This window comes from Pimephales promelas, chromosome 16 (genome assembly GCF_988280905.1).
Source record: "Pimephales promelas chromosome 16, fPimPro1.hap1.1, whole genome shotgun sequence".
NCBI lineage: Eukaryota > Metazoa > Chordata > Actinopteri > Cypriniformes > Leuciscidae > Pimephales > Pimephales promelas.
In genome coordinates, this window is record NC_142784.1 from 10,126,992 (window position 1) to 10,415,349 (window position 288,358).

Below are 288,358 nucleotides of genomic sequence, written 5' to 3' on the forward strand. Positions count from 1 at the left end.
TGAATTTCCGAAGTTGTGAATTTAACTTATGGACAAAACTGTAAACACAAAACAAAATATCGCATAAAACATTTGGAAATAAAGCAGCGTTTCCATCCAGTGTGTTTTTTTTTTTTTTTTTTTTTTTTGGGGGGCGATATCACAAAATCCACCTAAAAATGGGTGGATGAAAATGATGATCTACACTTGAGGTTCCTCCTGTGTGAAACTGAGGAGATCTTCCCTAAACTAGTGTTTTATTGTCTGTTATTACTATATTGTGTGTTGTTTGTTTTATTCTTCTTCATTTGTACAGCAACTTCTGTTGTGTTTATTTGTGCATTATAAAAAAAATTAAATGAAATAAATGAATCTTCACATCCACTGAACTCGCTGCTGCACCAGTTGGTCGAAATGTATTAAATAACACAAAATGTCTCAGACAATTTGACAATCTGCTCACAGCTCTCACCTGGACACATAAGATGACAGCCTAGAAGTGTGTCCAAGAAAGATTTAGAGAGTAGCTTAAAAATATTAAATGGCAGGATTTAAAGGAGTAGTTCACTTTCAAAGAAAAATTAGCCCATGATTTACACACTATCACCGCTAATAGTGGATGGAATCAGGTTGCATTATTGACCGTGTACCGACATGGATTGAATCCTGACATCTGCATGCAACTCGCCATTTATGAAGACTCAACTGGGATTGAGAAATTAATTCAATGATCCATCCTTATTGCCCAACATTGCGCTGCTTGCCTCAGTTCGTCCCCAACATTCCCTCTGCAAGCTTCATCAGTCATTCGCCCGAGCTCGTGACTGAATCCTCTTTGCCACACTCCTCATCCGCAAACCCCCCAACACCCGAACCTATGGAGATCAGTGCAGGTCGTCTAACCACTGCTGAGCGTACTCGCCGTCGCAACAATAACCTGTGTCTCCACTGCGAAGCCTCCAATCACTATCGCATGGACTGTCCTATTCGCCCCAGGCGCTCGGTGGTGAGTACCATTGATCTACCCTTTTCTGTTACTAATTTGGCACTAACCCCTGTAACCATGAAGTATCACCGCCAGCACTCTGTTTCAGCAAAAGCTCTTATAGATTCCGGCACGGCGGGGAACTTCATCTCAGCCTCATTGCTCAACCGCCTCCAAGCCCGCCGACGATTTACGCGATAAAACATCCTTTCCATTCTGGGCAAACCACTGGGGAGAGGAAGCATCTAGTATTACAGTCCAGTCGTACATTTGTCACTGGGTTATTTACATGTTCCTTTTATGTCCTGGAGGACTCGTTCTGGGACGACCATGGCTCATTCAGCATTCAACGGTCATGTGTTGGGCCACAGGTGAGGTATGTCAATGGAACGAATACTGCTGCCTTCTGTCAGTTAAGAGGAGACTGTCTAAGCCTACTACTACAGTGTTCCTGGGATCTACGTCTGTTGAAAGTCAAGACACTGATTCTGTCCCAAGCATTCCATCTGAATTCGAGAGTTTCAGCACGTGTTCAGTAAACAGATGGCCACCACACTTCCGCCTCACCGACCTTGGGATTGCGCCATTGAGTTACTACCTGGGGCTGCCCTACCGCGGGGGAAAATGTATCCCTTGTCCATTCCAAAACACAAGGCCATGGAGGACATATGTGGAGGAGGTTTTACAACAGGAGTATATCCAACCATCTACGTCCCCAGCAGCATCAGGCTTCTTCTTCGTCAGAAAAAAGGATGGTGGCCTTTGTCCTTGTATCGACTACCGGATTTTGAATGCATCCACGATCAAATACAGATATTCTCTGCCTTTGGTACCCTCTGCTCTTGAACAACTACGGTCAGCGGTAATCTTCACAAAGCTCCACCTATGCAGCGCCTATAACCTGATCCGCGTGCGCAAGGGAGACGAGTGGAAGACGGCATTCATTACTACCGCTGGCCACTATGAATATCGGGTCATGCTCTTCGGTCTGTCCAACTCACCATCAGTCTTCTGGGTTTATGAATGAGGTCCCGAGGGTAAGATCTTCGTTCCACCCCGACTCCAGATACCCCTCGTAGACTCGGTGTATACCTCTCCCGGATCCATACATCCAGGTAGCCATCAAACCCTTACACTTCTTCAAGAATGCTACTGATGGCCCAAGATAGCCCAGGATACTGCCCGGGACGTGCATGGTTGCACCACCTGTGCCATGGCCAAGGTGCCCCCACGTTTACTAGAGGGAAAGCTGATACCTCTCCACATATCGAATAGACCCTGGTCACACATTGCTGTCGATTTCATAACTGACCCCCCTCTGAAGGTAAAACCTGCATACTCGTTGTCATCAATAGATTTTCTAAATCCTGCAAACTATTAACACTTTCCGGGCTTTCCACCACATTCAAGACCACCAAACACCTGTTCACTGAAATATTTTGCCACTTTGGCATTCCAGAAGACCTGGTCTCTGATCGAGGACCCCAATTCATATCTCACGTCTGAAAGTCCTTCTTTAAGTTATTGGGAGTGTCAGTCAGTCTGACAACGGGGTATCATCATCAATCTCACGGTCAAGCAGAACGTAAGATTCAAGAGATGTACCTGCGGACCTATTGTCATGACTCACAGGACCACTGGAATAGATATCTGCCAAGGGCTGAGTATGTTCAGAACTCACTCCATCAGTCCTCCACTGGTCTAAGGCCTTTCTAGTGCATCCTAGGCTACCAACCAACACTGTTTCCTTGGTCTGGGGAACCATCGGACGTCCCATCTGTTCAGCATTGGTTCGTAGAGAGTGAGAGGGTCTGGGACTCAGCCCATTTCCATCTTCAAAGGGCAGTTCTGAGGCATAATTTGCAGGCAGATACCTGTCACAGGGCTACTCCTCTCTACACTTTAGGCCAGTTGGTGTGGCTCTCGACCCAGGACATACGCCTTCGGCTGCCCTCACGTAAGCTGAGTCACAGGTAAATCGGGCCATTCGCGATTGAGAGGCAGATCAACCCTGTGTCCTACTCTTTAGTACTTCCTTGTCACTACAGAATAGCTCCCACCTTCCATGTGTCCTTGTCAAAGCCTTACATCGCACCCATTTAACCTCGGCCTACAGAATCGAAAAACGCCCCCCTCCTCCTCCAGTGGACCCTGCAGAGGACATGGTTTACCAGGTTCGCAACCTCCTAGACTCCCGTCATCAGGGGACAGCTTCAGTATCTTCTGGACTGGGAGGGGTTTGGACCGGAGGAACGCAGCTGGGTTCATCGGGACGACATCTTGGATCCCACTCTCCTCCAAGACTTCCGGGATCATCCAGATCGTCTAGCCCCCCGTCCGTGGGGTCGCCCTCGTTGTCGGGGTCTACGGCCCTCAGGAGCTGGCTGTGGAGGAGGGGGTACTGTCACAGATCCAATCATCGATGAAACCACCCCATCAATCTCAACTCAGCACACCTGGTCCTGTTCATCATCCCCGGGAATTCTAATCTCTCTCACCTGCTCTTAATCACCCCTCACCTTGATGCACACTGTTCATAAGCCACAGACATCCTTCACTCGGTGTCCAGTCTCATCTTTCCGATACCTGTGACTCGCTGGTTCTTTGATCTCGTGGTCTAGTTCCAGATATTGATCTGCTTCAAGTGGTTTACCCAATATTCTAACGTCCAGTTTGTATCTCCTCTGCAGAATCAGTGAGGTGGCTTTCCTGTTGACCCTGTGTCTGTCCTGTACTGATCTCTACTATTTCAAAGCATTCTACAGTAATACATGGCTGATCCCATCAAGCTCTTCCTGTACCGGCCATTCACAAATCCCATGGGGCTAAAGACTATTTGGTGGCATTACGAGCCTTCAAGTATCGTGGAGTTGCTTTTCTTTATTACTTTGGTGTCTTCGTTCCTCAATATAAGCGTGACCGTTACGAATCTGCCAGGAAGTGAGTCTATATTGCATTAATGGACTGTGAGGATGAAAGTTTGAGTGGCCAAAGACTATCCAAGGATCACAGATGGAGAATTGCAGAGATTACTTGAGTCTTGGGGTCAGAAAAAAAAAAAAAAAAAAAAAAAACCTACATCACCGAATGTCGTTTGGGAGGCTTCTGCCATGACTGTCCCAGTTCCCTGACCTGATGAGTGGGCTGAACTGAAGAGAAGAAGCACCAACGTGCAACATGCCTCTGGGAATCTGAAGGATCTGGAGAGATTCTGTATGGAGGAATGGTCTCTGATCTATTGTCAGTTGTTCTCCAAACTCATCAGGCATTATAGGAGAATACTCAGAGCTGGCAAAAGGAGATTGCAAAAAGTATTTAATAAAAGGGTGCCAATAATTACAGTATGGTCAACGTGTTTTGGATAAAATCCTTTATTTCATAATGTGATCTCCCCCATCCAGAATTTTGCCATTTTTGGAATGAAAGATCAAAAGGATAAACAATGCAGATTTATTTTTTACAGCCAGTTTTGACCATATTTACCAGGGGTGCCATCAATTCATGACTGTATACACCTAGGCTTGAGAGTGAGTAAATCATGGGCTAATTTACATTTTCAACTACTCCTTTAATTTGACTGACAGGCCAATAGTAATTCAAGCATTACAACTCAAATCAATATTGGTTTGTTCATTCATGCTCATATACAGACAAAATAAAAAAGTATGAACCTGTTCATATTGACAGAAAAATAAGCGGGAAGGCATTATTGATACCTGAGGGCAAATTCTTTATATACCCTATCGGAAAGCACAGTGGGTCCTAAACCCAAATGAGGACTGTATTATCGGGTCGTTTGAATGAGGCTTTCAGCAGTTCACGGTTCGTGCTGCCATCACTACTCACCCGCAGTGGTCAGGAGTCTTTCTGGACTGCGAGAGAGGACATATCACTTTTTTATATGCAGACAGAAGGATAAGTTTGGATTCATCTTCTCGTATTAAGCTGAGCTGCAGGGCAAAGTGTCTGTTTGATGTGTGCTGGGATGAGTATAGTACCAACTCTCCCTGTCACTATTACTTACTGAGAGCTTTAAGGCCTCCTACAGCATGGTCATTTACAGTTTAAGATCAAACCCCTTTGGTGCCTTCAATGCTAATATTATGCTGTCCTCTTTTCTGTTGATTTTAATGTAAAGCACGCAAGACCTCCCCATTATAATTATGTAATCCCTTCTAAATTAAATGAGTATCCTGCATGTTATGTAATAGTTGGCTTGGCGTGCAGCCCATGTTTAATGTGATTGTATAAGAAGCAATGAAGCTGATACTGTCTTCATGCCATACCGCGACTAATTAAGATGACAACACGTGACGTTCTACTATCTGCAACACTATCAATGTTTACAAGTTATAATTACGAGCCCTACAAAGACGGACGCTTTGTTCAAGTTGGAATCTCGTAATTACGACATGGCGTGGACGCACCTTTATTGTTAGGAATTGTACATTTCTACATAGTAAAATCATGATTATTGTTCAAGCCATGATGGAACAATCATGTTAATAAGTTACGAGTGAACGGCTCTTAAGCCCTGAGTTTACGAGTTGTCAGTGAGAAATGTGGCGGAATATCACATTTATTTAGCAGTGACATTGTCCGATTTTTTTTATTTACAACAAAATCCAGTGCAAAATATAATAGCATTGTAATACACCAATGAATGTAATGATAACGATAACAGTGGCTTCATAAACTAATTATTATGAAAGACACACCTGAAATTTTTTCTTCATTTTCTAGAAGTGGAATTTAAAAACCTTGCTGTATTTTTGTTTAAATAATTAAGAGAAGGTACACCTCCAACTTGCTTCGATGAAAGTGTCTTGAACGCATCTGACATACGATTTCATAACTCGTAAATACGAACTTCCTTGGACTTGAACAGAACAATAATAAAATACAGTACAATGCAGATATGATATCCCACTTGCTGAGTACTATTTATAAAAGTGTTCTCGTAATCAAGGACAGATAATGTTTACTTACAGTGTCCTTGGAACAGTTTCGCAAAGCTTGGAAGGAAAGCATAAAATACAACCTAGACTTTCTGAGTAAAATGTTAGCAGAGCTTGAGTGTGCAAATCCTGTTTGTTATTAGTCAGTTGAAAAGTCTAATCAATGAGAAAGGTAACCACACACCTCAACTCAAATGCACGATTTGAGGTATCACTCACAGAGAACAAAGGTCTGACAAGTTTGTTTAAACCCCTAACCCTACGTCTGAGAGCTAGGCTAGTCTAAATGTAAACGTTAGCACAGCTCGCTCATTATTTAGTTCACAAATAGCCGTTGCAGCTCAAATGATTTTACCTTTATAAATAGCAATATAGTTAAATATAGTCAATAAAGTGAAATCTATAGGCCTAATTAAAATAATTGGTAAATATGTGAGGCCCTAAGTAAAAGACTGCCCACGAGACTGTCATCTTGGCAAAATCAACTCATTGTCAGGGTTTGGTAATGCAACTCCTCTGGTTACCACAAGGTGGTGATGTATTAGCAGTTATATGAGCAGGACCTGAATGTATGGTTATACAAGTGCACATTATTATTTAATAGAAGCTGAAGCTTTATAGATTCATAATCACTTTATCGCTAATTATATTGAGCTTCCTCCAGTTTGTTGAGATGGTGAACACACACGGAGCATCAAGAAAGCAGCGCATTTAGATTAAAGCGTTTAAGGTGACAGGTGATTTCAGCATTAATGAATAAACAGCTGTTCTGTCTTGGTCTTTATGATGAAAGGCACCCATATTTGATTTGCAAGACTATATTTACAACTATTTCAGTCAGTTTTTTTTTTTCTGTTGAATAATATTTCTCAAGAGCAGCTGAACAATTGACAGGACAGCAATTTGCTTGCTGCATGTTTTTGGTATTAAGCCAGTGCAAAGATGCGTTTCACCTTCAAGTTATTTATAGGTGGACAAAATAATTTGAAGGATTGATCCAGGGCAAAGCTTACGGTTTATCAACTAAAGGTGCCTCAAATGTTCTATTGTGTACCTTATGAACTTTATGTCTAAATATCTTATGAAGGACCAATGCTTGTCTTAATAGTTTCCATTCATCTTAATGCAATTGAGACATAAATATCACTAATAAAATGTTGAAATTCACATGAAAATCAGGGATTATCAGGGAACAAAACACTGGCAATGAAACCAAAGAAAAATGAACATAATTGTTACAGTAGCTCCCCCGTCCTGGAAGGCACATCCTCGCACTGATAATAGTCCAAACTAAAGATGGAGGTAGGGAGGGAGGGGAGGGGCCGGCAAAGGGCAGGAGAGAAGAGGCGATGGTGCCGAGAGAAACCAAGGTGGCGATGATGGTGGGTGGAGCCAGGGAGGCGAAAGCGGTGTGACTGAGGACCGAGGCAGAGGGAGTGGATGGATGAGGCATAGCTGAAGGCACGGAAATCCATGGCACAAGCAGATCAGACCAAAGTGGCGCCAGAGGGATGAGGGAGCCCGGTGGAGCCATACGGACGAGGGAGCCTGGTGGAGCCATAAGGACGAGGGAGCCCAGTGGAGCCATAAGGACGAGGGAGCCCGGTGGAGCCATAAGGACGAGGGAGCCCGGTGGAGCCATAAGGACGAGGGTGCCCGGTGGAGTCATAAGAACGAGGGAGCCCAGCGGAGCCATAAGGACAAGGGAGCCTGGTGGAGCCATAAGGACGAGGGAGCCCAGTGGAGCCATAAGGATGATGGAGCCCAGTGGAGCCATAAGGACGAGGGTGCCCGGTGGAGCCATAAGGACGAGGGAGCCCAGCGGAGCCATAAGGACAAGGGAGCCAGGTGGAGCCATAAGGACAAGGGAGCCTGGTGGAGCCATAAGGACGAGGGAGCCCAGTGGATCCATAAGGACGAGGGAGCCCGGTGGAGCCATAATGGTACGTTCACACCGGACGCGAATAGCGCGTCAGGCGCGAATGATTTTAATGTTAAGTCAATGCAAAGATGCGTTATGCGCATGAAAAATTCCTGCGGCGCGAGTGAGGCGTGAAGCGCAGCGGAAGACGCGAATGAGGCGTGGAGCGCAGCGGAAGACGCGAATACGCCCCATTCGCGCATCAAGTTCGCATGAATGGTGCGAATTGAGCGTCTGGCGCGTTAAGCGCGAATGATTTAGTTAGTGCCATTTGTGTATTCACACGTTTGACGCGAATTCGCGTATGCCGCCCGAGTTGAAAAATCTGAACTTTGGCGTGAATTTGCACCGTGTTAACCAGTCAGGAGCCTAGCTGCTTGCTCACATGGTGAAGTGTCTGGATGCTTCAATAAATTATTTTGTATATGACTAAATGCATGGTGGGATTATGTACAACAAAGCAAATATTTTATCACTTAAAACATTATTTCTATATACGAGACATGTTCATTTTGTATTGAATGTTATTCATTCCATATCTAGATTATATGAAATAGTATTATGATGTAAAGACAATCAACATATGTGCATAAGTTCGTGTCTGGACGTGAGAGAGAAAAAAATCACAGGACAGGTTAATAACTATTCGCGTCCGGTGTGAATGTAGCATAAGGACGAGGGAGCCCTGTGGAGCCATAAGGACGAGGGAGCCCGGTGGAGCCATAACAACGAGGGAGCCCAGTGGAGCCGTTAGGACGAGGGAGCCCGGTGGAGCCGTAAGGACGAGGGAGCCCGGTGGAGCCGTAAGGACGAGGGAGCCCGGTGGGGCCGTAAGGACGAGGGAGCCCGGTGGAGCCATAAGGACGAGGGAGCCCGGTGGAGCCGTAAGGACGAGGGAGCCCAGTGTAGCCATAAGGACGAGGGAGCCCGGTGGAGCCATAAGGACGAGGGAGCCCGGTGGAGCCGTAAGGACGAGGGAGCCCAGTGTAGCCATAAGGACGAGGGAGCCCGGTGGAGCCGTAAGGACGAGGGAGCCCGGTGGGGCCGTAAGGACGAGGGAGCCCGGTGGAGCCATAAGGACGAGGGAGCCCGGTGGAGCCGTAAGGACGAGGGAGCCCAGTGTAGCCATAAGGACGAGGGAGCCCAGTGTAGCCATAAGGACGAGGGAGCCCGGTGGGGCCCTAAGGACGAGGGAGCCCGGTGGAGCCGTAAGGACGAGGGAGCCCGGTGGAGCCGTAAGGACGAGGGAGCCCGGTGGAGCCGTAAGGACGAGAGAGCCCGGTGAACCCGTAAGGACGAGGGAGCCCGGTGGAGCCGTAAGGACGAGGGAACCTGGAGCCATAAGGACAAAGGAGCCCGGTTGAGCCATAAGGACGATGGTTCCAGGTGGGATGGAGGGAAGGAGGAGCCCGGTGGAGCCATTAGGATGATAGTTCTGGGTGGGACAGAGGGAAGGAGGAGCCAAAATGAAGCCGTCTGGTCGACGAGCTGGAGTGATGGGCCTTGAGATGGAGACTGGAAGACCTCAGGCAGATCTACACAACAGAGAGGAGTTATAGGAGAAGTCGAGGGGCTGAAGGGAAGCAGTAAAAGTGGGGCTGACGGACTGGCTAATTTTAGAAGAGGTGGGAGAGGGAGGCTGGGTGAGAACTCTAGAGCACAAGAGACTTGGATGGGACCAGCATGGGTGGGAGATTAATAGAAGCGTCCTCTTTAAAATAAAAGGTCAGCTTCAGCTCACCCTCAGTGGTGGGAGTGTGGAAAGGGTCTTCCTCCATTCCTTCGTACTCCATGAGTAATCCTTGTAATCCCACGGCGGCACATGATGTGGCCGGCTCACACACGTGGTCAGACAAATTCTGAGGCAATGGCGCCGGGGCGATGGCTTGCTCAGTCCTTGTTTCTGACGCTGGCTCATTCTTAATGGCTGGCTCGGGCTCTCCGTCTGCAGGGGCCCTCGGGGTCATGTCCGATGGCTGGCTGGGCTCTCCGAAGTAGAGCTGGTGATTTCCTCCGCTGGGCAGATGGTGAACGCCGATCCGATATTCGCCAGCACTCCACAAACGAGGCTAAACCTCCCCGAGGACCATCCACTGGCAAACGAGCTCATGGAGGCTGGAATAATAAAAAACAAACAAGTGAGGGGTCAGGGAAGTTGATGAGGATCACCAGGTCTAAAACTGTCCTTGTGTTGTCCTCGAGGCTTTGTTCCTCCTGCTCGAGGCAGAGCAGCTGGACAGCTTGTGAACCCATAGCTAAACAAATAGAAAAAGACAGCAAAAACTTGTCTAGGTCCATTATTCTGTCACATATGGCTGAAGTAAAGTGCACAAAGATGAGGAATCAAACCAGAACAGTCTTTAATAAAATCCCAAAACAGAACAGAACTGTTACTCCTTGCAGATAGTATTTATGAAATAAAAAGACCATTTAAAAATGTACACTTTTGTTGTTTGTTAACACACTTAAGTACACTTTTAAAAAGTGGATTTTGTAATAATAATTAAATGTCTTAAATTTTTAATAATTGTTTTAACTTTTTGTCAAGCTTTAAATAAATGTGCTTATTTTGTGTTAACTAACGTACTAAAACTTGAAGTACTTTTTATTTGATTAATTATAGTGTTTAGTCAGTTTCGTTTGATATAACATTTAAAGCAATGTATTTTATGTGCTAAACTGCAATATCCTCATTACAAATGTGTAATTGCAAATATATATATAACATTAAAATATAGTGACATTAAACTAGGTTACCTTTGCTTTCCAGTATAAAAAAGCGTGACAAATGACAAATACACACATAAAAAAAACTGGAAGTATGTTTCATCCGCTGAAATCCGTCCCGACAGCTTAACAGGAAATCTGGATGAGGCCAACACAGTTTTGAAGATGTATTTGTAATGTACTTTTTCGTTATATACCTAAAATATTGTTCATTTTGAACCTAAACATATTAGAACGCACGACTGCATATAGTGTTGCTTTAACCTCATCAGTTCTACAGTATCCTTAAGCCTTTTAACATTTTCCCAACCTTAAGCACGAAACCCTCAAAATCTCCAACCCTAATCCTAACCCCTTATCTCATTTCCAATCCAGTTCCCAATGCTATAGACGAAAACCACATTAGCAGTCCTAAAATGAGCCAAACCCTTTTTCCTATCCGTAAAATCTGACTTATTGATAGGAATGTTGATCTGGGAACATGTCCAAAATCACAATAAGAATGAGGGTATTCTGTTTATTTCACATCAAGGATTTCTAAGTGCTCTAAATACGGGCTGTTGACTACATCACATTTTAAACAGCACAAAGCAACTGATAGAGCAGTTCAGTACAACTCAATGGAATGATAAAAATAAGTCCGTAAGTTGAGAAAACACTCTTGTTTCACCCCCAGCACAACACACGCTGCTGTCAGCCCACCATCCTCCCACACCACACTCGTTCTTGCCGCGGGAAAAAGGGATTTCTGGCCTCCAACTGGCTGGAAACGGTTGCCATGGCAATACTATGACGACGCCTTAGTCCATCTCATTATTGATGCGATGACCACATCAGAACATGAGACTCTTATGGCACAATGGTATCCTGCCAACGCAAAACATGTCGCTTGTGAACGCTCAGTCACACAAACGTCAGACTTTTAAATGATGCTTTAAAAACACAGCACTAAGATGCAAAACACTTGCCTGGTTTTGTTTGGTCATCTCTGGGATGTGTCCATTATTCCTTTTTTATAAATAAAAGGCTAAATAAACATATAATATGCAGTTGTGTGGATTTTGGACCAGTGAATTTCAGAATGCTGCTGAATGGCTGACAAAGTGTCTCCAAAGTGAGGACAACACCTCATTGGAGAGACGAAGGTTATGACATTTAACAAACCGTAACCGTTGGTTAAACCATTTGTAATTTAATAGGTGTAAAACACTTGTTATTGTGCTTTATTAAAATACTAAAGGATTATTTTAGAGGATATGTATTTTGTTCAAGTGCAGTTTAAATTGAAAACTTGTACTTTTTCCTAAGAAAAACACATCTTAAAAATGTATTTTTGACTTGAAAAGTCGGCTACTAGTTTTCTTCTTTTTTTGCAGTGGTGTTTCATGGTTTCACAGTCAGTTAATATTATCCGTACAGGGTTTTCAGGGGTTTTTTCCCCCTATAATTTAACTGAGCAATAGAGTGCAACAATATGGTTCTGGAAGTAAAAATCCATAAAAACAGAAGAAAAAAAAAAACAGATTTATAAACCTTTTAAGAGAGACCTTTTGTGCGCTCTGAGGTTAAGAGACAGAAGATATACAGTCTGTCAATATGACTTATTGTTTAACAGCGAAATCGATCGGTCCATTGTAACTCTCCACCACCGTGCAAATGAGAATAAAATACTTTTTTTCAGCGATATTTATGTAAATATTTGTATTTTGATGGCATTCATTTAATGTTGTAAATCTTTAAACAATTAGTCTTTTAAATCAACAGTATAAAATGTTAAACACGTTGTTTAATGTTGGTTTTCATTTCACTTGTTTTTATTTTTGCCAGGTTACTTACATTTTTAATAAATTTAAAGTAAAAATTGTCCTTTTTTATTTTAACTCAAGTATGTTTTTACTTAGTCAAATTTTCGCTCAGTATCCCTTTCACTTTACATGTTTGTGAGTGTTTCACACCCCTGATAACAAGAAGCACTGGGGATGTAAAGACAGGCTGCTGGTGTTATTTATGCATGCTATGCCCTGTCCTGACACACACCTCTATTGTGGTTGAACAGCATGTTATTAGTCTTCCATTATATGCCCCTATCTGAAACAAGATTGCGTCTTGCACGGCTGCACTTTCATTCTGGTGAGAGAATCCGGGACACATGCGGTACAGTTTGGGAATACCAACTTGCAAAGAGTTTTAGAGTTGGCGGTATAGCCTGTTGAAAAGACCAGCGCTAGTGTTGTGCCTGAATGCATTCAACGAACGATAGTTCATGAATGCGTTCATATTTTGGTTGAACGTTACTGTATTGCCTGGTTCATATTACAAGATTTTAGCCCGATTTTGGCACGATCCATTTGACGTAGGGTGTCGTGGGGATTCGTAAACGTCAATGTGGGTCAGGATGCAAGATTCGATCGTATCATCTCGTATAGTGTGTCATAGTGGGCGACAACCTACGTCGCGTCTACGATGCTTCACGACATCACTACAAAAAGACTGTCGTCGTCCACGACGGTTCCGTCACATGTATGAGGTTGACCAATAGGAGCACAGAAGCTTTTCCATACACTGTTAGACCTTACCAGGTTTTTTACAGTAAAATACTGGCAACACTGTTGCCAGTAATTTACTGTAAAAATGCACTAAAACTCAAGTTAACTAAAAAATACAACTTATTAGTTTTAGTGCATTTTTACAGTAAATTACTGGCAACAGTGTTGCCAGTATTTTACTGTAAAAAACCTGGTAAGGTCTAACAGTGTATACAACTTTAAAAAATGGCGAAACGAATGAGAGACGATGGTGCTAAAAGTAAAAATATATAAGAAAACAATATTTGACCAAGTTCTCTTTGGAGGATTGACAGCCCACACTGTCGTCTTCGAGCAATCCAGGAACGTGTCCATTGTCGGGTTTTCTTTCTTTTTTTTACTTTTTTCTGAACACAGGACAGCCAATACAACACTCACCGCTTCATCTACTGTTTGTTTACGTTCGTTTCCGGAAATCACTAGCCACTAGTTTCGCCTTCTCGATGACATCACACGCGCCATTAAAGACGGCATGCGATGACTGGTCTAGTCTGACATGTGTCTTGTCCACGACACGTCAAGATTTTAGGAGTCAAAATCACGTAATCTGACACAGTGACTATCGTAACAGACAAAAAAAAAAATCGTGTAATCTGAATCTGATGAACGTTACTGTGAACTCGTTCATTCTGGTGTGAACGTATACTCTCTCAGGCCCCGTACACACTACTGTGTTTTCGTTTAAAAACGGAGACCTTTTGCTACGCTTGCACCTCCCGTCCAGCCTAAAACAGAAAAAACGAAGACCTGAAATGGCAGCCCGTTCTCATCCTTTAGCGTCACATAGAACGCTATGTGACAAAACGGCGCTATACTACGCACATGGCACTCTTTATCGTTTCGCGTAATATGAGACTACCCTACCCCACACCTAAACCTAACCATCACAGCGCGTGTTATATTAACGATAACGGGTGCCATGTGCGTAGTATAGCGCCGTTTTGTCATATAGCGTTCTATACAACACATTCTCATCCCAAAAAGTCATATAACTGACATCTTGGGACGTATTTTGACCATACGTCAATATCCGCCTTTTTAGGGCCCCCTTAAACGTCGGTAGATGGCGATCCCGGGCCGTCATACAACTGACGCTTTACCTTTAACGTCAGTTAGGTGACGGGTTAGGTTTAGGGTTAGGTTTAGGTCTGGGGTAGAGTTAGGATCCCATAACCTCATCTACTGACGTTTAAGGGGGCCCTAAAAAGGCGAATATTGACGTATGGTCAAAAGACGTCCCAAAACGTCAGTTATATGACTTTTTGGGATGAGACTGCGTTGTTCTATATGATGCTAAAGGATGAGAATGCGTTGGAAATGGAGAAGTTTAGAATCGCTACAGCTCCGTTTTGCGTTTTGAATCTCCAGAGGGCGTTTTAGTGTAGATTAAGTTTAGAAATGATGACGCTGGCAAAAAATGGCAAACTTTCCTTTTTTGGATTAAACAATTCCTTCAGCGTGTTTTGAACCCAGAATATTCCTCTAAGAATGTGACAAGGCCACATGTAGAGCTTGTTCATTTCACCCAATGGCAAGATCTGACCTTCTAGCAGAAAGGAGGGAGGAGGTGAACAGAAATCTGTTGGAGGCGGACACAAAAACATCATTGAGCGGGAGGCCAAGAGAGATAGCCAGAAATAAGCAGGAGAGATTGTGAAGGCGAACAGAAATGAAGACCAAACTTGAACTAACTTGGAAGGGGAACAAGAAATGTGTCAAACTGCAGTGCTTCTCACTTCACACAACGCCCCAAGCTTTCTCCAGAGAAACTCTTCTGCGGCGTGTCGCTTGGAAAATGAATAGTCAATCACACTTTTCACTAAACAGAAATGAAATAGAAAGGAGAGAATGTAAGTGTATGCAGTTGCATCAGATCATTGGGTTTCTGGCAGGCCTTGATGTTGTTCAAGGTGAGAGATGAGAATGGCAGCAGACGGGGGAATCAGCAGACGTATCTGCCCGCGACCTTGCTTTCCCATCTGGCCAAAGTTGAGAACAGAGTTATATATGCATGAAAACCTCCCAAGAGTTACAGCCTTCAGCTATTGATCAGGAGAGCATTTAGACTGAAATAAAGACTTCACTGTTGCTACTTCTCCTTGGTAGGCGGTGTTTATTTTCGTGCTCCAATTTCGAAAAACATGAAAAATGTTCAAAGTGACTTATAAATGAAGGAACAGTTATGTCATCATTTACTCACTCTCGTGTCAATCTAATCTTTTTGTCCTTGGAAAACAAAATGCGAAAATTTGACTTTTCCATTAATTACATGAGCTTTCATTTCTCACAAAAGCATTGCTTTAGAACACTTGGAATATGTATAATATGTTTAGCTTCAAAATGAACAATATTTTGGGTATATAATGAGAAAGTACAGAACTGTGTTGGCCTTATCCAGATTTCCTATAAAAGCTGTTGGGATGGATTTCAGTGGATGAAACTACATACTTCCAGTTTAATGTCACTATATTTTAATGTTAAACACTTATATGTATTTATACTCTCTCAAGGCCAATTCACACCAATGACAATAACTTTAAAGATAACGATAAAGATAATAGTTCTAAAAATCGAAAAATAGCAGTTCACACCACAACTATAACTAAACGGGACAGAGAAACGATATCGTTTAAATCACTTTCAGAACGATTTTATCCAACAGATGAACGATAAAAACATTGACAGCCAATCAGAATCCACCCTTCTGTAACGAGTTCGAGCATTTAAAGTGACAGATCGACAAAACTAAAGGGTATGCTTATAATAAACAGAATAATACCTTTATCGTTATTATATGTTATCGTTCTTGTGAACGGGCCTTAAGACTCTAACTGTACGTTCACACCGCTGCCGACTTGAGCGTCAAAGAAGCTCTGGCCGCCCTGTTAAGGACGCTTGTCAAAAAGTACGGGGAAGCTTGTTAACGCTTTGGACGGTCTGACGTTGCAGGGAGAATAGAAGTGTCACGACTTGAAATGTAATAAAGAGAAAAAAACAAGCAATACATTGAAGAAACCTTTTTTTAATGACAGCATTTTTATAACCGTTTTGGTCACAATTGGTCTGGAAAAAAAATTGTTAGCTATTATTATTATTATTGAGGTCAAATCGGTGTCACCATGATCAAATTAATTGCATTCCCGCTTTAAAACGAGCATTCGTAAATATTTCAAATAAAAGTTGCGCTCATGCGATACCTATAAGCAAACAACGTCATGTCATAAATGATACGAAACCAGTAGGAATCACGGCAACGGCGATGATTAGCTTCTCTTCCATTTTCTCGGAGCTAATGTTTTGGTAGGAACGAAAGTTTACATTCATGTTTCTCCAGAATCAGCCAGCGTGAAGGACGTCTATATTCCGATTGGTTGCTGCCGTTTTGCCGCTGAACCATGTCACAGCTCATTACCATAAAGTTGAGCTTCTTTCAACTTTCTGATTGACGCTCAAAATGCTCAAAACGCGACGACAATGGATTTGACGCTCCTTGCAGCTGAGAAAAGCCAGCTTCCATTGAAAATTAATGACCTCCGTGTGAACGTACAGTAAGACACAACCCGGTGCAATGGAGATCCAGGCGCAACGCAAGTGGGTTTTTTTTTTTTTTTTGCTTGTTTCAGCCCGACGCAATTATCATTTTCACAGTTTAATAAATCTGAGAGCTTTCTGTCTCTATTGACAGCCTACACAACTACTTTCAAGCCTCAGAAAGGCGCGTTCGTATTGTTGAATTATATATATAGGGATGCCATTTTCAAAGAGTGGTAGACAGTAAGGATGGATCTATACAATGGTGAAACTAAGTTAATCAGCTAATCAGTCTAATCTGCTTTATGATATTGGGCCAGAACTTTACTGCAGTTTCCATTTCATTTAAACAATGCAAGGGTTGGGTGGGCTCCAAGATGCGGAGATATTTGCATTCATTCCTAGACGAGAGACAGAGAGAGAGAGAGAGAAGCAGAGAGAGCGGCTCAAATCTGTTACATAACCCTATCCAGGCTCAACTCATTTAAAACATATGTTTTCAATCAGCTTCGAGATCCAGCGCTGAGCTATGTCTGTTTCTTCACGTGGGAACCCATCGATCAGGCTCTCATAACCCCAGGGCCAGTTGATGTGAAACAGAAGTTGCGATTGTGATGCATATCCGAGTGAAACGGCTTCTCGAACAAGAAATAAATGTAAGGCGGGATTTGATTTTGTCCGTGGAGAATTGATTGGATGGTTGTGGTTTACTATTGGTGGTCTCATGTGAGTGACAGGTTGCCCCGCCCTCAAGCCAGTAAACACATCATCAGAGAAGAAAAGAGATGAGCTGCAAGAGAGAGGGGAAGCTATTTTGATTAAAGATTACGAGGCACATGGATAAAAATAATATTTGTGTGGAATATATGGATAAATCATTAATGAATACTGGTGACTTTAAGATTCTGTCTCTAAAGTGTTGCAATCATTTATTTATCAGTTGGGGGGTTGAAAATGTTGAAAATATTTTTCACCATATGCCATCGATTTCTAGCAAAATAATATCCATATATTATGTTGGTATTTTACATGTTGTATTTTAGCATTTTTAATGCGACACGATGGATCATGGCTGGATGGATACATCAATAGATCGATAAATTAAATATTTTTAAAGTAGAAGCTAAATGGTTTTACACATAGAATCGACTTTATAAATTCGCATAACTTCAAAAAAGAAAACATAATTCTTTAGAAAACTACCTAGCACCACAAACCAGTGGAGATTCTAATGTAACGTCAAGACGTGTTAATATCCAAAGAATATGGCATCTCAAGAACCATATACAGGGGAAAAGGTGTTTTTTAAGAGTACATGAAGAGGCCATTAGCGCTGATCTCTCCTGATGCTTATGACAGCGTCAGCATCACCTCCATCCATACAGATGCGGCAGGAGATCGAGATCGTAGCCGGCGCGCATGAGAGCGAAAGGGGCGGGGGAATGAGAGAGAGGGAGAGAGGGAGAGAGGGAGAGCGCACAGGCTGATCTCTATCTTTCTCCCACAGACATCTTTCTATGTTGTAAAACACAGAGCAGAGACTTGCTGGTCGTTGACGGTGGCACAGCAACCCATTATGAGCGCTGTCTTCTGAAAACGTACAGCGGAAGGGTAAACGTCTGTTTTTTATATCTAATAGCACCTGCGAATGGATGAACGATGTTTTTTTTAACTCTCACGGGACATGTTTGTTTCAGGCGCGAGGGATGATGGCTTAGTCGCGTGCGGAGCGCCGATGCTGCACGATGAGTGTAGCGCTGCAAGATTTACGAAATAACGTGAGTCGCACTGATTTTTTATATTTTTTTTTTCATTACATCACAACATCTGCAAGCCGTGTCATTGGGCGAATTGGTCGAAGCTGCTTTACATTGATTCTTGGCACGTAAAAAGGCAAATTGTGCACATTGGGAGATGCACCACATCCATGGTTATCGCGCGTCTGTTTTTTGATGTTTACACTTCGGTTGCGCAATTACTGATGCAACGAAACTCATGACAGCTGCTGTTCTACTCTTGTATAACGCAACAAACTGTTTCTTTTTAACCAAGGTTTTATTGTATTTGTGTTTCCTGGTTTCCACACTCGTTTCCGCGTTTCATTGGGCACGAAGCATCTTTCTTTTTTTTATGGAAATAAACAGTTGATGTACGTCAACATGTTCGTGAGGCTGAAATGTGACATCGATAATAGCGCTGCTCTCTATCACAAACAAACTATTTCTTGAAACGCTTGTAGATTCCCTGAAACCATTGATGTAACGTATTCCCCGAAGACAACACGACACGCCGAACTCGTTGGGTTTCTAGAATAACACAGATTCCTTTTTACTGTTGAACAGCTGCTTCCCAACTCCAGACGAACTGGTTTTTATCCCTTGACTCTTTGTTTGTTCGAGGTTTCGCTCGTTTGTTTACAGGGAGTGGCTTCAAGAGCATCTTGAGTTGCACAGCGCTTTAGACTGGCGTACGCTACCATGGCAACAGGGGGGTCGCGCGAGGATAGTTGTACTGTAACAGGTAGGACTGTGCCATTCTCGCGCGAGCTCTCCTTTAGTACATTGTTTAATTTTTAAATTAGAGTCATGTCGTTTGAGTAATTGTTAGTTAGATATAATACAAACAAAACATGGACTATTTTGAAATTGTGAGTGGTGCTCGTGCAAAACTCTTTAGGACCATATGACACTGCAAAATGGTCAGATAACCTGTATGTACACTTAATACTACATAATCAATCTGACTATATTAGGTTGAGGCACTGACATTGAGGGAGAATAGTTTTATTATGGTCTGCTCATCAGTGTCGAAATTATTTAGATGGCCAATCAAAGAGGTTTAAAGTCACAGAAGTAGAGCCAATTCCAGTCAGTTATGTTGAACTGAGAGTGAAGTAACATGCAAATAGAGAAAACTTTTAAAATATGTCAAATGTTTTGCGAAAGAAATGTTAAAAGGCCGACAGTAACATCCAGTGATGCAAACTACTCAACTTTTTTTCTCAAATATGGCTGTTTTAAATTGAAAATAGTTATTCCCCAGACAGCAACACAGTGTCGGCCCAGATCTGGCCCAAATCTGGGCCGTGTGGAATCCATTTGTACCGATACCGGTCATAATCAAAATGGTTTTCGAGATTTTAGGTAGGGTGAATTGCCCTAATGTGGGACACCTAGGGTCTAGTGTTTGTAGGTCCCCCATAAATACATGAATGACAGTGGGTTAGACAAATCTGTGATGTCATGCTATCAAAATCACATGACCTATCAAATGTCCAATCATATTTGAGGTTGGAGCAATCATCAAACAGGAGACACCTTGTGGGAAGACCACCCAAAGGTTAATGACATAGAGTCATTAACAAAGTTAACAAATTTGATGTTAAGGAATTAAATAGATTAAACAAAGCAATCCTGCTACTTTTTAACCTAATATGCGTATGAAATGTTTTTCAATCTAAAAATAGTGTAACTTTTTGTGTATAAACTTATATGTTTTATATCAAATTTCCTTGTTTCACACATTAGGAAATTTGGTTTCCAAATCCGGGACAGTATGATCAGCCTAATGTGGGACAGTACTTCAATGAGTCAAAAATGTGTGGTGGGACATGCTTTAAACAATTTTATATTTTGTTTTATTTTATTTGAATTTTAACTAAAGAAAAAAATGTTTCAACTGATGAAATGGATTCATATTAAGCTTTTATACTAAATGAGGCAAGGGTGTAAAGTTACAGTTAAGCTATTTTTAGGCATGAAGAGAAAAAAAAAAACTTTTAAATATGTTATTTTGGTGATCAAAGATGAGTTTTAAGGGATACAATTATTACAGGGAGACTTTAAGTTTGTCTGTGCTTTGTGTTTGCTTGCCAGCAAGGTGCTGTACAGTAACGGTGGCATTTTAAGTGGTCGTCACACATTGCTATTTGGTTGCTAGACTTATCTGATAGTTGCTATGGTGTTGCCAAGTTGTTGCTAAGTGGATCCTTACTGGCTCAAGTTCTTATCTTATCTTATTTAACCTTTATTTAACCAGGCAAGCCACTTAAGAACGAATTCTTATTTACAACAGCCTGGCATGAGAATAATCTCCCGAGAGGACATACAGACAGACACTGTAAAAATACAATACATCTAAATATAAAACAAAGAAAAAGGGATTAGTGAAAGCATTTACAAATAGTAACCCAAAGCTCTCCAATAATATTTTAAAAGGCGAGATTGAATACGTCTCCATTTTCAGTGATTTTGTTACACATTCCAAACAGCCTTAAAGATAAGCCTACAGTGATGTATACATTTTAGATAATTCAATTTTAAAACCATCTAAAGGTGTGGGAACCCACTGGTTATGGTTCGGATCTCTCATATATTTAAAGACGACTGGAATTTTATGCTTAATTTATTGCCTGTCAAGTAAAAATCGTACGTCTAGTCACAGCACACCCCCGGCTAAACAGCCCACACGATTTCAGGTGTCACTCATGACTGTAGCTTAAATAGTGTGGGACTCACTTGTTAAAACTAAGGAAAAGGGGTTTTATAGAACTTAGCAATCACCACTAATAAGTGCAACTAATTTCTGTAAATTGAATGTACCTCGAGCAGATGTGAAGGCACACTGTTCCCTCATTAGGGAGGAGTGCTCAGAGGTCATGATGTAGCTGCTTTAATTAGCCCGGTTCAATATGCTGTAAATCAATTACTGCTTGCAGAGCAGGAGCCATTTCCACTACTTTGTTATCCGGATCTGCAAGATTATTTATTTGTGGACCGATGCATGTCGTACACTGTGTCCACGCGCACGGTGTACTAATGTTGTATAAAAAATGATAAATGACTTCACCACTGTTCCTGTCAAGATAAGCCACTAGTTCAGTATTACCCCTGAACATACTAAATGTGCGTACGGCATATACCGTTTTTATTTTAGTGAATGATGGCCTTGTATATATTACTGTGGGCTTTTTGACCAAATGCTTTTATTACTCTTTTTTTTTTTAAAGTCAAGTGTCTGCTAAATGTAAAATGTAAATATCTGTGAAATGCATAAATGGATATTTCAGTTTCAATTAATTGAACTCAATTAATTTGAAACCGATGGAGTTTGTAGATTGGTTCACAGAGGTCAGTATATCTGACATGTCCATCAGTCCTGGGATTTCAGTTAACGGAATAGTTCCAGCAATTTCATGGCAATTCGTAACTATTTTACGTTTTGGCGAATTGGTATGTTTTCGTATTTTATTCAATCTGCGTTTCCACGTTTTACTAATTTGTTCTCTTGTTTTAAGTTAATCATGTGCACAATGCAATCATTTGTTCACTTCTTTTAAGTAAATCTTGCGCGCAATATATTAATTTGTTTCCTTGTTATAGTTTCAAAACGAGGGAACAACTTAGTACGTGTATTGTTAGACCGAAACCGTAAAAATTTGTACCAATTCACAACCAATTTGCCAAAACGTAAAATAGTTACGTTTTCTCATGAGTTCGGGTTTCCTTGTTCAACCAAAAATGTAAATTTCATTAATCATTTACTCATCTTGTTTTTACAAACCTCTGACTATCTTTCTTCCACTAAATGTTTCCACTGTTTTTGCCCATATAATGAAAGTAAGATATTTTGATAATACGTATAACGTTGTTTTGGACCCCATTGACTTTCATTGTTTGACCAAAAAATGCTGAGACATTTTTCAAAATATCTTCTCTTGTGTTCTACAGGAAAAAGAAAGAAAGTCATACAGATTTCGATTGACATAGAGTGAGTAAATAATGAGAGAATTTTCATTTTTGGCTGGATTAACCCTGCAATATGTTTTTGGCAGATAGGAATGAATATTTCAGTTTTTTAGGATGTGGAAAGATCCGAGACAGTCTAAAATTATACAATGTTTTATTAACAAAGTTCAGGAGGAGCATGTTCAGAGAATCAGCACGAGAAGAGGCTTACCTCTGTTCCACGATAGTTTTTCCAGCATCCCTCCTCCACCCCAACTTCTCACTCTCGATTATTCCTTTGGGGTGTTGGGGATTTGGGGTGTTGGGAGATGGTCCTCACATGAAATCCACGGAGAGGAGTCGGATCCAGATCCAACTCCTCCCACCTTACATATACCTAAACCTACCCAGCTCCACCCCCTGATCCCTAAACCCACCCCTAAACCTACCCAACTCCACCCCCTGATCCCTAAACCCACCCCTAAACCTACCCAACTCCACCCCCTGATCCCTAAACCCACCCCTAAACCTACCCAGCTCCACCCCCTGATCCCTAAACCTACCCAACTCCACCCCCTGATCCCTAAACCTGCCCAGCTCCACCACTGATCCCTAAACCCACCCCTAAACCTACCCAACTCCACCCCCTGTTCCCTAAACCAAACCCTAAACCTAATCAACTCCACCCCCTGATCCCTAGACCCACCCCTAAACCTACCCAACTCCACCCCCTTATCCCTAAACCCAACCCTAAACCTACCCAGCTCCACCCCCTGATCCCTAATCCCACCCCTAAACCTACCCAACTCCACCCCCTGATCCCTAAACCCAAACCTAATCCTACCCAACTCCACCCCCTGATCCCTAAACCCACCCCTAAACCTACCCAACTCCACCCCCTGATCCCTAAACCCACCCCTAAACCTACCCAACTCCACCCCCTGATCCCTAAACCCACCCCTAAACCTACCCAACTCCACCCCCTGATCCCTAAACCCAACCCTAAACCTACCCAACTCCACCCCCTTATCCCTAAACCCAACCCTAAACCTACCCAGCTCCACCCCCTGATCCCTAATCCCACCCCTAAACCTACCCAACTCCACCCCCTGATCCCTAAACCCAAACCTAATCCTACCCAACTCCACCCCCTGATCCCTAAACCCACCCTTAAACCTACCCAACTCCACCCCCTGATCCCTAAACCAAACCCTAAACCTAATCAACTCCACCCCCTGATCCCTAGACCCACCCCTAAACCTACCCAACTCCACCCCCTGATCCCTAAACCCACCCCTAAACCTACCCAACTCCACCCCCTGATCCCTAAACCCACCCCTAAACCTACCCAACTCCACCCCCTGATCCCTAAACCCAACCCTAAACCTACCCAACTCCACCCCCTTATCCCTAAACCCAACCCTAAACCTACCCAGCTCCACCCCCTGATCCCTAATCCCACCCCTAAACCTACCCAACTCCACCCCCTGATCCCTAAACCCAAACCTAATCCTACCCAACTCCACCCCCTGATCCCTAAACCCACCCCTAAACCTACCCAACTCCACCCCCTGTTCCCTAAACCAAACCCTAAACCTAATCAACTCCACCCCCTGATCCCTAGACCCACCCCTAAACCTACCCAACTCCACCCCCTTATCCCTAAACCCAACCCTAAACCTACCCAGCTCCACCCCCTGATCCCTAATCCCACCCCTAAACCTACCCAACTCCACCCCCTGATCCCTAAACCCAAACCTAATCCTACCCAACTCCACCCCCTGATCCCTAAACCCACCCCTAAACCTACCCAACTCCACCCCCTGATCCCTAAACCAAACCCTAAACCTAATCAACTCCACCCCCTGATCCCTAGACCCACCCCTAAACCTACCCAACTCCACCCCCTGATCCCTAAACCCACCCCTAAACCTACCCAACTCCACCCCCTGATCCCTAAACCCACCCCTAAACCTACCCAACTCCACCCCCTGATCCCTAAACCCACCCCTAAACCTACCCAACTCCACCCCCTGATCCCTAAACCCACCCCTAAACCTACCCAACTCCACCCCCTGATCCCTAAACCCAACCCTAAACCTACCCAACTCCACCCCCTTATCCCTAAACCCAACCCTAAACCTACCCAGCTCCACCCCCTGATCCCTAATCCCACCCCTAAACCTACCCAACTCCACCCCCTGATCCCTAAACCCAAACCTAATCCTACCCAACTCCACCCCCTGATCCCTAAACCCACCCCTAAACCTACCCAACTCCACCCCCTGATCCCTAAACCAAACCCTAAACCTAATCATCTCCACCCCCTGATCCCTAGACCCACCCCTAAACCTACCCAACTCCACCCCCTGATCCCTAAACCCACCCCTAAACCTACCCAACTCCACCCCCTGATCCCTAAACCCACCCCTAAACCTACCCAACTCCACCCCCTGATCCCTAAACCCACCCCTAAACCTACCCAACTCCACCCCTCAGATCTGGATCCGACTCCGACCCCTGGATCTTGTGTACTGCAATGAGGTGCTATTGGGTGTTAGGGGAAGAGTGATCTGGATTCAGGCCACATCCTGAGCTCGGAGCCCTCTCATTGGACAGCACGCCAAATTTTTACGGCTACATCTGATTATATGCAAGTGTGGTTTCGGCAAAATTGGCAAATTGCATTTCTAAAAGCACTGACCCAACGCTCTCAGATATTCATATTGGATGCTACTACGTTGGAGTCCATTGCATCAAACCTTTCACCAAATTTGCAGTGTTGCAGTGTGCAAGGCCACTGATAGCTTACTTCTGTATCTTATCTTCTACTTCCTCTTTGTTTTTGCACTTTGTGCATCATGGAAATAGTACCAGCGTCAGTTTTTTGGTGGTCTTTGCACATTTAGATAGCAACGCTTTTGCTTAGTAATTTCCAGAGGCTTACTGTAAACTTCCATCCAAGTTTCACTGATGTTTGTTATGGCCAGAGACGCACTGGCTTGTGTGGACAGTTATTGGATTATTTGGTTGTGTAGATAAATATGTTATGTAACCAGCATCATCCTGTTTGCACGTTTATGCTTCATGCACACTATCTCCATCAACGCTCTCTGGAAATTAACCCATACTCATCCGGAATAGTGTTGTCTTTATCCCAACATGGTGGCATTTTAGGCTTAGCACTGCATACTGTGGTATGGTAGTACTAATACAAAGATTTTTTGAGCAGCAGTTGCCCTTTCGGTCTATCTACGTAGGAGGGGCTTGCCAAATCCCAATCCAAACCTTAACCATCGTTGAAGAGAACACAGCAATGGCTCCAGATCAGAAAGACAGGGAGACTCCAGGGTGTGGCTTGCTGTGGGAAAGGCTGGTTGTTAAGCTCTCTGGAGGTGGAGTGCACTCTCTAGTCATCCCCTGCGTGACCCCTGAAGCACTGCTCAGGGCTCGAGAGCACTGGTACATCCTGCCATTGGGTGTGTGAGAGCAGGGAGATGGCCACACTTTCCTGTCTACGCCAAGACTCCATCTGTACCGGTGTGTGTGTGTGTGTGTTCAGGGTCCAAGTTAAGGTCAGCAATCCAGCAATCCACCTTCTCACTTACCATCTGATGTTCCTCAGAGAAGGTCTTTTTAAACAGTGTTTCTTGGACTCTGGAACATTTGGTTTTCTCTTATACAAAGTCACAATACTGGACTTGTAGGCTGGAGGTCGACCTCTATTTTTTAAATGGCCAATGTCGATATCTTAGTAGCCAATGGATAATGTAATGGCAATAATACAATTTATTGCAAATAAATCAGACACGCATTCAATTTTGGAACTTGAACATTTATTGTTGCAACAGGTTCACCCCTAGATTTTTTTATCAGTAAGATATCTCTGTAGTGTATTCCCATTGATATTACAATTTTGTATCACAACAGGGTGACTAGGAACAGGAAATTGTCTATGACTTCTTATTTCACAGGAGAAACACAAAGGCCAGATTCCCTTAATCGTCCACCACAATGAGTAAAACCACAGAATATAGTTCTGACTTGCAGCAAAATATTGTTGATCTTCACAAAATAAAAAGTGGCTGTAAGAAAATCACTACAACATTGAAAATCCCCATTTCCAACACCAAGGTAATTAAGAATATTTAAGAAGTTCCAATCAACTAAAGATGTTACGAATCTGCCAGGAAGAGGACATTTGTTTATATCATCCTAATGCATGGTGAGGATGAAAGTTTGAGGGGCCAAAGACTCTCCAAGGATCACAGATGGAGAATTGCAGAGATTATTTAAGTCTTGGGGTCAGAAAGTCTTAAAAAAACCAAACCAAACCTACATGTTGTTTTAGCAGGGTTTCCAAGAAAAATCCCCAGCTCTCATCCAATAACAAACTCCAGCATATTCAGTTTTCAGACATGACTGGGACTTCAAATGGGACCGGATTCTATGGTCAGATGAAACTAAAAAAGAGCTTTTCGGCAGCAATTCCACCAGATGACAGTGGTTGGGAGATTGGACAAGTTTTTCTACCTTGCTTTTAAATCTCTTACGGTGCGCCGGTGGATACACAATGTTACGAATGCCTGCGCGCATTTTACTTTCGCGTTTGAATTCGGAATTCGGTGGCCATTGCTTGAGGTCTTATCAATATTATATTGCTTATTATTCTTAATGGAAAACACAACAACAAAATAGTACAATGACAAACTCGCTTAAATAGGCTCTTTCACATTTGGCTTTGAAACCAAATCTTCTACCATCATCTTGTCAGTCCAGACAACACATTCTCACCCCAAGGCATCACCTTTTGACCATGCTTCAATATTCGATGCTTTAGGCGCCCTTTAGTGTCAGTTACATGACGCGATCCTTTGGCGTCATCTAACTGACGCTAACGGTAAAGCGTCAGTTAGATGACGTGGGTAGGTTTAGGTCTGGGGTAGGGTTACACGCGATCCTAGGGCGTCATCTAACTGACGCTAAAGGACGCCTAAAGCATCAGATTTTGAAGCATGGTCAAAATGCTTCCCAATGCAGTTAGGTGACGCCTTGGGGGTGAGAATGGGCTGGTCTAGAACAAGGTGAAATGGGCAAAGTGAGGTGAAATCTGACTCCTGCTGCTGTTCTGGGGTGTGTTTCCCGTACAACGACGTAGTTCGCTGCTTCACTACCATAGTTCGATGCATCGTTGGAGAAATCAACTAGCTAGTCACGACTGTTTCCCGAAACCCATTGTCGCAAAGTATCGTTCAACCACGTTGGTTTCGCACGTGGTGGAGTAATAACTACTTTTAATGAAACTGTTTGAGATCCAATTACCGCTAGATTTTTTAATATAAATTACAGACATGTCATCTGAGGGCTATTTTTAATTGTTCTCAGTTGCTTAATTACCAGACTCAATATTTGGCTCATTCTTACATAGTAGAGCGAGTTCTCACATGCGCACTATTCAAACACGTTACTTTAAATATTTTGACAAACTAAAAGACGTAAATTCCATTTCTGTGTATTCTAAATAAAAGGCGCTGGTTGTACTGAATGTCAGCTTGCTTATTTTGCTCAAGATAAGGATTTATTACCTCCAAATATCTTGCAATATAGAAACGATGCTTCTAACCACAGGTCGAGAGCTGTCGTTCAAACCACACAACTTTGCGATGCTGTTTGCGAATGTCAGTTGGAACGATGGTTTCGGGAAACACCTATGCTGATAACGACGGAACTTGCGACCATAGTTGGCTAACGATGCTTTCGGGAAACGCACCCCTGATCTGTGACTCTCATTCGGCTCATGCTAAATGTAGTGTCTGTTCCCTAACTAAACTGAATTATTTGTATTATGTAAAAAATTAAAACAACGGTGTTGCTGCTTAACCTTACGGGTTCAAATCTGTTGTTATTTGCTATTATTTGCATGACCTTTAGTAAGCATTAACTAGCATTCAAAAAGGAATTACTGAAAAGTTGGAAACTTTGTTTTTTAATAGTCTAGATGATGTCGTTTCAGAAGCGGAGCATGGTATTTGATTTTAATTGAATTTTATTAAAACGGGTATATGCGTATTAACCTTCGTGTTCTTTTAAGATTGACTTTCCATTTGTTTTGCTTCCCAGAGGCCCTAGTGATGGGTGTACGTATGTAGATAATGATAGTAATTGTGCAATTAACCTCTTATGTTCCCTTCGGATTCTTTTAATTTGTTCCTCTGACCTTATCAAAATTCACATGAGAGACATTACTGAAGCTTTAATCTGGTGTTGTTTCAGAAAGTAGACTTCAGAAAAACAACTATTATCAAATATAGTGATCTTGCTTTTGCTTCTGTCGAAAAATGAATTGAAAAAAAAAACCTGTCAAAAGTGTTTCTTCTGCTTATACATCAATCGGTGTGAAAATTCATTGCATTTATTTATGCTTATCTTGCGCCTCTCAGCCTCCAGACATAAGAAATGTGAAGGCCGTTTGAAGTGTGTTATAAAGTTGATATTTAGTTTCCAAACAGTTCGCAAAAGATTCGGAATTATATGTTGACTTTGATTAACTTTTTCATTTCAACAGATTTCACAAAACCGGGATACGTTAAACAAACATAATTTGTTAATGTTTATGTTATGTTAAACATATGTTAAATGTATATTAACTGTATGTTATATGAGTTAAGGGATTCAGGTAAATGATTGTGAAATAACGATTATGTTAAACGTAATCAACACCATCAGATCACCTTTTCTATTTGTTCATCTAGCTGATATAACTCATGTACAGCAGTCAAACAAAATCTAATGTTAATGAATTGAGGGTCAAGAGCCCAACGAAACACATACTGATCTCCATAATGGTGACCTGCAAATTCCGGTTTTCTCCTTCAGTAATTCTGCTTGTTACCATCAGGTGTCTTCAATAATGTTCAGTCATCACTCAATTATTCACTTAATTAACTTTAACACTGCTTCGGTGTTCATTTAACACTTTGCTCAGAGCTAATTGGTTCGCTTAAAATGACTTATTCCATGTTCTTGAAGTTACATGAAGAAATGTGTTTAACGTAACCCAGTTATGTGGAACCTGTTGACATAAAAAAGTTAATTTATGGAACCTGTTATCATAAAAAAGGTAATTAAAGCCAACATATAATTTTTTTAGTGTATTAATTATGTTTTTCTCAGCTATTAATACAGAATATGAAGGTTAAGAGAGTAAAAAGACTCGCTATTGATTTCTAGGGACTGTCTGTCCTGACTGTCATGTCGTTCTTTTATCTTTTCAAACCAGCTACTTTATCATCAGCGTTTGTCCTTCAGCTTTGCCCTTCTTTACCCTCTTTGCTCACTTTATACCTTCCCTTAACTTTCTTTTTTATTTCTCTGTGTCTCTATTATTCCTCCATTTTGCCAATATTGGCTTGTTTAACATTCTGCCAGCTCTGCACTGCAGTACCTGAAGCCTGGCATGAAAATGACAAAGGAGAGAGAGAGAGCGACAGAGAATGAGAGAGAGAGAGGGAAGACGAGGTTTAGCTTTGCCTGCTGCGATCTCTCTTTGTCAACTGTGAGGAACTCAAATCCTCTTCCTCTTAATCACATCCTTCCATAGTAAATTTACTGCTTGTCTAGATCACTTACAGACTGAGCATTAGATCTATACTATTATGATTTGTTTTCTATATTTATATTGCATTTTGTCTTGTTATGCAGTTGCATAAACTGCTCATTTAAATTTTGATTTGTTTGACAGCCCTATAAACAATCTAAACAAGATAAATTCACATGAGAATCAAAATCAATAGGACATTACAATTTTAATTAATATTAATTCAACTTTTTTCTTTACTTCAGTTTTAGGCTCAAACAAGAAAATAATATTTGGCAAAAATTGAAGAATGAACCCCCCAATTCCCAGCCCCCCCCCCCAAAAAAAAAAAAATGATATGTGATATGTGAAGCACTTATTGCTACATGCAATGAATGAAAGGCACCATATGAATAAAATGGTATTCTTTAAACTTTTACAAATTTGTCTTATTATTCTCTGAAAGGAAGTATCTTACAGATTATTTCCTCTCAAGTAGATTTAACTTGTTGTTTTGATTTGTACTGGACAACTACTACTTCTTAAAAAAAGTGTGTTTTGCGGTGTAAGCTTTCTGTGCGCAAACACACCTGCATGAAAGCTTAGACAACAGAAGGGAAGCTATTTGAAGTCTGTCAGGGTTGCACAGGCAGAACTCCACAGGAAGACAGGAAGTGAGCGGTTAATAGATGACGATATGCTGTGAAGAACAGCTCTACAGCAGAGTGTGACGTTCGGACGGCTCCCTCCCATGATTCCTGTGGAGGAAAGCTGTATGTGTTTGCATAATTTGCTTATTATGAGTCTTAAATGTTCCTTTCAAATGTGCGGTGGTCAACAGTTTGTGTGTTTTTTTTTTTCTTTTATAGAATTATTGTTTGATGCTGCTCATGCTGAACTCAGTCTGTTGGTAATCCGTTTCAAAGAAAAAGAGCACAATATCATTGCAAAACTGAACTCTTTCGCAACTCTTTGCTCTCTCTCCACTATCTTTTCCTTCCTTCCTTCTGTTTTTCCTCCGTTCCTCCCTTCTTCCTCTCACAGTCTGCGTGCGGGGAGTGAGGTAACCTTGATGCCCAGATGGGTGACGTCATTCGGGCACCCTGGGGAATATGCACTCTCTCTTTCTCAGAAACACACAAAAACACACACACTGAGTGTGGTTCTTTTCGTTTAATCGATGACACGCTCAAACCGAGGGTGGCATAGCAAACGGAAAGGAGAATGTACATTCTCATAAGCAGAAGCCTTTATTACCCTTAATGGCTGCATTCACACTGCTGTTGAACATGGCTTTAAAGGTATAGCGGAGGATCTTTCCGAATTTTAGAGAAGACCCGCCCTCTCCAATTTTTTTAAAAAAAATGCACATGCACAAACACAACACTCTTGCTCCCGAGAGCTAGGGAACGTCTATACGCCTTGCACAATTATGTTGCAAATTCTAAACTAACTAAAAAACATTCATAAAAAAGACAACATGTCAAATGCCCTTCCGTGTTTTATTTACTTATACTGATCGATTGAGTGACCGAGGACTCAAGACATGATATGTGCAACCCTGTATCACACGAAATACGTTCTGAGGAAACTAGTTTGCAAATCGCAATTACGTTACATAATATCTCTCATTGTTAATACGTTATTTTTATACATAGTTGCATATGGAGAAGTAGCTTGTTGCATTTGTGTAATAATAAACACACAAGATTTTAGAATATTTCAGCGTGATACCATTTACCATTTTGGACAAAAGGCTACTTTAGACAAATTGAGATGTTTACCGTGTCTATGCGGTGCATGACTCGTGCCAGGGCTAGCATTGTAGCTTGCATTAACTTTTACTAGTGATTTTAAATGGATTTCTCCAAATAACTTTACCTGTCTGGTAGAATCTTCGCGACTGCGGCATCAGCGAGAAGCCCAACCTGTGCTTTTAGCGCACGCCAGCGTGTGATATTCACCCAAAATCTCTCTGGTCTTGTTTCTATATTCTGTGGCCTTTCTCTTCTTATCATACACTTAGTAAACATTTTTTCTCTTTCGACCCTCAGCCATTTTCAAAGGAATGGCTGAAACCGTAACTCCGACATAATACACATGAAAGTGAAAACTACATAGGGATGAGCACGTAGCCTACGACGGCCTTACGTAAACATATCACCAGAATGATTGACACTTAGGTGGACCAATAGTATAGACTACCCACCCGGAAAAAGAAAATCCTCTGCTATACCTTTAATGTCATTTGTCCATGTGTGAACTGCAAAGATCATAATGAATCTGATATTTTCAGGTCAGATCTGAGCCACTTACAAATGTGGAAATACATTTAATATACCCGTGGCATGTTGGGAAAAAAAAAAAAAAAAAAAATATATATATATATATATATATATATATATCAAAATAAAGGTATCGATGAGCTCTATCCAATGGTACCAAAATACTTATCTGAGATCAAACTGTGTTGAATAAAGCAACAAAAAGGCGTATCTGACGTATTTGACTTATTTTTTACATTTGAAAATGTTTGAGAAAATGTTCATTGTGTTAAAATGCCATACATTTTTTTACTTAAATACTCATTAATGTAAGTATGTATGCCTGTGGTTGCAATGTTTGTGGTTTAAGGTTAATAATACAGGTGATTGAAGTGTGGTCAAAAATTTAGTTTTGTCTCTCCTGTAAAGTTTGTTAAAAGCCACTTATGCCCCTCTGGCTCCAAGCCCTCGATATATACATATGTGTATATATACAGTATATATATATATATATATATATATATATATATATATATATATATATATATAGTTTTTACCTCTAATTTAATTTAATATACACCATCAGATTTAATATAAACCATTCTGACTGAAACTTCACTCTAGCTGCTGCAGTTTGGACGGTCCCAGTACTGAGCCTTGTGGTACACCATACTGAACCTGTGATTCATCTGTATTTGTTATCTTGACTATAATAGTATAGTATATATATATAGTCAGATAAATAAGATTTAAATCATGCTAATACCATTCCACTAATGCCAACATCATTTTTGAGCATTATTGTCAATAGTATCAAAGGCAGCTATAAGGTCCAGTAATACTAAAATAGATAAACAACCATGATCAGATGATAAGAGCAAGCAATTTATACTCTTCTCTAACTCTAATGAGAGCAGTTCGGGCTTTATATTTTGCCACTTCTCCTCAGATAGTATTTAGTTTATTTACCATTTATTTACCAGGTTGGTTTGAATCTGGATGATCAGACTGATTTCATGAAATGACACGCCAATTCGTATTTCCATTTTTGGTGTGCTATCGACCCGCAAAATCGCTTTTCAGCGTGTTTATGAACGCTGTTGACTTAACGTTACATTACTGTATATATAAATAAATGACCTACCCCAACCCTGTCCCTAAACCCACCCGTCACTGGGGTTAATAGCATTTTTGAGTCTTCATACCATCCTAGGAAAAAAAATATTGCTCCCCAGATGTAGATCTACATTTTGCTTCGTTTCGCTCGGACATTTAACGGCGCGTACATACACGTGGAATCACTCGGACATTTAACCGCGTAGACATACACGCATACACGCGGATAGCTCAAAATTTGTATAGATAACACTATACGTGTATGTTTACGCAAAAGTCATGATGTCATGTTGCGATGATAATGTTCTCCATGATGTACAAAGGTGTTCACATGATCAGTATAACAATTATGCTTATTTGATTAATGTAATTATTAATTAAACAGAAAAGTTCAAAATGGTTTGAAACTTGGTTTAAACAGTGACAATATATGTTAAAATGTTTAATGAACACAAATCAGAAGTTTCTATAATTCGATATGATTTTTTATCATTTATGAAATTACAAGTCATTTTAAATTATAATTTAAATCAAAACAATCAATGATTGTATATTTTTAAGTTCCTTTTTATCTTTCCACTTTTTTCATTCAATAAGTTAAATTGACCCGAGCTCTACAGTCAAACATGAAATTAATAATTACCATGTTTATTTCCTTAATACAAATTCGTAGATTTTTGTGAATGATTCACCAGTGCGTGGTAATCCAAACATGTTTGTCTGCACAATAACTTGTTCCACCTGTGATACAACTGATGTCACCTTATACTTCTCGACTCCTCCCTTCAAACAACCTGCCTCCGTCCTATTATAAAACACCCACTATTATGATCTAATCAATTCCTTGCAGATCAAATTAAATCCAGCCCTGCATTCTTGAACATTTGACATTCCTGTTAGTCCTGTTAAATGAGTTGCAGATGGCATTTCACTTTGACTTGATTGTCAAAAACACTATTTCGTTAAAAAAGCTGCTATCAGCAGGTCTATACAGTGTGCGTATTGGTTTACAGTGGAAGGGGGGCTCGTGTGAAGTGCGCTCAAGTGTCTAACTACTTCAGGGCATGTTGGGCTGCCGGCACAGAACAGAATGGCCTTTTGTACCACAACAGTACGACTCTCTGTCCTTGTACCCTTTAACCGGCCACAATGGAAGCCCCCTCTAACGGCGCAGAAGTGTTAGCACACTTTGAGCGGGCAGCCTGAATGAAGTCCCTATGAATGAGCGGTCAGAGGACTGTGGGAACAGGGGGTGGTGGGGCGATTTTCAATGGGAGTTACTGTGGAGCCAAATGTACGGAGGAAAGGAAGGGTTGCGGTTTGTTTTTACGGGGTATGCCTCGAACTCTGTGGATACTCTAAATAGCTTGATGTAAATGTTACTGTATGAACTGCGAGATGATGGAGTCCATGTTATTTTTGCCCATGTTATTTCCCCTTTCTCACTCTTTTGAACGAAGAGTTCACCTCAAAATTAAAACCATGTCATAAGTTACTCACCCTTGTATCATTTCCTTTTTTCTTCTGTGAAACACTAATGGGGATGTTGAAACCAATGATTCAGAAATTTAAAGTGCATGAGTCATTAATTTTCTGATGCTTTTATGGTGTTATTTTTACCTTTTAGAAGCTTGATAGCTAATAGTCCCCAACCATTTGATTTGGATTGAAAAGGACAACATGACATTCTGCTAAACATATCATTTTGTGTTCAACTTTAAAAATAAAATCATACAGGTTTGAAATTATCCATAGATGAATGATACCTCAAACCATGTGGCTCGTTTCTTTTCTAAACAATCAGACTTTTTGACTTGGGGGGGAATTTGAGTTGCCTACATAAGCACCATGGCTCAAATTGTGAATAAATTATTGCAACATTTTGTTTTTTTGGCTAAAATATGCCTATTTTTGGGGCATTTTAGTGGGCAAACATCATTACATTAAAGGGATAGTTCACACGAAAATAAAAATTCTGTCATCATTTTCTCACCCTCAAGTTGATTCAAACCTGTATGAATTTCTTTCTTCTGCTGAACGCTAAAGCAGTTATTGTGAAGAATGTCAGTTCATCGACAAACATTGAAAAACATCACAAGGTAAAAAAAAAAGTAAAAGTTAAAAAAAAATATACTTGATTCGGTCACAAAAAGATCTACAACATGCATTTTCAAAATGGCGTAAATTTTCATTTCAAGCGACTTCTCTCACAAAATTGTTCCCTCGAAAAAATGTTTGTTCTTATGTAGAACTATTGTGTTTCCCAAGAAACGTTGCATTCGCTAGTAAAATATGCGTTCTGTGGCAAAACGACTGTGTTCCTCGACAACATTACTAAAACATAGCTTTTCCTCCCACCTCATATTATTTCCATCTCCAAAAGTTCTGAGAGTGAATGCAAAGTTTCTCGCGGTAACACAAAAGAGAAATTTTACCTCCCATCTTTAATTTTTTTAAATCACCATGTCCCATTAGGGGCTTCAAATGGTTGCCTGGCAGAAGATGGTCATTTTAATGTTGCGAGCAAGATTCAAACACATATTTCCCATAGGAGCACCAGGGCTCAATGTGTCAGCATGTCACATTAGGCCAAAGCTCCTATTTTGACTCTAGGTGTTACATTCATTTATAAGGAACTTTCGTCTATTTTGTCATAATGTGTGGAATGAAACAAGCAGCCACCTTAGGCATTTTTCATAGACCATTTTCCTTCATCCCTTAGAGAACTCCCCTGTTGATTCTCTCTCATCCCCTTTTTTTGTGTGTCTCAAACCCCCTCCTACCCTCACAGACCCTCCTGACTGTGATTTCCAAACTCCCCTGTGTTGTTTGTCTGTGCGTTCATTCTTCCCTCCCGCCCCTGTCTGAAAGCGTTCTGCTCGCTGTTTACGGTCTCTCTGCGACGGACGCCAGAGTAAGAGACGAGAAGAGGAAATGAGAGGGGGAAGGCAGTGTCTTTCATGTGTTTGTGGCGTGTGAGGTACGTACAGTGCTTGTTCTTGGCGTGTTGAATGAGGGATTGATTTATTGGTTTGTTTTCCCGCCGTCCGGGGTGCAGCCGTTGCTGACTTAACAGCACATGTAGAGCTATACGTGTTTACTACGGGCTGTTTCATTATGTTTATGGCTGTGTTTCTAGCCCACTTTTGCTCAGACAATTTATACTGAGAACAAATAGCTTATTTGAACTTTGTGTGAATTGCGTTTATCTCCATTTGCACTTTATGTAAACAAGATGCTATTTCTACATTTGGTGCACAGCATGATATGCGCTTAGTCTAAATAGCATCCGGGTCAATGAACCAGAAGAAAAACTTAGTTTAAAAGAAAATCTAAGTTAAAGAGCTGGCAAGTTCTTAGAAATTTTAGATCTGTCGCAGTTTTCAGTTGTAAAGATGCAAAAATGTCAAGTGGTGCAACCAACAATTAAAAAGTTCATTACACAAATTACACTCTTCTCAAACAATTTATGTATTAACAATGTTTGGAGCTCTGCACATGACATATATATGGTGTATATGTATATATATATGAAGAGTTCAGATGCAAAAGCCTCTAAATGCCATTTGAAATTTTCTTCTTTAATGATGATTTTTATCAAACTTGTATATTTAAGTTCAGTAATTTCACTTAAATAACAATTAATAGGTAATTATCATTGCCATTTAAGTGAAATCACTGAACTTAAATATACAGGCTTGACAAAAATCATCATTAAAGAAGAAAATTTCAAATGGCATTTAGAGGCTTTTGCATCTGAACTCTTCATATATATATATCGTGGTCATGATTTACTAAAATGTGAAAACAAAATTGTTTTCTCATTTTAGTAAATCATGGCCACATTATACTAATCCATTCCTTTGTTTTGATTAAACTAAAACAAGGGAACACATTATTACAACATGGCCATGATTTAGTTAGCAAAACAAGGGACTGAATTATCATATATGCACGATTAACTTAAAACGAGGGAACAAGTTAGTAAAACGTGCTGACGTATTAGTAAGTTGTGGGAATGAATTGTTAATTCGTTGCAAAGATATCCCTATTTTGTGTTGTTTTTCTTTCCTAAGGGAAGGCTTTTGTTATTGGCTTGAACCACAATCTTTTCGACCAAACATTTCCCTCTGATTGTAGCTGTAGTCAACGGTAATGTTTAGGAATGTTTCACAGGAACTTTGTTTCAAGAACCACAAACGATGTTGATCTGTCTTGCCGAGCGAAAACAATCACTGTTTGGAGACAATAACGTGTCTGAGGATATGTCTAAGAGATAAGTAGTGGTTTGCTAAGTCTGCATTAACAGGTGTGTGTGTGTGTGTGTTGTGGTTGTTTGTGTACATGTGTGAGTTATTGAGTGGGTCTCGCTGTCGGAGTGTGGAGAGAGGTCATGAATTGAAGAAAAGAGGAAAAGGAGATTGCTGAACCCTGACTTCCGTTTTGTGTCACCACTGAGAGCTCGGGCCAGCAGTCTCTCTCTCTCTCTCTCTCTCTCACACCCTTGTTTTGCCCTCTCACCCACTTGTATTCAGTCTATTAGATATGTAGCATTTATTAGAACTACGTTACAGTAAGGAAGGTGTAATGTGTAGTGACTGTAAGCCATTGGTAGGTTGTCTTCATGAAAAATTGTGACTGTGGTTTAAAGAAAAACAACATATTCCTGTTTTTTGAGCGGTCCAATGATGAGTGTTTGGGGCAGGACAATCTGTTGATCGGCCAAGGAGTTGGAAGGTTTTGGTTTTAGTATTTCTTAAAGGGGTCATAAACTGGCTTTTAAAATTTTATTGTATTGTTGTCTGAGGTCAACTTATGTCATTCGCTTGGTTTTTACATTCAAAAACATCAAAATGAATAAGTAATAGGCTATTTTGTACACTAGTTTTGAGCCTAGCTAAAAAACGCTGTGTTTTAAGGGCGTCTCGCACTGAAGACTTGGAAGTAAACGCCCACTGCTGTGAGTGGATAACAGTTTTACATATTATGATGAGTTTCAACTCACCTGTCAATCCACATGGGGGAAATTGTTTTGAAAACGTCCAATATTGTAAAATGGCAACCGGAATGATTCGCCCATACATGTTCGACCCAGAGTCCGTGTGTTGCACAATTCCTGTCAGATCCAATATAGACGGCACAGCACCGTTCTTTACTCTTAATCGATCTGCAAATCCAGTCTTGTTTACACAACAATCCTCAGTGAAATGAAGCGAACAGACGGACAATGTTTTACCTCATCAGCTGGAACGTCATTAAAAATAAAGTTAAACCATGCAACCTATTGAAATCCAGAGGAAGCTTATGCAGCGACTGTCGTCTTTCACAACCAGGCACTGCACAATATTCTGTATTGCACGGCAGATCGATCCTATTTGTCATCACGAGGTAGGAATCTATGTTATTTAGCTATGCGTGTAATGCGCAAATCGGTGGGCGGGGCTAAACCGGCCATGTTGAAGTAGGCATTGATCTTCTTCTGTGGGGGTGGTGTTTTATCATCTTTGACGTCATAGTTCTCCACTTTTAAAAACGAGTCGTTTGCTGAGGCTGGTGTCAATCAAAGCTTTTATTGGACTAACAAGGACGTTTTCAGTTCTGAAACTTACAGGATATTTTTATAATATGATGACCTCTTCGATGTCAAAAGCTCAAGGAAAATTTGATTTCTCAGTTTATCACCTCTTTAAGAATTCAAGGTTATTTCATACATAGAGCCATAAGTAATTGTTGACAATGCTTTTGACAGAGCATAGCTGAAATTAATTTTTATTGGATTGATTAGATTGAACTTTTTAGCTGATGCAATGTAAAAATAACCACAAAGACACACACCAAAAAACACTTGGAACACATTAACAACCACTTATACATCACACAAGTGGTGGAGAGTTTTGCACGGACAGGCATTTTCCATATTTTGGTATCAGGCATAGGGATACTTAAAGGCACAATTCACCCAAAAAAAGACATTTCTGTCATTAATTACTCACCCTGACCCATCTTTGAAACACAATACTTTTAATGAACGTAATGAAGGGAGAATTTATTTACACTTAGTGCTTATTTTCATTAACTCTGTTCACCATATGTCTGATTGAGACAAAGTTACAAAAGAAAGGCTTAACGCTTTAGCTTTTGTTGTGAATCCACCATTTTCCGAACTTATTCTTCTCTCTTTTCCCCTTGTGCATACGCTTGGAGAGGCGTTCACTTTAAATAATAGTTAACAAGATATTAGAAAAGTGGGTAAAAATCACCAAACTTGTATTTAATAATGGGGGTATGGTTATCTTATGGCTTCAGTGACAGGGTAATGTCCTATAGTAAGGCAACATTCACTTATGATTTTAATAAATATAATTATATACACTGAATATTATTCCATTTTATAATATACTATAATACCTTGAGGTGCAAATAGGGCAAAAAGAAGCACAACAGAACACAAAAGCAAAAAGGCACTTGATCGATGATGTCTGTGAGTTAGGGCTGTGCAATTAATTATAATTGATTTTCAATTTCGATTTTGGCTTCCAACGATTATGAAAACAAGATAATCGAGGTAAAACGATTACTGTGCCGTCCAGTGCACCTGTTTCTGCCTTAGCTTAACATCCAAATCAGCCAGAGAAGTGAGCGTTGTAAAATGCAGTCTACTGTTGGTGATCTGTGGGACGTGTTTGAAATTAAACAGTGTTAAAAAAGCCCATTAAGAGCTGCAAAAGAGACACTGTTTCCTTGGCGCCATTATCTGTGTGCACTCCGAGTCGGAGTCGAACGCGGAAAAGCAAATGGGCTTTGAGTGTAGCATTAGATCTTAAAGTGACAGCAGCATAATGGTGCGTTCACACCGGACGCGAATAGTACGTCAGGCGCGAGTGATTTCAATCTTAAAGTCCCCGTGAAATCAAAATTGAACCTATTTACTTTGTTAGCGCATATTACTAGTCTTGTGGTGAACAATTAATCCGTGCAAGTGAATATATATTAAAAAAAATGTTTTACCTTAGTAATCTTTAATCAAAATCTGAAAAGTTACTTCCGGTCTGGAACGGTTTCTTTTTCTGATGACGTAGGTTTCACAGTTTGGGTGGGGAAACGCTTAACCACTCCCCTCAAACCGTTAGTTTGCTGTGAGCGAGAGATGGAGAGGAGGAGCGCTAGAGTAAAACCCTGCCCTCTGTTCAATATTCCGTTTCACTTGGAAATACGTCACAGCACTGGAGAAAAATCGTTTGCAACTTCCGGTTCACGGGGACTTTAAGTCAATGCAAAGACGCGTTACACGCGTAAAAAATTTCTGCGGCGCGAATGAGGCGGTAGACTCGAATATGCCTCATTCGCGTGAATTGAGCATCTGGCACGTTAGGCACGTTATGCACGAATTATTTAGTTAGTGCTATTTGTGCATTCACGCGTTTGACGCAAATTCGCGCCTGCCGCCCGAGTTGAAAAATCTGAACTTTGGCGTTAATTCGCCAATCAGAGTGGTGAAGTGTCTGGATGCTTCAATAAATTATTTTGTAATATGACTAAATGCACAACAAAGCAAATATTTTATCACTTAAAACTTCATTTTAATATACGAGACATGTTCATTTTGTATTGAATGTTATTTATATCAAAACCTATATTATATGAAATATTATTATGATGTAAAGACAACCAAAATACATGCAAGTTCGTGTCTGGACGTGAGAGAGAAAAAATCACAGGACAGGTTAATGACTTTTGGAGGCTGGCTGTATTTATGTATTTATGACAGCTAGATTAGGTGGATGAGGGCGAGGGTGATCCTCGCTTGCTCTGATGCCGGACAACAGGTCATCAAACTGGAAGCGGGACAGCGTTGGTCATCGAGGCGCAGCTCCTGGAGTGAGCAAATGGTGAAACTCGCCAAACGGTTCGCCTCTGAAGGGTCCGGTAGACACAAACACGGCGACGATGAACCCAGCGCTGGCTCTCCAGAGCAAATACAGAGCGACCGTCTCGATGAATGCCCAAATAACATAAAAAAGATGTCCGCCAATGGGTTTCGTTTCTGATGCGCGTGACACGCTAAATTTTGCATCAGACTTTTGTTTTTACACGCGTCAATTTCGCTCTTGACGCGCGAATGGATTCAAAGTGTTCAAGCGTATAACTAGACGCGGTAGGTGCGAATTTGACATGCTATTGGCGTCTGGTGTGAACTCACAGTGATAAATCTGCTGCAGTCCGTCATTAATGATAATAAAACAACAGATGACAAAGGAAAATCACTCACTCACTCACTGAATAACGTAGCTTTAAAGTCCCCATGAAATCAACATCGATCATACTTACTTTGTTTGCCTAAATTGGTCATTTTGTAGTGAACAATTCATACATGCAAGTCGATCCACACAAAAATTTTTTTTGACTTTGTAAACTTTAATCAAATTTTGAAAATGCCCCTCCCCTCTGCATTGGAGGACCTTGCCCGATGACGTAGGCTTTACGGTTTGGGTGTCTCCCTAACATCCATGACCACGCCCCTCCAACTGACAGCTGCTGTGTGTTTGCGAGCGCCGAGCGAGCATTGATTGACAGCGTGTGTAAACTTGCGTCATCCTCCATTTCAGAATGAAACACCCATTTTTCTAGATCCATTCAGGTGCTAGTTGGAAAAAAAAGCCACACCCACTATTTCGCCTCATTTAGTATTCCGTTTCTCTCGGAAATACGTCACAACACTGGAGAAAAGTCGTTTGCAACTTCCGGTTCACGGGGACTTTAATAAGGACCCAGACAGCAAACTGACATTGAATCAACGTGGAAACGACGTCTCTCATGACATTGAAACAACGTTGATTTGCTCATCGAATTAACGTTGAACCAACGTCAGACGCGGCATTCTTCAAAGCTAAATGAAATCGAAAATTGGTTTGCTTTCATAACGTTGAAACAACGCGTTGATTTCAAGTTGATTTTCCGTTAGTTTTGAAAGAATGACGCGTCTGACGTTGGTTCAACGTTAATTTGATGAGCAAAACAATGTCAGATCAACGTTGTTTCGATGTCATATTTCCACGTTGATTCAATGTCAGTTTGCTATCTGGGGATGAATCTATGTGTAATGTGCACTGTAAGACCATTCAGCGTTATGTGAGGGATAATGTGTCAGGGTTTATTCTGCAATAAAAACATGGTTACATATGATTTACATCTGATTATTAAATCTGAATACCACTCTAAAACTTAAAACACTGTTTATTTCAATTGTATTTTTGTTCTGTTATCCTTTTAGTTTGTAATTAGTTTCTTTGTTCTTATTGTATTGCTGAGTGCTAACCTAGTATTATTTTTTCCCGAAGTATCGCTAATTGTGAAATTTCACTGATATTTAATATTACTCAAATCATGAACTAAGACTTTGGTCATATCGCCGATCAATAATCGTGTCAAATAATCGGAATTACAAAGCTGACCAAAAATAATCGTGATTATGATTTTTGCCATAATGGAGCAGCCCAATTTGTGAGTTCACTTCTCTGTAGAGCACTGGCCTAATTACAGATCTGGTGTCATCCTATTTATCAGAGCTTTCCCAGCTGCTCAATATCCACTTTCGGCAAGGTAATGTTTTTCTGTGCGCAAGTGTGTTTTGTTTGTGTAATCCACACCCTGCGAGGAATTCCACTTCCTCAAATGATCAGGGAAGGTCACTTAGGCCCTGACATTTGCTGTTAAGATTTTACAGATTGTGTGTGTGTGTGTGAGTGAGTGTGCGTCACACCTCAAAGCCCTGATCAAACTGGAAAGTGCCACTCACTTCCTCTAAAAAACAACAGTGTAGTCAGTGGGAGAATCTTTTTCTGTAGAACTGAGCCCATTATCCTCACCATATATATATATATATATATATATATATATATATATATATAATATAATGTAATGTAAAATAACATTGTTTACATAATTTTTCTTAATTTTTTAAAGTGAAACATTTCAAAAGTAATATTTTTATTTTAATATTATATATATATATATATATATATATATATATATATATATATATATATATATATATATATATGAAGAGTTCAGATGCAAAAGCCTCTAAATGCCATTTGAAATTTTCTTCTTTAATGATGATTTTTATCAAACTATATATATTTAATATTTAATGTATATTTAACTTCAGTAATTTCACTTAAAGGGTAACTAAACCCCTGGTCAGAGCCTGACTCCACCCACTGGCAATATTTGAAAATGCTGAAAAAGTGGGCGGAGATAAAGGGGACGAAATATATGCTAAAACACTCCATCCTGGTCATTTTCAATACTCACAATTCCAATTCCTGACTCCCTACTGTGGTTTTGACGACACAAGATGGTTTTTATATTGCCAAGGGCGTAGTTCGCGTGGTGAGCTGAAACCTGCGTACGTCACGAAGTGCGGAACATCCAATAGGAAAATTCAACTGCAATAGCCACCGTTCAACCTGAAGAGGGCAGCACTAAGACGCTTTTACACCATATATTGTAGAAATAGAACAATTTATAAACAAATGTCAAAAAAGTTACTCGAATCAATGACTGGTATTAATAAAGATCCATTCTTACAGATCATTAACTAAAAAAAGTTGGTTAAGAGTTTAGTTACTCTTTAAATAACAATTAATAGGTAATTATCATCGCCATTCAAGTGAAATTACTGAACTTAAATATACAAGTTTGATAAAAATCATCATTAAAGAAGAAAATTTCAAATGGCATTTAGAGGCTTTTGCATCTGAACTCTTCATATATATCTATATATACATATTTGTAATAATAGTAGTAATACATTATTATTATTTTATAGCATAGTGATATATAATCACAAGATCTTCAAGAGAAAAATCCCAATTCGATTCCTCCCTGAATCAAGCAGCCCTATTTCTGCTTGAACAATATTTGTAGTCATCATTCGTCTGCGAGTGCACTCATATTTTAGCAAGTCAGACAATGTAGATTGTGTGTGTAATTATGTATGTGTATGTGATTATTTGTACTTGGACCTCACCCACGTCTGCTGGCGACAGAATGTCTGAGCACCTTCATTTGGACGACTGCAGACCGATGATGGCCTGGCTCTCGGACTTGCGCTGTTTTCCACCCTTTCTCTTCACCCTTCTTCTGTATTCTTCTCACTTGGATGGAGCAATGCCCATGCTGGCTGTCCAAAGCAGACTTTGTTACCTCATCTTTCCTTCGGATGGTCTCCGAGGGCTGATTAAAGCGTGTGTGGCCCCGCTGGTCTCTTAATAACCGTTCAGAGAGTTTGTTGTATAGTTGGCTCTCCCTCCTTTCAAGGTGGCTTTGGCTTGGCTTGGGTGGGTTTCTTGGGGCAGGAGTGTGAGGGTATTTCTAGCTCTCAGGGGCAGAGGTTGGGCTATGCCAGCCTTCCCCCCATCGAGCCGTTTCCTTTCGAAAACACTCCTCAGGAAACCACTTCAAACAATCACATTCCGACAGAGAAAGGTCCGCACCACTCCTGGAACTTGGGAAAACCTCTCCCTTCCCCTCGAAAGGCTACTCTTTTTCTCCTTCTCGCTCTCATGAGTGAGTCTCCATCTCGCCGTAGGTGTCTTGTTGGCCGTCAACTTACACATACGGGCAATTGTTTTTGCCATTGTATCTTTAAGTCATATTATATGTAAATGAGTTCTGTTATGATTAGTTCATCTACTGCATCTCGTACAATCAGGACATTTTCTGATTGGCTTACATGCAATGGCCTTGGTTTGCATTAAATATACAGTATATGGACGAAAGTATTGGGACACTTCTTAATTCGATTCAGTCAGGCCCACTTGATACAGGTGTATCAAATCAAGCATAAAGGTTTTAGGTCGTCCTGAAGAGCTCAGTGAATTCAGATGTGGTACTGTGATAGAATGCCACCTTTGCAATGAGTGAGTTCATAAAATGTCATCCCTGCTAGATATTCCACACTCAACATTAAACGAGTAGTTCACTTTTAAAAAAAAAAAACTTTTGCTGATAATTTACTCACCCCCATGTCATCCAAGATGCCCACGTCTTTCTTTCTTCAGTCGAAAAGAAATTAAGGTTTTTGATGAAAAATATAATGGACTTCATTGGCAATGTTGTGCAAGTTACTTCCAAACTGTAATACATTAGGTATTACTTGTTACTGTTATTTAAAAGTAATTCATTACCTTACAATATTACTGTCTCAGAATTGTAATGCGTTACATTACTCATGTATTACTTTTGAGTTACTTTCACCAAAATAACTAAGTAGAACTTAACTTTGGGGCTGTAACGATATGCAATATGAAACCGAAATCGCGATTCGCCACACGACTCAGATCAACGAACCTACAGAATCGCGACACACCTCTTCCAACTCCAGCGTTATTCTCCTTACCGTCAAGATCCAATGCTGCCTTATCTTTAAATTAGGCTATTAGTATTATTTGAAGTTAACATTATAAAATACGTAGACCTACACCACATAACTAGTCGAGGATAAACTATTTAAAATTGGGGAAGTCCAGCATTATGGACATGACATTTGCAGTCAAAACTTGAAATAAAAATTCTCAGAAAATACATATATTGAAACATATATAGGCTACTTCCTTAAAGGACTCCAGACATTAGACAAATATCAGTCTATGTTTTATTTTTAATATTAAGGAAAAGACACACAGTCATGCGTGACAAAAAAATAGGAGGCAAAATATATTTTTTGTAATTCTGTTAATTACACTGCGCAAATCAGATGAGGAAGGGTTGGCTCTCCAGTCTCCATAGAACTTAAAATATTCATTTTATTTTAGTTTTCGTGTTCGCATTTATGAGGAAAAAACAATGTTACAGACGCGACCGCTCTGAACTGGCACTAAAAGACTGCTTTAAAACTTTCACATAGTCTGTTGCCTTTAAGAAGTAAAAGCAGGCAATACACTGTAATACAACTGTAATACAAGCCTCACTAAACATGTAACGAGTAAAATATTACTGAAAATTGATTAGTAATGCCTTACACTACTGCGTTACAGCAAAAAGTAATATGTTACTGTAATGTATTACTTTTGTAATGCGTTACTCCCAACACTGTTCATTGGGCACCAAACAGTTCCAAATGAACGAATCTTTTTTCGAGTCATTTTGTGACTAAATTACTCGTTAAAAGATTTGTTTGATTTTGATGAACGAGTTCGAACAGGAGAGTCACGAACGCTCATCACAGAACACAGAACAGAGCAAGGCGAGCATTTGTGCTTATAAAACTTAAACTTTTTTATTTATTTTTTAAATGAGCGATCGTTTCGCTAGATAAGACCCTTATTCATCGTCTGGTGTCGTTTAAAGCCCTTTGAAGCTGCACTGAAACTGTCATTTGGACCTTGAACCGTTTGGTTCCCATTGAAGTCCATTATATGGAGAAAAATCCTGAAATGTTTTCTTCAAAAACCTTAAATTCTTTTCGACTGAAGAAAGACTTTTTTTTTAAAAAAAAAAGTGAACTACTCCTTTAAGTTTTATTATTGGAAAGTAATGTGTTTTTGGAACTGAAACATCTCAACACATAGCAACACTGTTTCGGCCCAGATCCGGCCCACATCTGGCACTTGTGGAATACTGATCTGGCCCACATGCAGCGTGGAATGGCGGCCCTTGGGCGGACTGCTTCTGTTTGCCAGATCTGGGCCACAAGCAGGCCATAGCAATGCCACATCAGCCAAGAGCAAAGAAATAAACCAGAACTGGACCTTATCTGATCCACAAAATCTGTGTATATTATATATGGAGTCATCTCAGCCTTAATAAGCCTGCAGAATCACTGAAGGGAAGAAAAGAACAGAAAAAGAGACAAGCAGAAACACAAGAACTTGAAACAAGAAAATGAAATCATAGCTGAAGAGAAAAGAAGACATTAAATCTCTGAAGATCTCAGCAGAGGAGGATTAGACACTATTATTATGTATATCTGAGTCAAACGGCTTCTCGAACATGAACAAATGTAGGGTGGGACTAGTTTTCGCACATGTGCAAACACAAACAAAGACAACATGGTGATTTTAAGAAATGATAAACATTAACTAGGATTTTAATTGGTTGTTATAATATTATATATTTTTATAATGTATTTTTTTAGATCTATTTTTAGAATTTATTTATATTACACACTGAAATGTAGTCTTCCTAAATGTACTTGGATTGTTTTTATTATACAAATTTAAAATGTATTGATTTTTTTTTTAATTTATTGGTTTATCGTATCAGTCAGTATTTTTATAGTGATTCAGCCCTACGTTATATTTTCTCTAAAAGACACTTGTTTTAGTGATATCTGAGCACATGCAGATTTATTTTACATGTGAAATTGGAACCAGCTTTGATGTCGGATTGAATTATTCAGGGACCTTGAATATAAACCCCAGCCTCTGTTTCATAACACTGGAATATGTTTAGATAATATATCACGTTCACCTTTAAAAGTACCATGGCTGATGTAGAGAGACCTTCACTTTTCCTCCATTGCGTCAAGGCTTTAAAAAGGCCTTCGTAAATAACAATTATAGCTTGTTTTATGACCTCAATGTGCATGTACTATAAGGGTTCTCTATTATTATGTCCATATTGCTGTTTATTGTTTGTGTGTCATTGTGTTTCCAAGTGGTGGTGCACAAATGGTCTCTCGCTCTTTGAGCCCTGGTGACCCCACATGACCTCACAGCTGTTCGTGTTTGAGGCTTCTGATTGGAGAGTTCTCCATACAGTCAAACAGCCGTGAAGGGATATAGAACATATATTGATTTAATTAGTGATAGTTCACTTGATGGACGCCTTGTTGCCATGGCGATGGGATGGGCAGTGAGATCTCCGACAGTAGAGAGTGTGTGATGGCCTTTAAACAGAGCTTTGACCTTTGAGCGTCACCGTATCTTCCACACATTTGCGTTTTTTTTTTCCACCTCTGTTGTTTTGTCTGAATTTGTTAATTTATTAAAAAATAATAAATGACCCACTTGTAAAAAAAAAAAAAATCCATTTGTGTTGTGGGTGTTAACTAAAACTAAAATATTTTTATTCAACGAAATTGTGCTGAAATAAAAAAAAATGTATAGATATTAAATGAAAGGTTTAAATTGAAGTACTAACTAAACTGACAAAATAAAGCAAAATAAAAATGTTAAAAACGATTAAAAGCACATAAAATTACTTAGTGCTGTCAAATCGATTAATCGCGATTAATTGTGATTAATCGTATCTGACATAAAAGTTTGTGTGTGTGTGTGTATCTATATATATATATATATATATATATATATATATATATATATATATATATATTAGGGCTGTCAAGTGATTAATCACGATTAATCGCATCCAAAATAAAAGTTTGTGTTTACATAATATATGTGGGTGCACTGTGTATAATTATTTTATATATATATAAATACACACACAGAAAAAAATATTGTTTATATATAAAATATATTTATATTTATATATAATATAAATTATATATAAATCTATATACAGTATATACATGAAAATATTTCTTAAATATATACAAGCAAGTGTATGTATTTATATATATAAAATAATTATACACAGTGCAACCACATATATTATGTAAACACAAACTTTTATTTTGGATGCAATTAATCGCGATTAATCGTTTGACAGCCCTAGTAAATACTGTATATAGATTTACATATAATTAAAAAAAATTAAAAAATAAAATACTTTATATATAAATAATATTTTTTTCTTAAATATACATGCATGTGTGTGTATTTATAGATATACAGAATAATTATACATAGTGCAGCCATCCACATATATTATGTAAACACAAACTTTTATTTTGGATGCGATCAATCGCGATTAATCGCTTGACAGCCCTAATATATATATATATATATATATATATATATATATATATATATATTAGGGCTGTCAAGCGATTAATCGCGATTGATCGCATCCAAAATAAAAGTTTGTATATAATATATACAATATATATATATATATATATATATATATATATTAATATATATATATAAACACACATATACTATATAATTTGAAACTTTTATGTCAGATACGATTAAAAATGTTTTAAATATTTTGGGGGAAAAACAGGATATGATATCATCCATATCAGTAAGCTTATGGTCTCTGAGTGTTTTATGACATAAGTCTTGTTCAGGTTGTAAAAAGTCTTCTGATACTCCCCCCAAATCTTATTTATGAAGAGTTTATTATGGTAGCACATTATTTTACAGTCCTGTTCCCCATGTACTATTACAATAACTGGGTATTAACTTGGTACTAAACCTGAACCTAAACTTAAACCCAACCCAAACCCACATTACCATTACGCTAATGGTTAAGTTCACACATAATTAATGTATTCAAGGTGTATGGAAAAGACCTTATGCAAGACATTTTTAAACTTTTATTAAAATAAGGCTTTTCTGGTCAACTTCTCTGGTTATTCGTTAGCTATGAGTGTCTCCAAAGAAATATTTAAGAAATATTGATTAAACAGGAGCAGGCCTATTGAGTCACACCGGCTGTTTCTGGAATGAGGATGGTTTGCAGAAGAATAAAAATGCAGCCAGCAACTGATCGTCCGGATGATTAGACGAGTGGGACATGGAACAGATCAAGAGGAATATTTGGCCAGATTTTAGCACGTCATTTTCAAACCATGAATTCTCTTCACGGATGTGTGTTGTGCCACTTTCAAGCCCTCCCGAAAAGTCGTAATTATGACATGATGTGCATTCAAGTCGTCGGACGTGTTGAGCAATTCCATATTTCCTCTTTTTAAGTTTCTTCGTGCCATTGCATCAGAAACAAATGCAGATGTTTAGCATCTGGTTTCACACGGTTAGCATCCTATCCCAGATCCTCACAACATCCATCAGTGGTTTGGTCCACAACTGCTGTTTACTGTAACGACAGTGACTTTTTAACAACTTCCCCATATGTGTGTTTCACTGTTACCCGTGTAACCGAGGTAGGAGTCTCCTTTTCGGAAGTGAGGTTTATCTGTTCCTCATTCCCAGCAGCTTTCCCTCTCCCACGGTAGCAACCTGCCCTTTCTGGGTCATGTTAACAAAACATTGGCTTTCCTCCCCCCCATCCTCCAGTCGATGGTTTATTCCAGTCCTTCCACAGCAGTGGCACCAGTTCACTTCTGCTTTTGCATTGCTGGTGTGTCTTATACTGCGTTGATGAATGGTAAGTCCATCAATGGTTTTGTCTGGGCTGCTGCCTGTATAATGTCTGTAATGACGTTCTGTTATTAAATAAGACTATGGCTCTGTTCAATATGGAATATACTGTACTTGACAAAACTGCACTTTGTACTGCATATGCTGCCTGTACGCATGTTTAATGCCACATACTGCTATATTCTTCTGATTATTTTGCATTTTGACTGTCATTTTAAAGGAGTAGTTCACAAAAACTTTTGCTGATAACTTACTCACCCCCATGTCATCCAAGATATCCACGTCTTTCTTTCTTCAGTCGAAAAGAAATTAAGGTTTTTTATAGAAACATTCCAGGATTTTCTCCATAATGGACTTCAATGGGTACCAAACGGTTCAAGGTCCAAAAGACAGTTTCAGTGCAGCTTCAAAGGGCTTTAAACGACACCAGACGATGATTAAGGGTCTTATCTAGGACCCTTCGAGTCATGACTCGAAAAAAGATTTGTTCGTTTTGATGAACGAGTTCGAACAGGAGAGTCACGAACGCTCATCACAGAACAGAGCAAGGCGAGCACTTGTGCTTATAAAACTTAAACTTTTTTATTTATTTTTGAAATGACCGATCGTTTCGCTTGATCAGACCCTTATTCATCGTCTGGAGTCGTTTAAAGCCCTTTGAAGCTGCACTGAAACTCCCATTTTTACCTTGAACCGTTTGGTTCCCATTGAAGTCCCATTGAATATGGAGAAATTCCTGGAATGTTTCTATCAAAAACCTTAATTTCTTTTCGACTTCTTTTTGAGTTTTTTAAAAAGTGAACTACTCCTTTAACTTCTGGCTGTCCAATCAAATAATGAATCAAGAAAGAGATACTAATATATTCCTGATGTTTAATATCTCAATATCTAATATCTTCTCTTCCAACTGGGTCTGACGGGTCTGTTGGCTGGTTTTAGATGGATTTTGCACAATTTCCAGTTTATCAAGCTGGTAGATCAACTAAACCAGCAAATCACTTGGTTGAATAGGCTGACAGACCATATTTGACAATAAAACGCCAATAAATCACCTTAGGCTGGTTTAAGGCTGTTAGGGATGATGGCTGGTGTAACAAATGTCATAGTTGAAACCTGATGATCCATGTTGCCCCAGAATAACATGATAAATCACAGCTTTTTCCATTCATAAAAAAGGGTTTAAACTTTTCAAAAGGCCCCAAGGCCTGGTTTCACAGACTGGGCTTAGATTAAGCCAGGATTAGGTCTTGGTGAAGTTAGGAAATATAGCTACTATAAACGTTCCTTAGAAAGAAATGAATCTTGAGACTTTAAGATATGTTAGTACAAGTTGCTCTCAGTTGAAACAGCTTAAACATGCATTTTAGTCTGGGAAGAGCTTAAGCCTTGTATGTTTTAAATGAGGAGCTGGACAGTGAGACCGTTTTCAACTCAACACAGCAGTGTTGTAGTCGAGACCACCTCACTCGAGTCCGAGTCTAGACCGAGACCAGAGAGAGTCGAGTCCGAGTCAAGACCGAGTCCATAGAGAGTCGAGTCCGAGTCAAGTCCAAGACCAGAGACGGTCGAGTCCGAGTCGAGACCGAGACCAGTGAGGGTTGATTACCTAATTTACTTTTATTTACTTAGAGAAATCCTTTTTTTTATTTATTTTTTTTTTTTTAATTGAATTTACTTAGAGTTTAAAAAATATGATCAGTTTAGGGTAAAAAAGGCCACATAGTAGGTGGTGTTAAAAGTAATTTTATTACAATTTGTCATGCGCAGTTGCGCACTAGAAAATCACCAATCACTGGGCGTGTCAATCAAATTAAAGAAATATTTTATTAACATACATTAATAATCATGAAAAATATTTTGAATTGAACTTGAGTGGACTCGGGAATAAGTCCGAGTCCTAAAAAAAAAAATGTTCGAGTACGAGTCAATTCCGAGTGCAAATGGACACGAGTCCATGACAAGACCAAGACCATTAAAATATGGTCTCGAGACCGAGTCCGAGTCTCGAGTACTACAACACTGAAACACAGAACACCTTCTATGAGTTTTGAACGTTCATTTACTCAACAACAGTGTTTTGGGGGCCTCATTTTTGAAAAGAATTCAGTTTTTGAAAACAACGGCATTATGCGCATGTGTTTTACCGGTTCAGTGTAGTGTTTATTTACAAAGTGAATTCAGAATTCAGCGTTTTTAGTCGTTTTCACGGATCCGTGTGAACAAGAGTGTGCCTGTGTGCGAAAAACATGTTTTTTTTGTGCATCATTGCAGTGTAAGACTTTGAATAACAGATCTCCAGCAAGACCCTACTGAACTCCACTGTGTTGTAGTTCACACACGGCCGTCATTGGGATTTGTGTGTGGAATGTGAAGGATTCTGTATACTGAGCTGCAAACTCCTCTCTCGCGGTTGTTTACATGCCAGTGATTATCTCATGCCAACCCCTGTTCTACAGTAGATTATTCATCATAATGGAAATTAACCGTCAGGTGTATTGCATTGGGTACAGTAGGTCCAGCACATTTTGCCAATAAAATGTAAAATATGTATTCTTAGTAGTATGCCATTCCCAGCCTTAGAGACTAAAATACTGAATTCCACATGACTCCACGTCATGAATGTGTCAGAGTTCAAAGAAGAACTTCAGTGCTAGTAGCCTATACATGGATAGTTTCCACACCAAAGTGTCCAACATAGTTTTTCCTTCCTCTAAGGCTATGTCTACACTAATTTTGGCTTCTCAGGTCACACTCAGATGGTTGTAGACTGTGAAAACCAAGGTATTTGAAAAGTATGGCACACGATTAGGGTTGGGTATCGAGAATCGAGTATCGATTGAAACCGAGACTAACTTTTCGTTTTTCCCGGAATCGTTCAAAAGTTAAAATTTCGATTACTCGTTTCGATATTCACAGTCCGCCGAGCGGAAGAAGAAACCGCTAAACACCACCAACGAAGAAGCGTCTACCGGAAGTGTTGGCATAACCACGTGAGTCGAACATGAGTAGCTTATGTCGGCGATCCAAAGTGTGGCTTCACTTTTCTAAAAATAACGAAATCTCGGCAAAATGCTAAATTTGTGACAAAAGGAGTATTTTTACAGAAGGAGTATTTCCTTCAGAAAGGTCGTTGGTTAGCAAGGTTAGCTAAACTTTTTTGACCCTGCCTCTTAAAAGAATCGGACTCGAGAATCGTTAGGAACCGGAATCGAAACAAGGAATCGGAATCGTTCAAATTCAAACGATACCCAACCCTACACATGATGTTTAGTCATGTGACACGTATTGTGCCCATAGATATCTTAAACCGGCATGTGTTTGCTACACTCTAAAAAATGCAATCCAATTTTGGGTCAAATATGGACAAACCCAGCCATTGGGTTACATTTTTAAATGACATTTTTAACCCAATGACTGGATTTGTCCATATTTGACCCAAAATTGGGTTAAAACAACTCTTTTCACTCTTCAGTGTTGCTAAACATAAATGATACTTTGTACAATCTCCATATTACACTACTGCAAAGATGGCAGAAAATGTACTCGCAATTACAGTCCTGTGGCGAAACGTGAGAGCCGTTGTGTTTTAGAGCCTACATGGATTGGCGGTTGAGTGGGAATTGGACGTACCAGTAAGTAGTGGGATATTCTGCTTATGAAATGATCATGTAAGAGTGATAGCGAGCATCTCTGTGAGCTCTTATTATGTTTTACGCATAGTTTTGATGAGAAACTTTTGGGAAACTCGGTTTTCAGCATAAACGGTTTTCAAATGTATTCAGATGAATGTAGACGTAGCCTGAGAAGCTTCCATGTCCATTCACCGAGGAATCATGTCCAGACCTCAGGAGGGAATTCTTGTGGATATGACTTCTTAAAACGGCATCCATCTCCCAAACCATTGCATTGCAAAGTAGTATGGGAATTTATGACAAACAACTTAAGTGTCAATTGACCTCTTATGGGGGATAATAAGATGGGAAACTGTCAAGCCAGTCGTTAGCTGTTGTTAAGATGCGTGTTTGCGTAGGCTTAGCATGTGTGCATGCATCAGTGTTTTCATCTTTTTAATATCATTTACGGTTTCCTGTAAAAGCCCATTGAGGAATTGCTTATTGAAGCTCCAAATCTGGCTGTGAACTTCAGTGTGAAGATGCAACATTTATTTAACTTAGACACTAACAGCTAAGATGATTAAATGTGGCGTTCCCGTTGAACTTTAAAGCACGTTGCAAAGGGCTCCAGTTGCTTTCTTGTGTCTTACTTGCTCTGGTGTGTGTGTCTTTGTCAAAACAATCATCTGTCCTTTTAGATGAGGGCTTTTAGCAGATGAAAGTATGTAAAGTGTGTTAAAATATGTTGGCCGTAGAAAGAAATGTTTGTTTCTCTCTTGTCTGTTCCAATTCTACTGATATACTTATATATATATATATATATATATTTGTATATTGACTCCTTAGTAAAAATGGCATAAAATATAATGTTCATACACTCTCAGAAAAAAAGGTACAAAAGCTGTCACTGGGGCTGTACCTTTTCAAAAGGTAAACTTTTGTCCATTTTAGGTGCTAATATGTACATTTTATGTGATAATATGTCCATTTCATGAGCTAATATGTCCATTTTAGGTGGTAATATGTCAATTTTTGGTGTTAACATGTACATTTTAGGTGATAATATGTACATTTTAGGTGCTAATATGTCCATTTCATGAGCTAATATGTACATTTTAGGTGCTAATATGACAATTTCATGAGATAATATGTCCATTTTAGGTGCTAATTATGTCCATTTTAGGTGGTAATATGTCAATTTTAGGTGTTAATATGTCCCTTTTAGGTGCTAATATGTCCATTTCATGAGATAATATGTCAATTTTAGGTGCTAATATGTACATTTTATGTGATAATATGTACATTTTAGGTGCTAATATGTCCATTTCATGAGATAATATGTCCATTTTAGGTGTTAATATGTACATTTTAGGTGTTAATATGTACATTTTAGGTGGTAATATGTCAATTTTAGGTGTTAATATGTACATTTTAGGTGGTAATATGTCAATTTTAGGTGTTAATATGTACATTTTAGGTGATAATATGTACATTTCATGAGCCAATATGTCCATTTTAGGTGTTAATATGTACATTTTAGGTGGTAATATGTCAATTTTAGGTGTTAATATGTACATTTTAGGTGGTAATATGTCAATTTTAGGTGTTAATATGTACATTTTAGGTGATAATATGTCCATTTTAGGTGGTAATATGTACATTTTAGGTGGTAATATGTCAATTTTAGGTGTTAATATGTCCCTTTTAGGTGATAATATGTACATTTTAGGTGCTAATATGTCCATTTCATTAGATAATATGTCCATTTTAGGTGCTAATATGTCCATTTTATGTGATAATATGTACATTTTAGGTGCTAATATGTCCATTTCATGAGATAATACGTCCATTTTAGGTGGTAATATGTACATTTTAGGTGGTAATATGTCAATTTTAGGTGTTAATATGTACATTTCAGGTGCAAATATGTACATTTTAGGTGCTAATATGTACCACTAAGGTACCAATATGTAGCCTTTGGATACAAAAGTGTACCTTTTGAAAAGGTGCAGCCCCAGTGACAGCTTTTGTACCTTTTTTTCTGAGAGTGTATAATGTAGGTTTTGTGTATGTTTCATTTGAAACAAGATTTTCTTTAGATATCGGGATTGTTATCGGTCACTGAAAAGGAAATATATCCATAGCAATGAAAAATACAAACCAGTATCACCATTGAGACTGTACAGAAAGCGAATGGAAAGTTTTCCTCCTGAGAAAAATACTCTAGTCTCGCATTGTTTCTTTTAAAGTTGACACTTAAATGCAACGATTGAGAACTCCAAGTTTCCCTATGGATACATCTCTTTGTTTAATGTCCGTGCTTTATTTAACTAGACTTTCTGGACAAATGTGTCTCCAGAAGTTATATAAATTTGCCAAACCTCCATGGACATCTTCAGTTGATAAAGCAATTCAGAAAACAAACAAAATGTGCTATTCTAGAAATGCAGAAAGTGTCAGGGTTTGGATTATTCAGTAGCATTTAAAGGTCCCCTGACATGGGGTTATTTTATCATTTTATAATGTTTCCTGGGTTGCCCTTATAATGTTAGTATGTTTTTTTTTAGATCAATAGCCATAATTTAGTAATAAAGGGCATTTTTCGCCTGGTTTTAGCCTGAACGCTCTGTTTGAAGGGGCGTGTCTGCTGTGGGATTCAGTGGAACCGCCCACTGCTGTGATTGGCTGACATGCTTGCATATGAAATAGCTACATATTACATGTGAAACTCTCTCGAATACTTTTACTACTATACAGCTATTTTATGTTTTTACTATTACAGCTATCGAGATTAACGAATCGTGAGAATTTTTAAAGTATTTAGATCTATTCCCATTACATAAAATGTTGCTGTGATGTGAGCAAGCAGATGACAGTCTGTCGATCGTGAGAATGAAGATCTTATCATCGCAATGCAGTTTCTGCACTCTCTCTAATGCTTTCACCAATGCAAACACGATGATGTAAATACAGTAAGATCTTTCTTGTGAAGTGTAACGTGCGTCATTGATTTCATAAAAGATTGTGTGGAAAGATTGTTCCTTTATCACTTTCTGTATAATTTGTTCAGAATTTAAATAAGATTATTTTCATCCTACTAAAAAAAAACGAAGTTAATATTTTAGTCACTGGCTTGACTTATGCATAAACAGAATTGAACGATTTTGAGAGAAAGATGACCTGTCTGAACTTGGACAATTAGGTCACACATCTGAAATTGTTGCTTGGTAGCTCGATCGATTTATTTTCAGGAGTTCATCGAGTTGAGGAAACAGTCGTCGGTGAAATGTTTGGACCATACAAAACTTTAGGAAGTTGTGTCGGCGCATTTCTGGAGAAAATAAAATTAACTGAAGGAACTAAAAAATACTTTTGTGTTCAATTTGTTCATCCGGACACTGATCAACTGCAATGCTTCGCTCGTTTGCAGGCCATGATATCTCTCGAGAGGAAACACTCAAATCTCAAAGCTATTTCTCTTGGAAAAACTCAAATCGCACTCACGCATTCGTCCTTCCAGCTCATTTTCTCATGGGCGAGCCAAATTCTCTGTGCGGGCAAAGCAGAGAAAGGGGAGGTAACCTTTCCTCGTTATGATGAAATAACGAGGAGATTCAAGCTCTGTTGAAAATTCTAGACACGAGGGCACCAAATACAGGCCAGGGAAACTAATGTTAAAAAACCTCAAAAAGGGAAAATTTCATGTCAGTGGACCTTTAATATAAAATATTTATATTAATGAAATATATATACAGTGTATATATATATTATAAGTATTTGAACGATAGTGGTATGCCCTCATTAAGTCAATGTGTGTGAGAGAGATCCTCTGGCTGTCTTGTTTAGTCTGCTCTCGTAGAGAAAGCTGGGTGGGAGTTTTTTGCTTTAGGCCAGTGCATCTGCAGTCTTCATGGCTGTCAGTGCCGGCAGTGAGATATCAATAGACAGCATGAATGAGGTTACATTTAACTTAGAGTTTCTGTTCTCTGTAGGGTAATGCTTATAACACTGAGACTAATGCAGCAAAGTGCAACATTTGTGTGTAGATTAGCCACCTCTTCAATTGTGAACAGTGGGAGTTGTGTTTACTGCAAATGTGTGTTTGTATAAATTCCTGTCCAATGTCCAAGACGGGGGTGAGGGAACAAGGGATACTTCCCAACCCAACATTCATCTCCATTTCACACTCTCTTGTCTTCAGACTCAAGGCCTTTACATTTTGTTCTGTATTTTCTGTGGGAACAAATATAAAGAAAGTAAATAGGGTCAGTTTAGGTCAGATTTCATGTTGCATCTTTCTCAGTTGACACACACTTTAAAAAGGCTGTGTGAAAAATCTCAACATATAAATCACAAATTTCTTCATGTTCTACCAGGGCCTGGTTGAAGGTCTTGTAAAACTGTCTACTGCTCTTCACATCACATCTCATTCATGTTTGCTGTAAATTAACCTTAAAGGAGTAGTTAATCCAAGATGTCCATGTCTTTCTTTCTTCAGTCGAAAAGAAATTAAGGTTTTTGATGAAAACATTCCAGGATTTTTCTCCATATAATGGACTTCAATGGGCACCAAACGGTTCAAGGTCCAAATGAGAGTTTCAGTGCAGCTTCAAAGGGCTTAAACGACACCAGACGATGAATAAGAGTCTTATCTAGTGAAACGATCGGTCATTTCAAAAGTAAATAAAAAAGTTTAAGTTTTATAAGCACAAATGCTCGCCTTGCTCTGTTCTGTGATGAGCGTTCGTGACTCTCCGGTTCAAACTCGTTCATCAAAATGAACAAATCTTTTTTCGAGTCATGACTCAAAGGGTCCTAGATAAGACCCGTCCCTTATTCATCGTCTGGTGTCGTTTAAAGCCCTTTGAAGCTGCACTGAAACTCTCAATTTGGACCTTGAACCGTTTGGTACCCAATGAAGTCCATTATATGGAGAAGATCTTGGAATGTTTTCATCAAATACCTTAATTTCTTTTCAACTGAAGAAAGAAAGACGTGGACATGGGGGTGAGTAAATTATCAGCAAACATTTTTTTCAAAAGTGAACTACTCCTTTAATTGCCAACCATGTTAATATTTCAACACATTTACACATACTTTGTTTCTTTCAGATGTCTAACTACAAGCGTGCAACGTTTGAGGAGGAGGACGGGACAGACATCCCTGCCGATGGAGCCATCTCTCCTGACAGTGTGGAGGTGAGTTTGGGTCAGGGCTCAGTGTGGATGTGTGCATTTTATGTTTTTTTCTTTCAGACTTTTTTTTTTAAATCCAATGCCACATGCAAATAAATAAAGCAACCATTTAAGCTGTTCGTTTTTACAGAAACTATGAGAAATATTACTGTTGCACAATTCCCATGAAAAGTGGAAGATCAGAAATGACGCTAAAACGCGGCAAAAGAGAGAATAGTGAATCGCTGGGTAGTCGTGATGTTCTCTGTGAAGTTCAGCTCTTTCCTGCATGACTTGGATGCTTTTACCGCTGAACAATCATGCTGACAGTCATGCTGTGGTGAACTGCTGGGCTAGCGGGAAAGAAACACGGTAATGAGTTGGTGGTGAAGTTCTTTCTTCTAGGCTGAGTTATCCAGGCAAGATGAAATACATACAGACACTGTAGGAGCACCAGATGCATAAAACATAGGAAAATACACTTCTTGCAAACCGCTGCAAAACAAACTGAAACCAAATAAACTTTTAGTAACCGTTCTTTTAAGAACCTTTTTTTCCCCATAATTTGTCAACATAAAAAAATAAAAAACCTATACATATTGTTTGTGTACGGAAGAGGATTAGGGCCAAGCAATAATAAAAAAATAAAACCATCTCGAGATTAAAGTCATTATAATGCGAGATTAAACTCATTAAATTTCGAGAAAAAAGTCGAAATACAATCTTGAGAATAAACTAATTAAAAATCGAGAGTAAATTCGTTGTGTTTCGAGAAAAAACTCGTTAAATTTTGAGAAAATAGTTGTAATACAATCTTGAGAATAAACTAATTAAATATCGAGAATAAAGTCGTTGTGTTTCGAGAAAAAAACTCAAAACATTTTGAGAAAAAAGTTAAAATACAATCTTGAGAATAAACTAATTAAATGTCGAGAATAAAGTCGTTGCGTTTTGAGAAAAAAACTCGTAAAATTTTGAGAAAAAAGTTTAAATACAATCTTGAGAATAAACTAATTAAATATCGAGAATAAAGTGGTTGTGTTTCGAGAAAAAACTCGTTAAATTTTGAGAAAAAAAGTTGTAATACAATCTTGAGAATAAACTAATTAAATATCGAGAATAAAGTCGTTGTGTTTCGAGAAAAAAACTCGTAAAATTTTGAGAAAAAAGTTGAAATACAATCTTGAGAATAAACTAATGAAATATCGAGAATAAAGTCGTTGTGTTTCGAGAAAAAACTCGTTAAATTTTGAGGAAAAAAGTTTTAATACAATCTTGAGAAAAAAGTTGTAATACAATCTTGAGAATAAACTAATTAAATATCGAGAATAAAGTCGTTGTGTTTCGAGAAAAAAAACTCAAAAAATTTTCAGAAAAAAGTTGAAATACAATCTTGAGAATAAACTAATTAAATATTGAGAATAAAGTCGTTGTGTTTCGAGAAAAAAACTCGTAAAATTTCGAGAAAAAGTTTAAATACAATCTTGAGAATAAACTAATTAAATATCGAGAATAAAGTGTTTGTGTTTCGAGAAAAAACTCGTTAAATTTTGAGAAAAAAAGTTGTAATACAATCTTGAGAATAAACTAATTAAAAATCGAGAATAAAGTCATTGTGTTTCGAGAAAAAACTCGTAAAATTTTGAGAAAAAAGTTGAAATACAATCTTGAGAATAAACTTATTAAATATCGAGAATAAAGTCGTTGTGTTTCGAGAAAAAACTCGTTAAATTTTGAGAAAAAAGTTGTAATACAATCTTGAGAATAAACTAATTAAATATCGAGAATAAAGTCGTTGTGTTTCGAGAAAAAAAACTCAAAACATTTTCAGAAAAAAAGTTGAAATGCAATCTTGAGAATAAACTAATTAAATATTGAGAATAAAGTCGTTGTGTTTCGAGAAAAAAACTCGTAAAATTTCGAGAAAAAGTTTAAATACAATCTTGAGAATAAACTAATTAAATATCGAGAATAAAGTGTTTGCGTTTCGAGAAAAAACTCATTAAATTTTGAGAAAAAAAGTTGTAATACAATCTTGAGAATAAACTAATTAAATATCGAGAATAAAGTCCTTGTGTTTCGAGAAAAAACTCGTTAAATTTTGAGAAAAAAAGTTGTAATACAATCTTGAGAATAAACTAATTAAATATCGAGAATAAAGTCGTTGTGTTTCGAGAAAAAAACTCGTAAAATTTTGAGAAAAAAGTTGAAATACAATCTTGAGAATAAACTAATTAAATATCGAGAATAAAGTCGTTGTGTTTCGAGAAAAAACTCGTTAAATTTTGAGAAAAAAGTTGTAATACAATCTTGAGAATAAACAAATTAAATATCGAGAATAAAGTCGTTGTGTTTCGGGAATAAAACTTGTAAAATTTCTAGAAAAAAGTTTGAATAAAATCTTGAGAATAAACTAATTAAATATCGAGAATAAAGTCATTGTGTTTCGAGAAAAAACTAATTAAATTTCGAGAAAAAGTCGAAATACAATCTTGAGAATAAACTCATTAAATATCGAAAATAAAGTCATTTTTTGAGAAAAAAACTCAAAAGTTGAAATACAAATGAGATTTTTCTCGAATAAAATCTATATTCTCGAAACTAAACAAGATTTTTCTTGAAACACAACAACTTTATTCTCGATATTTAATGAGTCTATTCTCAAGTCTATTCTCGACTTTTTTTTCGAAATTTAACGAGTTTAATCTTGCATTGTAATGACTTCAATCTCGATATTTAATGAGTTTATTCTCAAGATTGTATTTCGACTTTTCTCGAAATTTAACGAGTTTAGTCTTGCATTGTAAAGACTTTAATCTCGATATTTAATGAGTTTATTCCCAAAATTGTATATCAACTTTTCTCGAAATTTAACGAGTTTAATCTCGCATTATAATGACTTTAATCTCGAGATGGTTTTATTTTTTTATATATGCTTGGCCCTAATCCTCTTCCATATTTGTGCTTTGGAAAGGTTCAATGGATGTTAAATGTTCTTCACTAAACCATCAATGCCAATAAATAACTTTTATTTTTAAGTGTGTAGATCTCATGTATTGTGAATATTTTGAGAACAGGAAGGGGCCAAGCACCGAACCTTGAGGTACTTCAGTAGTTAGCTGATATTGCTTAGATACTGCTTCCCTAAAAGTCACCATGCAGAATCTACCCATGCACAGTGTGTAAAGGGTATATCATTTACTGTGTCCAGCATGTCCTGATGATCAATAGTATTTCATTATGTTAAGATTAGCCAATTATATTAAAGTCATTAATATAAGAAGTTATAAACATACAGTAGGCTTGGTGATTATTACATAAGTAAATTAGTCAAATTAGACTAATGACTAAATGGGCATTTTTTTATAGAAAGGCAAACCTGAATAATTATCTAGGTATGAATAATGTTCTGAAAACCCATAAAACCTTTTAAAAGGATCAAATGGTGGACTAATATATAATTGGGAAGAGATCATGGATATCAGTTTAATAAAAATAAGCATCATTTTTCATGCAGACATTTGCATTAGCGATAACTTTTAAGTGATGGAAACAGCAGGTCAGATATCCAGGGAATTTACTTCAATGAATTATGAGAGACATTTGATATGAATTCGAAGCGATTTATGTGGCTCCTTTCATTTGCTGCTCACTTTTAAGTCAAGCAGGAAATGTGATACCTCTTCTGTTCAAGCAATGATATGAAGCATGCATTTGATATGGTATCCCCCAGGCAACTTGTTTTATGTTCTGTGGGTGATGAATGATGAATGATGAAGAGATGTGCAGTATTTCTTTAAAAAAAAAATCCATATGTGATGTTCCTAGAGTTTCTACAGAAAAAGGAGTCTTCTTCTTTGGGAATATTTCTATAATAATATTTTTTATTATAAGGCAAAGAAAGGAAGAATGAGATTAGTATTTGTCAGCGGCCATTAGTGAGTGTTTTAAACTGCTATGACACAATTAGTCTTTTTTTCATTGAACATTTTTATTCTCACAGAAATGTACTGTGGTTTTGAAGTGGCTGGTAATGCTGCCTTCACTATAATGGCACTTAATGACTAGCATGTTCAGAAACCATGGTATTTACATAACATAAAACGCCACAGAGAATTGTACTAACGGAGTAATCCATATCTAAAAAGCATAGTTTCACAAAAACTCTATCAAAAAAATTTTTTTTGCGAGTTTGTAATGTTAACCAGCAAATAGTAACAATTAAAAAAAAAATCGAACTTAAAAACACTTATCTGACCCTCTTTTAGGTGGGTTTCCGTAAGGGTGGTGTTCAGTTCTTTGGTCCACTGGGCAGGAGGACTCAGCTGGAGGTGGTTTTGGCTGGTCTGCTTCTCACTTCACTTCTAGTACTATTTGGCTGTGCGATCACACTGGGAGTCCGCTATAACGGAGGTAATCCAATGAATCCAATGGTTAAAATGAATGCCCTCCTTGTATAACTTTTAACATTCAGTTTTATGTCACGTAATGGGAGTTTTTATTTCTTGTTGTTTCTAACTCCCAGATCCAGCCCGTAGTATCTGTCTAACAGAGGCGTGTGTAACCGTGGCCAGTAAGATAGTGGAAGCTCTGGACCGCTCCGTCGACCCATGTCAGGATTTTTACCAGTACGCCTGTGGAGGATGGGTCCGCAAAAACCCCCTGCCAGATGGCCGCTCCCGCTGGAACACATTTAACAGCATCTGGGACCAGAACCAGGCTGTGCTCAAACACCTGCTGGGTAAGTGCTGGAAAACACACACACACACGTGCTGGTTCTATTTGTATAACTAGTGCAAAATGCCCGTATTTAGCGATATCTTTTGCATTTCTAATCCAAACAACGTCAAACTTGGCACTGCACTTACTCATGCCCGTAGCAAGACACTTGTCAAGTTTGAGATCCATTGGACTAACGGTTCAAGAGATATGCGGTTAACAGACAGACACACACAGACAGACAGTCGTTCCTGTAATTTATAGATACTGTAGATGGGATTTGCTCAGAACATCTTTGTCAGTGTTCACAAAGTGTAATATACTGTATTTAGAAAGACATCTTAATGATTTCCTTGATTTTCCAATAGAAAACAGCTCCATTCATGCGTTTTGAAGAGCTTTACCTCAGTTCTCTGTGCTTGGGTTGTTTTTTTTATTGTAAAAACTTTCATTGATTCCTGCTCTGTGACCTGATTTCTTGTTTTCTCTGAGAGCAGACATCACTGTCTGATTGTTCGATTAGGGACAATGACTTTCTGCACTAGTTCTCTGTTTCTGTAACTTTAAATCCCTCCATTATTCATCCTCACATGGATTTACAGTATATTGCTTGCAAGGCCTTTTATTGGTTATAGTTTTTTCAAGAAATTTACAGTTTTAAAACATCTATTGAAACTGGCAGTGATGATGATGCCATTGTCTTGTACTTGTAGACTAGATAAAATGCAATGCTTGTGTTCTGAATGTTTCCCAGGGTGTTACTAGGTGGTTGCTAGAATGTTCTGAGGGCTTGTTGGGATGTTGCTAGGTTGTTACCACGGTATTATGGTGCGTTCACACGAATGCGAATAGCGCGTCAGGCGCGAGTGATTTCAATATTAAGTCAATGTAAAGGCGCGTTATGCGCGTAAAAAATTCCTGCATGAGGCATAGAGCGCGGCACGGTAGACGCGAATACGCCTCGTTCGCGCGTCAAGTTTGCACGAATTGAGCGTCTGGCGTATTAAGCGTGAATAATTTAGTTAGTGCTATTTGTGCATTTACACGTTTGCCGCGCGAGTTGAAAAATCTGAACTTTGGCGTCAATTCGCGCCACGTTAACCCATCAGGAGCCTAGCTGCTTGCTCAAGTGGTGAAGTATCTGGATGCCTCCATAAATTATTTTGTAATATGACTAAATACCTGGCGTGGTTATAATGCATAACAAAGCAAATATTTTATCACTTAAAACATGTTCATTTTGTATTAAATGTTATTTATTCCATATCTAGATTATATGAAATATTATTATAATGTAAAGACAACCAACAACATGCATGTGCATAAGTTTTTGTGAGAAAAGATCACAGGACAGGTTAATAACTTTTGGAGGCTGGCTCTATTTATCATCAAAACAAAAATAAATGACAGGTGGATGAGGGCGAGGGTGTCCTCGCTCCGATGCGGGACAACAGGTCATCAAACTGGCCGCGTGACAGGAGCTTCTGGAGTGAGCAAATGGTAAAACTCGTCAAACGGTTCGCCTCCGAAGGGTCCGGTGGACATAAATACGGCGACGATGAACCCCACGTCGGTGTTCTAGCTCTCCAGAGCAAATACAGAGCGGTGACTCTCTCGATGAATGCCCGATAAACATAAAAAAGATGGCCGGTTTCGATTCTGACGCGTGTGACACGTGTGAATTTCGCTTCAAACTTTTGTTTTTACACGCGTCAATTTTGCTCTTGGCGCGCGAATGGGTTCAAAGTGATCAAGCGTATGACTAGACCTGGTAGGCGCGAATTTGACGCTCTATTCGCGCCTGGTGTGAACACACTGTTACTCTGTGGTTGTTAGGTTGTTCTGTAATTGTTGTAATTGGTCATTTGCTTGGGTGTTCTGGGTGATTTCCCTAGCTCTCGTTGATTGGCAGGGTGTTGCTAAGGGGTTGCTATGCTTTTCCTGATAGTTGCCAGGGCATTGCTAAAAGGTTGTTAGGGTAGGTTGCTAGGTCATTTGGTGTTTGGAGGGTGGTTGCCAAGGTACTGCTAGGTGTTTACTTCACAGTTCATGATGATTGCCAGGGCATTTCTAAATGGTTGCTGGAATGTTCTCAGTTTGGTACTGCAAGTGATTTGCTGGCTTGTTCTGGGTGGTTGCTATGGCGTTTCAAGATGGTTGCTAGGCTATTGTCAGGTGGCTTGCTCTGGTGTTCATGGTGGTTGCTAGGTGGTTATTTAAAAGATCAAAAGAGTCTACCCACTGAAGTCGTTCCTTTGATGGAAGTCTGAGGGAATTATTTCACCCGTTTATTGTCCACCAGGCAAAAAAAACAAAACAAAAACAAAAAAACAAAGGTCTGATCTCTTAAGGTTGGCCCACACTAAAAGATTAAAAAGTCTTATCAGTCTTATCAGATTTGCTAAACGTGAGAGACCACAAACATGACGATAAAAATAATGAAACATAAAAATAATAGATTTAACAGTTTTGTTCCTATAGTGTGTAGAGTGCCGCGATGTGACCAGGAAACCACAACACACACTTACAGATTCCATTCACAAAATCTCTTGCTGTAAAGAAATGGTGATAATAATCTTTGGACTGCCTTTTACAGGAAGATTTTTAATAAAGGTTTTAAATAAAGGTGTTATGCTTCTATCTTAAGCCAGCTCACTTTCGGATTTGCTATTGTTTCATTCCACGTGATAATCTACAGAGAGAGTGTGCATTTTTCCGCAGGTTCCCTCCACACGACAGGATTTCTGATCATGTTGAATATTTATGATTTGAGATTGGAGCGTCCCCGGCATTCTTCCAAGCAGATTCAATCACCCTTTACACACCTCACACCACAGTTAAATCTGATAGAACCATCATGATAATCGGCACTTCTCCTTGGATTGTCGGAAGGGGAGAATTGGGTCCAAAATCGGCTCGATTATCTTGTAGTGATTGGGGGCCTTTAGAATAGTAAGAGCGCCTCTCCTCAAGCCATGTGACTTTATGTAACGGAGGCCAGCTAGTAGTTGCTGTGCAAGTAAACCTCACTCCTCTGATCTCAAGAGGCGCTCTAGCGACAGACGCTAGAGGCTGCAGTCTTTAGCCTTCTTGTTAGAGCGCCTGACTCTCATGCCAGAGACCCGGATTTGAGGCTTACTCGGAGCGGGTGGAGGGGTTACATTGGTGCCGTGACCCGGATGGGAGTGAGGTTTAGGGGGGTGAGTGTAACGGAGGCCAGCTAGTAGTTGCTGTGCAAGTAAACCTCACTACTCTGGTCTCAATAGGCACTCTAGCGACAGACGCTAGAGGCTGCAGTCTTTAGCCTCCTTGTTAGAGCGCCTGACTCTCATGCCGGAGACCCGGGTTTGAGGCCCACGAGCGGGTCGAGTGGGACCCAGGTGGAGGGGTTACATTTACATAAGCTAAGCATTTGTTACATAGTGTATTGTACAAACCTAATTCTAACTCTAAGTATGATCAATAGTAGAATTCATGTTTTTCTTAGCAAACAACGCTAATTTGGAAAATCAAGCATATTTTGGAAGTCTCATCAATCTCTCTCTCCCTCTATTTCCCACTATGCATATCTGAATGCAACTTTTCATTTTTCAGCAAACTGTTTATTGAACTCTCGGGTTTACTTATTCGCTGCCTTGCGAGCTCTAGAGTTCTGCACAGGAATGCTAATGTAATTTCTTTTATGTTTAAACGCATTGCTCCATCCGTCTCTCTAATTGTTGGTCTATCAGACTATTTAATAACCTGTTGTAATGCACTGGCTGTGATCAAGCTCTCTCTCTCTGTCTAATGAATGCGCTCTCACACTGGGGTCCCTATAGCCGTTTTGCTCTGGTGACACTCCATCACATTGACACTGCGTGTTGCATCACACCCACAGGCACCCTCTCACCTTTCTGCACATTTAATAACACTCGCCTTACATGAACATATTTTTGATCTCAAATTACTCTTAGATATGTTACACATCTTTTGTGGTTCTTTGTGGTGTAATTGGGCCAGTGAACACCTCCGCATGCTGAAGTGAACACAGCGCTCCAGTGAACAGTAAATGAAGAGTATTCTCTAATGACCTGCGTCAGAGAACTGGTGCAGCCCCCTGCAGAGAGAGAGAGAGAGGGGGGGGGGGGGGGTAGGAAAACAGAAACGAAGAAAAGGTTGAGAAGAAAGAGTGGTGGGATAAACTCACACTGGATTTTATTATGGCCCCACTATGAGTATGGGCAACAGTACATGACATAACACCACAGGCCTTCTGTATTGCAAAAAAATGATAAATGATCCTGTCAGGATGTTGCTAATGGGTTTCTAGGGTGTTCAAGGTCGTTACCAGGGTGTTGGCAGGGTGATTGTTGCTAGGTGTTTGCTATGGGTTTATGGATGGTTGCCAGGAAATTGATAGGTGGTTGCTGTTGTGTTTGATGGAATGTTCTGATTAGTTCCTGGGTTATTGCTAGGTGGTTACTAGGATGTTCTTCTGTCGGTGGTTACTAGGGTGTTGCCATTGTATTCTGGGTTGTATGCTGAGTGTATGGTAGGGTATTCTGGTTGGAAGCGGGTTGTTGTTGGGTGGTTACTAGGGTGTTTTAGGTGGTTGCCAATGTGGTAAGTAGTTGCTTGGGTCTTCTGGGTTGTTGCCACAGCATTACTAGGTGGTCACTTGGGTGTTCAAGGTTGGTTACCAGAGCATTGCTAGGTGGTTACCAGGATGTTCTGTGTGGTTTCCAGGGTATTGTTCGAGCTTTGCTAGGGTTGAATGGATAGTTTCTAGAGCATTGCTTGGTGGTTTGCTAATGTCAAGTCAAATCACCTTTATTGACATAGCGCTTTTTACAATACAGATTGTTTCAAAGCAGCTTTACATAGATAACAGGAAAATAATCCAGAAGAAAATAGTGTCGCAGTCCAGCTTAAGTAAGTTCAGTGATGATTAATATTGTTGTAAAAAAAATTAAAACAAAAATCAATAATATTGTTGAATGTTAAATGAAATGTCCCCAACTAAGCAAGCCAAAAGCCAATGGTGACAAAGGCGAAAAAGGCGACAGTGGCAAGAAACCAAAACTCTCACAACCAAAAAACCTTGTGAGAAAGCAGGTTTTATCAGGGCCAGTTCTCCTCTGGCCAACGAACAAATGAAAAGTTTATGATGATGATTCAGGCAGCATTACAGGTCAGAAGTCAGACTGGATTGGAACAATCAGAATATTATCCAGTTCCATCTGGTTGAAGATCGGAGTCATCACGCCGGTTTGGAGACGGGTTTGTTGTGGATCAGTGCCAATGGCTGTCATGTCAATGAGGCCTTCACAGGGGGGAGTCTAATTGACACAACTTCTGCTGATACTTCAGGGATGCGTTGTCGTCATGTCTAGGCGCAGGTCCACCATCTGATTTGGATGGTGAAGTCATAAAATAAATTCTTGTTTACACCCCAAATTACTTTAAATAAAAATATAATTTGAAATGAAATGATACAATAAATATTTGATCATGTCATGTATTATATTGTAGTTTTTGCAGATATTTATTATGTTGCTAAAATGTCTGCCTATTCAAATATGGTCTGGGCGATGTACTGGGTAATGGTTTTTCTACACTGCAGTAATATTTACCACAGATATTTACAAAATAATTGTGTGACTGAAATAGAAATAATGAAAATGATAGATGATGCTCCAAATTGAGTGCCGGATTATGTGCTTTGCCCTCACACAGAGAAAAAGACTGTCTGAAGAAGACAAATTAGCTCTTTGTGCCAATGCGCCTGGTTGATGGTCACCTTTTGCCCAGCAAACACAAACAAACACAAGCAAAATCTGGAACTAGAACGAGATCAGCTCTTAATTCTGCTAGACGAGCAGCGAGTCCTGCCAAAGCCCATTCCTTTCTCACCGTGTGTCCTCTCTCTAGACTAGACCTGCTGACCGGTAATTGGACTGCCACTGTTCCCCTGAGAATTTATTACTTGAATATTCCTGCCTCCTGTTTCTTAATGTAATTGCGCTGTTAGGAGGAGAAAATACTACAGCAAAGAAAAATGAGCAAGAATAGAGACTACTGTAAGTGGTGGTTTAGGGATTGTTTGCTTGAACGATCGTGTTGTAGATTAATTACGCCATCTCTCTTTCGTATAAAAAACACAAAGAGCAGAGTGAATTACTCCTCCCCCAAAGACGTGTGAGGTGTATTACCATGACAACAACTAAGAGCACCAATCAAAGATCATGATGACAAGCATAATTGTGTGCTCAGGAGTGGGTGGTTGCATGTATGTTTGTGTCTCATCATTTGAGTGCCTTTATCTGTTTGTTCACACCTCTGTGTGTTCCTTGTTTGGTTGAGATGTTTAAAGATAAAGTGTATCATTTATGTGCCACTAGAAACACAAAAAGAAATTTAAACATTACTATTTGTTTTTTGGTCCAGATCCATTTTGTTTTATACAATTCATGAAAAATGGAATTCTTACTTACAATAACACATCTTTTATAAGCACTGAAGCAATTTAGTTATAAACGCTTGTCTGCCAAGTCATGTTGTGCAAGAAGCATGCAGAGAACAAGGAAATTATATCATGAGAATACCCCTGGTGTAACAAGGTATATGTCAAGGTCAGTAAGTGACCATTTTATATGATATGGTAAAGTTTTGATTGTCATTTGGTGATGCTCCCCCAAAACATTGATATATATGAATCAGCAATGAAAAATACACTTGGATTATTATGAACACCTGTTCAATTTCTCATTCATGCAATTATCTAATCAACCAATCACATGGCAGTTTCTTCAATGCATTTAGGGGTGTGGTCCTGGTCAAGACAATCTCCTGAACTCCAAACTGAGTGTCAGAATGGGAAAGAAAAGTTGGTGCGAGAGGGCCCAGTCTGAGTATTTCATAATCTGCTCAGTTACTGGGATTTTCACGCACAACCATTTCTAGGGTTTACAAAGAATGGTGTGAAAAGGGAAAAACATCCAGTATGTGGCAGTCCTGTGGGCGAAAATGCCTTGTTGATGCTAGAGGTCAGAGGAGAATGGGCCGACTGATTCAAGCTGATAGAAGAGCAACTTTCACTGAAATAACCACTCGTTACAACCGAGGTATGCAGCAAAGCATTTGTGAAGCCACAACACACACAACCTTGAGGCGGATGGGCTACAACAGCAGAAGACCCCACCGGGTACCACTCATTTCCACTACAAATAGGAAAAAGAGGCAACAATTTGGAAGAGCTCACCAAAATTGGACAGTTGAAGACTGGAAAAATGTTGCCTGGTCTGATGAGTCTGGATTTCTGTTGAGACATTCAGATGGTAGAGTCAGAATTTGGCGTAAACAGAATGAGAGCATGGATCCATCATGCCTTGTTACCACTGTGCAGGCTGGTGGTGGTGGTGTAATGGTGTGGGGGATGTTTTCTTGGCACACTTTAGGCCCCTTAGTGCCAAATGGGCATTGTTTAAATGCCACGGCCTACCTGAGCATTGTTTCTGACCACGTCTATCCCTTTATGGCCACCATGTCCCCATCCTCTGATGGCTACTTCCAGCAGTATGATGCACCATGTCACAAAGCTCGAAATTGGTTTCTTGAACATGACAATGAGTTGACTGTACTAAAATGGCCCCCACAGTCACCTGATCTCAACCCAATAGAGCATCTTTGGGATGTGGTGGAACGGGAGCTTCATGCCCTGGATGTGAATCCCACAAATCTCCATCAACTGCAAGATGCTATCCTATCAATATGGGCCAACATTTCTAAAGGATGCCTTGTTTAATGAATGTCATGTAGAATTAAGGCAGTTCTCAAGGCGAAAGGGGGTCAAACACAGTGTTATGGTGTCCCTAATAATCCTTTAGGTGAGTGTATATTTAAAAAAAAATCTGAAAATAATGCTTAGGTTCTATAAACTTGCATGTTTTATGGTGTAAGAAAAAATATTATTACTTTTTAGTTAATGGTTACACCACATGACATTAAATTGTTAAATTTAAACTTTGTTAAAACATTTGAAACCAGCATGAGTAAGAGTACATGTGGCAAGTGTTAGTGTTTGGCACGTGTTTAATCTCAGAGGCACATTTAGCTTATGCTGCGAACTGCCCGCTTGCAACTGCACCATGCAGGAAGTGTAAAAAGATTGGACATTACGCTAAACTGTACCGATCAGCGCAATCAAATACACATGAGGTCCATAAAATTGAATTACCAGAAGTTACTATACTGTACATGGAATATTCCGCTCTTACTTCCAGCATTACAAGCACAGTGACTTTATCTACTTCTGACTCACAGACTTGGATTTGGTGGTTGGCTTTGTCTGGGGACTATCTATCATGCCCTACAGCACTTATGTATACCATTTCAGTAACAGTGTGCTGTCGCAACCCATAGCCAGGCTTGTAATGTATTCAAATGCCCAAATTCAGTCAGTTGGATATTTGTTCGTGAACATTCCTCTTCATGACCAATCAGTTCCTGCTATGTTCTTCATTGTGGACAAAAGAACACCACTCCTGGGGAGGGACCTTCCATGTGAGGATTGAAAACAATCAAGTCCTGCCTCCTAGTGCCCTTCCTGTGATTGCTTCTCCAGTGCCAATCTTTTAGTGCACTGTTGCTGAGTCAACTGAGCTGGATGTGCTAAAATCTTTATACACTACGTAACGCTGGATGAAACGTCACAACTGTGCTGCAAAACCATTGCCATCTCTCTGTTTGTATTGCTTGCAAGCAGCTGGGGTGATATAACACATTGACCATGTTATACATGAAAAATCAGATACATTTGTGATGTGTTGACCTTAGAGGTCCAAATAAAGTGGACTTTTTTCCATTGCCACACATGGATACACTACTCTCTGCTATGAAAGATTCTACTGTTTTCTCTACCATCGACCAGACTAATGCTTACTACCAAGTGCCCCTGAGGACAGTCGTGACCTCACGGCCTTTATTGCTCACAACAGACTGGATTGGCTTCAGCACCTGCAGGATTCCAGAAGATGAGGTGTTGAAAATTACCTGGACGACATTATCATCCACGGATGTGACATGTACCAGTCTTCTCTTGTCAGTCTTCGGCATAAAATGCAAGGCATACGGCACCATATACGGACATTTTTTTCTTTAGTTTATTGGTGTTGCTGTGGCAGCCAACAATAGCACAACTTAACACTGCACTCATTTTTATTTGTAGTAATCTTCAAAAACTTCAAAAGTTTCTGTTTAATTAATGTGGTCTCTCTTTTTACTCCGTTTTAACAATGGATTTTTATAGAGACGAGAACAGGACAGCATATAAACGGAAGTTAGAATCAATCATGGCTGCGCACATAATTTACTCAGGAAAAAGGTGGATACATATGAAGCTGGCTGTGTGATGCAAACATCAAGATGTATTAGTTTACAAATCTTGCAGGATGGTAATCTGCACAAAAATAAGTCTTTATTCGTTGATAATCTGACCCTGCAATCATAATTTGTGTGAAATGATGAACTGACCCTGTAATAGTCATGTGCCAATAATGTTCAATTCAACTGGAAACATCTCAGGTTACGCATGTAACCATAGTTCCCTAAGAATTGCATGAATCTAAACACAACAATGAACTTGATATTGGCAGGCGGCAGGGAGTAGTAGTATCCAAGGAGGCTCCCAGAAAGCCTACAAACCTGCTATACTACTCTACCATCTAGCCAAGTTCTTGTAATAGAGGACTAAGTAAGGTGATTCTCTAAATTGAGAGGAGACCTAGCTACGTTCCACGCTCAGGACAGCTTACAAGGAGAATCACAGAGAGCCAACAACTTGCAATTGCTATCTCAGCGGAACTCAAGAGAGCAGAGGCCTCAACGAATATATCTTTACTTGGTGAGAGGAGGCTTGACAATGCTCGCAGTATCCAACGAGGCTGACAGAGAGCCTAACAACTCAGCAGACTCAAGGGAGCGGAAGCCTCAAACAAATAACTCTCTACAGCGAGATGAGGCCTGTCGACGTTCACGATAACCAAGGAAGCTCACAGAGAACTTGGCTACTTAGCAAAACATAGCCAAGGCCTAGGAGACAAGGCTTCGGCATAATGACTCTCTAAATTGAGAGGAGACCAAATAACACCCCACACTCTGGAGATCTGGCCTGTAGGCTCACAGAGAGCCTGAAACTCACAATTGCTATCCCAGCGGAGCTCGAGAGGAGGCCTAACAACGCTCACAATAGACAAGGAGGCTCACAGAGAGCCTAGCAACTTAACAAACATAGTCGCCGAGGTCTAGGAGCAAAGGCAGCAACAAGATAACTCTAAATCGAGAGGTGGCCTAACGAGGTCACCGTGATTCTGCCAAGTAAGTTTTGGTCCTGGATCAACATATTTTGTGGATCCTGGATTAACATTCCTGTCCCAAAATGTAGTCCTTACCCAATCCCTATCCCTAAACATAATCCTACCCATAACTTTTCCCTAAAATCAGAGGGTAATGAAAGGTGAATAACACTGATGTTTAAGTACTTCACCCTAGTTCTAAGCCTAAACTTGACAGAAACTGTAAACTTGTCCCTCAAATCTGATTGGTTGATTGGAAAGTTGATCCAGGATCAACAAAGATTATGGAAAATATGGTTCTTGGTGAAATCACGTTCACCGCCTAATGATCCCCCATGCTCAGGACATCTTGCAAGGAGGCTTACAGAGAGCCTGCAACTCGCAATTACTATCCTAGCGGACCTCTTACAGAGCGAAAGCTCAGAAGCCAGGGAGGCTACTGCCGAGCTCTAGGAGCAGAGGCCTCAACATGACAACCCTCTAAATTGAGAGGATTCCTAACTACACCCCACACACAGGACGCCTCACAGTGAGACTCGCAACGAACCTACAACACGTAATGCTGTCCCAGTGGAGTTCTGGGAAGCAGAAGCCTCTTAGGATAACTCTCTCTAGCGAGTGGAGATTGAGCAACGCTCGCCTAAAGCTTAACCTATGACTGAGCTCATAGGACAAAAAAACAGTATGCCCTATGTCTGTCAAGGAGGCTATACAACAGTGCCAGGAGCCCGACACAATAATAAGAGCTAAAAGGAGCAGAGGCCTCTAACAGAATGACTCTCTAAGTGAGAGGAAGCCTGACAATGCTCTGGTTAAATAGTGACCAAGAAAGCTTGCAGAGAGGGGGAAGGAGGCAGATGTTGTTTCTCCTCTGGGACCTTGAAACGCTGATTGCGTTTATTATCGATCACTTCCCTCAGATCTTTCCTTCTCCCTCTGGCTTCAAGCTACCTCAGTGCTCTACCCTTCGAAGGAGAGGGAGCGCAATAAAAACGGAGCGTACATTTGCCTCTCTAAACTTCACCGAACACAGTCTTGACGGATGTCCCGATGTGCTCTGATGGCGAAAATCTGTGGTGCGTCGCAGCTCCTGCACCACCTCAGGGGGGACCCCTTGGCCCTGGGCCAGGTCTTCAGCAGCACTACCATAGTGTCTGGGCCTGACCGTCTGCCTCATACTGTATGCTCTTCCATTAAGATGCGAGGTGACGCAACGATTTAGTAGGAAGAGTCGGAGCCTTCAATGCAGATGCCTCGGCCACCGAGAGACTGGCCAACTGGCCAGCGTCTCTTCAATCGGAGGCATTGGAGTGCACACCAATACAACTGCATCCTCTCAACATCAGCTTAATTCGCTTGACTGTGGAAGCATTCATCGAGGAAACGTTCATTGAGGGGGCAACTAGGGAGCTTGTACGTGTTTCCATGGCAGAACTTGTCATATGCAGGGCATGGGGACTGAGAGTGCTCGGAAGCATCGTCAATCTCATCAGCCTTGTCCTGCTCGTCATGGATTGAAGCCAGGAGCGTGTTTGCTGCCGGAATTTATGGCGTGAAACAACACAGCTTTCCTAGCTTTCGTCAGCCGCAGTTTAATGAGAAATATTCATACCTTTCTCTAATTCATTCGCAATCTCCATCTGCGAGCCCCACAAGTTTCCTACTCGTCTCAACTGCAGCAGGTCCTGAACTGCAAAATAGCGTAAATAGCAGTCCCGATTCCCTCAAGAAAAAGGAAAGACGAGAGCGAAGTTTCTTCATAGAAAGACGCTCACGATACACGGAAACAGCCCCACCGAGGACTAAGCATGCATGGTTCTCGCCAATGCAAATGACGCACTTTCGTGTGTTTCACTGTGTGGTCACGCTGACATGGATACACACTCTGCCTGAAAGACTTTTTGCCAGTTGCCACAATTACCTTGTTTAGACACACATTCAAACAACCAGGTATCCTGAAGATAAGAAAGAGGATGACATACCTACTACCGGCACATCCAGGAACTTAACTGTCAATTTCGTCACCACCCCTTTTTAGGGGAAAATAAACTAGACTTCCCATAGACTTCAATACAAAATAGCGTCACAAAACAACGTCCACACACAACCGGCAGTCGTGAATAATTTAAGAAATCACTAAGATTAAACATCAAGTAATCAAGTAAGTATTATATGTCCATCCTGCCTGTCATTAGAGGGTGAAAGATACATAACTAACTTAATTTGGTCAATTTAAAAACATGTCCCTTTATTCTCCCAGCATTAAATTGATGTAACAACCCTACCCAGTGGGGTTATATATATATTATAAGGTATATTATAATACATAATATATACATTCAAAGATGTTTACTTTCAATAATGACTCGATGAGGTACGACTACGAGTAAATGTCTGGGTGGGGTTGTTACACCAATTGGACCCTGGGAGAATGAAGGGACATGTTTTTAAATTGACCAAATTAAGTTTGTTGATGTATTGTTAACGCTCTATGGCAGGCAGGGTGGGCATATAATTACTTGACATGTTTAATCTTAGTGATTTCTTTAGTTATTCACACCTGTCGGCTGTCTATAGACGTTGTTTTGCGACGCTATTTTGTATTGAAGTCTATGGGAAATCTAGTTTTTTTCCCCTAGAAGTGGGCTGTGAATCTGATTCTATGATGTTGCGCCGGTTGTGATTATATTTCACAGATGCCCTTTTATCTCACGGCCGCAACGGTGATGACGTTATAGGCCGTCGTCTGCCAATGTCAATTTCACTTGTTTAGCCGTGTTTAGCTTCATGCTTCAGACACCAGTAAAGCCGGAGGCATTACACCCGTAGCGACCCCTAGGAGATGAAGCGTGAGTTCCCTTTCAAAAGGGAACTGTAGTTAATTGTATGTTTAGGTACGTTTTAGGAGTTTTGCAAAAGCATAGTTAGAGGCACGATTTTCCAATTAACCTATTTGTTTACTCTCTTCTGGAAGACAACCTGCATTGCTTACTTATAGGTTGGCCCTCACTGGTTGTTTCAGTTTGCACCGAGCACTGCCAATCATCTTTCCCGGATTTATCCTCTTAATTCTGCCATTTCTCATGTGAATAAAGTTAGCATGACAGTGCTTTTCCCCTCTGCCCATCCTGCTGCTGGCAGCTGCGCCACACAGTGTTTTGACTGCAACTGATGGCAGAGGTTATTGAGGATGAAAATCACTGTGGTGAGCAGGATGAGGCAGAGGGCCATGAGCGATACGAGACCGGTGCGTCCCGCAGATGTCGTTCATTATTAATCACTCCACCGGCCTCGCACCGTTCTTTCATGGCCCTCTGCTTCATCCGGCTCGCCACAACCACCCTGGTTGTTTGGCTCGCCGATGCCATCTGAATTTCATCACGTTTTGTCTTGTGAGGGCAGCTGTCATGGACATGACGTTAATAAGATGGATGAAAGGACCTGTTTTGCAGTTCTTCCAGTTATGACTCAGTTTACCTCCACTGCATTGCTTTTGCAACATGACGGGAGCCAATCAGAGGGCACCGTCTTGTCAGCTTGTCAGGCAGCTGGAGAAACTCAAATGGCTGTTTCATGACCCTGTGCAGTGACCCCGCACAACTTGTTCTCCCTGCTGTCATGTTTGTTTACCCTGGTGATGGTGCGCTCCAAGCTTCCCCCTTAACTATCTGACGTTCCTGTCTCTTGAACTTCATGTCCTTTTATTTCTGTGGAGGACAATTTTGCTTTAGCATCAAGCCTTAGAATATTTTGCCTAAAAATGAAAATGGTCATGTTTTAGTCACACTTTTAGTCACCCTATGTGTTCCAAACACAAAAGGAGTAAATTGAAGAATGTTTTGATGAAAGGATAGGACAGTTGAGCTAGAAAAAGTAGAAGAATTATTTTAAATTAAAGCCTATAACTATACCTTGGCCTATTTCTTGTTTTGCATTCTATGGAAGAAAGAAATTTGGATGTAACGTTTGGAATAACATGAGTGTGTGTAAATGATGACAGTTTTCATCTTTTGGTGATACGATTTTTCAAATGTTACTATTTTGTGAACTTTTTGCAATTTCTCATGTGTTCCTGTAGAAAATGGCACCTTTAATTCAAGCAGTGAGGCAGAGAGAAAGACGCAGTCCTACTACCTTTCCTGTCTCAATGAACAACGAATAGAAGAGCTCGGAGCCCAACCACTCATCGACTTGATTGCAAAGGTAAGTGTTTCTGTGGCGCCCCCTCTGGTGTGGAGGGTAAACATTGCAAACAGGAATTGGGAACCCGTTCCATTTCAAGAAGGTTTCTTTAAAGTAAAGCTAATGCAAATGTTTATGTAATTGTTTACTATACAAAATCATGGTTACATGATCCTTTAAACTGAGAAGTTTATTTGTCCTTGCAGAGATGCAGAAATCAGGATGATGACGATTTTATGGTTACACTATTCTAATAAGGCATATATAATGCAATTGTACAAATTTATTAGAGCAGGTATCCTTGTGAAGAAAAATAATTCTAAAATCAATTAAAATCCAATTAAAGTCATTGAATTTTGTTTGAATTGAGAAAAATGCTTATAACAACACAGTAACAGCTGGTGTCAGCTAATTTTTTGTTGTCATTTTTATGTATTAATTGGGGACACAAAAATACCAATTTTGTAGAATGACCTTTGATTTAATTTGATGCCTGATTTATTTTTTTGATTGGTTTTCTGTGCATATCCATTATTTGAACTGAGCAAGATAACTTATCTCAAATGGCAACGATATTATCAATTCCTCTTGGTTTAAAATCAGCCAGCCTTGAAATTATGTAGGCGTCCTTCTGTGAAAGATGTTTTTATGCACTTCTATCTCTCTGAATCAGCCATTCTGAGAAAAAAAAGCTCTGAAACTAACCCTCGGCACAGACCTTAAAGATTAATCCGTGTAACATACACAAAGCAGTGATGTCAAACAGCACTTCATCTACTTAATACACACCCCTCCCCACACATTTGCCTTCTGGAAGGTTTAAAAGAGATTCGCCTGGGAAGATGAAAGACGGAAAATTTACACTGGCTCTTTTGAACACACTTTTACAATTGCTACCCTTATGTCTTTCTCTCAATCTGTCAATCTTTTTGTCTTCCTGTGCCACCCTTTGGGATCACAGTGATAGAGCGTATAGTGTTGAAGAGAGCCGAGAATAGTTTTATTCTCAAACGTGAGAGATTTAATTGGCTTTGGTATTAGGTGTCAGCCCGAATGATGCACTTCAAGTTTTTGTCTTTTCTACCTTTGATCTTAACATTTTAAAATCAACATGAAATGGCATTTTCGCTTATTTTACATCTGTAATGTGACATATTCAACAAGAAAATGAATGTGAGTTGGAACTTGGGCTTTCCATATCAGAATGAACAAAGAGATTCAATTGTGGAGAGAATTCAGCAGTCCTAGTTGTTACTTGTGAAATAAAATATGGATCATAATGCAACCGCCCACGTTGCGCACTTTGTGCCAGTCGCCGTCACCGTCTCAAAGGGCGATAGCCGAGCCTGCCGCGATGCCAGAGCCAATGCCTGAGCAATATGTCACCCTGGAGCCCGAGCCGAACATGTCTGACCAGGTGCGTGAGCTGGCAACATTGTCCGTCACCAAGGGGATATTGGTGGAGTATGAGGGGATGGTGTGGAGCTCTATCCCGTCAGCAAAGGTGGATGTGGATGCAGTGATTGATTTGGAGGAGAGCACAATTGTTAGCACCCTGTCTGATTTCCCATCTTGCATCAAGCCTGTTTTGTCACCCAGAACTGAGTTATTGATGTCTTTGATGTTCTACACTGCCCTGTCTTCACTGCCTCTCATCAGTCCTTTGTCTCCACCTATGCGGATAGTTTGTCAGTTTAACCCTGGACTGTCGACCCATTTGCTCTGCCTAGAATCTCCAAGCCCGTCACTTCACCTCGGCCCGTCGACCTGTTGGCTCCAACATCCTTGGCTTCCCCAGGGACCATCGTCCCTACAGCTCCACTGGGCTTCCTCATCCCTACGCCTCAGCCTTGGTCAGTTATTGTTCTGCCATTGCCATGGAAATATGGGCCTTCCTCTTTAGCTCATCCCTCCACCCCTTTTGCTCCATCGGGCTCCACCTTCCCTCCGGCTTCACCTCAGTCCTCGGGCACACCAGCTCCGCCTCAGCATGCCGGCACCCTGGCTTTGCCTTGGCCATTTGCCCCCACAGCTCTACCTTGGTCTTCAGGGCCTTCTGTGTCGCCCAGTCTCTTCGGGTCAACTGTCAGTAGTCCCGGCAACCCTCCACCATGGCTCATCTCTCCCTCAACTCCGCTGTGGGCTTATGTTTTAGGATTCCTGCTGGGGGTTCGGCCCTGGCTCCTCTTATTGCTAACTCCACCCTGGTGTTCTAGCTCTTTTTCCTGTGTTTGAGTTTGTTGAATTGATCATCAGTTACACCTGTTCATATTGTTGATTAGTTTGCCTTTTGTATTTAAAGGGATACTCCACTTTTTTGGGAAATAGGCTCATTTTACCACTCGCCCAGAGTTAAACAGTTGGGTTTTACCGTTTTCGAATGTATTCAGCCGATTTTTTGATATTTAGAAGAATATGAGTAACCAGACAGTTTCTGGTCTCATTGACTTCCATAGTATATATGTTTTTCCTACTATGGAAGTCAATGAGACCAAAAAACTGTCTGGTTACTGATATTCTTTTAAATATCAAAAAATCGGCTGAATGGATTTGAAAACGGTAAAACTCAACTGTTTAACTGTGGGCGAGTGGTAAAATGAGCCTATAAGCCCTGTGTTTTGTTCAGTTAATTTGTCTGTTCTCCTCTGATTTACCAGTTGTTTTGTTCCAGTTTAAATAGTATAATTAAAATCTCAACCATGTATTTTGTTTCTTCGAGTTTTGTTCAATAAATCTACTGCCGCATTTGGGTCCTGCCATTTATTGTTGTTATTGCAACCATTGCTGACATTAATTAACCTTACAATATGTTAATTGTAATGCAATTTTGAAATTGCTGTGTTTTCTTCACATTCTTTAGATTTCTCAATATGAAACATAAATTTAATTCTTTAGATAATAAATGGATAAAACAGATAATTTCTTGCCCCAACATTTAAAAGTTTACATAAAGGGAACATGTTTCTCCAAAAAAAAAGGAAAAAAAAGATGATGAATATAGTAAAAGATAATGCTTTTGATTTCTACAGTAGGACCACCTCAGTCTTGAATGACAAGACAAGACTGAGGTGGACCTACTACTAGAAACTGATGTCTTTTCCTTTTCTTTGTGTTTGTGTGTGTGCGTAGATAGGAGGCTGGAACATCACAGAGTCCTGGGATAAAGATAATTTTCTGGACGTTTTAAAGATAGTTTCTGGACCTTACAGAGCTCAGCCCTTCTTCACTGTCGGTGTCAGCGTGGACCCTAAAAACTCTAACAGTAATGTCATTCAGGTATATTGACTCAGTTATCAGGTTTTAATGAACATCTGCACTTTGAAAGTTTTTGTTCCATGTTTTGTTTATTGCATTTGCTATATTTATAACACCTGTGGTGTTTGCTCACCTGTGTAAACTTTCTCCAGGCTGACCAATCAGGACTCTTCCTCCCATCCCGAGATTATTACCTCAATAAAACAAACGAGAAGGTATCATGAAGAACAACTTAAAGTATCAATATTTAAAGACATTTTGTAATATTTAAAGTAGCTTTTAGTCCATGTCTAATAGCCTGCCACTGATCTGGGTTTAGGTGTTGAAGGCTTATCTGGATTACATGATAGAGTTGGGATTGTTGTTGGGAGGAGACAAGAACTCCACTCGGGGTCAGATGCAGCAAATTTTGGACTTCGAGACAGCACTGGCTAACATCACGGTTCCTCAGGAAGAACGGCGAGACGAGGAAAAGATCTACCACAAGATAACGATAGCTGAACTCCAGGTGCGTGTGCGGGTTCACGAGGGTTTAGTTAGGCAAAAGTTATGAGGGTTGGAGGATCTATGAGGATCTATCTATCTATCTATCTATCTATCTATCTATCTATCTATCTATCTATCTATCTATCTATCTATCTATCTATCTATCTATCTATCTATCTATCTATCTATCTATCTATCTATCTGTCTGTCTGTCTGTCTGTCTGTCTGTCTGTCTGTCTGTCTGTCTGTCTGTCTGTCTGTCTGTCTGTCTGTCTGTCTGTCTGTCTGTCTGTCTGTCTGTCTGTCTGTCTGTCTATCTATCTATCTATCTACCTATCTATCCATCTATCTGTCTATCTATCTATCTGTCTATCTATCTATCTGTCTGTCTATCTGTCTGTCTGTCTGTCTGTCTGTCTGTCTGTCTGTCTGTCTGACTTTTGTTTTATGAAGGCTCCTGTGATTTCCGTGGAAACAGTTGCTGAGCAACTGTACAGTGAAGTAGCATTGAGGTTGATCGCTTACTGATTAAATTATCTCTGCTGTCAGTATAAAGGTAATAAGTCCAATCTTTTCAAAAAAAGGTTTTTGTTACAAATCATTTTATAATTGTTGCTATTATTATTTAATGCTTATGGTTATTATACTTAGATTCTGAAATAACAATTGTATATAGTTGTTTTACAAAGTATGTCTACTGTATATGATTATATAAATGTGCACGTGGAGTACTTTTTGGTATCTCCGTTTATACAATATTTTCCTTCTAACTAAATTTGTAAGGAAACCGTCTCAAGCAAGAGTGTGCAAAATTACCAGCAGTTCTTCATTCATCTGCCTTAAAGCTGAAGACCAATACATTATATATTCATGTCACTCTTCTCTTGAATGTGATGAGAAAATGTCTCTGGCAGCCGTGGAGCTCAGATGTGTGGTGACACCCGGGAGGATTATTATGTTTGACTTTACACAAATTTACAGAAGTGCTCTTTACTCGCAAAAAATAAATAAATAAATAAATAAATTATACTGTATATATAGGCGTATATACAGATATATGATATATGATATATATATATATATATATATATGAAGAGTTCAGATGCAAAAGCCTCTGAGTGCCATTCGAAATTTTCTTCTAGAATGATAATTTTTATCAAGCTTGTATGTCTAAGTTCAGTAATTTCACTTAAATGACAATTAATAGGTCATCTTCATTGCCATTTAAGTGAAATTACTGAACTTGGTAAAAAATTTTCAAGAAGAAAATTTCAAATGGCACTTAGAGGCTTTTTGCATCTGAACTCTTCATATATATATTTCTTACACGGCAACAACATGTGCTGGAACTGTCACGTTTGATCACGTTATTAACAGCAACTGGTTGCAATAATTGCACAATGATAGAAAACTCAACCAAACAGTCTTTGGTCACAAAATCCAACAAGAAACATGTAGGAAAGCATAGAACACAACCACGTAATAAATCGACGATACCAAACCAAGAATGGCGAGAACAGAAGTCTTAAATACACAGGGAGTAATCAACAGAACAGAGAACAGGTGTGAAACTCAAATTAGTAGCAATGACAGGGAACACAGGCAAACAGGAAAAGAACTAGATAAATCTAAAATAATGAAACTAACAGAACTTATCAGTTTTTGATGAAAACATTCCAGGATTTTCTCCATATAATGGACTTAAATGGGAACCAAACGGTTCAAGGTCCAAATGAGAGTTTCAGTGCAAACTGTTCAAAGGGATTTAAACGACACCAGACGATAAATAAGGGTCTTATCTAGCGAAACGATTGGTCATTTAAAAAATTAATAACAAAGTTTAAGTTTTATAAGCACAAATACTCACCTTGCTCTGTTCTGTGATGCGCGTTCGTGACTCTCCTGTTCAAATTCGTTCATCAAAATGAACAAATCTTTTTTTCGAGTCATGACTCGAAGGGTCCTAGATAAGAACCCTATTCATCGTCTGGTGTCGTTTAAAGCCCTTTGAACAGTTTGCACTGAAACTCTCATTTGGACCTTGAACCGTTTGGTTCCCATTGAAGTCCATTATATGGAGAAAATCCTGGAATGTTTTCATCAAAAACCTGAATTTCTTTTCGACTGAAGAAAGAAAGACGTGTACATCTTGGATGACATGGGGGTGAGTAAATTATCAGCAAAATTTTTTAAAGTGAACTAATCCTTCAATGCACCACACCTGTTTCTCTTTTATTGCAAAAAAGGTTTCTTTCTTGGATGAGTTAGTATATATTGAGCCTGTTTACAGTTAGTATTTAGTCTGTCTATGTTGTAGCCTATTATTGTTGGTTGTTCTGTTCATGTTTCGGATATCCGAGCACCCTGAGAACCAAATGGATTTTCCATAAATTGATTTTTTCCACCATTTACTGATTAACGGTTGCTTTAACTAGATGGTATTAAGATGTATCTGTTACCAGTTCCAATCAGACCCGGAGGTTCTAATCAGTTTGTGAAAATCATACACAACAGAATGAATCATTTATCTGGCGAAAGCTATTTAAGGCATTCTGAATTTAATTGTGTTTTACCTAATTAGACAAAGCTTGCAACAGTCACGATATTTTGCATGTAACAGAAGAAAAAAAAAACACTTTTTAATTTTAAGGGCATTTCTGAATTTAATTGAATTTTACCTCATTAGTCAAAGCTTGCAACTGTCACTTCTTATTGTGCATGTGTTTATGCAGAGCAACCTCAAGGGTTCACTTGGTTTTGAGTTTATTAAAAAAACAACAACTCAGCTTCTCAAACCATGAGAGAGAGGGAAAATAGTCACCCAATTTGTTTTCATCTGCCAGAAATCCACAGTAGAGATGAAGGCTATGCGGGGAATGAGGATAGATGGGGGCTTTCAGCTGTGTGTTTACGATGGAGGTCTTTGTTTTATTACACCCAAGGGCAGAGCGGCTAGAATTGCATCTAGGTTTCAGGAATGCAAACATGCAGGTTATTGACTCTTGCCTGCTGATTATTTGAGCTTTTTCTGTGAGAGCGAATCCGAACGTGCATTCTGTGTCCTTTTCATGGCTGAAAGAGAAATCATTAAGGGAAAACATTGAGACGAGCAAAGCTTTCACATCCAAGGTTATGGAAAAATGGAAATTGGTCATAATTAAATGCAACTCTCCATGTTTTAGTGCCATTCAAAGGTTTAATTAAAGTGCGTCATCACTTGATGATGGCTATGTTATGTTGAGATATGAACAGCTGAATAATAATCAGTAACCCCTATTACTGAAGCTTCAACTGTAGAGACAAAGTCAGATTGTGCAATATAATATCACCTAGTGAGATATAAAGATCCTATTGTCAGATATAAAATGACAATTACAGGAAATAAAGTTGTCATTGCAAGATATAGTCACACTGCAAAATGGTAAATCACATTATGAGACAAAGTCATAGATGAGACATTCGCAATTGCTAGATATAGTCACATTGTGTGATAAAATCCCAATTGTAAGATTGTTAAAATGACACTGCAAGATATAAGCTCAGTCCGTGAGATCTCAGTTTACAAAAAAATCGCAATTGTTAAATATGAAATGATAATTACGTGAAATACAATTGCTATAGAAAGATAAAGACAGTCACATTGTGAGATTTATAGTCCAAATTATGATATGTTACATCACATTGTGAGTTATAAAGCTGCATTTACAATAGTCTCATTGCAAAATATTAAGTCACCATTATGAGATATAAAAATATAAAATAAAATATAGAAGCTTGTTTCTGCCACAGAATGAAAAATAAAAAAGGTAATTGCAACTTTTTATCTCACAATTTACAGTTTACATCTCGCAATTCTGACTTTATTTCTCAGAATTGCGAGATATACACTCAGAATTGCGAGATATAAAGTCAGAATTGCGAGATATTAAGTCAGAATTGCGAGATATAAAGTCAGAATTGCGAGATATAAAGTCAGAATTGCGAAATATAAAGTCAGAATTGCGAGATATAAAGTCGCAATTGCGTGTTAAATTAATTCAGAATTGCGAAATATTAAGTCAGAATTGCGAGATATAGTCAGAATTGTGTGATATAGTCGCAATTGCGTTATAAAGTCAGAAATACTAGATATAAAGTCGCAATTGCATGTTATAAAGTCAGAATTGAGAAATATTAAGTCAGAATTGCGAGATATAAAGTCAGAATTGTGAGATATAAAGTCAGAATTGCAAGATAATTGTGTGTTATAAAGTCGCAATTGCGTGTTGAATTAATTCATAATTGCGAAATATAAAGTCAGAATTGCGAGATATAAAGTCAGAATTGCGAAATATCAGGTTAGAATTGCGTGATATAAAGTCAGAATTGTGAGATGTAAAGTCAGAATTGTGAGATATAAAGTCAGAATTGCAAGATATAATGTCAGAAGTCAGAATTGCGAGATATAAAGTCGCAATTGCGTGTTAAATTAATTCAGAATTGCGTCATAATTGTGAGATATAGTCAGAATTGCAAGATATAAGTCACAATTTTGTTATAAAGTCAGAATTGCGAGATATAAATTCAGAATTGTGAGATATAAAGTCAGAATTGCGAGATATAAAGTCAGAATTGTGAGATATAAAGTCAGAATTGCGAGATATAAAGTCAGAATTGTGAGATATAAAGTCAGAATTGTGAGATATAAAGTCAGAATTGTGAGTTATAAAGTCAGAATTGTGAGATATAAAGTCAGAATTGTGAGATATAAAGTCATAATTGCGAGATATAAAGTCAGAATTGTGAGATATAAAGTCAGAATTGTGAGATATAAAGTCAGAATTGCGAGATATAAAGTCATAATTGCGAGATATAAAGTCAGAATTGTGAGATATAAAGTCATAATTGCGAGATATAAAGTCAGAATTGTGAGATATAAAGTCATAATTGCGAGATATAAAGTCAGAATTGTGAGATATAAAGTCAGAATTGCGAGATATAAAGTCAGAATTGTGAGATATAAAGTCAGAATTGTGAGATATAAAGTCATAATTGCGAGATATAAAGTCAGAATTGTGAGATATAAAGTCAGAATTGTGAGATATAAAGTCAGAATTGCGAGATATAAAGTCAGAATTGCGAGATATAAAGTCGCAATTGCGTGTTAAATTAATTCAGAATTGCGAAATATAAAGTCAGAATTGCGAGATATAAAGTCAGAATTGCGAAATATCAGGTTAGAATTGCGTGATATAATGTCAGAATTGTGAGATGTAAAGTCAGAATTGTGAGATATAAAGTCAGAATTGTGAGATGTAAAGTCAGAAGTGTGAGATATAAAGTCAGAATTTGCGAGAAATAAAGTCAGAATTGCAAGATATAATGTCAGAAGTCAGAATTGCGAGATATAAAGTCGCAATTGCGTGTTAAATTAATTCAGAATTGCGTCATAATTGTGAGATATAAAGTCAGAATTGCAAGATATAAGTCACAATTTTGTTATAAAGTCAGAATTGCGAGATATAAAGTCAGAATTGTGAGATATAAAGTCAGAATTGTGAGATATAAAGTCAGAATTGCGAGATATAAAGTCAGAATTGCGAGATATAAAGTCAGAATTGCAAGATATAAAGTCAGAATTGTGAGATATAAAGTCATAATCGCGAGATATAAAGTCATAATTGCGAGATATAAAGTCAGAATTGTGAGATATAAAGTCAGAATTGCGAGATATAAAGTCAGAATTGTGAGATATAAAGTCAGAATTGTGAGATATAAAGTCAGAATTGTGAGATATAAAGTCAGAATTGTGAGATATAAAGTCAGAATTGCGAGATAAAGTCAGAATTGTGAGATATAAAGTCATAATTGCGAGATATAAAGTCAGAATTGTGAGATATAAAGTCAGAATTGTGAGATATAAAGTCAGATTTGCGAGATATAAAGTCAGAATTGTGAGATATAAAGTCAGAATTGTGAGATATAAAGTCAGAATTGCGAGATATAAAGTCAGAATTGCGAGATATAAAGTCAGAATTGCGAGATATAAAGTCAGAATTGTTAGATATAAAGTCATAATTGCGAGATATAAAGTCAGAATTGTGAGATATAAAGTCAGAATTGTGAGATATAAAGTCAGAATTGCGAGATATAAAGTCAGAATTGTGAGATATAAAGTCAGAATTGCGAGATATAAAGTCAGAATTGTGAGATATAAAGTCAGAATTGCGAGATATAAAGTCAGAATTGCGAGATATAAAGTCGCAATTGCGTGTTAAATTAATTCAGAATTGCGAAATATAAAGTCAGAATTGCGAGATATAAAGTCAGAATTGCGAAATATAAAGTCAGAATTGCGAGATATAAAGTCAGAATTGCGAGATATAAAGTCAGAATTGCAAGATATAAAGTCAGAATTGCGAGATATAAAGTCAGAATTGCAAGATATAAAGTCAGAAGTCAGAATTGCGAGATATAAAGTCGCAATTGCGTGTTAAATTAATTCAGAATTGCGAAATATTAAGTCAGAATTTCGAGATATAGTCAGAATTGTGTGATATAGTCGCAATTGCGTTATAAAGTCAGAAATGCGAGATATAAAGTCGCAATTGCATGTTATAAAGTCAGAATTGCGAAATATTAAGTCAGAATTGCAAGATATAGTCAGAATTGTGTGATATAGTCGCAATTGCGTTATAAAGTCAGAAATGCGAGATATAAAGTCGCAATTGCATGTTATAAAGTCAGAATTGTGAGATATAAAGTCAGAATTGCAAGATATATAAAGTCAGAAGTCAGAATTGCGTGTTATAAAGTCGCAATTGCGTGTTAAATTAATTCAGAATTGCGAAAAATAAAGTCAGAATTGCGACATATAAAGTCAGAATTGCGAAATATAAAGTCAGAATTGCGTGATATAAAGTCAGAATTGTGAGACATAAAGTCAGAATTGCGAGATATAAAGTCAGAATTGCAAGATATAAAGTCAGAAGTCAGAATTGCGAGATATAAAGTCGCAATTGCGTGTTAAATTAATTCAGAATTGCGAAATATATAGTCAGAATTGCGAGATATAGTCAGAATTGTGTGATATAGTCGCAATTGCGTTATAAAGTCAGAATTGCGTGATATAAAGTCGCAATTGTATGTTGTAAAGTCAGAATTGTAAGATATAAACTATTTTGACGGGAAAAAATTAGTCTTTTTTTCACCTTAGAATTGGCCTGATAACTCGCAATTGCAAGTGTATATCTCACAATTCTGAGAAAAATATTAGAATTTCGAGATAGAAATTCGCAATTGTGTGATAAAAAGTCTCAATTCTGTCTTTTTTCGACTTTATTTCTCATAATTGCGACTTTATATCTCAGAATTGCGACTTTATATCTTGCAAATGCGACTTTATTCTGACTTCATATCTCACAATTCTGAGATTAATAGTTGCAATTATCTTTTTCTTTTTTTATTCAGTGGCAGAAACAAGCTTCCGTAAATAGGTGTCAGTGTCAGGGTCAAGGGCGGTTTTTGCTTTTTTGTTTTTTGTTTTTCGTAATTGTGATTTTACACTCCAACACTGCATTACACTGAAATGAATGAGGAAATAATTGACTGATGACATTATGACATTTGTTTCGGTCATAGGCGTTGGCTCCGGCAGTTGAATGGTTGGATTATCTGAACTCGGTCCTTTCCCCGCTAGAGTTAAACGACACGGAGCCTGTGGTGGTCTACGCCAAGGAATACATGCAACAAGTTTCGGAGCTCATCAACAAGACCGACCGCAGGTACGGCTTTCTCTACGGTTCAGAGTTCAGGAAGAGGACGTCCCCTCTGAGAGCATCTGTTTTAGATTGTGTATCAGAACATTCGGTACTAAGAACAGACTCTCTCTCTCACCCGTTCTCACTCTTCTGCCTCTCCGTCTACAGATATTAATGCATTTATTCCTTCTTAGATCTTCTGTAACACAGTCTCTCTCTCGGTCTGTATAAATAAATGAATACACATGCAGGAATGGTCCTCTTTTTAGATATTATGATGCTCTCTTTCTCTTTGTTCTCCAGTCTTCTGAATAATTACATGATCTGGAATCTGGTGCAGAAAGGAGCGTCCAGTCTCGACCAGAGGTTTGAGAACGCTCAGGATAAGCTCCTGGAGAGCCTCTACGGCACTAAGAAGGTGTGTATGGATGAATTAAAGAAATAGTCATTTCATTTGAATTTGCCCATAGTCAAACTTTTAGCAATAATGTGGATTCAGAACACTTGGACTACTTTTATAATACATTTATTGCATTTTTAGAGCTCAAAAGCCCCACTCCCCATTCACTTACATTGTATGGATTGAAAAAACGGTAACACTGTACAATAAGTGGTCCCCATTTTGGTCCCAATGCAATGGTCTCCATTTTGTGATTTTATGACTAATGTTTCAGGTTTGCCAGATAAGTTGATGAGTGTAATTTGTCAACATGTCTGTTTTGTGTTCAGTCTTGTACCCCACGCTGGCAGACGTGTATCGGGAACACAGATGACACTCTCGGTTTTGCATTGGGTGCTCTTTTCGTCAAAGCCACCTTCGACAAACAGAGCAAAGAAATAGTGAGTAACTCAAAGCCGTTTGTCATTGTAAGAGTATTTGGTTTATGTCCGCGCGGTAACACTTTAGAATACGGTTCCTTCGTTAATGAATAACTACACAAGAACTAATGAGTAACACAATATTAACAATCTAGTAACTATTATTAATTAACAAGAAACTCTGATTAACGAACTAGTAAGTAATAGCGCACAGACGAAAGTGGTAGTTCACTATTAAGTAATCAATAACTACTGTTTTTTTAATACTTCCCAGAGAACTACTGAAAAAGTTTATTAACAATCTAGTAACTACTATTAACTAAAAGAAACTCTTATTAACGAATTAGTAAGTAATAGCTCACAGATGAAAGTGTTACTAGATACTTCTGTGGGAGTTACTAATTATTTGGATCCGTATTATAAAGTGAAGATCATTGGAACTAACTAGTAATTACTCAAGTGTTACTAAAGACATTTTCTAAAAGTTACTAAAGTTCACCAAAAATATCAAACGTTTGCACAAATCATGACTAGATCATGTAGTAACACTTGAGTAATTACTAGTTAGTTCCAATGATCTTCACTTTATAATACGGATCCAAATAATTAGTAATTCCCACAGAAGTATCTAGTAACACTTTCATCTGTGAGCTATTACTTACTAATTCGTTAATAAGAGTTTCTTTTAGTTAATAGTAGTTACTAGATTGTTAATAAACTTTTTCAGTAGTTCTCTGGGAAGTATAAAATAGTAGTTATTGATTACTTAATAGTGAACTACCACTTTCGTCTGTGCGCTATTACTTACTAGTTCGTTAATCAGAGTTTCTTGTTAATTAATAATAGTTACTAGATTGTCAATATTGTGTTTCTCATTAGTTCTGGTGTAGTTATTCATTAACGAAGGAACCGTATTCTAAAGTGTTACCGTCCGCGTGTTTAATTTGGAATCTCATTGGTGATGCATGTTTGCCATCATGTGGCAGAAATGTGAATTTTAGAGTTCACAACCTCATCTTTTCTGTCAAAATGCAGGCGGAAGGAATGATCAATGAAATCCGCTCAGCTTTCAAAAACGCGCTAGATGATTTGAACTGGATGGATGATCAAACCCGACAAGCTGCCAAGGACAAGGTGAGAGAATGAGAATGACTGAGAGACTTGCGGATTTGTCTGGGATTCAGGACGGCGAAAAAAGCTTAACTGTAAACACTCTGCATTGCTTGTCAAGAAATCGGGATAAAGTGTGTTTTCTGGCTCTAGGCGGATGCCATCTATGACATGATCGGATTTCCAGACTTCATTCTGGACTCCAAAGAGCTTGATGATGTGTATGATGGGGTGAGTCAGCGAACAGCTTTCGCTTACATTTTAAGAATCCTAAAACTTTATTTTCAGGTTTAAATGATTTTCAGTGCATTCAATGTAAAAATATGACAGTGAAATATTAAAAAAAATCAATCATATTGTACATTCAATTAGTAATTGTGGATAAATAATATGTTTAATTTAATCTATTTGTACAACCATTCAAAAAGCTTGAAGTTTTTTTTTTAGTTTTTTTTTTTAAATTAATAGTAGGCCTACTGTATTTAGCAAGGAAGGATGCATTAATTTGATCAAAAATGTCAGTAAAACATCTACATTCTGAAAAAAAAAATAAAAATAAAAAATATATATATATATATATATATATATTTCAAACAAATTCTGTTCTTTTGAACTTTTGAGAATCCTTAAAGAAATTGTCTGAAAAAAAAAAAAAAAAAAAAACTGTTTTCAGCATCAATAATAATCCGAAATGTTTCTTGGTCATCAAATCGTCATATTAGAATTATTTCTGAAGGATCATGTGACACTGAGAAATGATGCTGAAAATCACAAGAATAAATTACATTTTAAAATCTATTAAAATTAAACACAGGTACTTTAAATTGGACAACATTTTTCACAATATTATTGTTGTTATTGTGTTTTTCTGATAAATGCAGTCTCAGTGAAACATTCAAAAACAAAAAAATCTTACCGACCCATTATTATTATTACCGATTATATTATATAGGCTACTGATTTATTTAAGTACTTTATTTAATTTAACAATACTGAAAATATCCCAGCTAACAGGTAATGTGATGTTTGTTTCTTGTAGTATGAGGTTACAGAAGACAACTTCTTCCAGAATATGATCAACTTCTACAACTTCTCAGCACGAGTGATGGCAGACCAGCTCCGCAAGCCACCGAACAGAGACCAGTGAGTTTAACAGTGTGTGTTAAGAGAGAAGCGAGGCTTCCTGTCGGACGGTGGCTGGTTTGTGATTGCGCTATCTTTGCATCTGTAGATGGAGTATGACTCCACCCACGGTGAACGCTTACTACATGCCGACCAAGAACGGCATCGTGTTCCCCGCCGGCATCTTGCAGGCCCCGTTCTACGCCCACGACCACCCCATGTGAGCAGACGTGGCTGAGATAGTTAGCATGTTAGCATAGTTAGCATAGTTAGCATAACAACTGTGATGTGGTGTGTTTCACAGAGCTTTAAACTTTGGTGGTATTGGAGTGGTCATGGGACACGAGTTAACGCATGCATTTGATGATCAAGGTTAGTACACTGGGGGTCATATCGTATTTGTGTCTTTCCCTGAATGCATTTTACAGTAAAACTTTTAATTTGACCTTATTACAAAGTGGACTTTTTAAAAATGTAGCCTACTTGAAATGAAATGTCAATTAAAGTGAACTCCGTTTAAGTACACTTAAGTGGGGCTTAATTTCAATGATGGACTTTTTGAGCTCGTAAAGTTGCGATACATTTTTTATAGTGCATCAACAAAATTCAAAATTTATAAACCTTTAATTGTATTACACAGGCAGAGAGTATGACAAAGACGGGAACCTTCGGCCTTGGTGGCAGAACTCCTCGGTGGAGGCATTTAAGAACCGCACCGAGTGTATGGTGGACCAGTACACCCAGTACACCATCAACGGAGAGCACATTAATGGCAAACAGACGCTGGGAGAAAACATAGCAGACAACGGTGGCCTGAAAGCGGCCTATCACGTAGGTCACATTCAGTTTTGGGTGTTAAGTCATTCATTACTGTCATTTAATTACAGTAAAGTAAGGCTCTACTGTTATTTTTCTGTCATTTTATTACAGATTTCATTGAATTTAACGTCGTCTAATGTTAAAATGTATGTTTTTAATGTAACGCTGACCCTTTGAATGCTTTGTGATTAGGAAAGTAATCCAATTGCACTGTTGAAGTGTAATTTACCTGACACTAGTTACATTTCTTTAATTTTTTTTAGCTTTTTTGTCATTTATTAAATGTGCATATACAACATGGGGTGAAATCCCATTGACATATAAGATAATTGGAAGATTTTGTGGTTCCCGTGGCTCCCCCTTCTGGTGATGGATATTAATCACTACACATTTATTTTCCCAGAGCTAATGCAAATGTTGCAGTTAAATTGAACTAAGGCAAACTTTGTTTGGACAGGCGTACAGGTCATGGGTGAAGAAGAACGGTGAAGAGAAGAGACTTCCCGCTGTCAATCTGACAAACGACCAGCTCTTCTTCTTAGGTTTTGCACAGGTATGAAAAGACACACAAAAAGAGAAGCAAGTATGCGAAAATAATAACAAGTATGACGTGAAACACCTGTTCACCCAACTACTGTGTGACTGGTAAACATGCTTTGCCTCGCAAATACAGGGCAAATATTAAACTTATTTTGCATCTCAGGCAGTGTAAGTAATTTGCTGGAAAAAAAAAATTATATATATATATATATATATATATATTCATTTTTATAATAAAGTAACACTTTAAAGTCAATGGTTTAGGTATCGATTAAGCAACTTTTTTTAATTGCTTCTTGTTAATATATTAAAAAAAAAATTAAAAAAAAAAATTTGACACGCAAAATTAATATGAACGCGTTATTATAGTTTATATCAACCAAGATTAATCAGTGATTTGAATTTTGACAATCAGTGATTTGAATTCCAGTCTTCTTACAGCATATCTTAATCTTGGTAAATTTGAATATGTAATATTATTATATCATAACATGGAATATATTGTAAATGATTTCTGTAATATCATACATATTTATGCTATGTTAATATATTAACATTATATAACTTATAATATTCATTTATTACTGCATGAAATTAATATTTCCTTGATAAATCTTAACAAACTGAATTTTTGTTAATGTTTATATATGCAACTATGGCGTATATATATATATATATATATATATATATATATATTAACAAATGTTAATATCAACATTAATAATTATTATTTTAATTTTATTTTAATTTTTTAATTCAAAAGTTAGATCTGTTAGTATTATTAAATGGACCTGAGCTGACATGAACTAATAAACAGTTATATTTTTACTAACTAACATAGACATAGCTTATTAAAAACTGTCTTCCTCATTGTTAGTTAAGTAATGCATTATCTAAAGGGACCTTATTGTAAAGTGTTACTATTATAATGTTAGTATATTATTAAATGTATTAATTCATATGTTCTTTAAATCAAGTGTTACCAATAAATCGAATATAATACCTGTTAAATAAAGCACTTGATATGACGTATTGTGAACGATATTACACTAAATCAACACTAAAAACCAGGGCAGGCCCTGACCAATTTGCTGCCCTAAGCAAGATTTTACCTGGCGCCCCATGCATTACAGCCCACTTCACCCCATCATTTGTGTTGTTGATTATTTAGTCATATATATATATATATATATATATATATAGCAAGAGCATTACATCTAGTTAGCATTCAAGTCAAGTCCCCCTTTAGTGCTTTTTAGCCTACAATACAGATATTTCAAGCAGCCTTACAGTGATAACAGGAAAATAATGCAACAAAGTTTTTTTCTCCTGTACAGCAGATCTAGAAGAAAAATAGTGTCATAATCAAGCTTAAGTATGTTCAGTGAAGGTTTATTTTATTGTATTTTTTGATTTATTAATTTCATTTATATATAGCCGCTCTAGATAAAACAGGGATGTCATGTTCCAAATGTAATTCATGCACAAACTATTCATTGAGCACAAGCAAAAGTGTTTGTTTGGGAGTTGATGGCAGCAATCTTCCACTAAATTATGGCACGTTTCATGTTTTCAACAGGAATGAAATTGCTAAATGTCTTTAATGTGAATGTTACATGAAACATTAGCTACTTTTAATAAACCTGTGCTTTAGTGTAAGCGCCCTCAAACGAAAGCAATGTTGTCTACATTGGATGCGGCGAGGAGGGACGCTAAAAAACAAATGACCAACTAACACAGTCTCATCCCAAAAAGTCATATAACTGACGTCTTGGGGCGTATTTTGACCATACGTAAATATCCGCCTTTTTGGGCCCCCTTAAACGTCGGTAGATGGCGATCCCGGGCCGTCATACAACTGACGCTTTACCTTTAACGTCAGTTAGGTGACGGGTTAGGTTTAGGTATGGGGTAGAGTTAGGATCCCATAACCTCATCTACCGACGTTTAAGGGGGCCCTAAAAAGGCGAATATTGACGTATGGTCAAAAGACGTCCCAAAACGTCAGTTATATGACATCTTGGGATGACACCGGGTTGGACCAACAGTAAACTGATCACGCGCGCTCTGTTTCTGGCGCACTTCAAGCACTCGCTGGGCGGGGGGAGATTGATGCACCGGACCGGAGTCAGGGGACTTAGTTAAGAATTTGTGGAGCTGTTTTGCTTTATTTTGTAGTATTTCGAATTAATGGTTTTAAAATAGTATTAGTAAAAAAAAAAAAAAAAAGTTCACTCGTTCACTCATTTTGGCGCCCCCCTGAGTGGTAGCGCCCTTAGCATTTGCCTATACCGCCAATGCCACGGGCCGGCCCTGCTAAAAACAATACAAACCAGAACAGTGATGGTGAAAACGTGTGGTCTCACATCAAACGCATTCGTTTGACTCTTGTTCTCAGGTGTGGTGCTCCGTCCGAACGCCAGAAAGCGCTCACGAGGGCCTGATGACGGACCCTCACAGCCCACCCAAATACCGCGTCGTCGGCACCCTGTCCAACTCACCCGACTTCGCAGAGCACTTCCAGTGTCCGCTGGGCTCTGCTATGAACTCCGGCCACCGCTGTGAGGTGTGGTAGGACTGGCACACACTAAACACCAGCTTGCTTACACAGACCAGCCTGGCCAACGACAAAAAACACGCTGAACGGACAGTTTGGGCTCTTTCTCAAGCACAGTTTTTTAATTTATGTGTTGGGTGATGAATCCGGGAGGAGACGAGCGCCTGCCAACATTGATGTTCTCCAGTGTTCGAATCGACCGATATCAAATTTTCCTCTGCCACCTGGGCTCGCTTTATTTATTTGTTTGCTGAACTCAAGGACATGAATGGGCCCCGTCCAACGCTTACACGTGTGATTCTCGCTTCATACCCACTGTGTGAAGATGTGACCACTGTGACGCCACTGGGAATATGTGTCTCCGTGACCTCGCAGGAAACGTTTGGCTCCATCTGTGATGACTTCATGTTCTCACGGTGACCTCACAGGAAGTGATGAACGACATCTGTGACCCCCCACAGGAAAGGAAGGTTTCATGGAAGCGCTATCTAACGACAGGGAGAGCCACTGTGTGTTCATCCCACCTGTGTATCATGTGTTTGATCTTGACAAAGTTGAAATGAAACGTTCATTTTAAACTGCTCTTTGCCAAAGAACAATTTCAGTGTTGTTCCTTGTGTAAGCGAAAGTGGGAATTTTGCACTGCTTCGACCTTCGGTAATCCCATTCCAGTGTAAATCCAGTGTGTTTGCCTAAAGACATTTACTTGTATGTGAACGCTGTGTTTCCGTGTCAGTGTGTCTGTGAAGGGGCGTTGTTTGAACTTTGTCAAGTCTGCTGAAATACGTTCTCAAAACCACTAAAAGGGTGAATCTCACCAATGTCCGAGTCATATTTGCATTACAAATGTCTATTTTTTTTTTTCGTGACAATCTTAAGACATTATTCCTCAAAATCCCTACAGTTCATTAGATTATACTCCTTAAATAATGTTCCAGTAAACAAATACTGTAATACAATGAAATCAACATAGATTAGAGGTTGTACAACAAATACCAACAACATCAGACAATTATAAATGAAATAAAATTATATGTGTACACTAATGTTTAAAAGTTTGGGGTCAGGACATTTTAATTGAAAGAAATGAATACATTTATTTATTTAGGAAACATTCTATTTCTACGCTATCTCACGACCAATTCGTACGAGTGATTCAAAAGTGGCTAATTCGTACTAATTCATACGACCTCACTCGTACGAATTTGTACGATTTGTCTAAACCCACGTGACGGTTATGTTTAGGGGCGGGGTCAGGGGTAGGTCATTCGTACGAATTCACACGAATTGGCTAATTCGTACAATATGTACGATTTAGCAAAATCGTACTAATTCGTACGAGTGAGGTCGTACGAATTGTTACGAATTAGCCACCTCGTAAAATTCGTACGAATTCCCGTGATGATCGGGTTGTCTATTTCAAATAAAGGATCTTTTGACCTTTCTATTCATCAGAGAATCCTGAAAAAACAACTCTATCAAGGTTTCTACAAGAATATTGATTCATGATGCTAAAAATTCAGCTTTGACATCACAGGAATACATCAAATCTTCAGATATATTAAATAAGAAAACAGTTGTTATAAATTGTAATACTATTTTACAATACCACTGAATTTACTGTATTTTTAAAGTCTTGGTGAGCATTACAATAATGAGATTTGTGGGATAAACGTTTGAAAAAGAATGTCACAATGCAAGAAATCTTCATTTTCAATCAAGTTTAGTTGAAATAGGACATATTCTTGACATGTGTCTTGAGATTCACCCATTTGCTAAACTTTCCAGCATGCCTAAAGTGTTTCAGAGAGTTGCATCAGACATTATTGTATGTGCAGAGTGATTAAACTACTCATTTTAGGTTGGATTGCTGCCGTGTCCAAACCCATCTACTGCGTTTTCAGTTGCTGTAAAGTGACCCTGCGAGGACAGTTTAATCTGAATGTTTGTTCTGTTGAAGTGTTGATTGGTCCTGAACCTGGCTTTTGCTTTCCTGAAGCAGGCCAGTTGTGTCATTTGATGTGTTTTGAATGCTGCTGACTTCACCTTTTGTTGGTTTGTGTTTATTTTAAACACAGTTGAATTGCACCATTTTAAAAGCTGTAAGTGTGTTTGGCATCTTGTTCCGACAGCTGGTTAACCAAGGAATGTTACTGCCACTAAATTTGAAAATCCTAACTGTTAATAAGCATTTATTGTGACACACTCATTTGGTAAAGTTGTATCAGGTATAATTAACCCCAAAATTTTAATGCATCCTTTCTCTGAATGGAAAAGAGCGGCATTGACATTTTTCAAAATATCTACTTTTTTGTTTCATTGAAGGGACTGAGGAAAATGATGGCAGAATTTTAATTTTTGGGTGAATTATTCCTTGAACTGTTTAGTCAGTCTGTTGTCTATCGACACTCTTGCAAGTTTTAGAGCTTTGTTTTTTTTTTTAAGTTTGATTGAATTATGTTACTGAACTCGTCCTTGATTTCGCTTTGTATAACACCATGAATATTTTTCCAGATGTCAGATGTCTAAAGTTTTGCCATGGAGAGGCATTTGGTTTTGGCCTTAATTATTTACTGTAGACCTATGGAATACAATGTACATAGATAGACTTAAATATATTCCAATTTATGTTGAAGAAAAATGGAAACTTGAAATGTTTCAAAGCCTTTAATAGCCAGTAAATGCCATTTATGTGTGTTATATGCCTGCTTTATTTGCAATCTTAGTCTCAAATACCAAAATGCCAATCGAGAATTTCCTTTTGAGAACTGAAAGACTGATTATCTTGATGTTTTTGCTGGATGAAAGCCATTTATTGAGCTTTGGCTTGAGTGTAATAGAGGTATCTATCAACTTCTGACACTCACACTTCACTTTCAGTGTTTCAAAGAAGTTCAATTTATTGAAATGATAGATGCGAATTGTTTTTTTTCCAGAATGTCATTAAATGTGCCACATACCGCATTCCGTTCAAAATAATGGGATGATACAGGGTGATATTATCCACCCACTCACCGTTAAAATACTGAAATTGTCAATCATCTTCAAGAAGATGCCTTATTTAAGTTACAGAGTGTACATTCACCATTTAATCAGCTGTTGTCATGTGTCTTGTGTACGGCTAGGATTGATATTTGAGAGGTTACATTGTCTTATAGTTGTATTTTTCTTTTCTTTCATTTTTTTTTTAATCAGACAATATTCCCTGGGATATTAGTTGAGAGGAGAATATGCTCTGCCCAGTGTGTAGTGCAACATTCAACCTAGAGAACTGTCAATGAACATGAAATAAAGGATATATATTATAAAAAAAAGCTAAATTTTCTCTTGGTTTTTTAAACTATTTACTTTGAACTATTTTTATGTTGGTAGTGTAGTAATAAATATGGTTTTTAAATTATTTATATTTGAATATTTATGTCACATTCCACCTGTTACGGTACCCGAGTGTGCAAAACAATCAGTTACCATAGTTACCAATAACCCACACCTGATCCTTATCACTTCAGTCATCTTCACTCCTTTATAAGCACACACACGCATTCAGTCAGTGTTTGGCCTATAAGGATATAGAGTAGGGGTGGGCGATATAGCCTAAAAATTATATCACGATATTTCAAGAATATTTGCGATAATGATATTTATCACGATATAGAAAAAATATATATGAAACAATGTTTTATTGGTGATTGCAGCTGGCTGGCAGCAGCATTAGTGCAAAAAAAGTATAACATAACTCCTTATCATTTTACTTAACAATAACTACAGTAATACATTAACAATATTAACAATAACTTCAGAAGCCTGCACAATATTGTCATCTAATAAAATTTATCTAAACTTTGAAGTACAAAAAATTTAAACAAACAGCGGCAATCCAAACAAACCTTCAAAATAACAGTTGCCTTGCATAGTTTTTGGATTAGCATCAAATAAGGTATACAATACCTATAATTGTATAAAATCGGAACATTTAGGGAAAAAACATTTAGTGGGGAATAAATAAGAGACAATTGTAACACTAAATCTGGTAAAACTTTACACATTGCTCTTTGTATTGTACATTCATGAAAAAAAAAACAAGGTAACAAATCAAAAGGATTAATTATTATATAGCCTAGTCTACTATAAAATTGAGGCATGTTTAAAATATAGCACAGCTGTTTAATGAGGCAGCAACATATGATCGATAGGACAGAACAAAGGCTATTAATAATCTTTCATTGCGCAAAAGTATTATGATATGAAAGGCTCCAATATATCGCACAGCGCTTATGCGCATCCTGAGCGCTGAATGATGCGCTTGAAGCAACACGGAGTCACAGCGCGCACGCGCAGCGCGTCGAATACTCCGCACTGAACAGTTCAAAGCACAAAGGAAATAAATATTGATGCGTAGCGTCGTGTATAATATACAGCATCTAGCTATGCAATCGTTTATCGAGTCCTTTCTTTTAACAGTTTTACATTTCAGTTACCGTGCGCGTGATGAACAACAGTGCTCTGACTCTAGTGTTTTGCTCTAACAGACACCCGGCCGGTAGAAAGTAACATGATGATTTAGTTAACGTTACAGCAATAAAGTCCAGCAAGATAAAGTTGTGTTATGCGAAACCATAGACCTTTTATTTACAAATATAATAATAGTAACATTGAATATTCTTAGAAAGAGTTTAATCGTGTTGACTGTTGTACCCGAACTGCGGAAACTCTGAAGGAAGATTAGGCGAATGCAAAATGTACGCTAGTAGTGGTGAAACGAGTTTTCATGCATATTTGAAAAAAAAAAAAAAAAAATTTTGTTGTTGGAGATCTGACCTCTTGTACTCAAACAACTTCCATACTATTGAAGTAGCGCCCTTTTTAGGAACTAAATCTTGATCTGATCCGGAGGCTGACATGCTGCTGTGTTGTTGTGCACGCGCTAAGTAACGTAAATACGCCATACGTCATCATATCATCAATATCGCGATATGACAATTTTTTATCATGTAAAATTTTATACCGGTATTATCGTGGACGGTATGATATGGCACAGCCCTAATATAGAGTTCTTAGCTGCTGTACTCACCTGTGGATATCCTAAGAATTACCTTTGTGTTCCAGGAGTCTGCTGCAAGCTACTTTGTCTCAGGTGGCCATACCAAGAAAGGGTTGGGGGAAAAAATCGATTCTTAGATGCATCGCGATGCGGACATGGACCATTCTGAATCGATTCACAAATGCCAAAAATTGATTTTAATAGTGACGTAATTTAAATCAACGTAATATTGAAGGGAGGTAAAAGATGGAACTCTGAAGCACGGAAGTGCAGTAACACATAACAGAGACGCGATGGCTGAGCACAAAATCCTAACACGCTCGTTAAAAGCTGACGTGTGGAAATATTTTGGCTTCTGAAGTTGAAGGGGGAAACGAGCTGGACAAGAGCCACTTCTCGGCCAAGGTGGTCGTACCAAGCTCCCTCTTCTTGGCCAAGGTGGCCGCACCAAGCTCCCACTTCTTGGCCAAGGTTGCCGTACCAAGCTCCCTCTTCTTGGCCAAGGTGGCCACACCAAGTTCCCACTTCTTGGCCAAGGTGGCCGTACCAAGTTCCCTCTTCTTGGCCAAAGTGGCCGTACCAAGCTCCCTCTTCTTGGCCAAGGTGGCAGTACCAAGCTCCCTCTTTTTGGCCAAGGTGGCCTCACCAAGCTCCCACTTCTTGGCCAAGGTGGTCGTACCAAGCTCCCTCTTCTTGGCCAAGGTGGTCGTACCAAGTTCCCTCTTCTTGGCCAAGGTGGCCGCACCAAGCTCCCTCTTTTTGGCCAAGGTGGTCGTACCAAGCTCCCACTTCTTGGCCAAGGTGGTCGTACCAAGCTCCCTCTTCTTGGCCAAGGTGGTCGTACCAAGTTCCCTCTTCTTGGCCAAGGTGGCCGTACCAAGCTCCCACTTCTTGGCCAAGGTGGTCGTACCAAGCTCCCTCTTCTTGGCCAAGGTGGTCGTACCAAGTTCCCTCTTCTTGGCCAAGGTGGCAGTACCAAGCTCCCTCCTTTTGGCCAAGGTGGCCTCACCAAGCTCCCACTTCTTGGCCAAGGTGGTCGTACCAAGCTCCCTCTTCTTGGCCAAGGTGGCCACACCAAGTTCCCACTTCTTGGCCAAGGTGGTCGTACCAAGCTCCCTCTTCTTGGCCAAGGTGGCCACACCAAGTTCCCACTTCTTGGCCAAGGTGGCCATACCAAGTTCCCACTTCTTGGCCAAGGTGGCCGTACCAAGCTCCCTCTTCTTGGCCAAGGTGGTCGTACCAAGCTCCCTCTTCTTGGCCAAGGTGGCAGTACCAAGCTCCCTCTTTTTGGCCAAGGTGGCCTCACCAAGCTCCCACTTCTTGGCCAAGGTGGTCGTAACAAGCTCCCTCTTCTTGGCCAAGGTGGTCGTACCAAGTTCCCTCTTCTTGGCCAAGGTGGCCGTACCAAGCTCCCTCTTTTTGGCCAAGGTGGCCTCACCAAGCTCCCACTTCTTGGCCAAGGTGGTCGTACCAAGCTCCCTCTTCTTGGCCAAGGTGGTCGTACCAAGTTCCCTCTTCTTGGCCAAGGTGGCAGTACCAAGCTCCCTCCTTTTGGCCAAGGTGGCCTCACCAAGCTCCCACTTCTTGGCCAAGGTGGTCGTACCAAGCTCCCTCTTCTTGGCCAAGGTGGCCACAACAAGTTCCCACTTCTTGGCCAAGGTGGCCATACCAAGTTCCCTTTTCTTGGCCAAGGTGGCCGTACCAAGCTCCCTCTTCTTGGCCAAGGTGGCCGTATCAAGTTCCCTTTTCTTGGCCAAGGTGGTCGTACCAAGCTCCCTCTTCTTGGCCAAGGTGGCCATTCCAAGTTCCCTCTTCTTGGCCAAGGTGGCCGTATCAAGTTCCCTCTTCTTGGCCAAGGTGGCCGTACCAAGCTCCCTCTTCTTGGCCAAGGTGGTCGTACCAAGTTACCACTTCTTGGCCAAGGTGCCCATACCACGTTCCCTCTTCTTGGCCAAGGTGGCCGTATCAAGTTCCCTCTTCTTGGCCAAGGTGGCCGTATCAAGTTCCCTCTTCTTGGCCAAGGTGGCCGCACCAAGTTCCCACTTCTTGGCCAAGGTGGCCATACCAAGTTCCCTCTTCTTAGCCAAGGTGGCCGTATCAAGTTCCTTCTTCTTGGCCAAGGTGGCCGTACCAAGCTCCCTCTTCTTGGCCAAGGTGGTCGTACCAAGTTCCCTCTTCTTGGCCAAGGTGGCCGTACCAAGTTCCCACTTCTTGGCCAAGGTAGCCGTACCAAGTTCCCTCTTCTTGGCCAAAGTGGCCGAACCAAGTTCCCTTTTTGTTGGCCAAGGTGGCCATACCAAGCTCAATCTTCTTGGCCAAGGTGGTCGTACCAAGCTCCCTCTTCTTGGCCAAGGAGGTGGTTCCATGCTTCCTCTTTTTGACCAAGGAGCCTGCTCCAAACTCTTTTCTCAGATGACTGTACCAAGCCTCCTCATCTCGGCCACAAATGTCGTCCCATGCTCCCTCGCCTCAGCCAAGGTGGTAATTTTTTTTCACCTCTATCCAACCAGAGGGAACATCTTTGAATTTCTCCATTCCCCAGTTCATGCTCTGCTGGCTCGTCCCTTGCTCCCTGCCCTGCCGGACACTTCCTTCTCAATCGACATTTCCACTATCAGCCTTCCACAGTCCCTCCTCACACTCAGTCATCTAGAGTCTATCCTTGCAGCTGGTCCTACAGATACTTTACAGCTGTACCCTACAGCTGAGAGGGTTAGGATTAACTCTCTCTGCCAGCTGCATCCTATTCTGCCAACTCTCCAGAGGCTCCTAGCTCTGCAGGCTATCCAGACATTGCCAGATCTCAAGAGGCGTCTCATTCTGCCAGCTTTGCCGGTTATCCAGACATTGCCAGCTTTCCAGAGGCATCCCATTCTGGCAGCTCTCCAGAGGCTCCCAGCTCTGCCGGCTATCCAGACATTGCCAGTTCTCCAGAAGCGTCCCACTGTGTCGGCTCGCCATCCAGATGCTAGAGGCCCCATACTTAGATGGTTCTGCCCTTGACTCCAGCCCTGCTGGCTCCGCCCTGAATCCCTGCACTATTGTCTCAGTCCTGGCTCCAAACACCTCTGGGGCTGTAAAGAATTTGTTGGTGTCAGGAGCTGCCTCCAGAGAAATGGTGAGTAATGTCACGTTTCCCCCGTCAATCAGTTACCATAGTTACCAATCAGCCACTACACCCGATGCTCATCATTGCACTCGTAAGCACACACACATATGGTCAATGTCTGACCTACAACAAGGATACACATGCCTTACCTGGTCTAAGACTCTCTCGACTTGCCTTTGCCATTGATCTCAATTGCTATCTCCAGTGAACTTTGTTTATCTCCCTGTGTGTTTGTGTGTGTGTGTGTGTGTGTTTGCTCTTATCTCGTCTTATCATCTCTGAGTGTGTGATTCCATCTTACAACCTGTTATGAAGACAAAAGGCAAGTTAATTCCCATAATTCACTTTCAACTGAAATCCAGTTATATACTCAACCTGCTTTCTTGTTTATACTGCTGTTGTCAATAAATACCTGCATTTGGGTTATCACATCTCTTCTCCTACTTTGAGACTGGTTACCCTGACAATTTAATTTACAGAAATATATAAGGAACATCCAACATTATATGAATTATATAAGAATGATGATTTGTTTCTGCTTTAACTGTTTAAATGTTTCTTACCTCAAAAGCAGAAATATTTGAAAACCAAATCCATACAAATTAAATTTAATTATCAAGCTAAATTAAGTAAATAGAGTAATTTGTCTGACCTTTTTCTTACTGGAGTTCTAGAATCTCGCCTTCATCATGAAAATCATTTTATTTAATTGATTCTTCAGATAACTGACAGTGCATTGTGTAATAATATTTTTTTTATTCAGAGCTCCCTTCTTCTGTTTAGCTCAATTTTCCTCCTTTGTGCCTATAGTGTTTTATTGTGTTTCACTAATTTATCTGGAAGTGGAAGATCAAGATACACATTTCAACATATACAGTAGTCATAATATTACATTCTAAATGTTTTCTTATCAAATAAAACTTCCTCTTTCATAATGTTAGGTTAACATATATTTCTAATATTAAAGCAATGTATTAATTTTGCATTTTAAAAAATGTGAAGCATTAAATATGTTTATATGCATTAAAGCCTTTTCGCCTTTTGTCGCTTTGACAAGACTGACACACTGATACTGTATAAAAGTAATTTATGACTGTTTGGTTTCAATGTGCGTCTGTGTGTCCATGTTTGCAAATATGTGTGTGTTGCTAAAGTTTAGAGAAACTCCTCCTTAACAGCAAACATGACCAGACTCTACCCCTCCTTTTCCTCTTTACTTGCACTCTATTTGTCCTTTCCCAATTGAGTGTTTTTCCCTCCAAGATTTCTCCTGCAACAGCTCTGGAGCCTTGGAAAGCACCACTTAAAATTATTTCAGAAAAGTTTTAAAGATAATGTCAACATCTTTGAGCTGAGGAGAACTGGAGGAAAAACAAATGCAGAGAGGAGGAGAGAACGATTCAGGAAGAAAACTACAGGTGAGCAGCGAGAGAGCCGAGATGAAAAATTACCCCAAAAACATTGCTATGAACTATGAGTAAATATTTGCTTCATTTGGGCATTTATTTGTGTAATTTGTTTATTAATAGCTGGTCACACTATATAGGTTTATTAAATTACTATGTACTTACAAAAAAAAAATATTAGGTACATTGTACTTATCTTACATGTTGTATTGCAACTATTGAGGTCAGATACGGGTTTGGTGGGACATATTTGGTGGCATGGGAAGGTTTAAGTGTGGCGAAGGGTCAACAATGTAATTGTGTAATTACAGAAATTAAGTACAGCTGTAATTACATGGCAGGTAATTTCATTTAGTACAATGTAAAACATGTATGTACACAATAAGTGATTAATTTTAATTATAGTACTGATGGAATGAGATCCAAGCAGACAAGTAATGACTGTCAAAGATCAACTTTGAATATGGAATAACAAATTTATTAAGTAAAAATGTAAAATGAAAAACAAATTAATTCAGAAAATATGAAAATTATACAAGCAAATTGGTTTAAACATAAATAAGATACAGTATATCTTCAATAGTTTATAATAAAATCTAGAGTATCTAACAAATGACAATTTTGAAGATCAGAGTATAGAGAAAGAAACACCCAAAAGCAGTAAGATATTTAGAATGAAAGAATAGAGGAGAAGAAGCAGATGTGAAGAGCAAAAAAGACCAACCAACATAGGAAACTTAAATTAAGTTTTGATCTGGTAAAAAAGGACTTATCCATTATGACATAGCTGTAGCGGTTAGGTTGGTGTGACCAGTCAGAAGTCAAAGATAGATTAAACATTTACAGTACATTTACATTTATATCTAGTCATTTAAGCTTTTATTCAAAGCGACTTACAAATGAGGAGAGTAATAGAAGCAATCAAGCTAACAGTTGGGCAGTAAAATCCAAGTGCTGTGTCTAGTCCCGGTTAGTATTGCATACACGTAGCAAGTTTTATTTTAAATGTATAAATATAAATAGAATAGCTAGTGTTTGTATCAACCCGGTCTCATCCCAAAAAGTCATTTAACTGACGTTTTGGGACGTCTTTTGACCATACGTCAATATTCGCCTTTTTAGGGCCCCCTTAAACGTCGGTAGATGAGGTTATGGGATCCTAACTCTACCCCATACCTAAACCTAACCCGTCACCTAACTGACGTTAAAGGTAAAGCGTCAGTTGTATGACGGCCCGGGATCGCCATCTACCGACGTTTAAGGGGGCCCTAAAAAGGCGGATATTGATGTATGGTCAAAATACGTCCCAAGACGTCAGTTATATGACTTTTTGGGATGAGACTGTGTTATTTGTATTGATGTGTCAATTTCTAATGAAAAAGATGCATCTTCAGCTGTTTCTTGAAAATTTGGCTAAGATAGACAGGTCAATGCTTGGAACAGGTAAAGGTCAGAGAAAGTATGCAAGATAAAAATAGATTTATGATGTGGGGTTTTTTTTTTTGACACCTTTAGGCCTTTAAGAGAATTTTTAAAATCCTGCATTATCCATATCTCCAGAAATGGATAATATTTAGATACAAAGGTACATCACTTAAAGGGATACTCCACTTTTTTTGGAAATACACTGTAAAAAATAATCCAGTAAAATAACCAGTAAAATACTGCCAGCATCATACCGTAAAAATACGATGTGTTACTGTTTTTGAAATTAACAGCTAAATAGCGTATTGTATGCTCTAACACAAAAACAGTAACACACGTATAGTTACGGTATGATGCTGGCAACCACAGATGCCAGTAGTTTACCGTTTTTTACAGGATTATTTTTTACAGTGTAGGCTCATTTTACCACTCCTCCAGAGTTAAACAGTTGAGTTTCACCGTTTTCGAATCCATTTAGCCGATTTTCTGATATTTAGAAGATTATCAGTAACCAGACAGTTTCTGGTCTCATTGACTTCCATAGTATATATTTTTTTTCCTACTATGGAAGTCAATGAGACCAGACAGTTTCTTCTAAATATCAGAAAATCGGCTGAATGGATTTGAAAACGGTAAAACTCAACTGTTTAACTCTGGGGGAGTGGTAAAATGAGTCACTCCTCATTGTGATGTTGTGGCCGACATCACCTTTCAAAGACATCCCATTTAAAGGCATAGATTCGTCTTGTGGAGGGAGACCTGGCACTCAGGATAGTCCCTAAAACATCAGCTGTAAGCCCAGCATCTCTCATTTGGTCCCCCTCAGGGGCCGAATGTGAAGGTTCCACACCTCGGGCTGGGAATGAAATATTGTCCCCTGTGCCTGAGACAGAATTGCTCCAAGGTGAGCAGTCAAGGAGGGATATTTTATCCTAGAACCAAACTCTGGTCGGCCAATGAGGCACTATCAATAAGATGAGATCAATAAGACCCTTGTTGATGGACATTGGCCAGGACTCTCCTGGGATATTGACGTATGGTCAAAAGACGTCTTGGGACGTCTTTTGACCATACGTCAATATCCGCCTTTTTAGGGCCCCCTTAAACGTCGGTAGATGACGTTATCGGATCCTAACTCCACCCCAGACCTAAACCTACCCCTAAACCTAACCCGTCACCTAACTGACGTTAAAGGTAAAGCGTCAGTTGTATGACGACCCAGGATCGTCATCTACCGACGTTTACGGATATTGACGTATGGTCAAAAGACGACCCAAGACGTCAGTTAATTGACATCTTGGGATGAGACTGAGTTAGGCGACAAGGACACAAGGTGAGGAACCAGGGTCTTAGCCATATAGAAAGGGTACGAAGCCCACGGCACCTAACCCTTACCATCAACATGGGTTTCAGAGTGCGATGCACTCGGCACATGTCCTTACCCATATTTGCCTCTGGAGATAGGCCATTGAATGATATCCACTGGGTTTGAGCCACAACTGAAATGATCTTGTGTTCAGAAGCCCCAAAGGTATCGCCGTGGACACAGCTTCCATAAGACCTAAAACTCTTTGAAAGTAATTTCCTGACCTAGCCTAATAATGCTTAGAGTGTTAAAGATGGATTCGACACGTGCTGGAGACAGCTGTACCCCATATAACCCCTAAATGAGTCCCATATAACCCCTAAATACGTTGTCCTCTTGGCTGGAGAGAGAACGTTTTTCTTGGCGTATAGTCTCAACCCCAGAGATACAAAGATGAGCAAGGGAGACGTCCCGATGTCCATGCGCAAGCTCTTGAGACTTGGCCAAAATCAGCCAGTCGTCTATGTTATTTAAAATGCACATGCCCTTGAGTCACAATGGAGCCATATTTTGAATGTTTGGGAAGACAATGATAGTCCGAATGGAAGAACCCAATATTGGGAAGCAAGATCCACTAGATTCTTTACAGACAAGAGAACCTACGTCCTCAGCCTGCTCTAAAGAAGCACTGAGGCGTGCTTCAGCAGCCAACGGGAGGGCGTCGCACAAGAGAAAGGGAAGGACCCATCACTAGCTCATCAGCCAAATTGATATGTGGGCCCCATGATGTTTTATGAGGGTGCTGAGGTTTGCCACTTGCAAAAGAAAGCAAGCCTTGAGCAGAGTGCTTTAATTGAAAAGAGCTCACAATGCTCACATTCCTCTGCCTCAAAGCCAAGCGCATGCAGCTCCAAAGAAAACTCATGTAGATCATATACTTGAAGAAAAGGTGGCGTCCGAAATCATAGTGGACGTTATCGAGTGCACTCGACTCGACTATTATTTTCAAGTTTCAAAGAGTGGGATGAAAACATGCAAAATGGGGAAAATGTAATGACTATTTCTCCATTTTGACCTAAGCTATGGTTTGAAGCTGTACAGTGGGATAATTTCTTTGTACAGTATGTTTCACTGTGTGGTTTGAATCCCACAGATCGGTGAGAAGTCACATAACATTCACATACATCTAGTATTTTGGTAGATTATCGTTATAACTGAGGACACACTATTATTTAGTAATTATTACTCAATGGAGTTATTACTCAATGCTCTTCAGGGAGGTTTTCTCATTACATTGTGTGCATCTTTAAAAAGGTAATTTTATATACAGTGTTTTCTTTCTGAATTCATTAATTAGTTATCTCACTTTATCTACATAATGGTTGTGACAACTATTTGATCATCATGTTCTGTTTGAGGTCTGAAAGAGCATTTTAACACCTCAGAAATATCCAGAAAAAGCACAGGTTGATGCTTACCTTCTTTAGAGTATCATTCAGTACGTTTGGATTTATTTGATCAAAAACGCAGTTAGAATAGAGATATTGTGAAATATTGTTGTTTTTGAAACGTCATTACTCCAGTCTTCAGTGTCACATGATCCTTCAGAAGTCTTTACTGCTGGAACATATCATTATGCTGAAAAAAGCTTTTGCTGCTTAATATTTTTGTGGAAACATTCCATTCAAAATTTGGGGATAAGATTTAATAACAATTAAAAAATATCAATACTTCTATTCAGCAAGGATGCATTAATTTGATCAAAATTGACAGTAAATACATTTATTTTTCAAATAAATGCTGCTCTTTTCAATTTTTTATTCATCAAAGAATCCTGAAAAGAAATGTATAATCAGTTTCCTCCAAAATACTAATTATTCCATTATTATTATATTACTATATTAACTTTTAACCGATAGTTCAACATGCCAGATTGTGTATTTTGGTTACATTCTTTATTGCCAACTAATTACTGAATCATTGCATCATGTTTTAAAGGGGGACAGAACTCTTTCAGATTGGCGGTCAGACAACACATAGGTGAACTGGCTCTTTTGAGATAAAGATGAAAAGGAAGAAGAATATGGAGGACAGCGCCACACTTATCACCCTCTCGGACCACCCCGAAAAAACCTACGGGAGCGTGGAGGTACTAGAATTGTCTGTTATCTTGAGTTGGAAAAAAAGTGCAGGTTGTTTACAAAATTCATCAGCGGTCACAAAGAGAGGAAGCTAATTACGAGTTAACAATGTAACACAAACATGCCAAATTCCCTCGCATCCCTCACCCTCCGCCACTCCACCCTAATATCCCTGATAAGACGCTTTAGAGGCTTTTCCGAGGAATTTTCTTGTTAAGATCATTCTCTGAGGTTTGTTCGCATGGATATCAGTTCTTCATATTGATACTGATTATGGAGAAGTGTTCATGTTTTTCACAGAAAAGTGTGGCACCTCAGGAAAACAAGAATGTATTCAGTGACGGGGTCACCCGGATTGGTGAGTATTATGGGGGAGAACATAAAGGAAATGGAGATTTGCTTGAAACTTGCAATTCTGAGATGAGAATTGATCATGTAATTCACAGTCATTTTGATAACGGATTTGTCAAAAAATGTATTTTAGAGATTTTTTTTGTCCACTTTCTCTACTTACAATATTTCCTGTGGGTTTTCTGTATGATATTCATCTGCGCAATGCCAATGATTGATAAATTGTTATTTTGGAAAATGTTAAACTCTTATGAAAGCATTTCGAATTTTAATTAATAATTATTAATTATCTTTTTTTTTTTAATTTGATGACAGATTTTGTCTTGGTTTGGGAGGAATCTGTGAACCCCTTGAAGTCGGGAGAATTGGATGAACTCTCGTCCGGTTCCTCACGTGATACACACAGGAAATGGAGGACAGAATTTCTTTCCAGACTCCTGGCTGCCGGCCTTCATCAAGAGACGGTATACAGTCTGACAACGTTTACATGCACATCAAATTGAGTTTAAGATCTAAATTTGGGTTGCAGCCATATTCCGAATGCAAGCTATTCTAAATGTATGTATGTATAAAGCTTTGTGAAAAGAAGTACACTTTAGCATACTTTTAAAAAGAATGCTACTAAAAAGAAATAATATACTTATTATATATATTATATACCAAAAAAAACACAATTCTCACAAGATATTTTGGAGCAACTTTCTTGTACAACTAATTTTTCATCTTTTACATAGTCAAAGGCCTTTGAGGCTTCAATAAAACACTGTTGTATGATACAGACCCGGTCGTCATAGCGACGCCTTTCTTTCCTCTTTGGTTCGCTCTTCGGCAACCAAACAAAGGAAAGTCTGCACCTCCTCGTTTCACCACGGCGTATTCTTCTGAGTTGCCATAATAATAGTAGTAAGTTTAGTAACAATCTGTGGCTAAACTATTTAAAAATGGCGGGGATATTCTGGATAATCCAACTGGCGCAAGCAATGATGACGCAGTGAATAGTGACGATTCTCTCTGACCAATCAGCAGTCGGCATTGTTTTTATGTCACATTTTAGACATCGATTCGCCTCATAACCTCGCCGGAGGTGATACAAAAAAAAGTACCCGAAAGCAGGTACAGGTACAACTTTTACACAGTGGAAAACCAAACAAAGGCGAGCTGAGCCGAGGTGAGTCGAGTCGAGCTGGTACTGTTTAGTGGAAAAGCGCCATTAGAAAGCCTGTAAAACAAATGGCGAGCAAGGGATACATTTTATTGCTAGCATATTTTAAATGCTCAGCAGATACCCCATCTGCACCACATGCCTTGTTGTACTCCAGCTTCATCACTATCTCAAAGACTACTTGTGGAATGACAATCACATCTTCACTCTTCTCAACTCTGCAAGTAAAGGAGTCACTCTTAACAGCATTGAAAAAAAATGTTTCTGCCACATCTGTGCAATCTGTTCTGCTCTATTTATACCCTCAGTATTTGCTGGTGGGAGCAGTTTATTGCTGTTCATTCTTTTTATTTCTTTCCAGAAGTCTGTAGGACTATTGCTTTGCAGTTTCCTTGCCAGTAAGTCAGCCTTAAGAGTGTTCTCATTACTTTTAATAAACCGTAGGCATATTTAAAGTAAGCCTTTGCTTTTTTCATATACTCAAACACATGACCACCCTTGGGTCTGCCTGATCCAGCCTAAGCTTTAAAGGCCTTTCTAGCCTCACCATGGAACTGCTCCACATATTCATTCCAGCCTGGTTTAGCTTTATAGACCATTTTGCAAGATGTAAACAACACTGGTCCAGAAACACTTCCTGTTTCAGTTTGTAACTGTTTTCCTTATTTCACATGTAAAGAAAACATCTTAAAGATGTTTGTTTAACTTTTTGATTCAGTTGTATATGTTCTGTTGGTTGTATTTTATCCCTGCTTTTATGTAGTGTTAAAAAACTGAAACAGGAAGTGCTTCTGGCGCTCAAGGAGAGAATCTACAATCTTATCTACAATGAACACAGTTCAACACCGTACGGCAGATTCTTACAGTTACAGGTTACAGCCCTTTTAGGCAGCTCAATATTACTCAGCCTGGTTTCGGACTGGGTAATATATGCACAAATGTCATCTTGCGTTAAGGTGGACCACTTAATTTTTCCAACTAGCGTATCATTTGTCACACATTTAAGAGATGGCACTTTGCCCACATTCACCAACAAAGAGAAGTGCCATGATTCTGCCATTATGTCATTGATTTTTCTAGTCTTGTGGCAGGATCATGGCAGAACCATGTTTTGTGTGCAAGCGCATGGCCTGTTGTTTGGGCCATGTGCTTGTGTTGTCTCGTTTAATACCCCGCCCCTTTGTTATCCTCATCCTGTCATTATTACCTAGTCTGTGTCACCTGTTCCCCTCATTAGTTTCTCTCTTTATTATCCCCTTGTGTTTGCTGTCCGGTGCTGGTTCATTGTAAAACGTTGTTATTTTTTTGAGAGTCTACCTGTGAGTACCTTGTCTCAGAAGAACGTCTTGTTTTTGCTGTTTGTTAATAGTCTAGTTTTTAGTCAAGTGTTATCTAGTTTAGTTATCCCTCGTTTGTATTGTCTCTGTTTTGCCCCCTCGTGGGTTTTTGTTTCCCCTGTTTTCTGTTTAATAAAACCTTGTGTGTTAGCATACTGTCTGCGTTTGGGTTCATCTGCTATCCACATAACAGAATGAACCGGCCAAAACTGAACCCAGCAAACTGTATGCTTTTTTTCTATTGATCACCAGTCGGATGATCTTCAACATTGGTGGCTGAAGACTATCTCTAATATGAAGCAGGGCAGGCTTCCTTTCCCTCCTCAGGGAGGGAGGTCCTTGAGCGAATACGCTTAGGTCGCGATGAGAAGAGGTTTTTCTTGCCTGATTGCCTCCTCAATCGCTACCTCATTCCCCCTCCCTTGGCTGAACGGGAGAGACGTGTCCACCGCCCTTTACAAGATATGGAGGACTGCTTGTCTCAGAGGGGGTCGCCGGCTTCCACCACCTCATCACCACCTGCCAGGCTGCCAGTGATCCCGGAGGGTCACGTTTTAGCCGTTGTTACGCAGGGGAACCAGGATCAATCCACTTCAACTCCTGAGGCATCATCTGCACCCGCAAGTCTCCATGGTAAACGAGGGACTCTGCTTCGGAGTCCTCTTCCGTTGAGAGGGCAGTCCCTGCTGTGCTTCCTCAACTGGTCACTAGCCCGGCTTTGTCCTCTGCTCCGCGACCCAGGAAGAAGAAGAGGAGGAAGGGAGCCTCTTGTCCTCTATCTCTGTCTCCTCCTGAGCCCGCTCCAGCAGGCGCCGTGCCAGAGCCCGCTCCAGAAAGAGCTGTCCCAGAGCCCGCTACTGCCATTGCTGTTCCTGAGTCAGCAGCTGGTTGCCCGGTTACAGATTCTGCCTCTGTGAGAGCTGCGGCTGATCAAGCTGCAGAAGCAGTCCTGCAAGGGAGTCTGCTCGTAAGAGGATGCCTATCATTGTTGCTGCCGAGACTCTAGCTGACTACCTTGCCAAGCTTGTCAAGATCCTCGATGTGCCCGTCATGTCTTGTCCTGAGCCCACTGTGTCTGTGAGCTCTATTCCCAAGCCTACCACTGTGAGAGCCGCACCTGATCCTGTCCCTGTGAGCACTGTACCCGATCGTGTCCCTGTGAGCATTGCACCCGTATCTGCCGCTGAGAGTGCGGCAGCCAGTCCTGCCCTTTCGCCTGCTATGTCCCCTGTCAGGAGTCCCGTTTCTCCACCCTCTGTGTCCTCTGAGTCTGATGCTGCTGCTACTAATGCAGTACCCCAGTCTGTTTTCCCAGTCGCCCCTGTCTCCACTAGCCCCCGGACTGTTTCCCTGTTTGTCCCTGTCGCCACTAGTCCCCGGACTGTTTCCCCTGTTGCCTCGAAACCCTGTACTGTTTCGCCCAAGTCCCCTCCTCTTGTGTTCCTCTCCAAGCCTGCCCAGATTCATCATTTCCAGCCCTCATCTTGCGGACCTAAGACCCCCAGCACTCCCATCCACCCTGGACCACCCCCTGTGAACTTTGTGATTCCTCCACCTCCTCTGCCATGTTTATTGTTTTTATTGTTCCACCCCAACCCTGTTATTGTTTTCTCTTGTATGCCTTTGTTAGTTTTTGTCATGTATTGTTGGTTTGTGTCTTTGTCACAGTCTGTCATGTCCCATGTTTAATGTCCCCTTGAGGAGCGTCTGGAAGCCGCCCCTTAAGGTGGGGGTTCTGTCATGATTCTGCCACCATGTAATTGATTTTTTCTAGTCTTGTGGCAGGATCATGGCAGAACCATGTTTTGTGTGCAAGCGCATGGCCTGTTTGGGCCATGTGCTTGTGTTGTCTCGTTTAATACCCCGCCCCCTTGTTATCCTCATCCTGTCATTATTACCTAGTCTGTGTCACCTGTTCCCCTCATTAGTTTCTCCCTTTATAATCCCCTTGTCTACCTGTGAGTACCCTGTCTCAGAAGAACGTCTTGTATTTGCTGTTTGTTAATAATCTAGTTTTTAGTCAAGTGTTATCTAGTTTAGTTATCCCTCGTTTGTATTGTCTCTGTTTTGCCCCCTCGTGGGTTTTTGTTACCCCTGTTTTCTGTCATAATAAACCTTGTGTGTTAGCATACTGTCTGCGTTTGGGTTCATCTGATATCCACATAACAAGAAGGGCACATGATCCGAAATAGCAAATTTATTGTTGATACAGAATCAAGAGCATCACTGGTACATAATGATCTAACCAGGAGGTGGTGCACTGATGTAAGTTTAGCTGTCATTAGGTAAAATTGCTTCACTGGCTTATTTTTGGAGCAGAAATTCTTTAAATTAATAGCAAACAAGGACCTGTTATCTGAGAGATCCTCATTGAAATCCCCCACAATAAAGATGCTGCTAGAAGTATTGTCTTGTACATAAGCCATATTATAGGTCAACCTATTGAGGTACTCAAATTCATTATCGGAGTATATATATGGTGTATATATGTTCAACATTGTTAACTTTTTATCCTCACAGCAGAATTCAAGCCACGTTCAGCCTGATCACTTTAATCAGATGGTCATGCTTTTTTCGCCACAACACCGCAACACCTCCAGGAATTCTGCCACGGATTATCCTCGTATTACAGTCTGTGGTAGATTCCCCTGCCCCATAGAAGTCTTTGTGTGAAGTTCAGCTTTTCTATGTCCTGTCTTGATAAGAAAGTCTCCTGCACACACAAAATATTGTGAGTTTCTAAAAGCTTATTTACAACAAGGCGCCAAGCTTTGTTGGCTTTGTCGTGCCCAACACATAATCCTCGAACATTGTATGATCCAATTGCAAGATTCTTTGTCTATTGAATAAAATCACAAGCACTTTCCTCGCGGATCGCTTCGATAACCGCAGGCCCAGGTGTAACATCAGCTCTCTCGGCTTGCGAGCCTCGTAGTACCGGCGCATATAAATCCCCGCAGGCGAGAGTTGCGTATCACACAGTTCGACTACTTTTTTACACTCCGCTACCACTTGAAACAAACCAAATCAGTTGCTAGTGGACGCTATTTTCTTACAAGTCATAGATTTGCCTATTTTCCCAGACAAACAAGCGCATAAAGTATCAGCGTCCAGCTCAGGGGAAAACCTAGCGGCAAAAACACTTACCAATTTGGTTTTGACCATGGGGATATTACTCTCGGTTTTTAGTGCCGATCATTCCAGTGCCGATCATTCGATCTTCCGCTGCTCCCTTCTTAGACGGGGTTGCACAGCTGCATTAGGCTGCGTCACGATGCTTGGCTGCTTATGTTTTCCTTTCTTTACCACTGTACTCTACTCAGGGGGCCGTGGTATGACCTTCATGGGCTCACCCACGTGGCCCGTCTCTCACAGCAGTAAGAGTGCTGGAACTGTTTCAACCTCCGTCTCTGTCAATGGTGCAGGGGGTGCTTCGTAGGCTCAGAAGGCTTGGCCTGGTGGTACACGCAGCCTTTCCAAGGCAGACGATCGAAGTTCAACAACCGCCCTCACGTTCTCATTCTTACTTGTCTGAGTTTCCAGAGTCACGGTTCCTGCTCCTGAGTCCACTCCTGTGTCAGCTCCACTCCTATGTCAGCTCCAGCCCAAGTCTGCCCCTGTGTCGGCTCCAGCCCGAGTCCCCTCCTGTGTCGGCTCCAGCCCCTGAGACCGCTTCTATGTCGGCTCCAGCCTCCGAGTTCACTCCTGTGTCAGCTCCAGCCCCCGAGTCTGCTCTTGTGTCAGCTCCAGCCCCTGAGTCCACTCCTGTCGGCTCCAGCCCCTGAATCCGCTCCTGTGTCACCTCCAGCCCCTAAGTCCACTCCTGTGTCAGCTCCGCTCCAGATTTCACTCCAGCCACAGAGTCCATTCCAGCCCCTGACTCTGCTCCAGCCCCAGCGCTAAGCCCAGAGAGGGTCAGAACTAAGTTCCAGATCCTGGGTCCGCTCCAGTGTCAGCTCCAGCCCCTGAGTCCACTCCAATGTCGGCTCCAGACCCTGAGTCCGCTCCTGGGTCAGCTGCAGCCTGTGAGCTCGCTTCAGAGAGTCCGCTCCAGATTTCTCTCCAGTCACAGAGTCAACTCCAGCCACAGAGTCCATTCCAGCCCCAGAGCTAAGCCCAGAGAGTGCAGTGCTGGCCATCTTGGCTATGGCTATTGTGTGTTTGGGCAGCCATAGCCCCTCCCAAGAAAATTTGGTTTATCTAAATAGGGGGTTGTCCGCCTGCTCTCCCAGACATGGCCACAGAGACCGTTCCGAAGATGCTGGCCCCTGCACTGCCAGTACCTCCCTGGCTAACAGTGAAGCTGGCCCCTTCCAAGCTCCCTGAGTTATCGACGCCTCTCTTTGCTAATGCCGCCAGGTATCCTGAGTCACCCAAGTAGATCCTGCGTTCATGACACCTAGGACTGGCAGATGCTAAGAATTATGCTTCTGCCAAGGCCTTCCCCCTAAGAGTAATTGCACCCCTTAACTAACATTGCACTTACCAAAATTCATCCACAAAGGAAGCAATCACTCCTAACCCATCTATTGTCCCCCCTTCCCTACCTCTTGTCCAATGCCCCTCCCTTATGTCTTTGCCCAGTTCTTCCTAAACCCTTGCCCAGGAATACAAAATTTTTGAATGTGTTCAAACCAAAAACACCAAAAGGTCCCGGTTCAAAAATACTAGCCCATCATTGCATTCTCAAAATAATCTCCTTTTTTTCAACTAACCAGCCCCTACCATCACACAGATACCGGTTCCCAACTTCTAGCTTAGGCTCAGGAACACAATTTTTTATGTCCAATTTTTTCAAACCAATGAATAAATTCACAAGCCAAAGTATCACAATTCGACAATTCTGGCCTAGCATTGCATTCTGTTGGAAACTCAGAAGTGAAGACCAGCAGACTTGGTTGTATCTTCAACAGGATTCTTTATTAAGAACACAAGCTGCCGGTAGCTGCAGTCATCAAGTCTTATGGTGCGTTCTATTATTCATCCATCTCGGAGATCCAAATCGGACGACAGATTTTGCCTAGCAACACGCCCCCCTCGGATTTCTCCTCTCGGACGTCGGACAACCGTGAGGACACAAAGCAAGAAATCCGTTTCGGAATTCAAGATGGCCGTGCCCAGTGACTTGTAAGAATGAATTGTTTTCATTGTTTTTGAACAGCTTTGGTATTTTAAATGACGATTATTATAATCACTCGTATTACTGCATCCCCTGTGGGTATGGGATTCGGTTGTTGTGAGTGCAATTACTAACGTTGCTAGCGTTGCTAACAGAAGATTAACATGAAAAACATTAAATAAAGTGAACATTTTCAAGTTCAAATGGCTGCGTTTTGATAAGGTGTAGTCATAATATATATATATTTTTTTTAAATGTAAATGCCTGGTACTCGGCCAGTGCTACCATGACAGCAGCTTTCTCCGATTCGGACACGCAAAACATAATAGAACGCTTGAAGTGTGGCCGTGATGTCAAATCCGAGGTCGGAGTCGGTTCGTTGGGTATAATAGAACGCACCATAACTAAAGCAGTTTACATTGTAGTTGATATACATTTCAAGGGGGCGGGATTACATAGTGGTGGCATGTAAATGAAGTACAGGAGTCAGCCCATTCCCCCAGTCCTGATCTCATCAGCATAACAGTCTCATTCAAATAGATTGATGATAATCCAATCAGCCTAACTATTTAACGACTGAGCAAGGGGGTCCAAGAGCCATTGAAGACAAAGAGTCTCAGCAATCTGATTCATTTAACTTCTAATAGAGAGAACAGGACTGGCAGGAATCTCATGCTTAACAGTTTTTCATGTTATGTTCTGAAAGGACACAAGATCAGCCGATCTTAAACAGATTCTTAAATTTGTAATCCTACAATTCCTATTAGTCACTTTTCCTCTATGCTTCCCTTCATACTAAAAATGTTGTCACCATCCCCTACTGGTCTCATACCTCAGTTAATGGGCATAGCCACTTACGTCTATGCTATTTTTATAAGTCACAAAACTATTATCCTACTTAAGCTCTTGGACACCCATCCAGATACTTTCTGTGCTCAACCAATGCCAGATCACTATTTTGTCAGACGGATAATGCGATAGGGTTTGCGGGGTTAGTTGCAGGTATATTTTATAGTCATTACTGTGGTGACGTCTTGTGACATTTAACAAGGACAATGCAAAATGATGTGCTGTTATTGTTTTCTTATAATGTAAATGTGATGTGGAGAATCCATGATTGTGATCGGCGGGTTTTTGCAATGCATACAAACAAGGCAAAGATTCAGCACTCTTGAAACAACATTGGACATCAATTATTTATATCATATGGATCAAAAACACTGATATATTTCCTACATGTTGTACTGAATATAAACACATTAGAGTACGCTTTCTAAAGTAATGTCTTTCTCCAACTGTGAATGTGTCTCAGAAAGAGGTCGTGCAGGGAAAAACAAAGACTACTTATGTTCTTCTGAGCGCACCCTGGAATGTTCTGTGTTATTATGCTGAGGAGATCATCCTTCGAGTTCCATTACAGGTAAGGCATACCTAATCTTTTTATATTGAAAACTAAATTGTACAAATACTCAATATATCTCAACTGTTCTTCTCTTTTGGGTGATTTCAGGTTGTGACAATTCCAATAGCAAACTGGTCTGAGAACATCCTAAAAAAACTGCACATCCCAAACATAATGGCACAAGATGTGCCCAATCTTCCACCGGACTACTATACCTGCCAGTTCCGCAGCAATAAACTAGAGAGGTACCAATCTATTCTGATCCAAAAAGGGACAAAATATTACTCTTTGGTTTTCTTCTGAACAGGATCGTCAGCACAGCAGCGTTGAGGAAAGTTACTAAATAATGTGTTACTGCAACTAATTGCATTACTTCTTATGGAAAGCCATGCAGTTGGTGGTTTGTGATGGAAGGAAGTGAGTTAAAAAAATAGTGAACTGTAAACATTCAAACCCTGTGTACAAAGAGGATCTGAGCCTGTCATGTAACATGTGACAGTTAATATACTTTAGTGTTTGCATGTAGATTCAGCACCTCCTTAAATACAAACACATCACACACTCCCAATACACACTTATGCAAAGATCTTGCTGTGTCAAATAGACTGTCTGACCCATATACTGTATTTACTCACATACTTAAAATCAACTAATATAATATAATATAATATAATATAATAATACATTTTTGAAGTTAGGGTGATCTAAACAAAATGTATATAATCGTATTTACAGTATATTTACTGTGTAATAATTTTTTTTTAATGCTGCTTTTAGGTTTCTTGGACATGAAAATAAGGACACTTTTTTCAAGACAACACAGAGGCACCAGATAGTGAGTTTTGAGAGCTTGTTCTTGAAAATGAAAAGTGCACTGAGGATTTTTTTGTTTGTTTGTTTGTTTGTTTGTTTGGCTAATTAATGTGACACATGTTGGGCTTTATACTGACATATGTTGCTGTGCATTGCATTGTGTAAAACATTTTCAGTTTCCAAAGTCATTGTTGAAACACCCTTGGAGGGAACATTTTATTTATTTCACAAATAAGTTGTATCCTAATTATTTGAAGTTATAATGGATGCTACCATGAGGGAATACCACCTTTATATAGAATATAAAAGCACTGACATGATATTAAAACTACATGTATTAGTACATTTCCTTACATGTAGAAAATGTAAAAAAAAAAAAAAAACTTAATGCACTTTCTTTCCACCAAGTTTCTCATACAGTAACTGATCTGCTTGTTTTCTGCAATTTATCTGTCCCTGTTCTGAAGCTATATGAGATATTGGCCAGGACTCCATACGGAGCGTTGAAGAGGGGGGAGGTTGGAGTCGGCAGGCTGGTTAGTGAGAATGTTCTCACTGCTGCTTTTCCTTTGCATGAGGTACAGTAAGCGTATCCTACATTATGCCTGATGATACATTGCCTTAACAAACACATCCCTTTTCTGCATATATATCTTATTGTTTACATATGCATGTAGTGATACCTAAAGTCGACAAAAAATTTAAATCTGACTTTAGTTATGTTCTTAAGGCAGTTTCCCTTTCAAAAGCTACACTCAATGCTGCGCTTGATTTAAGCACTATGGGGAACGTTTTTGTGCTTGACCAGCTGTGAATATGTGTGGAACACGTCAATGGAATTGACTTTGAACTTTTATAGCCTCAGATAGTGACTATAATTAGATGTGTCACAGGTGCATCGGCAGGTCTTCATACAATACCGTGGTGTGTGCGTGTCTTGCATTAGAGCGAGTCTAGTGTGAGCATTGTGAGTTATTTACAGTTAAAATGCTACACACTCGTTACAGCTGTACTGGCCACGTGAACAAGAGACCCCCAAATGATCTAAACTGGGAAGATAGGTTTCTGTCTGGTGGCCAGGGAGAGGGACGAGAGCAACAGTGTCTCCTCAACTTTGAAGACCTCCATGACGAGTTAACTAGTTCATGGGGGAAACCAGCTGAGAGGCTGCCATGTCCTGTAGTGTGGATGGACAACAAAACGGGAGTTTCTTAATCGCCGTTCTGCGCTCGCAGAAAATACCAACAGGGGAATGAAAACTCCACACAAACAAATTTGGTCAAAATTTCACGATGCAGAGGTGGACCTCTTTACCTCCTAACAGACAGCGCAATGTCCCCTCTACTTATCTCCTATTCACCTAGTCCCTCTATGCGATGGTGCATAAATGGTCCAGAATGCACCTGTTTGCGTTTCATCCAGTTGCTCTGCTCCTAGAGTTCACCAACAAGTGTCTTGCCTCTTACTGATAGTGCCGCGTTTGGCCGAACAGAATATGGTTCTCGGAGATAATGTCTCTTCTCGATGGCGCGCTCTGGGCGATACCGCAGAGAAGGGACCTTCTGTCTCAAGCTCAGGGGACAATATTTCATCCCTGGCCCGTGCTTCATGTTTGACTCCTGAAGGGTACTGAGCAAATGAGAGACATGGGCTTTCACCTGAAGTTTTAGAGATCATTGGCTTTCAGCTGATAGCTCCTTCCACCAGTGCTAGGGCTCCTTCCACTATTTTGTGAAAATTACAGTATTATGAAAAATTATTATGAGGCACATGCCACACCACTCTCAGGGTTAATGTGGCCATACCTTGATTGATGGTGCCACTTGAGAAACATCCTCTGCTCTCCCACTTCGTTCATGGAGCCAGGAGGCTGAGGCTGTCACAGTGTCTGGTTTATCTCGTGTTTATGTTTAGTCTAGTTTCATGTGAGCAAATGGCTTCTGTGTATTCCTGGCCATGTGCTCTTTCTAGTTGTCAGCCCCGCCTATCTCGTTATCTGTTTAGTGACAGACGTGAGAGACTGCTCACGTCCCGTCTGCCCAGCGAGAGACTGCTCAAGTCCCGTCTGCCTTCCTGAGCTGGGACTATCTGGAGCGGCTGGCTCGGATGTTGGAGAGGCCGGTGTCCGGTGTTTCGGAGCTGAACCCAGTACCTGTTCCAGAGCCGGAGGCAGAGCCAATGCCCGTTCCAGAGCCGGAGGCAGAGCCAGTGCCTGTTACAGAGCCGGAGGCAGAGCCAGTGCTTGTTCCAGAGCCGGAGGCAGAGCAAGTGCTTGTTCCAGAGCCGGAGGCAGAGCCAGTGCTTGTTCCTGAGCCGGAGGCAGAGCCAGTGCCTGTTCCTGAGCCGGAGGCAGAGCCAGTGCCTGTTCCAGAGCCGAAGGCAGAGCCAGTGCCTGTTCCAGAGCCGGAGGCAGAGCCAGTGCTTGTTCCAGAGCCGGAGGCAGAGCCAGTGCCTGTTCCTGAGCCGGAGGCAGAGCCAGTGCCTGTTCCAGAGCTGTAGGCAGAGCCAGTGCCTGTTCCTGAGCCGGAGGCAGAGCCAGTGCATGTTACAGAGCCGGAGGCAGAGCCAGTGCCTGTTCCAGAGCCGAAGGCAGAGCCAGTGCATGTTACAGAGCCGGAGGTAGAGCAAGTGCTTGTTCCAGAGCCGGAGGCAGAGCCAGTGCTTGTTCCTGAGCCGGAGGCAGAGCCAGTGCCTGTTCCTGAGCCGGAGGCAGAGCCAGTGCCTGTTCCAGAGCCGAAGGCAGAGCCAGTGCCTGTTCCAGAGCCGGAGGCAGAGCCAGTGCTTGTTCCAGAGCCGGAGGCAGAGCCAGTGCCTGTTCCTGAGCCGGAGGCAGAGCCAGTGCCTGTTCCAGAGCTGTAGGCAGAGCCAGTGCCTGTTCCTGAGCCGGAGGCAGAGCCAGTGCATGTTACAGAGCCGGAGGCAGAGCCAGTGCCTGTTCCAGAGCCGAAGGCAGAGCCAGTGCATGTTACAGAGCCGGAGGTAGAGCCAGTGCCTGTTCCAGAGCTGTAGGCAGAGCCAGTGCCTGTTACAGAGCCGGAGGCAGAGCCAGTGCCTGTTCCAGAGCCGGAGGCAGAGCCAGTGCCTGTTCTAGAGCCGGAGGTAGAGCCAGTGCCTGTTCCAGAGCCGAAGGCAGAGCCAGTGCCTGTTACAGAGCCGGAGGCAGAGCCAGTGCCTGTTCCAGAGCCGGAGGCAGAGCCAGTGCCTGTTCCAGAGCCGAAGGCAGAGCCAGTGCCTGTTCCAGAGCCGGAGGCAGAGCCAGTGCCTGTTCCAGAGCCGGAGGCAGAGCCAGTGCCTGTTCCAGAGCCGGAGGCAGAGCCAGTGCCTGTTCTAGAGCCGGAGGTAGAGCCAGTGCCTGTTCCAGAGCCGAAGGCAGAGCCAGTGCCTGTTACAGAGCCGGAGGCAGAGCCAGTGCCTGTTCCAGAGCCGGAGGCAGAGCCAGTGCCTGTTCCAGAGCCGAAGGCAGAGCCAGTGCCTGTTCCAGAGCCGGAGGCAGAGCCAGTGCTTGTTCCAGAGCCGGAGGCAGAGCCAGTGCTTGTTCCAGAGCCGGAGGCAGAGCCAGTGCCTGTTCCTGAGCCGGAGGCAGAGTCAGTGCCTGTTCCAGAGCCGGAGGCAGAGCCAGTGCCTGTTACAGAGCCGGAGGCAGAGCCAGTGCCTGTTCCAGAGCCGAAGGCAGAGCCAGTGCCTGTTACAGAGCCGGAGGCAGAGCCAGTGCCTGTTCCAGAGCTGAAGGCAGAGCCAGTGCCTGTTCCAGAGCCGGAGGCAGAGCCAGTGCCTGTTCCAGAGCCGGAGGCAGAGCCAGTGCCTGTTCCAGAGCTGTAGGCAGAGCCAGTGCCTGTTACAGAGCCGGAGGCAGAGCCAGTGCCTGTTCCAGAGCCGGAGGCAGAGCCAGTGCCTGTTCCAGAGCCGAAGGCAGAGCCAGTGCCTGTTCCAGAGCCGAAGGCAGAGCCAGTGCCTGTTACAGAGCCGGAGGCAGAGCCAGTGCCTGTTCCAGAGCCGAAGGCAGAGCCAGTGCCTGTTACAGAGCCGGAGGCAGAGCCAGTGCCTGTTCCTGAGCTGGAGGCAGAGCCAGTGCCTGTTCCAGAGCTGGAGGCAGAGCCAGTGCCTGTTCCAGAGCCGGAGGTAGAGCCAGTGCCTGTTCCTGAGCTGGGGCTCATGTCGGTTCCAGACCCAGTGTTTGTGTCTGTGTTTGTGACTGTGTCTGTTCCTGGGCCGGTGTCTGTTCTCAAGCCGGTGTCTTGTCCTGAGAGGGCTTCACTGCCCTGGCCGCCCGAGGGGTCTTCACTGCCCTGGCTGCCCGAGAGGTCTTCACCGCCCTGACCGCCTGAGTGGTCTTCTCTGCCCTGGCCGCCCGAGTGGTCTTCTCTGCCCTGGCCACCCAAAAGGTCTGCTCCGCCCTGGCTGCCCGAGGGCTCTTTGCCGCCCTGGCCGCCCGATGGACTCTCTGTTTCGTCCTGGCAGTCCAATGGACTCTCTGTTTCACCCTGGTCCCCAGCTAAATCATCACCCCCTGTTTCTGTTTCTGGCCATGGACCTGGCCCCCCATCCCTCCCCCTGATCATCCACCGCTACACCTCCCACCTGGACTGTTTTTGTTATGGTCTTTCACCTTTCACCTGCAATTGCATCCACGCATCCTGATTTATCTGCACGTGACAGAGGCGGCCTCCCGTTAGAACAAAGATCCCTTCATGGGTCTTAGCTATAGTCCTGAATGGTTTGGTTAAGACCCCCTTTAAACCTCTAGAGTCTGCTTCTGATAAATTTCTGACTTTTAAGATGGGTTTTCCTTATAGCTATCATTCTTTAAAATAATCGGGATTTGCCGGCTCTGTCAGTCTCACCATCCTGCACCAGGACTTTGCCCCAGGAATGGTGAAAACAATCTTGTATCCACTTCCTGACTACTTGCCTAAGGTCCCTTTCTCAACCATACATCCGATCATTCTTGAGGCATTCTGCCCTCCGCCATTCACAACGTAGGACCAGCAGAAGCTTCACAGACTATATCCAATCCATGCTCTCCAGACCTACATAGAACAACTATTTGTTTGTCAAGGGGGCCATAACAGGGGGGCGGCTGCCACAAAACAGACAGTTTCACATTGGACGAGGGATGCTATTGCCCTTGCCTATGAGGTGCGTGGGCAATTTCTTTCTCTGCACACATTTATATGATTTTATAGTTTGGATGTTCAAGCCACTCCTGGCTCACACGGTCCCGCTTTTTCAGGGAACAGGGTTACAGTCAAGTAACCCGAAATGTTTTGCACCATTCCACAAAAAATTTTCATCTTCATAATCTTTCCTCAAAAGCAAAAAAACTTGCTCTACATATAATAACTTTACTTTTTTGTCTGACACTGAGCAACGTCTTATTATTGAACCCCTCCATGACATGAATTATCATAATGTTTCCATATAATTCCCACTTTTCACTATCCAGTTAATGGAAAGATGTCACATTACGTAAGCAAGATGGGGTGATATATAACACAATTTAATGTTGATTTTGAACTGGCAATGATTTGTATTCTTCTCATTAGGGTCCATTTGAGATCCCGAGGACTCCAGTAGATCCACAGTCTCTCAACATGAGGCAGATTCTGCATCACTACTGGGCTCGCTGGGCTTGCTGGAGAAAGTACCAACCTCTGGATCACATTCGCGATTACTTTGGCGAGAAGATAGCACTCTACTTTGCATGGTTGGGTATGACTGAACTATCTATCTATCTATCTATCTATCTATCTATCTATCTATCTATCTATCTATCTATCTATCTATCTATCTATCTTTTTTGTGAAGAAAATGTAGATACTTTTGTAGGGAATCAAGGCGAATCAAACACAACTTAATCAAATTAATCTCTCATGGGATTAATTCACATGGCTTCAACACTCCAAGTTCTGGAGCCCACATTCCAGAGTCACAGAACGGCACCGAGGGTTTGCTTTGGGGGGACAATAAACCCCCCCTCCGAAGACTTTTATGGTCCTGCAGATAGCAACAGAATGCCACAGGAAGAAACGTGTCAATATGTTAATGGTTTTACTAAGACAAATCGGCTCCAAAATGGTTGAACGAGAGGCTCACAACCAAGACCCCTTTGATCCCCCGACAGAGATGTTCCACAGAACACATCTCCTCGTCCCCCTTACGAGTTGAACTCGCAGTAACCTTGCGGTTGAGATCGGAGATCTCACACATAAAATCATATAAACTCACCACAGAACAATTCTTGGACCTATAACCAATCATAATTGTTGTTGTTCCTACACTTCATGTGTTATTATGCTTAGATCACATAATAACCATGTAATTGTTGTTAACTATTAACTCTTGTAATTGTTATACAACCATTAGAAGTGTGAATGCCTCGTTTACTCTTAAACGAACCGTATCCTCGTAATTCAAAAGATGGCTTGATTGAAATCTGCGTAAAAGGTTTTGTTTTATGATTATAATTATCATAAGGTTAAAACGATGGTCTTTTGTCTCTGCTAAGTGCTGGAGACCAGCTCACAGACCATGCATAAATTATGATAAAGCAAGAAGTAGATCCACCTCCTGAGATCATGCCATTACCCATTGGCCTGAAGTTTCTTGGAGGTTGGACTAGAGTTTAAGTTAAAGATCCGAACAAAGGACCTCATGTTCAGATTTTTGAGATTTTTGTGATTTTTGTCAGATTTTAGTTCAGTTCGTTCAGTTCTGTAACTGTTAAGTTAGTGCCTCTCTCTAAAACCAGCAAGAGAGTGTTCTGTTCGTGCTTATCTCTGAAACAAAGAACATGTCCGCATGCTTCTACATCGACTAGACCAAATTCGACCCGCAGACGAATAACCCATCAAGATCAGGGTTACAATTCAGCTCAGTCAAGCCATCCGACTCGTCTTACTTTCATTTCTTTCCTTTATTTCCTTTTTCGTAAAAGTCTCGTTTCAAAGTTAAGTTTGCAACGCGCTTCGAACTGGAAAAGACTCTCATTCGCTTGCTAATCACACGTGACCAGCGGCGAAACTTCCATCCCTGCACTTCAAAGACAACAAACCACGCAACGGACCCGGCCGGGAAACCCCCCCTTCGACGCGACGCAGACAAAGGGAATTCCCTCAGCCACTACAAAGCGCAAGTACTCCAGGCTCTAACTGAACTGGTGCTTTAATGTTAATTGAATAACCTCTCTAAGAAATGAAGGTTCAAATTAATGCTTGGTGGTCCTTTCAGGTTATGTCTTACGTGCATATAGAAAGTTAAAACTTTCTCTCACTCTTTCCAACTCACTCTTTCCCACTCACTCTTTCCCTTTCGCGACTGCATGAATGTGTGTGTGTGCGTGATTAGGTTTAGACCTAGTTTTGTGTTTAGAATAGCTAATAAAGTCTTCCATATATTTGAAAAGATAAATCTTCTTGTGTCGTGTTTGCACATTTAATGTCTTGTACTGTTCGATCGAAAGTTACCTTGCTAAGACATAGTGTTTCACTATAGATTTGGTTATAATTACGGCCCGTTCAAATGAACTCTAAGCGAGTCATTTGCTCGGTTCAGTGACTCGGTTCCATAGATTCATTGCAAATCAATGAATCATTTCCCTTTGAGCTAAATTGGCCTTCGGCCCCCCTTAAATACATTTTAGGTATATTATTAAATGTTGCATTTGCTACACTTTTGAGCGTGTAGCAAAAAGTAAACAAGCTTTGGGACAAACTATCACATCATTCAATTGCGCCTTTAACGCTTGCTCTCTGACGCATCCTGTCACAGTAAACTGACCTTTCAATCATCTTGTCACTGTTAAAATCCTCCACATTTAATTTAATTTAATTTAATTTCCTACCGTATTGACGAGAAATGCAGAAGCACGTTGATCTGCAGTCTTTAATGTGACGGGTCTTTCACGTGGAGACTCTCCTCATAATATTGCATATTAATGCATTTAAAAGTTATTTACCAAACAGATCTTTATAAAAGTCCAGATTGTTATTGCAGGTGAAATAGAACACAAATACAATTAAATAAGTATTTTTTTTATAATGTTAAACTTTTATTTTCACTCAAACCAAGCATCCGCCACACATATCCGCGATTTATTGTACTTTTAAAAAAAAGTCATTATAAAAATGATCTGCTGTGGCCACCATTTGTCACCCCGTGCAACACATCTCCTTCGCATAGAGTTGATCAGGTTGTTGATTTTGGCACACAGAATAACTCCAAATTAACACAGTTTATGACTAACTCTCCGTCCTTCTGTAGGTTTCTACACAGGCTGGTTATTACCAGCAGCAGTAGTGGGTTTTATTATATTTCTGTTTGGTATCTGGCTGATGGTCACCGATGTGCCTGCGTAAGTATTATCACAGACTCAATCACTGCATAATGTTGATGACCCAGCACTGATCCTGACCCTTGACCCCTGTGGTCTGTGCTGATATCTATTCCGCAGAGAAGAGCTGTGCTCCAGTAGAGACACCTTTATAATGTGTCCATTATGCAACATCTGCAGCCACTGGAACCTCTCCAGCATCTGCTATACTTATAAGGTGACATTTCTACAAGGTCACCTAGGTTTTAAATCATTTATGGCATTTTCATGTTCTCTGTGAACTAGCTTTCACATTTTGTTCTCAAAATACTTGTTCATAAATTTGTGATAGGCAGGCTTACTATTTGACAATGGAGGAACTGTGTTCTTCAGTGTATTCATGTCTCTGTGGGCCGTCACCTTCCTGGAGTACTGGAAGCGCACAAGCTCCATACTCTCCCACCGATGGGACTGTTCCGAATTTGAAGATATAGAGGTGATTAAGTTGGTTACACACTTTCTAAACCTTTGATACCTTAGAATAACAACAATATAATGCTTTGTCTCTATTGCTTTCCATAATATTTCCATTCTGACATTAGGAGAGGCCAAGGCCAGAATTTACAGCATTGGCACCCATGACGGTTCGTAATCCTGTGACTGGGACTGAGGAGCCCTATTTTCCAGAGACTCAACGACTGAGTCGTACTCTGACCGGCAACATGGTCGTCATTCTAATGGTTAGTGGATTTTCATCTTACATCTGTTGAGAAATCTTCCCAACACAATTTTAAAATCATTATCATCGTGGTTGAATTTTCTTCTTTATGCTTGCAGATTTCCATCGTTTTGATATTACTAATCGGCATCATCCTGTATCGGTCCATCCTAAGCATCATTATCTACAGATCTGATAATTCCTTCTTCATTTTTTCAGTAAGGTTCTTTCTATTCCCTTTGATACCTACACCATTATTATTTTCACAACGATTAAAGACTGTCAAGTGATCTCTTTGAAAAATCTCTTTGATCAGATACATTTGCATATACATTTACATTAGCAAGCCCTTGTGAAAATCAAGTACACTCTCAGAAACAAAAGGTACAAAAGCTTTCAAAGGGTACACCGTACACAAAAGTATGGAAAGATTATACTCTCACTGAATTGAATGTTTTCAGACACGTAATTGCATGGTCATTGCAGTTAAAGGAAAAAGTTCAAATTTAAAGTAATATTAACTGATTAGCTGAACTTGAGTGCTTTTTTGACCAATTTATAAGTCATAAAATGGAATGATCCTTTTACTTTCACATACTGTCAGTGTGTGTTGGTTGAGGCAGGATCTAGCAAGAGCAACACATATTTATTTACAAAAACAAACTAATACACATTGGAGAAAACAAAAAGGAGCAAAAGGAACCAGCAACATAGATGCAATAAGAGATGTAAGACCGGACAAAGAACTGAACTGATGCGTTTTGGTTGTTTTATTTACGTGACAATGGCGTTTTAGGCGACTGAAAACACAGCATTTTGAAACTGGGAAGTTTTTGAAAAGCATACAGTTATCTGACATCATGCGCATGCATATTATGGGTTCAGTCAATAGATGTGAAATGTTCCTTTATAAAGGCCTGGGATGAATAGTACAGCGTTTTTTTTTAGTTATTTTCATGGATCTGTGTGAACAGGGATCATTTTGAAAACACTGTCATCTGTATGTTAAAAAAAAACGTTAAAAAAAACAACAACAAAAAAAAAAAAAACACGTACCCTAATTGAGTGTATTAGCAAGGGGCAGTTGAATGAAATAGGTTGCTATAGTAAGTAACCGTCAAGCACACACTAGGAAACTAGAGCCACTTTTTGGTTTAGTTTTCTTCTTCTTTTTTTTTTGTTGCCTTTTTCGCATACAGACGACAACGTTGTCAAAACAATCAAAAACAATACACACGGTTCTGTGTAAACGATTAAAAACACTGCAATCTTCATACCAGGCCAGTAGTTGGCAATGTCACTTTGAAAGAAACACTATGCGCCTATAGACTGAACACGATACACTCTCAGAAAAAAAGGTACAAACGCTGTCACTGGGGCTGTACCTTTTCAAAAGGTACACTTTTGTACCCAAAGGCTGCATATTGGTACATTAGTGGTATATATTAGCACCTAAAATGTACATATTAGCACCTGAAATGTGCATATTAACACCTAAAATGTACATATCAGTACCTAAAATGTACATATTAGCTCCTGAAATGTACATATTACCACATAAAATGTACATATTACCACCTAAAATGTACATATTACCTCCTAAAATGGACATATCAGCTCATTAAATGGACATATTAGCACCTAAAATGTACATATTAGCACCTAAAATGGACATATTACCACCTAAAATGTACATATTAGGACCTAAAATGGGCATATCAGCACCTAAAATGTACATATTAACACTCAAAATGTACATATTAACACTCAAAATGTACAGATTAGCACCTAAAATGTACATATTAGCACCTAAAATGGACATCCCAGACAGCAAACTGACATTGAATCAACGTGGAAACGACGTCTCTCATGACATTGAAACAACGTTGATTTTGCTCATCGAATTAACGTTGAACCAACGTCAGACGCGGCATTCTTCAAAGCTAAATGAAAATCGAAAATTGGTTTGCTTTCATAACGTTGAAACAACGCGTTGATTTCAAGTTGATTTTCCGTTAGTTTTGAAAGAATGACGCATCTGACGTTGGTTCAACGTTAATTCGATGAGCAAAACAATGTCAGATCAACGTTGTTTCGATGTCATATTTCCACGTTGATTCAATGTCAGTTTGCTATCCGGGATATTAGCTCATGAAATGGACATTTTAGCACCTAAAATGTACATATTAACGCTTAATAATGTACATGTTAGTACCTAAAATGTTCATATTACCACCTAAAATGTACATATTAGGACCTAAAATGGACATATCAGCACCTAAAATGTATACATTAACACTCAAAATGTACATATTAACACCTAAAATGTACTTATTAGCACCTAAAATGTACATATTAGCACCTGAAATGGACGAAAGTTTACCTTTTGAAAAGGTACAGCTCCAGTGACAGCTTTTGTACCTTTTTTTCTGAGAGTGTACACATGAGCATGACGTCACTGTTTTCACAAATTCACGTTTTTGTAGGTTAAATGGAGATGATAACAGTATCATTTTCAAAAACGTTCACTTTGAAACCTGTTTTTAAAAGCTTGCATTTTCAGGCCCTCAAACACTGTTGTCTTAACCAAAACAGAATATAACCCTGACAAACAACCAAGAAAAAACTGGCCAACCAATACTTTGGACTTGCTAGAGTCAAAAGCAAATGCCTTGTGCTAATATTGACACTGATGTAAACCAACCATCGCTTAATCGCATATAGCAGCACATTTAAACATAATGCTTTGCATATAAGAAATCTTTTTCTCCCCTGTAGGCTGGAAGGATAGCTAGCCTTACTGGTTCTATGCTAAATTTGCTGGTTATTCTGTTGTTGTCACGGCTCTATACTTACCTGGCCCAAATTCTGACACGATGGGGTAAGCTATTTCATATCTACACATATTATTTTGGTATTTCTTTATGCCACAGCAAAGTATCATCCTCTTCCTTCTATTAGAAATGCACCGCACTCAGACCAAATACGAGGACGCGTTCATCCTCAAGGTTTTCATCTTCCAGTTTGTCAACTTCTACTCATCTCCTGTTTACATTGCGTTTTTCAAGGGAAGGTGGGTATGCCGTTAGAATGAATGAATATGTATGGAGATTCAATATTCATCTAACGTTTGATCTGTTCTACAGGTTTGTTGGATACCCTGGAAATTATGACACACTCCTAGGAATCCGAAATGAGGATGTACGTGTTTACACTGTTGGAAAGTGTCACATCTTCCATTGTTTGTTTAAAGGGATACTTCACCTCTGGAAAGATGAATGTGTATTTAAAATGGGTCATTTATGTAGAAGAAATTTCATTTATGTAAAAGAAAGAGATTTCTAGACTGAGAAAAGCCAGAAAATGTATTTTTAGCTTACGTGGATGAAAGACAACAACTCCCAGAATGCACTTGCTTCGCTGACCTAAGAGGCCACGCCTACCGGTAACAGAGCGCAGTAGTTAAAAAACAAGTCTAGGCTACGAGTGAGTCTCCGTGATGAGTCTGCCCGAAAATGTTTTTCGAGATCGCCCAAAATGTCCGGGATTCAGCTTTTGCGTTCTACAGTCGCCATTCATTGTGTTTACTGTGGCGAGCGGGACGAGCGAGGGCCGCGGGAGAACGGCGCAAGGCCGGTGGCGTGATTACCTATGAGCGACACCTGTGAGACGCACCAGTCTCGTATCTCTCACGGAGGAGCGGGAATTTGCTAGCTTAGCTTCCAAAAAAAGATGGCCGACACTATGGCCCCGTTTACACGATGGGAAAACGCAGATATTTCTCTGCGTTTTGCCCTCTCATTTACACATTTTACATTTTTAACACAGAAAACTCCGGGCAAAGTGGAGATTTCTGAAAACGTTGGTTATGTGTTGCCGTGTAAACTGGGAGAAACGGCGTTTTAGGTTCTCTCTTGTCTATTCTGAGGATTCTGATTGGCTTGCATGGCTTTATCCTTAACCCCTACACTGCCGCCAATAGGTTTGGCATAGTTATGATGGCTCTCGACGGCGTATTTATGCGGGTGTGTGAGCGATGTTATTTTTGAAAACGGAGAGGGGGAAAATATTCGTTTTGCTAAAAACCCGGCTTTGTGTAAACGTGGCCCATGTGTTCATTCTGTGAGTGAGATCCACCCTCTATGGGTGGGTTGAGAACATGCGGGACAGACCAACCCGATCTCACGGGAATTCGTACGATTTTTAAGAGGTGGCTAATTCGTAACAATTCGTACGACCTCACCCGTACGAATTAGTACGATTTCGCTAAATCGTACATATTTTACGAATTAGCCAATTCGTATGAATTCGTACGAATGACCTACCCCTGACCCCGCCCCTAAACATAACCGTCATGTGGGTTTAGACAAATCGTACAAATTCGTACGAGTGAGGTCGTATGAATTAGTACGAATTAGCCACTTTTGAATCACTCGTACGAATTTGTACGAATTGGTCGTGAGATAGGGTAGGACAGACCCGACTACTGATGGGAGTCTTTAGCCTCTGGACAAAAAATCCTCTGATGACGCAAAATGGCGATTTTTGTGTCATCGGAAGATTTTTTTCCAGACAAAAAATACATAAATCTCTCGTCTCAGGGCGATATGACGGTGGAAAGCACGATAATTTGAAAATACTACAGGTTTTCTACTAAAACCAAGCTTAATCCTAAATCCTAAAGTATTCCTTTAAACTAAAACGAACACTGCCAGCCACAATACACAATTCCCCAATATTTTCCCCTCAATTATGAATTGCAGAATCCGGAATATGAATATGTCATTAGTATACGTGTGTGACTTGTTTGTGTCCATCTTTTATGTAGTGTGGCTCCTCTGGATGTCTCATTGAACTTGCTCAAGAGCTGTTAGTCATCATGGTAGGCAAACAAGTCATCAGCAACATCCAGGAATTTGTCTTGCCGTAGGTCTTTTAGGTTTCCAACGCATCTCCGTTTTGTTTGCTCTTTATAGTGCATTTTATTGTAGGCCTAAGTTTTCTCCTTCTCTGTCCAACAGTAAATTAAAGACCTGGTGGCACAAGAGGAAGCTGAAGCCAGCTCCCAGTCAGGAGGTGATAGATGAACCCCACACCAGTCCAGAGAGCAATCCATGGGAAACTAACTATCAGCTGCTAGTGTGTGAAGGGCTGTTCGATGAGTATCTAGAAATGGGTGAGACCTAATTTAATATATTTTAAAATGTAATTTATTCCTGTGATTAAAACTCCAGTTTTTCAGCATCATTATTTCAGTCTTCAGTGTCACATGATCCTTCATAAATCAATTTAATATGCTGATTTAGTGCTTAAAAAACATATTATTATATCTGTTTATCAGGTCAAATCTCTATAAAAACGGTTTGTCCAGTGAATGGACATCCTGATTTTAAAGACATCCTCTTAGGGTCACAGATGATATCCAGTCAATGAATTATTGGCTCTGACTGTTCAACTATTATATTAATCCCCTGCCAGATTAATAAATTCTCTTCCCATGACCGCTTTAGACTGGTTTGTGCATTGTAAATCTCTGTATTGTTGAGAATTGTGATTTGTTTTACCTTTTGTTCTTATTGTAGTGTCTATCAAATTATAATGAAATGTTTTATGAGAATAATTTAGAGATTAGAGATGTTTCTATTTTTTTTTTCCTTAAAGTGCCCCAATTATGCTATTTTAAAGGTTAATCATTTCATTTTGGAGTCTCCTATAAAAGGTTTACATGCATCACAGGTCAAAAAATAATACATTGCAGGATCAGCTCTTTTCTCACAGTGTCCGAAATGGTCCTATCAAGGATTCACTCTCTTTAAAGGGATAGTTCACTTTGAAATTAATTTTTGGTATGTTTTAGCTTACCTCAAGGGCATCCGAGATGTAGGTGTCTTTGTTTCCACAGTATTTTTAATTTTGATATTTTTAGGTCAAACCGTTCTTGTCTGTCAGTGATATAATGGAGGTCTATGGTCACTACCTCAAAGAGCATGCACAGAGAAGTCCAAATTAAACATGATCTAATGTCTCGTAAGTGTAAGTACACACTGATGGCCTAAGACACGAAACGAGCGGTTTGTGTGAGAAAACGAACAGTATTTATATCGTTTTATCTCTTGTCACCACAGTCACGTCCAAGTGATCTGAACACTTCTGAAATCTCTGTGTAAACAATGAGTGACGTACACACACGAGAGATCACTTCCGCGGCTTTCCGGCTTTTGCGCAGACGATACACTCACGCCCTCAGATCACTTGGACGTGACTGTGATTACAAGAGGTAAAAAGTCTGTCGTGATTAGTCTACTCTGCTCTGATTGGTCACATGGCCCAGTCTGTCGTGATTGGTCTACTCTGCTCTGATTGGTCAGATGACCCAGTCTGTTGTGATTGGTCTATTCTGCTCTTGGTCAGATGGCCTAGTTTGTCGTGATTGGTCAGCCGCTTACCGCCAACCGTGAGAGAAATGAAACGGTCATCTAAATATGCACTTGATACAGTGATACTAACAGTAGCGATGGCGTCAATTTACAATTGATGGTATCAATTCGAGCCAATTCAAGTCGTCATTCTTTTGAAGTGTTGCAAATTGGATTTGTTTTCGCAGTGCAGAAAACAGCGTCTTCTCGACAAGTCAAAAACACAAACCAAGCTCTTCCAGTTTCAGCTACAACTACAGCGTTTGAGGCTCAATATAGACATTGTTTGCAAGCAGCCACTGAAGACCAACGTATTATGCAAATGAGTTTCAAACCAATGTAGGTTTGAGCAGGAAGTGAGACTGGAATTACCGATGAATCATTTCAGGCAGTTTATAATTGGCTCTTTCTTAGACAATATCTTAATTTATTGTACTTCTTGAAACTGTGCAGGCCTTTTACACTTATAAACAACTAGGCCTAAATTACACACTAAAATGCAAGGTAATATCCGAAAAAGCATAATGGGGTACTTTAAAATAAATTATTTGTGACGCTCTAAATTACCATCATAATAAAAACTGCAATTTTAATAGCTTTTAAATTGGAGGCAACTGTAGTTTAGCACAGATGAAATGCTGATTTGGGAATTCTTTATCTTGTCAGTTCTGCAGTTTGGCTTCATTACCATCTTTGTAGCAGCCTGTCCTTTGGCTCCGTTGTTTGCCTTGATTAATAACTGGGTGGAGGTGCGTCTCGATGCCCAGAAGTTTGTGTGCGAGTACCGCAGGCCCGTTGTGGAAAGAGCTCAAGACATTGGCATCTGGCTGAACATCCTAAAGTTCATCTCCTACCTGGCTGTCATCAGTAATGTAAGAGGCTACATAATTTATACTGATTATTTGAGGCCAAGCTCCAATATGTATGTGTCTTTTTATCCTGGATGGGAGAGTAGAACCATGAAAGGTTTGGCACAGTGTAGTGTTGTCAAAAAACTCGGTACTTCGGTACCAAGTCGGTACTAAAAAAAAAAAATGTTACGGTACCAGCTTTTCTAGGTACCGAATACCAGGTTCGTCCAGTTCTGTTCTAGACGCGATGTCTGAAACGTGCACAGTTGCGTCCTCTTTATAACGCTGATATGCTCTCTCTCTCTGAATCCACTTGTTGAAACGAAAGGAGGAAAGAGCCACATATGGAAATATTTTGGATTAGGCTAATGTCACGTTGCCATAAGAGGCCGATTACATGCAAATTCGCAATTTCAAATATAGGCGTGATTCTTCAAGCGCGCTCCTAATAAAAACTCGTTGGCGTTGCATAGCAACGACAGACGCCGCGTGAGAGCAAGCGCTTTGGAAAGAATAAGCACGCGCAAAAATATAATGAAAAAACACGCGCGACATGTGAACGGCCTCTAAAGTGCTTTCGGGGTAGTTTTACGAGTACATGAGCACAGTAGTATCTACCCGACACCAGAGTACTATGGTATTAGTATTGTCATTTAATGTCAGTGCCAGTTCTAGGCGTATTCTTGCCTTTATAACTCAGCAGGTTTAAAAAGCCTTTTTAAAATTAAATATGAATGCAGTTTTAGATTAATAAAAGGACAGTCAAGTCAAATAAAACATGTTTTATGGTAATGCTACAAAGATACCATTCATAAACATTACTTAGTTATCAACACATTGAGTGAACAATATATTTTTACAACATTAATTAATGTTTGAAAATGTTATTTATTACAAACACCTGATTGTTAATGTTTGTTCACTTAATTCATTGTGCATTAAATAAATAATGGATTAAAACTTTACAAACAACTTTAAAAATGTGTTAGTTAGTGTATAATATTGTTTATTTTAGGTCATTTTATCTAATCTTTTTCTAAAGTGTTTATAATACAAATGTACAGTTTCCATACTTGTAACCGTGATAAACACTTAAATATATGTAAATTTAAACTAAGCTTTGGTACCGAAATTGGTACCGAGAACCGTGAATTTTAACTGGTATCGGTACCGAATACTGAAATTTTGGTACCGTGACAACACTAGCACAGTGATTAAGGTGTCGTTTCATCCATCTAATGCCAGTATACATTGTCAACCTCCCTTATTATCTTAAATCTAAGATTAAACGATTGTAATTCTTGAAAAAATGAAAAAGTTGCAGGTTACTGTAAAGAAATTGTACTGAACCACAAATGTATCACAAAAATAGAGCCTGCTAAATTGTTTGCCATTTCCATGGTAACTTAATGTCTAATTTCAAACCGTTTTTCAAAGGATGAATTTTGAGGGTTTAAGCTTTCCATACCTAATTTTTGATGATTACTAAAATATGTGATAGGGGAAAAAAGGCCATAACAAAAGGAACATGGACAATTAGCATAAATCTTTTTGAAATTTTGTTTAACCCCTTAACTGTCAGTCCCGGTACCGGGACGCCTAACTTTACTTCACTATATTTCTATTAAATCCTAATATAATTATGACAAATTAAATATCATTGGAAAGGTCTTAGACTTCTAAATAGATATTCTACCCCTGTTTTGTGTTGCAAATTATGTAGGAAGAGTAATTGATGAATTTATGACAAGAGTGCGCCTCAAAAAATCTGCATCATAACAAGTCGATGCACCCACTTTTAATCATTGAAACTTCTGTTTTTATGCTAAAAGTTATAATAAATACATATAATCTAGTATTTTTCAATAAAAAAAATTATAGTATAATATTGTCCTCTAAAACTTATAACATATATATTATCCTCTAAAATATAATATCTTTTTTATCGCCTTTTTATTATATCACATTAGGTATCATTTGAAAGCTTATAGACTCAGAATTCATCCTGTGAAAACAGTTTTATAATTAAACGTTGCGTTACCATTGAAACGGTACTTATTTTATCAGGCTCCACCCCTTTTGGGCATCAAAATTTATGATCAAAACCTTTTCTAATCTTGACAAAACACATATTGTCAGAAAGGTCTGTGTCTCAAGGTCCCAAATTTTGAATTGGTAAAACAGAATTGATGTATACAACTAAATTCAATTGAAATCAATGGCGCCCGGTGGCTATTTTTGGTACTACATCTAAACAAAATCTCATGGGAACTTCAATTTTTGTGATATTAATTTCAAATTTGGAACATAACTTGGTTAGATATATGGCTTTGATTTTGTAGTAATTATAGAGCAAAAAATATTTTGTAAAATATATATTTTATATAAAATTAAAAAAAAAATATATAGAACAGTATATTTGATTTAATGTAAATTTAAACTTCCATAACTTTTTCATACTTTAATTTTATTGAAGTGTTTTCAATTCAGCAATAATCTTGAATTGCAACCATTTAAGTTTGAATAGTACATTTTAACCCCCATTCTCAAAAATTCGTATAATACCTTACGATCTCATTCGTACATTTTCGTATGAGCTGCCTATGATGGTTAAATTTAGGGGCTTCATTTTTACATTTTTCAAAAAATCATACTTTTTTTGGGCCGGGGTGGTATCACATGTTCCAGATGTGGGCCGGATCTGGGCCGACACTTTGTTGCTGTCTGGGGTGTGTCCGCCAATATGTATGCTTGACTCCGCTATCATTGTTAGTCGATCAACACTGAATTGTGAGTTCATTTACAGCTTTTGATGTCCAAAAATCTCAGTCCAAAATAATGTTAATTAGGCAGACTGTGTTTCCTGTTTAGGCGTGTTTGACGTCCTGTTCTTTTGCCAGGCTTTCCTGATTGGCTTCACATCTGATTTCTTGCCGCGACTCTTTTACCGCTACACCGCGGGCAGCATGAGCGGATACATCAACTTCACCCTCGCTGTTGCCCCTCCGAACCTCACCCAAAGCCAAACATCTTGCAGGTGAAGACCAAACTGTCAAAAATATATTGTTGGTTTAACTTAAAAAAAATTAAGTAACCTGGTTGCCTTAAAATTTTTAATTCATTGAAATGGAAAAATTGAGTTAATACAATGAAGGAGATTGATTTAATCATCAGAAACTCAAAATATTGTGTTATCTGAACCACATAAATTAATAATAATATATAATAATTAATAAATAATAATTAATAATAAGTTGATTTGACAAATGAAAAAAGTTTTTTTTTTTTTTTTTCAGTGCTACTGTTCAATTGCTGTGTTTGGATTGGGATACACTTAGATATCGTATATGCTCACCAAGGCTGCATTTATTTGATCAAAATTTTAATTTTATCCCTGTGATTCAAAGCAGAATTTTCTGCATCATTACTCCAGTCTTCAGTGTCACACGATCCTTCAGAAATCATTCTAAGATGCTAATTTAATGATCAAGAAACTTTCTAATTGTCAGTGTTTAAAACAATTGTGCTGCTTCATATTATTTGGTAAATAGAAAGTTTAATAGAACAGCATTTATTTTAAATAAAATAAATAAATAAAAAATTGCCTTAAAAAATGCTCTAAAAAATTGCATGCTCTAAAAAAAAACCACTTAGAAATTACATAATTAAAGTAGAAGCTCTTTGTGTCCGTCGGGGAATATCTTTTCATGCTGTTCATTGTAAGGTTAGGATGTAGCTCATGAATAAGAATCCGCTCGTTTACATTTTTGCAGGATTGCTGACAGTATTACTGAGCCCATGACCTTGTAAATCATTTCTATTAGGTGGTTTGCAGTATTTAAATCAGGTATTCTATTAATATTTTAGTATAGAAGCCATTATAAGTGTTAATCAAGAAACTTTTGTGTGTGTGTGTGTAGATATCGAGGCCTCAGGGATGAGACAGGACGACACACACAAGATTACTTTCATCTGCTGGCCATACGACTGAGTTTCGTCATTATATTCGAGGTGCACAGTCTAGCACTATTTTGACCAAACACAATTTTGTAAACTTTGCACATACATTTGCACATGTTTCTGCCACTCAATACAAATTTTTAAAAAGGCAATTGTGAAAAAGGACATTTTCAAAGTGTAAACACATGAGTCGGATATGGGTGACAATTGAAAACGTTTAAACGTACGACGGAGTTTATATCTCACAATTCTGCTTTTTCTGACTTTGTAACCCACAATTGCGACTTTATATCACACGATTTTTTTTTTTTTAAAAACAAAAAAACAGACAGAGTTGTGAGATAAAAGTCACAATTTCCTTTTTTATGTTTTATTTTGTGACGTAAACAAGCTTCCATTTTAATGAGATACAGATGATGTTGTGTTTTCAGCATGTTGTACTTATGATTGGACGGATTATTGACTGGATGGTGCCAGATATCCCAGAGGAAGTGGAAATTAAGATCAAAAGAGAGCATTACATGGCCAAAGAGGCACTGGCTGAGAACCAGGTGACTCTTATATCGACGACTTATGACATCATATTGACATTTTTTCAATGCTGATTCCACTTTTAAGTGTGGGACGGCTGTTTTTCTCTGTGTTCTTAAGCCTTGACTCTCCTGTCCTCCTTCAGTCTTTGAGTAAAACTGTCCTGGAGGAGATGGAGAGGCAAACGTTCGAGCTGCGACGAAGAATACAGAGTCCTACAAACAGTCTCTCCTCTTCCTCCAGTCCGTCCCCTGAACACGAGGACAAACCTCCACCCCGACCGTCTGATATATGACACACGGGCTCTGCAGTGAATAGGTGTTCGTAAACTGTTGCCTATTCATTTTCAATAGGCAACTACTTTTAATGCTGTCCTAAATAAAATATGCAAGGATCAAATGTGTCTTGCATCATGTTGAAAATAATATACTGAATGTGTGTGTATTATATATAGGGTAAGATGATTTGTGCGTCTATTTGTTAAGATGTGGACACAGAAATGTTTTCAGAACATGTAATAGTTTTTAATTTAATGATGTAGTAGTTTTTATTTTGAAGTGAGAAGATCAAATAATACCCTTGGGGTAAGATGGGCAGATAAGCCTCAGATTGGCATGTTGTTTAAGTGTTATTATTTTTAAATCGCATTCTTATTGTTATTAATGGGGTTATTATTATTATTATTATTTTCATTGAATTGGATGTATATTTCAGACAGCTCCGCTTTTATACTTTCTGTCAAAGTTTATCTGGGGATTTAGGCTCTCTCTCTCTCTCTCTCTCTCTCTCTCTCTCTCTCTCTCTCTCTCTCTCTCTCTCTCTATATATATATATATATATATATATATATATATGGATATTGTAGATTATTAAATTTATTTTATAATAAAAGAAAAACAAATGGATACATTTATTGTTTTTTTTTAATTTAAAAAAATGTATGCATAGACATTTTCATGTATAAGAAATATATTAAAAAGTGTAATAAAACTTCACCCCAAAAAATTTATTGAGGAAAAACAGAAGCAAATTATCATACCTATAGACTAAACACGGGACATTAAAAAGGGGAGCCAAATCTAAATACCCAAACGTCCTACCAAATAAAAAAATTAAAAAAGTCAGTCGAGGAAAGAAAACTGCTTCATTTCACGGGGTCTTGTGAACCTAAAATAAATCCATAAGAAGTGAATGAATAGTAAAAAAAAAAAAAAAAATAGAAGTGAATACTTTTTTAGGCAATGGACCTACTATTAAACTGGTGTTTAGGCCTACATGCTACAACAAAACACACACACACACACACACACACACACACACACACATTAGATGTTTATTAAAGTGAGATTTTATGACATGATAGACCATTTGACACACGCAAACGTACTTTACCGTGAACAGTGAAGTACTTTTAGCATATTGTGTGAACCTTTTAAGCTGCCAATTATTTCAAATTTTAATATGAAAATGTGTATGTCACGGTTTCACTCCCTCAAACGTGAAACTTGCACTTAAACTTAAACTTACCATATTGGTTTTCATTAAACCGAGAAAAATGGGATTTTGTTTTATTGACGATCACTGAGCAATGGTCTTGTTTAAAATGCAAAAAAACATTTATTATTTTCAAGGTGAAAATAATTAATTTGCCTCGATCCACGCCAAAACAAAACGTCTAAATGTCACGTTTTTATTGAATTAAGCAGCCTATATGGTCCACTTTTGAAAACGTGTAGATGTCACAGTTTAACCCCCTCAAACGTGAAACTTACACGTTTGCGTTAACACGCTCCAGTGGAGAGATACCCGTGTCGAGCTATTCTGTAATAGCGTCGATGTAATACGTTGTTTTAGCGTATCTTTTGCTCAAACGAGGAGCTGGGGGACACCGGAAAAATAGACATTTTGCTCATTAAGCAGCAGTCTGCTGGTCACGGGATCAACACTATAAGATCAGAATAAGAACCATTTCTTTAGACACATTGGTGATTATGTCCTTATAGTTGTCTATTATTTTTAATAGTTGCTACAAACCACCTGTTACCAAACTAACTAGAACAAGTTTTTAGTTTTTTATATGCCATCAAATATGACCTGCTGTTGTGCGATGGAATATTATGAATGAATATGCGTAAAATAGTTTTTCGAAAGTATTTCGTTTCTCCTTTGCTTTATGTTACTGTGCTGTACAGATGTATTAATTATCTATTTTATTCGATTCACTTATTTGAATCAAAGTTGTATTTATTGTATTACGTATATTTAGTTAGTTTAATCTATTTTTTGTATTTATTTGTTTTTACATTTTCACACTGTTGTGTGAACTTGAACCGCTTTGGGCATAGACTCTGCCAGTCTGCCATAAGCTTGGGGGTCCCCGGCCGGAAGTCCACAATAAAACCGAAGGACTTTTATTCTGGAATTTTGCTCTGACACTGACGCTTCCCATGCGCGAGGAGGCGGGCGCAAATTTTCCCGGGATTTTGGGGCCTAGTCAGTAAGTAAGCAACTAAGCAAACAAGTAAGTAAGTGTGTATTCACTGAATTATAATATTTTTTATTATTCTTTGACGTTCATTTTAATAAACCATATTACGACAGAGACGTCACGTACTTTAAACAATCAAATGTTTAACTTTACGTTTATTTGGTCCTCACAACAATCACTCACACTGCTAAAAAAGTTGCTAGCAATCAGATGCGGGTTAGCATAAGAACTTGTGTAAGTTACAATAATCTACATTTCATTTGGACGTGCTCTGCATATATGTTTTATTGACAATAGTTTTTAAACTAAGCCCTTTTGTTTCGGATGTCTTGTGGTGAAATCCCCACTGGTTAATCTGTTGCTGAGGAAGAACACATAACGTTAGCTAACTGTTTAACTACATCATACAGGCTAGTAACACTTTAAAGTACAGGTTTGCGGATTGCTTACTGAATAATTGATAGTTGATATGAATAACGACCTCATGTAGATATTTATTTACATAAGATTCAGTGTTATCCAATGCAGGGGGTCTCAACCTTTAGAAACCCATGAAAACAACAACATATAGTTTTACAGAGTTTCTCAGTACAAAACCTGCAGCTGTGCTTTGGTGTTTGAAATCCTGGATCTAATTTAGAGGGTAATACAGTGTTTTCATGTTGTTTCTGTCTTTCAGCTGACTGTCATATGCTGCTGTAGAAGCTGAGAGAGAGAGAGAGAGAGAGAGAGAGGAGCATCATTGACCGACACAGCGAGGCCGGCCGCAGAATGCCGCCTGTGTCTGAAGTGGACACGGGTCCGGTCGAGGAAAGCTCCGGGGGTCTTGAGCGCTCGGACTGCCTCTGTCCGATCTGTCTGGACATATTCCTGGAGCCGGTTACTCTGCCCTGCACGCACACGTTCTGCAAACCATGCTTTCTGGAAACCGTGGACAAGTCCAACATGTGCTGTCCGCTTTGCCGAAAGCGTGTGTCCACTTGGGCACGACTCAACGGCCGGAACAAGACCTTGGTCAACATTGAGCTGTGGAGACGCATACAGGACGCTTTCCCCGCTCAGTGCGAGCGGAGAGTGCAGGGAATCGATGATTGTGATGATTCTGGTATGCTGAAGCCGTATGTGATGCATAACTGTTTCATGTTAATGCATAATTCATTGATTAATCGCTTTCTTATCCCCCCTCCTCAGTGCTGATTTCAAGACCTCGAGTGTGTCAGCCAGGAGAGCTGAGGAAAGAGTACGAGGACCAGATCAGCAAGGTGAGAGATTCACGACTGCAATCCTATGCTTACATTGTTGTTCTGCCAACAACACAATGGTGTTTGTTTGTGTGTCCTGTCCAGTGTTGGGTGTAACTAATTACTAAGTAATTAGTTACTGTAATTTAATTACTTTTCCCTTGAAAATGTAAAGTAAGGGATTACTCTTCATTTATCTGTAATTTAATTACAGTTACTTCTGATGTAATTGAGGTAAATACTGTGTATAGATCAATCCGATCTCACAGCAATTCATATGCATTTTACAATTTGTCTAAATCGTACGACGGCACTCGTACAAATTCGTATGAATTAGTCTTCTTGTAAAATATGTATAAAAAAAGTGTGAAATGTCATGAGATCAGACATAAAACAACAGTGGGTTCAACATCAAAATGTATTGTCTGATGTTAAAAAGTATGTTTTTATAATGTAACCTTCTCCACCTTGGTCAGTTTAAAGATAATTCATGCAATTTTATAGTATTTATTTGAAAGAATTAAAACAGATCCATGTCTATCCTTAAATTATTCAGCTGGTTGAGATTGATATGGGATTTTGAAAGTAATTAAAAGTAATTAAATACTTTTTAGAGAGAGTAATTAGTACAGTAATCTAATTACACTGTTAAAGAGGTAATTAGTAACTAGTAATTAATTACTTTTTTAGAGTAACTTACCCAACACTGGTCCTGTCAAGTCCTGCTCAGTGCTGTTGGATTTCTGCAATGGAATTTTTGAAACAGTTTTTTTCCCCCATGCACATACAGTAATATTTAGTTGTTAATACACATAACTACATTTAAGATGTATTATTAGGGGTGTGCCAATATATCGTTTACAATAAAAAAATGCAGCAATATGTATCGTAGATAGTGACAATGTGCATTTTTGTATTACTGTGTGAGAACAAATTTAAGTTTACAAAATTTGAGTGTCATTACTACATAAAACCTATATATAATGTTGAATTTAATGTATAATAATGCAATGGGGAATATTTGGAAGTCCTGATAATGTCAAATGTCTTATCTGTTTAACATGGCCTACATATTTACCTCAGAAAACCTACATAAACTCGTTAGTCAGCTAGAAAAAATAACTCTAGAGAGGAGGATTTTGCTAAATATATACAGTACACACCATATTATATGCATTATCTTAATGTTCTGCAATATTTAATGCATATTTGAATAAATCTGGCAAGTTTTTATAACAGCCACCATTTAAATGTTTATATTTCAATTGATCTTCTTATTATAAAAATAAATAAAAGTGTAATTTAAGTGTTTGTATAGCTACAAAACAGTTCATTATTACCTTCATATCAGGCTAATGAAGCCTAGTAGGCTACAACTAGACTCCCATAGTTTACATCATTAGTAAAGAGATTTGATTTCCTTGAGAAAATTTGCCATTTATTGTAACTTATATCCAAAATAATCAATATTGAATCGGAATCAATATCAAATCGAAATTGAATCGAATTGTGAAATTTGTGTCAATACCCAGCCCTAGTGTTCTGTATTCATACCGTTATGCTGTGTGTTTTAAATGCACATCTGAAGTGTCAGCGCTGATAGTTTGTTATGTGTCCTCTAGAGGCCGCTCTCGCTCTGTATAATGCCAGCACTCTCTTCTGAGCGCTCTCGTCCTGTGCAATGACCGCGCACGCACTCCAGCAATGGACGCAACCCTGAAAAACTATCAGTGTGGATTTTTTTTTTTGCCGATAACTATAGTTCCACCAATCAACTATCGGTACCGACATAGCAGCAAAACCGATGAATCGGTCGACCTCTAATTTATTCATTACTATAACAACTTAAAAAACAATCACATACATTTTGCAATCGACTAGTCTAACACCCCGCCCCCCCCCCATACTGAATATGCCACTAACTACTTCTGATATATAGAAATTACATGTATATAGAACTACTTCTGATGTATAGAAATACACTGTTTCAATTATAATATTAAGTTTCATTTTTAAAATGATTAACATGACTGCAATTGAAACTTGGCCTTTGTAAAATATAAGGTAAAAAATGGAGCTAAATGCCTAGTATTTCCAATACATCCCTAGTATGCACATTGTAAAATCAGAATTTGTTATTGATGTTTTGTTGTTGTGAAGGCTGGCTGGCTGTCTTCATCTGGTCTCTTGTTTTGAACAGCTCGTGGAGGAGAAGCGAGCTCTGGAGGAAGCCGAGCGGAGAGCCAGTGAGGAGTACATCCAGCGCCTCCTGGCCGAGGAGGAGGAGCGAATGGCGGAGGAGAGGAGGAGACATGAAGAGCAACAGCTGGAGAACGATGAGAAACTGGCCAGACTGCTCAGCCAAGAGCTGGTGAGGTCACACATCAGAGGTCGGGAGACGCGGTCAATGACATGCACATAAAAGTGACATGTCAAAACAACAATACAGTCTGACTGCAGACATTTTGACTGTCTGAGCATAACAGGAGGACTGTAAATAATCTCATTCTGTGTCCCTAATGTTTTCACGCATTTAAGGATTGACTGCATTTGTCAATCTCAAATGAAAATTAGTTGATTAGGATTAGTTCACCTCAAAATGGCGGTACTTTCAACTCGATGATGACCTTTCCAACACGATGATGTAATGCCTGGCGCTTCACAGACCAGCACAAGATGAAAAATTGTGGTTAAAAAGTATATACTTTTTTTTTTTTGACCCTCAGCTGGGATTGAAACTGCATTGATTTGGACTTGCAACAATTTGGTTACCGTTGAAGTCCATTGTGTGGAGAAAAATCCTGAAATGTTTTCCTCAAAAAAACTTGATTTCTTTTCCACTGAAGAAAGAAAGACATGAACATCTTGGATGGCATTGGGGTGAGTAAATTATGAGGAAATTTTACTTTTTGAGGTGAACTAATCCTTTAATGACTTTTCCTAATTTAGTGGGGACAACTCTGAAAAAATATCAGAAGGTTAATTTTATGTTTACAATGTCTCGTACACATTTTCCGTCAACTTAAAAGGTTACTTAAAGGGTTAGTTCACCCAAAAATGAAAATGAAGTCATTAATTACTCACCCCCATGCTGTACTAACCCCGTAAGACCTTCGTTCATCTTCGGAACACAAATAAAGATATTTTTGATTGAATCTGAGAGCTGGATCAGTCCTACATAGACTGCCTAAGGGACTGGCTCTTGACGGCCCATAAAGTCATTAAAGAAAAGGTTTAAATATTCCATGTGCCTACAGCGGCTCAATTATAAGTTTATCAAGCGACGAGACTACTTTTTGTGCGAAAAAAACATAAATAACGACTTTATTCCACTATTCTATTACTTCCTTATGGGCGCATGCGCGAGAACTGAGACGAGGACGTTCTTCTCCTTCGACTTGTTACCGGCTGCTCACCGTTTAGGAGTATTACCGCCCCCTACCGTATAAGATGATGTGCTGATATAGCTGGAAGCGCAAAACTTTCTGTTTACAAGCAGAGGAAGATGCGCGCTGTACATACGCTTTTCAATTTGCGTATTTTCCGCACTATAAGGTGCACTTAAAAGCCTTTAATCTTCAAAAAAAACGACAGTGTTCCTTATCCGGAGCGCCTTATATATCGATCATCATCTTATACGGTAGGTGGCGGTAAAACTCCTAAGCAGTGAGCAGCCGGTAACAAGAAGTAGTCGAAGGAGAACGTCCTCGTCTCAGTTCTCGCGCATGCGCCCATAAGGAAGTAATGGAATAGTCGAATAAAGTCGTTATTTATGTTTTTTTCGCACAAAAAGTAGTCTCGTCGCTTGATAAACTTATAATTGAGCCGCTGTAGGCACATGGAATATTTAAACCTTTTCTTTAATGACTTTATGGGCCGTCAAGAGCCAGTCCCTTAGGCAGTCTATGTAGGACTGATCCAGCTCTCAGATTCAATCAAAAATATCTTTATTTGTGTTCCGAAGATGAACGAAGGTCTTACGGGGTTGGTACAGCATGGGGGGGAGTAATTAATGACTTAATTTTCATTTTTGGGTGAACTAACCCTTTAAGTAGTCAAAAAAAGACATAAATTACCTGAGACAAACCTTTGTAAAAAAAAAAAAAAAAAATCATATTGTGAAGGTTTAAATTACTGGGGTCAAATTGACGAACCCAAACGAACTGCACCAAGAAAAAAAAAAAAAAACTCTAGTGCAATTAAACAGAACTAAATAAGAAGCATCCTAAGATTAAAGAGTTGTTACTAGACCGACTGATAAAGGATTTTGAAGGCCGATACCGATACAAGCATTTTTTTGGTTTTAAAATCCGATATGCCAATATATCGGCCGATATTTTATTTTTTATTTTTTTTTCAGAATCGCGCAACAAAACATTAACAGATTTCCCTAACATTAGTTATTTGTAGTTATTTATGAGTTTTAAATAAAATAATATGATAATGCATTTTAAAAAGAAACTTGTTTCTTTTATTGTCACAACAGAACAGACTGATGATAGTGGCATTGGCTAGCTTTGTGGTTAGCCATACTTTAGCAATGGATTACGTGATACTGCAAATTGTAAAACATACATTTTCAGGCCTAGGAGAGATGATACGTCTCATTGTTATAACTGTCACACGCTATTAAAGAAATACTTCAGTCACATTGTCAAAAGTTGAAAGGACAGTCAGTCAACTACACTGTAACAACGTAACGCAATTATTACTAGCTAATTCCGCTTCACTCTCAGCTTATTTAAGAGCAGCAAAACTGGACAAAATTTGTGACTAAGAGAACTGATGGGGATGTTCTTTTAATTGTTATTCAAGCAATGTATGTATCGTGACCAACTAGACGAGTGTTGCCAACAGGGACGGTGTAGAGTGCCCTCTGGTGGACAAACTATACAACTCCAACACTCATGACATGGTTCAAGCGTATTTCGTCCGTTTTTGTTTTATTTTTGAAATATTCATTTATCGGCCATTATAACTGCCGATCCCGATTTGGAAAATGCCCAATATCGGCCGATAATATCGGCCTGCCGGTATATCAGTCTGGCTCTAGTTGTTACACCAATTTAACACTGGGAGAATGAAGAGACATGTTATTAAATTGACCAAATTAAGTTTGTTGATGTATCTTTCACACTTTATGGCATGCAGGGTGAATAAAAACACCCACCCTGCGTTTTGACTTAGAAACATGCAGTGTTCATCTTTATTCAATGATGTACGGTATGCCGCACAGCACTAGTTTTACCGCATCAATCTGAGTCCACGTCCACGAAGTGCTCCAAAGTAGATTTGCTTTCAGAAAATAGGGTCTTGTCATTTCAGCAACACAATTCCTCAAGGCCTCAACTACACCATGTTTGATGGTGAAAGGAGACATAGTTCACAGGCAGGCATTATGCAAATTTGTTGCATACCTACATAGTTTTAGTTGAAAGCAAGACTGGGATTCCTGATGACTCATTTTAGCCAGTTCAGAATCAGTTCTTTCTTTTAAGAAGTAATCGCCGCAATCGGGGATGATGTAATGCTGTTTTTGCAGAATTCAGGACCAATCTCTGAATCACCGTGGATCGTCAAACCTATTGATGCTACGCCAGCCAAGAAAACAAAACCAAAGGGGGACATTGAAAAGTGAGTAACATCAGTAATAATTCTGGTCTTTTCAGGCCTGGTTAAAGACCACAAAGAAAGAGGCTTTTTCTAATGCACTCCATTCTCTTATGTCTCAGGTTTTTGCGTCCAGTGCCTCATAAACCGCCGAGCAGTTCTGACAGCAGCCCAGACTCCTCTCTTATGGCTAATAAGGTGATTTTAAAGATGCTTCGATTGTCTTCCCTCATAAAGGAAAGGAGGTCTTTGAGATCATGCATGCAACGTGTATCAGTTGCATTTATACTCAATTTTAGTGAAGAGAACGCTAACATTTTACTTAAAGCCTGTTTTCTATTTTAATGTTTTAAAATATACATTTTTCCTGTGATAGCAAAGCTGAATGTTCAGCATCATTACTCCAGTCTTCAGTATCACATGATCCTTCCGAAATCATTCTAATATGCTGGTTTGATGCTCCAGAAACATTTACTATTATTACCAATGTTGAAAACCGCTAATATTTGATGAAAAGAACGTTCAAAGGAACCGCATTTAATTAAAACCAAAATATTATGTAATATTATTGATGTGTGTCACTAGATATGCACCACATTTTCCAGATTCAGATTCCTCATCCCTAGCTGTCAAAAAAACTTGATCCAAACCATTTGTAGTATTAGTGCATGTGCAAAGTTAAAGGGATAGTTCACTTTGAAATTAATTTTTGGTATGTTTTATCTTACCTCAAGGGCATCCAAGATGTAGGTGTCTTTGTTTCCACAGTATTTTCAATTTTGATATTTTTAGGTCAAAACGCTTGTCTGTCAGTCATATAATGGAGGTCTATGGTCACCACCTCAAAGAGCATGCACAGAGAAGTCCAGATTAAACATGATTTAATGACTCGTAAATGTAAGTACACACTAATGGCCTAAGACACGAAACAAAAGGTTTGTGTGAGAAAACGAACAGTATTTATATCGTTTTTACCTCTTGTAATCACAGCCATGTCCAAGTGATCTGAGGGCGCTTCGGTCTGCGCAAGCTTCGTGCGGTTGCGGAAAAAATCAATGTTGTCTGTTGATATATCGAAATCATCTTCCATTGCAATTTCCTGTATATCTAAATATGTTTAGATCTTCACAGTGAAAGGTAACACTTCTGAAATCTCTGTGTAAACAATGAGTGACGTCATGCACTAGTGTTAATTTTACCAGCCATTTTTAAATTTAGTTTCAGTTTTAGTCCAGTTTCAGCATCGCTTGTTAGTTTTTATCACATTTAGTCGACATCATCCCATTTTTATTTAGTCTAGTTTTAGTCGACTATAAGTCGAGCATTTTAGTCTTTATTTTAGTCCAAGAAAACATATATTTTATTCGTTTAGTTTTAGTCAAAAAAAACTGTCAACATTTTAGTCTAGTTTTAGTCAGGACATCATTTTAACCTTTTACTTTTTTGTCAGCAGATAATATTTAACATTTCCTAAAATTATTTCACAATTCAACATTTTCTCTCATCTTTTTGATAAAAAACACAATTTATGGAACACATGCAGACATGGAAGATGTTCTGACAATATTTGCATATTTATTTTGAACATTGTTAAGGTTCAAAGACACAAACACAAATGCTTGCATTAAAACAAATAAAATACACATGACAAAGGAAACAAATAAATAATATAAAAGTGTATTATGAACTTAACACAAGTGCTGGCTGTTTAAAGCTAGTTCACATAGAATAATAAAATAAATAGATTTGAGGTCAATGTTGTGAAGAAAAAAAAAAACTCCAACTAAAACAACAAAAGTGCTTTCCTGCCAGCTAGTTCACATGGTATATAAAGGTACAGTATTTAAGGTGAAACAAGGCATAGCTTGCTTGAACCTATGAAATCTTTTTAACTAATCTTTTTAAAGCGTCTGTCTGCTTTAATCAAATGTAACTGAAACTATAGTTGCCCGGCCAGTATAACATATCTAATTTAGCATAAATTTAACTTCACATACAATTCTATCAACAAGTGGCTACGGTCGCTACGTGCTAAGAAGCTAACGCAACATAGCCAGCCTGGATACTAAATGCTATGAAAGTTAGCCATCATTAGTTAGTTTATCATTGTCAAAATGTGTCCATATATCACGTCTCTTCTTTCTCCCGAGCCCCGTGCAAAGCATGTTTTACTTTTAACCTGTCGCCGCCGCCTCACCGTGAATCCAGCTCCTGTCTGCTCCATGTTGTGTAGGCTACTCTGACTGTGCCCGCCCGCTCCAGGTTTGAAAGTGGGTGTGTGGCGGAAGAGCTGACGAGGAGAAGGCGGCGGAGGAGGAGACAGGATTTGACTAAACAAAACCATATCATATAATAATATGTAATTTTCGTCTCGTCTTTGTTCGTGAACTAAAATGTCCATAGATTTTAGCCCAGTCTTTATTTACCGAACTGCATTTTCGTCTCGTCTTTATTAGTCTACGAAAATTATTTCTGATTTACTCCCAGTTATTGTTTATTAGTGGGGATTTTAGTCTCGTCTCGTCTAGTTTTCGTTCGGTGAAAAATGTGCGTTGACGAAAATATTTTCGTTTAGTTTTCGTTAACGAAATTAACACTAACAAGCACGGAAGATCACTTCTGGGGCTTTCCGGCGCTTGCCAGGGCTTGTGCTGACAGAAGCGCCCGCGCACTCAGATCACTTGGACGTGACTGTGGGAGGAGAGAGAAAGGGGGAGAGAAAGAAAGTGCTTGTGTTTGAAGATGTGAGAGCGCGCCGAAGCGTTATCCCAGCTCTCTGTACATGCTCTTTGAGGTGGTGACCATAGACCTGCATTATATGACTGACAGACAAGAACGGTTAGACCTAAAAATATCAAAATTGAAAATACTGTGGAAGCAAAGACACCTACATCTTGGATGCCCCTAATTTAAAAGTGAACTATCCCTTTAATATGTGCTTAGTAGAAGATAAAACTTTAATTTTAAAGAGTATAAATGTTTTTTCAGGAGAACATTCTGAGCCCTCCAAAACCCCTCACAGCACCCTCAGTGCAGGACACTGGGTTGTGCAGGGTTAAACAAGCTGTGCCTTTGCCGGACTATAACGGGAAACCCTCCACCTCCAGCTTCAATCCCAGCTGCCCAGAACACACTTCCGTCTTAAACAGTCCTAACAGCAGCTCTTCCAAAAGGAAGAGCTCAGACGTGCAGCTTCCCAGTGAAGCGGATCTACACACCAAGAGGCCGTGTCCTTCTCCGCGCTGTGAATCTCCCTTCTCAGCCGACAGCCCTTTTCTGTCCGAGTTGGCGTTGCACGAGGAGACCTTACGGAGTCGCTGGCACCAGGAAGAGGAGGACCGGAGATTGGCGATGCAACTTCAGAGAGACCTGAACCGTCAGATCGCCGTGGACCGCAGGAAGGGTTCAGCCGACGGCTATCAGCTCCGGCAAAAAAGCACTACAGCTTCCACAAGTACAAACCCAGACGAGGAGAGTACGTCAAAGAACATTAGTGCGCCGCGGTCGACCGCGAGGAACAGGGACGAGGGGAAAACTGAAAAGAGACTGTCTGGAACAGTGGGAGCGACCCCTGGGAAGAGCCCCGCGTCTTCTCCTTCAACAGCGGTCCCGGCTAGCTTGAAGAAGGGGGCGAAGCAGACCACCCTTACGGAGATGTTCCCCAACATGAGCAGCTGAACGAGCCTCCGAGTTCTCAAACGCCCCACAGACTCGAAGCGGATGTTAGCAGGTGCCGCGCTGCTACTAGAGGGCGTCGCGCACCTTGTTCGGTTTCCGCTCATATCTTAAGTCGCTAATACTCCCTTAGTGCCTTTCCAGAGAGGTTCATACTGTAAAGTCATGACGGTTTCGTTTTATAAGCGTTTATAATGTCACGACTAGCTTAGAGATTGAAAACGTGCGAGTGCTGCAGAAGAAACTCCTTTTGTAAGCGTTTGCGGACATTTTCGATTTGATTAAAATAAAGAAAAGATTAATGAACTCTGTTTTGGTTGTCGTCTGGTGATTTGACGAGAAAAAAGCAAAAGGCGACGACCTGAAGGGTTCCTTGTGGTTGTTACACACAATAAATACATATTTAGTCTAGAGGTCGACCGTCATGTTTTTTTTTTCACGCCAATACCGATCTTTTGAAAACCGGCCGATTAATGCTGCCGATTTATTTCGGCCGATATTTAATCGGTTTGAAAGATAAAATGTAAAAGAAATGATAATTACTTAACATAGACAAACTCCCTCAACAAAAACATTTTATCATCTCAAAAAATGTCCTGAAACATGTATTTTTGGTTTGTTTTGTTTGTTGACGGACAAAGACAAATGGACATAACCTAATTATCACAAAGAAAAAATGATATATAAGATTTATTATATTTTATTTAATTTAACTTCTAACAATAACGTATTTCACTAGTAAATTGCTGTTGAACGACAAAAACAACCACCAGATAGAAAAATTAATCAACGAAATTCAAAAGGGTGAAATAACAGTACCTTTACCCTCCGCAGTAGTTGATTGGGAGTATAATAACATTATTAATAATCAATACTCATCAAGGCATGGTGACAGACAGTTGTGTGAGCTGACAAACAATTAAAATAAAAAATACACACTTAGTCATTGTGCTTTGGAGTTTATATTTTATACAAATTATAAATGAATGTGCTACTTGAATACATTAACTGGCACATTTGGTATTCTGTCAACACAGGCTTTGATCCTGAGTTTAGGTGTAACATCAGTAGCGAACAGCCAATCACATGCTGATAGAGTTTATAGAATATTAAGAATTTAAACTAATGTACACAGGAAGATTCATCGTCTTTTGGGAGGTGATGGAAACTAGCAGTCGTTGGCAGGATCACTCTGATTTCGTTTCCGGCTTATGTTCAAAACAATCCCGTTTAAGCCACTGAATTAGTTTAGTCCGGTTATACATACAACCGCGAACAGCACATGTTGTCCCTGAGCTCCGTAACGACATCTCTCATAAAGATTTGCGTCTTTAAATAGTAAAATAATTCTCCGAAAAACAGCTAGCCTCTTCGCTAACTAACACACAAAATACCATTGGAATGCTACTTCCGCCGCGTCACCGGAAGTTTCACCAACTTTATTTTTTACAGGAGCGCCCCTCGGAAACTTGTGGATATATCGATCAAGATAAAATCCGATGAGACCGTACGTATTTCATTTGAGTCGATTTTCATGCAATTTCATCAAATTTTACTGTTTCCATTAGACATTTTTCATTCGATATCACTTAATTCGGATAAAAACGTGTCGATGGAAACATGGCTGCAGTCACATTTTAGACTGTTTGGCCAGCATTTTAATCATGTTTAATCCAGCTACTAACTAACGGTCAGTGTTGTGCCTGAACGCGCGCAATGAACGATAGTTCATGAACGCGTTCATATTTAGGTCTGCTGCTCACTCGGCTGGAAAAGGAATCTAGCGGGAGTGTGCGTCAAACACATGTTCCACGACAACACCAGGCTGCCCACAGTTGCGCCCGCCTAATAATCGGCTTGATATACCTGGATATTGGGCGATGCCGATTATGTTAAAAAATGCCAAAAATCAGCCGATTAATCGGTCTACCTCTAATTTAGGCCTAAATTTAATATTTGCATATTTGAATTTCTACTCAAATTTCAATCTATTTTGGGTTACGCCGTTTTAACATAAACCAATAGACTTAAAGTGATCCATGTTTATTAGTAATACATGCATTAAAAAGAATTTAAAAAAAAATGGTTGTATTTAAATAATCATATTTTCAAAATATGATTGCTTTGAATCAGCATAACTGTATGGGAGCTTGTTTCCGTTACAGAATATAAAGGATGCAAAATTGCAGAACTTGCAATTGCAGGGAAAAAGTCTGCAATTTTCATTTCTTGTTTGGTCAGAATCGTGACATTACAACTTGCAATTACGAGGTTATAAATCCAAATTGTGAGATATAGTCACAGCTGCGAGTGGGAAAAAGGTCAGAATTGTGAGATGAAATGTCGCAATTGCCTTTTATCCTCTGGCAGAAACAAACTTCCATATAAATCTTAAAAAGAATTAAATTATTATTATTAAAATGTAATGAATTAAATCTGTTTGTTCAGTTTGTAAAAGTATGAACCGTTAAAATATGATTAGAAAAAGTATGAGATTGAAACAAACTGGACTGATTGATAAATATATTAAACCTGATGTAATTAAAACACATTCAGGTCATTACTATTACAGACATCTTGCTTTTTTCCTTTAAGTATGACTGACATGTCACACTAAGTTTATAAGTTTAACTACTAATCCAAATGCATGGAATTTTTTTTTTTTTTTTTCCAGATTTTTTAACATTTATGTATGAATAGTATTGTGACATCTACCTTAAATGGGGAAGCGTTGGGGTTGGCATAACATCTGATCTGCATTGTCATTGAGTGCTTTTTCTCTCTCTCTACATAAGGATTGCTAAAGCACTACATTTCGAGAAGTGTTATTGTGGGAAACGTCATGTGAAATGTAGGAAAAAGTCGGTCAGATTATCCGTGAACCAGACTGTCGAAGTATGCTCCGTCTTGCCTGTTATGGTCTTCTAGCTTTTTACATAGTGTTGCTTTGAAGTTGGTTGCAGCACTTCCCATTTGAGTCTTGCGTGAGTAATATTCCTCACTTAACTCAAAATCCCCCCAGGACTTTATAGAACGAGTAAATCCCAAATTAGCCAATCAACTCTACATGGTGATTTGAACGGATTCTATTTAAAGTGTGCAGTGATATTTGCTTGGTAAAGATGAAGTCAGCAAATTGAACTGGAATAAAGTACTTGATCAAATGAATTCAACCTTGGTGAACATAAGATAATTATTTTAACAATGACCCCAAACTTAATTAATGATTATTCACAATGAGATTGAGTAAATCATGTTTATTTTGATCTCATGCCGACTTAGCCAAGAATTAGCCATGTTTTATAGAGTGAATATTGAAAGACGAACATGTTCCCTTTATTGTGGGAACCTAAAGTTGTGGTTAACAAGTTATGAGAATGATTTATTTTAAGTTGAGTAACGTTTTCAAGTAAAATGATTAAACATTGTAATAACTCTGCAGTTTCTGGTTCGACAGGCACAAAAAAACCCCTGGCCGAAGCCTGACTCATGAAGTGTCTTGTGAGCTCGCTGACTGTGACATGCAACAGGACTGCATCATAGGTTGGTCATACAGTTTGCTTCCAGTTATTGCACACAACCACTGAGGAACAAAGCGTCTCGGATATCGGGTCATGTCAAAGAAAGAGCACAGCATAGAGTCCTTCTATGGGTCCTTAATGCCACATAAGCGACTGTGATGCTATTGTGCGAATATTATTGTGCATGTGTGACAAACTGCATTCAAACCAATGCGAGAACATTCGCCGTGCATTACAGTGAATAGGGAATTTTAATGGGCCTCAATTATATTTCTGTAATAGTTATGATCCATTTCTTACCTGGAAATCACTGTTTGAGCACAGACCTTCGTAAATCAGACAGACAGAAATTTCACCTGTTTTTAAAGCATACACTTGGTAGATTATTGCTGAAGTGACTTTTTTTTACACTTAAAGAATTTTATTTTTATTATGAAAAATGCACAAAATATACAGGTGAAACTCAAAATTTGAATATCGTGCATTTATGTCAATAATTCAACTTAAAAGGTGAAACTATATATATATTATATAGACTCATTACATCCAAAGTGAGATATTTCAAGCCTTTATTTGTTATAATTTTGATGATTATATGGCTTACAGCTTATGAAAACCCATATTCAAAATTAGAATATTACATGAAATCAAAAAAAAAAAAAGTATTTTAAATACAGAAATGTCTCCCCTCTGAAAAGTCTAATCATGTATATGTACTCAGTATTTGGTCTTGATGTGGCGTGGCATGTATGCTATCAGCAAAATATCCAAATTTTTTCGAGTTTCACCTGTATATCTTCTAAAACACATTATGCTCTAAAACTGCAAGGAAATCAAAGCCAAAAATCTAGACAAGTTGTTTTTCAAATTTGAGCTTGATTTCTCAAAAAATGTACATTCACACCGCCGCCGACTTGAGCGTCAAAGAAGCTCTGGCCGCTCTGTCAAGGACGCTTGTCAAAAAGTACGGGGAAGCTCGTTGACGCTTTCGACGCTTTGAACGCTCTGACGTAGCAGGTAGAAGAAAAGTGTCACAACATGAAATGTAATAAAGAGAGAAACAAGCAATACATTGAAGAAAACTTTTATAATGATATTATTTTTATAACCGTTTTGGTCACATTTGGTCAGGGAAAAAATAATATTTGGCTATTATTATTTGTTTTAGGGTATTATTATCTGCATTAGTGCAAATCGGTGTCACCGTGAGCAAATTAAAGCTACAATACCTAAGATTTAGATGCCGCTAGAGGGCGCTACATTCAAAACAACAACAACGGCTTTGCTTGATGACGACGTGGAGGAACGCGGAATGATGGGAACTGTTATTTTCAACTCCACCGTGGATAAATCAGTCAGACGGGAATCGAAAATTAGTTGTCATGGATGAGGTAAAGTTCGATTTCTAAAAACGTTGCGTTTAATGACATGCTTGTTTTCATTAAACTGAAATAACCGCAAGAAAGTCAGGTTTAAAAGCAAATTAGTTATCACAGATGTTACTGTACGAGTCACTGGACGAAGCTATGGTGGAGAGGGTTTGAAGGGGCAGGTCTCTTGCAAGGATTTGACGTGGCTGGTCCTCCTTTTTGGTAACTTTATAAAAATAAAAAATCAATGTAAATGTACATTTGACGCATCTTTTCATGTCGTGTAAGTATTCAACCACAGCTACAGTTTCACAAAATTAACGTTAAGGGAGTCGCACACCGGACGAGAAGCTGCAGCGCTGCGTCGCGCCACATCTTTAAAATTCGAACACATTATTATATAAGTGTACACATACCTCACATACCAACGTCTCAGGACCGTGTTCAAAATCCTGCTGCGCCACAGAGCGCCATTTACATAGTTTTATATAAAATTTTAGTTAGTTTTGTCTCAAATCGTTGCTAATGGATCCTGACTTCGCCCTACCCAGACAGCAAACTGACATTGAATCAACGTGGAAACGACGTCTCTCATGACATTGAAACAACGTTGATTTTGCTCATCGAATTACCGTTGAACCAACGTCAGACGCGGCATTCTTCAAAGCTAAATAAAAATCGAAAATTGGTTTGCTTTCATAACGCTGAAACAACGAGTTGATTTCAAGTTGATTTTCCGTTAGTTTTGAAAGAATGACGCGTCTGACGTTGGTTTAACGTTAATTCGATGAGCAAAACAATGTCAGATCAACGTTGTTTCGATGTCATATTTCCACGTTGATTCAATGTCAGTTTGCTATCTGGGTATGCTTCAATATGCATTTTTTGCATTCATTTACAGAAATCAGCTGCTTGAATAACAATAGCTGATGTTATTAGATTTTTCAGGTGAGATTCTCAATTCATTCAGTTAACTGATGCTCTGAGGTAAAGTTTACAGACTGCAGACTCAGCAACGATTGTATTTAATTGTACAGTACAATCATAACATAGAACAGACATTATCTTCATTTCCTGTCATTAAACATAACAATATTGCTGGCCATACACTGATGAGAAAGTGCGCGTCCGGTCTTACCTGGAGTTGTCCTAAACGTGGCGCGGCGCTTCTCGTCCGGTGTGCGACCCCCTTTACAGCCAACAGTTCACATTCCGAGAATAAATGAAAAGAATAATTGTGCTCCATTCCATAACAAATGCGCGAAACAAGATGACGTTTGTTGCTTGATAGACGCTAACGCACAACTACAACTACCGCATTTGTCCAGGACTACACATAGTACGAGCGGAAACCGAGGTAAGCGGATATGACGCGATTGACTGGCGACTCCCAGCTCACCCCTGCTCACACGCTCCGTTTCCTTGATTAAAATCTCAATTTTCTCGCGATTTAAACATTATTTGAAACATTTGGAATATTGTGAGTTATCATCTTAACTAAATATATAACACTGGCCTTGTGATTTTGGGATATTTTAATGCAAAAATCTTAGGTATTCCACCTTTAATTGCATTCCCGCTTAAAACGAGCATTCGTAAATATTTCAAATAAAAGTTGCGCTCATTCTCAAATGTGTATCACTGGATCATTATGGAAAATCGTGAAGTTGTTGTGTTTGGTGCTGCTTCACTGTATTTGCGGAGAAGACGTCGGACTCGGAGATTATCAGCTTCTCCATTTTCTCGGAACTAATGGTTTGGTAGGAACGAAAGTTCACATCGTATGTTTCTCCGGAATCAGCCAGAGTGAAGGACGTTTTTATTCTGATTGGTTGCTGGCGTTTGCCGCTGAACCGCGTCACAGCTCATTACCATGAAGTTGAGCTTTTTTCAACTTTCAGATTGACGCTCAAAACGCCCAAAACGCGACGCCGAGGAATTTGACGCTCCTTGCCGCTGAGAGAAACCAGCTTCCATTGAAAATGAATGACTTCCGGCCGCTTTGGAAGCTCAAGTCGGCGGCGGTGTGAACGTACAGTAAGAGTTTGTTTGGCTGCAGTACCAAAAGCTTCCACTAGATGAAATTAGCTTCATGTTTATAAAACAATATTTTTAAAAAACGTAACTTTTTAGGTAAAAAAAAATGACTCATGTCACACTCATGTCATTCATTCTAAACCGATTTTCTTTTTTCGGTGGAAAACTACGGTGAAATTTTAGACGACTAGTCACTCGATGCTATGCGACTACAATGGATGGGGTCTGCAGCATCCAAACTTCAAAAAGTATACACACATTTTGCTTCAGAAGCCATCGCTCGACGAAAAAAGGTACAGTACGTGTACTCAGTACTCTGTTTAAGTGGCCTTTTATTTAATTAAATATTATAATTTTATTTTATAAATACTATAAAATTAATTATATGCTATAAGACTGTTTTTTTTAGCACACATATTGTTTACATCTTACTATTGAAAAAGTAATATAGCATAAATTAGCCACATTCTCTTCCAAGTCTTTCACTTTAATACCTCAACTTTTTTTTTTTCTTTTTTTTTTTAGAAAAGGGAAATTGTTTTTGTGGTTGGCTACTCAACATAACACAATAATATGACAGTACTTATCATTCTGTAATCCAAAGTGACGTGTCTTTCTCTATTATCTCAATTTTAGCTTTTGTATCTGATAACCATTAGGACATGTTTTGTAATTTATATTAATATTAACACTGAAGTTAGAAACATTGTTAAAGAAAAAAAAATGAGGACTAATTTTTGAGACTTTCTTTCTTAGATCTTTGAGTTCAGCTCATGAAAAATGGGGGCAAAAACAAAAGTGCTGCGTTTATAATTTAGTTCAGTGTATATTGCTTATAGGTAGTTCAAATAACTAATGTTAACAAATGAGAGCGTATTGTATTTGTAAGCACAAACGGCAGTTTTACTCATTTTGGTTTCAACATCCTCATCCACACACACAGGCACATCCTCATGTGCCTGTGTGTGTCACAGAAACGTGGGTAGGAAACACTCATCTGTATTTAAGCAGTGGAAGTTCTTCATCCTATAACACTTGAATCCTCAATCACAGCTGAAGACTCTTCTGAGCATCCCAGAAAACACTGAAACTATTTTCCACAGTCTTTCAACAGGTAGGCCTTTTTCATTATTTTTATTACAAAACGCAGTAAGTCCAGAAAATACATGCTTGAGCATAACAATATTTGATAGTTAATGTGATTAACTTCACCTCTGCAAACTTGAGTCTTGCAAAGATAAATGAAGAGTAACGTCTAATGTGTGTTCATGCAGGATCCCTGTGCTGAGATGTGTGTCGGTCACTGCTCCAGGAGTGTGGGAACGGCTCTTATACCTATAGCCATCGTCTGCATGGTGGCAAATGTGCTTCTGCTGTTTCCAGACATGAAGTCTCAATACCTGACAGAGCGTCATGTGACCACAGAGGCCATGTTGTGCTCCGGGATATGGGCATCTGGCCTTCTGGTGGGTTTCCCTTACACTAGCCGTGCAGCTTTTCTAGCCCTTTATTAGTTGAATAGGAGGATCTGATACTGTTTAATAACATGATAAAGACATTTTAGTTTTATAATAATAATAATCAATGTGTATATTATAATACTTTATAATAATAATTATTACACTGTAAAAATGTTGTTGGTTTAACTCAAAAATATAAGAAACCTGGTTGGCTTAATTTTAACCCCTTTAGTGTCACGTGTTACCATCAAACGTGTTAGTGGGCCCAAATCCATTACATTTTTAAAACAGTATTATCCTATACTAAACCTAAACTAATCTTGACAAACTATATATCATTTGAAAGCTTAGAATCTCTAGTTTTCATATTTGGTGATAATTGATTTTCAAAATATATTACAGAGGAGCCGTAATTTATCAACTTGCAACAAGAATATTTTTCATACTCTAAGGCGTGTTTAGACCTTAATTTTGAAATTGTGATGAACATGAAAAATCATGAAAGAAGGAAACCTGTTTGTTTTCATGCCGAGAGTTCAAAAGAAAGCCTCCATTCAATTATATTATAATTATAGTAATTCTTATTTCATATGGAAATGGAGGCGCCCTTATATGGGTTAAGCCCTAGTGAAAAAGTTTGGTACTGCGCCCAAACAAAATCTCACTGAAAGCTCATTTTTTGAGATATCAACCTAAAATTTGAAACACAACTTATTCAGATTTTTTTGCAGTTTTAGACTCGCCCAGGTTTTGAAAATATATATTTTATATAAAATATGAATAATTAAATTGTTTATATTGTACATTTTCATAAACTCAAAGTTCTATAACTTTTTTCCTGTTTCACATTCTTAATTTATTTCACTTCTCCAAAAATCTGCCAAATGTCGTCTTTAAAACGAGACCAATCTTACGTCTATATTCCAAAGCATTCTTGAATTACAACCATTTAAGTTCGAAATGTGCATTTTTCATCTGTATTCAAAAAAGGGGGGGGGGGTGACACTTAAGTTCATTGAAATGGAAAAATTGAGTTAATACAATGAAGGAGATTAATTTAAACACCAAAAATTTGTTATGTTATCTGAACTACATAAATTATCTAAGTTGATTTGACAAAAGAAAAAAAAAATGTGATTAAAAATCATGAAAATATTTTTTTACAGTGTATTTTTCAAGTGCATTAATTATTAATGCACTTGATAAGTTAATATATATATATATATATATATATGTACTTAATATATACACAACAATATACAGTAGTCAACATTTGAAGTGGATCAAATATATATATATATATATATATATATATATATATATGAAGAGTTCAGATGCAAAAGCCTCTAAATGCCATTTGAAATTTTCTTCAAGAATGTTTCACTTAAATGGCAATGAAGATTACCTATGAATTGCCATTTAAGTGAAATTACTGAATTTAAATATACAAGCTTGATAAATATTATTATTTTAGAAGAAAATTTCAAATGCCACTTAGAGGCTTTTGCATCTGAACTCTTCATATATATATATATATATATATATATATATATATATATACATAGTTCTTCTCTTAGGTCAACTTTGATCACATTTTTTGATCCACTTCAAATGTTGACTACTGTAGTTGTTCCTCAATAAACTTTTGTTATTGTTCCGGTTTCGACATCCTCATTTGAAAGAGATTTTGTCCTTTTTCGTCTTGAACTTTTTCAGATGATTATGCAGAATCATCAGTATGGTTTCACTGTCCCATGACGCATTTGTATTCAAATTAATAAAAAAATAAATAAAAAAAATACATATTTGATTTAATATTAATGAATAAAAAATGTAAAATTAAACAAAATATAAGTAATAACAATGCATTACTACATTGAGTATAATATAATAATTGAACTGAAACTGGATTCATAATATTAAATGTGGTGTTTATAAAAGACGTATACATTTTAGGATAGGGTCTCTCACACAGGTATGATCATATTTGGATGTCCATGACATCTGAAAGATTGAAAACCCCTTCATTAATATATATATATATATATACATAATAACATATATACAATTGTTCCTCAATAAGCTTTTGTTATTGTTCTGGTTTCGACATCCTCATTTGAAAGAGATTTTGTCCTAGACTCATCAGTGGGGTTTCACTGTCCCATGACGCATTAGTATTTTACATCAAACAAGATTGCCCTGATGACGGTTGTGTGTTTTGTCAGGTTCTTGTGGCTGCTCGAGGCTTCACAACACATTACGAAAAGACAGGATGCTGTTATTTTACTGCTGAGGTAAGACAACTGAAATATGCGTTCGGTTTTATTTATTTTTTATTTTTTTCCTTTAAACCATGATCATCATAATGAGGATTTTTGGACAAATATTCAATTTAAATTTATTTGTATAGCGCTTTTCACAATACATATTGTTTCAAAGCAGCTTTACAGAAAGTGCATTTCAGAAATGTACAATGAAAACATACATGTATTAATTTAGGGCATTACATATCTTGTACTAATGACGTAAAACATATATTTTTGGGGGGAATTTCTTTGAGAATTGTTTAGGAACTATCCTGTAAAGTAAACTATCTTGACTCTTCTTGTCGTGTGTGCAGGTTTTTCGTAAATTGGGGTACACGTGTTTGGCTATTGTGGCAGCGGGGTTGTGTTTCGTGGTCAGTGGGACAGGGCTGACACGGGGACCCCTCTGTTTACACAACGGCACTGAAGGCCTAAAGTGGGAACGCCCATTAAAACCAGTCAAAAGTGGGTGAGTAACGCCTGAGTTGGATATATTCTTTCACCGTGTTTACTAAAATCGGTAACTTGCTATTATTTATTCAGTAGCCAAAATCGTAACCATTCATTTTGTTGAGAAACAAATCAGATGTGAAACAAACCTGATGTGGCCGACGTACTTTTCTGAGCTCGATTTAACGAAAACGCATAACCTTTTATTTATTTTCACACAAAAATAATGAATGTATCTAATATTTTTAAGACTTTTTGTGTGGTTCTTTGCACAATATGACCTTAAAACACTTTTTAACCATAGTAAATAATTTCTAATCTATTACATTTTGACATTTGCATCACTCAATCAGCTCCGTATGATATATATGGCTTTTCTGACATAGTAGTACACTTGCTCGGTAACACTTGCTTACCTGATGCAATACTGAGATGCAGCGCTTTGAGTGCCTGTCCCTTAAATTCACCAAGTTCAACATGTTCCTGGATCAACATTCCAATCGACCAATCAGATTTGAGGGAGAAGTTTACAGTTTAATTCAAGTTTTGGCTTACAAACAGTTGTTAGGTCCTTCTACGTCAGTATCATTCACCTATCACTTCCCTCTGATTTTAGGTTCTGGATGAGGTTTAGTGGTAGGGATAGGATTATGACTACATTTTCGGACAGGGAATGTTGTTTCTGGACACTTTGAAAGTGATTGCAAAACGTGCAAGATTCAACGAAATATCATTTTTGCTGAAATTTCGCCATGCAAGTTTTTCCAATTAGCCTGTGTTAACACAGTTAACATTGTTTCGTTGTGAAAATTCAGTGCACTTTAGCATAATGATATTCGATGTAAATAAATGCGGAGCATGATCCTCTGTGTCTGTTAATGCAGAGAGTTTCTTTACCTGTACGATCCGGAGCGATGGGCATCGGCGTGTGTGGAGCCTCAACGTGTCGTGATCTGGAATGTTGTTCTTTTCTCCGTCCTCATGGCAGCGAGTGGCCTTGAGCTCGTCTTATGCCTTCTCCATCTCCTCACCGCCATACTGGAGCTCATGTTTGGACGGGCCTTCTGCAAGAATAAGGTACAAATGCTTACAAAGAGCCTTCCCTTGTTGTGTACTTCAAATCTTCCTTTTTTTATATACTTAAAAAAAAGTGTAATATAATATTAATGACATAAAAGGCCACTTAAGTGTATTAAAGAGTTCACTTTCATGACTCTTAGCACACTAAAGGACACTTTAGTCCACTTTGTAACTATGTCAATGTAGCCTTCACATTATAGCCCTTAATCCTGTAATTGTGGACAAATGTGGGCACAGAGGACTCCTAATTTTTATTTATTATAAATGTTATATCACTGTCTTTGATAAAGTTTTGTCTGTCCATTTATGGTGGTTTTTTTTTTATTTTGGGGGTATTTTTGAATTTATTTACTTCAAAAAGTACCATATTTTCTATGTAAATTATGCTTATTTTATGTTTTATTTTTTAAAATTTTTTAAACTACATTAAAAAATCATTCCAATAAGTTCTTAGAGCTAAAACCTAAAGATAAAGTGACTTTGCTGTCACCTGGTGTCTTATTTTGCTCTAAATTACAGTTTTCCCCATTCATTTTTCTATGGGTGCTCATTTTTGACCCAAATACAAGCTTAAAGAGTTTTTTTTTTCACCCACTTAACATTGTAGAATTGAGTCAAAAACTGTGTGTGTTCAGGAGGCAAACTTAGGAAAAGTAGCTAAGTCTTGTACCGCTCAGATCAAGGGAAGCATTTTTTAAAAATAAATCAAAACTATTTTGGCCACATTTGTCCAGAATATGGTTTTAGGGTTAAAAGTTTTACATTTTAAATCATTGTTTTAATGAAATTTAGTGCTTTAAAGTACACATATTATAATGCGTTGTCTAACAGTACTTGATTACTTTTAAAGTTATTTTTTTCTAATATACTAGACATCATTGATACAAATGTGCAAGTACAATTGTTTTTTAATGCATGTCATAGAAGTTTCGATTGAAATTATTTTAAGTAAATTTTAATTAAAAAAACATTATAGCAATTTTGCATTTTCTACAGCATTTAAAAAATATTAACCACTCTTTTTGTTCTCTTTTTAGGTTGTTCCTGCTTGAAATGACTTGTTTCTATAATTTTCATGTGCATGTGAGAATGACATTTTTTTGGAGGTTAAAATGCCATCTATGACTACTTGGCTTATTTTAAACAGAGAAAAAATAGAAATGAGAAGTGGATTAGGAAAGTCAGTTTTCACATGCCTGAATCTTTTACACCATCCATGTGCCTGTTGCTCAGCTGGTTCAGCATAATGCTGGACAAATATAAATAAGCTATTTAAAATATATACATATATGTGACTAATATAATGTGATATTCTCAGAACGCACTTTAATCTGTATACTGTAGGAATGTGAGCAATTTAATGTATATGTTTGGGAGAAAATACTGGGTTTATATAATTTTGTTGATACTGAAATGCAATAGATGTTCTATTTATTGATTAAAATCAAATTGATCTAATTGTATGAGCGATTCTGTGTGTAAAAGAATTCATCATTTATTAAATGCATTTTAATAAAAAAAAAGCACACTTTTGAAGGGAAAAAAAACACATTTAAAAAAATTCACAAAAAAATCTAAAATGGTAGATTCTGTTCATAATTCATACTGTGACACTGTGTTGCCATAAAACCGAAAAACATTCATTAACAGACATCTGACACAACAATGTTAGACTAGAATCATGACCTCAGCATATTTAAAGCTGCTTTAGTGGCCACTAGAGGGCCACATATTTCATGTCTATCTTTACATAAATACTATACTGTGGACATGCCAAAATAGTGAAGTGGTTTTCACTGCAGAGACATATGATGTCCAGCTCCCCCTTTGGATGGAGTTTGACTATTAGGTAGGGTTATGTGTAGAACTAGTGTGTGTGTCTAGACCTTCAAGCTCAACCCATTGAAGCAGTGAGCAGCCTCTAAAATAGTATGTACTGTAGTACATTATTGCTATTTAGGCCACAAATTGTGAAATGAGTGAGTGAATTTAGACACTGAGTCCGCTGTAGCTTTTGCATATTTAATCATTTGAAAATTGGTATTTCTAGTATTTATTTTGAACCCTTGTCATGGGAACTATGTATAAACCTTAATTAAACAATGTAATAATATTTTAAAAAGGAATTTATACCTGTATGATACTATGCTGAAGCCGCATCGGACGAGCGGTTTGGAAAATGCAACATGACATCATGACTTTTGCGTAAACACTTTCGAGTCAGGTGGCGTGTTATCTCTACGCATTTTGAGCTATCCGCGCGTGTATGCGTATATGTCTACGTCATTAACGTCCGCGTCATTCCGCGTCTCTGTAAACCATAGACATATACACTAGACCTCATCTTGGGGCTCTAAGCATGCGTTAAAACCGCCGCCATCTTGGAACAGGGGTTTTGTCATAGGAAGTAGCTAGGTAACGCTGCTATCTTTGCCTTTACGTCGAATTCATTGATGGTGGCGGACTTTTGTGCAGCGTATGAAGTTCACGGATGAAATCTGAACTAGGAAGAATGTTTTTAAAACTTTCTGGAATCAATGATAAATACATGTCCGTTGGAACAAACCAAAAAAACAAGAAAAATTGCATTCATGATGATTTATGGTGATTTTATTTCCGTTAGACCTGTGTCTACTACATTGACGCTGATGCATTAAAGTGGAGGGGCGCCCCTGTTTCAAGATGGCGGCTCTATTGACGCATTCGTTCCAATGAACTGCCGTAGCCAAGGTGAGGTCTAGTGTATATGTCTATGTCTGTAAACGCAGTCAAATCTCCAGTCATAAATGCCATTTACCCCAGTGACGGTTAAGTTTTTATTGATGGGGTTGAGGTAAGTCCTACCTAGGATGGAAAGGGAACAGTCATAAATGCCATTAACCCCAGTGACGGTTAAGTTTAGGGACGGGGTTGAGGTAAGTCATATCTTTTTTTTTACCTAGGATGGTAAGGGAACAGTCATAAATGCCATTAACCCCAGTGACGGTTAGGTTTAGGGACGGGGTTGAGGTAAGTCATATATAATATAACGTTAAGTCAACGGCGTTCATAAACACGCTGAAAGGCGATTATGCGTCTTGATAGCACGCCAAAAATGGAAATACGAATTGGCGTGTCATACACACGCTACTAATAGATGGATGAATGATTCAACTGCGGGTGCCATCTTCTGGAGAGACGGGGCCTTTCTCAATCTGTTTTCTTGTCTATACTTGTGTTCAAACATCATCTTTTGTGGCCCAAGTACTGTCCTGTAAAGGGCCACAAAGACGGCGTTCGATTTGAGGTGAAGGTTTCACACGTGTTCCGTCTTTCCCATGGCAAATTGATTTTTAATTAAATGCAATACATTTAATCTTATGTATTAACTCGTTTCATCTGACTCCATAAAATGAAAAAGGTTTTACAATGATATTTGTTCATCATTTAATGTGTTAATGTTTGACTCTTCCTTTTAACGAAAATAAAGTCAAAATCTGTTAGAATAATCAAATATGACATTTTTTTTTTACGTCAGGTAAATCTTTTATCACAATTCCATAATCAATTGAAAGATTATCAATGCAAACCATCTAATGGTCTAGAAAAAATGAACTTTACCCTACATGTGGTTATGTGAGCTGAGACTCGCGATACTCCCAACCTCACGCCACGGGCTGATCTGAATACAGAAAATGCAGCCCTGTACTCGCGTTGCATTTCCTTATATAGCCAGACCTTACCTGATATGTAAATCATCAGGTTACAATGGAAATTTACTGTATTCCCTCAACATACTTACTGAGGTAGAAGTTTGACCATCTGTTAAGAACAGTGGAAATTAGCATTTACACCTTTGGAGTGACTAGAGATCACATTTCTTTGTGTGACAGTTGTGTTTGTTGATTTCACAGAATGTGACAAAAATCCCTTCTGTGTGTGCAGCATCACGTTTATAATTGCTCTCCTAGATATTGATCATTTTATTGCTATGGTGACATGGTGTGAAAATTAAATGAATAATTTAGTATTTTTTATTATTATTTACAAATAGCAACACCTAAAACAGGAAACTATGAATGGAAATATACTAATGTCATTCCACTACTTGTCTAAAACTGTGTATTGTAGTGCTTTATGGTGTGATTACAGCTTTAAAAGACAACGTAAAAGTACATATTAATATTATGTCTAACATGCAAAAAAGTATTTCCACCGTTATTAGACCCGCACTTTGAATAGAATTTGCATTGCACGTCTCCGGAAAGTGCCGGCTTATAATAACACTGAGTTGAGGAAACCCCTGCTATGGACTCTCAGGATGTAATCCATAAATTTAGTCTGTCTTATTTGTTTTCTCTACTTCCTCTTTTCCTTCTTATTGTCTCTCTCTGCTGGCATCTCCTCTGTCCCAGCGCTCCACTTTCCTCTCACTCTTTCAAACCTGCTCTGCTTTGGGCACACAAATATTTCAGGATGAAACACCGTCCCCTCCAGCACAATGAATGACTCAGAGCGCATTATGTTTCTGACAGAGACGAACGCAGGAACCGCAAAACCAGCAGCTTCTCACATGCAATCTGCTCTTGACCACAGTCACGCTACAGTTTCCATGAAATGCATCGCTAAAACATGCAAATCTCGCTCATTCACACTCAAGCCATTCCAAACCCATGTGATGGTCTGTCTTCCATGAAAAACAAAAATAAGAATGATGAAGAAAGTTGATGTAACTCTTTTAAAGCTATTTCCGTTTTCTGTGCGTGTTGCGTGGAATTTAGCTTCTTTATGTGGGCTGACCCTCAGGTGCATTTATATTGATCCTCGACTCACTTCCTAAAACTGAAAAGCAAAGTGGACAATATTAGTCGCAGAGTTGGGTAGAGCTAGAGCTGCAGAAGTGACTGAAGGAGGATGAGGATGTTAAAGCGGACATACCTATTTAAGATGCAGAGGTGTCAAGTATTCACATTCATAAGTATAGATACTAGGGTTTAAAAATACTTCTGTAGAAGTTGAAGTATCAGCTCAAGCTTTTTACTCAAGCAAAAGTATAAAAGTACTGGTTTCAAAAACTACTTAAAGTAAAAAAGTAAAAGTAATGTAAGGAAGAAATTCCTTTAAAGGGATAGTTCAGTTTGAAATTATTTTTTGGTGTGTTTTAGCTTACCTCAAAATTTTGAATTTAGTAGATGTGATTTCCTGCATTCTGGTGCATTTTAGGCCTTAGGCCATGCCCTTACCTATACCAATAAAATAACTTAAACCAGTCAATACCAATGGTCAAATAATACAATAATAATAATAACAGTTTGACAGTTACTGATAATGAACAAGTTGCATGTTTATTATGCTCTGTGTGCTGACAGAAAAAGTGCAAACGCATAATATTGATAAATTATAATATAGGTAATACAAAAAAAAAAAAAGGTAATACAACAATCTAGTTTAATCAATCCCCAGCTGTACACTACATATTTTTGACAAATTGACAATTGGATAATGGATAACAATGTGTTGATACTAGAGAAAGAGAGAGAGAAAAGGCTCTGAAAGAGAGGGTGGGACAACGTTCTTGATTGTAACCCCCAAGTATGAGAAGAAAGTTGATTTTAACTAGTATGAAACACAGTAATCTAGCTCAGAACTTAAAAACGTCAAAAAAACAAAGCAAACACACAGGTATTAATATTCCTATAACTATTTTAATATCAAATGTGTGTGAAACAGTGTTTATGTGTGAGTGAGTGAGTGAGTGAGTGACAGAGACAGACAGGTCAATTCCCACGACTTACTTTACATTATTTCCACTCGACGTCACTGACGCTGCCATTCTGCTCTCATCTGAGGTAAAAAAAATGTCCCGTGGTGCGCGTGCACGGTGCACTCCCCTAATCTGATACTGTGGGCGATATTTTCAGCGCCCCCAAACCATAAAATTTGACGACGCTGATTGGCGAAATATAAACTTTTTTGCATAGCAACCGGGGAACCATTGGCTTAAATTCCAGCACTGTGGGGCTGAGCGAACTGGCGCCCTGAGAAGACAGCCTATTGGCTATACTACTACACCAACATGATAAAAGTAACGAAAGTGAATGCAAATATCATTCTGGTGAGTTCAAAACACTTTTCAAAGTAAAACCATTATTAGCATATAATTAACACAGATTATTTTTCAAAATGATAAATTATAATATATATTAAAAAAACAGACAGACAGGTCGGAGGGAGGGCGGCGCCCCAGCGCCCTCTATGGGCGAGCCGCCCCTGCTCAAGGGCATCCAAGATGTAGGTGTCTTTGTTTCCACAGTATTTTCAATTTTGATATTTTTAGATCAACCGGTGTTGTCTGTCAGTCTAACACAGTCTCATCCCAAAAAGTCATATAACTGACGTTTTGGGACGTATTTTGACCATACGTCAATATCCGCCTTTTTAGGGCCCCCTTAAACGTCGGTAGATGACGATCCTGGGCTGTCATACAACTGACGCTTTACCTTTAACGTCAGTTAGGTGACGGGTTAGGTTTAGGGTTAGGTTTAGGTATGGGGTAGAGTTAGGATCCCATAACCTCATACCGACATTAAACATGATTTAATGACTCGTAAATTTAAGTACACATTGATGGCCTAAGACACGAAACGAGCGGTTTGTGTGAGAAAACGAACAGTATTTATATCGTTTTACCTCTTGTAACCACAGCCACGTCCAACTGATCTGAAGGAAACTTCCGAAATCTCGGTGTAACCTTCCTTGGTAATCTATACTTTACTGGAGTAATTATTTTTCAGCCTACTTTTTACTTCTACTTCTTACATTTTCACGCAATTATCTGTACTTTCTACTCCTTGCATTTTAAAAATAGCCTCGTTACTCTGCGTTTTTGTCGTTCTGTCTTGTCATCATTAAAAAAATATGACCTATAGAGAATGGTAATGTTACAAAGCTTAAGCCATCACTCACCGTGTTCTGCACTCTCCCTAAAACTCTCGTCATAAACACTGAATTTATCCGCACTGCACAGTGAATCTATAATTTATATTGTGTCTAGGCTTTGTTTAGGAGGGGATTTGCAAAAGGATAAAGCTCGTGCTGATTCTGAACATACATTTTGAGCGAATTCTCTGCATGATGTCTCTGATTTGCCACTGCGTTCGTGCGCTTAAAGGGTTAGTTCACCCAAAAATGAAAATTCTGTCGGTATTTACTCACCCTCATGTTGTTTCAACCCCGTAAGACCTTCGTTCATCTTCGGAACACAAATTAAAATATTTAAGATATTAAGATCGCTCCTGCATACAGTCCATAGGCTTCTGGAGGGACTGGCTCTTGCTGTCCCCGAAAAGTCATTAAAGACATCGTTAAAATAGTGCAAGTGACTACAGTGGCTCAATCTTAACTTTATCAAACGACGAGAACACTTTTGTGCGCAAAAAAACAACAAAAATAACGACTTTATTTCAACTATTCACTTCCTTCTCCATGAGCCTGTAAGTCAGTTAACGTAGTGTGATTGCGTAGAACTACGTCACACGTAGGCTCACTATTGGCCGACGCTGGTCATGTGTGTGTGATGCGTGTGACGTACAATAACAGAAGCTTACGCTATTAAACTAGTAACCTGACTCGCGCAGAGGGAGAAATAAACGAATAGTTGAAATAAAGTCGTTATTTTTGTTGTTTTTTTGCGCACAAAAGTGTTCTCGTCGTTTGATAAACTTAAGATTGAGCCACTGTAGTCACTTGGACTATTTTAACGATGTCTTTAATGACTTTTCGAGGCCAGCAAGAGCCAGTCCCTCAAGAAGCCTATGGACTGTATGCAGGAGCGATCTTAATATCTTAAATGTCTTAATTTGTGTTCCGAAGATGAACGAAGGTCTTACGGGGTTGGAACAACATGAGGGTGAGTAAATACTGACAGAATTTTCATTTTTGGGTGAACTAACCCTTTAATATACATGTCTGTGACTGGCTACAATGCTCAACGCGGACACAACACAAGTAGTTTCGTTTCGTTTTTGAATAATGTGTCCTCCAGTGCCCGGACTCGATTGGACTCGGACATTTTTCCGAGTCTAAAATGTCCGAGTCTGTGTCAAGTCCGAGTATAAATTCATCCGAGTCCGAGTGGAGTCCGAGTGGACTCGAGTCCGAGTTCAAGTACCCCAACTATACCCTTTTCTTTCGCCTTGTCTTTTAGCATTGCTTTACTTTCTTCCTTTTTTTCTCGTATTCTTAAATCTGTCTCTGTCCTGCCAAAATAATAAATGCGCGAAAATTAAAAAGCTCTGGAATGTTTAGTCGCGTCTATGGGTTCTAAAGGCGTTGCCCCTGGTAACCGATAGCGTCTCCTACCATCATGGCCGACCGGCTCAGACCCCGCCCAAATCGGCACGTGACTCCTCATTCTCAATAGCGCGGGAATTGAAGATCGGATTTATATCCGTTTTGCAAAAACACATTTATGTGACCAGGTGTAAATGGAATCGTTTTGATTAATCAGATAGCTATCCGATCTGAGAGAACACATGAAGTGGCCAGGTCACACTCTAAACGTGTCAAACTGTAACCTACAGTATAACCTCAAACCAAACACACATTCACTTTTAAAAGCAAAACATTTTATCCAACCCCATTTCAAATCTTTTGGACATTAATCATATTGCATTGGTTATCATTTCTTGTCAAAAGAGCAGATTCATTAAAATAGAAGATAAAATGTTTTAATGGTAGCTTATGCCACTTCTATCATGAGAACGGCTTCTGCAGTTTACAACACTGCATGTAGACGGCATCTTGTACACTGCATTCTTCACTCCATGTCTGGCGCCTTCTGTCATTCACACTCAAGTCATTCCAAACCCATGTGACTGTCTGTCTTCCATGAAAAACAAAAATAAGAAATGATGAAGAAAGTTGATGCAACTCTTTTTTCGCTATTTCCTTTTTCTGTGTTCCGTGGAAATTACTTTCAAGTAACTGAACTGAGCTAAATTTTGCTTCCTTTTTTCTTAATTATTCAAATGTAATATATACACTCGCCTAAAGGATTATTAGGAGCACCATACTAATACATACTAATACTGTGTTTGACCCCTTTCGTCTTCAGAACTGCCTTAATTCTACATGGCATTGATTCAACAAGGTGCTGAAACCATTCTTTAGAAATGTTGGTCCATATTGATAGGATAGCATCTTGCAGTTGATGGAGATTTGTGGGATGCACATCCAGGGCACGAAGCTCCCATTCCACCACATCCCAAAGATGATCTATTAGGTTGAGATCTGGTGACTGTGGGGGCCATTTTAGTACAGTCAACTCATTGTCATGTTCAAGAAACCAATTTGAGATGATTCAAGCTTTGTGACATGGTGCATCATCCTGCTGGAAGTAGCCATCAGAGGATGGGGACATGGTGACCATAAAGGGATGGACATGGTCAGAAACAATGCTCAGGTAGGCCGTGGCATTTAAACGATGCCCATTTGGCACTAAGGGGCCTAAAGTGTGCCAAGAAAACATCCCCCACACCATTACACCACCACCACCAGCCTGCACAGTGGTAACAAGGCATGATGGATCCATGTTCTCATTCTGTTCACGCCAAATTCTGACTCTACCATCTGAATGTCTCAACAGAAATCCAGACTCATCAGACCAGGCAACATTTTTCCAGTCTTCAACTGTCCAATTTTGTTGAGCTTTTGCAAATTGTAGCCTCTTTTTCCTATTTGTAGTGCAGATGAGTGGTACCCGGTGGGGTCTTCTGTTGTTGTAGCCCATCCGCCTCAAGGTTGTGCGTGTTGTGGCTTCACAAATGCTTTGCTGCATACCTCGGTTGTAACGAGTGGTTATTTCAGTCAAAGTTGCTCTTCTATCAGCTTGAATCAGTTGGCCCATTCTCCTCTGACCTCTCGCATCAACAAGGCATTTTCGTCCACAGGACTGCCGCATACTGGATGTTTATCCCTTTTCACACCATTGTTTGTAAACCCTAGAAATGGTTGCGCATGAAAATCCCAGTAACTGAGCAGATTGTGAAATACTCAGACCGGCTCGTCTGGCACCAACAACCATGCCACACTTAAAAATCCTTAAATCACTTTTCTTTCCCATTCTGACATTCAGTTTGGAGTTCAGGAGCTTGACTTGACCAGGACCACACCCCTAAATGCATTGAATCAACTGATTGGTTGATTAGATAATTGCATTATTTAGAAATTGAACAGGTGTTCCTAATAATCCTTTAGGTGAGTGTGTGATTATCAGTTATACAAAATTACAGATTATAATTAACTTTAAATAATGACTTTGAGAAGTCTCTTATGCCCAGCAAAGCTGCATTTCATAATAAATACACAGCAATATTGTGAAATAAAATTGCAATTTAAAATAACCATATATTACCATACTATCAAGTGTATTTTATTTCCTGTGATCAAGAATTTTCAGCATCATTACTCCCGTCACCAGTGTCAAATGATCCTCCAGAAATCATTATAATAGGATGATTTAACGCTTATCAGTTATCAAGGTGCTTTGTATTATCAATGTTTTTTTGGGTTTTTTTTGCTCCTTAATATTTTTGTGGAAACTATGATACTTCTATTTCAGGATTCTTTGAATAGAAAGCAGCATTTATTTGAAATATAAATCTTATGCTCAAGTAAAGGACTAGATGTTACAAAGTTTAGTTATAAAGTTCAAAGTACAAAGTCATTATAAATGTCTTTTCTATCACTTTTTATCAATTTAATGCATCTTTTTATTTTTTTCAGACTTATTAATAGAAGTATATCACAGTTTCGACTAAAAAATATTAAGCAGAGAAACTTTTCAACATTGATACGATATCAGCATTTCGAATAATTAAAATATGATATAAATTATAAATCTAAATCCCCAAATAATATAATATGAACCATTCTGTATCTGGGGAAAAATAATATAATAGTCAATAGGGCCCGATATCTGCTTATTCTTCAACAAACATTATCTTCCTTTGTGTTCAGCAAAAAAAAAAAAAAAAAAAAAACATTCATACAGGTTTGGAACATTTTGAGGGTGAGTAAATGATACATTTTTTTTGGGTGAATTATTTAATATAATATAAATGATTGACCTTTTTGGGTGAGGTTAGTTGTAAATATTGAGTTTCTGTGGTGCATTATCCCATGTGATCACTTTTGAGAATGTTTTTATTATTATTTGTATCACAGTTCAATGTGCATAATCCTTTACAGCATTACATTTACTAAAAGCACTTTTTCTCTTGTTGCTCTTTGCCCATTACTGATGTGTCACATAACACCAATCAACTGTCATATTTCTAAGGAACAGATATCACTGCTGTTTTTAGGAACATTGTCAGGAGTCAAAGAGCTGTTCCTCATGGGGGAAAAGCTAACCCGCATATTTTGTTTTCCTCTTGACGTCCCTTTAACCATTGAGCTTCACTAGTTGACACACCTGATGTGGTTCAGCACCAAGGACAGAGTCTGACAGACCGAAACACATGAGCTTTAGACCAGAGGAAGTCGACAAATCACAAGATTCAGCTTTTGTCACGTTAGGAAGGATCGTTTGACTCGTGTTACTGTAAATCAAAACACTGAAACAATTTCAAACGCACACATTTTCACTTTCAGTTTTCACAAAAACAAACACAAGGTCCTTCAACATTCTCAAAATTAAAGCATTTTCAAATTGCAGAGTTAAACTGAAATATAAAGTAATGTTAAAAGCATTCCTGGGGTATTAATGAATATAAACTGTCTCAACCCACTGTTCTGCTTACATATTTTGAAGTTTCTGATGAGTTCACTGCATCTGCTTTTGTATTACAGTATTGTAACTTTTCTTTGCTATCTGGTCTGGTCTGGTCTGATGACAAGAAGGCTGTTGCTTTTATGAAGGCGACTCATGAGCATAACAGTTTTGCAATATACATGATGTCACTCATATATCACATCACTTCTTTTTCCCATGTCTTTGTGGTTCTTGGTTTTGGACTGTGTTTTGATGCCATTGTTCCTGTATTTGGTCTTCTTCTGTGTTTATGCTGCGTTCACGTCATGCCATAATTACCCAATCGAAATTTCAACACATGACGTTGCATTCAGCAGTTCATGCCCTAGAATAGGGAATTATCCGTTTCTGTGGCACCACTATCAACGCCTAAATGAATCTGCAGCAGTCAGGTGTTACACCTACGATGACATGAGCCCTTTTTACATGTTTAAATCTCATAATTACGGTAATTTCAACATGCCGTGAAAACACATTTAAGCTGTTTCCACGGAAACGATGAAGAAAAAACGCAATAGTGGCGTTGCGTTATTACTTTTTATTAGGCGTTTAGACGAGCATTTTGTGTGGGAAATCCGCGTGCGTATTGTGACGCAAAAGTGTGTGAAATTCAATGTAGTATGCACTCCAGGCGGCTAGGTGGCAATGTGGAGCACTGCCACACAACAACACCAAGTCCACGCACCTGCGAACAACCTTCACTGTCAAGCAGACTTTTGCGTTTTTACCCTTTACACGGGAACGCGGGGCTGGAGCGTTTTTAGGATTTCCACTCTGGAGGGTGGTTTCACTTTTTTGCATTTTTAAGCCCCAAAAATGCTGTCGCCGCGTAAACGAAAAGCACATCCGCTAAAATATGTTTACATTTTCACCCGCGAGCGTTCTCATCTAAACAGGGCCTTAGTTACCGTTTCCTTTGTTTCATTGCCTACCTTGTCAGTTTCTGTAGTTACCTTGATTAGTTTCCATAGTAACTAATCACTTACACCTGTCCCATGTTACCGTATTTAATCCTCAGTGTTTCTCGTGGTCTTTGTTATTTGTTAGCAGGAGGGTATTGAAGAAAACACGTTTATGCAACTTTGGTAAGTTTACTCCGAGTAAGCGAATAACCTCAACTTTAACTTTCAGGGTATGCAAGTAGTCATAGCAACTTTTTCTCTGAACATGAAATGTCTTACGGTTAGTTTGCTTCGGAGGAACAGATTGACGAGGCTCCAGTGTGCATTACATATTTCACACAATATTATATCTTTATTTGATTATAAAGCACTATTATAACATAAAGCAATGTATATTTCGTTTATTCTCATCTCATCATGGATCTGCACTCAAATATTTGTAATGTTTTTCAGGTAACACTTTACAATAGGTTCATTAGTTAACATTAGTAACTGCATCAGTTACTAAGAATGAACACTTATTTTGCATTTAATAATCTTAATTTCAACATTTAATAATACATTTGTAAAAATTAAAGGTTGTATTTGTAAATACAATACAATAAAAACAAATGTGTTGCTCATTGTTAGTTAACCTTATTGTAAAGTGTTACCGTTTTTATAATAATAGTACATATACATCTCATCTTACTTCCAAGAAATGTGGAAGTAAAACGGTTAAACTACAGCAACAACAAAAAAAACGTATACAGCCATAACATATTTAAGCAAAGAGTTTTTGCTTTTTGTTTTTATAGTTCAATTAATCTTTCTTTTTTAATTAGTAATTATCATCGATCGAACAAACAATATTGTCAGGATACAGGCCCAGAGACAGAGGTAAGTGAATCAACATAAATCTTTATTTACAAGTTCAAAGGCGAGTATTTAGAGTTGCAGTGTTTCAGAGGTGAATTCGAGGAGGACACTTTGTCGAAAGCATTTCAGGTGAGCAGATCCTCTTCAGTGAAATCAACATCAAACTAACATAGTCCAATGATACTTGTCTTTTCCTCTTTCAGATACATCCGTCAGCAAACAAGAACTCAGGAAACATGGATCATGGAGCGGAGTCTGGGAACATCAGAACATGGACAGAGAGGCGAGTATACGTTACGTTACATTACTGGTGCTGGATGAATCAGAGGGTTTCTTGGAGACGGGTTATGGTCTGTTCCTTTTGTAGGAACGAAGTGTAGATCGAAGTGTAGATCGATGCACACTCTAACGGCTGATATTGCCCACAAACCATTGCGCGTTGGACGAGGATTCGGTTAGAACTACAAACACGAGTAAAAAGTGTTAAAAAAAAAACTACAGACACGTAGTCGATACGGAGGACGCGCGAGTCCCCGCGGTTGTGTAGAGAGGTTTAGATAAAGAGCTTCGAGTGATTAATTATCAGTATCTAACCTGACGAAAATGAATTTATTCAATGTTGTCCACATTATATTGCATTTGCAGCCGCATTGTGAACTTTTGTAAAGACGTTTAGCCATTACGTTTTAAATGCATCATTATATTCAAATTGCAAACATGAGGAGAGCATGAAAGACCCACGACTGGCAGATGAACGTGCTCTCCAAAACGGTAGGAAATCAATTTAGATAGAATACTGTGACAAGATGATTGACAGGGCAGTTTACGGTGACAGGATGCACGCAGCACACGACCGAGCTGTCCGTTAAAGATGACGTGATAGTATGTCCCAAAGCTTGCCTACTCTTTTGCTACACACTCAAAAGTATGTACTTTTTCCTCACAAAAAGAGTACATACTTTTAGGGCGTAGTATACGTAAGCGAATTGGGACGCAGCATGGGAGTTTATATGGAGCTGGCTGCTGATTCGGAACAGGTGCAGGTGATTTGGAGTCAGAAGAGTGACTGCAGGTGTGTGGTGAAGAAGTTTCTGGGAAATGTAGTGCACATCTATACGGTGACTAGGGTTGGGTATCGAGAATCGAGTATCGGTTGGAATCGGGACTAACTTTTCGTTTTTCCCGGAATCGTTCAAAAGTTAAAATTTCGATTCCTAGTTTCGATATTCACAGTCCGCCGAGCGGAAGAAGAAACCGCTGAACAACACCAACGAAGAAGCGTCTACCGGAAGTGTTGGCATAACCGCGCGAGTCGAACATTTGTAGCTTACGTCGGCGGTCCAAAGTGTGGCTTCACTTTTCTAAAAATAACGAAATCTTGGCAAAATGCAAAATTTGTGACAGAATGAGTATTTGTGACACAAGTATTTCCTTCAGAAAGACCGTTGGTTAGCAAGGTTAGCTAAACTTTTTTGGACCCTGCCTCTTAAAAGAATCGGAATCGAGAATCGTTAGGAACCGGAATCGAAACAAGGAATCGGAATCAGAATCGTTCAAATTCAAACGATACCCAACCCTAACGGTGACCGTTACAAATATGGCATTTTCTTCATGTACTGTCTTCACTGTGTCTGAATACAATTTCAGCCATTTGACCTTCATGTGTCATGATAAATGCTGCTTGTACTCTTGTCGTTTCTGTTTGTTTACTATTAGTTATGTCTTGTTTGTTCTGAGGAACACCAAAGGAAGAGATTTCCCGACATCCACAGAGAAATACAATTTTCCCAGTAAAGAGGAACATTGAGAGAGACAACTGCTGTGTTAATTCCAGGGGGTTAAGAGGGTCAGAAAGCAGCAGAGCCGGGGGTCATCGCTGTCCTGAGAAAACACGCAAAGAGTCAAAGCTGAGAGGTCATCTGGCTTTATTTTGACGAAAGCAATATGGTGAGGAGTAATAAAGCGTTAGACGATGAACTTTTCGTGCGAGCAACACTAGATCATTAAGACAGTGCTGTTGTGAACAAAAGACAGATGTGAATAAAATTATTGTCACAAACCAGCTTCAAATAAAAACATTAGCAATTTCCCAAAATTCATATTATTGAACAGTTTTTTTTTGTTTTTTTTTGCTTTGTCATCTAAAACACAAGGCTCTGAAGTTCCTGTTCTTTTAGGAAGTGGCAAACAGTGTTCTTTTGTAGAGCTTCAAGAAAGAACTACGGTGAGTCATGCTTTGTTTTAAAACTATAGTTTATAAGTCAAATACAATTGAGTGTTTAAAATCAAATTAATTAGTTTCAAATTGAGTTAAATCAATATGACGGATATTTTTAAAAGTCAACATCTGTACAGGTGAAGTTTAGACTAATGTTTTCTTGCCGCTTTCAAATATGTTTATTTATATGTGTAACTCTTTAGGTTCCTTTTGTTATTAGTTAACTACATTTAGTTAACATGAACAACATACAACACTTCTACAGCATTTGTTAATTTTAGTTAATGTTAATCTCAACATTTACTAATACATTTGTAATAGGGTACGAAAGAAAAGCTGTATGTTCACATTATTTGATGCTCTGTGAACTATCCTGAATAATGAACATTTCATAAAAATGCTGGGTTGTTTCAAGCCATGTTTGGGTCAAATGTGGACAAACTTAACCGTTGGGTTTAAAAAATGAATTGAATAATTTAAACCAATGGTTGGGTTTTTCCATATTTGACCCAAACATGCTAACAACCCAGCATTTTTAGTGTAATGTTATAAGATTTAATGCATTACATATTGCTCATGTTCATGTAAAAAACAACTACTTTTGTTCTAAACTTAGCGTTATTAGAGAAAGAATGAGATGCTTTTTTTGGTCTCAGGTTTGATACCGCATGTAACCAATCTAGTGAGCATAGAAAAATCTAAATAAATACATAAAGTAATGAATACAAGTGAGCATAAATACATAGTGTCACTGTGGTGTGAAATAGTTTGTCTGTGTGCTAAGCTTAACCTTAATTGTGGTTAAGAGTTGAGGACAAGGAAACTGAACTCAAATATATTTAATTTCGAAACTGTCAAAGTATGAGTGATATAAATAGAGAAGAAATGAGTTATACAAAGTTGTTTCTCTTGTAAGTATATTTACAGTTCCCTTTCAAAAGCTGCAATCGATGCTGCGCTGCTTAGCGCATTGGGAACGACTTTAATCGTGACCCGCTGCGAATATAGTGTGTAAAGACATCGATAGAATCGTCCGAGCCTCGGTTGGTGACGTCATTGGGCCGCACCCGCAACACAAAGCTATAAATTGATGAGCCGCAGATGCATCATCAGGTCTTTTGTCTTCAGAGACCTCTCTGTGTTGGTGTGCAAGCATCAATTTTCTCTCGGCTACAGATCTTTGTTAGGAGTTATTTAGCTTTATACCCGACAGTGTGCAGAATTTTCACTCTTTCTCATCTCTTAACGTCATTTAAAAGTGTTTAAAAATCACAAAAAGAGAAATGAGTCAGCAAGCTAAGCGCTGTGTCTAGGGATGGGAATTGATGAGATTTTATCAATATCAATGCCAGTAACGATTCTGCTTATCGATCCGATTCGTTAACGATTTCTTTTATAGATTCATGATAGCACTGTGTGGGAAAAAGTATTTATATGCTTTTTGGGGGGGGGAAACAAGTGGTTTTATTTGTTTTAAACCTTACACTTGACTAATCAAACTGTACTTTTCATGTAAGTTATGTAATAAATCGAACCTTATTGAAAAGTGTTATGATTACTTATTCACCGATTATAAGTCCCGTGAGTTCAGTGTTGGAAGATCAGTTCGTTTGTTTTAACCATTCATTAAACTGAATCGGTTCAAATGAGTCATAAGTTCGCGAATTGAACGTGTCATCATTGGACATGTGCGCATTGTGTGATTATCCCGGCGGTTGCGACAAGCAACCAACAAGATGTGTGTCATCAAAGAAAACAATTCATCACTGGATTGTTTTTTTGTTTTGTTTTTTTCGTTTATTTGAAGTGTGGTTTGTCAGCTGAATATGCAGAATGCTTTTCAGAGAAGATAAGGCAACGTAGGCCTATTTAAGCACAATTCACAGCCAGCGGTTATTCAGGAAAAACAAATCTCCGAATGCTCCACATGAAACTTTAGTCTCCTGACGTTACCATCATGTCGATTATTTTGATTAATATGTTAGTTTAGCTCTTAGTTTTGAGACGGTGAAGCCTGAGAGAGAGCTTCTCTCCCTGCTCGTTCAGTTTAACATGTGCACTGTCACAAGCGCAGCGGTTGATCACTACAGAGAGAGACAATTTTACTCACTGATCAAATAAGGCTTTGGCGGTACAAAAATTCACTTGGGACAGTTGTGAAAAAATACAAAAGGGACTGTCATGAGTTTACGGTCTGTAGCCTACATACTACGGTTGACTCAGACCAGGAGCATCGATAAGAGGACTCGTTAACGTCGAGGGCATACAATATCGATGGATCGTAAAATTTCTCGAGTGGAACCGGTTTTCGATTCCCATCCCTAGTTGTGTCCCTCCATGTTCTCGTCCCATGTCAGAACTGGATACACACGCTTACTGCTTTGTGTGTTTGGGGGAGGACAATGCGGTCGCTGCAATGGAGTCAGGAGAGTGCGAGCATTGTGAGCTTTTCACTCTTAAAATGCTTCACGCCTGTCTTGGCTACCTTTAGTCCGCATCCGCATTATCATCATGGGGCTCCCAAATGGATTTGGCTGACGAGCAAGAGACGGGTCCATCCCTTTCGCTTGCTTGTACACCAGATCTACTCGTTCCCTCACTTGTTCCCGAAGCGCATCCCGGTGCTTCTTCAGTTTACGCGGGGGCGATAATGAATCTCTTGGGTCTGCGGACTTCGAGCAGCCAACCTCTGAGCGTTCCTCGTGCGAAAATGATAAATCTTTTGAGGAGCTTCGCAAGGTGGTTACTCGCACGTTGGCTAGATTGCAGCTTGACTCGCCTTGTGAACAACAGACCCCCAAACACAGTAAGTTTAAGGATAGGTTTTGTCCGGTGGAAAGGGGGAGGGACCTCAACATCAGTCTCTCCCCTTCTTCGAGGACCTCCATTATGAGCTTCTCCATCTAAATCATGGAGAAAACCATATACCTCTCCTGTCTTTGTGCCTTCGACGTCGACTTTTTCGACTATCGTGGGTGCACACCAACTTCAGTTTCTTCAATTGAGCCTAGCCTAATCACCCCGCACGTACACAAAATGTATGGATGCAGCACTGGCTCCATTGCGACTCCAGGGCATTCACATTTTAAATTACATCTACGATTGGTTAATACTAGCACAATTTCTCTAGGCTTGAGACTCAACACCAAGAAAAGTATTTTTTGTCCTGCAGAGAACGAATTATCTTGGGATCATTTGGGATTCCATCACGATGCGGGCACAATTGTCCTCCGCTCAAATCAAGACCATTTGGCTAACTACTGTATGAGCAAAGTCAGGCTAAGTCAAGATCGTACTGTTCGTCAGTACCAAAAGATGTTACAACCTAACATCTTTTGGTACTGATGAACAGTATGATCTTAACCTACCTAGCATGGCTTCAGCATCCGAAGATTCCTTTGGGGCTGTTGCACATGAGACCGTTTTAGTTGTGGCTAAAAGCCGGGGGATTTCATCCAACGGCCAATCCTCAAAGGCAAATACAAATAATGCACTGTGGGCTTCGTACACTATCTCTGTGGCTCAGACCCCAGTGTCGCCTTGGCTCCCTCTCTAGGGACGCCTTGTCATCGCAGATTGCTAATGACAGACGCCTCCCTGTTGGGCTGGGGAGCGGTCTTAAGTTGTCGTCCAGCTCAAGGGGAATGGGAGGATCATCAGCTCGATTGGCATATCAACTGCCTTAAGCTGATGGCTGTATTTCTGCCCCCGAAATACTTTCTCCCTCAGTTGAGAGGCTGTCATGTCCTAGTGCGGGTGGACAACACAGCGGCAGTTTCTTATATAAATCACCAGGGAGGTCTGCGCTCACGCAATCTGAACAAAATATTTTCCTCTGGACTCAGGAGAAGTTCCTGTCACTCAGGGCAGTGTACATCCCTGGGCACCTGAATGTGTGAGCAGATTTACTGTCCAGACAGAAACTGCTGTCGGGGGAATGGAAACTCCACCCAGAAGTAGTCGATTAGATCTGGATCAGATTTTACAAAGCGTAAGTGGACCTCTTTGCCTCCCATCAGACAGCGCAATGTCCCCACTACTTCTCTCTGAGACACCCAGCTCCCCTTGGTCTGGATGCGATGGCGCACACATGGCCTAAAATTCGCCTGTATGCGTTTTCTCCAGTGGCTCTGCTCCCGGTAGTTCTAGCCAGAGTTCGCCAGCAAGAATCTTGCCTCTTATTGATAGCGCTGCGTTGGCCGAACAGAATGTGGTTCTTGGAGATGATCTCTCCTCAATGGCTCGCCATGGACGATTCCGGAAAGGAGGAACCTTCTGTCCTAGGAACCTTCTGTCCTAGGATGTCACGACATTCCATCCCAGGCCCGACCTGTGGAACCTTCATGTTTGGCCCCTAATGGGTACCAACTGAGGGACACTGGGCTTTCGCCTGCCGTTATTAAGACCATTCTAAGTGCTAGGGCTTCCTCCACTTGAAAGACAAATGGGGTGTTTTCGAAAGGTGGTGTGTTGAACATGATGCAGATTCGGACAACTGCCAGATCGCTTCAGTTGTGGATTTCCTGCAGGAAAAATGATCAACCTACACATGCCCCGCCACGCTCAGGGTTTATGTGGCCACTCTTTTCGGCTTGCCATGCCTTGGTTGACGAGGTTCCACCTGGGAGACATCCTCTGCTCGCTCACTTCATTCGTGGGGCCAGGCGACTAAGGCCTTCTATAAGAACCAAGATCCCTTCATGGGACTTAAGGGAAGTTTTCCTGGTTCTGGCTGACCTAATCTATGCAGCCTAACATTGAATTATAGAAGTCTATAATGTGTTATGTGTATGCTAGGTCAAAGAGAGTATTGAGCCTTGTGGTACGCCATTCTGAACTTGTGATCAATAAGACATCTCTTCATTTACTGCTACAAACTGATAACGGTTTTGTGGTCGATGGTATCAAATGCAGCACTAAGATTGAGTTACACTAATAGAGAGATACATCCACTATCGGTACGTATCCTAATGACAAAGATGAATTAATGAAATTAAGAAGAGGATTTTTGACCTCTGGAAGCATCTCTTTCATTATCTTAGTTGGTATAGGTCAAATATACATGTTGTCGATTTAGATGATTTAACCAGTTTCGAAAATTCTTCCTCTCCTATAGTAATGAATGAATCAAATTTGTTCCTTGGGGGGGGATACAATGCACTCCCTGATGCGATACTGTAGTAGACGGTTGCATAGTTATAATTTTCTCTCTGATATTATCAATCTTATAAGTGAAGAAGTCATTACTGCTGTGCCTGTGATGCTTAGAAACTTCTGAGGCTTTATTTTTCGTTAGTTTAGCCACTGTTTCAAATAAATACCTTGGGTTTTGTTTATTTTCTTCTAATAGGGTTGAAAAATAAGCCAATTTAGCCTTACCTCCTTCCACCATGAAATGCAAAATACTTCTAGTTTTGTTTTCTTCCAGAATACTGTTAAATAGATTACTGAAAAATGATTTTAACAAATGAAACTTTATTGTAAAGTGTTAGTGGTATTTTGGAAACTCTCCCCATTTTGTATCATAAAATTCAACCTCTCTTTCAGCAGATAACGGACTGTCTCATGTCTGGGCATCATGGACCAGAACACAACGAATTCAACTGAAGGACCTTGTGGCTTGTCTGAAATGCCAGCTCGTACATTCTTCATATCTGTTTACTCTCTGGTTTTTCTGGCTAGCCTAGCACTCAACAGCATTGCAATATATGTGTATTTTTGTAAATCTACAAGACAGTCCAGCATCACAATCTATCTCAAGAATCTGGTTATAGCAGACTTTTTTGTCTGCCTGTGTTTGATATTACGCATTGTCAAATACGCAAGCACTTCAGTGGAAATACAGCGTATCTACTGTATCTTTGGTGCTCCTGCTTCCTACCTCAACATGTACTCCAGTATTCTCTTCATGGGCTACATTGCCGCAAACAGGTATGGATATCCTTCCCTCCCTCCATCCATCCATCCATCCATCCATCCATCCATCCATCCATCCATCCAAAATAAACAGTAAAACCATATTTTAATTACAATGAAAGAAAAAAAATCAATTGTCAAATAATTAAAAATAGCAAATAATTATCAATTGTATAATTTATATATTATTAATAATTAAATATATTAGGTTCTACTTTTTCGACAGTCCACTTAAGACATTCTACTAACTTTAAGTAACTTTTCAACTACATGTCAACTAACTCTCATTAGAGGATTAGTAGACTGTCAGTTAGATTGTTAGGGTATTAGGTGTTAGGGTTTTGTTAGTAGAATAAGGTGACATGTAGTTGTAAAGCTACTTATAGTCAGTAGAATATCTGTTGGGGGACCAACAAAATAGTTTTAGCAAATACTAAGCAGACAGTCTACTAATACTCTAATGACAGTTATTTGACAAGTAGTTGCAAAGTTACTTATAGTTAGTAGAATGTCTAACATGGAATATCGAAATAAAGTGTTATCATATATTAGTTAATATAATAATTATAAAATAAATAATAATAATTTTTGTTATTATTGTAATTATACATCACAGTGACATTGTGTAATGATAATGTAACTGTATGGAAATAATTACATTTATTTGTATAATGGTGATGAAAAACAAATTAAAACAATATTTTAATATACAGTGTATTTGTATATAAAATAAAATATACAGCAGTGACCAAAAAGTATATCCGGTGGAGATTTTTTTTTATTTTGTTCAATTAAATTATCAAAATATAAGGAAAATATGTTATATCTTTTAAATATTTTAAATGTGAAGAAAAAATCGAAACTTGATTAATTATTTACTAAATAATTAATCAAGTTTCGATTTTTTAGCATACATACACAGCATAACATACATATGCAGAGCGAGAATAGGACAGAGCAAAGTCAGGGCTGAGTCTGTCTCCTCCAAAGGCAGCGCTTGCAGGTTCACTACCTGGTCCCTGAAAGGAGGGGTAGGAACCTTGGGTGCAGGTCTCCAACCCTCTTGACAGAGGCCAACGCAACCAGTAGCAAAGTCTTCATTGAGAGAAGCTTTAAGTCTACTGATTGCAGATGCTCAAAGGGAGCATCCGAAAGTGCTCAAAGCACTAGGGAAAGGTCCCAAGAGGGTATAGAGGGGGGTCGATTAGGATTTATCCGCCTCGCTCCCCTAAAAAACCTGATGACCAGGTTGTGCTTTCCAACCGTTTTGCCATCTATGTGGTCGTGATATGCTGAAATAGCCTTCGCTCCAACCCTTGCTGGAAGAAGGAAAGCATAGACCCTTTCGGACATCTTCAGGGGTCTTCTTGGCGAGAAGAACACCACTCGACAAACAGGTTCCACTTCAGGGCGTTAACGTCTCGTGGCCGGTGCCAGTGCTGAAGTGATGGTGTTAAGTACCTCTTGGGGTAAGTCACCTAGAACCTCCGCGTCCCGTCCAGAGACCAGACATGGAGTTTCCAGAGGTCTGGACGCAAGTGCCATAAGGTGCCCCATCTCTCCGAAAATCCTTCCTCAGAAGAAAAGGGCCAAGGAGGGACTATCACCAGGAGCATTAGTTCTGGGAACCAAGTCCAGGTGGGCCAATAGGGAGCCACCAGAAGTACCTGCTCCCCGTCCTCCCTGACTTTGCACAGTGTCTGTGCAAGTAGGCACACTGGGGGAAATGCATATTTACGGAGGCCCCTGGGGCAGCTGTGTGCCAGTTCATCCGTGCCGAGTGTTCTCTCGGTCAGGGAGTAATACAGCTGGCAGTGAGACGTCTCTGCAAACAGGTCTACCTGAGCCTCTCTGAACTCTCTCCAGATCTGCTGAACCACCTGGGGATGGAGTCTGAGGATGCCAGGGACATATATGGCTCTAAGCATCCTCAGATGCTTCTGACTCCAGAGGAGATGGCGGGCGAGTTGCGACATGTGACGGGAGCGGGGACCACCTTGTCGGTTGATGTACGCAATGGTCGCAGTGTTGTCTATATGGACCAGCATGTCCCTGCCCTGTAGCGGCCTTTTCAAGTGGCTCAGAGCGAGATGTTCTGCAAGCAACTTGAGGAAATTGATGTGCCAATGCAGTCGGGGTTCCGTCCATACCCCTGACACTGCATGCCCGTTGAACTTGGCACCCCAGCCAGTGGCAGAGGCATCCGTGAATACTACAGCATGCCTGGATACCTGTTCCAAGGGGACTCCTGCCGGAAGAAACGAGGGATCTGACCATGCGCTGAAGGTCTGGCGGCAGGCCGGTGTGATTGCCACCCGGTGAGTGTTGTGATGCCACACCCATCTCGTAACTCGGCCACGAAGCCAGTGCTGAAGCGGTCTCATATGAAGCAAGCCAAGCGGGGTTACCGCTGCTGCTGCTGCTGCCATATGCCACAGGAGCCTCTGAAAAAATGTCAGTGGGACCGCCGTCCTGCCTTTGAATGTGTTCAAGCAGTTCAGCACCTACCGAGTGCGCTGGTCTGTGAGGTGCACTGTCTGTGACTCCATTCCGAGAAAAGAAATCCTCTGCACAGAGGCGAGTTTGCCCTTTTCCCAGTTGACCTGAAGACCCAACTGGCTGAGGTGTCTGAGCACGAAGTCCCTGTGTTCGCATAACTGATCTCGAGAGTGTGCTAGTATGAGACAGTTGTCGAGATAGTTGAGGATGCGAACGCCCTGTTCTCTTATGGGAACAAGGGCCCCCTATGTGACTTTCGTGAAGACACACGGGGACAGAGACAGCCCAAAGGGTAGGGACCTTGGACTGATATGCTCGACCCTCGAATGTAAAGCACAGGAACGGCCTGTGTCGAGGAAGAATCGAGACATGAAAGTACACATCCTTCAGCTCAATCGCTGCAAACCAATCCCGGGGACGCATGCATTTGAAAATCTGTTTCTGTGTGAGCATTTTGAACGGTAGCTTGTGGAGGCTAGACACAGCTAGAGATAGTGTTCCTGGACCACTAGTGTGAATATTGCACGACCCACCGACCGGGCAGGAACCTTCATCACATGAAGCACAAAGTCCTTTGCGGCACGGAGTTCCTGGAGAACTTGTGGATCGTGACCACCCTCGTGAAGTTCCCTCAGTGCCTTGGCCTGATGGACCTGCAGACACGCGATAGCGTCATACGAGAACCTACAGGCCAGGGAAGGAAGACACGGTTCTCCACGGTTGTGCCAAGTGGAGTTAGGGCACAGCTGCATTGCAGCGGCCCACTCCACTGGTGGGATACGCTTGTATCCCTTAGCTGCCTCGCCATCAAGGGTGGTGAGGGAGGAGACACTGGAACGGTTTCTGGCAGTGAAGGGTGCCCTCCACGTCCCTGTGAGCTCCTCATGCACCTCTGGGAAGAAAGGCACTGGAGTGGGTTGCTGAGAACCAGCACGCGCCACCCCGAGATACCAATCATGCAGCCTCGAGGGCTCGGGCTCGGGACACGGTGGAGGGTTTCACACAAGCCGGATCCTGTTGGCGGACCGGGAAATCATGGCCATCATCTCCGGGTCCGACTCGGGCACCGCTGGCACACCTGAAGGAGGCAGGGGTCCAAGCCGTCGTCCGCAGAGACTTCTGATGCTCCCTCCAATGCAGTGATCGACATCTGGTCGTGCAGGAACAAGAGTCTCGACCTCAGCTCACAAGATGGTCATCTTCCCACAGTGGGTACATGACTCATCCACGAACGCTGCCTCAATGACCGCATCCAGAAACACACAGATAGAACGTCATCTTGAAGACACAAACTATCTGTGTAAGCTCTTTTAGAGACTGCTCTCCTTGGTGCTGTAGCACGCAGGGGAACGGTCACGGCGAACACAGACAGGTTCTCTTTCAGGTTCTGTGCTGTTCTCTCTCGCTGGTCTTACCACCCGTGAAAACGGCCATTGAGCACTTTAACCACGCACCTTACCAGCCATGAAAACAGCTTTTTTGTTTACTCAGTTTTAAAACAACAAACAAAGAAGAGAGAGAAGAGAAAAAAACTGATTGCGTTGCTGTGCTGTCACGCCCGCACCAAAGTGGAGAGATCCAGAAGAGGCTTGTTCTCAAATTCACTCTGTTCAGCACACAAAGTGCTTGGCTCTCCAAAGCAAAAAGCTAGTGTGCAATCGCAACAGCTACTCATTAAATGCAAGGCTGCACAGCTGATGATTGCATGCCAATGCAAATGATTGCACGCCAATGTGCATTGGCTTGTTTTAGTTTCACTCGAAGTAGATTGGCCTCTCTAGCAAGACTCCTATTGGTCTGACCGATAGGGAACTTGAGTTAACTTATTGCACTTGCAGAAACCAACTGCCTTAAATTGACCAACTGTCATTTAAATCTATAAACTAAAATGTATAATGCACAAATAATGTGAGCAAGGTATTACTGTGAACTTATTTCATTTGAGACCACCAAAACAAATATTGTACATAATAAATAGATTTCCACCGGACCAGCAACAACACAAGTCACTGCGTGTTAAATAAAGCAACAATCAACGTATCATCAATCTGTCTTGGTCTTCTCCTGGACTGAAGCACAGGCTCTACTCTTCAGCACAGTGGTGACCCGAAAACTAACTATATTTTACAGTAAACTACTGGCAACAGTGGACTATATTAGTGAACTAATGTTGGGAATAGTGAATGAGGGTATAGGTTGTGATTTTGAAAACAGCCCCTGAGCGTCGACTTTTCGAGCGGTGTTAATTCACAGTATATTCCTGTTGGCTATTTTCTCGAAAATGACAAAAATAACCCAGAATGCATTGTTTTATACGATATATTACTGTTTTAATGGAAAATGGTATGATTCTGTTATGTGACTTTTTTTTACACCAAGGGTAAACAGTGCAGGCCAGACATCTCAAAAAAATATTACACACTAAAGAAAAGGCTAGTCTAATTAACAGTTCAACATATGATTATAATTTACTTCAGCAAGTCATGGAGGCACAATTGTCACAAACACTGTTTCTGTATTTTGAAAGCCTTCTCTGTATTCTTTGAATTGTTTGCTCCTTTGTTTCAGGTACATGAGGATTGTACGGCCACTGGAGACTCGCATGCTGCAAACAGTCCGCTCAACCCGCTACATCTGCATAGTGACCTGGACTTTTCTGTTGTGCTTTAATGTTGTCTACATTGCTGTTTTTTTCGGTTCTGGTAAAGAAAACACTCCCAACAGTGGTTTTAGCTGTAAAAGTTTTCATAACAGCTTGCTCAAACAGATCTACATGGTCATGCATATCCTTTCCTTTTTAGTATTTTTGTCTGTGCTGGTATCCCTGATTCTGTTTTATTGGGGGAACGTACAGAGGCTTCGACAAGCTCAGCGCACAATGCCGGAAAATCCTGGGGACACAAAGCTCAGCAAGTCAAAACGCAACATGCGAGTTCTGGTGGCGGTTTTCTGCGTGTGCTTTGTGCCCTATCATATGGTGAGACTGCCGCATGTGTTCATCAGTCCCCTTCTGCATGACTGTACAACAGCTCAGGCCTTCTACATCATTAAGGAGCTGACCGTCCTGCTTGCAGTACTAAATGCCTGCTTGGATCCACTTATTTACTTTTTCTTTTGCAAGACTTTCAGGGCCCGGCTTAACCTTCAAAGATTTCAACAAAGAAACCAGTAAATTGAGTTAAAGGTGTAATGTTTGATTTCTGCATCAGTAACGGCACAAACGAAACTGCAAAAATTCACATCCAGCCAACATTTTATGATGGGGCCAATGTAGGCAAGATATGGTTGTGAAATATTGGGTTTGTCATGGATCCCATGTCACCCCTATCAGAGTTAACCCCAGTATGGGCACCAAATGGGTTTGTCCATGGGTCCCATGTCAACTCTGTCTGAGTTATGCCTACATTATGGGCCCCAAATGGGTTTGTCATGGGTCCCATGTCATCCCTATCTGAGTTATGCCTACAGTATGGGCCCCAAATGGGTTTGTCCATGGGTCCCATGTCACCCCATCTGAGTTAACCCCAGTATGGGCCCCAAATGGGTTTGTCCATGGGTCCCATGTCACCCCTCTCTGAGTTAACCCCACTCTGGGACTTAAATGGGTTTGTCATGGGTCCCATGTCATCCCTATCTGAGTTATGCCTACAGTATGGGCCCCAAATAGGTTTGTCATGGGTCTCATGTCACCCCTATCTGAGTTATGCCTACAGTATGGGCCCCAAATGGGTTTGTCCATGGGTCCCATTTCACCCCTCTTTGAGTTAACCCCAGTATGTGCCCCAAATGGGTTTGGCATGGATCCCATGTCACCCCTATCTGAGTTAACCCCAGTATGGGCACCAAATGGATTTGTCCATGGGTCCCATGTCACCTCTATCTGAGTTAACCCCAGTTTGGGCCCCAAATGGGTTTGTCCATGGGTCCCGTGTCACCCCTCTCTGAGTTAACCCCACTATGGGACCTAAATGGGTTTGTCGTGGGTCCCATGTCACCCCTATATGAGTTATGCCTACACTATGGGCCCCAAATGGGTTTGTCCATGGATCCAATGTCACCCCTCTCTAAGTTAACCCCACTATGGGACCTAAATGGGTTTGTCATGGGTCCCATGTCACCCCTATCTGAGTTATGCCTACAGTATGGGCCCCAAATAGGTTTGTCATGGGTCCCATGTCACCCCTATCTGAGTTATGCCTACAGTATGGGCCCCAAATGGGTTTGTCCATGGGTCCCATTTCACCCCTCTCTGAGTTAACCCCAGTATGTGCCCCAAATGAGTTTGGCATGGATCCCATGTCACCCCTATCTGAGTTAACCCCAGTATGGGCACCAAATGGGTTTGTCCATGGGTCCCATGTCACCCCTCTCTGAGTTAACCCCACTATGGGACCTAAATGGGTTTGTCATGGGTCCCATGTCACCTCCATCTGAGTTATGCCTACTGTATGGGTCCCAAATAGGTTTGTCCATGGATCCCATGTCACCCCTCTCTGAGTTAACCCCGGTATGTGCCCCAAATGAACTCCACAAGTTTGTGTAAAAACTGATCATCATGTTCTCCAGTATCATTTGAGAATGTTCATATCTTGTGCTTCAATGAAAGAAAGAACATCTGACTGTCTGTACAAAGGAGTTCACTTGATCAATTTTATTTGTTTAATTAAATATATATTAAATATACAATTATCACATGATGTCTAGCCAAGGAAAATTGACAACTTCGCCCTTTATTTAAATATTCTTGAAAATGTGCTTGTATTCAGTTTTATTTGTAGTAAAGCATCATTGTTGGCCAGGCTGTCATTTAACAAAATTATGAACACGTTCAAAAACAAGAGAGAGACAGCCAACTAAATATTAATAACTGATTATGTTGCAATCAATGTATGCTTTTTGCAGGGAGGTTTTAGTGTTTCTATTTGCATTTATTAAGAAATTAAAACATCTAGCTTAAGTTTGCCTTTTTTGCCATATCATTTAGTCAGATAAATATTTTAACAACGTTAGTATTTTGTTAGTAGTTAGTAGTTAGTATTTACAAAAAATATATTTCCTCTTATATTGATGGTTTAATCAAATTTGTAGGATCATTAAAAACAAATATCCCCTATACAGACATCAGTTTTAGCCACCGCTGTAAAGACATTATATAATAATATTAATATTAAATGCACTTTTATTACAGCACTCAGTGTGGTGTGAGAGAGGAAACCAGCTTTAACTGTGCCTGACAAACACAACATCCGTATTTAAGTCTCCTTTGAACTCCCACTGAATCCTCATGGAGAGCTAATAATAATAAATCAGGAAAGCTCTTCGGACAACTGTAAAGTGGTATATGCTATTTTGTAAATGTTCTTGTGTTGTATTCGTTTGTATTTGTATGTATTATTGTATTTGTAAAACTAATTGCAAATTATTTCAGTTACTTTAAGTTATTTAAGTTATTCTGTTTACACGGAAATCCTTACACTTCTTGCTATTAAGTGAAATCCTTACACTTCCTTGCTATTCAGGTATGTTCTTTAAATATTTTATTTTCTTGTTAGTTTATTCACTTAAAAATGTAAATTTTGTCATATTTCCCAGATTCTATTTTTTCCCTTAAAATATCATTTTCTTTTGCCTGTGGAAAACAAAAGCAAATATTTTTGCAGAATGTCTAAGCTTCAATTTCCACATTCAAACAGTCAAACTCCAGAAAGGACATCAAGAAAAATTTATAGACCAGGTCTGACTGATTTTAGTTAACCTCTGTTTAGCTCTGCATTTGTTTGATCAAAAATACAGTTTAAAGTTTATGTGAAAAATAAAATAAATAAATAACTGTTAAAAATGTAATTTATTCCTGGTATCAAAGCTGAATTTTCAGTACTCACACAGTGTCACGATCCTTCAGAAATTATTGTAATAAAACGATTTTGTGCAAATAGAAACTTGTGAACTTTACGTTTTTTTTTTTTTTATTCAGGAATGTTTGATGAATAGAAGGTTTAAAATAACAGCATTTATTTGTAATAGTAAAGACTTTTACTTTTCTGTCAATTAATGCATCCTTGCTGAACAAAAGTGTTAATTTCTTTACTCACCCAAAACCTGAAAATAAAGCTATTTTGGATTTAGAAACATCTGACAAAGTTGATTGTTTTATCGGTAAAACTTTAGAATAATCATCTGTCATTAATAAGCAGAAAGTAATGCAGAACTAATGATTAGAACTACATTAACACTTCAGCTACTACTATTGAATATAGAAACAAACTAATAATAGATACATAATCAGTAAGTAACATCAAATTTAGGACTAAGATAGTTCCTTATTAAGTATGAGTTTGTCATCATTAAGAACTAATAGGTATTTTTGACAAATAAAGAATTATTAATTCATTACTAATCACAACATGTGTCTAAGATGTTAGCTATTGTCTTTTTTTTTACTCTGTGGTCCTAAATAGCATCTATAATTACTCAAGTGCAAGAACTACAAGTGATCTGGATCATTATTTCAAACATATTTTTTTCCCTTCAAAAAAATGGTCCAGATCATCATCTTTATTTGGAACTCAGCACTATTTCAACATAACTTTACATTAAGAGCAAAATTAATTGGTCCAATTTAGCAGACTTTAAGTATAATATACTAAAAGTGCATTTGCAGTGTATTTATATTAAGTATATGTAAATGTATTTGTAGTATACTTAGCTTAGTATGTATTTATTACACAAGAACTACAGCTGACTTCAGCCACAACCTTAGATGAAATCCACTGAAGATAAAATAAGTCATTAAATTCTGAAGATTTCAGCAGAGTATTACACAGCTCAAACAGCATTACCAGCTTCACTTATTACTTACCAGATTACTTTATTTAATGCCCATTTTAATTAAATCAACAGTTGTATTTTAAGTTGTCATGATGGTGGTCCGTGTTTGCTTTAGTTGGGCTCTTGACCCTGACTCTTTAATGTAAGATTGTATCTGGCTGTTGTAATTATGTGTTTATAAAGCACATTTGTCATGGCAAAAGAAAAAAAAAAGCCAAGAGAAAATGTGATGATGTAATCATCATGTTGTGGCCTGGGTCATTTATCTTATTCAGTGTGTAATGCTTTGATCATTGAGGTTATGTGTTTTTTTTCTCAAACATTATAGTAGCTGATTTGATATCATGAGACCCAGCAGTGTCAATCAAATAATATATAGGATTTTAAAAACATTTAGTGCATTAGTCTCTTTTTCTCCACATTATTACTTAGACATCAATAATCACCCTATGATCTCAACAATGGTGACAAATAAATGAAATACTTCAAGCTGCAGTGCATGTTGGGTACCACCAATCCAAACTCACCCATATCTCCCAGCATGCATTACGGCAGTAATAAATTATGTAGCTGGATTTTGTGTAGCTTTGTTTGATTGTCACCATTGTTGAGATTCATATGCTGTTTCTTAATTTATGTGTATGAGTAATCGCATAGATGCAAGGTTTTGGTGCACTAAATATTCTTGGAAATACTATATATTTTGTTTGATGAACAATACTGCTTGATCTCATGCTGTAACATGAAATGGCTTCAATTATTTTTTTATGATTAACTACTTATTGATTTTTCAGAACATTTAAACGCACGCACACACATCCATCTGAAAAATGAAACAGTACGCATACAACAAAATAGAATGAATGGAAGACATAGCACGACCATAGACAAAAACTAAACTATAAATAGATTTTAGAAAATTATATAAACACACACACACAAAAGGTTTTTCACAAAGTTTATCTTGCCCTATAGACCATCGCTCTAAATCAGCTCTTTGTCCAGTAGGGAGTCAAAATTTGACGTTTTCATCATCATTAATAAACAGCCAACATCACGTAATCCCATTTTCTTTGCTTTTTTTGCAAAAACAAATGTTCTTTATAAACACACAATTACAACAACCAGAGAAAGTCAACTCAGTTGTAGTTCTTGTGTTTCTATTTCCTTCAATGATTCTGCTTGCTAGAAGGGCAAATCTCATTACGTAATTGTTGATTACCTAATAAGGAAATATGTCCTAAATTTGACATTACTTACTGATTATTTAAGCTTGTTTCTATGTAAGTTAATAATAGTAGCTGAAGTGATAATGTCATTGTACTCAGTAGTTCTGCATTACTTCCTGCATAGTTGATGACGGACGATTATTCTGAAGTATTACCGTTTTATTGAAACACAGCTGGTAACTTCAGACTCTGATGAGCTAAGAATGAGTTTGTCATAATCTGTTTGTGTACAGAAATATATCAGTGGAGGAAGTTCCTGCAGTGCTGAGCAAGTGTCCACCCACGAGACAAACTGAGTGATTCGCTTAGTTCCTGTCTCATAGTCAACACCTCCTTCCTCTCAAATATCAGGCTCTTCTCCCCAACAAGCTTTTCATTCTCTGTCATGATTTGAGCTGACTCAACTCTTCAAGTAAGTTTCTTTTATTATGGTAAAAGTTATAATTAATTTACAAAGTTATTTTGAGTCTTTTCACAATTCAGAAATATCTGAATGAAAATGGGACTATATTCAGGCGGATGACATTCAAAATTCAAAGTCATTCTGATTAAGATCTCAAATGAAAATTCGGTCATGCTTTATGTTGTTCCAAACCCATATGACTTTAGTTTGTTCTTTCTTTCTGTGGAACACAAAAGGAGAAGTTAGGCAACAATGTATAGTGACTGTCAGCATCAGTCACCATTCACTTAATGCATCTTTTTCTTGTTCAGTGAAAGTGAATGGCCTCTTGTTGTTCTGTATAGCATCTCTTTTGGTGTCAAGTTAAGTTACCTTTATGTCTATGCTTTATAATATTATATAATACAGACCAGTTCAAAGCAGCTATAACATGCAAATGATTAAATGATGCAAACAGTTCATTTAAGCTGTACAGCAGCTATAAGTGCTTTGGGTACGTCCGTTAAAGATAATCAGTTATTAAAATAGTTTATTGCAGTTCTGCAGAAAAACACTGACATCATCATCCAGCAGTTAGTGTTATTGCTGTCAAAACAATAATATTTCAGAATATTAAGAGAAGAGTCACAGAGGTTTGGAACAGCCTGGGGATGAGTAAATGATTACAAATTTTTCATTCTCTTTAAGTCAGACACAAATATGAGAAGATTAATAGTTCATATTTATTTATTTATTTTTTTAAATTGACTTATTTATGAATCAACTATAAATTACAAGAGGGAGTTTTTTTAGTGTTTGCACTTGTGAAAAAACAGTGTACTTTAAATCTTAAAAGTATACTTGCAGATTATATATATATATATATATATATGAATTTTGTACATTGAATTTTGAAGTATTTCTAGGACAACTTTAAAAGTACTTGATCCACTTGATTTTGACTACTACTGTATATATTGACTATTAAAAAGTATTTGCCTTAAAAAAGTACATTTATTTTGAGGTGTTGATGTACTTGATTATACTTTTATCTATAGCATGTTATTCGGTATTACATTTTCAGCAATTTATACAAATATATTTAAATACATGACGTGACTTTTTTTAAACTTCTGTTGAAAAACAATTCTACAGAAATGACATTGAAGCATATTTTAGTTTATCATAAATGCTTGTCAGACATTCAGAGGTAAACCATATTTCTAAGACAGCATTATAAAATTACATATGAAGATGAAAATCCCACTGAAAAACATTGTTTAATTGCAATTAACATGTAGTTGTGTCCAATTACATTCAGTTCGCACTTGAGTAAATTATTTTAATATTTTAAGTATAAGTTCTATGTGCCCTTCTTTTTGTCCTGTGGTTGGACAAAGTACAATTTTTTTTTTAAATCGTTAAATTTTTAAGTTCAACCAACTTGGAGGTTTAAGTCATTTCAACTTATATTACATGAAACTGACTTTTTTTTTGACAAAAATTGAAAATTGCTTAACTTATTTTAATGAGTTAAAGAAATGTAAAAACATGTTGTCATAACTCATTAATCATTTAATAGTTTACAGTGTGTAAATATGTGGAACTTTTTTTTATTTATGGACATCAGCAAATAGTCCCATCGAACAAGTTTAAAACATTGCCATTGTCATCAAAGCACACACTAAAAAAAGTTATTTAATTTTCCGTTTTAGAAATGGACTACATCAACAGCACACAGAAGGCCCAGAAAAACACCACGGATCTCAGCAGTGTGTTTACAACGCAGGTTCTTCCTGTGTTCTACTCCATCATCTGCGCTTGTGCCTTCATTCTCAACGGACTTGCCGCTTGGATCTTCTTCAGGCTCCCCAGCTACTCGGCTTTAGTTGTTTACTTAAAAAACATGGTGTTGGCAGACATTCTGATGCTGTTCACCTACCCGTGGCGTGTGGCCGGTGACCTCAATTGGGGTGGCTCGCAGTTGAAGCTGATAGTTTGCCGCTACACAGCTGTGCTTTTCTACCTCGGCATGTACACAGGAATAACCTTTATGAGCCTCATCAGCTTGGAGCGCTACTTCAAAATCATCCGCAACACCTCTGGTGTGTCTTCCTTTCTGCAGCGTGTTTCGGTAGCGAGAGGTCTCGCGCTGCTAACTTGGGCCGTCATGATGTTCTCCGCGCTGCCGAACACCATTTTAACCAACCAGCCCATGGATCCCAGCCTAGACCCTAAAACATTTTCCTGTATGGACCATAAAAGTGTGCTGGGTCTGCGCTGGCACGAGTTTTCAGCCCACTTCGTCGTTGTAGTCTTCTGGGTGGTATTCCCGCTAATGGTGTTTTGCTACACCTCCATCGCCTGTCACGTGTACCGCTCTTACAAACGGGTGCAAAGTAACAACAGTGAGGCGAGACGACGGTCAAATCGAAGCATCTTCAGCTTGCTGGCCGTGTTTGTCTTCTGTTTTGTGCCCTATCACGTTTGTCGCATTCCCTACACGCTTAGCCAAAGTCCCGGGGCTGGTTTTAGCCAACACGAACGCTCCATTCTCTTCCACATGAAAGAAGCTACCATCTTTCTATCCGCCCTTAACGTCTGCCTGGATCCCGTCATTTACTTCTTAATGTGCCGGACATTCAGAGAGTCACTTTTGAAGATGTTCTCTTCTGTAAAGCAAGACAACAGGAGGCCTTCAATGGGTACTGGACTGAGTATCACTAATCTGTAAGAGGAAGAGCAACGCAGGAAATGGAAAATGCCATTTTCAAGATGTAAAAGCAGATTTTACATTTCAAAAACACTTATCTTGCTGTGGTTTCCGTGCATGAGAAAAAGCAGAATGAAAGAAGGTAACACTTGAAGTGGTGTTTTTCAGAAAACCAGAATCCAACCACAGCTCTCACAATCATACAGTCAATCCAAGGTATAAATAAAAACTCATCATTTACTCACCCTCATGTCATTTGAAATCTGATTTTAAAGTAAATGTTTCGTACTTATGTTATAGAGCAGCCATTTTAGGCTATTTGAAGAACCTTTCAGTGAACAGTTCGGTAACACTTTAGAATACTGTATCTTACTTACTGCATAACTAATAAGGAATTAATGAAGAACTAATAGGTAATTCTTTATTAACACTTAAGTCACTACTGTTAACTACTAAGGAAGATGTGTTAACTAATCAGTATGTAATATAATTTTATGATTGTGTTAAGTATCAGTTAGTTAATCAATAGCTAATGAATTCTGTCATACCTCCTGAAGAACTACTATTAATTATCTATTAATTAAGGTTCAAGAAATATAACTATGAAGTAACTACTAATTAACACTCATACACAGTAGTCAGTTTGTCATTTTTCAGCACTAATAAGAAAGATAAGTGCAGACATTTACCTACAGGCTCTGCAAATAAGCAAAAACATGTCATGTATATTACACCTTATTATTATACATTTTAAACTTCTTTTGCACCATTCAAGTTCCGGCAATATGGCGGTAGCCACGTACACTGAGCCTGGGTTCTCCCAAGGTTTTTTTCTCCATTCTGTCACCTGATGGAGTTTTGGTTCCTTGACACTGTTGCCTTTTTCACTTCTCTTCGCCTTTGTCGCAAGTAACTGTCGTGTATTTTACAAAGGTTTAGATGATTACGTTAATATATAGGCTAATATTTTTTTATTTACAGTAAGTTTGATTTGAGTCAGAAGTATGTGGTAATTCTTTATTAATTACTAATGGGTTTCCTATATTGTCACTTTAGAATACTGTTCCAGGTTCTAAGTAATTCCTGAAGGACTATCTAATAATTATTTATTAATTACTAATAAGTTCCTTATATTTTTACTTTAGAAGACTGTTTCAGGTTATAAGTAGCCTAATTCCTAGATAATTAATTTGATAATTATTTATTAATTACTAATGGGTTCCCTGTATTTTCACTTTAGAATACTGTTCCAGGTTCTAAGTAATTCCTGAAGAACTATTTAAAAGTTATTTATTAATTACTAATAAGTTCCTTATATTTTCACTTTAGAAGACTGTTTCAGATTATAAGTAGCCTAATTCCTAGATAATTATTTGATAATTCTTTATTAATTACTAATGGGTTCCCTATATTTTCACTTTAGAATACTGTTCCAGCTTCTAAGTAATTCCTGCAGAATTATTTGATACTTATTTATTAATTACTAATAAGTTCTCTATATTTTCAGTTTCCCTCAGTCGTTGCCTCAAATACATGAATTTACTCAGTGTCATTCTATGCTGAGGAAAACACACACACACAGTACTGTATATAAAATATACAAATAATCTGAGGTTAGTTTTGTATGACTGTTCAGTAGTTACTTCTTAGTTATTTTTCTTGAACCTTAATTAGTAGATAATTAATAGTAGTTCTTCAGGAGGTATGACAGAATTCATTAGTTATTGATTAACTAACTGATACTTAACACAATCATACAATTATATTACATACTGATTAGTTAACACATCTTCCTTAGTAGTTAACAGTAGTGAAGAAGTAGTTAATGAAGAATTACCTATTAGTTCGTCAATAATTCCTTATTAATTCTGCAGTAAGTAAGATACAGTATTCTAAAGTGTTACCAACAGTTCTTCTATAAGAACAGTTTTTTAACTGTAAAGAACATTTTAGTAATATGAAGTACCTTTTTCCACTTTAACGAACCTTTTGTGTAATGGAAAGTTTCCAAGGGTGTCAAAGGTTTTTCATGGAACCATAGATGCAAATAAAAAACTTTATTTTTAACTGTGTACGTCTGTGAAGTATAAATGGTGAAATTGTGAAGAATATCCCAGACAGTCTTTTCCGTACTAAGTGAATGAGACTAGGGGCCCAATTGTAATGATATGTTTAAACGAAAACGATTTTGAAGAGAAAACGCAAAAGTGGCGTTGCGTTATCACTTTTTATTGTGCGTTTAGACGAGCGTTATGGGTGGGAAATCCGCGTACATAAGGTGACACAAAAGTGTGTGAAATTAAATGTAGTATGCACTCCAGGCGGCTAGGTGGCAATGTGGAGCACTGCCACACAACACCACCAAGTCCGCGCGCCTGCGTACAACCTTCACTGTCAAGCAGACTTTTGCGTTTTTACCAGCGCAGTCTCATCCCAATACGTCATATAACTGACGTCTTGGGACATCTTTTGACCATACGTCAACATCCGCCTTTTTAGGGTACCCTTAAACGTCGGTTCGATGACGTTATCGGATCCTAAACCTACCCCGTCACCTAACCGACGTTAAAGGTAAAGCGTCAGTTGTATGACGGCCCGGGATCGTCATGCCGACGTTTAAGGGTACCCTAAAAAGGCGGATGTTGACGTATGGTCAAAAGACATCCCAAGACGTCAGTTATATGACTTCTTGGGATGAGACTGTGTTATTTCAACCCGATCTCACGGGAATTCGTACGAATTTTACGAGGTGGCTAATTCGTAACAATTTGTACGACCTCACTCGTACGAATTAGTACGATTTAGCTAATTCGTACATATTTTACGAATTAGCAAATTCGTATGAATTCGTACGAATGACCTACCCCTGACCCCGCCCCTAAACATAACCGTCACATGGGTTTAGACAAATCGTACAAATTTGTACGAGTGAGGTTGTATGAATTGGTACGAATTAGCCACTTTTGAATAATTCGTACAAATTCGTACGAATTGGTCGTGAGATAGGGTAGGTTATTTTTACCCTTTACACCAGTGATCTCAAACTCAATTGAGTTGCTTTACACGGAAACGCCGCGGTGGAGCGTTTTTAAAGGGTTAGTTCACCCAAAAATGAAAATTCTGTCAGTATTTACTCACCCTCATGTTGTTCCAACCCCGTAAGACCTTCGTTCATCTTCGGAACACAAATTAAGATATTTAAGATATTAAGATCGCTCCTGCATACAGTCCGTAGGCTTCTTGAGGGACTGGCTCTTGCTGTCCCCGAAAAGTCATTAAAGACATTGTTAAAATAGTCCAAGTGACTACAGTGGCTCAATCTTAAGTTTATCAAACGACGAGAACACTTTTGTGCGCAAAAAAACAACAAAAATAACGACTTGATTTCAACTATTCGTTTATTTCTCCCTCTGCGCGAGTCAGGTTGCTAGTTTAATAGCGTAAGCCTTTGTTATTGTACGTCACACGCATCACACACATGACCAGCGTCGGCCAATAGTGAGCCTACGTGTGACGTAGCTTTTTTTTTTCGCACAAAAGTGTTCTCGTCGTCAGGTTTTACAGCTACATTTAAAGTCCTAAAAGAAATACAATATAATGTAAATGTCACTTTAAGTTGTTCACTTTGATCAAAAGTGATTATTATTTGTTCTTCAATTGAATTCTTCATAAATTTCGATTGTGTCTGAATCTTATTTTAGCAAATTACCTCTCATTGTTACATCTATCCCCAGCTAGTGTTACAACTCACCTCAGTTGTGGGGTTGTAACAACTCTTTGTATTTGAAAATAATTTTTACAGAATCTGCGATTGTGTAGTACACATCCAAGCGAGTTTTATTTGTAGTAGACAAAAGTGGTTACTGTGTATCAAAAAGAGGTCAAGTGCAAACAACCAATTAGTTACTGATGCTCAAACAAAAATGTGTTACTTTCATCCCCAGCCAAGAACCAAATCGGTAACTATGACAACAAAAAAGGGTAAAGACAGGGAGAAACGCTCCAAACAAAAACAAAGTTAAAAACTGAGGTGATATGCGACACCCCTTAAAAATGTAATTGATTTTGAATGCAGAATTATTTGCAACAGACAAATAACAATAATAGTGGTCTTGTTCCTATACATCCTCCTCAAACACATTGGTAATCAACACTAAAGTATGTGTAGGCAGGATACAAAATGTTCTCACAATGGGAAACATTTATATTTTTTCTTAAATAGTGTATGTGTCATCCCAGGCAAAACTCAAAGTGATCTCACCATGTGGTCACAATGATAGCAATCAGTGATCTAAAAGAGTCACTTTGACTGTGCACTACTACTCTAAGAGCACAATAAGAGCTCATCCCAGCTAGAAATGTTATCGTTCTGTCAATGTTTTGAAAGCATTGTGTTATGGTCTTTTAATGTTTTCTATAGCTAAATTTTTAGAGTTTAAAACCCTTTTATTGAGACAAACCGAAAACTCAAGAATCAGCGAGTGAATCTCAATAACGGTGACATGCTTCATACTGCAATAATAATAAGTGGTAATGCTGTTTGTGGGGTTATTTAATGATGTTGGAGCCTGATATCAGATGTTTCAACGCATTCTCATCCTTTAACGTCATATAGAACGCTATATGACAAAACAGCGCTATACTACGCACATGGCACCCGTTATCGTTAATATAACACGCGCTGTGAGGGCTAAGTTTAGGTGTGGGGTAGGGTGTGCGTGTCATATTCACGCTAAAGAATTTATAACGTCTTGGGTTCGCGTGTTATATTAACGATAAAGGGTGCCATGTGCGTAGTATAGCGCCGTTTTTGCATATAGCGTTCTATATGACGTTAAAGGATGAGAACGGGCTGGATGTTTAGATGTCAACCCAATTTTCAACCAAAATTTTTACGTCTGACCGATGTTGGAGTCCACATCCAATAACATTTCTAGCTGGGGTGATCTCAGATAATATGAGCACACTGTGAGGGCTCAGTGCGGTTACGCTTTTAGCTCACTGTGACCTCTCATTGGTTGTTCTTTGAATTTTAATATTGGTCAAATGTTTAAGAGTATGTGTTATTAGTACTGTTTGTGTAACACAGTTACAGTACTGTGTTAAAGCATATGTATCATCTGTTCTACATTATTCAAATTAAGCCAGACAATAGTCAAATAATCGACATGTCTTTCTGTTACCCCTCACGCATCCATATGCATTTGCATATGTGGTTTTCTCACTTTCATCTTTTTGCGTGCATGCCAAAGCAAGACAAACAGCTGGATCATAGGCTTACAATTGGATGTAAAGTAAAACACATTTGATAAAGCAGCTAATTGTGGAATAGCTAATTAATATTTACTATTGTTTAAAGGATAGAATGTATCCCATTAATGTAATTGTGATAAACGGAGACACAGGCTACTGAAAACAAGCTTTTACATTTGTTTTGTTTTATTGGTATAGCAAGTCATGGGGGACAAAATTGGTTTAAGTTCCTGAGAATGAACCAGATAGAAGATCATTATTATTGTTGTGTTATAAGGCCTAGCACAGTGTAGTCAAGGATAAAAATGTCCTTTATGCTATCAAAAGGCTCCTAATTTTGTATTGGAGGTCTCCTAGAATTTGTTAACATGCATCCAAGAAAAAAAAAAGATTTTTTTATTATTATTATATATATTGCACAACACAGTCTCATGAAGATGCGTATCTATACCACGAGTGTCATTTCTCGTGGCATTTATACGCCAAAAGTGTTTTTTTCGTGTACATGGTACGCACTAAAAAACCCTGGGTTAGGTTTAGGGGGGAGGGGGGTGGGGAGTTCCTTCGTATTATACGCAAAAAAGTGCGTATCATATGTACGCGAAAATCGCGTGCCATATACACGCAAAAACTGTTTTTGGCGTATAAATGCCACGAGAAATGACATTCGTGCCATAGATACGAACTTTCATGAGATCGGGCTGATATTGCAGCATCACGTCTTTTCTCACACTGTCTGAAATGGTTTGATAAAGGATTCAGTCTCTCTAAGTCTCAGTCTCTCTTCAGTCTCTCTTTCGTTTTTCCCGGAATCGTTCAAAAGTTAAAATTTCGATTCCTAGTTTCGATATTCACAGTCCGCCGAGCGGAAAAAGAAACCGCTGAACAACACCAACGAAGAAGCGTCTACCGGAAGTGTTGGCATAACCGCACGAGTTGAACATGAGTAGCTTACGTCGGCGGTCCAAAGTGTGGCTTCACTTTTCTAAAAAAATAACGAAATCTCGGCAAAATGCAAAATTTGTGACAGAAGGAGTATTTCCTTCAGAAAGACCGTTGGTTAGCAAGGTTAGCTAAACTTTTTTGACCCTGCCTCTTAAAAGAATCGGAATCGAGAATCGTTAGGAACCGGAATCGAAACAAGGAATCGGAATCAGAATCGTTTAAATTCAAATGATACCCAACCCTACTCTAAACCCCAACTTTCTGAGAGACTGCTTTGCTCTGATTGGTCAGATGGCTTAATTTTTTTGTGATTGGTCTACTCTGCTTTGATTGGTCAGATGGCCCAATCTGTTGCGTTTGGTCTACCTTTTACAGCACATGTCGGAAACAAGACATACATTACTATATCTGAATTCAGGCTCCGGATTTTCCTCAGCACTTGATATACAGTGATACGAACAGTAATGGCACTGGTTTTACCATGTCAATTCGGGCCTCAGTCCTCATTCTTTGGAAGTGCAGTTAAAGTGGATCTACTTTGGCAGTGGAGAAACTAGTCAAGTCAAGTCAAGTCACATTTATTTATATAGCGCTTTTTACAATACAGATTGTATCAAAGCAGCTTCACAGTGATAACACGAAAGTAGTACAACACAGATCAATAATATTGCTAAACAATAAATAACCCCAACTGAGCAAGCCAAAAGCAAGGCGACAGTGGCAAGGAACCAAATTCCTTCATCAGATTGGATGGAGAAAAAACCTTGGGAGAACCCAGGCTCAGTCGGGGGCCAGTTCTCCTCTGGTTTACATTCATATTGTTTATATATAAATATTAAATATAAATATTGTTTATGTATAAAACGGCGCCATAACATATCGCAGGCGTTGAGTCGTCTCTTCAAAGGCGTTGGTCCTCTCATCACAGGCGTTGGGGCATCCGAAATCCCCGTGAGAGGCTGGATACAAAACTGGACCTGACAAACGCCATTTTTCTCGGGACAAGCGTCCCGAGATAACAGCAGAAAGGCAGATGGGAAATAATTAGCATAGCTGATGTTCATAATGATTTCCATTATACGGGAGTCGGTGTTAGAAAACCACTATCTCACAAACTCTCCGTAACCTGAACTCTCCGCAACCCAACCATACGCGCCGACCCGTTTGACTAAGGCTGTCGAGCCCCACTGTCGCGGAAATGCGTTTCAGTGGCAAACGGTTCCGTATGGCATAACAGAGGACTAAAAGGTAAGCATTATGTGAATGCGTGACTAAAGAGATGCGTCTTTAATCTAGTTTTAAACTGTGTCAGCGAGTCAGAGCCTCGGACCGTATCGGGAAGGCTATTCCAGAGTTTTGGAGCTAAATGCGAGAATGCCCTCCCTCCTTTAGTGGACTTAGATATCCTAGGAATGACCAGAAGCCTTGAATTTAGTGATCTTAAGGAACGCGGTGGATTGTAGAGCGAGAGAAGGTCCGTTAAGTACATAGGTGCTAAAACATTTAGGGCTTTATAGGCAGTGTTGTGCAAGTTACTTCCAAACTGTAATACATTAGGTATTACTTGTTACTGTTATTTAAAAGTAATTCATTACCTTACAATATTACTGTCTCAGAATTGTAATGTGTTACATTACTCATGTATTACTTTTGAGTTACTTTCACCAAAATAACTACAGAAGTAGAACTTAACTTTGTGGCTGTAACTACATGCATGCGTGACAAAAAAATAGGAGGCAAAATATATTTTTTGTAATTCTGTTAATTACACTGCGCAAATCAGATGAGGAAGGGTTTGCTCTCCAGTCTCCATAGAACTTAAAATATTCATTTTATTTTAGTTTTCGTGTTCGTTTATGAGGAAAAAACAAATTTACAGACGCGACCGCTCTGAACTGGCACTAAAAGACTGCTTTAAAACTTTCACATAGTCTGTTGCCTTTAAGAAGTAAAAGCAGACAATAGCCTATTAGATAAGGTGGGGGCCTGCTGGTGCGCGTCTCATAAATAGCCAATAGGCTATACCGAAACTCAGCGTATAAGTATAGCCTACTCCACAGACCTGAAAAACATATCTATACTGAAATGTCTACTTGTAAACAGAAACAGACTGCTCTCCACTTATGAAATGAAATGTGCATTTCGCATTCACTAGCCTACTGCGAAGATTGCGAGTCAGCATCGTCAACTTCATCTTTATTACTAAACAATTCAAGTCTCCTTGCTATAGGCATATTTGACATATTCATAATCTTTGCTTTTTCAGCTTTTAGGTGCTTTATTATCGCCACCCTTACTACATGAACACGTCACCACCGCATCAAAAACATGATTGCGTGAGGAAAACATGACAAATACCACCTAAACATAGCCTAACTGTTTAAAAAGAAAACACAGAACGAATAGCCTAATGTGCATACGTCCATCTCACAAATATGGTCTTCTTCATGCCATGCTCACCCATTAGGCGCTTTTCCACTGGCCAGCGCGAGCACAGAGGCCGAAATCATGCCTCACCGCACTCCTGTAGAAAATAAATCGCTATACAGATATATCAGCCTTTATTTACAAACTTGGACACCACACGTGGCTATTGACTGACCACGAACAGGTAACTTAGCCTACTTGCATTTTCCATTCTCACAATCTTGCTGTATTTTTTTTTTTTTTTTTTTTTTTACAATTAAAGGTATAGCGGAGGATTTTCTTTTTCCGGGTGGGTAGTCTATACTATTGGTCCACCTAAGTGTCAATCATTCTGGTGATATGTTTACGTAAGACCGTCGTAGGCTACGTGCTCATCCCTATGTAGTTTTCACTTTCATGTGTATTATGTCGGAGTTACGGTTTCAGCCATTCCTTTGAAAATGGCTGAGGGTCGAAAGAGAAAAAATGTTTACTAAGTGTATGATAAGAAGAGAAAGGCCACAGAATATAGAAACAAGACCAGAGAGATTTTGGGTGAATATCACATGCTGGCGTGCGCTAAAAGCACAGGTTGGGCTTCTCACTGATGCCGCAGTCGCGAAGATTCTACCAGACAGGTAAAGTTTGTCACGCTATTTGGAGAAATCCATTTAAAATCACTAGTAAAAGTTAATGCAAGCTACGATGCTAGCCCTGGCACGAGTCATGCACCGCATAGACACGGTAAACATCTCAATTTGTCTAAAGTAGCCTTTTGTCCAAAATGGTAAATGGTATCACGCTGAAATATTCTAAAATCTTGTGTGTTTATTATTACACAAATGCAACAAGCTACTTCTCCATTAGCAACTATGTATAAAAATAACGTATTAACAATGAGAGATATTATGTAACGTAATTGCGATTTGCAAAATAGTTTCCTCAGAACGTATTTCGTGTGATACAGGGTTGCACATATCATGTCTTGAGTCCTCGGTCACTCAATCGATCAGTATAATAAGTAAATAAAACACGGAAGGGCATTTGACATGTTGTCTTTTTTATGAATGGTTTTTAGTTAGTTTAGAATTTGCAACATAATTGTGCAAGGCGTATAGACGTTTCCTAGCTCTCGGGAGCAAGAGTGTTGTGTTTGTGCATGTGCATTTTTTTTTTAAATTGGAGAGGGCGGGTCTTCTCTAAAATTCGGAAAGATCCTCCGCTATACCTTCAAAACTAAAAGTCAAGCCTCACTGTAATACAAATGTAATACAACCCTCACTGAACATGTAACGAGTAAAATATTACTGAAAATTGATTAGTAATGCCTTACACTACTGCGTTACAGCAAAAAGTAGTATGTTACTGTAATGTATTACTTTTGTAATGCGTTACTCCCAACACTGTTTATAGGTTAGTAGCAGTGTTTTGTAATTGATACGGAACTTAATAGGTAACCAGTGTAGAGATGATAAAATCGGTGTTATATGAAAGAAAGAAACTAGCGTCTTTTCATTTCAACAACACAAACCAAATTCTTCCAGACCTCAACTACAACTGCAGTGTTTTTGGGCAGGCCAAAGTAGTTGTTGTTTGTGGGCAGTAAAGATCAAATGCTGGCATTATAATAACCTTAGTAATTGTTTACACAATGAAAACCAGAGTCATAGAAACCGGAATAAAGAAGGGTTGTCTAAGCGTTTAATACTTAAATGAGATATGCATACAATTGTCAAGGAACAGACTTGCAGAGAGACGGTGAGTACACATAATTTTTCGTCTTTATGTAGTTCAAAATCTGTTTGCTCTGATGGTTTGGCATGGTCTTCTTATTCTTCCATGCCTGTTGGCTCTTTTTCATTTAAAAATATCATGCCTACTGATGTCTTTAATGTATAGATGATCTGGAAGTTAAGTTTATCAAAATTGCAGCTCACATATTGATGTTTCCTCTTGCATATCTTTTTTTTTTTTACCTCTTGCACCTCTTTTCAAATGTGGAGACCAATCCGTTGTAAATAATTATTGCAGATTTCTATCATTTGTGCAGTTGCTAAAATATTTGAGGAATCAATTTTTAACATTAATAATTATAACATTTTATCTCCACATCAATCTGGCTTTAGATCCAATTTTTCTACTTCAACTGCTTTCTTAATTTACAAATGATGTCTTCTTGGGTTTTGATAATGGTCATTTCCTTGGAGCTGCTTTCGTTAATCTCTCAAAGGCCTGTGATATTGTTGACCATTACCTTCTACTGGATAAGCTTTACTCTATTGGTTTGAATGAACATGCTGTGCTGTGGTTCAACTCATATTTACATAATAGATGTCAGTGTGTTGTTTACCAAGGATTCCAGTCAATTCCAACTTTAGGGCCGACTGATTCAAGCTGATAGAAGATCAACTTTGCTGCATATCCCGGTTGTAACGAGTGGTTATTCCAGTCAAAGCATTTGTGAAGCCACAACACGCACAACCTTGAGGCGGATGGGCTACAACAGCAGAAGACCACACCAGGTACCATCAATAGGAAAAATAGGCTACAATTTGCAAGAGCTCACCAAAATTGGACAATTAAAGAATGGAAAAAAATGTTGCCTGGTCTGATGAGTCTGGATTTCTGTTGAGACATTCAGATGGTAGAGTCAGAATTTGGCGTAAACAGAATGAGAACATGGATCCATCATGCCTTGTTACCTCTGTGCAGGCTGCTGGTGGTGGTGAAATGGGGGATGTTTTCTTGGCACACTTTAGGCCCCTTAGTGCCAATTGGGCATCGTTTAAATGCCACGGCCTACCTGAGCATTGTTTCTGACCATGTCCATCCCTTTATGAACACCATGTTCCCATTCTCTTATGGCTACTTCCATGTCACAAAGCTCAAATCATTTTTTTAAATTGTTTTTTTTTTTTAATATGACAATGAGTTCACTTAGGGAAGTGGTGGAAAGGGAGCTTCATACCATGGATGTGCATCCCACAAATCTCCATCAACTGCCATATGCTATCCCATCAATATAGGCCAAGATTTCTAAAGAATGCTTTCAGCACCTTGTTGAATCAATGCCACAAAGAATTAAGGCAGTTCTGAAGGCGAAGCAAAAAAAAAAAATTGTCTCGATAAGTCGATCCCAAACGCCGTTCATACAGTTCAGAAGTTCGCTGAACTTCATAGAGTTCAGATCACTCAGCACGATGTTCGTGGATTGACTGGTCGAGACTATTTTCAAAGATGGCTCCTGTCCAGTGTTGGGAGTAACGCATTACAAAAGTAATACATTACAGTAACATATTACTTTTTGCTGTAACGCAGTAGTGTAAGGCATTACTAATCAATTTTCAGTAATATTTTCCTGTTACATGTTCAGTGAGGCTTGTATTACAGTTGTATTACAGTGTATTTTACTTCTTAAAGGCAAAAGACTATGTGAAAGTTTTAAAGCAGTCTTTTTGTGCCAGTTCAGAGCGGTCGCGTCTGTAACATTGTTTTTTCCTCATAAATGCGAACACGAAAACTAAAATAAAATGAATATTTTAAGTTCTATGGAGACTGGAGAGCCAACCCTTCCTCATCCGATTTGCGCATTGTAATTAACAGAATTACAAAAAATATATTTTGCCTCCTATTTTTTTGTCACGCATGAATGTGTGTCTTTCCACTAATATTAAAAATAAAACAGACTGATATTTGTCTAATGTCTGGAGTCCTTTAAGGAAGTAGCCTATATACGTTTCAATACATGTATTTTCTGAGAATTTTTATTTCAAGTTTTGACTGCAAATGTCCTTAATGCTGGACTTCCCCAATTTTAAATAATTTATCCTCAACTAGTTTTGTGGTGTAGGTCTACGTATTTTATAATGTTAACTTCAAATAATACTAATAGCCTAATTTGAAGATAAGGCAGCATTGGATCTGGACGGTAAGGAGAATAACGCTGGAGTTGGAAGAGGTGTGTCGCGATTCTGTTCGTGGATCTGAGTCGTGTGGCAAATCGCGATTTCGGTTTCATATTGCATATCGTTACAGCCCCAAAGTTAAGTTCTACTTAGTTATTTTGGTGAAAGTAACTCAAAAGTAATACATGAGTAATGTAACGCATTACAATTCTGAGACAGTAATATTGTAAGGTAATGAATTACTTTTAAATAACAGTAACAAGTAATACCTAATGTATTACAGTTTGGAAGTAACTTGCACAACACTGCTCCTGTCTTTATAAACGAAGTGAACTGTCTTCATAAAGTATCTTCTTATTAAACGGTCTGTACACTTACAAAGTTCTCAAAGCTTCGTTTTGCATGTATGGAGCCTCATTATGTTACTGTGTTAGTGTGGGGAGATTTTGAGCCTTGTTAGTGGTAACTATTTCTTTTTACTTAGTCAATGCCCCCATTACTAGCATTATACGCTAAACAAATTTTAGAGATAAAACTCTTTACATTCGATTATCGTGAAAACAAATCTCAGAGAACGGTTGACTATATACCAATGTTTTATTAGACCAAAGGTTCATTGTTCGCCGGAGTTCTCCTTTAATTTTTTTATCGCGCGATTAACGGTCTTTTTGTCCTAGCAAACTTTGTAGTGTTTTCACATGCTTTTGCAACAGGACGCAGCATGCGTCCTGATCCATTTCGGCGTCTCGCGCTCGTCATCCACTCAAAGCCGGCTCACAAGCCCAAACGTGTGTTTGTGGCGTGCCTGTTGTTTTGTTTCCGTTCTAGCTAGATCCGCTTGCGCTTTGGTCGAAGAAGCAACAAAACGTCCTCACGCGGCACAACCCATTGAAATGAAAGGGTTTCAGAGTGCAGTGCGAGGACGTTTTGTGCTGCACACACTCGTTTCGGCTTGCGAGCCGGCCAAATAGTAACGTTACTTTTAAGTGGATGACGAGCGCAAGACGCCGAAATGGATGCCCTAAAATTCTGAATGGAAAGTTTACATTTAAAAAGTTGCCATATTGTCCTATTGACAAGACCAAGTGATCTGTGTTTTGTTGTTGTGAACTGAGCTATCATCATCGCAGCACGTCTAGTCTGAAACACCACTTGATGATGGCCAAGCAAACACACACACACACAGATGATGCGAATTCTCTGCCCCTCGTCAATATTAGGGCCTCGGTATTTCTTTCACCCTTTTATTGATAGACAGTGTTACATTGTGCGAGAGATTATTTATAGGCTATATATTAGTGTGAAATTGAACACTATTCCAATGTTATTTTCAATAATATTTTTTTTCCACTTTTCCATATTGATAAGAGCATTACAATGAGAAAAAAATAATGTAACAAAAAGAAATCAAGAGACATTTAGAATAGATAAAATGTGCGATTAATCGCGAGTTAACTATGAAATTAATGCGATTAATCGCGATTAAATATTTTAATCGTTTGACAGCACTAGTTTATTTACAAGCATAAAGAAGACAAGGAACAGCCCAAGGCTAGGTGAGTTGCATTAAAGATTAAGGACATTTGTCCCTCTCTTACGGGTTTATGAAGCGAATCCGAGGGAAGACTATTGAGGGAATCCAAGGAGATGGAGACGCAGAGACAATCACAGAGTAAAATATCATAGTTCAGGTAATAGTCCAGTACATCAGGTAGTCCTAGTCATGGTCCTAGTTGTAGACCAGACAACTTGAAGTGTGGGGTGAAGGCTTATTTGGTGTGTAAATGATGAGATTGATCGATTGCTGGTGAAGGTGATGGAGGAGTTTGTGCAGGTAGGAGCCAGGAAGGATTCTGGGAGTCAGTCAGGTGATTGTGAGAGTCGTCATGAGATGGCTGCAAAGAATCAATTGGAAACTTTCTGGGAAATGTAGTGTTGGGGAGACAGGTTTCCTGGACCCACTGCCTGTTTGTTACTACAATATTTGTCTGGAACTCTTTCATAAAGTCTGTCTTTTGTGCATTTTCTCACTGGTTTGAATCAACTTTGCCAAACATGTGAACCAGTAAAAGTGTAACTACTGGTTCTACTAGGACTACTGAGTTTCAGCGATCTGCAGTTACTTAGAGAAGAAGAAAAAAAGGTTGGTCTATGCTAAATACAAAAATAGATTGCCACATTTAAAACCACTTGCAATAAACCCACAACTTCATGAGAAGACGGTTGCATGAAGAAGTCAACATGCAGAACAGTTCATGAGAAACATAAAGGGACACAGTAGTCATGTACTTATTTCCATACTGATTTTCATAAACCAAAAAGTCAAACAAGGCTGAAAAACTTGTATACAAACACTAACAACTACATTTAAATAGGATACACAATAGGTAGTATGCCATTTATTTGGTCATTGTCACGGAAACAACAACAGGATCCAGAAGCAAATGCTTCAGTTGTGAAGCAAATATAAACTCAGGAACACAGTAAGTGATGGTCAGATGTTGCAGTCTGCAGGTGGTAGCAGACAGGCTTTGACTGTGAGGAACAGACTGCAGTGGGCTGGAGCAGTGCACATATATTAGTGATGGGACGGTTGATACGGTGCTCCTTGATATTGGTGCTTTGCGACCCCATCTGATTATCCCATCACTTTGAGGGCTGTATATAAGATTCTGTAGAATCCACAAGTTTCCTTTTAAAATATAAAGTGGGTGAAGCTTCCGGTGAGGCGGCGGAAGTAGCATTCCAATGGTATTTTGTGTGGTAGTTAGCGAAGAGGCTAGCTGTTTTTCTGAGAATTATTTTACTATTTAAAGACGCAAATCTTTATGAGAGATGTCGTTACGGCGCTCAGGGACAACATGTGCTGTTCGCGGTTGTATGTATAGCCGGACTAAACTAATTCAGTGGCTTAAACGTGATTGTTTTGAACATAAGCCGAAAACAAAATCAGAGTGATCCTGCCAATGACTGTAACGTTAGTTTCCATCACCTCCCAAAAGACGACGAATCTTCCTGTGTACATTTGTTTGAATTCTTAATATTCTATAAACTCTATCAGCATGTGATTGGCTGTTCGCTACTGATGTTACACCTAAACTCAGGCTCAAAGCCTGTGTTGACAGAATACCAAATGTGCCAGTTAATGTATTCAAGCAGCACATTCATTTATAATTTTTAATAAACTCCAAAGCACAATGACTAAGTGTGTATTTTTTATTTTAATTGTTTGTCAGCTCGCACAACTGTCTGTCAACATGCCTTGATGAGTATTGATTATTAATAATGTTATTATAATACTCCCAATCAACTACTGCGGAGGGAAAAAGTACTGTTATTTCACCCTTTTGAATTTCGTTGAGGTTGTGTTCCCACATCGTTAGCTAGTTTGGATCGCTATAACTTGAATGACTGTCAACTGTTGAATGAACGAGTGTCAAGCATGTCAAATCGCGCTTTGTTTACTTCCAACTGGAAGTCGCGCCCACTTTTGACGCAAGGCCTCATGGGGCGTAGGAAACTTGTGGATAGTTTTGAGTCAGCTGTCACCTCAACACCACACAGGAACTGAATGCATGTCACTGCTCTATTGCCTTTAATCATGTGGGTTAAACAGCTCATCCAAAATATTAACTCACTTATAACGGGAAAAAAAGGGTGCTATAATGTTTTCTAAATGCTATGTTCCCCTTGCCTTTTTTTGTTCGTTCCATCTTTAGAAGAATATGGTGATGCACCTAGTAGCCTATTGTGATGATTTTTCACGACCCAGATTTTTGGGTGCCCCCCAAAGCACTTGGTGCCCTACACGCAGTGCGTGATGTGCGGCCCTGCAGCTGATAGTGCTTCAGAAGGACTTATTCTCTTAAACAGCTGAATTTGCCATTTTTACACTGCATTAAGACCTTGGATCCTCCTACGCTATCTCACGACCAATTCGTACGAATTCGTACAAGTGGCTAATTCGTACTAATTCATACGACCTCACTCGTACGAATTCGTACAATTTGTCCAAACCCACGTGATGGGTAGGTTTAGGGGCGGGGTCAGGGGTAGGTCATTCGTACGAATTCATATGAATTGCCGAGGAGCATTCAATTACTTAATGAATCATCTATGGGCACATAGATTTATTTTTAATGTGCATTATTGAATATATATATATCTATTTATTGTTTCCTTTAAGCTGCTGAACATTTTAGAGGTTTTTTAGAGGTGTATTATTGAATATATATATTCATCTATTGATTTCTTAAGTTGTCGAATTGATAATTCCATGTCACTTTTTGCTTTTTATTTTTTATGTTTATTCTATGTTTTTTGTGGTTATGTTTATTGTGGTTCCCATGAGTGTGAAACAAATTCCCCCTTGGGGCAATAAAGGTTTCATTCATTCATTGGCCAATGCGTAAAATATGTACGATTTAGCAAAAACGTACTAATTCGTACGAATGAGGTCGTACGAATTGTTACGAATTAGCCACCTCGTAAAATTCATGCGAATTCTCGTGAGATCGGGTTGGATCCTCCGAGAAAATAGACAATTATCAGTAACATGGATAGAACTTTCTTGTCGGTGAATTGTAATGCATCAGTCAGTCAGGTAACGTAACAAAGAAGTGAGACGACGGCTACTAAAATTAGGTAAGACAAAAAGTTATATTTTTCGCAACTCGTGTGAAATAATGTGTGACAATAGGGTCCAGTCGGGTTTGTGTCTTCCTGCCGGGTTCGGGTCCAGTTTTCAAATAATAGACGGGTCCAGGTCGGGTCCGGGCAGTACATTTATGTAATTTCTCGGGTCTGCACGGGTCCGGGTCCAACTTTTGAAATGAACGACGGGTCCAGGTCGGTTCGGTGTAGCACATTACGGGTCTCTTTCGGGTCGGGCATGAATTTTTGGACACGTGAAGACCTCTAGTCAACAAGAATGGGAGCTGAAACGAAGCGGCTCTTGAAGTTGGACTATGCATCGCAAGATCACCTGAACCGTTTTGGTTAGTGTTCGACCGATATATCGCCATGGCAGATATTAGTTGTTTTTTTTTAGATTGGCTAATCTGTTGAAAGTGGGACTTTTATTTTGACAGGTGGTGTGGTGAAGAGATGAGTCCCACCTCAGGAGGACCCCAGTAGTATGCCTGATCTAAAGCATTCCACTCGACTTCCAGTGGATGGCTGACCAATATGGTGGATTAGTCTTTGAGCTCCTCAAAGTTGGGTTGTATTTTCCCCTGAAATTCAAGTTGACTGCTTTTGAAATAGACTATTGTGTCTGAAAATATGCCAGGGGGAGAGAGGAGAGGGCCTAGGAGAACAGCAGAATCTCAAACAAGCCGAAGCACATGCGAACACCGATGAAGAAGATGGTGACGCGAGACAACAACACAGACCCTACACGAAACTATGCTAACTATTAGCAAGCAGATAAGTGGAGTTGAAATCGGATCTGGATTCATTCAAAGCGGACAAACAAGAGATGAATACTCTAGGAGAACAGGAGAACAGCAGAATCTCAAACAAGCCGAAGCACATGCGAACACCGATGAAGAAGATGGTGACGCGAGACAACAACACAGACCCTACACGAAACTATGCTAACTATTAGCAAGCAGATAAGTGGAGTTGAAATCGGATCTGGATTCATTCAAAGCGGACAAACAAGAGATGAATACTCTTAAGCAAGACATCAACCAACAACTAACAGTGATGCATCTAGCTGTGCAAGAACAGAGTGAAAAACTTGAAGCCCAGAGTCGCATATGAGGTTTTGAGACTTGGTCAGCGACAGCTAATGACGCATTTAGACAATTACTAAAGGACCAAAAGAAGATGATGGACAAGATTAACGATCTGGAATCTAGGGGGAGAAGGAATAATCTGAGAATTTACGGGGTCCGCGAAGGAGAAGAGGGCAGCTCCACAATAACCTTCGTTGAAAACCTACTTCGAAATGAAAAGTTGATCAGCGAGGGCACTGACCCCGGACCGCAAATACAACAAGCTCATCGCTCCCTTGGCCCCAAACCCACCGCGGATGTACCCCCACGATCCATTATCGTGAACTTTCTTGAATTTAAGACTAAGCAGACGGCACTGAAACGTGTGTGACAGAAGAAGATGCTCATACAAGACAAGCCCGTAACTTTTGATCATGACTATACCGGCTGCGGTGCAACAGCGCTGAGCTTATAAACATATAAAGAGCGCGTTGAAGGCTAAAGGCATCCGATTTCAATCGCCTTTCACTAACCTTCGAATCCATTGGGACACGGGCCCACGGTTGTACCACACCCCGGAGGAGGCTGCACGTGAGATTAGAAATCAGGGAATCGAGGTGGAAGAACCCCAGGGTCGCGGAAGACTCGACAAAACTGTACTGCCGGATCAGCTGGAGAGTGCGTCACCATGGCAACTCGTCCCTCGCCACAGAGATAAGGGACCCATCAAACGCATACGCGATCGACTTCAGGAGTTTCATTGTACCCTATCCTAACTTAATTTCAGCATGCCCCACAAGCTTGATGAATATATTTACCCTACTTTGAGGATGACAACTTGGAGCTGGAATGAGTGAAACTCATTTTGCGTTATCACTAGACTTCACACCCAAAAAACTCTGTGTGGCGGCTCAATGTGGGTATTCTCAACAAAGAGAAAATTGTTCAAAATGTATACATTTCTTTGGGAAAATGTTAATGGGGAAGTTGATCCTTTAAATCTCTGGGATGCATTGGGGAAAGCTAATAGCTATAACTTCACAACTTAAGAGAGTTATTAAAGATAATTATGAGAAATTGATGAATACTTTGAAAGAGTTAGAAAATGAATGTAAGCGTAAGAGAATTAAATACGCATTAAACAGATAACTGAAGTAAAAACACAAATAGAAGATTTACTAGAAGATTCTAGAAAAAGGCAAAATACGTCAAGCAAAGTTATTATGAACTTGGAAGTCACTTGCTCATAGATTGCGGAAACAACAAACGGATACTGCAATTCACAAAATTAAAAACCCGATATCGCAGAACATTTAAACTTAGCCTGAGGAGATTGAAAAGATTTTTAGACAATACTATCAAATCTATATTCACAAAACGAGGCCGTGAACAAGCCGGGCAGATGGGATTTCATGTACTCATTTAGATTTACCTAGCATTGGGGAGATACAGAACAAAACAATCACCAAAGAGATTTCACTAGAAGAATAAGACGCTGGGAAAAATGAAGACTAATAAAACTCCGGGTGGTGATGGGTTTCCTGCGGAGTGGTACAGAATATTTTGTGACAAAATGAACCAGACGATAAAGGAAAGTCACATATCACCATCTTGGAAAGAGGCCATTGTGTCTTTGATTCCCAATGAGGGGAAAGTTTTGATTGTGTTAATTACAGACCTATTTCCATTTTGAACGTGGACTATACATTTTATACTTAAATTATTGCCAAAAGACTGGAATCATTTGTAACAGAATTGATTGATGAGGACCGAAGTGGGTTCATTCACACAGGATAATATTAGAAGAACTTTGCACATACTCTGAAAAATTACTAGAGAAAAATCGAGTGCAGCTCTAATAAGCCTGGATGCTGAAAAAGGCATTCGATAGGCTTTACAGACGCTGGAAAGATTTGGATTTAATCAAGATTCAATAAATATTATTAGGGCAATTTACCTACAACCAGAATCAAAGTGAATGGGTCTCTAAGGCCCCATTTACACAGCATCCGATTTTTTCCTCTCATGTGGCACAGATCGTATATGACCGGTGAACGTGTAAGTACAGGAAAAAAGGCCTAGATGACACGTTAAGGAAGGGTCTGAATCCTATAGTTGTATTGCACTGGATAACAAATTTAAGCCAACTATTTATGACAGTACTTTTAAAGATTGGATGAATAAGGACCAGACAGCTCTCTGCATAGCTATCAAAAACAACAAGATGAACATTTTTCAGGAGTTAAAGGATAGTTTTGATCTAAATAACCAGGATCTATTCAGATACTTACAGCTGAGAGATGAGTACTGCAAGTGAGTTCAGGTGGGTTTGGGTTCCCCCTCACTCCCAGATAGCAAACTGACATTGAATCAACGTGGAAACGACGTCTCTCATGACATTGAAACAACATTGATTTGCTCATCGAATTAACGTTGAACCAACGTCAGACGCGGCATTCTTCAAAGCTAAATGAAATCGAAAATTGGTTTGCTTTCATAACGTTGAAACAACGCGTTGATTTCAAGTTGATTTTCCGTTAGTTTTGAAAGAATGACGCGTCTGACGTTGGTTCAACGTTAATTCGATGAGCAAAACAATATCAGATCAACGTTGTTTCGATGTCATATTTCCACGTTGATTCAATGTCAGTTTGCTATCTGGGTTGCCAAAGGTCCAGAATTTAAGTCGTTTTTTATGTGATTATTGTCATCATTCTTTTAATCAATGCTTGTGACAAATATTCTGGGTTGCTGTTTCAAATTAATATGATTATTGTAGCTAAACGCGTAACTATGTGTGTGTGTGTGTGCTGCACGCACGTGCAGTTCAGGGAGAGTTCTCGAGTCGACTCTCTTCACTTTTCAAAGCAACGGTGAAGAAGCATCGCCTCTGAATGATAGGGCTGGGGGTCGATTGCAAAAAGAATCGATTCCGAGGCGTTGGGAATTGAGAGTCGATTCCAAAGGTTCAAAATGCAAAGGTTGGAATCGATTCCATTAAGGGGAATGATCTTACTCGACTCGTTGTAGTTTAGGATAAGTAATAAATCTGATTTATGAAATCAATCGACAAAAACAATCAAATTATTTTTTAAGTCATTGAAGTTCACGTAAACTTTTCCCTCCGCTGCGGCTGTCTGTCATTGATTTTCTATTCAGCATCAAACGCGTCATGCTCGGTTACGACAGTCAATATGATGATACTCTCTCCAAGATGATTCACTGTTACTATTATTATGCTTGACCTGTAGATAAGGCTCTATGGTTTCGCATAAAATGACTATAGCCTATTGCTGGACTGCTGTATCTTAAACATCTTCTCTACCGTGTCTGTTAGATCACAAGACAGGAGATCACTATCATTCTTCACACGCACAGTAACGGAAATTTAAAACTGCTAAAAGAAAAGGTTCAATAAACTATTGTATAGATAAATGGCAAAAAAAAAAAAAAAAAATGCATCTCAAAATGCATCAGATTAATGCTTTAAAATTTATGGTATATTTAAATTTTCTCATGGGGGAGCATGCCCTAGAGGAGTTATAGTTTTTTTTTATTAAAAAGATTTCTATAGACATTTCACAAGATGTAAACAACACTGGCCCAGAAGCACTTCCTGTTTCAGTTTTTTAACACTACATAAAAGCTGGGATAAAATACAACCAACAGAACATTTAAAACTGAATCAAAAAGTTAAACAACATCTTTAAGATGTTTTCTTTACATGTGAAATAAAGAAAACAGTTACAAACTGAAACAGGAAGTGCTTCCCCAGATAGCAAACTGACATTGAATCAACGTGGAAATATGACATCGAAACAACGTTGATCTGACATTGTTTTGCTCATCGAATTAACGTTGAACCAACGTCAGACGCGTCATTCTTTCAAAACTAACGGAAAATCAACTTGAAATCAACGCGTTGTTTCAACGTTATGAAAGCAAACCAATTTTCGATTTCATTTAGCTTTGAAGAATGCCGCGTCTGACGTTGGTTCAACGTTAATTCGATGAGCAAATCAACGTTGTTTCAATGTCATGAGAGACGTCGTTTCCACGTTGATTCAATGTCAGTTTGCTATCTGGGTCTGGACCAGTGTTGTTTACATCTTGTGCAATGGTCTATACTTTATACTCAATAGTCTACAATATAATAGCCATATAAACGTAGCATAATTATAATAAAATATTTTAGGTCCATCAAAAAGTGTGCTCGTTAACCAGCAGACAAGCTAATCCAGCACAAATTAGTGCATAAAAGGTCACCAAAATGAAGTATTTGAACCTCATAATTAAATAAAAAAAGGAGGGAAAAAACTGCAAAAGGTCCACTTTTTGAAAAAAAGAACCCCCCCCCCCCCCTTTCAATAGGCTGGCTACGGACCTGCTTATTGAAATAATGTGTGGGGCTTATCTACAAAAGACCAATAAGATTGTGTCTAAACTCTATCAGAGTCTGATGGAGAACTTTACTCTATATAAAAGCAGAATGTGAATTAAAGGTCGTCCTCAGAGAGCGGTATCAAGCATGTTGCCTACTCCAGACCTCCACCAACTCCCAAAAGTGGAGAGAATTTAATTGGAAGTGTTTTATGAGGTTTTTATCACTCCTTATTTGAAAAGTAAACAACTTGGGATACCTACTCAAGACTTTTGAAGGGACTGTGGTAGTAAGGACGCAAACCACGCAAACATCTTCTGGACATGTCCTAAAATTCAACCATTTTGGTCTATCGTAAACAATACTTTACAGAAGGTGTTGGGGTATGGTACAAAAAGAAGGTAGAAGTATTGTAAATGTAAGGTTTATTGAACAGTGATTCCACTGAGTACAACTAGACTTATTTTTGTTTCAATTGTACTTGGTACCTCCTCCTTGGCCTCCTCTGATTTTGTTCAATGTTTGTTATTTATTTTATTTTTCCCCTTTTGTTTTTATTGTTGTTGAGATAAAATTCAAATAAAAATTTTAAGTATAAAGCATTTCATGTAATAACTTCTTGTAGCTAACCTGAGCTGTTTTAGCTTCATGTGGTTGCCAGGGTTTAAAATTCACTCTGTCAAATCACCAGCCAATTTGGTTTAGCAAGTTTCCTCACTTTTCTGGGGAAGTTTGTGTAAGCCAAATCTGTGCAGATTTGTTTTATGTGCTCTGTCTCTCTCCCTCACTCTGCTTGCCAGTGAATTAGCCACACCTGATGCTTGTAAGGAGTGTGCTTCAGACTAGCTACCGCAGAGAGCAGTGTGAACACTGCTTGAGAGAGACTTCTCCCCTGCAACAGACTTGTGTGTTCTTACAGGTGAGTGTGAAACTGGTGTGTTGACCTTTTGCACAGCTTGTGGTTTGTGTGTGCTCTGGTGTCAAAACAGCATTTTACTAGTATGACGTTAAAGGATGAGAACGTGTTGGTATTGGAGGGTAGATCGAGGCTTTGTAAAACACTGAAAACAGTTGAAGCAAATGTGCCTTGTGTCGAGGCTTCCAAATAACCCTACAACCATCTCCAGGGGGACCCCTAGTGGTCAGAGCAATGTAAATGCAACCATAACCCTGGGCCAATCATAGTTGATTGCCAATGAAGTAAATATAAAAATATTTGAAAAAGTGATGAAACGCCTATTTTTTTGCATTAAATTGATGTAAAATCATGTAGAAATGTGTTTTAAGAGTTATCTTTCAGTGGATGTTGTCAGCACATGTGTTCTGTGTATCTGGAATGCATTTATTGACAGTCTACCCAACCCACTGAGGATTTGATGAAAAACACTTTTTTTTTTCTGATAAAAAATAAAGAGTGCATACACCAATATGGCCAGATTTTCGATTATTTGTTCTTAGGGTCAAAGTTAAAGGAAAAAACACAAAAATTATGGCAGACCAACTCATTTTATTGAGCTTTTGACACTTGGCTCCCTGACTAAAACACCTCTAGGTCCAAGTAAACATGTGACAGTATTTCGTAAAACGTGTCTACTATTTTGCTACACATTCAAGTATGTACTTTTTCTTTGCAAAAGAGAGAAAACATCTTCACATACTTTTAGGGCATAGTATAAGTAGGCGAATTGGGACACAGCATGAGACAATGAAAACTACACCAAAGAAACGTCTCGATTACATATGGTAACCCTCGTTCCCTGAGGGAGGGAACGGAGACGTAGGTCAGACTGACCTATAGGAATCTCGCTAGAGAGCCAATTTACTTTTAGCCAATCTAAAACAAGCCAATGCACATTGGCGTGCAATCATTTGCAACAGCTGCGCATCCTCGTCAGCGCAGGTATATAACGAGCGGCTGTGTGATTTCACTTCAGTTTTTTGCTGAGGAGCCAAACCTGGGAAGCTGGCCCCCCCGGCGGGCAGCAGGAGATGTGGCGACGGGACATACGTCTCCGTTCCCTCCCTTGGGGAACGAGGGTTACCATATGTAACCGAGACGTTCCCTATCGGTCAGTCACTACAACGTAGGTCAGACTGACCTATAGCAATCCCTACCAAAGCGCCACAGTCGCTGCACCCCATCCAGCGCCCCATGCAAGCCTCTGCACCTTCTTGCCTGGAAGGACGATAGGAGGAGGGTTACACAGAGAGTGTCTGACACTGTTGTTCCTTTAAACCCAAACAGTGAGACTTGGATAACACTGGGAAAACGTGCCCTTTTTTAGAGGGAGGGGAACGCAGCGGAACCCACTTCCTTCAGAGAGTTATGTGGAAAATACATATGGACTAACCCGAAGGCTGTACTGCATATGATATAACGGGTGACTTAGCCCAAGGGAAAGACACGGTTCCGACCTAGGAGCAGCCGTGGAATATATACACATATGGGATCCCCGAAGGGTCGCATATATGGAACCCAGCCCGAGTCCGGCTCTCGAGGATTCAGTGGACAGGGGCCTGGCTCCGGACGCTCCGCCATGTCCGGGCCGAGGGATGTTGGAGGACTCGACAGGTTTTTCACTCTGGAGCAATAAGGTTGCACAGTAGGGTGCAGCAAGCCGACAGAGCCGGGCCTCTCAGTGTTTCTACCCGTTTAGGGTGAGAACACGGGAGGAGACCAGCTCTACACGTAGGCTACAGTATCTAGCGAACGTGTTAGGTGTCGCCCAGCCCGCAGCTCTACAGATATCTGTTAGCGAGGCGCCACGAGCCAGCGCTCGTTCAGACTCGGAAACAGAGGTAAGTGATAAACATAAACTTTTCTTTATTTAAAGTCAAGGTAAGTATTCAGGATTTCAGGTGCTCAGAGGTGATCTTCGAGGAGGATAAGTGGCAGGAATTCATCCAGGTGAGTGAATCCTCTTCTTTAGGAATAACATGAACGGTGACACAGTGCAAATACTTTCCTTTTCTCTCTTTCAGATCGTCTTCGAGCAGACGGGATGCAGGAAGGATTCCAGGTGAGTAGATCCTTTTCAGTGCAGTAGATAGGGAACTAACACAGTTCAGTGATTCTTGCTTTTTCTCTTTACAGAGCATCCATAAGTTGAACGAGACTCATGGCAGATTCCAGGGCACAGAGAACGAGAACCACGGAGCGGGTCCTGGCCTGGGAACATCAGAACAAGGACAGAGAGGTTAGTCTTTTCGAGTGAGTATACTTTACGTTCTGGCTCGTTGGATGACTCGGAAGGAAGCAAGTGGAGACTGGTTAGGGTCTTTTCCTGTTGGAGGCTTGACAATGACTGACTGTGAGCTGGTTGCTTTTGTGCTGGCTGGGAAGGGCGTGCTGAATGGAAACAGGTGCAGGTGATTAGTACTCTGGGGAAAGTGATCGGTGCGTGGTGACTAGGGAGGACTCTGATTGGCTCCTGACTAATCTTATCAGTTAATTGTTAATAATCGATTAACGAGCGGTGGTTGCCGGTTTGAAAATTTGCTGAAATGAGCATCCCTACTAGATACATTTAGTTGAAAATGACCTTGATGGAGTTATGGATGATGAGCCAAGCTGAATGGAGAAGTTGTGACGAAGTGTTGGGTTGGCTGGGATCACAAGTAGCTCTGTCTTCGCAAGGTTCAGTTGAAGGTGGTGGTCCTTCATCCAGCCAGAAATGTCTGTCAGGCAGGCTGAGATACAAGCAGCTACCATTGGATCGTCAGGCTGGAATGATAGGTAGAGTTGCGTGTCATCAGCATAGCATTGATAAGAAAAAACACGTTTCTGAATCACAGATCCTAGTGATGTCATGTAGATGGAGAAGAGGAGTGGTCCAAGCACTGAGCCCTGAGGCACCCCAGTAGCTAGATGTTGAGTCTTAGATGCCACACCTCTCCACGACACCCTAAAGGACCTACCTGAGAGGTAAGACTCGAACCATTGGAGTGCAGTTCCCGAGATGCCCTTTATCTTTAGGATTGACAGGAGGATCTGTCAATCCTAAAGTGGGAGTTGCTTTATTGCATCAGATATGCTTTACTCACCGTTGATTGGTCCAGTTTAGGTCTGTGATTTCTAACCCTGAAAAAGAAAAATCTACTTTGGGACGTCTTTTGACCATACGTCAATATTCGCCTTTTTAGGGCCGCCTTAAACGTCGGTAGATGAGGTTATGGGATTCTAACTCTACCCCAGACCTAAACCTAACCCTAAACCTAACCCGTCACCTAACTGACGTTAAAGGTAAGGCGTCAGTTGTATGACGCCATCTACCGACGTTTAAGGGGGCCCTAAAAAGGCGGATATTGACGTATGGTCAAAAGACGTCCCAAAACGTCAGTTATATGACTTTTTGGGATGAGACTGTGTTGTAAATTATCATAGTGATGAAACCTGCTAAAAAACAATTCACCTTCTTGAATCTGAAAAAAACTGTTGAGTTTGCTCAAACTAGTCTCAAACTTACCTGGGTAGCATCTGACACCAGCTTCATGCAACTGGCCACTGGTTAATTTGACATGGAATACCCCATATATAGCCTATATATATATAAAATAAATAATTTTAATTATGGTTATTTTATTATTATTTTAAGGTATTAAATAGTTGGGTTAGACCATTGGGTACTGTGGAATTCTTTCAAAGTCCTGTGGGTGAGACCTGTATGTTTTCTTGCTTACATAGATGGAGTCTCCAGTGCCTGCAGCTATCTTCACAACTTTCAAAAATGACACCATGGAACTAAACATGACAAATACAACACAATCTCTCTGTAAATTTACAACTAATTATGTTTTCATATTTGCATACTCCCTAGTCTTTCTCATCAGTCTGGTGATGAACTGCATCACGATGCATGTGTATTTTTGCACTAATCTGCGTGCCCAGTCCAGCATCACGGTTTACATGAAGAACCTGGCTACAGCTGACTTCTTTATTTGCCTTGGTTTACTTTTGCGCATTGTTTCCTCTGCCAATAATTCAGAGATAATGTTCAAAATTTACGTTGTTTTCACCCTCTAATGAGTCTATACAAATTGCGTAAAATGCGTTTCTCAAAAAAAATCACAAAAATGCATTGCACGTCTTTGCACACATGATCTGTAGATCTGCGATTGATAGTGCACCGAACGTGATACGTCAGTGCGCCATCGGAAGGCGTAACTATGACAAATCAAGCCTCAACATGCTCATGTTGCGCGGTTTTCACCCTCTAATGAGTCTGTAATAATGCGTTTCCAAAAAACACAAAAATGCATTGCACGTCTTTGCAGACGTGTTCTGTAGATCTGCAATTGATCAGACTGATCTCATTAAGTAGCGTGTGTATGACACGGCAATTCGTATTTCCATTTTTGGCGTGCTATCAAGATGCATAATCGCCTTTCAGTGTGTTTATGAAGGCCGTTGACTTAACGTTATATAAATATATGACTTACCTCAACCCCGTCCCTAAACTTAACCGTCACTGGGGTTAATGGCATTTATGACTGTTCCCTTACCATCCTAGGTAAAAAAAAGATATGACTTACCTCAACCCCATCCCTAAACATAACCCTCACTGGAGTTAATGGCATTTATGACTGGAGATTTGACTGCGTGTTCAGACATGCGGAATGACGCGGACGTTAATGGCGTAGACATACACGCATACACGCGAATACACGCGGATAGCTCAAAATGCGTGGAGATAACACGCCACCTGACTCGAAAGTGGCGTATATGTTTACGCAAAAGTCATGATGTCATGTTGAATTGATAGATACATCTTCCGATGGCTCATTGACGGATCCATGGACGATTACGTCCAGTGCACTATGACCCCAGTGTGTGAATATGTGTCGCATATAGTGACGTCAAAAGCTGCGTCTTTTGGCCATGCGTTTGACTCATAATATGTTTGTCTCCCACTTGACTCCCATCTGGTATATGTTCCTTCTTATCGTTATTGACTTTTTACCATTGCTTCATTCTATCATTTCTTTCTCGTTTATACACTCGCAAAAACAAGCACACACACACACACACACACACACACACACACACACACACACACACACACACTGCACTGTCAAATAGACCTATATTCAGTCTGTTCAATGGTTGATACAACACATCCCACTGGTCACAACCGATCATAAAACTCACTTTTTCACACACTTTTCAATGAAAATGTAAAAAAAAATGATGATTCATTGTTTCAAAGGGATACTAATGACACATGATTTGGATATTTTTGTGTCTGGGAAAAAATTGGGATTACAGCTTTTTTCGGTTGCTAAACTCTAAATACAGTCTGCACTACCAACAGTCACCTGCGCTAAACAGTTCACATCACCTGCAAAACTCATTCCAAGAAACACAACTCTTACTTTAACACAAGGCTCAACACAGGCTCAGTGCAGTCAAACACTACACAACCCTCACTGAGATAACACACACTGTCACTCAGAACACACTGAGAGGAAAACACTAGCATCAAACACACCAGTACAGAAAATACAAACTTTTCATCTTTACAGTTTCAACAATTTCATTAGCTTCATACAAAGTAATATTTTCTTCAAAGAAAAGAGTGACATTCTTTCACATGATTTATTAACATTTCTAGAACATGACAATTCTTTAAAGGTGGAATACCTAAGATTTAGATGCCGCTAGAGGGCGCTACATTCAAAACAACAACAACGGCTTTGCTTGATGACGCCGTGGAGGAACGCGGAATGATGGGAACTGTTGTTTTCAACTCCACCGTGGATAAATCAGTCAGACGGGAATCGAAAATTAGTTGTCATGGATGAGGTAAAGTTCGATTTCTATAAATGTTGTGTTTAATGACATGCTTGTTTTTCATTAAACTGAAACAACTGCAAGAAAAGTCAGGTTTAAAAGTTAATTAGTTATCACAGATGTTACTGTACGAGTCACTGGACGAAGTGACTTATTTTTGTCTCAAATCGTTGCTAATGGATCCTGACTTCGCCCTATGCTGCAATATGCATTAGTTTTGCATTCATTTACAGAAATCAGCTGCTTGAATAACAATAGCTGATGTTATTAGATTTTTCAGGTGAGATTCTCAATTGATTCAGTTAACGGATGATGATCTGAGGTAAAGTTTTCAGAATGTAGACTCAGCAACGATTGTATTTAATTGTACAGTACAATCATAACATAGAACAGACGTTATCTTCCTTTCATGTCATTAAACATAACAATATTGCTGGCCATACACTGATGAGAAAGTGCGCGTCCGGTCTTACCTGGAGTTGTCCCAAACGTGGCGCGGCGCTTCTCGTCCGGTGTGCGACCCCCTTTACAGCCAACAGTTCACATTCCGAGAATAAATGAAAAGAATAATTGTGCTCCATTCCATAACAAATGCGCGAAACAAGCTTACGTTTGTTGCTTGATAGACGCTAACGCACAACTACAACTTCCGCATTTGTTTAGGACTACACGTAGTACGAGCGGAAACCGAGGTATGACGCGATTGACTGGCGACTCCCAGCTCACCCCTGCTCACACGCCCCGTTTCCTTGGTTAAAATCTAAATTTTCTTGCGATTTAAACATTGTTTGAAACATTTGGAATATTGTAAGTTATCATCTTAAGTAAATACATAACACTGGCCTTGTGATTTCGGGATATTTTAATACAAAAATCTTAGGTATTCCACCTTTAAAGAGTAACTAAACCCCTGGTCAGAGCCTGACTCCACCCACTAGCAATATTTGAAAAATGCTGAAAAAATGGGCAGACCCCAGCGGGGCCAGGGGGCGTGCACCTGAGACCCGCTGTGAGTGACAGCTGCTGTCAGACTCTAAAATAGAGCGAGACTGGAGCGACGCAAGTAGCTGCCTTTGCAACAGAGCGGACATTTGAAGTCGAGGACTTTTCTCCCTCACCTTCACCTTCACCTGAAGTGGATGAGGGTGAATTGTATGTAGACACATAGCCAAATCCATTCGAGCAGCTGGCTCAAACTGCGGTCTTAACTCCCGCATCGCGACCGGCATCTGATGAGTTTTGTCGTCGAGTTGATCTCAATAGCGCACGCTCTGTGGGCATGTATTCATATTTATATTCTGCCGCTATGTGAAAAAATCCAGCAAAATACACCGGCTCGTTTGTTGACCCCAGAGGATTAACTTTATCCTAACCATAAATTGTGATTAAAATATCCATGATCACTCACATCAAGACGCCGCTGCCGTGGAGGAGTCCATGCAGGAGGAGCAGTGTTTGGCACTGCGTGTGGAGAAGCCCATGTCCACCTCTATTCCGTTACTATCCTGATCACTTTACTAAACACTGATAAATCTATGCTAACTTGAAGCTATCCTAACCGTACTATGCTACTAGCTACACAAAATAATCTAAATTATCTATATAATGCTATGCTAAATAGATGCAACAATACTCTATCCTGATTGTTTTCATAAATAAGTATATAAATGCTATGCTAACTAGATGCTATTATATGCTATCCTGATCGTTTTCAGAAATCCAACTCCTGACTCGCTACAGTAGTTTTGACGGAACCAGATGCTTTTATACCAGGGGCTGCCAAGGGCGTGGTGAGCACGCACCAAGGGCGTGACAGAGTGGCGTCTGAGAGTTCGCTACGTCAGCAAGTACCCCTACTGCAGGAGCTTTCCGTTTAACCTGAAGAGGGCAGCACTCAGACGTTTTTACACCATATATTTGAAAATCAAAACACTTTATACTCAATTGTCAAAAAATGTACTCGAATCAATGAACAGCATTTATGAAGCTCCATTCTTACAGATCATTAACTAAAAAAAGTTGTTTTGGTGTTTAGTTACCCTTTAAGGTAAATGAAAATTAGCAGTTTGCTTCAATAGTCTGTAGTAATTTATGGAATTACGGTAATGAGAAAAAAAAGCTAGAAACTAAAAGTACATACTGTAATGTGAGCAAATAACTGAGGGGCTGATCCTGCCTCTCTCAAGCATCAGGACACAGGTGTCGGACGCCTAGCCGAAGCGCACTCAGCAGTGTGTGAAAGGCACAAGGCTGAAATCTATTCTGTTTTGAATGTGTGGTTCACAGTTTTGACAGCAGTGTGTTAGCATTTGAACAAATTGTTGTGCAGGTTGTGGTTAAAGTCATGGGATAAGTGTGTAGAGTTTTGAGAACTGTGTTCAAGCAATGAAAAACGAACTAGAGTTTGGTCCACATGAACGGCTGCGGTGCAGACTGGAGTTAGAGTTTTGCACATGTAGCTCCAGTTGTGCTCACTGTCGTTTAGCAATCGAAAAAAAAAACTGTAATAAACTTGTTTAAAACAAAAATAACTATTAACGTGAAAAAAAATCCTCATTTGGACAGATCCAGTTAAAAAATCGTGATGCCGTTATAAGACAGTCAAAGAATCCAGTTTATCACAAAATATTGTACAGTAAAAATGCTGATGAGGTTAAGTCAATATCCTGTTTATGTTTTTGCTTTGTCCTGTTTCTGAGGGGGATTCTGTGAAGGTTTTCTTTATATAAGTTGCTCATTACTTATCTTAAATCAGTGCATTAGGGATGTGTTTGAATAGTAAACTGTAAACGTAGATTCATGCGGCACAAACCTTGAACACGTTGGACTTAGAGAGAAGTCAACAAATACGCCTAACCATTTTCCGGAGCTCTGATTGGCTGCTGGAGTTGTCCTCCTGGTTATATGCAAAGAAGACGCTGGCTTGATCTCAGTATTCTGATTATAGTGGTCAGACTGCTGGTCGGGGGACATCTGAACTCAGTGTGAGCGAGGAACAATCATGGGCACATCATACTCACAAGAGGACATTGAGAGGTTTGGTCTTGAAATGTATAATGACATTTTATGGCAAACACCATGCCTCTTACCAGATGTAGGCATAGATGAGTCTCTGCTGAAATATTCTGGTGACGACTCCAACGCGGTGCTACAGTCTTACTCTGATGGGATGCTCGACAGCATGCCGGGTTACGTCAGCGGATTTGGATCTGCCTTTGGTAACCTGAAATCAGTTCCGAATGCTGTCGGTCTTGGAGCTCTGGTGATTTCCATGATCATAGAGATCATCATCAAGAGCAGCACTCAGATGAGTGATAAAACTGACACTTACAGCCTGTTACGACGAGTGTTTGGGGAAGAGAAAGCTTCGAGTGTCCGAGACATAATGACGGAGTATCTGAAACGCCATCGCATGTTCATGACCAATGACCAACTATTACGGGAGGATATAAAGAGACTGGAAAAGCAGCTGAGCCAACATCTCACCATCCTCAGGAACTCCCTTCTGCGAGACGGACAAATGAGCAGCCGCGGGCTCAAGATCTGGGTCAACGGAGCCGCCTTCCACGTCCAGATGCTGATCCACGAGGCTCGCCTGGGTGTTCAGGCTGATAAAACTGTATCAGACTGTGTTTTTGTAATCAAAGCTGCAATCGATGTGTATTCGCAGTCCCTGGATCTTTTGCTGGAGAAATACAAGCCCTACAAGATCAATTCAAATATGTGGAAAGTGGAATCTTATCCGTATATTGGTGATGGTTTTGTTGATCTTGATAAATGTTTAATGTATAATGATGAAATTGAAGGATGTAAAACTAGTCTGCGTAACAAAGATCATTGGTTGTGTGGCGTTAAAAAAAGAATTATGCCGTCTTTTATGGATATTGTTTTCTCAAAATATGAACCGATCATAGGTTTAAAGAGGTATTTTTCGAATGTCAAGAACAATCTCAACTCTTTAATCCATGAGCGTGGTTCATTCGCTGTGCCATCCGCTGCAGGCTAGTGTAGCTATATGGTAGATAAGCTCAGATGCCGGAGTGTGCACTCATATGTAGAGGGACTCTTCAGTACACCAGGCCTGGGCTGTTGATCTGTACACGCATTAGTCGAGTGTTCAGTTCTAAGACTGTGTAGAAGGAGCTTTAAGTGCTTGAATTTGATTTGATTTGAAATTTATGTCCTGAAAAACAGCCATATTAATGACAACGTACTTGAAAAGTGCTTGGATTATTGAAAGAATATATGTGAAATTAGTGTTTAATTTGATCGATAATACAATCTCTTCGTGCATAATGATCGCTGTCTGTCTGATATGGATATAGCGGTAATATATCCAGTATATGATACAGCTTTCATTCTTCAGGTGAATCATTTATGCGTCAGTTTATGAAAATCAGTTTTAACCCATTAAATCCCAACAGTTTCATTTCTAAGGCTATAAAAATGTTACTGAATAATCTATTAATGCATTTCCAGCAGATATTGAAATAATAAAGGGTCTTAATAGGGCTGTGAATCTTTGGGTAGACGGCGAATCGATTCGATTCACGATTCATGGGTTTTCGATTCGATTCAAGAACGATTTGTGCAAATTCAGAACGATTCAATTCGATGCGATTCACATCCAAATTCGATGCGATTCGATTAATTCGATTCGATTCTTAATTTTTCATATGCATTATAGTATTATTTCAACGCTTCACCCAATGGGTTTTTGTCTGGGTTTGAATTAGCCTACACAGCGGCGTTCAGGGGTCAGATAGTGGGGATTTTGTCCATTGTTAATAGTTAGTTCATGTTTGTTTTTAATTTTAATGAATATGTTATTATGAAAAAAAAATCAATGGCCTACAAATTAGCATTTGTAGAAACCTACCTAAGTAGCCAATATTTTGAAAAAGGCTTTTAAAGTATTGCATTAAATGACTAATTTTGCATTAAAACTAATACATGACGTTTTCATTAGTTTCATTTTGCGTCCTCTCAGTGCACTCGTTAACATCTTTTCACTGGATTTTGCTCGCGCTCGGTCCCATAGCTCTCATGTAACTACAGTTCTCTTACGAGAGGTTCTCTCGTATTGCGTAAGCTAGCTTACGCTACGGGAAAGATTCATCTTTGCTGAGATGTTGAAGCCAAAAAATTATTCCATAATTTTGTAATCATTGTCAACGCAGTCTCTTCTGAGGCAGACCATGAGCGGGCTAGCTAGCGGCTCATTGGTTCGCTCAGAGAGAATGCACGAACCTATGGGAGAGCGGCACCGAGTCCGCGGCTAATGAGCGGACGGCGGTCGCTCACTGCGTCAGAGCCTGCCAAAAGGGGCGTGGCTACAGTGTATAAAGGTAGCTCTCCCAGGCTCGTTCGTCGATTCTTCATCATTCAGCGAGCTACACGCATCCGCTGTCCTGGGAAGAAGCCGCCGTCGTCGAGAGGGCACCTTCTAGCAAGCTCCGGAGTCTGAGGAAGCCGGCCATCTGCCACCTTCAGCCGCCCAGCAAGCTAGCGCCATCCGACGCGTATCCTTTATTCCATTTCCTTTCACAAAAGAGCACGAGCGTCTTTTTCAAGATGCCTCGAATTTCCTGCGGCTCATGCCGCTCTTCACTCGAGGAAGGAGAACACCACCCCATCTGCGTTCTCTGTCTCGGAGTGGATCACGCAGAGCTCGCCCTTGCCTACGGAGGATGCGACCACTGCGAGGACCTGCCTCTGTCCTCCCTGCGGGCACAACTGCAGGCGGTCAAAACCGCTCCCGCGCCGCCTCTCACTTCGCCGCGGAAGAAGAAACGCCGCTCCCAGAGGCCGCCGGAGCCCCCTTGCGGATCCATGCGGGCCGCCGCCGCCGCCCACCGACCGCTCTCCCTCTCCGCCCCAGCCGGACATACAGTTGCCGCCGAGTGGCCGCTCTGTCGCCTCCGACGACACCGCGGATGAGAAGGACTCCTGTTCGCTGCACGCTTCTGACAGCGAGGACTGGTCGTCGATTGGCTCATCGACGAGAGAGTCTGCGGGGACCCGCGCAGGCATCGAGGAGGAACTAACGTGCCTCCTTCCACAGGCCGTCGACCGCCTGGGTCTCGAGTGGTCTCCTCCCCCCGAGCAACCACCGAACCGCATGGATGGTAAATTCCTGCACCGGCGCCCGGCCCCCGCCTGCAGCCGGGCTGCACCATTCCTGCCTGAGCTGCACAACGAGCTCACAAGGTCCTGGAATGCCCCTCTTTCGGCTCGTAACCGCTCCGATGTGTCCGCTTCGCTGCGCTCAGTGGATGGAGCCGCCGAGAAGGGTTATACTGCCATGCCGCCCGTCGAGGACCTGGTTGCCGCTCATCTTTGCCCGCCCTCTGCTAGATGGCGTTCTTCCCCTACGCTTCCTTCAAAAGCGTGCAGAGCGACCTCTAACTTTCATGCTCGCGCCTATGCTGCCGCCGGACAGGCCGCTTCAGTGCTGCATTCCATGTCAGTCCTCCAAGTGCTCCAGAGCGACATCTTGTGCGAGATGGCGAACAGCGGTAGGAACCCGCCCATCCTCTCGGATATGAGAAGCGCTACGGATCTTTTCCCTTCGCGCCACTAAAGCCGCCGCACAAGCCCTGGGGAAATGCATGGCCGCCTCGCTCTCGCACTGACAGCCGCCGCAGACAGCCTCCTCCCCGGGGGCCTCGACCCAAGATCACGCTGAAGCCTGATCAACAGAAGTCTGCCTAGCACAGCTGAGAAAAAGACGGCTCTCTCCCGCTGCGGCCGGACCGCCGTCAAAGCTTCGCCCTCTGTTAGTCCCCGTCTCATCGCCGACTACAGTAGAGTTCACCGCCACAAACAAGCCGGTCTCCCTGCCCACTTGCGAGCGACTAAAAGCCGTTTTCACGGCTACCCAGAGAGTTCACAAAAAGAGCATAAAAGCCTCAAGTGTAATAAATGTGCCCACAAGCATGTGTTCACGTATACACACAAGCACCATATGCCCGGGTCTCACACAGAGCCCATTCTCACGGAGCTATCCGCTCTAGTAGCAGAGTACATAAACACGCCTACGAGCCCATGCGCGTGTCCCCTCTCTGCTCGCTCTGTCACACGGCCCATAAACTCCTCTCTGAGTGTAAGTCCCGTTGCCTACCGCATTATAAGCGCGCCCACACCCAGTGCCCAGCCCGCTATGTGCAGCAACCAGGGCGAAATCGCCATTTAACCGCTAGCCGCATGCTGCGAAGCGTGGGAAGCCATCCCCGGCATCTCCCCGTGGGTTTTAAGCATCATAAAGAATGGCTATCGATTACAGTTTCGTCGCCGCCCACGCGGCTCGAATCCACTGTCAGCCCAGCTGCTATGAACACGCATCCTTTTGTGGTCCCAGAGTCACCTGCTCTCGCTCAGAGCGACGCACGTACCGGGCCATCTGAACGACGGTCCAGACATGCTGTCCAGGAACCTTGTCTCCCCCGGAGAATGGTCCCTGCACACTCAAACAGTCCAAACACTGTGGCGCCTATTCGGCAGAGCGGAGATAGATCTTTTCGCGTCAGAAGAGAACGCTCACTGCCCAATATTCTTTTCAAAGAGCGAGGATGCGTTAGCCCAGGACTGGCCCCGCCGCCCGCTCTATGCTTTTCCCCCGATTTCTCTGCTACCACAGGTCATTCAGAGAATCAGGGACTCACGGCACTCGGTGCTCCTCATAGCCCCGCGCTGGGAGAATCAGATTTGGTTCCCGGAGCTTACGCAGCTGTCACAGACAGCCCCGTGGCCCATTCCAATCAGAGCAGATCTCCTCACTCAAGCCCGCGGCTCGATCTGGCATCCCCATCCACAGCGCTGGGCGCTTCATGCATGGGTGACCAACGACTACGCGTCGAATTGCCAGAAGGGGTTCTGAACACGATCAAACACGCCAGAGCGGAATCTACCAGAAAGCTCTATGCTGCAAAATGGTCTGTGTTCTCTAAATGGTGCACCGACAAAAATTTGGACCCACGGATGTGCGAGGTTTCGTCTTTGCTCGTGTTCCTTCAGGAGATGCTGGATAAGGGCTGGTCCCCATCCACTCTTAAGGTTTACGTGGCAGCCGTCGCGGCATTCGTTGAACCCCGGCGCGCCCAGTCTTTGGGCAAAGACGAGCTAATCATCCGCTTCCTCAGGGGAGCCAGAAGGATGACCCCCCCCCCCCCCCCCTCGCCCCCCTACGGTGCCGGTCTGGGATCTTTCTATAGCTCTAGAAGCTTTGAAAGCCCCACCGTTTGAACCATTTGAGTCCGTGGAGCTAAAATACCTCTCGCTAAAAACCGTTCTTCTGACTGCACTCGCCTCAGTAAAACGTGTGGGGGACATTCACGCGCTGTCTTCGAGCGCCGCGTGCCTTGAGTTTGGACCGAATGACTCCATCGTCATTCTGAAACCTAGACACGGTTATGTTCCGAAAGCGATTGGTACCCCTTTTCAGGGCGCAAGTGATCTCTCTATCGGCGCTGCCTGCTTCCGATAGCGAACGTGACGCTGATCGCCTCTGCCCGGTTCGGGCTCTCAGAGTGTACACTACACGCGCTGCTGCGTTCAGACGCTCAGAGCAGCTGTTTGTGTCGTTCGGTGGCCGCACCAAGGGATTAGCCGCCTCGAAACAGACTCTATCCAGGTGGATAGTAGACGCGATTGCCTCTGCTTATGCCTCTAAAGACCTGCCTTGCCCACTGGGCATCAGGGCTCATTCCACCAGAGGCATGGCCTCATCGTGGGCATGGTCCTGTGGAATTTCCATTCACGACATTTGTGTGGCTGCGGGATGGGCAGCCTCCACTTTTGTCAGATTTTATAACTTGGAAGTTCCCGCCTTACAGGCTAAAATTCTGGCGGTCTAGTTCTATACAGCTCTCCTATAGAAAGCCGCACTATTGGGTGTTCCATCACAACCGGCTCACCCCTTGTGTTCCCCTATGTGCTTATGCATTATACGTTCACGGCCCGCTACGCCGGCCGCCTTAGGGCGTTTTGCACTAGATGATAACGGCCGCTATGCTGGCCGCCTTATTATCTTCGTCCACTTAAGATTCCCCCGGTTTTCCCCCCTGGGATGCTTAGTGGTTACATAGCGCGCACGGCGTTGACCAGGTGTTCCCGTAGCGTAAGCTAGCTTACGCAATACGAGAGAACCTCTCGTAAGAGAACGAATCGGTTACCTAACGTAACCTCGGTTCTCTCTAGATGAGGGAACGAGTATTGCGTTCTTGGCCGTGCTTGCGCCACCAGCGTTTCGCTTCATGCTGACAGAATCGACGAACGAGCCTGGGAGAGCTACCTTTATACACTGTAGCCACGCCCCTTTTGGCGGGCTCTGACGCAGTGAGCGAGCGCCGTCCGCTCATTGGGCGCGGACTCAGCGCCGCTCTCCCATAGGTTCGTGCATTCTCTCTGAGCGAACCAATGAGCCGCTAGCTAGTCCGCTCATGGTCTGCCTCAGAAGAGACTGCGTTGACAATGATTACAAAATTATGGAATAATTTTTTGGCTTCAACTTCTCAGCAAAGATGAATCTTTCCCGTAGCGTAAGCTAGCTTACGCAATACTCGTTCCCTCATCTAGAGAGAACCGAGGTTACGTTAGGTAACCGATTCGATTTTTGAGCAGTCCATGTTTGAACTCTCAGCTGAGCTCTCTGTCGAGAAAGCAATAGTTTTGAGGCAAACCGCTCAAGCCATTGATAAAGCTACCATGCCATTGCGTGGGCACTTTGAAATAAAACGCTTTCATTCATTTATTACATGGAGAGACTCCCCGTACACGCAAGGTGGTCTCTCGCTCGCTTTCCCTCTCTGCCGAGTGCGTGCAGCTGTGTGTGCACGCGCGATTCGCGGTTTGGAGCACAACCTCTGTCTCGTATGCACGCTCGCTCTAGATTCCGGGAGATTTTAACTAATTTGCGGTAATACAAGCTGATCACGACACGAGTAGCTCAACAGGTAGAAAGATAAACTCATCTTTCAGGCATTTGACCGACCGGGCTTCAGCGTGAGAAATCAGGGGTGTGTGTGTGAGCGCGTGAAACCAATGAAATGCGGATTTCTTATGACGGCCAATGCGTGAGGCAGCTTGTACCAGGAACACTTTAAGGTTGTGTTTATATATTTTAAACCACTGAATCGCTATAAAATCGCGATTAATTCGATTCTTAGCCTTTTAAATCGATTATTCACGTAAATAAACGATTCACGATTCAAAATACATGTTTCAGGATCGATGCATCGTCAGGATTTATAATCGATGCATCGAGAAAACGAGTGAATCGTTACACCCCTAGTTAATGAAATTTTTGCAGTGTCACATGTTTACAGTAAATAGTCACATGACCAGAGCTGTTTATTTCCTGTTTGTGCCAAGAGAAGAGGATGGCAGCAAGAAAGCTCCCAAAGAAAAGATTACTAAAGTATTACAGCAAAAAAAAAAGCCAGTGTACATTTCACTCGATTTGAGTCAAATTTAACACCCCTGAAATGTATATATGACTCCCTCCATTTGGGAGTTAAAATAACACTTTTGAAAGTGTGAAATATGCACATTACTCACAGAGCACATTTTAAAACTGTAAGAGTTTAATCGTAAATCCAAGTGAAGTGTGTGTAACCAAACTTAAAGGACTTTAGATTATTCACTGTCCCCAGAGTTAGATAAGTCCACACGTACCTTTTTCATCTCCGTGCGTGCCATAACTTTGTCTGACACACCCCACCATTACTGTTAACCCTTGCTGTAAAAAAAGTGACAGTATCATACCATTTTCCATTAAAACAGTAATATACCGCAGAAAACAATGCATTCTGGGTTATTTTTGCATTTTTGAGAAAGTAGCCAACAGGAATATACTGTGAATTAACACCGCTCAAAGTCGACACTCAGAGGCTGTGTTCACAATCATACCCTATACCCTCATTCACTATTCACTTCATTAGTTCACCAATATAGTCCACTTGACTGAAAAGAAGTGAGTGAATTGAGAAACCGATGTACACCTGATAAACAGAATCCCTGGTAACACTATTTTACGACCCGCAAACAACTGTGTAAGTACACTGAAATTACGGTGTAAGTTTCTGTAATTATAGTGTACTTCTGTGTAAGTATAAGGGAACAATATGTTAAGTTTGGGGTAATAAAGGGGTAACAAGCAGATATACAAGCAAATTATTTAATTAGTTAAAAAATAACAGGTACCTATTCTGTTAATATATTCCAGGCAAAAATTGTACGTCTGTTGTTTATAAAATCTATCACATTTCTGGCAAAATATGTTCTTGTGCAATGTTACACACACACACACACACATATATATTATGAAATTTATTGGCTTTTCTTACTAGATTACTTAATGTTAAGTCAAAATAATTTGTTTTTGCTATGATTTTAATGTACTTACCTTATACCATTGAATTGCACTGACACTTAAATGTCTTTTCATAAGACAAAGAAAAAGAAAATATTTCTTTTCATGTACTCAAGTCAGTCAATACTGAACATTTCAAAAAAAAAAAAAACATTTTCCAGTTTTCATACAGTATTACTGAACGTACCATTGCACTGTAAGCTTACAGTACTGTAAGAAGAAGGGAGTATGGTGAATGGTAAATTGTGGGTGTTGATGAAATGCGGGATTCATGCGGGACTTCCTCCGCATCCATTTGCAAAACTCCCTGAAATACAGCAAAAGATCACATTGTGTAGATCAATATATTGTAGGTCTGCTATATAGTAAAATTACATGTACAGTAAAAAGGTTATGTACACAATACAGTCAGTGAACAAAATGTACCGCCATATATTCACGCCGCAGGACCTTCACCCCGTCTGAATTTGGTTGTCTTCTTCTTTGTGAATGTCCTACCACTCCTCCAGGTTTTCCTCTTCCTCTTCTACCTCCACCTTCACCTTGTTCTCTCCGGATTCCCCCCTCTCATCTGCACTCTCCCTCTTCCTCTGACACCGTCCTTTTTGAAGACAGGTGAACTTACCTGTTGCCTTTTTAAAGTACTTTACTGTAAACCTGATTGGCGTGTCTACAATTAAGCACCAGTGTGTGTGCACACCTGGTGGCTGTGTTTAACCAATTGGTTCATGTGTGTGTTTATTTGAAAGCCTTTGCTTTGAAATTGCAAGGAAATTACATCATGATAAATTTCTGTGTCAAATGCATACAGGTGTGTTTAGTGTTTTGCAAATCACTGTGTGTAATGTTTTGCAAAAAGTGTGAAGCTGACAATGTGCTTACAGTTGTGCAAATCTAGGCTGGTGTTTTGCTCCTTGAGTGTAAGGTTTTGCTTATTGTGGGAAAGTTCTAATTTTAGTGTGTAAGCAATCGGAAAAAAAAAACTGTAAGAGATTTAGTTTGTTGTCACCATGATGGAGATCAGTATTTGCTTTAGGTCTCTTGACCCTTGACTTTAAAACATTAGTTTGTCTCTTGTTTTGGCAAGAAAAAGTCAAGAGGAAGTTGATCAGGTGTTGTAGGCTGTTGTGGAGATGCCTTTATCATCTTGGACATGTGTGGTTTTCTAATCTCATCCTGTGTGTAAGATTTAAATGTATGGGTATTTTATATATCTGTGAATCTTCAAAATTAAATCCAGCAACATTTCTGTAATCAGACCCTTTGACGAATATAGTAATCATATAATGCATTAAAACATTTTGAACTGTTTGACTGAGACACACACAGATATCAACAATCCGCATATGAATCTCAACAATGGTGACAATCAAAGGTTTCATGTTGCAATGCATTTTGGGATAGTATAAAACTCCCATATATGAATGAATAAATACATTAAAAAAATATTGCCACCATTGTTGCGATTCATGTGCGAATGTTTCATTTATCTGTCTCTTTACAAGATACCGTAGCTCTGTTTTTTTTTTTTTTTTTTTTTTTTTTTTGGTTGTGCAAATTTGTTTAAAAAAACGTAATTGTATCTCATTACTGTAGTTTCACATTGATGGTAATGTAACACTTTTTACAGACAATTACAGTTTTTTTCAATTGTTTACATGCAATTTTGATAACCGGGTTCTTTTTTTTCAAAATATAATCACAATTATCCAAACACCACACTCAATTGGCATAATTGCTAGATTGTTTGCAAAATGACATACTTCTGTCAAAACATACACACTTCAGTCAAAAGATATACACATATTTGTAAAAATGCTATTAGTTTTCAACACAGTCCTCAATGATCAGACACTATTGCAGCCAGTTTCACACTTGATAAATAAAAAAACACATTTGTAAAAAAACTATCTTTAGGAAATAGCATGTGCTAGATTTTTGGCCAGACATTGTTATGTAAGGGATAATTGGGAAAAAAGATGAAAATTATAAAAAAAAGTGACAAACTCACAACATTCTTCATGATTAGTTATGGGGAGATATGGGGAGATTGTAAACAAATATAGAAACTTACCAAGCACTGCACAACACTGATGCTGCAGACTGAAAATTTCAAGTATTTATTTCAATACTTACAGTATTTCTTGGCATAATCAGTTACAGCAATCAACCAAAAAATGAAATCAATGAAACTAATAATGTCTTCTAAACAAATTACAATTACTGCATGAAGTACATACACTTTGACTCTGAAGAAAAACTAATGTAAAAGCAACAAGAATATTGTAACTATTCAGTTACAGTATCAACCAGAGATTTGGTTGATCTCTTTGTCCAGCTTCCATCAGTGGTCAGTCCATGGTTGATAACATGGTCAATAAGTGTTGTATGGATTTCTTGAGTCAAATTTGGTCCTCGTCTTCTTTGTTCAGGTTCTATCAACTCTTCAAGTCCTTCTCTACCTCTTCCTCTACCTATGCCTCTTTCTCTATCTCCTTCTGCTCTTCCTCTACCTCCATCATTTCCTCTTTGAGCTCCCCCTCTTATTCTCACTCTTCTTCTTCTTCTTCTTCTAGCTCCTTCCATTTTTGTTGAAGACAGGTGAACTCACCTGCTGCCTTTTATAGCACACCTGAGTGCTGCGTTTTCAAATTAGCACATGTGTGCTTCCACACCTGGTGGATGTGCATATCCAACTCATTCATTAGTGTGGTCAATGGCAAACCGGGGCTTTGTAATGACAAGGAAGTAACCTCACAATCCTTATCTGTGTCTAAGGTGTGAAAATGTGTGTAGAGTTTTGCAAATCACTGTGTGTAATGTTTTGCAAAAAGGGTGAAGCTGACAACGTGCTTACAATTGTGCAAATCTAGGCCAGTGTTTTGCTCATTGAGTGTAAGGTTTGCTAATAGTGAATGAATGAATGAAAAGTTTTTATTTCGAACATGTAGAAAACAAAAAAACAACAAAAAAACAATACATAAAAGAAAAAGAAAAAGAAAGAAAGAAAAAAAAAACAATTTTTTTTTTAATTATACATGTCCGAAAAGGAGTAGGAAGAAGCATAAACTTATTCAATCCTACCCCATCTTCAACTAATTATAACTAATTAACTGGTTGACCGAATATTTTGATCTATTTGTCTCTAAACACCAAAAAGTCAAGTCAAGTCAAGTCAAGTCACATTTATTTATATAGCGCTTTTCACAATACAGATTGTATCAAAGCAGCTTCACAGTGATAACATGAAAGTAGCACAACACAGATCAACAACATTGCTAAACACTAAATAACCCCAACTGAGCAAGCTCAAAGCAAGCCAAAAGCAAGGCGACAGTGGCAAGGAACCAAACTCCATCAGATTGGATGGAGAAAAAACCTTGGGAGAACCCAGGCTCAGTCGGGGGCCAGTTCTCCTCTGGCTTACATTCATATTGTTTAAATATAAATATTAAATATAAATATTGTTTATGAATCAAACGGCGCCATAACATATCGCAGGCGTTGAGTCGTCTCATCACAGGCGTTGAGTCGTCTCATCACAGGCGTTGGGGCATCCGAAATCCCCGTGAGAGGCTGGACACAAAACTGGACCTGACGAACGCCATTTTTCTTGTCCCGAGATAACAGCAGAAAGGCAGATGGGAAATAATTAGCATAGCTGATGTTCATAATGATTTCCGTTATAACTCACAAACTCTCCGTAACCCGAACTCTCCGCAACCCAACCATACGCGCCGACCTGTTTGTCTAAAAGGCTGTCCAGCCCCACTGGTGCGTTAAGCAGTTTCAGTGGCAAACGGTTCCGTATGGCATAACAGAGGACTAGAAGGTAAGCATTATGTGAATGCTTGACTAAAGAGATGCGTCTTTAATCTAGTTTTAAACTGTGTCAGCGAGTCAGAGGCTCGGATCGTATCGGGAAGGCCATTCCAGAGTTTTGGAGCTAAATGCGAGAACGCCCTCCCTCCTTTAGTGGACTTAGATATCCTAGGAATGACCAGAAGCCTTGAATTTAGTGATCTTAAGGAACGCGGTGGATTGTAGGGCGAAAGAAGGTCCGTTAAGTACATAGGTGCTAAACCATTTAGGGCTTTATAGGTCAGTAGTAGTATTTTGTAGTTGATGCGGAACTTAATAGGTAACCAGTGTAGAGATGATAAAATCGGTGTTATATGATCATATTTTCTTGACCTAGTAAGAACTCTAGCAGCTGCATTTTGTACTAACTGTAGCTTGTTTATTGAGGATGCAGGACAACCGGCTAATAAAGCATTACAGTAATCTAGTCTCGAGGTCATGAATGCGTGAACTAATTTTTCTGCATCAGAAATAGATAGCATGTTACGTAGCTTAGCAATGTTTCTAAGGTGGAAAAAGGCTGTTCTTGTAACATATGAAATATGATTTTCGAACGACAAGTTGCGGTCTAGTATAACACCCAGGTCTTTTACTGTTGTGGATAAAGTAACAGGACATCCGTCTATATTAAAGTTGTATTGTGAGAGGTTTTGTGAGTAGTTTTTTGGACCAATAAGTAATACCTCTGTTTTATCTGAATTTAATAGCAGGAAATTACGCGTCATCCAGCATTTTATATCTTTGAGACACTCTGTCATTTTAGATGAGTTAGTGTTTTCATCTGGTCGTGATGAAATATATAATTGAGTGTCGTCAGCGTAACAGTGGAAATTAATTCCATGTTTTCTTATAATATTACCAAGTGGCAGCATATATATTGAGAATAGCAGAGGGCCTAAAACCGATCCTTGCGGTACTCCATAGTCTACTGACGTTATCTTTGATTTTTTTCCCATTTAAACAGACAAAATGAGAACGGTCCGATAAGTACGATCTAAACCAGCTTAATGCCTGTCCCTGGACACCGGTGAAGTTTTGTAGTCGATCCAAGAGTATTATATGATCTATAGTGTCGAACGCAGCGCTAAGATCAAGTAGGACTAGTATTGAGATACAGCCTTGGTCAGAAGCTAAAAGTAAATCATTTGTAATTTTAACTAGCGCAGTTTCTGTACTATGATGCGGTCTGAATCCTGACTGGAATTTTTCATAGATATCATTTTCTTGCAAAAAAGAGCACAATTGAGCGGACACTACTTTTTCAAGTATTTTGGACATAAATGGAAGATTTGAAATGGGTCTGTGATTTGCCAAGTTATTTGGATCTAATTTAGAAAACAAATTTAAAAAACAAAACAAGTTTAAAAAACAAAAACAACATACATATCTACCTATGTGTATATACTGTACATCTTCAAAAAAAAAAAAAGTTACATAAGAGAAAATAAATAAAAACTAATATTAAAAAAAATATATAAATAAACTATCACCTAACTAATAATCTTCATCCTCTCTATACCTTTCAAATATCATATTTTTACAATGCGTTTTTAACTGAGTCATACTTGGGCATTGTTTAAGTACTGAACTTAATCTGTTCCACAACTTCACTCCACATATCGAAACACAAAAACTTTTTAATGTTGTACATACACATAATTGTTTAAAGTTGCTCTCACCCCTAATATTATATCTCCCTTCTCTATTAAAAAACAGTTGTTGAATATTACCAGGGAGTAGGTTATTTTTTGCTTTATACATTATTTGTGCTGTTTGAACATAAACCAGATCAGTAAATTTCAACGTCTTGGATTTTAAAAATAATACATTTGTGTGATCTCTATAACCAACACCATGAATCATCCTTATGGCTCTTTTGTGCACTTTAAATAAAGATAATAGTCTGCATCTGTAAGTATTACCCCAAACCTCCACACAATAGTTTAGATATGGTAATATCAGTGTACAGTAAAGAATGTGGAGTGATTTGTAGTTCAGAACATGTTTTGCTTTGTTCAATATTGAAATACTTCTTGAAAGTTTATTGTATACATGTTTTATGTGAGATGTCCAACTTATTTTATCATCTATTATCACCCCAAGAAACTTATTTTCATTAACCCTTTCTATGTCCACCCCATCTACCTGTATCTGAATTTGTATACTCTTTTTAGAGTTACCAAATAACATGAAGTTAGTTTTACTAATGTTTAATGATAATTTATTTGTATCAAACCATCTTTTTAATTTATACATTGCTGAAGTAGTAATCTCCTCTAGTTCCTGTATATTCCCCCCAGAACATAAAATATTTGTGTCATCCGCAAATAGCACTAGTTTCACTGTATTTCTAACTTTACATATATCATTTATATATAACAAAAACAATTTTGGACCCAGAACTGACCCCTGTGGGACGCCACAAGTAATGTCCAAGTATGACGATGAGTATTCCCCCAATTTCACAAATTGTTTCCTACCTCTTAAATAACTTTTCACCCAGTGCAAAACTACGCCCCTGATCCCATACCGTTCCAATTTATTAATTAATATATTATGATTGATTGTGTCAAAAGCTTTTTTGAGATCGATGAAAACTCCAACTGTGTACTGTTTGTGTTCTAAAGCATTTGTGATTTCTTCGATTTAATAAATTAATGCCAATGATGTTGAACTATTTGATCTAAATCCACATTGACTTTTAGAAAGTGTTTTATATTTATCTAAGAATTTATCTAATCTATTGGAAAATAGTTTTTCTAAAATTTTGGAAAATTGTGGTAATAAAGAAATAGGTCTATAGTTTGTAAACTTGTGTCTATCCCCAGTTTTGTATAGTGGAACAACTTTCGCCCTTTTCATTTCATTTGGGAATTTACCCGTGTGAAATGACAGATTACAGATATATGTTAATGGTTTAGAAATCCCCTCAATTACCCTTTTCACAATTTTCATATCAACTTCATTGCAATCAGTAGATGTTTTATGTTTAAAATTGTTTGCAATATCTATTATTTCTTTTTCTTCCGCGTCTGTGAGAAACATTGAGTTGGGGTTCCTATCAATTAAGTTTTCACCACGATCTTCAGATAACAATGGGTCAGGAATTTCTTCTGCCAAATTTGGTCCAACACTCACAAAAAACTTATTAAAGCTATTAACCACATCACCCATATTGTCCTTTATAGTATTGTTATCAATAAAATAATGGGGATAACTTCGCTGCCAAGAACTATTTGTAATTATGCTATTTAATAAGTCCCACATTCCTTTAATATTATTTTTATTTTTATTCAACAATATTCTTTTCTACATACCCGTAAGATGTTGTTTAACTTATGTTTATATTTTTTGTATTTGTTTTCAGCCTCTATCGTTCTTTGTTTTATAAATTCTTTTTACAAGCATTTTGTAGTCCTTTAGTAATCCAAGGTTTATCTGTATATTTTCGTTTTCTTGAATATTGTATAATTGGACAGTTTTTATCATACAATGTTGTGAATAGTCTTAAAAAATATTATATGCAGTTTCAACATCAGTTTCTTTATAAACAATTTCCCAATTTTGTGCTAGTAAGTCATTCTTTAAAGCATTCATCATTTCCTCTGTCCTCACTCTTCTATATTTTTGTTTTTCCTCTGGTTGATTTCTCTTATAATTACTATCATAGACTGTGAAAACTGCTAGATGATCACTAATATCGTTAACTAATAATCCACCCACAGTATTGTTTTCAATATCATTGGTAAATATGTTATCAATTAAAGTGGCACAATGGGGTGTAATTCTGCTGGGTCTGGTTATTTCAGGATATAAACTCATACTATACAATGTATTAATAAATTCGTCAGTTATTTTGTGCTTGTTTGGATTCAACAGATCAATGTTAAAATCACCGCAAATGAAAATAACTTTTTGATTCGTTCTTGAAAAAAACCCTTCTATCCAGTCCTTGAATACCTCTATGCATGTGCCTGGTGATCTATATATACAACTAATGATAACATTCTTCTTTTTTTCCTTACAAATTTCAATTGTTATGCATTCTAATAAATTATCTATCACAGTTGTCATACTTTCTACCACCTTATAATTCAAGGTTTTATTCACATATAAAGCCACTCCTCCTCCACTTTTATTCTTTATGTTTACATAATTGACTTCATACCCTTCCAATTCAAAATTCCTACCTTTATCAACATTTATCCAAGTTTCAGAGATGGCTATTATTGTGAATGGTTTTATAAATTGTTTCAAATATTCCTTGATGCTATTAAAGTTAGCATACAAGCTTCTACTATTGAAATGGATTAATGACATTTTACTATCCATTTTAATGGACTGGTTAAATTGTTCTTCTGTATAGTAACAACAGTCATTGTTGATATTGGAGAGGAAATTATTCTCCGGATCTATATCATTTTCCAAGTCCAATAAACTATGGTTAGTGTATTGAAAAGTTCTCAGTTCCAGTTTGTCAATATTTTGATTTATACCATTATTGACTCCAGATGTAAATGAAAGTGTCATGGTACATGTTGTCCATTACTTTATTTGGGTGCTCATACCTTCAAATTATGGTGATCGTTAATACTTGTCTAGTTCCTCGATGTTTTTGATGACCAAAATTTTTGCTCGCTCCGGCGTTCCGTTCAGTTTAATGAATATTTTGCAGTTTGTAGTCCATGTGTTTTGAATTGTTTTCGCCTTCCTCAGGAAGCGCGCTTTTCTAGCGATGTCGGCGTTTCGTTTTGTCAGATGCTCGTTTATGTAGACGTTGGATCCCTTTAACATCCTTCCTTGTTTTAGCAGTGCTGTTTTGTGTTTTCGGTTACATAATCTCATGATGATCGCTGGTTTGTCGCTGTCATTTCTCCGGGGAAGAAGGTGGCATGCCTCGATGTGATCACAGCCCATTTCTATCCCTTTGGATTGAAGAAAGGTAACCACCTGTTGCTCCACGGAGCTGACATCCTGCTCGCGGGGCTCCCCCGCATTCTCAGGGGTCACTGCTCTGGCATATGACCGAGGTTTAATGCGAAGCCCAGTAATGACCACATCGTTGATCCTGGTATACTGCTCCAAATCCGCTACTCTGTTCTCCAGATACACCAGGCGCCGATCCTTCTCAGCATTCTGGATCCGGAGAGCCTTTACCTCCTCCACCAGGTCCAAGATGGATTTCTGTTGCAGTTTGACATCAGAAATCTCCTCTGTCATAAACTCCAGCGATTTCTTAATATCGTCGCCTTCCACCGTTGTCAGCGCCCTTTTGGGCGGCATACTGAATAAGCGCAGCGTCACAGTTTTTGCACTTTTGTTTACCGACTTTATAAGCTTTTATAAGCTTTAAATCATCAGCTCAGTGCGCGAGTCGACATTCAAATCCAGCCAACCGGAAACCGCAATGGATCATGAATATGTAAATATGCACGTGGTTTCCTAGTGGGAAAGTTTTAATTTTAGTGTGTAAGCAATTGAAAAAAACTGCAACTAACGTTAACAAAGATGAACAAAAACAGTAACAAATGTATTGCTCATGGTAAGTTCATGTTAGTTAATACATTAACTATTTTTTAATAAATGAACCTTTTTGTAAAGTGTTACCGTTTTTACTATAAAATAGACATCAAATAAGCTTTAGTTCGACAGTTTCTGCTCATATGTTAAATATATAGTATGTTTTGTCAAAAATAAACTAATCAACTGTTATCCAATGCAAGCTAATGCAATGTCAGATACCTGTGTGTGTGTGTTTACAGGGGTTTCACGTCAGATACCTGTGTGTGTGTGTGTGTTTAGAGGGGCTTCACGTCAGATACCTGTGTGTGTGTGTGTGTGTTTACAGGGGTTTCACGTCAGATACCTGTGTGTGTGTGTGTTTACAGGGGTTTCATGTCAGATACCTGTGTGTGTGTGTGTTTACAGGGGTTTCATGTCAGATACCTGTGTGTGTGTGTGTGTTTACAGGGGTTTCACGTCAGATACCTGTGTGTGTGTTTACAGGGGTTTCATGTCAGAGACCTGTGTGTGTTTGTGTTTACAGGGGTTTCATGTCAGATACCTGTGTGTGTGTGTGTTTACAGGGGTTTCATGTCAGATACCTGTGTGTGTGTGTGTTTACAGGGGTTTCATGTCAGATACCTGTGTGTGTGTGTGTGTTTACAGGGGTTTCACGTCAGATACCTGTGTGTGTGTTTACAGGGGTTTCATGTCAGAGACCTGTGTGTGTGTGTGTTTACAGGGGCTTCACGTCAGATACCTGTGTGTGTGTTTACAGGGGTTTCACGTCAGATACCTGTGTGTGTGTTTACAGGGGTTTCATGTCAGATACCTGTGTGTGTGTGTGTGTGTGTTTACAGGGGTTTCACGTCAGATACCTGTGTGTGTGTGTTTACAGGGGTTTCATGTCAGATACCTGTGTGTGTGTGTTTACAGGGGTTTCATGTCAGATACCTGTGTGTGTGTGTGTGTTTACAGGGGTTTCATGTCAGATACCTGTGTGTGTGTTTACAGGGGTTTCATGTCAGATACCTGTGTGTGTGTGTGTTTACAGGGGTTTCATGTCAGATACCTGTGTGTGTGTGTGTTTACAGGGGTTTCATGTCAGATACCTGTGTGTGTGTGTGTGTTTACAGGGGTTTCATGTCAGATACCTGTGTGTGTGTTTACAGGGGTTTCATGTCAGATACTTGTGTGTGTGTGTGTTTACAGGGGTTTCACGTCAGATACCTGTGTGTGTGTTTACAGGGGTTTCATGTCAGATACCTGTGTGTGTGTGTGTTTACAGGGGTTTCACGTCAGATACCTGTGTGTGTGTTTACAGGGGTTTCACGTCAGATACCTGTGTGTGTGTGTGTTTACAGGGGTTTCACGTCAGATACCTGTGTGTGTGTTTACAGGGGTTTCATGTCAGATACCTGTGTGTGTGTGTGTTTACAGGGGTTTCACGTCAGATACCTGTGTGTGTGTGTGTTTACAGGGGTTTCATGTCAGATACCTGTGTGTGTGTGTGTGTTTACAGGGGTTTCACGTCAGATACCTGTGTGTGTGTGTGTTTACAGGGGTTTCACGTCAGATACCTGTGTGTGTGTTTACAGGGGTTTCATGTCAGATACCTGTGTGTGTGTGTGTGTGTTTACAGGGGTTTCACGTCAGATACCTGTGTGTGTGTTTACAGGGGTTTCATGTCAGATACCTGTGTGTGTGTTTACAGGGGTTTCATGTCAGATACCTGTGTGTGTGTGTGTTTACAGGGGTTTCACGTCAGATACCTGTGTGTGTGTGTGTTTACAGGGGTTTCATGTCAGATACCTGTGTGTGTGTGTGTTTACAGGGGTTTCACGTCAGATACCTGTGTGTGTGTGTGTTTACAGGGGTTTCACGTCAGATACCTGTGTGTGTGTTTACAGGGGTTTCATGTCAGATACCTGTGTGTGTGTGTTTACAGGGGTTTCATGTCAGATACCTGTGTGTGTGTGTGTGTGTTTACAGGGGTTTCACGTCAGATACCTGTGTGTGTGTTTACAGGGGTTTCATGTCAGATACCTGTGTGTGTGTGTGTGTTTACAGGGGTTTCATGTCAGATACCTGTGTGTGTGTTTACAGGGGTTTCATGTCAGATACCTGTGTGTGTGTGTGTGTGTGTGTGTGTGTTTACAGGGGTTTCATGTCAGATACCTGTGTGTGTGTGTGTTTACAGGGGTTTCATGTCAGATACCTGTGTGTGTGTTTACAGGGGTTTCATGTCAGATACCTGTGTGTGTGTTTACAGGGGTTTCATGTCAGATACCTGTGTGTGTGTGTGTGTGTTTACAGGGGTTTCACGTCAGATACCTGTGTGTGTGTGTGTTTACAGGGGTTTCATGTCAGATACCTGTGTGTGTGTGTGTGTGTGTTTACAGGGGTTTTACGTCAGATACCTGTGTGTGTGTTTACAGGGGTTTCACGTCAGATACCTGTGTGTGTGTTTACAGGGGTTTCATGTCAGATACCTGTGTGTGTGTGTTTACAGGGGTTTCACGTCAGATACCTGTGTGTGTGTGTGTTTACAGGGGTTTCATGTCAGATACCTGTGTGTGTGTTTACAGGGGTTTCACGTCAGATACCTGTGTGTGTGTGTTTACAGGGGCTTCACGTCAGATACCTGTGTGTGTGTTTACAGGGGTTTCATGTCAGATACCTGTGTGTGTGTTTACAGGGGTTTCATGTCACATACCTGTGTGTGTGTGTGTTTACAGGGGTTTCATGTCAGATACCTGTGTGTGTGTGTGTGTTTACAGGGGTTTCATGTCAGATACCTGTGTGTGTGTGTGTTTACAGGGGTTTCATGTCAGATACCTGTGTGTGTGTGTGTGTTTACAGGAGTTTCACGTCAGATACCTGTGTGTGTGTTTACAGGGGCTTCACGTCAGATACCTGTGTGTGTGTGTTTACAGGGGTTTCATGTCAGATACCTGTGTGTGTGTGTGTTTACAGGGGTTTCACGTCAGATACCTGTGTGTGTGTTTACAGGGGTTTCATGTCAGAGACCTGTGTGTGTGTGTGTTTACAGGGGCTTCACGTCAGATACCTGTGTGTGTGTTTACAGGGGTTTCATGTCAGATACCTGTGTGTGTGTGTGTTTACAGGGGTTTCATGTCAGATACCTGTGTGTGTGTTTACAGGGGTTTCATGTCAGATACCTGTGTGTGTGTGTGTTTACAGGGGTTTCACGTCAGATACCTGTGTGTGTGTTTACAGGGGTTTCATGTCAGATACCTGTGTGTGTGTGTGTTTACAGGGGTTTCACGTCAGATACCTGTGTGTGTGTGTTTACAGGGGTTTCACGTCAGATACCTGTGTGTGTGTGTTTACAGGGGTTTCACGTCAGATACCTGTGTGTGTGTGTGTGTTTACAGGGGTTTCACGTCAGATACCTGTGTGTGTGTGTGTTTACAGGGGTTTCATGTCAGATACCTGTGTGTGTGTGTTTACAGGGGTTTCACGTCAGAGACCTGTGTGTGTGTGTTTACAGGGGTTTCATGTCAGATACCTGTGTGTGTGTGTGTTTACAGGGGTTTCATGTCAGATACCTGTGTGTGTGTTTACAGGGGTCTCATGTCAGATACCTGTGTGTGTGTGTTTACAGGGGTTTCATGTCAGATACCTGTGTGTGTGTTTACAGGGGTTTCACGTCAGATACCTGTGTGTGTGTGTTTACAGGGGTTTCACGTCAGATACCTGTGTGTGTGTTTACAGGGGTTTCATGTCAGATACCTGTGTGTGTGTGTTTACAGGGGTTTCATGTCAGATACCTGTGTGTGTGTGTGTTTACAGGGGTTTCACGTCAGATACCTGTGTGTGTGTGTGTTTACAGGGGTTTCACGTCAGATACCTGTGTGTGTGTTTACAGGGGTCTCATGTCAGATACCTGTGTGTGTGTGTGTTTACAGGGGTTTCACGTCAGATACCTGTGTGTGTGTGTGTTTACAGGGGTTTCATGTCAGATACCTGTGTGTGTGTGTTTACAGGGGTTTCATGTCAGATACCTGTGTGTGTGTGTGTTTACAGGGGTTTCACGTCAGATACCTGTGTGTGTGTGTTTACAGGGGTTTCACGTCAGATACCTGTGTGTGTGTGTGTTTACAGGGGTTTCACGTCAGATACCTGTGTGTGTGTGTTTACAGGGGTTTCACGTCAGATACCTGTGTGTGTGTGTGTTTACAGGGGTTTCACGTCAGATACCTGTGTGTGTGTTTACAGGGGTCTCATGTCAGATACCTGTGTGTGTGTGTGTTTACAGGGGTTTCACGTCAGATACCTGTGTGTGTGTGTGTTTACAGGGGTTTCATGTCAGATACCTGTGTGTGTGTGTTTACAGGGGTTTCATGTCAGATACCTGTGTGTGTGTGTGTTTACAGGGGTTTCACGTCAGATACCTGTGTGTGTGTGTGTTTACAGGGGTTTCACGTCAGATACCTGTGTGTGTGTGTTTACAGGGGTTTCATGTCAGATACCTGTGTGTGTGTTTACAGGGGTTTCACGTCTGATACCTGTGTGTGTGTTTACAGGGGTCTCATGTCAGATACCTGTGTGTGTGTGTTTACAGGGGTTTCATGTCAGATACCTGTGTGTGTGTTTACAGGGGTTTCACGTCAGATACCTGTGTGTGTGTTTACAGGGGTTTCACGTCAGATACCTGTGTGTGTGTTTACAGGGGTTTCATGTCAGATACCTGTGTGTGTGTGTTTACAGGGGTTTCACGTCAGATACCTGTGTGTGTGTGTTTACAGGGGTTTCATGTCAGATACCTGTGTGTGTGTGTTTACAGGGGTTTCATGTCAGATACCTGTGTGTGTGTTTACAGGGGTTTTACGTCAGATACCTGTGGGTGTGTTTACAGGGGCTTCACGTCAAATACCTGTGTGTGTGTTTACAGGGGTTTCACGTCAGATACCTGTGTGTGTGTGTGTTTACAGGGGTTTCATGTCAGATACCTGTGTGTGTGTGTGTTTACAGGGGTTTCACGTCAGATACCTGTGTGTGTGTTTACAGGGGCTTCATGTCAGATACCTGTGTGTCTGTGTGTGTTTACAGGGGTTTCACGTCAGATACCTGTGTGTGTGTGTGTTTACAGGGGTTTCACGTCAGATACCTGTGTGTGTGTTTACAGGGGTTTCATGTCAGATACCTGTGTGTGTTTGTGTGTTTACAGGGGCTTCACGTCAGATACCTGTGTGTGTGTTTACAGGGGTTTCATGTCAGATACCTGTGTGTGTGTGTGTGTGTTTACAGGGGTTTGATGTCACATACCTGTGTTTGTGTGTGTGTGTTTACAGGGGTTTCATGTCAGATACCTGTGTGTGTGTGTGTGTTTACAGGGGTTTCATGTCAGATACCTGTGTGTGTGTGTGTGTGTTTACAGGGGCTTCACGTCAGATACCTGTGTGTGTGTGTGTTTACAGGGGTTTCACGTCAGATACCTGTGTGTGTGTTTACAGGGGTTTCATGTCAGATACCTGTGTGTGTGTTTACAGGGGTTTCACGTCAGATACCTGTGTGTGTGTGTGTTTACAGGGGTTTCATGTCAGATACCTGTGTGTGTGTGTGTTTACAGGGGTTTCACGTCAGATACCTGTGTGTGTGTTTACAGGGGCTTCACGTCAGATACCTGTGTGTGTGTTTACAGGGGTTTCATGTCACATACCTGTGTCTGTGTGTGTGTGTGTGTGTTTACAGGGGTTTCATGTCACATACCTGTGTGTGTGTGTGTGTGTTTACAGGGGTTTCATGTCAGATACCTGTGTGTGTGTTTACAGGGGTTTCATGTCAGATACCTGTGTGTGTGTGTGTGTGTTTACAGGGGCTTCACGTCAGATACCTGTGTGTGTGTTTACAGGGGTTTCATGTCAGATACCTGTGTGTGTGTTTACAGGGGTTTCACGTCAGATACCTGTGTGTGTGTGTGTTTACAGGGGTTTCATGTCAGATACCTGTGTGTGTGTGTGTTTACAGGGGTTTCATGTCAGATACCTGTGTGTGTGTGTTTACAGGGGTTTCACGTCAGAGACCTGTGTGTGTGTGTTTACAGGGGTTTCACGTCAGATACCTGTGTGTGTGTGTTTACAGGGGTTTCATGTCAGATACCTGTGTGTGTGTTTACAGGGGTTTCACGTCAGATACCTGTGTGTGTGTGTTTACAGGGGTTTCACGTCAGATACCTGTGTGTGTGTTTACAGGGGTTTCACGTCAGATACCTGTGTGTGTGTTTACAGGGGTTTCACGTCAGATACCTGTGTGTGTGTGTGTGTTTACAGGGGTTTCATGTCAGATACCTGTGTGTGTGTGTGTGTGTTTACAGGGGCTTCACGTCAGATACCTGTGTGTGTGTGTGTTTACAGGGGTTTCACGTCAGATACCTGTGTGTGTGTTTACAGGGGTCTCATGTCAGATACCTGTGTGTGTGTGTTTACAGGGGTTTCATGTCAGATACCTGTGTGTGTGTTTACAGGGGTTTCACGTCAGATACCTGTGTGTGTGTGTTTACAGGGGTTTCACGTCAGATACCTGTGTGTGTGTTTACAGGGGTTTCATGTCAGATACCTGTGTGTGTGTGTGTTTACAGGGGTTTCATGTCAGATACCTGTGTGTGTGTGTGTGTGTTTACAGGGGCTTCACGTCAGATACCTGTGTGTGTGTGTGTGTTTACAGGGGTTTCATGTCAGATACCTGTGTGTGTGTGTGTTTACAGGGGTTTCACGTCAGATACCTGTGTGTGTGTTTACAGGGGTCTCATGTCAGATACCTGTGTGTGTGTTTGTTTACAGGGGTTTCATGTCAGATACCTGTGTGTGTGTTTACAGGGGTTTCACGTCAGATACCTGTGTGTGTGTGTTTACAGGGGTTTCACGTCAGATACCTGTGTGTGTGTTTACAGGGGTTTCACGTCAGATACCTGTGTGTGTGTGTGTTTACAGGGGTTTCACGTCAGATACCTGTGTGTGTGTTTACAGGGGTTTCATGTCAGATACCTGTGTGTGTGTTTACAGGGGTTTCACGTCAGATACCTGTGTGTGTGTGTGTTTACAGGGGTTTCACGTCAGATACCTGTGTGTGTGTGTGTTTACAGGGGTCTCATGTCAGATACCTGTGTGTGTGTGTTTACAGGGGTTTCATGTCAGATACCTGTGTGTGTGTTTACAGGGGTTTCACGTCAGATACCTGTGTGTGTGTTTACAGGGGTTTCACGTCAGATACCTGTGTGTGTGTTTACAGGGGTTTCACGTCAGATACCTGTGTGTGTGTGTTTACAGGGGTTTCATGTCAGATACCTGTGTGTGTGTGTTTACAGGGGTTTCATGTCAGATACCTGTGTGTGTGTTTACAGGGGTTTCACGTCAGATACCTGTGTGTGTGTGTGTGTTTACAGGGGTTTCATGTCAGATACCTGTGTGTGTGTGTGTTTACAGGGGTTTCACGTCAGATACCTGTGTGTGTGTTTACAGGGGTTTCACGTCAGATACCTGTGTGTGTGTGTGTGTGTTTACAGGGGTTTCATGTCACATACCTGTGTGTGTGTGTGTGTGTTTACAGGGGTTTCATGTCAGATACCTGTGTGTGTGTGTGTGTTTACAGGGGTTTCATGTCAGATACCTGTGTGTGTGTGTGTTTACAGGGGCTTCACGTCAGATACCTGTGTGTGTGTTTACAGGGGTTTCATGTCAGATACCTGTGTGTGTGTGTGTGTTTACAGGGGTTTCACGTCAGATACCTGTGTGTGTGTTTACAGGGGTTTCATGTCAGATACCTGTGTGTGTGTGTGTGTTTACAGGGGCTTCACGTCAGATACCTGTGTGTGTGTTTACAGGGGTTTCATGTCAGATACCTGTGTGTGTGTGTGTTTACAGGGGTTTCATGTCAGATACCTGTGTGTGTGTGTGTTTACAGGGGTTTCACGTCAGATACCTGTGTGTGTGTGTGTTTACAGGGGTTTCACGTCAGATACCTGTGTGTGTGTGTGTTTACAGGGGCTTCACGTCAGATACCTGTGTGTGTGTTTACAGGGGTTTCACGTCAGATACCTGTGTGTGTGTTTACAGGGGTTTCATGTCACATACCTGTGTGTGTGTGTGTGTTTACAGGGGTTTCATGTCACATACCTGTGTGTGTGTGTGTGTGTTTACAGGGGTTTCATGTCAGATACCTGTGTGTGTGTGTGTGTTTACAGGGGTTTCATGTCAGATACCTGTGTGTGTGTGTGTGTTTACAGGGGCTTCACGTCAGATACCTGTGTGTGTGTGTGTTTACAGGGGTTTCATGTCAGATACCTGTGTGTGTGTTTACAGGGGTTTCACGTCAGATACCTGTGTGTGTGTTTACAGGGGTTTCATGTCAGATACCTGTGTGTGTGTTTACAGGGGTTTCATGTCAGATACCTGTGTGTGTGTGTGTTTACAGGGGTTTCATGTCAGATACCTGTGTGTGTGTGTGTTTACAGGGGTTTCACGTCAGATACCTGTGTGTGTGTTTACAGGGGTTTCATGTCAGATACCTGTGTGTGTGTTTACAGGGGTTTCACGTCAGATACCTGTGTGTGTGTTTACAGGGGTTTCATGTCAGATACCTGTGTGTGTGTGTGTGTTTACAGGGGCTTCACGTCAGAAACCTGTGTGTGTGTTTACAGGGGTTTCACGTCAGATACCTGTGTGTGTGTTTACAGGGGCTTCACGTCAGATACCTGTGTGTGTGTGTGTGTTTACAGGGGTTTCACGTCAGATACCTGTGTGTGTGTGTGTTTACAGGGGTTTCATGTCACATACCTGTGTGTGTGTGTGTGTTTACAGGGGTTTCATGTCACATACCTGTGTGTGTGTGTGTGTGTGTTTACAGGGGTTTCATGTCAGATACCTGTGTGTGTGTGTGTGTTTACAGGGGTTTCATGTCAGATACCTGTGTGTGTGTGTGTGTGTTTACAGGGGCTTCACGTCAGATACCTGTGTGTGTGTGTGTTTACAGGGGTTTCATGTCAGATACCTGTGTGTGTGTTTACAGGGGTTTCACGTCAGATACCTGTGTGTGTGTGTGTGTGTTTACAGGGGCTTCACGTCAGATACCTGTGTTTGTGTGTGTGTTTACAGGGGCTTCACGTCAGATACCTGTGTGTGTGTGTGTTTACAGGGGCTTCACGTCAGATACCTGTGTGTGTGTGTGTTTACAGGGGTTTCATGTCAGATACCTGTGTGTGTGTTTACGGGGGTTTCATGTCAGATACCTGTGTGTGTGTATGTTTACAGGGGTTTCATGTCAGATACCTGTGTGTGTGTGTGTTTACAGGGGTTTCACGTCAGATACCTGTGTGTGTGTTTACAGGGGCTTCACGTCAGATACCTGTGTGTGTGTGTGTTTACAGGGGTTTCACGTCAGATACCTGTGTGTGTGTTTACAGGGGTTTCATGTCACATACCTGTGTGTGTGTGTGTGTTTACAGGGGTTTCATGTCAGATACCTGTGTGTGTGTTTACAGGGGTTTCACGTCAGATACCTGTGTGTGTGTTTACAGGGGTTTCACGTCAGATACCTGTGTGTGTGTGTGTTTACAGGGGTTTCACGTCAGATACCTGTGTGTGTGTTTACAGGGGTTTCATGTCACATACCTGTGTGTGTGTGTGTGTTTACAGGGGTTTCATGTCAGATACCTGTGTGTGTGTGTGTGTTTACAGGGGTTTCATGTCAGATACCTGTGTGTGTGTGTGTGTTTACAGGGGTTTCACGTCAGATACCTGTGTGTGTGTGTGTTTACAGGGGTTTCATGTCAGATACCTGTGTGTGTGTTTACAGGGGTTTCACGTCAGATACCTGTGTGTGTGTTTACAGGGGTTTCATGTCAGATACCTGTGTGTGTGTGTGTGTTTACAGGGGTTTCACGTCAGATACCTGTGTGTGTGTGTGTGTTTACAGGGGTTTCACGTCAGATAACTGTGTGTGTGTGTGTGTTTACAAGGGTTTCACGTCAGATACCTGTGTGTGTGTGTGTTTACAGGGGTTTCATGTCAGATACCTGTGTGTGTGTTTACAGGGGTTTCACGTCAGATACCTGTGTGTGTGTTTACAGGGGTTTCATGTCAGATACCTGTGTGTGTGTGTGTGTTTACAGGGGTTTCACGTCAGATACCTGTGTGTGTGTGTGTGTTTACAGGGGTTTCACGTCAGATACCTGTGTGTGTGTGTGTGTTTACAGGGGCTTCACGTCAGATACCTGTGTGTGTGTTTACAGGGGTTTCACGTCAGATACCTGTGTGTGTGTTTACAGGGGTTTCACGTCAGATACCTGTGTGTGTGTTTACAGGGGTTTCATGTCAGATACCTGTGTGTGTGTGTTTACAGGGGTTTCACGTCAGATACCTGTGTGTGTGTGTGTGTTTACAGGGGTTTCACGTCAGATACCTGTGTGTGTGTGTGTGTTTACAGGGGCTTCACGTCAGATACCTGTGTGTGTGTTTACAGGGGTTTCACGTCAGATACCTGTGTGTGTGTTTACAGGGGTTTCACGTCAGATACCTGTGTGTGTGTTTACAGGGGTTTCATGTCAGATACCTGTGTGTGTGTGTTTACAAGGGTTTCACGTCAGATACCTGTGTGTGTGTGTTTACAGGGGTTTCACGTCAGATACCTGTGTGTGTGTGTGTTTACAGGGGTTTCATGTCAGATACCTGTGTTTGTGTGTGTGTTTACAGGGGTTTCACGTCAGATACCTGTGTGTGTGTGTGTTTACATTGGCTTCACGTCAGATACCTGTGTGTGTGTTTACAGGGGTTTCACGTCAGATACCTGTGTGTGTGTTTACAGGGGCTTCACGTCAGATACCTGTGTGTGTGTGTGTTTACAGGGGTTTCACGTCAGATACCTGTGTGTGTGTTTACAGGGGTTTCATGTCAGATACCTGTGTGTGTGTGTGTGTTTACAGGGGTTTCATGTCAGATACCTGTGTGTGTGTTTACAGGGGTGTCACGTCAGATACCTGTGTGTGTGTTTACAGGGGTTTCATGTCAGATACCTGTGTGTGTGTGTGTGTTTACAAGGGTTTCACGTCAGATACCTGTGTGTGTGTGTTTACAGGGGTTTCACGTCAGATACCTGTGTGTGTTTACAGGGGTTTCATGTCAGATACCTGTGTTTGTGTGTGTGTTTACAGGGGTTTCACTTCAGATACCTGTGTGTGTGTTTACAGGGGTTTCACGTCAGATACCTGTGTGTGTGTGTGTTTACAGGGGCTTCACGTCAGATACCTGTGTGTGTGTTTACAGGGGTTTCACGTCAGATACCTGTGTGTGTGTTTACAGGGGCTTCACGTCAGATACCTGTGTGTGTGTTTACAGGGGTTTCATGTCAGATACCTGTGTGTGTGTTTACAGGGGTTTTACGTCAGGTACCTGTGTGTGTGTGTGTGTTTACAGGGGTTTCATGTCAGATACCTGTGTGTGTGTTTACAGGGGTTTCACGTCAGATACCTGTGTGTGTGTGTGTTTACAGGGGTTTCATGTCAGATACCTGTGTGTGTGTTTACAGGGGTTTCATGTCAGATACCTGTGTGTGTGTGTGTGTGTTTACAGGGGTTTCACATCAGATACCTGTGTGTGTGTGTGTGTGTTTACAGGGGTTTCACGTCAGATACCTGTGTGTGTGTGTGTGTTTACAGGGGTTTCACGTCAGATACCTGTGTGTGTGTTTACAGGGGTTTCATGTCAGATACCTGTGTGTGTGTTTACAGGGGTTTCACGTCAGATACCTGTGTGTGTGTTTACAGGGGTTTCACGTCAGATACCTGTGTGTGTGTTTACAGGGGTTTCATGTCAGATACCTGTGTGTGTGTGTGTGTGTTTACAAGGGTTTCACGCCAGATACCTGTGTGTGTGTGTGTTTACAGGGGTTTCATGTCAGATACCTGTGTGTGTGTGTTTACAGGGGCTTCACGTCAGATACCTGTGTGTGTGTGTGTGTTTACAGGGGTTTCATGTCAGATACCTGTGTGTGTGTGTTTACAGGGGTTTCATGTCAGATACCTGTGTGTGTGTGTGTTTACAGGGGTTTCATGTCAGATACCTGTGTGTGTGTTTACAGGGGTTTCATGTCAGATACCTGTGTGTGTGTTTACAGGGGTTTCACGTCAGATACCTGTGTGTGTGTTTACAGGGGTTTCACGTCAGATACCTGTGTGTGTGTTTACAGGGGTTTCATGTCAGATACCTGTGTGTGTGTGTGTTTACAAGGGTTTCACGTCAGATACCTGTGTGTGTGTGTGTTTACAGGGGTTTCATGTCAGATACCTGTGTGTGTGTGTGTTTACAGGGGTTTCACATCAGATACCTGTACTTGTCTACCTATCTAAGAGGGGACTTTGGTGTCGTTACACACTCACCAACAGGGGACCGCCGAGGGAAGTGGGGACATTTTTCAAGTCCCCTGTTAGCTATGCCTTAAAACATGTTAAAATCAACTAAAAAACGCTCTGGTGAATTTTTTTAACTTTTGACCAAGTGGGGACTAACACATGTGTGTGTGTTTAAGCCCATACTCAGCAGCGCTCCTGTAGGCTGGAGCAGGAACTGCAGTGGCCCATTAACACACGTCGTTCACACTTCTCTATTGTCTGAATGGCTGGCTGTCCCAAAGCCTCTGAGACTGTAGAGCTGCTTAGTTAAGGTACTTTCAGTAAATTTAATAACCCCACACTAGTAATCATTAGTTAAGCAATAGTAAATGCTTAACTAATGAAAATACAATTATTAAAACACATTATAGATATGCTTTTAAAACAATATTAAATAATTTATAGCTTTATAGCTGTCTTTATAAATTTCTGATTATTGGTTTAAAAGCATATCTATAATGTGTTTTAATCATTTTAATTCCATGCTTTATTAATGAACAATTTATGATTTCTAAATGAAGTATAGCATTATAAACCATAATAATAAACCAATATAAAGTTATTTAGGAGTTGTCAGTGGTTTATAAGATCACTTAGAAAGTGAGTAAATGATTAATAAACTATTTCAATGTGCATTCATGTATCTTATTATTCAGACATATAGTAATAGTTACTTAGTGTGTTAATACATTTTTAACATGTATTTCTACTGTAATCCAAGGTTAATTCAGGTAGTTATCAACCATTTAGTAGTGGTCAGTTTACTATTTTGTGAGCTCATCTAAAGTGAGGACCTGTTATGCCTTGTAATGCATTTATAAAAGAGATTTCAAAGGCTCAGTTAAATATTTGTATGTTCTTTTATGTTCAAAGTGTTGTGTTTGTTTCCTTTTTCTGTTTAGAAGAGAACTGAGCCTTTAAATCTAATTTATGAATGCTTTACAAGATATAACTATTCCTCACTTTAGATGAGCTGCCAAAAAAAGTTAACTGACCACTACTAAATGCTTAACTTCTTGCATTTACTACATTTAAATACACTTAAGTGATCTCATGAATCACTGACAACTCCTAAATAACTGGTTTGTAAATAATGTTATTCTTCATTAGGAAATTATAAATTGATCATTAATAAAGTATGAAAATACAATGATTAAACACAATATTATGCTTCTAAATAAAGAATAAAGCATTTACACAAGAATAGAGCATTTATAGCTGTATTTATAAACTTCTTAGTCTATTAATGCTTTATAAATTACAGATAAACTATTTACTAATGATTAACTAATGATTAATAGCATGCAGTTATTATGAAGTGCCCAGCGGCAACAGTTCGAAAGCAGAGGCGAGAAGACGCCTCTTATCATTCATAATATTATTTTTTTCTTATTTAACGCTCTCTCTTCATAGATACTGTCTATGCTTGGTTATAGCAGTCCCTAACAATTTACTTGCCATTGTTACTTTTCTTAATAATTTTGTCTGTACCTCAGTAGCAATTCCATACTAACAAATAATACAGAATATCATAACACTTTCGATGAAATTCCTATAAAACATCAGAAGCTTTATGTTGTGGACAATACAGGAAAGTTATTGCTTTAAAAAATTAATTCTCTGTTGTGGCTTTATACTTACAGTATATGATTGGTTCACGTATCCCATTTAAGCTTATTGCCTACAGATAAGTTGTATTTGACAAATATACAAATAGTTGTATTTGACTATATTTTACATTTTACAAGCAGTTTTGACTGATATGTGTGCACTGTAAAACAATTATTGTTGGTTTAACTTAAAAAATGAAGTTACCTGGTTGCCTTGAAACTTTACGTTCATTGAAATTGAAAAATTGACTTAATACAATGAAGGAGATTGATTTTATAATCAGAAACTCAAAATATTATGTTATCTGAACCACATACATTATCTAAGTTGATTTGACAGAAGAAACAACGTTATGATAACAAATCATGATTTTTTTTTATTTTTTTTTTTACAGTGTATATTACTTTAGTTTGAAAATTACTTCAATTATCTTTTTAACTGTTAACTGGTTTCAATCTTATTTATGGAACAGAAAGTTTTTGTTCAGGATAGGTCATTTCTTCTGTTCTGTCGCTCACCTCCACAGGGATCGATCTCGGCGCCCTCCCTTTACTCGTTCTACATGCTACCATTGGGTTCTATATTTTAATAAGACATGGTGTTTCCTTCCATTCTTATGCTGAAGACACCACAATATATATACACCTATTGAGAGAAATGATCCGTCTGCTTCCATTTCTCTTTTATTATGCTAAGATGAGGTTACATCTTTGCTTGCAAAAAAAATGTGTCTTTAAATGACACAAAACTGAGGTGATAGTTTTCCCCACTGATAATTTTAAGACCACCAGCATCGCTTTGAGGAGCTTCTCTGCATTCAGATCTATGCGGGATTAGGTGTGCTTTTAGATGGGCCTTCAAAACGTGATAAATATCTTCCGTAACTGCATCTAGTTTATCAACTCAATAAAATCAAGCAGAAATATCTCTTTAAGGTATAATTGCAGGTCTCCACACAAGCTAAACTGTACATGATCTAGACTCTAGATAAATAAAATGCAATGGCAGCAGTAAGTCTGGGAATGCTTATAATTCTCCTTTTGGTTTCAATTATGAACATGTTTCAATTCTTTTTAACAAGGCATATATTTCATAATACAATTATAAAAAGATATAACATTATTTGACATTAGCATATTAGCAGCAGTATATAACAGTATATTAGCAGCAATTACACATTGTTCCCTTTACCATCAAACTGGAGAGCCTCTTTTCTGTAATGAAAGACCAATCTTATGGGTTGTGGTCCCTCATATTGGCCAATATCAGTAAAAAAACAACAACAACCTTGTTTCCCTTAGGGCTTAAATTACCCAGATTTGTTTATTTTTTATTATTACATTTTTATCCTGACTGACATCAGGTGATGCTTGTAACCCAATCATAATCTGTTAACCCACAACATTAGAATGTTATATTCCCATTAAATTAAATTAAATTAGAATGTATTTATTTCTAAATACTTATCACTTTTTTAAGCTCTTCACTTCAGCTTCACTGCAGTACATTTCACATTCAAAACGCATTAAAACTACCAAAACACATCATTCATACATATAATAAACCAGACCGTTCTCATCCTTTAACGTCATAGAACGCTATATGCAAAAACGGCGCTATACTACGCACATGGCACCCTTTATCATTAATATAACACGCGAACCCAAGTCGTCATAAATCCTTTAGCGTAAATATGATACGCAGACCCTACCCCACACCTAAACTTAGCTCTCACAGCGCGTGTTATATTAATGATAACGGGTGCCATGTGCGTAGTATAGCGCCGTTTTTGCATATAGCGTTCTATATGACGTTAAAGGATGAGAATGCGTTGAATAAACACACACACACAACAGGCAGCAATATGCACTATTTTTTGCTGTTCAGAATTCGTTGGTTCATGTTTATATGGAAGACTTAGACTTGTTTACGTGTTTAGTTAATTCTTAATTTTTCTGTTTTTTTTTTGTTTGTTTTTTTAGATTCAGAATATGTTTCAGTGTAAAATACGGTAGAAATATCTTATTCGTTTGTCTGTTGATAAGTTTTGGACTTAAATAACAGTCTTGGAAATAATATCTAAGCATGTGCAAATTGGCCTGTACAGTAGATCAAGTTTTGTTTGCCAGAAATCAATTCATGTAAATTGAAAGATCTCAGTTTAGCCCAAGACTGATCGTGTGATCACTGAGTGAAGAGTTTTGAGAAGTTGTTCAATGTTGTATTATGTTCAGAGTTTTAGCAGTGTTGTATCGAAGTGAAATATGTAGTTTGGAAGATGTAGTCACTGAATGCATTAATACAACTCTAAAAAGAAAAACAACAACAAAAAAGCAACCTGTAATAGCAGCTGCAAATGGGGCCTTATTTATCACTCAGAAAGAATTAGTGTTAAACACATTTACACAAACTCTAGACACAGAAGGATCATATGTTCCCCACATCACACCAGGATATTTCACTCAAAATTGTGAAATATTTCACTCATTAAGTGTTTGATTTACTCATTCAACTGATGTTCAAAACAACTGTGTAGTTACAGTGCTGCAAAAAAAATGCAGACATGTTTCTTTATAAAATAGCAGACACAATACCACTGATATTGAAAAAAAAAGATCTAAATCAACTTCTAGGTTTGGGTGAAGTGAGAGGGTCACAGAGACAGAACTAAAAACCTAATTTGTCAAATAAACTCTAAAAATAAAAGATATTCAAGACTGTGGTATAAATAATTGGATGATCTGACCATAACTCATACTATCCTTGATTTTCTAACTTAGGACATTTCCTTTGTGTGTGATTACACCGGCCTCCCCCACACTAATTAACATATCAATGCAGGATGGCTGAAGGTGTCTAGGTGAAGTGGCCTGAGTGCTAACAAATTCAGCTACCAATGTTCAAGAATCTGTGCAACTTCTCAAATAAACTACAATAAACTAGAGAAAACGTTGGGATTTACCCTTCCAAAATTATTTTGTAACATATTCTTTTGTAAAAATGTATTTAATAAATAAATAAAAACAAGAAGTAAACTACTGTTAACTGCAGTTTGTTACATTATCCATGTTTACAATACTGTAATCCCTGGTACTGTCGATGAACAGAAATCAAAAGATCAAGGGACAAATTATCAGTATATTTTCTAGAATCTCGGAGTGAAATGGGCTTATGTGACAAACTGTGGATCATTTAATTTTGCTTTGGAATTTTTTTATTCAATGGCGTCTTTCAATTTACATGAATGTATTTCACACTTAACACAAACACCAACAGAACTTTATGTTCTATAAAGACCAAATTGCAAATCTTTACATTCTCCAATCAAAACTGATGTTCAAAACCTAACACAACATGAATAAGAACAAAATTTGCAATATTTATACAGTAATACCATTTTGAAATATAATCTGAATTAAAAACAAAACAAAAAAAAACAATTATATTTAACTAAACACCTCCACAAGTGTTTGTGTTAGTCTCAGTTTAATCACCAATTTAATCTATACAAAAGGGGAAAATTAGGAATAATTTTGTGCTTTGTAAACATGGATAATGTAACAAACTGCAGTTAACAGTAGATAGTCTAATTCTTGTATTTATTTATTTTTTAAATACATTTTTACAAAAGAAAACATTACAAAATAAATTTGGAAGGGTAAATCCCAGCATTTTCTCTAGTTTATTGTAGTTTATTTGAGAAGTTGCACAGATTCTTGAACATTGGTAGCTGAATTTGTTAGCACTCAGGCCACTTCACCTAGACACCTTCAGCCATCCTGCATTGATATGTTAATTAGTGTGGGGGAGGCCGGTGTAATCACACACAAAGGAAATGTCCTAAGTTAGAAAATCAAGGATAGTATGAGTTATGGTCAGATCATCCAATTATTTATACCACAGTCTTGAATATCTTTTATTTTTAGAGTTTATTTGACAAATTAGGTTTTTAGTTCTGTCTCTGTGACCCTCTCACTTCACCCAAACCTAGAAGTTGATTTAGATCTTTTTTTTTCAATATCAGTGGTATTGTGTCTGCTATTTTATAAAGAAACATGTCTGCATTTTTTGCAGCACTGTAACTACACAGTTGAACATCAGTTGAATGAGTAAATCAAACACTTAATGAGTGAAATATTTCACAATTTTGAGTGAAATATCCTGGTGTGATGTGGGGAACATATGATCCTTCTGTGTCTAGAGTTTGTGTAAATGTGTTTAACACTAATTCTTTCTGAGTGATAAATAAGGCCCCATTTGCAGCTGCTATTACAGGTTGCTTTTTTGTTGTTGTTTTTCTTTTTAGAGTTGTATTAATGCATTCAGTGACTACATCTTCCAAACTACATATTTCACTTCGATACAACACTGCTAAAACTCTGAACATAATACAACATTGAACAACTTCTCAAAACTCTTCACTCAGTGATCACACGATCAGTCTTGGCTAAACTGAGATCTTTCGATTTACATGAATTGATTTCTGGCAAACAAAACTTGATTTACTGTACAGGCACATGCTTACATATTATTTCCAAGACTGTTATTTAAGTTCAAAACTTATCAACACAAAAATGAATAAGATATTTCTGCCGTATTTCACACTGAAACATATTTTGAATCTAAAAAAAAAAACTGAAAAATTAAGAAGTAATTAAACACATACACAAGTCTTAGTCTTTCATGTAAACATGAACCATGTAAAATGCTTGACATTCTGTCCCCCTCACTTTTGAAATGATTGCTACGCCCCTGATTCCACATCCCCCCACACTCATTTACATTTCAATGCAGGATGGCTTGTTTTAGGTAAACTGGTCTGAGCACTTACAAATACAGCTACCAATGTTCAAGTATCTGTGCAACTTCTCAAATAAAAACTAGATGCAGTTGATAAACTAGATGCAGTTACGGAAGATATTTATCACGTTTTGAAGGCCCATCTAAAAGCACACCTAATCCCGCATAGATCTGAATGCAGAGAAGCTCCTCAAAGCGATGCTGGTGGTCTTAAAATTATCAGTGGGGAAAACTATCACCTCAGTTTTGTGTTCATTTAAAGACACAATTTTTTTGCAAGCCAAGATGTAACCTCATCTTAGCATAATAAAAGAGAAATGGAAGCAGACGGATCATTTCTCTCAATAGGTGTATATATATTTTGGTGTCTTCAGCATAAGAATGGAAGGCAACACCATGTCTTATTAAAATATAGAACCCAATGGTAGCATGTAGAACGAGTAAAGGGAGGGCGCCGAGATCGATCCCTGTGGAGGTGAGCGACAGAACAGAAGAAATGACCTATCCTGAACAAAAACTTTCTGTTCCATAAATAAGATTGAAACCAGTTAACAGTTAAAAAGATAATTGAAGTAATTTTCAAACTAAAGCAGTGTTCATTTTGACAACAAATTTTGATTTAGTTTTAGTCTTTTGACTAAAATGCCATTTAGTTTGTCATATTTTAGTCATCTGAATTGTTTTAGTCTAGTTTTAGTCAACGAAATTCAATATGATTTTAGCAGCCTGGTCTCATTGTTAATACGTAGGTATTTTAAGTTTTTTGCAAAGATAGAAAACATACTTTTTTGTACGTTTGGATAGATGCTGAAATGTATAATATATACGTATTTGCAACATTTAAAAGTAACATTATTATGTTTTTACAGCTACAAAACGTTAAGTATTTACGTATATTCTATGTCATAAAGATATCTGTATATATCCCTTTTTACCATTTTATGTAAGATCCCGTAACCCTAATCCCAAACCTAAACATAACTACACTGTAAACGATTTCTGTTGTTTTCACAGGATTATACAGTTTTTGTCAACAGTTTCTTACTGTATAATCTATGTACAGTAAGTTACAGTAGAATTTAGTTGTTTTCACAGTGTTATTTTGTTTTTTCAACAATTATGTACTGTGCACACAGTTGACCGTATGTTACTGTAGAATTTCAATGCATTCTGGGAAATTATCAGTTACTGTTAATCTAAATACAGCAGTGCAAACTGACCGTGAAAAACTCGACACACAGTTCCACGGGTAAAATTGCTAGACCTCTAATGTTATTATTGTTGTTGTTATAATGTTATTGTTATTAAAAAAAAGAAATGTAGCACTGGGCCAGTGACCATTAACAGCCTTAATTCAGTGTGCATGAGAGCGCATTTGAATTTTGAAAGAGTTTGTCGTGTCAGTGGTGCCGCTGTCTTTTCTGCCGACCAGGAACTTCTTCATCTGGTAAGTAATAATTATTATGGATTCTTGCTATAACTTTAAAGTTATATAGAATAGCTGACCACAATTTCTGTATTCAATTTAATCTATTCTAGACATTTTACTATAAGATGTACAATTTGACACTCTTCAATGTAACCTAGGGACATGTTACTGTCAATTTAAATACATAAGTACGAAATGACTGCGAAAAATAACCACAACAAGCTGCCATTTTATGAAGAACTCTTCAGTTCCCTTATTCCCTCTGTGAGAGCGTGCAGGCTGTGCATCGCGCCGCTGTCGTCTGCAATGTTTTCGCCATAGCCTACATATGATATATCTAGTTAGTAATTTTATATTTTATGCAAACCATATCAGTTACTTACATTAACGGATTAAGGTTAGAACTGGCCGCGGCATGAACTATATGAAGTTACTTGATTAAATGTGATTTTATTAACATGTATATCATATATAGCCTCTTATAAGGTCAAAATGGTCTAATCAGTTTTGTTATTTACCACGTTATGTCGGTGGAAACGCCTGCACGTTCATTATTTTATAACTTTATAGGGTTGGGAATTGAAAATCGATAAATGTATCCTTAAATCTGATATCCAAGGTTAGGATTCGGATTAGCCTATTGTTATAAAATTGAAGTTTCGATTCCTCTTATTGATTTTTTCACGCTTATTTTTGTGTAAATCCTGACCTGGCAATCTGCTATTTAAGTTAACGTTAATGTTTACCTCAGTGACAGTCTCTACCGCAGCGCCCAAAAAGTGCAGTTTTGTCCAAATACAAAGCTATGTGTGACATTTACAGTATTGTCTGATATCGTAATTGTTTTTATAACTATGTGTAAACTGACATGTAACGTTACTTATTTGAAGGGAAAGACGCCCTGTCAAGCTTCTTTTGTCATACGATGTAACTTAGTATCACACAAGCAAGATTGACGTTTTCACGTGACCGTAAATGAATTGATTTTAAACAGTCCAACAAACAAGATAGTATTAAGTGAATTACACTTTAGACATCATTTTGTCTGTTTTTGCTGTTTAGCTAAAAAAAAACAACAACAACAAAAACGCTTTTACTGTAAAAACGTCTCGTCTGTTCTCCTTTTTCACAGGTGTGAGCTGTGCATATTAAGAAGACCCCATCCATCTTGACGACCGATGAATTGTAAATCTAATCTAATTTAATTATTCTATTTATCCAACTACTACTACTATACCTTGGCCAAATACTGACCCACTGAGAACATTTTAAACAGATTATTTGCTATCTGTGAATTTTGAACAGATAATTGGCTATCTGCAAGTTGTTAAGAATTGTTCTGGTTCAGTTGCATAAAAGCTTGGATAGAGAACTTCCTATTGCAAATGTTAGAACATTAAGTCTGCATATAAATGATTATTAATACCGTAATGCAAGTTTTTCATGGCACATGTGCATGATGATATTGTTTTGTGTTTAGATTTTTTTTAAAGGACACTGGATAACACACTCTAAAAAATGCTGGGTTGTTTTAACCCAACTTTGGGCCAAATATGGACAAACCCAGCCGTTGGGTTAAATTTTTACATTGCATTTTTAAGCCAACATTTGGTTTTGTCCATATTCTACCCAAAAATTGGGTTAAAACAACCCAGCATTTTTTTAGAGTGCAACTTGTCATTTTGTAATACTCATCTGGATTGGTGGTTTACTCGTCAAAGCTAGTTTATACATTTCTCCCAGCCCTGCAAATCTGGTCCTCTAGTTATAAAGGAGCCCAAAACCCTTTAAAATCAGCAACAGACCAGTCTGACCAGTTAGACAGTCTATCTCAAACCAATAGACTATCTAGTTTAAGCCCCCCCCCTTTCTAATAGATTGATCAGATAGCGCCCCTTTAGCAGTTAAAGCTTCAATTGTTCTTTTTTTCTATTTCCTATAGTGCTACTGTGCAACCTGTAGAATATGTAGAAATTCCATAGAAATATTATTTTAACTGTTAAATAATACACTATTTCTACGGATTTTCTACATATTCTACAGGTTACACAGTAGCACCAAATAAATACAATAACATTTCATAACTGTATAATACTATACAGTATTATTAAAAATTAACAGTGTAATACTGTACTTTAATATGGTAAGAAATTACAGTAAAATAATGTTATTTGATTTTACAGTATGCTTAACAGTACTGTAGTTAGTGTTAAAGTAATTTTATTGTTGAATGAAATACAGCAAGTACTGGATAATTGTTGCCAGTAAGTTACTGTTAATTTGACAAGACATTTTTTTACAGTGTATTTTATACAGAATATAAAAAAAGGATAAAACATAATGGACAGATGTGTTGGGAAATGGCAGTTGTATTAACAATATGGCATTAAAATATATTTTGAGCCACCAATCCTACTCCTACCCCTAAACCTACCCCTAACAATTCGTTAAAACTACGTAAACTAACGTTACAATTATGAAGAAAAACGTGACTAACAGAAAAGTATAATCACAATAATATATTTATTGCGAAAATGTCAAAACCGCTACCAAAAGCCGTTCACATGAAGATGCTTTGCAGTCGCAGTCCTCTCTGGCAACATTGTAATAGTTTTGTATGAAGTACAGAGCAGAATTTAAATTAATAATCAATGAAAATGTTCATCCGGCTTCAGTTCGCAGCTTCGCACTATTTCAAAAGAACTAAACCAACCGTCACAGTCCTTCATGTCTCAATCTGTGATGAGGCAGGGAAGAGCCAATGACCATTTGATATCTCTGCCGTAAAACACGACGTATCGCTTCTCAAGGGCGCGATTTTTGAATTTGAATTCATCACCAGCGCGGGATTTGACGTGTACGGTTGCTGCTGAGAATGGAGGCGAAGATCACGACTGGATAAAAGGTTGAATTAGGATTTTTTTTCTTGTAAACAACGTAGGCTATGGATTCTAAAGATTTGGATTACATCAAACTAATAAAATTGATGTCTTTTGTGAATTTATGTTTTGTTTTATAGGAGAAAACACTTTCTGTGCCTCACGCCAAATAAACTATATTACAAAATGGTTAAACGAGTAAAGTTAAAGAATGTATTTTTAAGGTTTTATAGTGTATTGTTTAACACCATGCAGGCGAAACGAGCAAAATGTTAATATTTATGAGTATTATATCAATAAATGAGACTGAAAACGTAATGAATAAGACAGTTGAATGCAATAGAGTCAAAACATAATGCTACGATTTTAATATGCATAAATTGTGATATGTACAAATGTGTACATCGGTGGATTTGTTCAAATGTAAATAAATTACGTTTTTGTGCTGTCAATAACGTAAATATTTTACATTTTAGTTCTGTAAATACGTCAGTATTATACGTTTCTGCGCATATAAAACGTAATTATATGTACGTATGATAGAACTACACTTTACGTACAAATGCATACGTATTCTCATGAGATCACATTGGATTTTAGTCGACTAAAATATAATGGGTTTAGTTAAATTGTAATGCGTTAATTTAGAATTTAGAATAGAATAAAATGTACAAACCCATACACTCCCGAAGAAAACATCTATTAACCTATTAATATAAATGATTTAAAAGTCTGAACATGCAATACAGATACGGATTTAACTACTGTGATTTAAAAAATATCTTAAAATTAAATAAAAACCACTTTTCCTAAAGTACAACACAGCCTTTTCAATGGATGATATACAGTATGCATTCTTTATAACCATGCATACATCCTTCTTTATTCCTTCAAGCAGAAATATTCTTTGTGTAAATTAAATATAATTAATCCTTATTATACTAAAGCTATTAACAAACTGTGATTGCTTTTCTCTTTTTCTTTGGTTGCTTGATCAATATTAAGGACACAGACCACATTATGTTTGTTGCCACTTTCACTTTAAGACGTCGGATTATTTCCAATGACATGCGGATCCAATCGCACTGATGCACATCCGATACACTCACAACTGTTTAAGACATAACCGACATAATTTACATGAATACTGTCCAAAGCGGACATTTAAAGCACTCAATAACTTTGCCCCTTCATATTTATTGGACCTTCTTAATATCTATATTCGATCTCGGACTTTAAGATCGTCTTCCTCGCTCACTCTTGTTCTCCCTAGAACCCGCACTACTTCTATGGGGTCCCGGGCTTTTAGTTTTGCAGCTCCTTATTTATGGAACCTGCTGCCACAGGATGTGCGAAACAGTGAAAGTATTCATGTTTTTAAATCTTGCCTTAAGACCCATCTTTTCCGGCAGGCTTTTATGTTTTATGTGATTTATATATATATATATATATATATATATATATATATATATGTGTGTGTGTTAGGGCTGGGCAAAAAAAATTGATTTTTCGATTAATCGGTTTTTAAAATGTGGCCGATTCAAAATCGATTCTCAACGGCCTCGAATCGATTTTTTCCATATAAAGGGCTCGCGGACGCGGTGCGGCGTCTTCTCGTCTCGCAGCACTAGGCAAGCACTAAGCTAGGGCTGAAACAATTCCTCGAGTTATTCCATCGTCTATAGATACCTGTTGAGCCACTCGTGATCGACTAGTTTTACCGCCGCATATTAATTCGCAAGTTAAAATATCCTGTAATCTAGTGCGAGCGCGCATGCGAGATGTTGAGCTCCTAACCGCGGCTCGCGCACGACGTCAGAGAGGTAAGCGAGCGCGTGCACCCATGTCTCTCTCACGCGCCAGTCAGACCAATTGCGGCAATTCATCATATCCTTAAACTTTTATGTAGCCACGCAACAAAAATTTCAGCATACACTCACCGGGACGTGATGGAGGAACAAATATTGTGAGACACAGACACACACACTCTGATGTTTGTCTTGAGATTACAGTTGAAAAAGTCTGATTCTTATTTATAATTGTTTTATTTCCATTTATTTATTTTTTATAAATTGTACACATTTGTGTAACTGTTTGGGTTGATATTTTATATTAATATATTTTTGTTTCCAGGTGGGTAATTTGCAGAAGGTGCAATCCTTTTTTTGTAATGTTGTATTAAGAAGACAAAACTAAGGCCAAATGGGCTTTACTATTTAAGTTTGTATTCAAAGTTTTACATGTTATGGGCTACATGTAACAGGTTTTACAGTAAATTGTTTTAACTGTATTGTTATATAATTGTTGGCACTGGCACTTATAAACACGGGTAAAAATTGCAATAATTAGTTGTGGAGCCAAATGTTGCAGTTGGAATAAATACCTCTATTTTCTTTTAAATAAATAAAAGCCAAACACCTTATCATTTTCGTAATACATTATTTGTTTTGGTTGCTTAAAAACACACATAAACAAATTATCCGATTACTCGATTAATCGATCGATTAAGTGCTAGATTAATCGATTACAAAAAGAATTGATAGCTGCAGCCCTACACTAAGCGCTGCAGCTGTCAATACACACTCGCGTTTAGGAGTCGGGACACAACGAAATATTCACTTGCACAATCGGGCCAGCATTGCATCGTAACCTATGATGGTAACTAACGTTTATAATTTTCACGTCTTTTTAAGTTTTAGTTTAAACATTCAAGCAATATTAAACCATCCAGTGCTCGCGCACTCTCAGAGATGTCTTTCACTGCGTGCACATACAGTAAAGCCAATCCGCCTCAAACAGCTCGCCTGAAACAAACGTTTTATCCCTGGATTATATCGCTTTAACAGTTAAAAACACTCGACATTATGTCAAAACTCTGGTATTGGTGAGTAACCTCGTAAAGACAGTCTAATGTCTTAAATAAGCATTAAACGCGTGTGACAGACAGACAGTACAAATGAGACAGGGATCCGTTCGTAAAGTGAACGCAGGCATATGTGTCTGTCATTAATTCTGTTGAATTAAAACAACAGAATATAGCATTAATTCTAAGCAATCAGAATTAATAGCCTTTGTATTTAATTCAGTCTGGACTAAAAAGACTATCCAGTGTTATTTTACATTGGATTACTTTATTCAGTTTCTGTAGTATTTCTGACATACCAAAAAAACTCTTTATTCTATTCTATTTATTTGCTACTTTTTTCAGTTTAATTCGAAGATTGAAATCAAGCTTCCATGTGTTACTTAAACTCTTAACAAAAAAAAAAAAAAAACATTTAGGTAAGATCAACGTTAAAAAAATGTCTAAATATTTATATTTTTATTTATCTATATCTATCTCAAACATAAAATAACATGATCCTGTTTGATCAAGCTGTGTGACTGTTCTGACTTTTTTTGCATATTGCATCAAAATCCTGTCTATTCTTTGTATGCATTTAATGTATCTAGAATAAAAAGAGTTTTATATACAGGTTTGTGGCTCTTAAAAAACTTTTGCTGATAATTTACTCACCCCCATGTCATCCAAGATGTTCATGTTTTTCTTTCCTCAGTCGAAAAGAAATTAAGGTTTTTGATGAAAACATTCCAGGATTTTTCTCCATATAATGGACTTACATGGGAACCAGACGGTCCAAGGTCGAAAAGACAGTTAATAACAGATTCAGATGCAGCTTCAAATGTCTTTAAACGACACCAGACGATGAATAAGGGTCTTATCATGCAAAACGATCGGTTATTTCAAAACTTATTCCAAAAATGTAACTTTTCTAAGGACAAATGCTAGCCTTGCTCTATTCTGTCAGGCGCGTTTGTAACGTCACGTAATACGTAATTACGTTCAAAAGGTCACGGGCGACGTAGCCGGAAGTACAGAATCAAAATCGTCCGACATCGTTGTTTTACCTTTTAATTACTTTTTTGTAAACAGCGTTTGAGTTAGTTTGCACGTTCAACCTATGCGTTCAACTTGTAAACACTGACTCTGTACTTACGGCTACGTCGCCCGTGACCTTTTGAACGTAATCCTGCTGCCGCCACAGAGTGCCATTTAGTTTTATATAAAGTTTAAATTATTTTATTGTCTCAAATCGTTGATAATGTATACTGACTTTGCTCTATGCTGCAATAAATTTAGTTTTGCATTCATTTACATAAATCAGCTGCTTGAATGACAATTGCTGATGTAATTGGGTTTTCATGTGAGATTCTCAATTCATTCAGTTAACTGATGCTCTGAGGTAGTTTTCAGACTGCAGACTTAGCAACGATTGTATTTAATTGCAGCCCATTCTCACCCCCAAGGCGTCACTTAACTGACGCCTTGGGAAGCATTTGGACATGCTTCAATATCTGACGCTTTAGGCGCCCTTTAGCGTCAGTAAGATGACGCCCTAGGATCGCGTGTACCCTACCCCCACACCTAAACCTAACCGCGTCCTCTAACAGACGCTTTCCTTTAGCGTCAGTTAGATGACGCCGTAGGATCGCGTCATGTTAGTGACGCTAAAGGGCGCCTAAAACGTCAAATATTGAAGCATGGTCAAAGGTGACGCCTTGGGGTGAGAATGCGTTGTTAATTGTACAGTACAATTATAACATAGAACAAACATCTTCATTTCATGTCATTAAACATAACAATATTGCTGCCCATACACTGATGAGAAAGTGAGTCCGGTGTTCGATACTTGGAGTTGTCCTAGACGTGGCACAGCGCTGCGCTTCTCATTCGGTGTGCGACCCCCCTTTACGGATGTGTATTTCACTGCCACTTCAATTCACTGTTCACACACACACACACAAAGTCCCCACTTGGTTGGATAGATATCATTCAGAAAGTTCCCTCTTGGCTAGTGTGCAGCGACACTTCTGTGTTAATACATGTATATGTTAGTAATATAGACGTGTGTGTGCAATGGCACATAACTATGGCAAGTAAATTGTTAGGGACTGCATAACAAAGCATAGAAAGTATATGAAGAGAGAGCGTTAAATAAGAAAAATAGTATATATATATACATAATGTATCTAATAGATATATAATTTAACTGTAATGAAGACATATTTCACTGCCAGTTCACACACACAAAGTCCCCACTTGGTTGGATAGATATCGTTCAGAATGTCCCCTCTTCGCCAGTGTGGAGCGACACTGCTGTGTTAGTAATATATAAATATATAGTTTTAGATCGGTAAGATTGTTTATGTTTTTAAAAGAAGTCTCTTCTGCTCACCAAGGCTGCAATTATTTGATAAAAAAAAACAGTAATATTGTGAAATATTATTACAATTTAAAACAGTGTTTTTCTAAGTGAATATATATATATATATATATATATATAATGTATATAATAGATATATAATGTAAGCGTAATTAAGAAAGATTTCACTGCCAGTTCACACACACACACAAAGTCCCCACTTGGTTGGATAGATATCATTCAGAATGTCCCCTCTTTGCCAGTGTACAGCGACACTGCTGTTAGTAGTATAGAAATATATAGTTTTAGATCGGTAAGATTGTTTATGTTTTTTAAGAAGTCTCTTCTGCTCACCAAGGCTGCAATTATTTGATAAAAAAAAACGGTAATATTGTGAAATATTATTACAATTTAAAACAGCTTTTTTCTATGTGAATATATTATATATATATATATATATATATATATATATATATATATATATATATATATATATATATATATGAAGAGTTCAGATGCAAAAGCCTCTAAGTGCCATTTGAAATTTTCTTCTAGAATGATCATTTTTTTCAAGCTTGTATATTTAAATTCAGTACTTTCACTTAAATAACAATGAGGATTACCTATTAATTGTAATTTAAGTGAAATTACTGAACTTGAATATATAAGCTTGATAAAAAATGATCATTTTTGAAGAATATTTCCAACGGCACTGTTACGACCCCCGAGTTAGTCCAGGGGTTCGGGAGTCCAACATTTTAAAGATGACATTATAGAGAAACCTACATAAACCATGAGTTGTACAAAAAAACACTCTACAACCAGATTTACTGTGCAAAAAGCCAAAACCTTTATTTAACAAATAAGGTCAGTGGCAAAAGTGAAAAGAATTTAATCTATACGAATATAGATTAACATAAATGTAAAAATGGACATGTTATACAGAATTTCTGTAAGGTGGATAAAGTTAATAAGAAGAAAAGATAGACGTGGACGGCGCCAAAGAAAAGAAAAGAACAAAACCAAATGAAGTCTAGCTGTTAAATAACCTCTAATCCTAACTAAGAAAATAAAGAAGAAAATAATAATCTTCAGCGTCCAGGACGCCCTATCTAGTCTCCACTAACTAACAGAAGCAGAAATACAAAGTGTGGCGCTCGCCCCTACCCTAGTGTACTAAACAGAATCGAAAACCCCTGCGTGGTGCAGTGTATGTCACGTGACATGCTATCTGTCTATCTCTTCTCCATACTAGTAACCTACTGAGCTCTGTAGAGCAGGTCACATAAAATCAGAGAGTCAACACAGGGAGCATTCACTCATACTACTTAACATCACACCGAGTGAACGAGAACCATAACCTCAACAGGGTATACAAAGGGACAGCGTAACAGTAACAGAGAGCAGCGTGGTTTGAGTCTCAGCGAGCCGAGAGCTTCCGTGGAGACGTCTGGCGTGCACTCTTATTCCCCAGGTGGCCTGTTCCTATTGGCAATGGCGAAAAGAGGTGACGTCAGCGCCAACGATGATTGACAGGTCAATTGGCCAATCACGGGTACCTACAAAAGTGAAAGTAACCGAGAGAGAGAGAAAGCGGGAAAGAAAAAACACAAGAACACACACGCGATACGGGAACGTAACATCCCCCTCCATAAGAACAAACTTATATTGCTGAAATGATTAGTTTGTTACAATCAAGACAAATCCTAAAAAAAAACAACAAAAAAAAAACAACAACAAACAAGTAGGCTCAGGTCACCTATTTTTTTATACATACCTAACCCTAGCCAAGTCAAGAACTAAGCACACCTAGAAAGGGCATCGGCTACAACATTTTCTGTTCCTTTCTTGTGACGGATTTCCAAATTATAATTTTGCACAATCAGAGACCAGCGCATGAGTCGCTGATTCTGGTTGTACATGCGGGAAAGAAACACTAACGGATTATGGTCCGTGTAAACGATAACCGGGAGAGGACTAGAGCCGATGTAAACCTCAAAGTATTGCAATGCCAACAGTAATGCCAGAGCCTCCTTCTCAATGGTCGAATAATTACACTGGTGTTTATTAAATTTTCGAGAGAAATAACACACAGGATGTTCAACGTGGTTTTTATCCTCTTGAAGGAGTACTGCACCAGCACCTACAGCACTTGCGTCGACCTCAAGTTTAAAAGGCAAAGCAAAATCCGGAGCTGCCAAGACAGGAGTACTACACAGCAAAGCTTTTACACTATCAAACGAATGTTGGCACTCAGGTGACCAAACAAAAGCTCTAGACGGACTCAGTAGACTCGTGAGTGGATGCACCACACTGGAAAAGTTTCGACAAAAACTACGATAATATCCTGCCATTCCCAAAAACCGGCGTAATTCGCGTCTGGTTGTGGGAATGGAGAATTCATTGATAGCAGAAACCTTAGCGGCTACAGGTCGAACCTGCCCCTGACCAACCTCCTTACCAAGATACGTCACCGTTGCTCGGGCAAATTCGCATTTGGCTAGATTCAGGGTTAACGTAGCTTTTTCCAGTCGTTCAAAGACAGTGTGCAGCAAGGATAGATGTTCTGACCATTCTGAAGAGTATACGACCAAATCATCCAAGTACGCATTACAATTTGGCACACCCGCCAACACTAAGTTCACCAACCTTTGAAAGGTTGCGGGTGCGTTCCGCAAACCGAACGCCATAACTTTATATTCCATAAGGTGATCAGGTGTCACGAATGCGGAGATTTGCGATGCACGACTAGTTAAAGGCACTTGCCAATAGCCTTTTAGTAGATCTAATTTAGTAACAAAGCGTGCAGAACCAATATTATCAATGCAATCCTCCATCCGAGGAAGGGGATAGCAATCTGGCCTCGTAACCGCGTTCACCTTCCGATAATCCGTGCAAAAACGGAAAGTTCCATCTGATTTAGGAACGAGTACACACGGCGAACTCCACGGACTGTAGCTAGGAACAGCTAAATCATTTGCGGTTAAATAGTCAACTTCTTCTCTCATGATAGCTCGCTTGTACGCATTAACCCGGTAAGCATGTTGTTTGATAGGGGGAGAATCTTTAACATCTATATCGTGTTGTAACACCGAAGTTCTAGAAGGCGTATCATTGAAAAGAGTAGGAAATTTCTCAATCAACTGAATAACATCCTGTCTCTGATCATCGGATAGATGCACTAAATAAGAAGGCAACGTCTTCAACAATTCTGAGTTTCTTAGTCTAGTACTCTGCTGTGGAGCATTACGCAGCACGAGACCATCTTCATCTGCCTCTGTTTCTACTGAAGATGAAACCTCGACGGCTACTGCCACAGACGAAACCACAGGTACAGATTTTCCCTCAGTTTTCTCCGAAGATCCCTCCCTACCATGATATGCTTTCAACATATTAATATGACAGACCCGTGTCTTGCGTGTCCTATCAGGAGTAGAAACTACATAGTCTGTCTCACTCAATTTCTTTGTCAATACATAGGGACCGGAGAAACGGGCAGACAAAGCTGATCCTGAAGTGGGCAGTAATACGAGCACTTGGTCACCGGCATTAAAAGAACGAGGAACGGCTTTGATGTCATACCGACGTTTCATATCCTTTTGTGCGGCTGTTAGTGACTCTTTGGCCTGTGCCCACGCGTTATGCAAACGCTCTCTGAAACGACTGACATAATTCAGCACATTAGTCTTAGGACTTACTTCAACTCCCAATAAGTTTTCTTTTAAGAGCTTAAGTGGACCCCTAACATTATGTCCAAAGACAAGCTCCGCGGGACTGAATCCGAGCGACTCCTGGACAGTCTCACGAACCGCAAACAGCATCAAAGGAACTCCCTCATCCCAATCTTTCCCAGTGTCCTTGCAGTATTTCCCCAACATTGACTTAAGCGTCTGATGAAATCGTTCAAGTGAACCCTGACTCTCTGGATGGTATGCGCTTGCCATGCGATGAGTGATGGAAAGTGATTGCAAGACCTGATTAAAAATCTTGGACATGAAGTTCGTTCCCTGATCTGTTTGTATGATTTTCGGTAACCCGAACGTAGCGAAAAACTTAATCAGTGCTTTGAGGATAGCAGAAGCAGTAATTTTTCGAAGTGGTATCGCCTCAGGAAATCGAGTAGCTGTGCACATGATCGTTAACAGAAATAAATTACCCGACTTTGATTTTGGTAATGGCCCAACACAGTCGATAATTACATGTTCAAAGGGTTCTCCCATCACAGGAATAGGACAGAGCGGAGCAGGGGGAATTACTTGATTGGGTTTCCCCATGCGCTGGCAGGTATCACAAGTGCGACAGAATCGCACAACATCCCGCTTTAACCCAGGCCAGAAGAAATGTTTCAAAATCCTATTATAAGTCTTAGTGATGCCCAGATGACCTGACAGCACATGATCATGCGCCAAACACAACACGTGCTGACGATAACAGGATGGAATGACAATCTGACACACTACATTCCATTCACTTTCATTTTCGGAATTTGGACACCATTTACGCATCAACAAATTATCTTCCACAAAATAGATTACCTTCTCCTGACGGATCTGGTCTGGAGAGACTACAGAGGCAAAACATTTGGCTAAAGATTCATCCTCCTTCTGTGCAACAATAATCCGTTCACGGGACATAGGCACACTCAAAGTACTATTGTCTAACCTCAAAATGTCCGCGTTAAGGTGCCCCCTTGAAAAACTTGTATTTTCCGACGGTAACACATTTTCAGCAGATACGGGAACCATAAACGATTCGGATAAGTCAACGACATCATGCACTCTCTTTGCCTGAGCGCGCGTCAAAACGCACGCAGGAAAGGTATCAGGATAGCTCACTGATAACTCATCACAGGAAACAAAGTTCGGCTGATCCATAACTTCCAACACAGGCATCACTTTACCCCCGGCCAAATCATTACCCAGAATAAAAGAAACACCTTTTATGGGCAGTGAAGGACGTACTCCAACAGACACAAAACCGGTTACAAGGTCACTTTTTAAATGAACGCGATGTAACGGTGCTTTTACGAAACCCATTTCGATTCCCTGAACTAAAATACTCGAGCCACAAAATGACTGTTCAGACAAAGGCAAAGTATCTTCCACCATAAATGAGTGTGCGGCACCAGTGTCACGCAACATCTGAATCTCACGTTGATCTTCAGGTTTACCAGTCAATGAAATTAACCCCTTAAGCACAAACGGACTATAACCCGAATCAACACAGCTCAACCCAGCAATATCATCAGTATTCTCCATCACAGAATTAACAAACCCCACACTTTTAGACGGTTGTTGCTGCTGCTGCTTACGCTTCAGCGTTAAACAATCTGCAATTACATGCCCCTGCTTGTGACAGTAAAAACATTCCCTTACCTCTTTAAGACGTGGGGAAGGAGATTTCGCACGAGACGGCTGAGGATGAGTAGACTGAACCGAAGAATTTTTCTCAGGACGAGCTGAACTGAACACCGTTTTGTGCGTAAGCACGAATTCATCTGCCAGCACAGCTGCTTGCGACAAAGAATTTACTTTTTGTTCGTTCAAGTATACCACAACTCGTTCTGGCAAACACTTTTTAAATTCTTCCAACAAAAGCAATTCTCGCAACGAATTAAAATCTGTTACTTTACTCGCGTTACACCACTTATCAAAAAGATTCCCCTTTTCGCGAGCAAATTCTACAAAAGTCTGACTGGCAAGTTTCTGATGATTTCTAAATCGCTGCCTATAGGCTTCGGGAACCAGTTCATATGCACGGAGAATAGCAGACTTCACCGTATCATATTGCAAGCTTTCCTCTAACGATAATGTTGAGCAAACCTCCTGAGCCTTACCAACTAATTTGCACTGAAGCAAAAGGGACCACACATCTTTAGGCCAACGGAGGGAAGATGCGATACGCTCAAATGCGTTAAAATACGTATCCACCTCCGTTTCCCTAAATGGAGGCACTAGAGCAATATGTTTGCTAACATCGAAGGCTGGAGAATGATCGCCCGGGGATACCGCCACAGAAGCCTCAACACGGGGTGCCCGCTCAGCCGACCCAGAGGCCACCTTCAGTGCCTCCAGCTCCAGCTGTCGCAGCTTTACCTCCTTCTCAGCTTCTACCTCGAGCCTGCGCATTTCGAGCTTCAGGTCCATCTCAGCCTGACGCGCCTGGGCCCTTTCCTGTGCTTCGTACTGTAAACGAGCCAGACGGACTCTCAAACGTCCGTTCCCAGACCCAATAGAAGCAGGGGAGGACGGATCAAAAGGCGGCAAGACGGCCTTAGTCTCCGCCCCGACATCAACCTCGGCACCTGTCTCGCTCTGCTCTTCGTCCGACACCCCCTCACTAGAAACCCGCGCGCCAGCACCAAGTGGCCTGGTCTGTCGAGGATTTACGCCAGGTCTCGAAAAAATGTTGATCTCCACCAACCGTTCGAATATAGCATTCTTAATATCTTTCTTTAAAGCTTGCCTCACTACAACAATTTTATAGTGGTCCGCAATCTTCAGTAAATCATCCTTTCGACACTGATCAAACTGCTCTAAGGAAGGATGCTCAACAAACGACTGCAAATCAAACAAAGCCATCACTACTAATGTTACGAACCATACAGACAACAAAATACCACGCATCAGGCTACCCTGGAAAATACGAAGTCCAATCAAATCACTTTGCCACTAATACACTAATACAACCATAGTTCATATATATTCCTCTCAATGTCTTATGATGGGTGTTAAACATCCCGGACGAGCCCCCAATTGTTACGACCCCCGAGTTAGTCCAGGGGTTCGGGAGTCCAACATTTTAAAGATGACATTATAGAGAAACCTACATAAACCATGAGTTGTAC

General features: G+C 39.5%; 7 protein-coding genes and 1 pseudogene across 11 annotated transcripts; 7 read left to right on the forward strand and 1 right to left on the reverse strand.

The window, feature by feature from the left end:
- Window positions 1–18,155: 18,155 nt before the first annotated feature.
- On the forward strand, window positions 18,156–100,389 carry ece2b (endothelin converting enzyme 2b). 3 transcript variants are annotated; one of them, XM_039660082.2, is made up of 20 exons: window positions 18,156–18,297; window positions 18,384–18,464; window positions 59,331–59,417; window positions 63,662–63,806; window positions 63,919–64,134; window positions 78,525–78,649; window positions 81,758–81,904; window positions 82,036–82,098; window positions 82,203–82,391; window positions 89,990–90,132; window positions 90,412–90,526; window positions 90,838–90,948; window positions 91,963–92,061; window positions 92,191–92,268; window positions 93,077–93,180; window positions 93,269–93,379; window positions 93,464–93,531; window positions 93,800–93,990; window positions 94,436–94,531; window positions 96,917–100,389. In XM_039660082.2, exons 2-20 carry the CDS (start codon window positions 18,432–18,434, stop codon window positions 97,091–97,093), a joined length of 2,298 nt encoding a protein of 765 aa, XP_039516016.2. In that variant the 5' UTR covers window positions 18,156–18,297; window positions 18,384–18,431; the 3' UTR covers window positions 97,094–100,389. The 3 variants fall into 3 exon arrangements, with proteins under 3 accessions (XP_039516016.2, XP_039516018.2, XP_039516017.2); XM_039660084.2 differs by lacking the exons at window positions 18,156–18,297; window positions 18,384–18,464 and adding an exon at window positions 36,252–36,348; XM_039660083.2 differs by lacking the exons at window positions 18,156–18,297; window positions 18,384–18,464 and adding an exon at window positions 50,594–50,612.
- A 6,074-nt stretch (window positions 100,390–106,463) lies between these two features.
- ano7 (anoctamin 7) lies at window positions 106,464–143,300 on the forward strand. The gene is made up of 24 exons (XM_039660047.2): window positions 106,464–106,643; window positions 111,361–111,511; window positions 111,804–111,861; window positions 112,170–112,318; window positions 120,785–120,892; window positions 120,983–121,119; window positions 121,652–121,709; window positions 122,155–122,265; window positions 127,231–127,396; window positions 129,947–130,037; window positions 130,137–130,233; window positions 130,348–130,491; window positions 130,598–130,735; window positions 130,833–130,931; window positions 133,492–133,594; window positions 133,675–133,786; window positions 133,860–133,914; window positions 135,542–135,639; window positions 135,735–135,889; window positions 137,796–138,001; window positions 140,881–141,017; window positions 141,901–141,991; window positions 142,372–142,491; window positions 142,617–143,300. The coding sequence occupies exons 2-24, from the start codon at window positions 111,428–111,430 to the stop codon at window positions 142,764–142,766; spliced, it is 2,667 nt and encodes an 888-aa protein (XP_039515981.2). The 5' UTR covers window positions 106,464–106,643; window positions 111,361–111,427; the 3' UTR covers window positions 142,767–143,300.
- On the reverse strand, window positions 123,672–126,230 carry LOC148973310 (uncharacterized; annotated as a pseudogene).
- A 1,511-nt stretch (window positions 143,301–144,811) lies between the features above and the next one.
- Window positions 144,812–155,791, forward strand: rnf168 (ring finger protein 168). Its single transcript, XM_089120974.1, has 7 exons — window positions 144,812–144,992; window positions 145,639–146,064; window positions 146,151–146,221; window positions 148,401–148,571; window positions 151,743–151,834; window positions 151,933–152,008; window positions 154,799–155,791. Exons 2-7 carry the CDS (start codon window positions 145,731–145,733, stop codon window positions 155,486–155,488), a joined length of 1,434 nt encoding a protein of 477 aa, XP_088977100.1. The 5' UTR covers window positions 144,812–144,992; window positions 145,639–145,730; the 3' UTR covers window positions 155,489–155,791.
- A 230-nt stretch (window positions 155,792–156,021) lies between these two features.
- Window positions 156,022–169,216, forward strand: LOC120470561 (transmembrane 4 L6 family member 19). 3 transcript variants are annotated; one of them, XM_089120976.1, is made up of 7 exons: window positions 156,029–159,028; window positions 163,388–163,527; window positions 163,688–163,879; window positions 166,099–166,167; window positions 166,494–166,648; window positions 167,514–167,706; window positions 168,747–169,216. In XM_089120976.1, exons 3-7 carry the CDS (start codon window positions 163,703–163,705, stop codon window positions 168,759–168,761), a joined length of 609 nt encoding a protein of 202 aa, XP_088977102.1. In that variant the 5' UTR covers window positions 156,029–159,028; window positions 163,388–163,527; window positions 163,688–163,702; the 3' UTR covers window positions 168,762–169,216. The 3 variants fall into 3 exon arrangements, with proteins under 3 accessions (XP_039516064.2, XP_088977102.1, XP_088977101.1); XM_039660130.2 differs by lacking the exon at window positions 168,747–169,216 and having other exon boundaries at window positions 156,022–159,028; window positions 167,514–167,967; XM_089120975.1 differs by lacking the exons at window positions 156,029–159,028; window positions 168,747–169,216 and having other exon boundaries at window positions 162,935–163,527; window positions 167,514–167,967.
- A 13,531-nt stretch (window positions 169,217–182,747) lies between these two features.
- Window positions 182,748–198,015, forward strand: LOC120470499 (P2Y purinoceptor 14). The gene is made up of 4 exons (XM_089120977.1): window positions 182,748–183,210; window positions 183,417–183,487; window positions 189,032–189,412; window positions 194,465–198,015. The coding sequence occupies exons 3-4, from the start codon at window positions 189,060–189,062 to the stop codon at window positions 195,066–195,068; spliced, it is 957 nt and encodes a 318-aa protein (XP_088977103.1). The 5' UTR covers window positions 182,748–183,210; window positions 183,417–183,487; window positions 189,032–189,059; the 3' UTR covers window positions 195,069–198,015.
- Window positions 198,016–200,218: 2,203 nt separating this feature from the next.
- Window positions 200,219–204,699, forward strand: LOC120470508 (P2Y purinoceptor 14). Its single transcript, XM_039660057.2, has 2 exons — window positions 200,219–200,365; window positions 202,051–204,699. Exon 2 carries the CDS (start codon window positions 202,053–202,055, stop codon window positions 203,067–203,069), a length of 1,017 nt encoding a protein of 338 aa, XP_039515991.2. The 5' UTR covers window positions 200,219–200,365; window positions 202,051–202,052; the 3' UTR covers window positions 203,070–204,699.
- A 30,697-nt stretch (window positions 204,700–235,396) lies between these two features.
- On the forward strand, window positions 235,397–236,747 carry LOC120470501 (uncharacterized). Its single transcript, XM_039660046.2, has one exon. It carries the CDS (start codon window positions 235,450–235,452, stop codon window positions 236,452–236,454), a length of 1,005 nt encoding a protein of 334 aa, XP_039515980.2. The 5' UTR covers window positions 235,397–235,449; the 3' UTR covers window positions 236,455–236,747.
- The last annotated feature ends 51,611 nt before the right edge of the window (window positions 236,748–288,358 follow it).

What these genes read in the sequence shown, in the direction of transcription:
- LOC120470501 (XM_039660046.2), top strand. Translation starts at nt 235,450, where the DNA reads ATGGGCACATCATACTCACAAGAGGACATTGAGAGGTTTGGTCTTGAA.
- LOC120470561 (XM_039660130.2), top strand. Translation starts at nt 163,703, where the DNA reads ATGTGTGTCGGTCACTGCTCCAGGAGTGTGGGAACGGCTCTTATACCT. An exon ending in TATGGGCATCTGGCCTTCTG is followed by an intron (nt 163,880 to 166,098) that starts GTGGGTTTCCCT and finishes GTGTTTTGTCAG; the next exon opens with GTTCTTGTGGCTGCTCGAGG. An exon ending in TTAAAACCAGTCAAAAGTGG is followed by an intron (nt 166,649 to 167,513) that starts GTGAGTAACGCC and finishes CTGTTAATGCAG; the next exon opens with AGAGTTTCTTTACCTGTACG.
- ano7 (XM_039660047.2), top strand. Translation starts at nt 111,428, where the DNA reads ATGAAAAGGAAGAAGAATATGGAGGACAGCGCCACACTTATCACCCTC. An exon ending in ACTCTACTTTGCATGGTTGG is followed by an intron (nt 127,397 to 129,946) that starts GTATGACTGAAC and finishes GTCCTTCTGTAG; the next exon opens with GTTTCTACACAGGCTGGTTA. An exon ending in GTTTCGTCATTATATTCGAG is followed by an intron (nt 141,992 to 142,371) that starts GTGCACAGTCTA and finishes TTGTGTTTTCAG; the next exon opens with CATGTTGTACTTATGATTGG.
- rnf168 (XM_089120974.1), top strand. Translation starts at nt 145,731, where the DNA reads ATGCCGCCTGTGTCTGAAGTGGACACGGGTCCGGTCGAGGAAAGCTCC. An exon ending in CGATGATTGTGATGATTCTG is followed by an intron (nt 146,065 to 146,150) that starts GTATGCTGAAGC and finishes CCCCCTCCTCAG; the next exon opens with TGCTGATTTCAAGACCTCGA. An exon ending in CCAAAGGGGGACATTGAAAA is followed by an intron (nt 151,835 to 151,932) that starts GTGAGTAACATC and finishes CTTATGTCTCAG; the next exon opens with GTTTTTGCGTCCAGTGCCTC.
- ece2b (XM_039660082.2), top strand. Translation starts at nt 18,432, where the DNA reads ATGAGTGTAGCGCTGCAAGATTTACGAAATAAC. An exon ending in GCATGCATTTGATGATCAAG is followed by an intron (nt 93,532 to 93,799) that starts GTTAGTACACTG and finishes TGTATTACACAG; the next exon opens with GCAGAGAGTATGACAAAGAC. An exon ending in GCCTGAAAGCGGCCTATCAC is followed by an intron (nt 93,991 to 94,435) that starts GTAGGTCACATT and finishes TTGTTTGGACAG; the next exon opens with GCGTACAGGTCATGGGTGAA.
- LOC120470508 (XM_039660057.2), top strand. Translation starts at nt 202,053, where the DNA reads ATGGACTACATCAACAGCACACAGAAGGCCCAGAAAAACACCACGGAT.
- LOC120470499 (XM_089120977.1), top strand. Translation starts at nt 189,060, where the DNA reads ATGGACCAGAACACAACGAATTCAACTGAAGGACCTTGTGGCTTGTCT. An exon ending in GGCTACATTGCCGCAAACAG is followed by an intron (nt 189,413 to 194,464) that starts GTATGGATATCC and finishes CCTTTGTTTCAG; the next exon opens with GTACATGAGGATTGTACGGC.